Below are 287,906 nucleotides of genomic sequence, written 5' to 3'. Positions count from 1 at the left end.
AGGGAACCTGCAGCTGCGCAATTGGGCTATTCACCCATAAAAGATAATTCTGCACACAAGCGCTCAAGGTTTGCTCCCTGGCGGTATGCCCTACTTGATGCTGGAAAATTTCCCTGGTAGTATCCTAAGAGATTCCGGGAAGAGTTGAATCCCAACACCACTCATCTGCTTCTCAAATCAACTGACTTTTGGGCTTCCGTCTCTTTTTCCTGGGTCTCTAGCCAGTCAGGTAAAAGTATAGTGAGGTCGCCCGTCTTTCCATAGGATGCTGTTCCCAAACAAGCATCCAGACTCCAGCAAGATGTGTCCAGAGGCCACCGAAACCAACCACTCAGCAACTAGCGGCCACCTGAGACGGGTAGAGCCCGCCCCGCCCGATGGATGCGCAGGCGCTGGAGGGCAGGGCGGGCAGGAGTGGTGACTGGGCAGGGCGGAGAGCGGGCGGGGCGATCGCGACGCCCGCAGAGCCCCGAGAAGGCGGCCCCGCCCATGGCGCAGCGCGCGGTGCCCCCTTGCGCCACTCGGGTGCGGTGTGGGATAGCTGGGGAGGCAGCGGGCGGTTGGGCAAGAGGAGAAGCCACTCCACGTGCAGCTGCTGTACGGAACGCCGTGGTGACAATTGTTATTACTTTTCTTATTCTTAATGACAGTGACTTACTTTTCTCTGACCCGAAGCTTAACTTGGGTGTCTAGAGTCTGGGCTGGTATTCTTTAATGATGCGCTTTTGCGCAGCGGGGTCCCCTTGCTTATTTGGCAGTGCCCCTGAAAAGCAAACATTCTGCTTTCCCCTGATGCAACCTGTTTTGTCGTTCTGATCCTTTAAACTTCCTGGTTGAGGAGGAGCTGTGTAGGAATAGGAGCATTAGGGAGGAATTCCAGCGGGCTTTAAAAAAGAGACCCTTTTCTGTCTCAGTCGTTCGTTCTGATTATTGTAACTTGTCTCTTATTCAGTCATGGTGTTGATGAACCTATATGTGCAGCGGTAGATGCATCGTGTGTTTGCATGTTGTTTCTCTGAAGCTTTGGGGGAGAAAGCACCAGAAAGAAATCACTATGTAGATGGGGAAATCACAGCTCAGAAAGTGAAGTAGATGGAGTTTCCTTCCAGGATGTTTGTTAGGTACAGGGGCAGGAACCTTAGTAATGGATTTTGGAAAATGAGACACTTTCGTATAAGCTTTGGGACTCTTTCAAGATTTATTCCCTAATCAAATCTTCCTTAGTCTCTTTAGGAGTAAGCCTATATTTTAACACAATGAAAAAAATAGAAACTGACTCTGGGAAACATTATGCAAATTATTTCCTTTAGAGTCTTAGCATGTGATTTCTTTTCCTTATAAAATTACTTTGTCCCAGATTAGATGACCAGACCATGAATTTATGCCATTTCTGCCTGTGTCTACATCATAGATTTATGAACTTCTCAGAAAGACAAGAAAGCAGAGAGCAAAAGGTGGATCTACTGGCGAGACTTTGCCTGTAGTAGTATAGATTGTACATATTTGCAAATATGGAAAAAATGTTCCTATCATTCTTAAGCATAAAAAATATATGTATGCCACTATATAAATTGAGTTAAGTTCCTGTACTCTGAACCATGAGAACTATTAGATTTCAGTTTGACTTACAGATGCTTGACCTTTAGAAATTGGTGCTTAGTTTTGCATAGTCAAAATCAAGGCAATGCATTTTTAAATATATTTTTAAAAATGCTTTGTCACATATGGAGCCAGCAGGCATCAGGCTACATTCCTTGTAGATTTCTTCTAGCAGATTTTCTTCTAGCAAGTACCAGGCCAGAACCTAGGGCTGTTTAATATGTAACTTTCTCAGTGTGGACATTTTTGTTATCTTCTGTTAGTATCACCTAGTGCCAAACCTTTAGACAAATAATATAATAACTATGAAAACTAAATCCATTGCTTAGTATGTTTGATATGTATACATAGTTATTTTAACTCATATGATTTACCCATGGAATTGATATACAAATGTAGGATGGGTTTTGAAAAAACAAATCACACTCAATTTTGATCATTTTACTATTTTTAGGTTTACTATTTTTCTTTCTTTTTAAAAAATAATTATTATATGGCTCATTGAAATCAGGCAGCTCCCTGTTTGGTTTTAAGGTTTACTTTATCTGATGTACAGAACCATGTTCCTGTTTATTTGTCTCATCAGCTTTGCAGTTTGACAGAACCAGGGAAAGAAGCTTGTCAAACAAAAACCACAATGCTTTCTCTCAATTAGCAAATTGTATCAAGGTGCTCAGGATAATGGTGAGCACCAAGGTTATAGACATCTTGCATCTTTTTAAAACATGTTGTTAAATTGAGATAAAAGCAAAAGAGCAGTCCCAGGTACTGGTAGATAATGCTACTTATTTCCCCAATGAGTGGGACAGGTTGGGGTTGGGAGTTGGGGAACCTTAGATTTGCTCTTGGCGAAAGGGCACAGTACTGTTGGAATGAAGTTAAAAAAAAAAAAGTGTTACTAGAAATCTTAACTATTTTCCATATATTTCTCTCCAGTTATTTTCTTTTTAAACAGAACAGAATTTGCTGAACAATTGTGTCTGTGTTGATTTAATCTATTTTATCATATGGAAATAAAGTAGTAACTTGTGGTTTTATGTTCATATTAGTTTGTTAGTTTGTTTTGTATTTGGTACCAGGAACACTTAACTACTGAGCCACAACCCCAGCCCTGTTTTGTTTTTTATTTAGAATCAGAGTCTCATTGAGTTGCTTAGGGCCTCACTAAGTTGCTGAGGCTGGCTTTGAACTCACGATTCTCCTGCCTTAAACTCCTGAGCCGCTGGGATTACAGGCATGCACCACCATGCCCTGCTCATATTAGTTTTTGAATTTCCTCTAAAGAATGAAGAGTTATTTTTGAGTACATGTGAATTCAATATTGATTCCTCAGGATAACCCAGGACACCAAAGTGCTTTTGAAAAAGAGGTGTTTTCTTGGTGTGTTTATCTGTTTATGCTAATTATATATACTATGAAACATATTTACTCTTCATAGTTTACAGTGTCTTAAACATATTCATTTATGCCAAGTGTTTTCATGCTCTTGCCTAGAGGACAGCTTTATATTTTCTCCAATTTTAATAAAGATATTTAGAAGACTCTACTCTTCCTTTTATCCTTCATATTTTACTGCAAAGAACAAAACTTCATTTCTGTTCATTATTTTTGGCCAGTTATACCTTTTGCTTTTTCAAGATGATAGCTATTTCATTTCTTTTGTTTTAACTAGAAATCCTGGAATTTCTTTGTAAAAAAAAAAAAAAACATTATCAGTAAGGAAATGACATTCAGTCTGCATTATGGAATTAATATAAAAATATCCTGCACAAAATGAAAGGACAATGTCTGATTTTAAAAGCACAGTAATGAATTCAGTCATTCATTCCAGATTAATATATTGGACACTACTATGTATAAGACACTTGGCTAGGTGCTGAACTTTAGGGCAATTTATAATGAATCATTTGACTCTTTATAATTTCAAACACTAAAATGAAAATTTTAAAATCATTTCCAAGGTTTCATTATTTATAATTATAGCTACTTGAATTTTTATTTTTTTAACAATTTGTTTTGATGTTGCTTAGGTAGAATAGTGTTATTTATTTGCACTATCCCAATTGCTCAAAAACAATTTGTATTTTCTTAGCTGTAGCAGTCATTATAGACTATTTGTCTGCAACCAGCTGGTGTTAGGTATTTGTGTATATTATGATTGTGTCCATCAACAACAGCAACAGAAAGAGAGTTAATATTTGTTTCCTTGTTAGTTTGACTAAGTAAACTGTCCTCATGCTGTGGGTTATGACATGGTCTTAAACATGAGTAATGTTTGTTCCTATATGGAAGGCACTCTGCTAAATGTTGACTTTAGGGCCTCACAAAGTTGCTGAGGCTGGCTTTGAACTCACGATTCTCCTGCCTTTAACTTATGCCCAGTTATCACTTTAATTGAGAATTCTAATATTTGCATCATGTTTCAATCAAAAGCAGCATAGCATATCTCTACTTGTCTGGGTTCAAAACCTCCTGCTGCCATCTGTTAGCTCTGTGCCCTTGGGCCATCTGCCCAACCTCTTTAAGCCCCTGTGGTTTCCTCACTTGTACAATTGGAAGGAAATGGTACCCAACCCAAGGCCATGGAGAATTTAAAGAGATAATCAGTGTCCAGAGTTTAGTGAGGGAGTGCTCAGTACGTGTTAGAACACTAATAAAAGTTATTTAGTTAGGCAAACAGCCCAGGTTCTATCTCCATGCCCCTGCTTTATGTGATAATAGTTCATATTCACAGAAATATCTGGAGGACTAGAGGATAAATCCTGGGTATTTTTCCATCAAGTTTCACACTTAGTTTGCTGATGTCTCTGAAAGTTAGAGGACCTAGTTTATAGCACTCAGTGACACACAGTCTGTGCCCTAGGAAGTGGCCTACATTCTGTTACTGGTCCTTGATCCTTATACTCTGAGCACAGAGGAATAGTGGGACAAGCTGGTGCCTGAAAGAGTCCAAGTACAGTGACGTGTCCAGAAAGCCTTGACCTGTCCCTCATGTGAGTGGAGTATTGCAGCAGCATTGATCCAGCTGGACTGAATCCATGATGAATTTCAGCCAGTCAACCTGAGGATGAAAGCCACTTTGTTCTCAGCCTCCTGGGCACGCTGGTGAGCTTAACAAAGGTGGAAAAGGCAGAAGGGCTGCCATGTGAAGCTCCTTTGAACAGCCAGAGAAAAGGTGTTAGAGAAGCACAGAACCTTCCTAGGGTTTCTCAGATGGGCACACCAAGCTTTGGGAGCTGAGTATATTTGAGGTCTTGAGCTCTGCTGGGAGTTTGTCCTAAACTTACAAGGAAGATGTAACATGCCATAAGGTGACTGAGCTGTGTGGCCTCCGATGAGCCCTCAACAAACACCTGTAGCATTTAGAAATGCTTTGTAATGGCTTATTCTTCCTTATAATGTCAATAGCAATTTATGACCTTAAACAGCAGATACAGTGATTTATTTTTCAAACCTATCGCTCTGCTTTACACTCTCTGTCCTGATTGAGCATATGTTTTATTCATAAGTGTAGTGAAGCTACAGATTTTAAAGGGATAATGGTGGAAATGAATAGGGATTACCTGGACATGTAGTGATGCACTGTATTCTCCAATTATATATAAGCATAAATAAATAAGAACTTGCATTTCTTATACCACAGCTGGACAGCTGGAACTGTAGAGTGTGTTTCAGCACCATGTGGTTTGATATGCTTTGACCATTCTGCTCCGTTTCCACTTTCATAATGTGTTTTGATGTCAGAAATTTTTATCAGGGTTGACATTAACAATGGTTCCAGGACACGGCTTCTCTCCTCACCCTGCCTCAGGTAGTCACTTGCCTTGATAGTATGGAAGAAGCTCCCTCATTTCCTCTGCCAGTCATTCCAGGTGACATAATACTCAGCAAAGGAAGAGGATTTGGTGTCCAGCTCTACTAAGAAGCCACAGGAGAACAGCAGCTCTGCTTTTGTAAGTTGGACATTTTAGACTTTCCTGAAGCCTGGCTTTGAAGAGTAGGTTCTGTGGCTAAAAGAGATCTCCATGCAAACAACCAAACTAGATGTTTTAGGTGTTTCCAACCTTAGGCTTAGCCTACTCCTGCTTCTCATTGGATGGTGCCTCACCCTGAGTCATGGAAACATTGCCTGCCCATTCCTTGTGCCCAGGAACCCCACGTGCATCATCGCTTTCCAGTCCACACAGAATTAGACCAATAAGGCACCCCTGCCCTCCATAGGCACAAAAGAATTCAGAATGTTCCCTTCCCACTTTGCACTTCCCTACTCAGACTCATGGCATTGAAAGGATTGCTTCCAGAGGACTTGTAACCTGGCATATCACTTTACCCAGGTGTTCCTACTGGGAAAGAACAAAGCATCTCCTCCTACACACTCACTCACTGTGGATATTTGCAGTACGTGGTTGTGAGATACTTGATGTCCCCAGTGGATACAAGAAAAAAATAAAGGAAACTAGTATTCCTAATATCACCGTGGTGATACCAGCATTCTGAAGGGAGCTAAAGCGACAGACCACGGTGACTGAATGTAGAACCATGAATATAATAAATCCGGTTTGGCACCACTTGCTTAGGAGAAATTATTTAGTTAGGAACTGGAAGGGCTGGTTTTTCTAATCTAGTATGGTTAACTGTAAGACGAGCTATGATGAATTGGAACAGCTGAGATTTTTAGACTTATACCTGAGGACTACCTTTGGCTGGGTTTCTTAATCAGCGTGTTTCTCTTATTTATACTATGTCCATGGGGAAAAGAGTCATTTTCAAAGAGAAGTTTTTTCTGTGAGGTGCAGAAGCCTTAGGGCATTGTAGAAGGGCTTTCTACAGTTGTGGAGGTGTGGATTGAGAATGAGTTGACAGGTTCTGGCTGAAGATTAAGGAAGCACAGAGGTGAAGGAATCCAGCAGAAATGAAAGAAGCCCATATCCCCTGTGTGACCTTTAGACCTCCCCCAAGTGACCTCCACCCTTCAGAACCCAAAGCACAAAAATTAGCAGACACCTTTCTTCCAGATATCTGATGGTACCTCTCTGAAGTAGGAGGGACACATTTTTGAAGGGGACGGGTGAGTTAGAGACAAGATCCATATTTTTTTAAAAACTCATGAAACTAGTAAAATACTCTCTAAGAGTTATTTGTTTTAAATAGTGGGTACTTATCCTAAAAGTGCCATCATGAGATTTACATAAGAAATTAGAGTCAGCACCAGTATAGCTCTCTCCTAAAAAAGGATCTGAGGAAATTATTGGGCATTTTCATCTGCTTTATCAATCTTAAAAGTATAGCTGCAGTTGGTTAGCCTCCATGAACCTGTTTCCTCCCCTTTAAGGATCTTTCCATCTCATATTCTATGATTCCAATGCTAATTTCTGCTCATAAACTAGTACTATCAATTATATATAAGTATAAATAAATAATGTTTGAATATATTGGTTGTTTTCACCTATGCTGGTCTTAGAGTACAAATGTCTATAGTTCTGTTTCTGTTTTTTTCTACTAGACTGGGTGATTTTAATTTACCATTACATAAAATCTATCAAGTTTTGGTCAATGGTAGCATTTGAGTTTGGTATTTTCATGATTTAGTGAGCAAAGTCATGTGTATGCTTCACAGGTTTTGATCAGTTTCTTCAACTTTTTTATTTTTTTAATATGGATGGCACTAGAGCAGATTATGCTTAGTGAAGCTAGCCAATCCCTAAAAAACAAATACCAAATGTCATCTTTGATATAATGAGAGCAACTAAGAATAAAGCAGGGAGGAAGAGCAGGAAGAAAAGATTAACATTAAACAGAGACATGAGGTGGGAGGGAAAGGGAGAGAAAAGGGGAATTGCATGGAAACGGAGGGAGACCCTCATTGTTATACTAAATTACATATAAGAGGTTGTAAGTGGAATGGGAAAATAAACAAGGTGAGAAATGAATTACAGTAGAAGGGGTAGAGAGAGAAGATGGGAGGGGAGGGGAGGGGGGATAGTAGAGGATAGGAAAGGTAGCAGAATACAACAGTTACTATTATAGTATTATGTAAAAATGTGGATGTGTAACCCATGTGATTCTGCAATCTGTACTTGGGGTAAAAAAGGGAGTTCATAACTCACTTGAAGCTAATGTATGCTAATGTATGAAATATGATATGTCAAGAGCTTTGTAGGGTTTTGAACAACCAATAAAAAAAAAGAAGTTAAAAAAAATATTTATTTTTAGTTATAGTTGGACACAATACCTTTATTTATTTTATTTATTTATTTTTATGTGGTGCTGAGGATCGAACGCAGGCCTTTGCCTATGCAAGGCAAGCACTCTACCGCTGCGCCACATCCCCAGCCCAACTTTCTTATGTTTAATATCAAAGCAATTTCTGCTTAAGTGAAATTCTTCTCTGTATTCACCCCAACTCTAAATGTTTGGTGTGAGACATTTCAGAATTTATAATTATAATATATAATATATGTTACATATATTTATATTATATGTATGTAAATATATATTTACATACATATAAAATAAATATATATGTAAATATCTATATTTACACACATGTGTGTATTATGTATGTATGTATGTGTGTGCACAGTATTCATATAACTTTTATATAAAGAGATCACATTGCATTTTTTTGGACAACTCTATTATTTTTATTTTTTTAGCAACTCTCTTTTTTCCTTGACATTTTACCTCAGACATCCTGTGTTAGTCAGCTTTTTGTCCCTGTAACCCAAATGCCTGATGGAAAGATTTATTTGGGGTCAGGGTTTCAGAGGTCTTAGTCCAGTCCACAGTCAGCCACTTCCATTGCTGAACTGTCACGGCAGACAGGATGGCAGAAGAAAGCTGCTCAGCTCACGGGCAGGGAAACAGTAGTAATTCAAATTATTACTCCATCAAGTGGATCAACTAGCTAATGAGGTCAGAGCCCTCGCTATCTGATCATTTCCCAAGAGCCTTGCCTCTGCACCTTCCTGACGACCACACTTTCAACACAGGAACTTTGGGGGACATTCAGATCCACACCATACACATCCCATGGAACAACAGGGTTAGATCCTCCTTGCTCTTTCTGATATCAGCCTTTGATTTTATAGGCTTAGCACCTTGACTTTCCATCAGCCCAGATATTGTTAAAAAAAAAAAAAGAAGAAGAAGAAGAAAAAGAAAGAAAAAACACGAAACAGAGAGTAATGAAATTTGTAGAGGTTTATTGTGGAAAAATTAAGTTATATACATTTTTAAAAAACAGAGAAAAGCAAAATTTCCTGTACTTATCTCATATAGAGATAACTAATGTTAATGTTTTCATATAATATATTTGCTTACAGCCATTTATATAGATACAAATGCACACGAGCCTTTGAATATTTTCAATTTAAAAATTTTCTGTTACATTGCTATTTTATAGAATATTGTTTTTCTTAAAAATATGAGAACTTTTTCTACATGGCATAAATATTTTAAAGTTTTTGATAAAATATTCAATATTTTTCCTCCAGAAATCTTGATTTTAGCTCTCACTAGTTGTGTGGAGTGTTCATTTCTCTTTACTCTAAGTGAACCTAGGATTAAGCAATTCTTTAATCTTCATTACTCTGATAGGTCGAAAATTCCATCTTATTTTAATTAGTGCAAGGTTTGATTAATAACAAATTCAAACATTCTTTCCTGTGCTTATTACTGGATGTATTCTGTTGTAAATGGCTTATCTTAGTGCCTTGCTAATTTTTATATTGTAATGTGTGTTGTTCTCCTTAGTGATTTTTAAGGGTCTTTTTACATTAATGATACCTAAAATGCCTAAATTTAATATGAGATATAAAATGGTTACATATGAAGACCCTAAAGTCAGACAGACTGGTATAAATATGGGCACCACCATTTACTAATTATATGACTTTGGTCAAGTTACTCAATCTTGTAAGTAAAATTGGGACAATAATGCACTGCTCTATATAAAATTATTGTGAAAATTAAATGAGAACATCCTTAAAGTGCCTTATTAACCTGGTGCCTGGGAAATTGTCAGTGAATGTCAATTCCTCAATGGATTCCAAAGGAAGTACCATACTCATTACTACTATTATTATTACTACATATAACTGATTTTGTTGGTAAGTTACATAAAAATGGCATTGTATGCTTTTGAAAGATGTTATTTTATATTTAAGCATGTGTAGTTCCTTTAGTTAGAAATTGATGCTGGGACTTTCAGTCTATGTGGCCACCAGCACTGATATGGATGGCCTCCTGCCCACCTCAAATGAGTAGAAATGCCAGATTAAATATATACTTGAGATGAACAGAAAAAGACATCCTGGGTGTTGCAAACAAAAAAGATGTTAATGACAATGATGTGAACTGTAGGTGAAGTCATGGTGGTCCATAGGGATATCTGATTTGGACATGGACTTTTAAGAAGTGGACACTGGAATCGTCCCACCTCCATAGAAGACAAACTGTCTAGTCTACACAGCAGGCAACCAACTGAGATGAAACACTGTGTACAAAGCTGACAGCCCCAAATTGAGACCCTTTCTATGAAATAGGGAGTGGAAATCCACACGCTGGCCTGCACAGTGTCAAGGAAATTGTTCTCCCTAGTGATTTAAAGGCTAATCAAATAATATGCTGGACAAAGTAGACTCTTATGGGTTCACTTTTATTTGATTGATTGATTGATTGCAGTATTGGGGATTGAATATAAGACCTTGTTCATGCTAGGCAAGTGCTATACCACTGAGCTATATACCCCAGCCCTAATGGGCTCATTTTTAAGGATGCACAAAATATGATTTCTCAAAATGAATTGCCTATATGAAGCTTTCTGTACCTTGTAACTTCTAAATACATGAAACACAAATTGAAAAAATTATAAGGAGATATTGATAATTCCACCTCTAACATGGGGATATTTTTACTTTTTTTTTTTTTTGGTAAAACATTTGTGTCTCAGAAAATAAAAGGATGAACAAAAAAATTACTGAGGATATTTTTTGAATAAGTCATTAAACATGATCTGAGAGACATGTAGAGATATTTGTGTTTAATAGAAGAAAATGCATTCTCTTCAGTATACATGAAATATTTACCAAGATTGTGACCACTTGGCCACAAAGGAAATCTCAACAAATTCCAGAGATGCTTAGCAGGTATCCCAGTTTGACTAGAGAAGACATTGAGTAGGAAAGGGTGATGTGAAGGTCTGGGAGGAACTTAAATATCAGGGTATCAACTGGTGGTAGAGAGCCACTGACACATGTGGAGTAGAGAAGCCATGGAATTGGTACTGAAATGAATCTGGAATTGAAGCCAAGTTACTCCCGTAATGTTTAAGAGCTAATGATTAAAGAAGCAGCTCTGACATAATCAGGAGTAAGTGTAAAGTGAAAAGCCCATGATGTCACTGAAGGTAGTAGTAGTTCACTGACAGTGAACAAGTGCTGAGCTGGCACAGAATGCATGCCCCGAAGCCTGGGCAGAACCTGGCCTTGGGGGTCAGCATCAGGCCATAGGGCTAATTATGACAATCCCAGTAAATCACCACTATCCTTATTAAAATACTGAGTTGGGGGTGTGTATGTGTTCAATTTTAAGCTTGGATTTATAGTTGTGATCTAACTGCATTAGCAGTTTATTTCAAGTTTTATGTTTTCTGATGTAAAAGGTAAACACAACTCTGGAACTTTGGGATCATTATTTATATATACTTACACATTTAGAGAAATTCTAGTCTGGTTGATTGTCCTTAGTTCTGGAAAATGAAGCCCAGAAAGATGACTAATAATGAATGACAATAAAATGTATTAATACTGGCTCTGTTGGACTACATGGTAGTATTCATCATGCATTTCCTCATTTATACCCTGCAGCTGTGCTATGATGTAAGCATTATGTACTCTGTTCCTCTTTTACTGATAAGGGAACTGAGGCTTAGAGGCATTAAGAAGCTTGTTCAAGGTCACTAAGATCCTAAACTCAGGAGCAGGTTTGGAACCCAGGCCTTTGTAACTCCAGGGCCTGAGAGCTTACCCTTGTCTCTAGACCAGCTTGAACCAGCCATATGTAGATTTAGGATCTCTTGACATGTGGTCTAGTATAGTTCCTACCTTGCCTCAGACCTCCTTCCATTTTCTACCTTCCTTTGAAAGTATAGAGCTGAAGAGGGGTTTGAGATCTTATTGTAAGAAAAATGCTTAGTTTGGTACATGTATATTAGAAAATTCAGAATATTTAATCATATTTTCACTTTCATTTTCATTTGATTGATTGATTATAGTCCTGGGGATTGAAAACCTGATTTTTCATGGAGTACCTAGGACGTTCTAATTTGATATTTGACACCTCTTTTATGTTCTCTGTCACCTATTGCACACACCAAGTGGGAACAGGTATTCGTCAATAAGGATTTTTGGATGAACAAGTAAAAATCTAGAACCTCCGAACAGATCCAATTTCAGAAGGCTATTTTCAAGTGCATTTGTGTATTAGTCTAGAGTGACTAAAATGGATTTAACGTATTTCTCAGAAGTTCCCAGAAGCATTTCCTGTAAAGATGGGGATAAATCAGTTCTGTGAAATTTTAAAACTAGGTCTGTTTTTCTTCTTTGAAGTTATACACAAACAGTCCATTGCCCTTTCTATAACTGTTTGTCTTGGTCTCCATTGATGATCAAGAGGCATTCACCCTCCTCTTTAAAGGCAAATTTACTCTCCTCTGTGATGATATCTGCAGCTGTTTTAGGTTTCACCTTATCTAAGACACTCATTTGATAAACCACAATATTAAATTAACTCTCCACCTACTCAGTACTGTAGCAGGAGGAAACTCATATGAAATACTCTTATTTTAAATTCATGGTCACCTACTTTTAATAATAGTAACTTTAAAGTGAAAGACCGCAGCAGATTATCATGCTCTATGATACAGTGCTTTAAGAAAGATACAAAATCACTTTTGTGATACTCTTGCCCAAATATATACCCAAATTAAACTGAAGAAATACACAAGCCAAAACTGAGGGACGTTCTATGAATGTCCTTATTAAAAGTGTTGAGGTGATAAAAGACAGATTAAAGAACCATCCCAGATTTAAAGAGACATCACAACCAAGTTCATGAATCGGTACCCTAATCCAGAAAAAGGACATCAATAGACAATCTACTAAAGTTGAAAGAGGTCTGTAGTTAATGGTGGAAATTATAAATTCCATATTGATATTGTACAATGATTATGTAAGATGCTAGTTAGGGAAAGTTGGGTGGAAATAAGGGAATTCTTTTAACTATTTTTTTTTACCTTTTTGGTAATTCTGAAGTTATTTCAAAATGAAAAGTTAAGAATATTTTAAAACTATAATGACTGGCTTTGAATACTGCCCAGCCATCATACCCCATTCTCCTAAAGCATTCATCCTTCCAAACTTGAGGCAATAATTTCATACACACACTCTCCATTCTCTACAATCCTCCCAGAGCTCCACTTATAGAGGAAATTAAGGAACTCAAAATAATTTTCATAGGCCCACTTCACAGAACCTTTGTTTACTCTTCTATCCTTGTGGTTGAATTGTCTCTGCTCCTAGATGCCACGGAGCCCTCTACTTGTTTACTATATCTCATCATCTCTTTCCTATTCAAAAAATGCTCCAGCAAATCTTCCCTTGTCTTTTGCTGAATAATATCTTTTTCTTTCTGTTTCTCCCCCTCCCCCGTCTCTCTCTCTCTCTCTCTCTCTCTCTCTCTCTCTCTCTCACACACACACACACACACACACACACACACACATATCCTGAAATCATAGGTATAAACTTTTTTTTTCTCCCATCTTAAAACCAAAAAACCTCGATAGAGTTCCCCTTCAACTTCCCCTTCAGCCAGCTTCCACCATATTTCTCTTGTCCCCTTACAATAAATCTTCTGAAATTTATATTTACAATTCTGGTCTCCAAATTTCTCCCCTTTCATTTCTTGGAAAACCCATTCCAATGGCATTTTGTCCACTCTTCCATCAGTTTATCAACTACATTTACACAATTGCTAGTGATTTTCATCCAGTGGTCAGTTAGTTCTCTGTCTTTATTCTACCACCAGTCAACAGCTTTTCAAAGCTAATCCCCGTGCCCTCTTTCAGATCTGTCCTTGCCAGTCCTCTCAGCCATCACAGTCATCAGATTTATCTCCTGCCTCACTGGGAGCTCCTTCTTAGTGTCCTTTGTGGATTCCTCTTCATTTTCCTAACCTCTTTTGTTAGAGTGCTCCAGATCTCAGAGCTTGGACTTCTCTGATATTCCTAGGTGAGCTCATCCACCTTAAGTGCCATCTACATGGTGATGAATTCAAACACATGCCTTCAGCATGGACCTCCAGACCCCTATATCCAACTGCCTACTCAGCATTTCCTAACTGGACCCCTAATTGTCTTAACAGATCTAAAACTGAGTACCTTCTATTCTCTGCTATCAGGCCTGCTCTTCATCCAGTCTTCTCCATGTTGGTTAATGTCAACTTCACTCTTGCAGTGCTTCAAGCTTGACTCTTCCCCTTCTCATATGCCACAAAGCAATCAATCTGTCAGCAAATCCTATCAGCTCTATTGTCAAATGTTCTCAGAATCTGCTGTCATCTTGCCGTTTCCTTTTCTAAGATTTCTCCAGACCACCATTGTCTCTTACCTACACATATTGCAACAAGCATCCAGTTGGTCTCACTTCATTTGGCGGTGCTCTCCTGTGGTTCAATAATGACACAGCAGACAAGGGGATCCTTTAAAATATCAGATTCTGTAACCCCGTCAATTAGACCCCCTCCCTGCTGTAGTTTCCAGTGTTTCCTGTTTTAAAAGCCAATACCATGCATGATCAGGCCTTTCTGACCTAGTCTGCTACCACCATACCCCTCATTCTTGGCTTTATCACATTGACCTTGAAAATGACCAGCACATTTTCCCTCAGAACCTTTGTACTTGTTTCTTTCTCCTGGAAATCTCTTATCCCAGATATCTTCAGGGCTTGCTCCACTTCTATAACCTCACTGTCAGCCCTGCCTCCCCTCATATTTCTACTCAAATGTCACTTTCTTTGAAAGCCTTTCTTGGGAACCCTATTTAGAATTTCGTTAAACCTCACTCTTCCTCCTTTCCCAGGCTTGTACACTATATACCCAGAGATTTCTATTTCCCCTGCTTATTTTTTTCTACCTAAGGCTTAATAAGCTAATATATTAAATATTTAGTCATCTTAAGCATTGTCTCTCTTTCCAAGCTGGAACGTAAATTCATAGAATTTACAGAAAGTCAGGAACTTCTGTCTAATTCATGCTGTGTTCTCTCTCCAGTATCTCTGATAGTACCTGAGACAGTAAGTACTCAACAAATATTTGTTGAAAGAATGAATAGGTGTGTGAACACATACTGGGACCCAACACAAACTTTAGTGAAAAAGGCTCCGAATCACTAGAATCATTTGTGCCTTGCAACAACTTGGTTGTTCAACATGATATGTTCATTGCTGAAATTCCAAATGTCCCAAATTAACATTGTCCACACCAAAGATTTTCTCCTAGTTCTGGATGATGATTATGACGATGAAGATGATGATGATGATGATGATGATTGCATAGCTCCAGCCCATTTCAACACTCTTGCATGGTTTGGTATTGGACTTTCAATGCCATTATTACTATCCAAACTTTCATCCCACAAACACCAGTAATATTCATTGTTTTATCACCATTCTTAATTTTTTAAATGCTCTCTCTTTCTCTTCTTTTACATTATAAATATATGACTCTTCTTTTAGGTTTTTTCAACATCCTCAAGTTGTTTGCATTTAGTGTGCGTGATAAGGTCAATAATGTTTGTAAACCCACAAAGGTTTGGGTTTCTATGCAAATAACAAACTTGCTATAGGCCAGAGGTGGTAAATGGGTGACTTCTGGATGAATCAGTTACAGAATAACCAACTTGACATTTAATTTTTTAAAACACTTTGCTGATTTTTAAAAAATATTTTCCATGAAAAAATTCGATTTATTAATTTTTCTTGAACAAGTTTGCATTCTTTCTCCTTCTGCCTTTAGACAAGGCATATCTTTTCCAGGAGGAGACAGTCCTGCCACTTATACTCAACCCATTTCATTCAGTTTTGTTAGATGATGAGTCCCTGTGGGTTCTGAGAATGACTTAAACCACAAGCAAGGAGATGGCTTATAAGATTAAAACACTAATGGCTCTTTCCATCACAGGTAGAGTTATCACACTTATTCTAAAGCATCATGCTTTATTTCTGAACATTCATAACATGAATATTCATAAGTTCAATAGGTTCAGTAAATAGTTTTAGTGAGTCCACATTTCATTCATTCTCTTGCTTTATTTAAAAATTTAAAAAATATTTTCTCATTCATTTATCCTTCCTTCATTTCTTTTGAAAAAGTGATAAGAAGGGAGACAAGGTGAGAAGAATCCCCTTCCCTCCTGTGATCTAATAATTCCTCTGGAGTTCATAAGGGACTAGGAAGCCTCGTAAGGCTGAAACCCTCTACCATACAGACTACTGACGGCCCTGAAGAGTGATCACAGGGAAACACTCAACCACTTGAGTAAAATGTGCGGTGACCTATTCACATATTTATCACATTTGATGCCTACTACATAAATTCATTTAAAAGAAGACATCCCTATGCTGGTTAATGAACACCCAGCCTTCATCTATAAAAACTACATGGCTGAAGGATGAGAAGCACAGATAATTAATTGCCACTTAGGTTCAATTCTGAATACTTTGGATCGGAAACAAAGAGGTAGGATGCAGATGCTATGTGCTAGACTGAACTCCACAAAGAAGAAGGTATCTCCATCTGCTCTTAATGTATGCTCAGTATATGGTTGATAACTTGCAGAAAATAGGATGGATGAGGAAGGACAGATTGAATTTAGATGTTGTGGTCACTGCAGGTAGAAGACAGATTTGCTGGATACTTCCAGGGTTTTGTTGATGGAAGCAGATCTTACACACTGGTGAACTGGAAATGAGATTTTAATATTTCTATCTGGTTCCAAGGGCTTTGTTTCTAGCCATGATTTCCTTCCCCTGAGTATGAGTGTTCATGAAATGGACAGAATCTCAAATGTACATGCCTCGTTCTTTGTTGGTATTAACTGGGCACAGAGAACATTCTTTTCTTACTAAAATATAGTGCATGCCAAAATTGATTAAATTGGCTTTTTTTTTCTCCTTCCTAATTTAGATGTCAGTCCTTACACTTCTGCTCACTTGCACCTAAGTGCTACCTACTAGAGTTAACTCTGTCTCGTGGTTTTAGTTACCTCTGTACTGATGAGCTCAGATCTGTATCTTCTGCCCTGACCTTGTCCTGTGCTGGGACAAGCCTCGAGTTGTTCAGAGCCCTCTGAGCTGTCTCCATGTTGCCTCAGCCTCCTCGGGCTCCAGTGGATTTCATCTTTATCTTGTTTAATTGCCATAGTTCTGTCCGTTGTAGGACCATTCCCAGAATCCTTATGATTACCCTTGACTCATCCTTCTCAATTATCCTCAGGAGACAATCAGTCTCTGTACCTCTTGTCCCTTTTGCCCATCAACACCAATCCAGGCCTGGCCATGTTGCCTCACCCCTTGTCGGTAGTCCCAGTTTCCTAACTTTTTTGTTTCTGGCTACTTGGAAGACTAATTTTCCAAAATGCTCCACTTTTTCTCCCTCTCTACTGATGGAATTGCCTGATTTTCAGGCTATCTTTGTTTTGCATCTTCTTTAGCACTCATTATGCAGGGTGGATTCTTGCTCCATAAGTCCTAAGAGTAATTGAAATAAGGAAGCTGTGTCATATGAATTCACAGAAGCTATGTGAACTATTCTTTGACCTAGTATGTAGAGAATTAGCAGCTGATTCATATCTCTATTTAAAGAATGGGGAACTTGATTGTAGATGTTTTCATATGGCAGCCGCACATAAACTGTAAAGACACAAACTTCTCCTCTGGGACTGTTTCCTTACTTTAAGATAAATTTTTAAAACTGTGACTTATACCCTAGATTTGCTGGAAGTATTAAAAATGATGTGTAAAGCCACCCAGGCTAAGCATCTAGGGGATGCAAAAGAAATCCTGCTTGAGCCTTAAAACAAAATGATAGAATGAATTAACTTCATGATGTGAAGAAATATTTGTTTGTTTTTAAACTAACATTTTTTAATATTTATTTTTTACTTGTAGTTGGATACAATACCTTTATTTTTTTCACTTATTTATTTTTTATGTGGTACTGAGGATCGAACCTAGGGCCTCACACGTGCCAGGCAAGCGCTCTTCCCCTGAACCACAATCCCAATTCTGTTTGTTTTTTTAAGTAAATTAAAGTTTATAAAATTCAGACTCAATTAAAATTTGACACTCCTAATGATGACCCTATGTCAGCTATGTTAACACATATTATCTCATTTATTCTTGGACGTCATCCTGTGAAACAGATGGTATTTCCTCCAAATACATATAAGTTTAGCCAAGGAAAGGAGAATGCCTTACCCCAGATCTGTTAGTGTACATTGGAATCAGAATTTGTGTCTAATATTTTCTAATTCCAGACTTTTTACTTTTCTCATGTACTCTGCTCCCCCAAATATTTTCCTGATCAGTTTATCGCATGCCTATTTATTTATTTTTTAGGTTTACATTGTTAAAGGGTTTATGACTTTACATAATTTTTTTTTCCATTGAAATACTTGATCTACACTCTTTTTCTTTCATTTTTCTGCATCCGTATTTTAAAATTTTGGGCCCCTTTATTAGAAGTCTTGGTGGTTGGGGGAGTATGAAACATGGTCTCCCCACTTGTTTGCAAGTGGAGGAGATCTGGTAGTGCCAGCGTGGAAAGCTGAAGGCAAGCACACACATGCATTTCAGCCTGCATCTGCTCCAATGGCTGTGCCTGCACATGGATTAGCAAATGTCCATGAGGATACAGGGAATTGTTATGATCCACAGGTGGGAGAATTTTCTACCTTGGAAATGGACACAGCCCACCTCATTCGCTGAATTTCACTTTTTAATACTTAAGGAAGAGCGTAGAGAGAACATTTTTGTGTGCTTGACATTTTGGGAAAACAAAATTTACCATGAAGAACAGCTATCTTTATGATCTCCTGGCAATAATAGCTATAATTAGTTTTTATTACCTGGTTATCTAAGAGGAATGGTAAACTTATCATATGGATGTAAAATCAACACTTATGTGGCAGCTGCATATATAAATTCTTTGGGAGACTTATCATAGAGAGTGAATTTTAGATTTATATTTAAAATTTGTAGTTACTTTTGCTTTTTTTGGTTTAACTTTTAAGTACCACATTGTTTGTGGAGTCAGCTGCCTTTTCAACTACACAAATATGTATTGAGTTTGTCCATGGAGGATGCACTGTGTCAGGTTCTGTGGGAGGGTGAGATTCCTGTGCTCCCAAAGGTGATATTTGGGAAATGTCTGTAACATCCCCCACACTGTTTATATCTGCTGGTCCTTCTGACTGATATGTTGTTCATTCTCTCTCCCCTGTCGTTTTCCTGGCCCACTTCTTTATATTTCTCAAGATTCAGTTACACATCATCATCACCTTTTTTTAAATTGACAAATAAAAATTTTTATCAATTTATGGTATATAACAACATTGTGATGTAAGTGTGATAATTAGATCAAGCTTATCAAAATAGTCATCACTTCACAGACATCATTTTTTGTAGTGATGATGTTTAAAATCTACCTTCTTAGTAATTTTCAAGTATAAAATACATTATTATGAATGTATTCAAATTTTGAAGACATGGCTTACCTTTGGGAGGAAATGACTTAGACTAAAACACTCATGACATCTACTGGGGCAGGTAGAGTTTCCATGCTGTACAACAGAGCTGTAGAACTTATTCCCCCTGTTTAACCGACATTTTATATCCTGTTACCAGCATCTCCCCATATCCCCATCTCTCCAGTTCCTGGCTACCCTCTGCTCCCATACGTTCAACATTTTTATATTCACCAGGAGTGGGATCATGTAGTGATTGTCTTTCTGTTCCTAGATTATTTACCTTAATGTAATATCCTACAAGTTCCTACGTGTTTTTACAAAGAGCAGAATTTCTTTCTTTTAAAGGCTGAATAGTATTCAATTGTGTATACATACCACAATTTCTTTATCCAGTTATTTCTTGGTATGCATTTGGATGTCATAAGATGATTATGGTGAATAATACTATAATAAACAATAGATCCAGCTATGTCACCAATACGTTTGATTTCATTTCCTTTGGCTGTATAACCAGAAGTAGAAAATCATATGGTAGTTCTAGTTTTAATTTTTTGAGGAATCTTAGTACTGTTTTCCATACTGACAGGACTGATTTCCATTCCGCCAACAGTGTGCAGGGGTACCCTTTTCTCCACAATTTCTGCCAGCATGTATTGTCTTTTGTCTTGCTGACAGTAGCCATTCTAACAGGTACGAGGTGATACCTTACTGTGGTTATAGATTTTAGATGCTGTCTTTCCTGCTATCCTACCCTAGTGCCTTTTTGGTATTTTATGCATCTCTATATATTATAGTGTTGTTTGTAGGATATTATAATTTTTAGTATGTTTCGAAACATCCTGGATTGCAAACTCCATGAGTTTATGAGACCACGTTTTTTAGTTTTGTTTTCTGTGACCCTGGCGTAGAGTATGTTCCCAGTAAGATCTTGATGAATGAATAAAGATGCTATGAATGCACAGAATTGTACAAATATTAACTGGCAAAGAAAAGTAGCAGGCAAGAGATGTCAAGAATGGCTTATGAACAGTACTCAAGGTTTTAGGAGAAGAAAGAATAGACTGATAATCAAGGAAGGATTCATGGTCAGGGCTAGACTCATGGACTTATAGCCCTTGCAGTCTCACGAGGCCCTTATGTCCAGAATGGCCCCAAATTTGGTTTAATGCTAAGCTGTCAATATCTAAAAATTCTTAATTTTTTAGCAAAATATTCCTGCTGTCGTTTGGATCTTGAATGTCCCCAAAGGCCCATATGTTGAAGGCTAAGTCCCCATTTGGTGATGCTTTGGGGAGGTAATGGAAACATCAGGGTGTGAGGCCTAGTTGGAAGAGGTGGATCACTAGGGATATGCCTTTGGGGGGTGTATTTTGATCCTGAACCCTTCCCTCCCCCGAACTTTCTTCCCAGTCATCATGAGGAGAGCCCCTTTCCTTCATCACATACTCCCTTCCATCATGTTCTTCTCATCATGACCAAGAAACAACAGAGTAACCATGGATTGAAGCCTCTGAAACCATGAGCCAAAACACATCTTTCATCCTCTAAGTTGATTTTCTCAGGTATTTTGTCACAGTTAGGGAAAGCTAACATAATTCTACATTTTTGGTTTTCTTTGGGGCACCCAAATTATGTTGCTGTTCCTGTTCTTGGTTCTCAGAGAATGACTCATTTTTATAGAAATGTAGAGTGGGGAGAGAATCCAGGCAGAAAGAACACAAGAATCTCAGCAATAATGAGAAATGTTTCAGGCAGACAGAGAATTAATGACAGATCAGCTCAGGGGCAGCAGAGGGCTAGTGTTGTTAGTATGAGATTTGAAAGATGGATTTAGGCAGAGCTTGGACATTATCCTGGAAGTGGTGAGTAATTTCAGATGCATAGCAAGTAAGAAAGGGATGGGAGAAGGGTGTAGCTTTCATCAAGAGTGATTTGTTGGTGATACATAGGATGAATTGAGGAGTGATGAGATAGGAGATAGGGAAATCAGGAAGCAAATCTAATTGGTATAAAGAGCAGAATTGGGAGACTCTGAGGGAAAAAAATAAATGTAATTTTGACAATATGTTGGAATTTTGAAAATAAATAGGATTCAAGGAGTACCCTGGATCCTTGCTGGGTCAGAGGTACAGTCCTGGCTGAATGAAAGAAAGAAGGGAGAGGGTGGGACTGCTAGTTGTTGAGGAAATGATGAGTTCAGTTTCAGATACTTGGGATGAGAGAAGGATTTCAAAATATAATTGTTAATTTTGCACTTGAATTTATCAATAGTTGCCCATCAAGAAAAGAATTTGAAAAAGAAAAACTTACTTAATAGTATGAAGTATTACATAAAGGCAAGGACATTGAAGACTTTGGAGTCTAGTTTCAGAAAAGTAATAAGAAGAGCAACTCTAAATAAAGTTCATGTAAAAATAAGGTAGCATTTCCTAGGTTAATAATCCTCTTCTCCAAACCATTCCTCGTGAGTTTCCTGTCTTATTGCATGAGTTTCCATCTTATTTGATCAAACATTATTTTAGGTGTTTTGGACCAGAGTTTATGGATGAAGTTAATATTTAAATTTGTAGGCTGAATAAAGCAGAGGACAACTCCTAGTGTTGGTGACCTTCTTCCAATTCATTAAAGGCTTGAAGAGAAGGATAAGAGCAAATAAGAGCAAATTCTTCAAACTGCCTACCTTTGAAGTGGGACATTGGGTTCTTTCTCCCTCTGGACTTGAACTGAAACACTGGCTCTTGCTGGGTCTCAAGCCTGCTGGCCTATAGACTAGAACTACACTAGGGGCTTTGGGGGCCTTCAGCTTGCTGAGTCAACCTAAAGATCTTGAGAATGGTCAGCCTCCATAGTCATATAAGTCAATTCCTTGTAATAAATCTCTTTGTGTATACAGAAACATTTATACACATACATGTGTATGTGTGTATGAGTATGTGTGTATGTGTGTATGAGAATGTGTGTATGTATGTATTTGTAGATGTGTGCATACAAGCATACACATTCTATTCTGCCTCTCTGCAAAACCCTAATCCTCAGGGTAAAGCCCAAGCTCCATGACACAGGCAAAAGCTGGCTTCTGCTAAATCCCCCAGCTTTGCCCTCTTGACTGCAGTATATCCGGTTATGGTCAGGTTGTTGATGGCTGCTTTCTCTCACCTATGATCTTTAACTCTGCCATTCCCTATGCTTATAGAATGTGTCCACCTTTTCTTGCCATCTCATCCTTCAAGTATCAGCTTAGTTCTCTTCATGAATTTGTTCAACAAATGTTTTTGAGTTGCCTGGTACAGTGTTTAGAAGGTGATAAAACAATCATCCCTTGACCTCAAGGAATTCCAAGTCAAGTAGGGGAGACTGTATCAAAGGAGGCAATAGTACCCAAGAGATGTCAGCAGAATGTTGGAGGCCATGAAGTAGGCGGACTCTGAGAAGTGCTTTAGCACACATAACAAACTGAGCCCTAGGCTTGTGATAAGAGAAGCCAGGGCTGGGGTTGTGGCTCAGTGGCAGAGCGCTTGCCTAGCATGTGTGAGGCACTAGATTTGATTCTCAGCACTGCATATAAATAAAGAAAATTTAAAAAGGTTCATTGACAACTAAAAAATTAAAAATAAATAAATAAATAAATTTTGAAAACAGATAAAACATTTAAGAGGAGAGACAGAGAGAGAGAGAGAGAGAGAGAGAGAGAGAGAAACCAGCAAGAAGAAATTCAGTTCACACAACAGACACTCAGCAAAGCTCAGGACTCTGAGGCACCAGATATTTTTGAAGACTGGGGTGCGAGATGGAGCTGAAGAAAAAAAAAAAGGATTGGTGAAAAGTTTACGTATAGAACAGACAGATATTTCCCATCCCATCCTGAACCCCCTAACGGCTATAAAAGAAAAGGGAACATTCAGAGAAAAAGAGTCTGGGCTATTGCTATGGTTTGAGCGTTTGTCCCTTCCAACACTCATGTTAAAATTTAGTCGCCATTATAATAGTATAAGGAGGTGGGAGCTTTAACAGGTGATTAGGCCTTGAGAGCTCTGTCTTCATGGGTGGGGTTAATGCATCACTAAAGGGCACCTTTGGCCCCCTCTTGCTCTTCACCCTTCACCTTCCGCCATGTGATGACACAGCCTGAAGGCCCATGCCAGGTGCTGGCATTATAGCCTAGGAATTCCGAATCACTCGCAATATAAGCCAATGAGGTTTCTGTTCTTTACAGGTTACACAGTCAGTGGCATTCTGTCACAGCAGCACAAAATGGACTGAGAAATTTCAATAATAATGGCAGAAATAAAACATTCGGTAGAAATTTTTTAAAAAATGTTGAAAACTTCTGGCAGTAGAATAGGAAGGCCAAGAGGCAACAAATAGCAGGGGGAAAAAAAGGAAACTAGAGCATTAACCCAAGAGGTACAATACGCAAATAAATGTAATAATGCCAGGGAAAGTACACAGAAAACAGAGAATTTCCCCAGAACCAAAAGACTTGAATTTCCAGATGAAAAGAGACCCCTGAGTACCTAGCACAGTGGAGGCAAACAGACATGCACAAAGACACGTCAGCAAAACATTTCAGAACACCAGGTATGAAAAAAAAAATTCCTAAGCAGTTCTAGAAAGAAAACCAAAATGACCTGCAGGGGAGTGGGAATGGCCTCGGGACTTTTCAGCAGCAACGCTGCAACCCAGAACACACTGGGATAATTTCTTCAAAATTTTGAGAGAAGATGACTTCCTAGAAGTGTGGGCTTCTAAGAAGAGGGGGAGACTACATATGCTTTCAGGTGTAAAATGTCTCAAGAAATTTATGTCCCAGATATTGTTTCTCAGGAATCTACTAGAGGATGTGCTTATTGAAACAAGGAAGTAGACCGAGGAAGTAGAAGGGATGTGGTTCAGAAACAGGAGATAAGCCCAGCAGGGTACAAAGGGGCTTCCCAGGATGAGGATGAAGGAACATTATAGATGGCAACTGGACAGTACCAGATAGGAGGACAGAAATCTCCACGGGGCATTCTTTCCAAAGTGGGAAAGAGCAAGTGTTTATTTCTTTGAGCTCTGTTCAAAAATTTGGTCCAGTGTTAGTAGTAAGTACATAAAAACAAACAAAAAAGATACCAAAAAAATGTAGTGTACTACGTAACTCAGTTGTGAGTATTTTGATCATTGTAAAAGTTGAATGATGATTTAATTTAAAAGATGTTATAAATCATTTTGGAGGATGGTAGGAGGATTAGTGTGTACATGTTGCTGGGTGGCTGAGCAGGAAGTAGAAATATTAATTATATAAGTATTGCATATTTATCTACATGTGTGTATATATATCCAAATAACCTATATATATTATAAGCATAGAATCTAGAAATGTGGATCTAAACAGCAGAAGAACTAGCTAACGCTATTGAAAATGGCTGTTTCTGGAGAATCAGGTGAAGAGGGTGTTGTCAGGAGGCTATTGTTTCATAATGACCCTTGGAGAAATATCTGACTTTCCAAACTATGTACTTGTATTACCTTCATTAAAAAGTTACTGAAAACATATATTATTGAAAGCATATGTCTATACAAATGTTCATAGCACCATTAGTCATACTATTAAAAAAGTAGGCACAATCAAAATGGCCATCAGCCGGTGGAACAATGATATAATGTAGTATGTTCTTCTATAAAAAGGAGCAAAGTTCTAGCAAATGGGCCTTGAAAACATACTACATGGAAGAAGCTAGTCATGAAATATTATGTTTCTATGATTCCATTTGGATGCAATGTCTAGAATAGACCAATCTACAGAATGAGAAAGTCAATTAGTGGTTGCCTATGGCTGAGAATTTGGGAAATGGGGGTAGAGGGAAGTAACTGTTAAAAGGTACAGAGTTTCTTCTTGGGATGATGAAAGTGTTCCAAAGTTACATAGTGTAATAGTTGCACAATTCTGTTAATGATAAAACCCACCAAACTGTGTAGTTTTAAAGGGTGAATTTCATGGCATATGAATCCTATTTCAATAAGGCTATTATTTGAAAATGGAAGAAAAACCAAAAATAATATCTAATTCCTAGAGTTGTTGTGAGGAATAAATGAAATCATGTACGTGAGGGGTCTAGTCCAGAGCCTGGTATAAATATTCAAAGACTAGTTCACACTCACATAGTGGTTACTATGTGGCAGGTGCTCAGTTCTTGCATGTGTCAGTCCTCTTTCTAAATGAGGACCTGAAGCCAGTGAAATTAAATAATTTGCCCAAGGTCACATGACTAGTACAACAGTAGAGCTGAGGGTGCTAGGGTTGTGGCCCAGTGGTAGAGTACTTGCCTGACATGTGGGAGGTACTGGGTTCGATCCTCAGCACCACATAAAGATAAGTACATAAAATAATGTGTCCATCTACAACCAAAAAATATTAAAAAAAAAAAAAAAAAAAAAAAAAAAAAGAACAGTAGAGCTGGGGTCTGACCTAAGTGGCTGGTCCGGTATCTACACCCAACCGTGCCCTCCCTTGCTCATGTGGCATGCCTCCTGGGCCCCCAGTGGGAGTTGGAACTGTGCGTTCCCATTGGCCGTCCACTCTCCATCTGTTATGGTTCTGAGCAGACTGCTGGCGTTTGGCCTTTCTATATGTCTATGTCCTCGGCTATGTGGACATTCTAGCAAGCCAGGGACTGTGTCCATCTCCGTTGTCTTCATCCCCAGCCCATTGTATCTTGGGGGCAGTAGAGAGGAGCCAGGGGTTTGTCCTGAAAGTGAGGAAGAGGAAGTGGGGAGAGGTAGAGGAGCTAGAAAAACATGAGATAATTAATGGCACAAGGCATCTCAGGAAGTAGAAGGTAAGATTAAGACCATAAGGAGGAACTGGTGACCTCAGGAGAAGGAAGAACCCTCTAGAAGGGGAGGGATGGTGGATCTTGTGAGCCTGAAGGGTGCTAGATAAGGAGGTGCCCACCACATCACTTGGCTCTTCACAGTGAGTAAGAGGCACCAGAGGCATCTTGGACCAGGAAAGTTTGTAGAAGGATGGAGAAGATCGAGGCATGAGGACAGACTTTAGGGGCCCAACCTTATGGGGTCAGTGATTTCTTAAAGGGGTGATGAATAAATACGTTGGCCCTTTGTTCATGTATGCATCATTGTACATGTGATTTAAGCATCTGTGGGTCCCAGGCTGAGGACATCTGCTCTCAGAAATTAATGAAACTGAATAAAAGTATTTCTGGGAAGCAAGGCGAAGTTCATCAGCTTGAATTTACAGAAGTCCAAGCCTGTTTCTGTGACCTTCTTCAGCAACATCCAGGGACTGGAGAGTAGGGTGACCTAGTATTTGGGACTGAAGTTGGGACTTTGGAACAAGCCGTGGGGGTGGCATGAAGTCATGGGGGCACAGGAGGGATGTAGGGAAGGAAAATCAGAGGCCAATGGAGAAGTGGGAGAGATGGCAGTAGAATCTTGTGGAGAAGTCTCCTCTGGGTGCAGGCCATGATGGTAGGAGCTCTCTGTGGAGAACCTAAAAACAACTCTAAAACCAAAGCCAGTCTTCGGTTTATGATCACAATGCACAAGCTATTTGAAATACCAGCCATGATTAAATATTCTTCTCAGAAAAAGTCTGCATCTAAGACCTAAGCAACTGTCTGCCTCTGGGTAGGTTTACACCACTAAGAGGCAGATAATGAGATTAAGATTGAGGGATGGGGCGGGGCTCAAAATGGTGAAGGCCCGGATGTGGCTGAGGGCAGCCAGATGATGTGGAGTCAGAGTTGAGCTGGTACTCTGTCCCCTGGCTGCTTGTAAGCAACACCCAATTCAAAGGCTTTCATCTTTGACAAGCTAAACATTGTCTGAAATCTTAAATCTTTCTTTTCACTTGAACCATCTGCTAGTCATAGCTAGGCATATTTGATTATCTTCAAATGTCAACTCTGCTCAAATCTGCATCTGCATCTTATCACTACTTTTTGACTCCTCTCTTATAGATGTCATTTATTTACTTACATGTTTTTCTTCTCACGGGACTTTGTTCTTTCTGAGATCAGTGATTGTGCCTCCTTTGTCAGCCAACAGTTCTGATAGGCACTCGCACGCTGCTGGAACCCAAATGCACAAATATGTTTTGCTCTTCTTTGTAGATTCCTCGCGTCTCAGATGACTGGGCACCAGTAGATACAGAATGCTGCTGCTTTCCCTCTCCCAGGTAAATGACCTGCTTATCTATTTCTGTTGATGAAGCATGACTGTTGGACCCTCATTCGATTCTGAGATCACAAGAATGTGGAACCAGATGAGGGAGATCCATAGTCCCCACAAATTCACCCTTAAGATCATTAAGACACCATGCAGAGTCCTCTAAAGGACCCTGAATAAAGAGTTTCTACAGAGCGGATCCCACCAGTATTTTGCTGCTCTGAAGTAGGACCAGTCCTATAAAGGTGAAACTTGGGTGTTCCTCTGATTTACTGAAAGAATTCAGGAGCTTCCTAAATCCTTTCTATAACTTATTCATTGGGAATAATTATGCTGCAGAGAAAACAGGTTCTCATTCACCTCCTCAGTCTTCCCTGGGGAACCATTGCTCTCTGTCTAGAACCATATCAAAAATGGACTGGGTTTCCAGCATTCCCCTTGTTCTCCCCACTGTCTTCCCTAGATGGTCCCTGTGTACTTCCAAGTAAACATCTCTACACCACTGGCTAATGGAGAAGATAAGTCAGAACAGTTTGGTTTAGCATTTGAGGTCAAAAGCAGGAATTTTCTAGAGAAGAAATCCAAAAAGCAAAGTCGTCTAAGGGCAGCCCCCCAACTGGTCAGAATATGGCTGCCTCTTAACAGGGTCCATGGCTCCTAGCAAAAGCATGGGTCCTTAGAGAGTAATCAGGTACCTTCAACTACCCATCTGACCTGGGAACCCAGCCAGATGATATATCCTCCTTGCTAAACAGCAGATTTACTACATAGTTTCTGGGCAATGTGTAGACTATGCTTAATATTCAGTCAACAAAATTCAAGGTGTTACACAGTTTTTACAACCAACATGAGCACGTGAAGATTTTCCATTTGAAGATAAGAATTTGTCCTCAAGACAAGCATCTGGGATTTGGACATAGAATGAAGCTTCCCTCACAACCCTGCTAAGTTTATAAAATCTGCATTAAAAAAAAAAAATCTGGTCTGTATGAAGCTACCCATTTAATGGTAGCAACTGCCTGTGTGATCTGTTGTTCTTTTTAGGGAACATCTAAATAATTGAAATCTTTAATTGGGTTAAAGAGATCCTTAGCACATCGGTGTGCTATAAATAAAAGAATGCGTAAATAATATAGTAACCTTTGCTTTTCAGGTCCTTCTCTTAAAGAGATCATTCTGGGGTTTTTTTTTTTTTTTTTTTTTTTTGGTACCAATAAGATCATTGTTAGGGGACTCAAGAGGGCTTTGGTTTCAGCCGGGGCGGGGCTTTCCCAAGGAAATCTCTTTCGCTTTATCTCAGGTGTTCGGCCACATTTTTCCTTGGTGCTTTCAGTAGAAATGAATAATTTGCTAACTCTGCTGTAAGTAGGTAAAAGCCTGGGCTTTGCTCTAGTAACTAGGCTCAGTCAAAAAAGTCAAGGTAGCTGGCTGGCCTTCATTTGCTATCTGTGATCAGAAAGGCTTAAGTAGTCCAGGGCTCACTTAAGAGTCAGCTGGAAGAAAAAGGAAGAGAAGGAGACAGAAAAGTGCTGCAGAGGAAGTGGTAGAACGTCCGCATTTAGTGTGACCTGTTCTGTCAGGTGATTATTTTAGGGGGAGGGGACATGAAAAAAAAAAGTTAAGTAAAATGTCCTTATAAAGACAAAATCTATTTCTTTCCTGGCTGATGATTTGTCACTCTAGTCACTTCCTGCCTTGTGACCACACACCCGGGCTTGACAAAGCTGTACTGCAGTTCAGAAAGAAGGGGGTTTCTGGTCACACACCAGGACGAACAAGGAGTTCTTCTACAAGGTAAATTTTGTTCATGTCTTTTTGTCCTTTGTAACTGCTTGTGAGGTTGTTGGGCTGTTTCTGGGGATTGTGGCTTCGGCCTCCAGGGGAGATCTGAGCACCTGTCGCCTGAGTCCTCTGTGTACCCTGCCTCCTGAACTGCTCAGGAAGTCTGCAGCCACATTGTGTGATGCCCAGGATGGGGACCATTAGCTCTTTGAATTGGGCTCTTCTCAAAGTTTATCTGCAGTTTATCACTGCCCCCAAACTATGAGGGTTTTTTTTCCTCCCCTCTTAAAACCAAACCGTGTTCTGATTTATATCCATTGCTTTATTTCAGGAAGGCTATTTACTGTGATTTTATCTACTTTAAAACATTTTCAGGAAAGTGCATATTGATCATTTGGATTGCACTGCTCATTAGCCTAATGGGGGTAGGTTAATTTTAGCTCCTGTGGTTCTGTTTTTCTAAAACAACAACAACAAAAAAACCCTTCTTTATGATACTTTAGTGGCTATATTAACATCTCAGGTCATATGTTACCAAATGTGATACAAGTTATTTGAATGATTTTTGGCAGCAAGGGTTTTTTAATGGGTGTGCTTAATAACCACACAGAATTAGAGGTCTTCTCCTCTCCCTTTATTCTCTAAAAATAAAAGCAATTTTTGTTGCTAAATTATACTGTTTTTGTCAACTAGTCTGAATTATTTGTTAATATTTATGGCCATACAAATGAACACTCAGTGAGATTCTGGAGAAAGCCTTCTATTACAATAGATTATTCTTATATAGTTGATTTGGAATATTCATTCCAGAAACTTCACTGAAGCATGGATATTTTGCATTTTGTAGCATCAGCTTTTATTTGTCAGTATCAAATAAACCTAAGAACCTTTGACAGATGATAAACATAAAAGCTATAGAGACTGGAAATGGATGCATTAATCAGCATACTTATCAAAACCCAATGTTTCTTAATCGAGTATTCGAGTATTCGTAACTTATTTTCCATAATTACTCCCTCAGGGCAACTTTTTAAAAAACTCTCTGTAAACAGAAAGAGGTGGCTTATCCACACACATCTCAATTTTGAATCTGTCAAGAATTATCATCATAATTCTTTAAGTGACTAGGCAAAATTGCTGAAAGAATGTCTGTGCAGGAAAATTTGAATGGAATTTACCATTTACTTATAAATGTGAAATTCTGGTTACATTGCAAAACGTGACCATCAATATCATTTTGTATATCTCACCCGAGTCATAGTAAACTAGAAAAAATGTGGGATTTCCAGAAGTTTAAACCTCAGAAAAGATTAAACACTATACTGTCTTATTGTAACTAAAAAGAAGAAGAAGAATATAAATTAGGACATAAAGAAATGTCGGCACTTTTTTTATATTTGGGAAGGAATACAAAAAAGTTAATTCAAATCAAGTTTATATTGCCAAAGCATCAAACTGGTATGCTATAAGGTATCTCTTCTTTTTCATTCCCTCTCACCTCAGTAAAGTAAGGAAAGGGCGAATCAGCTACATCTTTTGCCTTTTGAAGAAATTGCTATGGTAGAATGGACAGGTGTTTGGGAGGACATATCATTAGCAATCCCAGGGATGTTTTTCTCTGTAGCATTTCAAATTTTTATCTTCTTTGCAAATTATGCCTTGAAACAATCATTAATGAGAGAAACAATTTTAGTGTTTTAACTTCATTTATAATTCTATCTCTGAACCCTCTGTGGAAGGGAAAGTCAACAAGTAAAGTCTCATTCAAATGTGTGCATTGATGTTAGGACAGGAAAAGGACCTCTGTGGGCACCCAAATCTCTGGCTGTTCCAGACCTTTATATAAAATGGCATGGTATTTGCATAGAACCTATACACATCCTCCTGTGTGATTTAAATCATCTCTAGATTGCTTATGATACCTAATGCATTTTAAATGCTATGTAAATAGTTGCTATATTGTATTATCTAGGCAACAGTGATAAGGAAAAAAACCTGCACATGTTCAATACAGATGCAAGTTCTTTTTAGAAGACTTGCCATCTGAAGTTGGTGAAATCTGTGGATGCAGAACCCATAAATGTGGAGGGCTGACCGTAATGGTAATCCTTGATATTTATAAGGCCTTAGTGTGTGCATCTGCTCTTGGTGTATGACCTTGTTGAATCTTCTCAACTACCTTTTTAGAGATGAGGAATGGGCTTAGCTCTTAAAGGAGCTGGCCTCAGGTCACTGTTGGACAGTGGCCAGGATTTAAAGCTCTGGGCTCCCTATATCAGTTCCCAGAGCCTCTCTTCATTGCAGCATGCTTACTCCAGGTGTAGAGGAGTACAGACTTTCATTACTGAAACTGACCATAGAGGTCTTGGCACTTGGTTTTGAGAGGTAGGGAGGGAGAAAGAGGAGACAGAAACAGAAACAGAAAGAGAAGGTATTTATAAGAAATCCAGAAACATTTTCATTTTTATAAATAGATAGCATTGCAGATTTCATATCATAATAGAACAAAGAAGTATCTTATTAATGAACAACTCTACTAAAAAATTTTGTGCCTTCACAATCTTGCCTTAACCCACTTCCCCAACCTTATTTCTTGTCACTTCCTTCTGCTGTGGCCCTCCCCTCCCCCCGTGTGCCTACCCACATTCAGCACCAGACCACAAGCCACTGGAAAGTTCTACACTCTTTCACTCCTTTTCACTCCAACTGTTTCTTTAATTGCTTTTCCCACCTTTATCGGTAACATTTCTGATCATTTTTCAAGGCTCACTTCCAGAAACATGCCCCTTCAGTGGCCTTCCCTATTGTGTCTACCTACCCCCACCCCCTAACTAATGGGTGTGTGTGCGTGTGAGTTTGCTTGGTACTTTTATCTTAGTGTAAGTATAACATTTTCTCTGTCTCCTGGCACAGTGTAGGTGCTGATGATATTTGTTGAAATGAACATTTGTCACAAGTACTTTTTATCAGCTTGTTACATATGCATGGAAGTCTTTGATTTGACTTCTAGCTACTGAGCTCCCACAGTGATTGCTATGATGGAAAACATAGCTGTCATTGAATGATTTTTGTCTAACATGCTTCATCTTTGCCAAAGCACTATTCTACTTTCTAGCCTCAAGGCATCAAATGGACATTGAGCTCAAGAGTTTTAAGAATTTATAAAATAGGGCTGGTGGTATAGTTTGGTGGTAGAGCCCTTGTGTCTAGCATCTACAAAAGCTATGGGTTTTATACAAAAGAAAGAAAAAAGAGAAAGAGGAGAAATTTAAAAGAATTATAGAGTACCTTGGCATACAGAAAAAATTATAACCTCATCTTTTTAGTGTAAATAGGTGTATTAAGCTAAAACTTAGCTATTCTTACAAAAACTATGTACCCAGTAGTAGGCTTTGATGACAAAGAGCACAAGAACAAATATCATAATTTCTTCTTAGTCTCTTTGTGTTATCTTTAAAAAATTCTCAAGGCAACTTCTTGTTTTTATCTAACATGCTTCATCTTTGCCAAAGCTCAAGGCATCAAATGGACACTGAGCTCAAGAAATTTAAGAAAGAATACAGGAGAGTACAAGAGTACAGGAGAGTACAAGAGTACAGGAGAGACGGAAAACACACTTTAAAATCAGGTTGGGTAAAATAAAATTAAGAAATATACTCAGAAGATTATATTTATGAAGAGCCAGAAGATTATGAAGTCAGATTATAAAGGTGGTGGACTTTAGGACTAATAGCAGATTTTATAGCAGAGTGACATCATTTGGATTAATTTGTCTCTCTAGAGTTATTGGGTTTTTTGTTTTTGATGGGGAAGCGGGTAGTTCTGGTAGTTTCTCAGATCACAAATACCAGTGAAATTATACCATTCTGAGCACTACAGAAATTAAACTTAGAATTAGGATTCATCAATATATAAAAATAATCAGTGTCACAAAGAGTTTCAAATATTTTGCCGGATGGAAATGCACTTCTTTTTTTTTTATTGGTTATTCAAAACATTAAAAAGATTGCAGAATCACATCGGTTACACATCCACATTTTTACATAATGCCATAATAGTAACTGTTGTATTCTGCTACCTTTCCTATCCTCTACTATCCCCCCTCCCCTCCCCTCCCATCTTCTCTCTCTACCCCTTCTACTGTAATTCATTTCTCTCCTTATTTTTTCCCTTCCCCCTCAAATTCTCTTATATGTAATTTTGTATATCAATGAGGGTCTCCTTCCATTTCCATGAAATTTCCCTTTTCTCTCCCTTTCCCTCCCACCTCATGAGGTAAACAGAGAGTCTACATCATGGGAACAAATGTTTGCTCCTCACACTTCAGATAGAGCCCTAATATCCAGAGTATACAAAGAACTCAAAAAATTAAACAATAAGAAAACAAATAACCCAACCAACAAATGGGCCAAAGACCTGAATAGACAATTCTCAGAGGAGGACATACAATCAATCAACAAGTACATGAAAAAATGCTCACCATCTCTAGCAGTCAGAGAAATGCAAATCAAAACCACCCTAAGATACCATCTCACTCCAGTAAGATTGGCAGCCATTCTGAAGTCAAACAACAACAAGTGCTGGAGAGGATGTGGGGAAAAGGGTACTCTTGTACATTGCTGGTGGGACTGCCAATTGGTACGGCCAATATGGAAAGCAGTATGGAGATTCCTGGGAAAGCTGGGAATGGAACCACCATTTGACCCAGCTATTGCCCTTCTCGGACTATTCCCTGAAGACCTTAAAAGAGCGTACTATAGGGATACTGCCACATCGATGTTCATAGCAGCACAATTCACAATAGCTAGACTGTGGAACCAACCCCGATGCCCCTCAATAGATGAATGGATAAAAAAAAAATGTGGCATTTATACACAATGGAGTACTACGCAGCACTAAAAATTGACAAAATCATGGAATTTGCAGGGAAATGGATGGCATTAGAGCAGATTATGCTAAGTGAAGCTAGCCAATCCCTAAAAAACAAATGCCAAATGTCTTCTTTGATATAATGAGAGCAACCAAGAACAGAGCAGGGAGGAAAGAGCAGGAGGAAATGCACTTCTTAAATCAAAAGCATCAATGCTTCTTTGTGTTTACATTTTAAAATCCCAATGTTCCCTCCTGATTAGATGTTTGTCTCTTAGGGGATCCCCCTCCAGTTAGCATCTCCTTGTCCCTTTCCTCAGTTCCCTTCTGATTCCATTTCCTGTCTTATACCAGAGACTCTTCCTGTTGTTTTGGTTTGTCAATTTCAACTATTACATTAGTCTTCCCAGCAATTGCATAATCACTTCATCTTGTAAAATACTGTAAGCAACAGGTGGGAGAAGAGTTTCAATTTATTGCCCAAATAATAACTCATACTTACCACGCTACCTGCTTTGAGTTGGGCATTTTTTTTCTAAGTGCTTTAACCATATTAGTTACACTTCCAGCCCTTTCTATTTTTTATTTTGAGACAGGGTCACCAGAAGTTACTGAGGCTGGCCTTGAACTTGTAATCTTCCTGCTTCAACCTCCTGAGTTGCTGGGGTTACAGACGTGCACCGCCACACCCGACTTATTTAATTTTCTACAGTTGAGTCAATGTGGCATCACCTATCGAATTCTAGGGCAACCTTCTGGAATAAACAGGCAGTAAACCATGATGCTTATGTGGGCCCAACTCCTCAAGTTGAGTTCAAATAGTCATAATGTCCCCAAAGAAGTGCATCCATATGCCATTGCTTCTATGAGACAGACTGTTCTGGGTTGGCAGCAGTAGCAGGAGGAGCACCAACAGCAGCACCACTTGGTCCTTCAATGCACTTGACTGAGTATTTGAGTTTTACTAACTTGTAGTTAGTAAAATGTGTAGAATGTGTCATAAAACATGACTTCCCCCTCTCAAAGGCTTTAAAAGGATCTTCATCCTTGAAGTTTAGCATAATTTTAGTCAAATGGCATTTACATTTTCTAGTCTGTTGTGATCCATAGTCATGAATAAATCAAGCAGTTTTTCATTTATACCCAAGTACACCTATCTGTCATTGCACAGTAAATGGCCAAATATAAGTGTTCTAAAAACTGAAAGAATAAAAGGTCATTTTAATTGTGAGTGGAAGAATAGAGATAAAAAGTGACCCACATACTGAGTTAAAATAAAGTTTTGCTCAACTTCAGAGCCAGGGCGGTGTCAGTCCCCCTTACAAGCTACACGGAGACTATTTCTCAAATATGGTCAATTGTTTTTCTGGCGGAAGGAAAAGCTAAGCTGTTAAATTGAGGAACTAGCAAAGCCACAGTTCTGTGGTTGCAGCATTGATTCTTGTTTTAGTCTACTGCTGGTTATATGGACAGATGGACAAGTGTCTTTCTCTCTCTCTCTCTCTCTCTCTCTCTCTCTCTCTCTCTCTCTCTCTCTCACACACACACACACACACACACACACCTTCCTTTTTACTCTTTTATTTTTTTTTTTTTACATTTATACCTCCATTGCTGAGCTAAAGTGGAAAAGAGATTACATTCCCCACAGCAGACACCGCAAGATACCAATTTTGGCAGGCAGATGAATTAGGCATGTGAATTGCTATCTTCCAGATAATTTGTTTTCCTTTTTACTCTGGTTACACTTTCTAGAGGGAAGTGAATTAATGAAATAATGACTTGCATTTAAATAATACTCTGCATTTTGGTCCCTGATCACTAAAAGTTAGTAGTGGTTTCTAAAATTTATCCAAGCTGTGAATGCAAATGTGTGAAGAGCTGCATAAATGTATTTGTGTAAATTTGCATGTTTTTCTCTGTTTGCCATCCTCAGACAAAATTTAGGATTAGAAGCGTGTTTTCATTAACCTCAGTTGGAACATTGTAAAATAGAGATTTCTTTTTTGTTTTGTTTGTTTGGTACCAGAGATTGAACCCAATAGCACTTAACCATTGAGCCACATCCTTAGCCCTTTTAATTTTTTATTTTGACACAGGGTGTCCCAAAGTTGCCTAGGGCCTCACTAAGTTGCTAAGGCTGGCTTTGAACTCCTGCCTTAGCTTCCCAAGCTGCTGGAATTATAGGCATGTGCCACCACACCCGGAAAAATATAGTTTTTTTAAAAAATATTTAATTAGTTGTAGATGAACATACAGTATTTTTATTTATTTTTCTGTGGTGCTGAGGATTGAATCCAGTGCCTCACACATGCGAGGCAAGCACTTTACCACTGAGCTACACCCAAGCCCCAAAATATAGGTTTTTTTGTGTCTCCTTGACATCGTTGGCTCATCCAGGCTGAACACCCTAATCCCCAAACCTAAAATCTGAAATGCTCTGAAGTTCAAATTTTTTTTTTTAAATACTGACATAATGCTCAAAAATTTGGGGCTTTTGGAGCATTTGTGATTTCAGATATTTGAATTAGGTTCTTTGCAAATATTCCAGAATCTGAAAAACTATAAAATCTGAACAATTTCTAATCCCAAACATTTTGTTTAAATGATTCTCATTTCCCTTCACCAGAAGGACCAGTTTGAAGGAGGAAAATGGTCTATAAATTCCTTATGGAGAAGACTAGGTAATGAACACAGAAAGTAAGGGGAAAAATGAACATGTATGTATTTTGCCTTGTTGAGTATCCTTTCTTCATCTTAAAAATGCAAATTGACCCTTCTACACCATTTCCAATGGTTTATAAACACTTTTTTGAAATTTCTCCATTCGAAAGATGGAATATGATGGGCACCTCGAAGGCCCTTTTCAGATCTTTCCCCTCCCTAGTTGTCTTTCATGTTGACTTTTCATCAGAATATCACTAATTCTGTTTCTTACCTGTGACCACCGAAAACCACAGCTGTGGCAGTTCTCCTGACTGGTGATGACCGCATGATTTTCCTCCCTGACCCCCACCCTCCTGCACTTTCAATGTCTTGATTCTCCCTCCAATACTGACATTCATGTCAGCTTTTTAAAAGTACACGTTTTATTAAAACATATGCTTTTTACAGGTTTTAAAAGCTGAGGGTCTGCAGTTCCTATGCATGAGAGAGACAGATGTAGTATAAAGTGAAGCAAATGGAATCAGATCTGGATTCATATGCCGGTCTTTTTCAGACGTGGAGACTAAGCAAGACTCTTGAACTTTTGAGACGCAGATTTCTTATCTGTAAAATGAGGCAACTACTCACTACTCACTGGGTGTGTCCTTGGTCCATTTTCCCACGTCCTCAGCCTGTGTGTCCACCTATTACATTTGCTGGTTGTTATGCCAAGCATTTGAAATATCGTTGTTCTTTTCTTTCCACAAATAGTTATCTATGTAAAGTTGGTATCATTATCTTCTTAGCACAGATGACCAAACAGGTTCCTGGAGGGTTAAGACTTGTCTAAGGTCACAGAGTCAGGAACTAGCAGAGTCAAGATTCACTCCTTGCCTCTTTTCCATTTTATGTGAGCAGTTTCTTAAAAGTGCAAATCATGTCTATTTAAACTGCATTGTATCCTCTGACTTCCCCACTAGATGCCTCCTGATGATACATCTGAGTATTCTTTTCCACAATTGAGTATTGGATGATTGTTCCTAAGGCCGCATTTCTGTTAGCAAGAGATCCATCTTTACCTTTGATGGGGTTGCTGGCATAGCAAACATGTTTGAAAAACAAACAAATGCTTGAAGATTTTAAAATAACCAATTATGAAGGTATTTGAATAGGCTGTTTAGTCACTTAAGTCTTTTTTTGTCATTGAAAATTTTGACAGGAAAAATGCTGTAGTATATCTCACTGTGAGTTGGTACTGGTAAATATTTGCCAACCAACTGTGACTTTAAAAAAGAAAAATCAAGGTAGCCATGCATGCTGGTGTATACCTGTAATCCCAGAAGCTTGGGAGGCTGAGGCAGGAGGATCACGAGTTCTAATCCAGCCTCAGCAACTTATCAAGGCCCTAGGTAATTTAGCAAGATCCTGTCTAAAATTTTTTTTAAATGGGGGGCATTGCTAGGGGTGTGGCTCAGTAATTAAGCACCCCTGAGTTCAATCCCTAGTACAAAAAAAAAAAAAACTTTAAAAAGTCAAGGATATTCCATCAATTTAATATAAATTTCCTGCCTTAATTTATCTGTAGCTCCTTCCTCCTCCCCGCCAAAGTGAGCTTGTTATTTGAGATTCTAAAGGAACATCTCCAAGAAGCCTATTGAAAATGAGATTACATTATTAAGAATCTGTTAGAGGCGAACCAGACTCAATGGCGCATGCATGTACTCCCAGAGACTCGGGAGGCTAAGGCAGGAGGATTGCAAGTTCCAGGCAGCCTGGGCAACTTAGGGACACCCTGTCTCAAAATAAAAAGCAAAAAGGGCTGTGAGTGTGGCTCAGTGGTAGAGCACCCCTTGGTTTAATCCCCAGTACTCACCCTCAACACAAATAAGTAGAAGCTTCTGTTTCCCATTGCTAATATACCAAGGTGCATTCTACATTGTCTATTTTTTAAGCTCAAACTTTACAATGGATAAAAATGCCTAGAGACTTAGGGAGTGGAAGAGCAGGTAGAAGTAAAGCACAGGGTAGCAGAACCAGTTCCTGAGCACTGGTGCCCCTGAGTGGGAGGTACAGCACTGCCCTTCACCGCAGATACCCAAAGACTGCTTTGCTTCTCATGACTCAAGATGAATGTGGCTGGGATTTTCTTAAAATTGCTGTACATTTTTTCACCCTTGCCCCACTTCCTCAACTGCTAAAAGGTACTTTCCACTGTCAGTGTCTCAAGCAAGGCTGAACCCAGAACCCTTTAACCAATGAACATGACATCAACTAACACCCATGCTGTTGGCTTCTGGTATCATGTACCAGTTCCACCATGTCTGTGGGAGCTTCCTGGGCTCTGGATGAGAAATATGGTAGAAGAACCAGACCAGCCAGGCCAAGAACTTTTGGAGATAGGACATGGACATGAAATCTAGATTTACAGTCACCCCGCCCCCACATAATATATGCACAATTAAGTGTGATTTTCAGGTGGTGACTCTACTATATCATATAATTCATAGTGGAAATTGAAGTTCTTCCCCAGGAAAGTTTTGTAAAAGTTCTGTTTCTCTGAAATTTTAATTTTACTTGTACTCTTACTTCCCTCCCTCTCTTCCTCATTCCCTGCTCCCTCCCTTTCTTCCATAAACCATGCAAGTTTTGCTTTTTAGGTTTGTTTTTTAAACTTTAGATCCTTAAGATGCTAATTGACGTGTTTTTCTCTTGACTTGACTGAACCAAACTACCCTCCTGGTGGCTCTCCTTCTCTTTGTGGATAAGCTACTGACTCACTGTGTGACTTTGGGGAGTAACTTCACTCCCTAGGGCCCCATTTTCCCATCTCTAACATCTCCAGTTCCCTCTTGACTTCGCCAGTGACATAAGGAGGAAGCAAGGTACACAGAAACCAGAGTGGCTCTAGGCAGGATCCTGGTGTTGTCTGCTTCCTATCTCCTGCACGGGTGCAGTGAACAGAGCCCGATAGCGGAGGCACTGGCACCCCCAGCCGCCTCTGCCGGAGTTCTGCCTCCTGCCTCCCTGGCTTCAGCCTCACCCAACCTGCAACTGTCTCTCCTTGCTTTTTAGAGCTATTTCTTCTGCCTAGAATACTCCTTTCCATTGTGTCTACTGGGAAAACTCTTACTGATTTCCTAAGATGCAGCTTAATGGTCGGCATCCATCGCCTTCTCTGGAAAGCTTTTCTCTCCTTCTCCTTCCCTTCCCATCCCAGGCGTAATTAAGTGCTTCCTTCTCCTAGAGCACCCCCATGCAGGTGTCTTTAAAGCACTCACGATAATGTTGTCTTTCATTTGTGTGAGCATTTTCTTCCACTAGACTGTGTGCCCGCCCCTCAAGGCCAAGGAGTCTTTGCTCTTCCTCTTTGTATTTTCAGTATCTAGAACAAGGCAAGTGCTTTGTGAGACGGGAGTGGATGGCTGAGGTGTGAAGGTCACCAATAAAGAGGACCTGGTCTCCCCCAGAGTGAGGCGGCACACAACAGAAAAACTCAAAAGCCTGGTGGTGACCTGGCTCTTCTTAATACTTCCTTTAAGATGTTGAGGAACTAAAGAGACATCTAGAACTTTTTAAAGGAGCTCTGGTCTCAAGTAAAATCTTCCTAATCAGTAACTCTAATTAATATGAGGAATTTTAGAAAATCCTTTTGAGTAACCCAGGAGAAAGGCAGAACTTTGAGATAAAGGAATGCAATGGCCAGGAATCGTAGCTCAGTGGTAAGCACCTGACTACCATTCAGACCTCGGTGATAGTGATGGATCAAGTGGCCAGAGGCACTAGGAAAGGCAGAAGTATGTGACCCAGTTATTTACCCTCAGTTCCTTCATCTATAAAGTGGAAATAATAACAAGACTTCGTAGGACTGTGGCAAGAATTAAATGTGATAATGCATAGAAAACATTTAGCACGGAGAAACCACTCAGCAAACATCAGCGGCTATCACTATCATTCAGCTGCTCTTCTCATTTGTCCCTTAACTATTGTTTTCACTGACTCCAAATAGATAGGCTTTCTATGGAGAGAAAGAAGAAAGCTGATTGATCTTCCAGCAGTCTCCCACTTATCTATTAAAATCCATTTTACACCATTTAAGCAGAAGGCCTGCTTAAGAAATTCCTAAAGAACAGAGATTGATTTCTTCTGGTTTTGGAGGCCAGGAGGTCTAAGGGTAAGGAGCCACAGCCTTCTTGCTGCATTATTCCATGACAGAAGGAAGAGAGCGCAAGCCAGAGAGGGCAGGAAGGCCCAACTCATTTTCACAAGTACCGTACAGCAGCAGGAGATTCATCAGGGCTTTGCCTAAGCACCTTCCAGCAGGCCCCACCTGTCAACACGGTTGCATTGGGGATCAGGTTTCCAATACATGAATTTGGGACACATATTCAAACCATAGTACTAGGTCAAATGTCACCTCCTCTGGGCTTTGGCTTTCCACAGGAGAGCTATTCTTACCTCTCCTGGTAGATCTAAAAAGCCCCTCTATATTCCAGTGGTCAAGGTCTCTCCCTGACATAACAAGCCAGTGCCATTTCTCATCTTTGTATTCTCAACATCTAACACAAGACCAGACATATAATATATATTTGGCAGATGTCTGCTGAAGGAGTAAATATGCAAATGTATGGATTTGCTTAGTGGCAGACATCTAGCATTATGGGAAGATGAATTTCATGATCCAGGGAATGATATGCAAATAACATTCAGATGAGACTCTACCTCTACATTGAATGACTCTTTTATTCCTTTTTTTTTCATATAAGCAGTTCATATTGGAATAACTTTAGAGTTAAAAAAAGTTACAAACATAGTATACAGAATCCCCTAATACCTGTAACCCAATTTCTACTACTCCAAATAAATAGATTTTCTGTTATAATTTTTTGTTGTTCTTATTGTTTTTTTCCTAATTGCCTTCCCAAAAAATGTATTGATTTTTTAAAACTGACATATATAATTGTATATATTTATCATGGACAACATAATGTTTTGAAGTATATATTCATTGTAGAATGGTTAATCCAGGTAATGGACAAATGCATTACCTCACATAGTTAACATTTTGGGGGGGAGAATACATTATATTCATTCTCCCAGCATTTTTCAGGAATATAATATATCATTATTACAGTACTCACCAGGCTGTACAACAGACCTCTTGAACTTCTTCCTGCTGTCTTCCAGTAACATTGTATCCATCAGCCATTCCCCCACCAACCACCACCATTCTATTCTCAACTTCAATAAGATAACTTAAACATAATGTGCTTCAAGTTCATCTATATTCTTACAATTGATAGAATTTTTTTCCTCTCTAATTTGTACTGGGGATTAAATCCAGGGGTGCTGTACGTCCTCGACCCTTTTTATTTCTATTTTGAGACAGGGTTTCACTTAGTTGCCAAGGCTGGTCTTGAACTTGCCATCCTCTTGCAATCTACCTTCTGAGTTGCTGGTATTACAGCTGTGTGCCAACTGCATCTGGCAAATTCCTTTTTTTTTTTAAAGAAAAAAAGACTGAATATTTCATTGTGTTTATACCGCATGCCACATTTTCTCTATCTGTTCATCAGTTGATGGATACTTAGGTTTTTTCCATTTCTTGGAGTGCATATGTCTCAGCATACTAATTTCATGTACTTTGGATATACACACAGTAGTGGGATTGTTGTATTCTATATTAGTTCTACTTTTAACTTTTACAGGAGTCCCCATAGTGTTTTCTATAATGGCTATACTATGACTTTGTTACTCTTGTGTTCATTATTTAAGGAAGTTGGAATTGACTCAGAAGATAGCCAAGAAAACCAAAAAAAAAAAAAAAAAAAAGATTTGGAAAATGATCCCTTAAAACAAAAACAAAAACAAAAACCCTGATGGCAATCCCCAAGGCAGGTGATGAAATTTTTATGAATTGAAGAGCCCCTATAATTCCCTCTGAGAATAGTCCCAAGAATGAGGGAGTTTTAATCGTATCAGAAACGATTTAGGTTTCAAGGTAGGGATATGAGACACCAGCGAGTCTGTAGAGCTTCCTTATTTGGCTATTTTTAAGAAAGGAGCAGATGACTCTCTTTCTGGGACAGTTTGTGACTGTCTTGCCTAGATACTAGGAGTGAACTGGATCAGCACATCTTAAACGGTGTGGTGACATCTCAGAAAACAGGTTGCCACATACTGTTAGGAAAATTGCTCTGGGCTGAGCAGCTGAGCCTTGCGCTAAGTGCTGCGGGCCCCCACCTGGGTCCTTGAGGAGGATGCACCTGGACAGAGCCTTCTGTGCTGTGCTGCTGAGGAAAGAGCAGGAACAGAGCCTCACCCCTAGGAGCCAGGATGGGAGGAGGCCGTCCCCCTGTTCACTTCCCCTAAAGACACCTTGGGGCCACAGCCACAGTTGCTAAGGGCACGTGCACGTATTTCTAGGATCATTTGCAATAATCCCTAACCTAACTCTAATTTGTACATACACTGGTCAGCTACTGAATAAGTTTTGGGAACTTTTAAGGTGGAAGGGACTTCTCTCTGTGTATGGATGTGGGAACCCTGGAAAAGAGAACAAGATGGAGCCTGAAGTTACATAGACAGGTCACAGCCTAGATCTCCTGACGGCCAAGAGCAGCACTTTACTCCCTGCTAGTTATTTTCATTTGGGTCCATTTGGAGGTCTTCAGCGTATTAATTTCCCAATATCTTTATTACAGATGCCGATGTAGACATCTAATATTTTCAATAAGCTTCTGTGGGATTATCTCATTTAGTCTTTTTTTCTTCTATTCATAGATATTTCTCTTTTGCTTCATTTTTTAAAAAAAAATCTTAAGATATTTCATTGTATTAACCATTTTGCAATAAATTACCTATAATCTACATGTTGCATTTGAAACTTGACATTGAGCTGTGGGCTTCATGAGACCGCAGTCTCTGTGTCCTGCCTGTTTGTAACCTCTCACTCCCATCAACCTTAGCAATTGGTTAACCATAACATTAACCATAACCATTTTCACATAGACACATAGGTGAAGTAAAATGAGGTGTGAGTGACTTTAAATATTGAGGCAATTGTGCAATAGTGAATAACCAGCTAGTCTTCGATAACATTCACCTCTTTGAAAAGTTGTATTTGGAATACCCTGAGTTTTCAGTAAAGTATGGATCTTAAAGTCTTGGTGGTGAAATGTGAAATGAAGGGTAGCCATGGATTTTCAAGATTGTACCAGAAGTGTCGTCCTTTGTAGCCTGGCATCTAAGAGAGCAGGACTGAGACACAGAAGTGTCCCCACACCCCAGTTTGGAGTGTCCCCTCTGCTTGAGGAAGTGGGTTTGGGCAACTTGGCAGAAAACAGAGGTCTCAGGAGTATGCTGAGGAGAGGAGGCGAGGAGGGGAGAACCTCTCAGTTACTGACAGAGCTGGGCTCCTGGTGCTGTCTCTACATAGCTTCAGAAGCCCCCTAGCTGAGTGTGCAAACAACAGAGGCTTCCAGAGCAATGTCAGGATAATCAAGTTTGGAGTAATCTGGCCTGCTGGCTTCCTCTGAGTGTTTGCATGGCCTGAGAGTGTCAGAGGAGAGTCACTGAATCTGTCCTGTGAAAGGCCTTTCCCAAGCCTCCTCTCTGTGGCCTTTGCGTCAGAGACTACAAAGATAAGAATTCTGTACCCTGAAGCAGCCCTTGGGAGAATCAGTGTATTTGCAGGAAGAGAAAAAGACAAATGGGGAGGAGATTTTAACTTGATAAAAGGATCCATAAAAATCTCCTTAAGTGGCCATCTGTGTTAGAGGCCATTTACAATTATTTGATTTCTGAAAGTCATTTTAAAATGTATTTTCAGAATCATCCTTTGTGTAAATGTTAATCATACCTGTTCCACAGAGAAATAGTATCCCAAATACATATGCAAATTACTACATTCTCAAAGTTAGACCCATTAAGGTGATCTATTTTGTAAAATGCCAGGTGGTGGGGTACAGGATTGATTAAAAGCAAAGCTTTTTCCATATATAGTTTCATCATAACCGCTTTTTTAAAAAAATATGAGTATTTTCTTTTAGAATCTTACATCTTTATTTTCCATTTGCTTAGTCTCCATAGGCTACCACAATACTCTATATTGTTCTAGATGACATGTTTTGGATAACTCTTAGTTTCCTTGAGGTGTCTGGAAATTGTATAACCTCCCCGTTGTATGTGCACTGAAATTACTGAGGTAGGCTAGGAATTTGAGTCCTGAGTATCCAGTTTTACTTTAATTGCTGAGTTCAGTTGCAAGAAAAGTGGGGCACATTCAAAAGAGTCCCTTGGTGATATGATGCCAGGTTACAGATGCCCTCTGATTCCAGCGGGTTACATAATTGGGTATCATGATTCCGAGTCACAACACCAACTAACACAGTTGCTACCACCTTCCAGAAACGATTATGGCCCATGAGCATCTTGCTGTGGCTAGGCCACCTTCCCGCTGTTTCTGCTTCTTTTATGATCAGTTACAGAACTCAAAACATTCCATTCACATTTGTGCATTTACTTTAGAAGATGTATTTCCTTTTGTAGATTCTTCAGCACTGTGGTCAGTAGTAAACTCCTACAAATGGTTTTTGAATGGAGACTTCAGGGAACTGAGTCAAGTACTTTCATGATAGTATTCTCAGAAATTCCCTTTTATGACTGCTCTGGGAAATACCGGCTATCTTTATACAGAGATTCAAATCTCACTGACTTAAAAGAATGAATAGAATTTGTGGCTTTTGTATCTTGGGAGAGTTATTTGATTGTCTTAAGATTTTTAAAATAATCCTATAAATTTAAATAAATGAGCATCCAGTAGTTTCTTTGCCCAAATGTCTTGAGATTCTACAACTATTGATTTAATAAATTTAAGAGCTCACAGAAAAACTAGCAGCTAGACGTGACCTAAATGAATGATTTGTCTTCTTAGATTTATGACTTGGGCAGTGATTCAGAAACAAAGTTCCAAAACTTACTCCTGATTTGCAAAGACCTTCAAATGGTTCCTGGCAGGGCATACTTAGATGATACTGTCATTAAAAAGGGCTGGGATCTGGGGTGTAGTTCAGTAATAGAGCACATGCTTAGCATATGTAAGGTCCTAGGTTCAATCCCCAGCACCAAAAATAAAATAAAATAAGGCCATGGTCAATGCAGGGGCAGTAAAGCAGAACTAATGAAAGCATTCATTCATCCTCTGAGAGACACATGTCTTCTTCAGCTCCTTTTTTTTAGTCTCCAAATCCCTCCTCATGCCCCATTACTGCTGCCAGTATTTGCAAAACTGAAAACCTCACCAGATATCCTTATGAACCTTATCAACATAATCATAACCCATACCCTCAAACATGCATGAGTTCAAATGGGTATGTTTTTGCCAGGCAAACACAGAGACCATGTATATTATTCTAAGCTCAGCAACATCCTTTTAGAAATGCTCTGATCTAGCTGGCAGTGGTGCCTGCCTGTAATCCCAGCATCTTGGGAGTCTGAGGCAGGAGGATTAAGAGTGCAAACACAGCCTCAGCAAAAGCAAGGCTCTAAGCAACTCAGCAAGACCCTGTCTCTAAATAAAATACAAAATTGGGCTGGGATGTGGCTCAGTGGTTGAGTGCTCCTGAGTTCAATCCCTGGTACTTGCCTCCCACACCCCACAAAAAGAAATGCCCTGCTCTGCATATTTTCATGCTAATTATGTCCTCTTCCTTAACCTTTGTTTTAGGAAAATGCTGTCATTTTGTACACTCATTTAGTTATTTAAAGGGTCCTGTTCTTAGTTCTGGACTTCAATGGCCCTCTCACTGGTAGCACCATCTTCTTCCTACTCCATTCATCAGTAACTGCATTTATAAACCCGGATCAAATTATACACATTGTCTGGGGGCTTATAACCATGTATGAGGTTAAGGCTTTTCAACTCATTGCACCTTCAGTTTTCTTAGCTATAAAATTAGAGGACTGTCATAAATTATTTCTGAGGTTCTTTCTGTCTCTACAAATTAGGTTGTGTTTCCAGAACCTCCTGCTCATTGTGAGGATGAAAAAGACTGTCCACATGTCTATTTGGATCCAGCAGAAGCAAACACTGTCTCCACCACGTTGACCATTCTTTCTGTAGTTCATGCACAGCTCAACCCTCTTTCCTCTTGCTTTAGCTATTAAATTGCTGAAAACTTTGGGTTTTTTAAAATTTGAAAGTATTCTCATTATTTGGCTTCCCCAAGTTAAATCTCTTAGGAAAATATTGTTGCAGATGCTAAAGTTTTTATTCTTGATCTACGTGCTGTGTTTTTAAAAGTCACTGGTTTTAAAATAACCTTTCTTTTTTCCTTCTGAAGTCTGTTATTTGAATGGCCATGTGATTTTTAGAGTGAAATATTTTCTCTAATTTCTCAGTATACCTTGCCATGGTCTTTTTTTGTACCAGGATTGAACACAGAGGCACTTAACTACAGAGCCACACCCCGCCCTTTTTATTTTTCATTTTGAGACTGGGTCTCAGTAAGTTGCTTACAGCTTCACTAAATTGCTGAAGCTGGCTTAGAACCTGTGATCCTCCTACCTCAGCCTCCCAAGCCGCAGGAATTATAGGTGTGTGCCATCATACCCTGCATACCATGATCTTTCCTTATATTTTTTAAGATTTCTTTTATTTTATTCAAAACTGTAATTCTTTTGTTTCTTCCCTGGCCCTGCTTTTAACACTAAAACAAGCAGCCTTGTTCCCTGCCTATCCTTATATTTCTCACTGATCTATTTCACTGCTCTAAAATCTAACACTCTTAAGTCAAAGAATAGGACCAGGTTTGGATTTGGAGATCCTGTTTATCCTCCTTACTTTTAGCATTGTTTCTTGCTTTTAGGGCAGCTTACTGGGTCAGCATAGACACGCCCCACTTGAAACAAAGAACAAGGCTTGGCTTATAGTAAGCATTCATAAATTGTGTGCTAACTACATGAATTTGTCTCATAATCCCATAAACACTCATGAATTGAGAGGAATTAAGATGCTTAAAAATAAGAAGGGCCAACCAGCTGTAGGGCTGTAGACCAGATTTTAGCACCAGGCCTTGCTACAGTAAGGGGAGGGAGAGCCTGTTCTTCATGCACATGTAAGGAGAACCAAGTCAAGTCCACCATTAGTACAGGATACAAAGTTACATATTAATTTCTTTTTATTTTTTTAATTTGATACCTGTGATTGAACCCAGGGGCACTTAACCATTGAGCCACATCTCCAGCCCTTTTTAATATTTTGTTTCGAAAAAGAGTCTCACTGAGTTGGTTAGGGCCTCACTAAGTTGCTGAGGCTGACCTTGAACTCACGATCCTCCTGATCTGCCACTGTGCCCAGCTTATATATTAATTTCTAAAAACAGAACCCTTGATCTTTCTAACTCATGTAAGCATGAGTTTTGTTGGCTAGATTGTGTGGAAGATTTTCAATTTCCATGGGCCTATGTGAATTCTAGATGCTTATTGAATAGTTGCTGAATGAATGAATGAGTAGTCAAGAGTCTAACCAGAATCTGAAGGTGTGGGGTTGAGTAGGCAGCCTGTGGGGGAGAGAGAGGAGATTTCAGAACTGTAGTCTGGACTGCTCCCTTCCTACCTGTGTGATCTGAGATATGCATCTTAACTTTTTTTCTGAGCTTCTATTTCCTGCTCAATAAAATGAAATATACAAATCCAAGCCATTAGCCTACATAGAGGGACAATACAAGATACAGAAAACTGTGTTTACTGAATCCCACAGAGTCATTTTGTTAATGCCTGAGTGAAGATTTTGCTATCAGACCTGGGTTCTACTATCCTAAGAAAATCAATTGGTTTGTCTTCTGTAGATGGGGTGAGCCATATAACTGGTGATAACTGCATCCACTTCCAGAGAAGCCAGGCTCGATTTTCAGCACAACTTCCAGCAAGTTGAGCAGGGTCTTGGGCGTGCATTTTCAGTATTGTACTTCCTCCAGCTCTCATATTTCACCTAGGCTTACTTTCCCACTCACCAGTTACAGCACATAATTGGTTTCATATAGTTGGATTTGAATATGTTTTGTAAATTGGTTCAAATTATTTTTTGGAGAAAGATGTAGAGAGAAGAAAAGAAAGAAAGAGAAAGGGAGAGGAGGAAGGAGTCAGAAAAAGAGAAAGAAAAGGGAGAGGGAGAAAAGAGAAAGTAGAGAGGAAAAAAGGGAGGGAGGAAAGAAGAAAAGTCAGACAGTTCGTGTCTGTTGGGAGTTACTGTGATGTGAGAATGAGATGGCTTGTCTGTATAGTTAAGCCCTCAATAGTTTCTGTCTTTCTTCAGCAAACCCAATGGACCAATATCTTCTTAGATGTATAAGACAAATAAAACAATAAAAATTTTTATTAAAAACAAAGCTGGATTCTAAAACGAATTGAAATATAGCAACATAATTCTGTGACTTTCCAAATCCTGCGCCCTGGAGTTCCCACAGATGAATAAGGAGACAAGGAGAGAAGAGATGCCATGCAGGGGAGTGTTTGGAGTATTTTAACCAAAGATTCTTCTACTTTTTTTTTTGGTGGTGGTTCAGTTGTTCTCATGTAAGGTTTATGTTAACAAAGGGTTACTTGGGGAAACAAAAGTTTGAAAGCACTGACATTTTTCTCTGGCAATTGGTGGAAAATGAATGTGGATTTGCAAAACTGCATGTAATACAATTTGACCTTTAGATTTCAGTGTTAAGACGGTTTTCCTTTTCTGTGTAGCTGTTGATTGTCCTTGAGAACAAGTACAAGGTTTTAGAATGATGTGAAAATATAAAAAGGGAAATTAATTGGAAAAATACTATCATCAATCTAAAATATTTTGAAAAACTGATATATGTATCCAGGCTCAGTGTTACATGCCTGTTATCCCAGCAACTTGGGAGGCTGAGGCAGGATGGCAAGTTCGAGGTCGGCCTGGGCAACTTAGTGAGACAATGTCTCAAACTAAAAATTAAAAAGGGCTGAGGATGTAGCTTAGTGGTAGAGCACCCCTGGGTTCAATCCCCGGTACTGCACCCCACCCAAAAATATTGATAAATTCACTAAAATGTTCAAAATATAATTCTATTTAGAAATACTGTATCTTCCACACTCCAACTCCACTTATAGCCTCCCTACCAGGAAATCCTGTAAGCTTCAATAGAACTCCTATTGAAACATACTGGTGTATGTGTGGATTGCCGAGGAGTTTGAAGAACATAATCCATCTTTTGTTTCATTCTCTCTCCAGCCCCTAGAGGGCAGCAATGATGCACAGCGAATGGGAAATTGCTCAAACACCAACCAGCATGTTTTTCAGCAAGACCAGCTTTTCTGAGAAAGTGCCTCCGATTCCCTTATATGAATTATTAGAGAGTCAGCTTCCTTTTTTTCGATCTCCAAAGATGTAGAGAATTTGATTGACCCCTTTCAAATTTATAAAATGTAATTTTCATCTTTGCCAAACATATTCATTTTAAATATGATTGCAACGATAACTCTAAAAAGACATTTACATGTGGCTCAGCAGTAGTGTGCTTGCCTAGCATGTGCTAGGCTCTGGGTTCAATCCTCAGCACTACATAAAAATAAATGGAGGGTATTGTGTCCAACTACAACTAAAAAAAATATTTTTTTTTTAAAAAAAGACATTTACATAAAATTACGCATTTTAGTTATATATTTCTGTGTAACAAACCACTCCAAAATGTTGTGATTTGTCATCTCTCTCTATTCTACTGGTTAACTAAGCGCAGCTGGGCAGTTCTGTTTTTTGTGATGCTGGCTGGGACCATGATCATCTGAGAGCTCAAATGGGCCAGAGGTCCAAGGTGGCCATATCAGGGAGCTCAGCAAGCAGAACACGTGGTTCTTTTCTGCTGGTTCCTTGCCTTGAACATCTCACAGCATCAAGGGGGAGTGTCCCAGGATTGAGCATTCCAAAAGGAAGGAAGCTGGAGTTTCCTGGCATAGACAATGCTTCTACCATCTTCCAACAGTCAAAACAATCATAAGATCAGCCCAGATTCAAGTGAAGGGAAATAAACTCTATCTCTGGATGTGAGGAGACTATTTCCACAGGGAGGGGAGAGACTGCTGAGGGCTGTCCTTGGACACCACCACAGGGAGGGTTGAGAGGAAGCCTGTTTTTGACTTACATTTTGGAAAGTCAGAGGGAAATCATAGGCAATGCAGAAGAGCACTTCTTTATCTAATAAATGGGATTTGCTTCTGAACATGGTACAAAATTGAGGGTACCCAAATGTCATTCCTGTGTTCTTCTCCTCCCCAGAGCTGTTACATAAAGAAGTGAGAAAATGGCCAGAGGATCAGTATCCGATGAGGAAATGATGGAGCTCAGAGAGGCTTTTGCCAAAGTTGGTGAGTAGACCTGGTACCTTAGTTGCACGGTTCTTTTCTTTATTGAGTAGCTTTGGGACAGATTTGATGAAATGGTGACATGGACCAAACAGCATCAGTGACAGGGGACCAGTGGGGTTGGTTAAAGGAAACTTAATTTTAAAAGATTTGCTTCAAGGAAATCACTTCTTTCTGTATCAAAACATGGAAGAGTGACTTTTTGACCCATAGTTTTGTCTGGAGTTAGTCCCTATGGGTCGTCCTTTCTGTCTTGTCTGTTTTCATTGGTTTCCTGACACATTTTCTCTTACTTTTTATCACTAAACATTTGGTTTACTTAAGAGTTTCCAGAGAGTTCCTTCAGATTCTGTTGCCAGAGCCTGTGTTTTGAAATTCTGACTCTTTAACTGTGAATGTTGAAAGTGATACCAAAGCCCATATATAGTAGCAACATGCCTCTTGTGACATTGTGACTCTTGAGGGTCAGGACTCAACCTTGAATGCGCCCCCCCCCCAATATCCTCACTTCCCTTATTCTTCTCTACCTCTAAAGACTGTGCTTGAACGTCCCTTCAACTTCACTGTGCTGTTTGCATTACAGACACTGATGGCAATGGGTACATCAGCTGCAATGAGTTGAATGACTTGTTTAAGGCTGCCTGCTTGCCTCTACCTGGGTACAGAGTAAGAGAAATTGCAGAAAACCTGATGGCTACTGGCGATCTGGACAAAGATGGGAAGATCAGTTTTGATGAATTTATCAAGGTGAGTATGAGGTAGAACACAAGGAGATACATTTGGAACTTGGAACTTTAATTCAGTTTAAAAAAAAAAAAATCCAGAAAGACATTCCTACCCTCCTTGCTTCATCATGATGTGTTCTTTCCTTTGTGATTTTCTTCACCACTGCTTGGGTTTCTAAAGATACATTATACTTTTGCAGGTTTTCCATGGCCTAAAAAGCACAGATGTTGCCAAGACCTTTAGAAAAGCAATCAATAAGAAGGAAGGGATTTGTGCCATCGGTGGTACCTCAGAGCAGTCTAGTGTTGGCACCCAACATTCCTACTCAGGTAGGCTGTGCTAATGGGTGGGGACCTTAGATCGGGAGGGTGTTGGGATGATGCAAGAGCTAAAGATTGAGGGAGAAGGAAATGTGTGGAAAGAGTCCAGCCCTTCTGGGGTTATAGATTCTAAACTTGATTTTCAAACCTAAGGGGTGAATGCAAACATGACTTTATGGTCTACCACCTGTTTTCCTGGGTGTAAGTGGGCCAGGTACAGGAGCAGTCATGGCTCCCGGAAACGTCCAATGCTAAGTGGATCTCTTCAACATTTAAAAAATGCTTTATAGGTTACCAGAATTCCTTTGTAAACCTTATAGACAAAATTAGCTACTTGAGCTTTTGTCTTGAACATAATGTTTATTCTTAAGGCCAGTTGAGTGGTCAAAATTTTATGTTTTCATTGATTTGAAAGAAATTTGTTTATTTGTTCTGAAAGCTGCCATCCAGCAGCTTTAATGGAAACTTCTAATAGCCAAAAAAAAGGTAGAGATATCCAGTATTTCCCAAACAGAGCTCTTTAGAACATCAATTGGTCTTAACAATACATTTGTGGTTAAACATTGCCCATAGTTGCTAAGACAGAGTTGTTTCACCTTTTATTTTTAAGTACAAGAATTTTTCAGAGCCTTTGCTATTGTCAGATGGGCATTATGAATCTGCAAGACGGGGGTTCACTGGGCAGTGTTCCCCAAACATTCGTGATTTCAAGAGATACTTGCTTTTTTTTTTTTTTTTTTTGCAGGTGCAAAAATAATTTATTGTAAATGTTTTCAAAGTCATTCTCCATTAAAATTCTTCATTATATTCCAAAAAGTACAATTACACTAAAAGATTCACTTTTGACATCTAAAAAGTAAAGTGGAAGAAGAAAAATTCACTAATTTAAGGAACTATCCTTATAATGAAACAATGAGTTATAATACATGGAGACACTTGCTTTTAATGACACACGATTTGGGAAGTTCATAGTATAAGTACATAGTATAAGGCATAACTTGAGGTTTTACTAAAACTTCCAAGATCAACTCATAGCAGCTTTGCTGATAGGAAGGAAAGATTAAATTAGATCACAAATGATTTCATGTCATAGCAGTTTACTATAATTGCACAAAGAAAAGACATTTCACAAAGAAGAAATATGATCTGTCAACAAATATATGAAAAAAAATGTTCCACACCTCTAGCAATTAGAGAAATGCAAATTAAAACTATATTTAGATTTCATCTCACTCCAGTCAGAATGGCAATTATCAAGAATACAAGCAATAATAAATGTTGGCGAGGACATGGGGAAAAAGGTACACTCATACATTTCTAATAGGACTGCAAATTGGTGCAACCACTCTGGTGCAACCACAGAGAAAACTTGGAATGGATCCACCATTTAACCTAGTTATCCCACTCCTTGGTTTATACCCAAAAGACTTAAAATCAGCATACTATAGTAACATGGCCACATTAGTGTTACAGAGCTCAATTCACAATAGCTAAACTATGGAACCAACCTAAGTGCTCTTCAACAGATGAATGGATAAAGAAAATGTGGTACATATATACAATGAAATATTACTCATCCATTAAAAAAATGAAATTATCACATTTGCCAGTAAATGGATGGAGCTGGAGAATATCATGCTAAATTAAATGAGCCAATCCCAAAGAATCAAAGGCTGAATGTTTTCTCTGATATGCAAATGCTAATTTCACAATAAGGGGTAGGAGTTGGGGAAGATTAGAAGTACTTTGGATTAGAAAAAGGGAAATGAAGGGAAGGGAGGAAAGAGGGGACTGGAAATAGGAAAGTTAGTAGAATGAATTGGACATTACTATCCCATGTGCATATATGATTACATGACCATGATGACATTCTACATCATGTACAACCAGACAATCCATATATGTATAATATATCAAAATACCAAAATATGTTCTACTATCATGTTTAATTAGAACAAATTTAAAAAAACAAAGAAGCTCAGAGATACTGTTCACGATTGTCCAGCACTTAAATTAGCAGGGCTACAAGCAGAATCCCAAGTTTTATCCTATAAGAATTAGACTATATTTAAATTATACCTATGTATCTATACTTAAATTATTTCTATATAAATATTTTTATTATTTTAATGCATTTACATATATATAAATACATGTATATGTTTCTTTCTAAATATATATGCATGTTTTTTTTGTTCTAAATCTGCTTGCTATATGTTTTATAATTGGAGTGAATGCAGGTTCTGTTCCAAGTGACTGGAGATTTTTAAATGTCAACAAATATAAGACAATAAGATAATGAACTGAATAACCTTGTAATGTCCCTCCTGAGCATGAGAATCTGATATCCATGTGAATAATTTGATTTATATCACATCTTCACATTGCAAATAAGTTATTTTAATCTTTTACTTGTAGAGGAAGAAAAGTATGCGTTTGTCAACTGGATAAACAAAGCCCTAGAAAATGATCCCGATTGTCGCCATGTCATCCCGATGAATCCAAACACCAATGATCTCTTTAGTGCTGTTGGGGACGGCATTGTCCTTTGGTAAATAAACTTCTTCTTGGTTTCCAAAGAATTACCCATTTTCTGGAATGTCACAATTAAAGTGTTTATCTTGGGCCACTTCCTTTGGTGCTCAGCTGTGATGGGTATACTTTTATGGACTTTTTCATTTGATTGGATCCAGGAGAGCAAATGAATTTCAGAAGCAATTTATAATGAAAAAAAAAACAACTCTATTTCTTGGATGGAGAGGAAGGATGCTTAGCTCTATATATAGAGAGAGCTAAGCATAAACAGAGGGCAAGGGGAGGGGAGAGACAGGCAAGGTGAAAGGTGGCTATTTTTAGAATATGTGCCATTTTATTTCAACTGGGCATGGCCTAATGTGAGAGCAGATAGTTTTAAGAATAGCAGGAAGGTAATGGAAACAATCCAATACACATTGTATTCCTTAAGCAAAGAGGCTTTTAAGTGGTATACACAAATACTCAGATACACAGGGCACCTGGGAAAGGGGGATGTATTCTCTCCACAAGAGAGCTCTGAATACGGTGGTCAGTTCAGGATGGGTATTTGAGGGTGGGGTACTAGAATCCAGGGTCATGTGCATGCTAGGCAAACACTCTACTACTGAGCTACATCCCTAGCCCTTTATTTTATTTTGAGACAGGGTCTTACTAAGTTTCTGAGAACAGCCTCAAACTTGGGATCCTCCTGCCTCAGCCTTCTGAGCAGCTGGGATTACAGGCATGTGCCACCATGCCCAGCTAAGATGGTGTCTTTGAAACTGCCTCTGTAGCTCTCAGCAGCTGCTCTGTCATTGCAGGCTGGGTGTTAGTGAGTGGCTGGAGATACTCATTATGTGGTAAGCTCAGAAGTGATGGAAAGGATGGGTGGGCAAGACCCTGAGCCTCTCTCCTGTGCTTCACCCAAAGCAATTGTGCTTTGGGTATTTTATTAGATTTTATCATGAGATTAAATTTTAAGGATTCCATTGCTAAAAGTGAAATTTTTTAAAAAAGTTTTAAATCCTAGCCTGCAGGATCAAGTCTGCCTTCTTAGGTTGGCACTCAAGGCACTCAAGGCACCCCATGGCATTCCTTCACTCTCCTGCTTTACCTCCCCAGCCCCCAGGGTGTATGGGTACCCAGCCCAGGTTGGGGGCTGCATAGGCAACTGCATGAATGACTAAGGAAACCAGCAGACATGCCCTGTGGGTCCCCCACCCCACGCACCCAGCTTGTAACCTGTAACTACGCTTTGCCTTCCATTTTCCTTTTAAGAGCGCCCTTTCCTGGCCCCTCCATAGGCCATGACATTTTCTGGCCTATCCCATCCCCCAGTGATTTCTTCCTTTACTGAACAGAGGACATATTACTTATAATACTTTGGGAACTATTAAAATGTTCTGCTTTTAGAGTATTATGCAACTTTTCATATCCGTACATTTTGTCTCTGTAATTGGACTAAAAGCTTTTAAAGGAAAGAGAATCTTGTTTTTGTCAGTCACTCCCCTTCACTATCTCACAGAGCTTCACTTGTTTACTACTAGATTTTCATTTCTGAAATGATGAGTTAGGAATATGTTTCACTTAATTTGTAGTATAGAACCTTTTATTTAAATATACATATACATAAGCATGCCCACACACACTTAACATATATGTATATATATATAAAATATATTATTATTCCATATTATGGAAATATATCACTAAAAATTAGCTACACATACAAAAACCACTAGTTGCTTAAAAATTGTAGGAAAAGCTGGGCATGGTGGCACAGGCCTTTAATCCCAGCAACTTAGGAAGCTGAGGCAGGAGGATTGTGAGTTCAAAGACAGCCTCAAGAACTTAGTGAGGCACTAAGCAAAACAGCAAGACCCTGTCTCTAAATAAATTATAAAAAAGGGCTGGGGATGTGGCTTAGTAATTAAGCACCCCTAGGTTTAATCCCCAGTGCCAAAAGAAAAAATTGTAGGAAAATATGTTAATGCTGATTTTTCATTAAGAAAGAAATAGTCATAGTTGCTTTTACCACTTTTTAAAATCTGTGGTATTGTTCCTTTTGGATATTTGTTTTCACTTCCTTTCTTTAAATAAGATGGAGATAACCTAAAGAAATTTTTTGGGGGGGGGGGGCAGAGGGCAATTGAAGACTAAATGTATACTAACTTGGATAAAATCAGGGTTTTTTTTGGTATAAATGATTGCATGCTTTGGATGTCCGATCGATCAATGTATTATTTACTTAAGTGGGGGAAGTTTAGAATTCACTAATTAAATAATTACTATAAAAGGATATGAAAGAGTCATTCATCAAATGATTATTAAGGTATTGATCTGATTCAAATAGAAATGTAGGCATTATATAAACTCAGAAGTGTATTGATAGTCTTTTATGTAGTGGGAACAATTTTCTTGGCCAAGAAAGCAGAAGTACTCATGGGGTATTTGCTTTGGTCTTCCACATGGAATTTTCTAATGTGCTATGGGAGCCAGAGTAATTTTTGTAGCTGTTTTGGGGTACGTGGATAAGAAGTGGAATCCTCATTACTCACCTCACTAAAATAAGATGGCTTCGGGAATAGTAGCCTTTCCCACAGAGAGTTTGAGTCTTATCAAAATGGCACAGCTGATTTTTATATCGAAATATGGAGTACACAGATTGTGTTGTGTTCAATTATGATGCTGCTGGAATTTAAATTCAATGTTACCAGGCTTTGTTATGCAGAAATCTGCTTTCTTTAATTTAATTGTTTCCCTTTCAGTAAAATGATCAACCTATCAGTGCCAGACACAATCGATGAAAGAACAATCAACAAAAAGAAACTGACTCCTTTCACCATTCAGGTATGTCTCCACCATTACTTAGTACAGGATGGGTTTGGAAAGAAAGAACACCATTAAACTCAGTTGTGTTTTTGCAGGAGTTCAAACACTATTCCCCAAACCTAGGCTTTGGACTGGTGATTTGCCATAACTAATGGAGATACATGAATACATCTCTGTCTTTTCCTTTATCAGTATAGTAGGTGGGAGAGAAGGTGGTGCAGTGTTAGTAGCTGGGGGGCGGGGGGGTGTATGTTTGTTTGGGCCAATTAGGAGTAAAATTCACATTGGCTAAAGTTTTAACTCACACTCTCCCTGGTAATTTATCTTGGAGTTGATGCCAAATCCATAGCCTTTCTAGGAAGTGAGGGAGTGAAAAATTGGAAGTTTTCCAACAACCTTCAAGTGATGCTGCCACAGCCACCAGTATAATAAATACAACTTGCTTTTATTCTTCCAGTTTGTTAACTGGAACTGCCACCAGCAGGTCCTCTCTTATGTTCCAATCATTTAACATTATTGCAATTCTCTTGCTTAGAAATCATGTCTTCTTACTTCTTAACTCGTAAATCATACATTATCTCCTATTTGGGTGTAACCCAAACCCTGTGTACTTTTTAATGGAAGTGGTGACCAAATTGAGACTCATGATTAAGCATAGAAATGCACTTAATGTTAAATGTTTTCATAATCTTGGCCATAAGTAGAAACTGTTTTTTTTTTTTTAAATTCATCATTTGAGCACTAGGATAAGAACCCTGGTGCTTTTAATTTATCATAAAAACAACTTTTATACATTTCTGACATTGGTATCTCCTCCTGTATGGACCCAAGGATAATAGACTCCAGCCTGAAAATGTCATTGATGCTATTCCAAATGCATGTGAGTTCCATTACATGCATCATCATTAGTCATAGCCCCATATGCTCTACATTCACACACGTGTGCATGTGTGTGCTCAGTTTCCCTAGTTATTATGAATGCTCAGTAACTTGTCTTCTTAAAAAACCTTCCATCTCTTTCTGGAATTTGATTTGTATCTTTTTCATTTATTCCTGTAATACACATTCTGCAAGTCGAAAAGCTAGTGTGTCGGTTTCTTTTATGACCGTGATTTATGACAATAAATGTCTCGTTAATGATAGCTAGTGACGGGACAGGGACTTCCCCCAAAGATGCCCTTTTGTTTCTGGCCAGTAGATGCTGAGTGTGTAGGCTTCATTGCAGGGCAAGAGGAAGTATAAGACTCATTAATTTCCTGCTGACCAGCATGGGCCTTGCAGTTGGGCTGCTGGTTTGACAGAATAGGCCACTGCATAAGTTCGGTGTCTGGATTACTGTATTTTGCCTTCTTGTCATTATTCACTGCACTTCCTCAGTGTTAAAATTAGTGAAGAACATGCATCTAGGTCTGTGAACATTCTAGAAGAAAAATGTTGTTGTTTGTTGTCAAACAGGAATCATCATTTAGCATCTACAAAGCAAAAGAACCAAACTTGCATTTTTTTTTCTCCCTTAGGAAAATTTGAACTTGGCTCTGAACTCTGCCTCAGCCATTGGGTGCCATGTGGTTAACATAGGGGCTGAGGACCTGAAGGAGGGGAAACCCTATCTGGTCCTTGGACTTCTGTGGCAAGTCATCAAGATTGGATTGTTTGCTGACATTGAACTCAGCAGAAATGAAGGTAAGAGCCAAACCCCTAAGGCTGTGGGTGACCTGGTTCCATTAATGCCCATGTCAGGGACTATCAGAGGAGGAGATCAGGAATTCTCAAGTTTAGAAAACTATACAGTTATATTGAGTCCATGGTATTAATGTAACAGATTCTATCCATAATAACCCAGACTTTTTAAAATGACAGAACAAAAGCTTTTTAAGACCACAGACTAATAATGCTGCTTGTTTAGAGCAGAGAGCACAGTCTCACTGTCTACAACTTCAACCTCAAGAGCTTTTTTTGAGAGCTCACTTTGCCTTTAGATTCTTCATGACAAATATTACTAAGCTTTAACTTACATTTTGTGAAGCAAATCACATTCATATACTTGAGTATATGCACCAGATTGGGAGAAACTTGGTCTGTTTCTTATCAAGACTGTAGAGGAAAGTTGTGGGCCATTGGTACAAAATTGCATTTTTGTAGGATGAATAAATCCAGAGATCTGATGTAAAACATAAGGATTATGGTTAATAATATGTGTCATGTATTGGTAATTTGCCAGAAAAGTAGATTTTAGGTACTCTTACCACCAAAAGAAAAGGAAAAATAAACACTCATAATGTTGACAGGTTTTGATATTTGCTTGACTATATGAATCACTTCACTATGTGTAGCAGGATAAGTTTATCAAAGCATCGTGCTGTTTACCTTAAATATATACAAGAGTTAGAAAAATTAGAAAAAGACTAGAAAAAATTTCACTTGGATTTTTGAAATTCTGAACTAAATCTGCAGCTGCCAATCTTATTCTCTCACCCTCCTGTCTGCATTTAAACAGTGACAGCCCAGTTGCTTAGACAGAGATAGACCTTGACAGGTATCATACTAATCACAACATTACACTTAAGTTTTCAGGTTCAGATCCAAACAATATGAATTCCATACCCAAATTCTAATCTTCAGTTGTAAAGAATTTTTTAATCATTTTGTGTAAATCAAAATAACCAATAAAGAACCCTGAGAAATCACCTTGAAACCAATAAATTAGACATAATGTAAAGAGACAAAAAAAGCAGATAGAAATATTAAACCCCATGAGAAATAATATTGATTTTTCAAGTTCAAATCAGCTAAATTTAAACCTAATTGAGCAAAAACGATTTATTCATCTGGGGAAACAGAGGAGAATTGATTACATTGTCAGATTGCTATAATTATGCAGGTAAGCATTTGAAATACAAAATACTTATGGTAATAGACAGGAGAACATTGTCATTATCACAAAATTGATCTCTTAAAAGCAAAATGGTTGTCAAATGGTGAAATGTGGTCTGATAGAGGCAGCCGCGCATCCCAAGCCAATGTTCTTGGTTATTTTTGTGACTCAGCCCCTGTGTTCTCAGATGTAGCCTTGAGATTCTCTGGTGCCTTGTCTTCTCCACATGAAAAATGGGGATAATGAGTAAGCTGCAATAGCACACACCTCCTTTGAGACATAATAGTATCTATTCAATGAGAGAGGCTGTAAGAACCTGTGCACCAGAAAGATAATGCAGCTCTCTGACTTTCCAGCAGGGATCCATGAGAATTACAATGAATCCCCTTAAACACGCCCTGTATTTATTTTTGTTCATTTGTGTGTGTGTGCCTCTCAGCCCTGATTGCTCTTTTGAGAGAAGGGGAGAGCCTGGAAGATTTGATGAAGCTCTCCCCTGAAGATCTCCTTCTGAGGTGGGCTAATTACCACCTGGAAAATGCAGGCTGCAATAAAATCAGCAACTTCAGCACTGACATCAAGGTAGGGACAGTGTTATCTGAGCATCACTAACTCCTGCAGTAAAGGGTGTTTTGGGCATCGGTGGAGGAGAGACAGATGCTGGGCCCCCTGTCTTCAGAACTCTAAGGTTCATCTGGTCTTTTTTTGGAGCCACTCACTGTCCTTCAGAGGGTATCTCTAATTCTGGGCCACACTCACATCTATCCAGAATCCTGGCATAGTATGCAAGGAAGATGAGTCTGGCTTGGAGTTTCAGTATCAGGAAATAGAGGGACAAGGGTAGGAGAGTGCCAGGCAAGAGATGAGACCCTTTTTTAGGTAAAGAGAGTATACATAGGACTCTAAAATGGCTCTGGCGTCATAAACGGGAGCACCTGAGGGGGACTCCCTTTAACATTACACCAGGTTGACCCTTCTCATTCGACTACTAGTAGCAAACATGGTGTCTCCTACACACCAGGCATGGGTCTAACTGCTGTGTGCATGCATTGACTCACTTAATCCTCACCACTAGCCCTGAGATCAGGATTATTATTCTCTCATTTTACAAATAAGGAAACTGAGATAAGGAGTCCTCAAGGGGAAAGGCTGGGGAGGTGTGCAAGTTTACGAAAAGTTCCATGACCAGGTGAGAAGAGACAGCTGTTGGCGGCAATGACAGAGGGACCAAGGTAGGACGCACTTAAGGAGCATTTCAGGATGAGCAGAAAACAACTCCCATAGGAACTGGTGTGAGATGCTGAGATGCAACACAAGGAGGTATTTCAGTATCCACTTTCTCAAAAGTTAAAAAAGTTTCCTCCAAATAGAGAGCAAAGGAAAGGTCATGTGACCTGGCAAGAGTCCACCAGGCCTATAATTCTTTAGTTACTGGTTCTGGCTGCTTCACCACACAAACTCAATGGTGCCTGGCACTCAGGGTCCACCAGACACAGGGCTAGTGCAAAGCTTTGTGGGTGGAAAGGTCCTCATTCCTTAGTATCTAAGCCCAGTTCACTCTTCTAACCTTATAACTTCCACTGATTATCAACATTCTTCTAGCAATAGCCACCGAAATGGGGTTTAGCTGGCACTGGACCTCAGCTCCCTTTGTGATCAATAGTGAAGCCCTTTGATGGTTGCAAAACATTTCAAGCAAAGTTAAGCTGCTTTATTGCAGCCATAAATTTACCAGATTTCCTAGCACGAAAAAAAGCTGTGCTCTTCAGAAAAGTAACCATTTTGAACTTTGGGAAGTGTCTGTCTGAGACAGGAACTGGCAGGCTGAGCACTTTACAGGGTCGTGCTCATTCCCAGGGAGCAGCAGAGGCCTGTGCTGCAGGGTGTGTCTGAGGAGCCAGCAGCTTCCAGGAGGTGTCTTCAAATTGCATTAAATTAGCAAGAACAGAGTAGGGGAGTGAGAAAGGCAAAGTGAAAAAGATGTAACATCTGGCAGGCAGATTTTAGGGGTGCCTACCACCTGCATGGAACTTTCACTGACTTCAAAATAGAGAAAAATAAGAGGAGGGGAAGGTAGAAAGAAAGGAGATGAAAACCGTTTCCCCAGGTGCGACATCAGTGGCTCCCAACTTCCCGTTCTCACTTTTCTAATGTCTACGTGGTGAGCATACATCTGCTCTGCCCAGACCCACCCAGTTTTCAAAATGTTTAGCACCTGGTTTTCCAGTTTTTAAGAAAAATTAAGATGCTATTAAATGATTTTATTACTTGAAATTCTGTATGCTTTCATTGACTGAGAATAAATTTGTATTTTTAAGACTATGAGTCTGAGAATTCTGTGTCAATAAGCATATTCCAGAATCTAAGAAAACTTGAGAATTTATTGCCTATATGCCATCTGTTATAACTAAGTTTAACCATTTTTCTGGTTTCTAAAGAAACACTGATTGTACTTGTCATTATAATATTTCTCCTTTTACAAAAAGACTTCTTGTTAATGCTTCAACCTTCTGTCTTTGAAATCTTTATTTTTCTTTTGCTGATTGTCCATTTAAATGTATTTTTAAACTCTGCTTTAAACTTCTGCTTCCTTTTTCTGTCACTTTTTTTTTTTAATTAAACTTTAGCTGACTGACTTCTACAGCAATATAAAGGTATATATATTTTCCTGTATACAATTTAATACGCATAAATAAGTTGTTTTTCTCCCCTATGGATGACCAAAAAAAATCTGCTCCTTTGGGTTGCCTTTTGTGTATGTCCTGTATTTTTAATTGTTAAACTCCTTTAAAAAGGGAAGCAAATGCAATATGCAACCAAATAAAATATTCAAATTAGTAAATGTTTCTAGCTTTGGTAATTAAGTGACATTCCTGAATGACAGTGTAATAAGAAATAAAATGTTTGCTTTGGGGAAATCATTGTAGAGCTAAGTATGTAATTAGCTGTGCTGTTTTGATATCGTAATTTCTTAATTTTTCACAGGATTCAAAAGCTTATTACCACCTGCTTGAGCAGGTGGCTCCCAAAGGAGATGAAGAAGGTATCCCTGCTGTCGTTATTGACATGTCAGGACTAAGGGTAAGACAACAGACACTGTGTTTACCTTGGTTACTCCATTGCTCTCTGCATGACCCCTGCTCTGGAGTCCTGCTTAAATCCCTATTAAATTATTAAAAACTGTTGACAGTTTTCATTAATAATTGTGGAAAACTGAATTTACAAATAAAACATTAAAGAAAGAAACAAATATTAATGAAATGCTGGACTTCTTTATATGTCCTTCATCCCACAGGCTTTAAACACCAACACAGTTCTGTATGTTAAAGTGTTAGCTCTCCTCACCCATTTAGTTTTATTTTATTTTCTGTTGACACATAATAAGTATAACGTGTGTGGGGTGCGGTGTGGTGTTTCAATGCCTAAATACATGGGGTAATGATTAGGAGCAAGTCCTTCAGTTTTGCCACCACTTTTAGTAATACTGACCTTGAGAAGTGGCCTTGTCCATTTGTGGGCTTTGTTTGATATCACTGAAATTAAATTCAGTGAATTAATATCAAAGTCAACTCATTCCTGAATGAGAAATAAAATAAAAGCAAATAAGAAGTAAAACTCACAGAAGGCTATTGTCATCAACCTAAGAAATAATTCAAAAGTTCTGTTTCTAAAAATTGGTGCTTTCTTAGAGTTTATGAGAAGTAGACCATATTTCAAAAAATTTTAGCCTTAAGACTGCTTACAAATGACTGAAGATGCTCTATAGTTATTTGGGCATGTGAAATTAGTGGTTCTCAATCTTCAAGAGCCAAACATATGTCCTAAATTTTTCAGTGATAATACACAGTTCACTCTTATTAGCTGATATTTATTTTGTTTGGGTATACCAACTCAGTGTGGGAAATCAGGTATTCTTATTGACAGTAGTAAGTATCTATAGAAACAGGAATACAAATTATTATTTAATAAACTTTATAAATAGACAAAAACTCAAGAAGTCTATGCCAGAATGTAATAAAAAGGAAGCTTGATGACTTAAAATAATTAAGATCAACTCAAACAGTAAGATTTCAAAAATCCACTGAATTTCTTTAAAAACAGAGCAACCTACCATTCATCTGAAATGGCTCTAGATAGAGATGAGAAGTCTCAATTGACTATTTCTGACTTTTTACTTGGGACTTTCTGATTTGAGTGCAAGTACATGTAAGTAATAATGTGTTGTTGCTGTGCATCTATTGGAGACACATTAAGAATTTTCAGTGGAATTCCCATTTCTTTTTCACCTTATACACATCCACATTGTGCATGGGGAGTCTTGACCCAGCCTTGAGATGTCCTTTTTCATTGCAGGAGAAGGATGACATCCAGAGGGCAGAATGCATGCTGCAACAAGCAGAAAGGCTGGGCTGCCGGCAGTTTGTCACAGCCACAGATGTTGTCCGAGGGAACCCCAAGTTGAACTTGGCCTTTATAGCCAACCTCTTTAATAGATACCCTGCCTTGCACAAACCAGAGAACCAGGACATCGACTGGGGTGCTCTCGAAGGTAACTATAAACCAGTTGCTTAAGATATTTGGGGAAATGCTCCAGAATCTAATGCGGTGGCAACTCAGAATCACCTCCGAAGAAGATAAAAAATCCCCCACTCCTGCAAACAGCACATCAATTCTCTGATTACATCAAATAGAATAAATTAATCAAGTCAATTATAGCCAAGCAGGAATAATCAAATACGATCATTTCGATCATTTCACATCCATTATATTCAGGTTTCATCCATTATCAGAATTAAGTGTTTCAGGGAAGACAATGCATTTAACTATTGGATGAAATCAATCCTGAGCTCCAAAAACCTAATTTATGTTCTTAATAGACTATGTTAATTCCTAGAAACAAGAAATAGCTACCACTCAAATATATAAAAATGATATTTAATTTATATCAGGATAAACTGTTTTCATTTTATTTCTTTTATTTGGATTATTAGCAGCACAGAACAGTAGTTTGGGGCAGAATCCTGACAGTTGTATCTTGCAGGTTTAGTATCCTAAGACTGGACAAAAAGCACCTGGTTTTAGTTAACTTCTACCAGCTAAAAGTGCCAGAGATGGGGCTGGGGTTGTGGCTCAGCAGTAGAGCACTCGCCTAGCACGTGCAAGGTGCTGGGTTCAATTCTCAGCACCACATAAAAATAAATAAATAAAATAAAGGTATTATGTCCAACTACAACTAAAATATATATATATATATATATATATATATATATATATATATGTATTTTTAAAAAGTGCCAGAGATGTTTACTTATCCTTATTTTATACATCATGAACTAGCCCCATTATTGAAACAAGAAACAAAGTCAAAATTAATATTAAATGAATGTCACCAAGCAAGGCAATACAGATTTAAAGTATTGGTGGATCCTTTTCCACAGTGCGCTCCCCTAGCTGGAAAGAGTCTGTATCTAATACTGCTGTGTTTGCACCATTTGTTATCCCATGGTCAGGAGTCTATATATTTGTTGATCTCAAGTCTATATATCAAGCCCACCAATCACCCATTTCCAGCTGCCCCTAGGATTTCACTATCTGGGTCCCTCACTATCTTTTGACATGAATCATATACAAAACAAACGATCCCTTCTCCTGTCCCCTCCCCCATTGGCTTTCCACCCCACCTCCCATCCCATCTGTTCCCATCTTTAAAAATTCTCCATTTCTATTAGTCATACCACTTGTTTTTCTTTAGTCTCTGAAACTGAAGACCTTGGGTTCCACTATGATATCTTCATCTCCTTTATCCCTAAATCTATTAAGTCAACAAATACCAACAATTCTTCATTTGGAATACCTTCTAGATTGTTATTTTTCCTTTCTGTTCTTTTGGACAAATATTACCTCATACACCAATTATTTTAATAGAACTTAGGGCACTCGATTCAGCCATTCATCAAACACTTGAATGTGCCTCACACACTAGTGCATATGTAATTTAAATGCATATCACCTCTTAGTAATTCTGCACACTGCTGCCAGGCACAATCCAGCACAGATTTCATTATATCTCTGCCTTGCTTGAGAATGTATTATAGTAATTTAAAAAAGAGCCCATAATGACTGACACTGTCTAATATATCAACCCAAATCTGCTGCCTGACATTCAGAGATCTCCAATTCTGGTTCCAGTATTTAGACAGCCTTGTCTCTGTGTGCTGGTACTTCACAGACCCCCAACAAATCATGCTCATTCTCAACAGAGACCTTGTCTATTGCTCCCGTTATGTTCATATTTATACTCATTCCTACTTCCACCTCTTACCATCCCCCCAAATGCTCTGCTGTTAACTCATTACTCTCTTTTATTAACCCAGAAAGTAAAACTCAAATTTCACCCCTCTAAACTTAGCCCATACTATTTTTGCCACATCTCAACCCAAAGAGCAAATACACCTGCCTCCTGTGTGAGTTTTATAACTCTCTGTTTAATGGCCAAGAATCTTGTTTTTCCTACAAGAATGTCAAGTCTTCATGAGCCAACTCAGAATAGTTACGCTACACAGAATCTTGCACACCACTAATAGGTGCGATGGAAATTCTTATTGAATTGAAATAGGGGGAAATTAACACAGAATAGGAATGCTCATCCAAATCCAATAGGGTCTATTTTAATTTTTATTTTACCTTCAGTTTTTATTGGTTAAACTTGGGTAATAAAAATGGCTGACAGGCATAAAGATAATAAGTCTTCATTAATCTAGGTGAGACCAGGGAAGAGCGGACATTTAGAAACTGGATGAACTCCCTGGGTGTTAACCCTCGTGTCAATCATTTATACAGGTAAGAACGTTTGGGAACTCATCCCTAATGTGAGATGTAGAGACCGTGAAGAAAACAGGGTTCCAGTTCCACTATGGTGCACATTCTTTTCACAGAATGCATGAACCTGGATAAGGAGGTGGGGAGTGCCATAATGAGCTGCAGGTGTTGGGTGTTCAGCTGAGAAACTCACCTCTGTGCACCAACCTTATGGTGTGTTTAGTAGAAGAATTATATCTCAGTAAGACAGATTTACTGTGTGTCAAAGCCTATGTTCTTCTCACGATCAGGCAAAGCAATGAGGGCTAGGTTTGCAGTTAAGAGTCTCCTGTGCTGTTGTTAAGCCTTGCTTATCTTCCTGGAGGCAGCGTGCATGTCTGCTGAAGGGGCACAGCTGGTTGCACCTGGGGACAGGACTCCGTTTCTCTGAGTCACACTTTTTTCACCTCTAAAGATGGAGTTACTCTTTTTTCTTCATTTTTAAAAATTTTTGGTTTATTTATTTATTTATTTTATATATGACAGCAGAATGCATTACAATTCTTATTACATATATAGAGCACAATTTTTCATATCTCTGATTGTATACAAAGTATATTCCCACCAATTAGTCAACAGGGACTTTAATTAGTGTCTCCATACATGTACTTTGGAAAATAATGATCATTACATTCCACCATCATTAATTACCACATGCCCCCTCCCTTCCCTTCCCAACCCTCTGGCCAATCTAGAGTTCATCTATTCCTCCCATGCTCTTTCTCCCTATCCCACTATGAATCAGCCTCCTTATAACAATGAAAACATTCAGCATTTGTTTTTTGGGGATTGGCTAACTTCACTTAGCATTATCTTCTCCATCTCTATCCATTTACCTGCAGATTCCATGATTTTATTCTCTTTTATTGCTGAGTAATATCCCATTGTGTATGTATGCCACATTTTAAAAATCCATTCATCTATTTAAGGGCATCTAGGTTGGCTCCACAGTTTAGCTATTGTGAATTGTGCTGCTATAAACATTGATGTGGCTGTGTCCCTGTAGTATGCTGTTTTTAAGTCCTTTGGGTATCACAGGATTATTGTGAATGTTCCTGGAGCTAAGATATAAGGAAGTACCTGGTCCAGTATAGGCCCTGAATAAAATGTTGGATACCTAAGTATTCTCCTTCTGTGTTTGTTTTATTCAGTGACTTATCAGATGCCCTGGTCATCTTCCAGCTCTATGAAAAGATTAAAGTCCCTGTTGACTGGAACAGAGTAAACAAACCACCATACCCCAAACTGGGGGGCAACATGAAGAAGGTAAACAATGACCGTTCTGATATTCCTGTAGGCAGACAAAGTCATAAGTCTGCATACGCTCTTTGTGAATACTTTATCAGTATGCCAAACTTAGATAAGTAATGTTTATCCAGGGATTAAATTATACCACAGCAATCAGAAATTTGAATAGTTTTATTAAAGCAAGTCCATTATTTCAGTTGATGGCTTATTTATAATTCTATGTTGGATGTCTTTAAACATTATCATGTAAAAATTCTAATTAAGATAATTAGAGCAAGCAGAGCCACAGGGTTTTCTTCCCCAGCAGGATCCTCATTCTAATTTTCTAAAAAACTGGAGCTTTGTACTGACAGCTTGACTAGTACAAATAGTTTGTCTACTGTCAACACAGTGGGAACGTTATTTTGTAACAACAGGGTTGGCAGAACCATGTCTTACCATTTCTCCTCTTGATGACTCTTAATAAACCATGGGTAGCTACAGGAATATTTGCCCTATATGTCTATCTACTATATGAACACAGGATGGAGAATCCAGATTTTCCAAGTCTGAATTTACCTATTTTAAAAATATTATGGCCAGGTGCAGTGGTGCACACCTATAATCCCAGCAGTTCAGGAGGCTGAGGCAGGAGGATTGTGAGTTCAAAGCCAGCCTCAGCAAAAGCGAGGCCCTAAGCAACTCAGTGAGACCCTGTCTCTAAATAAAACATAAAATAGGGCTGGGGATGTGACTCAGTGGCCAAGTGCCCCTGAGTTCAACCCCTGGTACCAAGAAAAAAAAAAAAAAAATATATATATATATATATATATATATATATATATATGGCCACAAAATGTTCATAATAATTAATTTTAGTTTTGCACTTAAAAGTATACTGCGAATATTTTTGATGGAAATGAAGTGTTTCTAAATAAGAAAAGATGGAAAATTCTTTAACTCGTTTAGAATCCTAGAATTTTAGAACCACTCGAGACTTGAGGAATCATTGAGTCTGATCTTATTTATTTCATTTGTGTCTTTATTTTTCTTATTTTATCTGGTGTTCATTATAATCAAGGTGATGATATTAAATATTTTCCTCCTTGCTCTTCAATAGCTTGAGAATTGTAATTATGCAGTGGAATTGGGGAAGAATCAAGCTAAGTTTTCTCTGGTTGGCATTGGTGGACAAGATCTCAATGAAGGAAACCGGACTCTAACACTGGCCTTGGTTTGGCAGCTAATGAGAAGGTAATGTAACTCATGAGAATAACTTTTTATTGAACAAATTATTTACCTGGAAATTTACGAGGAAATTTTTAGGACTGTGATTTAATTCAGTTAAACTATGTTTTAAGCTAAGTATAAAAACCAAACAAGTATTTTTTATTTTCCTGAAATTTTTTTTCTTTCTTCAGTTCAATCAGTTTTTGTTTCCAATACTGTAAAAATCTGTTATTAGGTTTAAAAACATTTTAGATTATTGTTTTGTCTTAGTGAGTCATAGAGTGACACTTTTTATGCCTAGTGATATTCTTTTCTCTGAAATTTAGTTTTTCTAATATTAATAGACCTACTACTACTTTCTCTTGATTCGATGTTAGCAAGGCATATCTTTTTCAGTCCTTTTACTTTTTACTGGTTTGAGCAAGTAACGGTCAATTACCTTTGAAGGATATTTAAAAACAAGTGGAAAGTTAGTGTATTTACCTACACATTTACTATTTCTTATGTTCTTTCTTCCATTGTGTAGATCCAGATTTCCACCTACTGTATTTTCCTTCTATTTGAAACTTTTCTAATAACACTGGACTGCTGATGATAAATTCTTTCAACTTCTACATGTGAGAAAAAGTCTCAACTTCATTTTTATTTTTCAAAGATTTTTCTCTGAATGTAGAATCTAGGTTGATACGGTTTTCTTTTCTTTTCCATACTTTTAAATAGTCTTCACTGTCTTCTTGCCTGCATGATTTCCAGCGAAAAGGAAATCTCTTGTCCTTCTTATCTTTGTTCCTCTGTATGTAGTATGTCTTTTCTTTTCTGGCTATTTTTAAGATTTCTCCTTATTATAAGTTTTAAGCCATTTAATTATGATGTATAATGTTCTTTCTTGTGCTTGAGGTTTGGTTAGGTTTATTTGACCTGTGGGTTTAAACTTTCCATCAAATTTTGAAAAATTTTGGCTTTCATTTGTTGAAATACGTCTTTTATATTCAGTAACCTTGTTTGGGGAGACTCCAAGTCCATGTATATTTGATTATTTGAAGTTGTCCCTGAACTTACTTCTCTTCAATTATGTCTTCCATGTTTATTTTTTCATTGCAGATAATATGTATTCCTATGTCTTCACATTTAGTAATATCTCTCTCTCTCTCTCTCTCTCTCTCTCTCTCTCTCTCTCTCAACATTATTTCATATGCTTTTCATTGTGTATTAAGTGTTTAGGTCTGGCCTTCTTACTCTCACAAGTCCCTCTAATAGACAATGTTAAAGTTCTCTAAGATTATCTCTGTGAAATTCTTTAATAGACATATTATTTAATAGAACTTTGGATACCTTTTAAGCTGAATATAAACTTGACTAATGTGAGAATGATGATCCTTGTTAAATAACTGTAAAATAGCATAAGATATATAAACTAGATAATAAGAAAAATAAACTTTCTGGTATGAAATCATGAGTCTGAGAAGAGAAGAATTTTAGATAACTGTGTAAGTATGAAACCATTTATTTTTAAATGTTTCACTCTTTCCTGTTACACTGATAGCTCTGGACAGCCAGAGTCTTACATCTTTCAACTAGAACCTATGTTAGCATGACTTGATTTATTTTTCTACTTGGAAGGAAGTCCCAGCAACCATGGGTCAGATCATCTTCTGTCTAACAAAGTCATGGCAAAGACAAGGTTTGTCATGTCCATAAGGTGCTTAAACTTTAGTCCCACTGTCCACAGATCCTAGTATTTGTGAATGGTTCTCATTGTGACAGTGCCTTTGTTTCCAGATAATGTAAAATAGTCAGCAGTGACCATAACAGGTTTCACTACCTAATTCACATTTGTTTTACCAAGTATAGGATTCTGCTAGCCGTTTCAAAACAGGGGTCTCCTTAATGATGGAGGGCAAATGTTATAAGGTCCCCCTTGCACAGAAAACTCTAGAGTTAAAGAAACTTCAACTGACTCTTCTATTTTACTGAATATTTCTAGACTATCACTGAAAATTACTAAGGGCCTTTCTCACCAGGATATGTCCAGAAACTATCTTTAAACTAGTTTTATTGTCTTTCACATGTGTTTTTGATTTTTAATAAACTGGTTTTGGGTACTGACTGCTTTAAGCACCTAAGTGAAAGTCTTTTTAGGTGTAACATTTAAATTCACTGGGGGTTACAATATAAAATAATCTTTAATATTGTCTTTTTAATGATAAACTATTCTGTTTTAAAGTTCATAATATCTGAAAACCACTTTGTAATATGACCTTTGTTCTAAAGTTTTATAAGAATGTGGCCCAAAGCCCTACTTTAGGGCTCATTTACATATATGATAAGGTCTAGTCTGCTGCTGTAGCCTTCACCTGGATAATAAATCATATTTCTCAGGTGCGTTTACTACATAAGAATTATACATTTAAGAAAGGAAATAGAGAAGTTCATTCTTATTGAAGGAAAAGAGTGATTAGCAATTATGAAAATAGAACCATAAGGGATTTTTTTCTTTCTTGCTTTTCTTTTTTTTCCCCTCTGCATGCCACATATTAACAGATCTGTTAAATTTACATCCAGTTCTAGCTGAAATTTATTTCATGGGATTGCACAGATGTGCTAATTTGGTCATTTATTTGGGCACAGAGACTGTTCTCAGATTGGACAGCTGGCAAATAGTGTGTGTATAAATTTGGAAACAAAAACCTGTAACAGGCCACGGGCAGATGGCAATGATGGCGAGACCCAAGCCGAGCTCCCCACAAACAGGCTGTGTGTGGCGAAGTCAGCATAGGTCCTTGACAAACAAAACACGAGCTTGGTCCCTCTGTGCCAAATGTTAGATAAATAAAACAAATGTTGGAAGGCAGGAAATCAAGCAAGTAATAATCACACCCTCCCCGGCCCCTCGCATCCTCACCTCATCAATCCTCTTTTGTTGAATGAGGAACTGGCTGGAGCTCGGCTCCCAATGCCCCTTCATTTTGATGAAAGGCTTTTCAGCACAGCACATTTTGCAAGCACCAGTGCTATTGAGATCTTGACTGTGGGGTTCCGTCTAATAGCACAGTTGCCCCCAGACACATTTGATAATCAAGGGTAATTATCTCACAAGGAAAAATCTAGGTAGACCCAGGCCAAATTTGTCTTGTCTTACATTTTGATTCTACATTTAAATGAGTAATTGCTTAGTGGACTATCGAAGGTCGAGACTCCAGGCTAATTTTATGCTTTCCTCTCCCTTTGTTTTTATCATTGTACTTACAAGAGGCCATTGGATTCTATTGTAAACCTCTGCATTTCACTTGAGGTGGCAAAGACTGTTTTGTAGTCACCAGAGCTCTAAACCTCCTTGAAGGACTGTTTTTAAACCCCAAATGCAATAAGTGGCCTCCACAATACTCTGCCCCTCAATAAGGATCTCTGTTCCTTGATGGCCTTTCATTTTCACTGATAGACTTGTGTAAAGGTGGGCTTCTATTCACTACCATTTAGTTCCTAAGCTCGAGAGATGTGTGGAAAACTCGGTTCCTGTTTCCCTGAGTGTATCAGCAGAACTGGGTTGAAATTCCAGATGAGGGGAAAGAGAATTAAGTCCTGAACAAGGGAAACTGCTAGAAGATTATATTTAGTTTGTTCCACCAGGTTCTATGTAGAGAAAAATTAATGAAGCAAGCACTTACCTACTGTTTCTTATTGAGAAGCTCATTAGGCAGAAATTCTTAATTGTTATGTAAATGCTAATAACTTAACACATATGCTAGCTATCAGGAAATAGGAGGACAGTTATGCCACCAAACACACTCTTTATGATCAGACGAAAGGCAATGCTGTTTTCTTTTTATTCCTGTAGATTTAAATCAGGGCTTTGCACATATAAGGCAAATGCTGTACCACTGAGCTACTTCTCCACCCCCACTTTTAAAAAATTTTTAAATGTAGACGTACACAATACCTTTATTTTATTTATTGATGTGATGCTGAGGCTTGAACCCAGTGCCCCATGCATGTGAGACAAGTGCCTCTACCACGGAGCCACAATCCCAGCCCTTCTCCCACCCTTTTAATTTTTTCTTTCGTGACAAGGTCTTACTAAGTTGCCCAGGCTAGACTTGAACTTGCGATCCTCCTGCTTCAGCCTCCTGAATAGCTGGGATTAAAGATGTGTGACTCCACACCCAGTAGGCAAAAAGATCCAGTAGGCAAGATCTTTTTCAAACTAGGAATATTTTGAGAATATGCCTGGGACTTTGGCCCCCTCTCTGGGCCCAAACTCTGCATTTTTTATCTATATTGGCTTCTTGCTTTCCCACAAGAAGAGCAGGAAAAAGTCACTCTATTTATTTCATCCACCACTCTTTGCTTCTGTTTATTAGATGCCCACGGTACTCTGCTGTTCCCTGAAAACATCATGGTGCACAGAGTACATGGACCCTGTCTAAGGGGACATGATGAACATTATCGCCACCAAAAGTTCTGAGAAACGGAATTAAAGAAAGGGTAATAATAATAACTAGTGCTTTGCATGGGTTGGAAAAGTGATGCTTGCGCTGAGCTGAGAATGATTCAAAGGATGAGAAATTCAATAGTGGTAAAGGGCATCCCAGGCAACAAGCATAGCTGAGTCCAGAAAGCAGGAAGCAGGATGATGCATGGTGTGGTCAGGTACTTGCTGATAGTTCTGTCCAGTTGAAATAAAAGAAAGGGAGAGAGAAGGAGAGATAGGGATGAGTGAGGGAAGAAGAAAATCACAGATGTGCTGAAAAAGGAGAGTAAACTACTTCTGAATAGGCTTGTGTGCCACACTAAGAAGTTTGACGTCAAATGACATGAACAGAATGATACTTTAGAAGGGAAATTCAGTGATGAACAAAATCAGAATGGGGAGGAGTTTGTCAATTTGGGGAAACTTGGGGGGTGTCACTGAGAAGCTGTAAGTGCCAGTTTGGTAAATGTGATTTTTCTGGTGAAGAAAAGTTGCAGAGGCCACTTTTTCTCCCCATTTACAAGGATGGAAGCTGCTTTAACCCAGAGGAAGCAGGACACTGCTCTTCTTTCGTGGAGTCCAACTCAAAAAATCCATATAGAAAATCATAGAGAAATTGCACTTTGTATCAAAGCAGCAGCTGGAGGGAGAGACACAGTGGGTCATGGAAAATCCCAGTCCACCAAGTGAAGGGTGTTCTCATTTAGGCCCCTCCAGGAGTGACTCATCACAAGCTTCCTGGGTTTCAACTTGAGGACAGCAAGTAATCCTAGCCCTGAAGCCTTTCATGACTAATATGACCCCCCTCCTTGGAAGCCTGAACTTTGGGGGTCTGCAAACCTGTCCCTAGCATGATGCTGGGTTTTCTTACTTTTCCCAAAGTAGTAGAATTAGGGATTCTGCCCTCTCCATGGAGTTTTAAGAGCTTGAAGCATCTTCTTATTAAATGTCACCTTAATAAAAGTCTCCCCTAAAAGAACACCAGTTCTAAAAACAATATGTATCTAAAGTAACTCTTACCTTTGGGCTGGAGGTTGCTTTCCGTCAGTGTGTGGCTGACATTTCTACTTACCTGGTATAAGAAATTCTTTTATATTTGTCTTTTGTTTCGTTGGCTCCAGGGACTTTTCTAACATCGAGTCATTTCTTACACACGTCACATGCTTCACTTCCTTTTTCTTTCTTCACCTTTCTTCTCCTCTGCTTGCTCTTCCTGCCCAGAGCAACAGACAGTGCTTAGAAGGAGTATTTCCTTTGTAGTTCATTCTAACAACCATACATTTACATTTTAAATTATTCGAAAAGGAACTTATGTTATTACATATTCTGTTGTTTTTTTTTCCTACAAGGGAATGGTGTTTAGAGGATCTCCTATGATATAACTAGTAAGAGAATTTCACCCTGTTGAATTCTTTAGTGACTTCTCTCCAGAAATCATTCTTGATTTTATTCAGGTACACACTGAATATCCTTGAAGAAATCGGTGGTGGGCAGAAGGTCAATGATGACATTATTGTCAGCTGGGTGAATGAAACACTGAAGGAAGCCGGGAAAAGTACATCCATCTCTAGTTTCAAGGTAAAATTTTCATCTTCTGTTAGAGGCCACCTGAGACCTAGGCTTATCTCTATTGTTTTCACTGTATATTAAATGACCTTCAGTGTTAAGGATTTGAGGCTTCCCCTCCCATTCTACTTTTTCTTAAATTACCCATTATTGTTTTAATGTTCATTGTCCATTGCACTGACAAATTTCTCCTCACTTTCTCCCATAATAATTAATTTTAAAAAGCAGTCATTTTTCACATCATTTTAGGTCTTGTTCTTTCAAAGTAACATAAAGTATGATAATATTTTTTTAAAATGTGCCTACTTTCATGAGATACTTTCATGTAGTGATGAAATATAAAATGCTAAAAGGTCTCCCATGTGATGGTTTTCAAAAAATTGTGTATTTATATCCAAATCCTATTTTTATTATGATATAATTATATTTTATTAAATTTCTTAACTCATGATTCATACATTAGCAGGGTTGTTCCCCAAAGGACCGGGTCACTTGATCCGTATTAACTATATTCTTCTACTTTAAAGGTCAGGATTGAAGGGAGGGAGCCCTTCAGAGTTGTATTGACAGAGCCTGAGGCGGTTCATTGTGATATCAATCCTCTGCTCCAAAAATTATGAAAAAAAAAATGGAAGTCTCTTCTCACCAGAAAGGGTGAAGAGAGATCTGGGTATGGCTGTCCCAGGAGCATCCATCTGCTCTGAGCTCAGATAGTGGCCACCCTGCCCCAGTCTGAGTGACCAGTCATGGAGACAGAGATGCTTCTCCTTGTAAAACACTCAACACTCCAGCCTGTTAATTACACTGTGGCTTCTGGTGTGTTCCTGTTGGGGTGAGGCTTGGTAAGCCATTGGGCTCACTCTTAGGAGTGTTTGATAAATTTTTTTGTTTTGTTTTTTATAATTCTCTGATCTGATTTTCTCCTGTCTTCTCACTAAGTCATTGCAGAACTGATTAGGTTAACAGGGCTACACAGTGTACCAAAAGGAAATGCTAAATTAGCCCCACATTCCTTTTAAGTGAAACCCTTAAGAAAATACCCAACCCACTCCCCTCATACCCCAAACTGGGGTTTAACTCAGGGCAATCTATCACTAAGCTATACCCCCAGTCCTTTTTTATTATTTTTTTTTATATTGAGACAGGGTCTCACTAAGTTGCTGAGGCTGATTTCAAACTTGAGATCCTCCTGCCTCAGTCTCCCAAGCTATTGGTATTATAGGCAAGCACCACTGTGAATAGAGCCAACCCACTCTTGGTTAACCACAGTGGAAATAATCCCAGTCCTTTGTAATCTACCAATTTACAAAACTGTGAACAGAAAGCAGGAAGAAGGAGAGACCCGAATCTCTCCATATTGCTTTCCTTTGTGCTTCTTCACCAAAAAGTTTTAGGGAGATAGAGGCCAAGGCTGATGTTGGAAATTAGATTGTGAGTCTGTCTTGACTTAAATTCTGCAGTGCTTCTTTTATTATCCATGCATGAGTAATAATGGGTTCATTATAGTTATTAAAAAAATGTTATTCTATCTTTACATGAAGGTCAAAGCTAGAGAACTAGCATCTTGCAGTGTCCTGTGTCCTTCTTACTTAGAAATTGTTTGGATTCAGCCCCTTGAAGTAAGAGGTACTTGGCCTTCACCATGCTTAGATGGTGACACTCAGCTGCACTCATGGGTCCCCTGGTCTGTGGTCCCTATTACAGCAGGAGAGCAGAGAACATTTGGTGTAGATCTCTGTGTGCTCACATCTGAGGTTCATTCACAGCTCTAGGCACAAACATCAAAATGTATACAGTTTCCAAGAGCCCAAGATTTTAAGCCAGAATTTTCGGTTTGAATCCCAACTCTACCATTTCCCAGCAAGTCACTTAGCCTCAGAAACTCCTCTACTTATTTGTGAATTAAGATTAAGTGGGGAGACTGAGGATGTAGCTCAGTTAGTAGAGCATATGCTTAGCATGTATGAGGCCCTGGGTTCCTTCCCTAGTACCAAAAAAAAAGCTAAAAATATAAAATATGGATATTAAATTTTCTCACCATAAAATGATAACTCTGTAATGTTAATTAGTTAGCTGAAGTTTAATCATTCTACAGTATGTGTGTGTGTATGTGTGTGTGTGTGTGTGTGTGTGTGTGTGTATATATATATATTTCTAAACACTATGGTGTACACAATAAATGCATAAAATTTAGCATGTCAATTAAAAAATATAAACTTGATAAAGGAAAGGGGGAGGGAAGGATAGGATAGAATAATATAAATAACCAATCAAATATAAATTAATAGACAGGTGAAAGGAAGTCAAGGAGTGTAGAGGAGGGAGAAGGGGAGAGGGGAGGGAAGATGGGAGGCAAAAGTGGAGGTGGAGTTTGAGCCAAATAAAAGAACAGACTAGATGCCAACATCCTTCTAAGACCTTGGTGACAATTAGTTAGTGAAAAGGCACCAAAAGATATTAGTCACCATCATTGCTGTTGTTGTCTCCCTGGCAACGATAGTTCTTTTTCCCTGAAGTCTCCAGGAGAGGAGCCTCCACTGGCACTCCTGTCCACCTGCACCCTCGCCAGGATTCCTGCCACTCTTCTGAGATGTCCCACATGAAGCAGGGTTTTCTGGTGTCTTTAGTGTCTTCTTTTGGACAGTTTCTTTTGAAAAATCATTCCTTCCTCCACTGAAAGCAGTAGTTCAGAGACACGTTTCCACCTTGGTGTTCCTCTCTACTCTGCTAACTTCCTTCCATTCCTTATTTGAGAATGACGTCTGCTGTTGGCAGACAGTGGGTTTTCTGAGAAGTTACTAATACCTCTGCAGAAGCTACAGAGGGTTTGAAATACTGGGTAGAATGCTGTGGCACTTCCCCGAGCAGGGTATATATAGTTCATATTTACGAAGAAAGAATCACCCACTTGACCCAAATGGAAGTCACTTTGGTACGCAAGGATTTTGATAAAACCCTCCCTTTCTCTCTCTGTAGGACCCGAAGATTAGTACAAGTCTTCCTGTTCTGGATCTCATCGATGCCATTCAACCAGGTTCAATTAATTATGACCTCCTGAAAACAGAAAACCTGAATGATGAAGAGAAACTCAACAATGCGAAGTACGTAAATAACCTGAGATCAGGAGGGTAGGATCCAAGGGAGAGCTACAGAGTTGTAAAGTCTAATGCTTGTGCCTTTGTGCAAATAACTTTATTTGCACTATTCATGCTTTTTCTTCTCATGATTTATTTTCATCTCATCATTATTATTTTAGATATGGTACAATAGAAGCTTATGACTTCCCATATTAGAATGGGAACTAGACAAAAAACAATTTCTTATAATGAAGAAGCAAGACTATGGTTTTATAAGCCAATTTTCTAATTTTAATCTATATCAGATTTCACACATAAAGTCTATGCTTGGCAAGCTCCAGATGCAAATATCCCATTCATGAGTATCCATGGATATGTACAAGCAGGGGTAAAGTTCAAGACCAGGTACTTCATCAGCTAATGAACAGCTTCCATATGCTTTACCATTTATGTCACCTGCCAAATGATTTCTCTAGAATGAGGATCAGCAGACTATGGTCTCTGAGCCAGATGTGGACTTATGTCTGCATTACTAAATAAAGTTTTATTGGAATACGGTTCACTTGTTTACATACTGTCTATAACTGCTTGTCTGCTATGCTGACAGGCTGGAGTAGTTGCCACAAAGCCTGCAACTCTGCACTCTCTGCTCTAGAGAGCTGCCTTTTTCAAAGCAGGTCATAATAGTTTCCCAGGGCTGTCAGGACAAAGTACCACACAAACTGCATGGCTTAAAACAACAGAGGTCTATTCTTTCACAGGTATAGAAACTAGAAGTCTGTAATCTGCAGAAGCTACAGAGGGTTTGAAATACTGGGTAGAATGCTGTTGCACCCCCCTGACCAGGATGTATATAGTTCATATTTAAGAAGAAAGAACCACCCACTTCCCTTGACCCAAATGGAGGTCACTTTGATACTCAAGGGTTTTGATAAAATCCTCCCTTTCTCTCTCAGCAGGGCTGGTTGCTACTAAGGGTTCTGAGGGAGATTGCCTGTCCTGTACCTCTTTTCTAGCTTCTGGTAATGGCCAGCAATCCCTGGTGTTCCCTGGTTTGTAGACTATAACCAGCCTCTGCCTCCATCTTCACTGTGTGTCTCTAACTTCACATGGCTGACTGCACTCTCTGTGTGTCTGTATCTCTTCTTATAAGGACCCTCACCATATTGGATTAGGGGCCCCACCAGCATGACCTCATCTTAACTAATGACATTTGCAAAAATGACATCCTATTTGCAAGTAAAGTCATAGGAGGAAGTACTGGAATCTAGCACTTCAATCTATATTTTGGTGGGAAGGGACATGGTTGAACCTATAACATGGGTCTGGAATTCGGAAGTGTTTAGTGCTTTGTAATTTCACTAGTGCCCTCTCTGTATTCCCAATTGGGGAAAGTAGGGACCTGTTCTAGAATGATGATATTTAGCATAATTTAATGGAGAGAAGACTAATAATTAAACTACAGTTGCAATAGAGTGGGATGGATAGTGTAGAAGGTGGAGTATGGAATACCATGGAGGGAACAGGAAAGGACTGAAGCTCTTTAGAACAAACAATATCTAAGCTGAGCAAGTAAGAAGGAGATAGAGAATAGGAGGAGATAGAATATTCTAGATGAAAGAACACATGCAAAAACTCAGAAATTTAAAAAAAAAAAAAGTAACAAGCTTTTGAGACCAGATGGTCAAGGGGGAAATTTGATTAGGTTAAGAAATTTGCCAAGGTCATTCAATTTTTGAGCTGTGCTGCTGTGATTCATTGTGTGCTTCAGAGCCCAGACTCCTAAGCATTCCATGAAAGGACAAAATATGAAATCATATTGTGTAGTTTGGAAGGAACTACACAAAATTCTAAGAATGATGGTTATTGTGGCAAGTTTGTATGTTTTTTGAAGCTCATTTATGGATTTTGAAGCAATTTTCCCTGTACATTTTATAATGAAAAATTAATTTTACTTCATTAATAATAAATATAGAAGAAATTACTGTGAGGTGGACAAGGAGGAAAAAATGGGACTATTCCTACCCAGTGCTCTAAATTTGATCAATAAAGTAAGAATAAAGTTTTTTAGGAGAGAAGGAGGGAGGGGTCGGAAAAACATCTCTTGAGTAGACCATAGTAAGAGGTTATTAGAGAATAAATGAGATGAATGAAAGAACTGTCAACTAGTAGTGTGGGCACATTTGAAAACAGATTACAACTAATAAAATTATCTTTATAAGACTGTAAATAAAGCAAAAATATTCTAATGTACCTGGGGATAATTTTATGTGGAAAAATATAGAATATAAAACTCTGGCTATTCTCTAGTACCATAAATGCAAACATCTATATATGGATAAGAATTGGAATGGGGAAAGGAGTTAAAAGCATTGGCGCATCAGGTTGAAGAGACTGTCCAGGGATTCCACAGCTGAGTTCTGTCCTGAGGGGTCCCCTTCATACCTTGCTGCTCGGATCTTCATCTGTCCTCTTTTCTCTCTTTTAGGTATGCCATCTCTATGGCCCGAAAAATTGGAGCAAGAGTGTATGCCCTTCCAGAAGACCTGGTTGAAGTGAACCCCAAGATGGTCATGACAGTGTTTGCTTGCCTCATGGGGAAGGGGATGAAGAGAGTGTAAAACCAGTGAGTGGGACAGGAAGGTGGCCCACTCAGTCCAGAGGGCCCAGCACAGGGTGCTCTCAGAATGCACAAGGACCATTCAAGCTATTCAGAGTTTTCACCTTGGTGATAATGCACAAAATTCCAAATGTGCATATTTGTACAGCCAAGTAGCCTCTCCTATATTTAATAACAACAAAGAAAAGCTTCTTTTATTTTTTATTTTTATTTTTTATTTTTTTCAGGAAATCCAATCTTTTGACTTTTTTTTTTTTTTTCTGCTTTAAAAATCTAGAGAAAACCAAAAGAAGTTGTTTTCCCGGCATCCTTCTTGCTTTTGCCCTTAGTCAAGAATAGAAACTGCAATGTTCTTAATTTTGACATAGTCTTTCAAACCTGTTTAATGTGGCTGCCTTTTTCTTTGTTCAAGACGAAGACCTCAAAGGCAAAATATCCAACCTGTCCTAATAGAGGCCATTTGGTCTGTTACAAGCCTCTTTCTGTCCCTTTCTCCTACCTTATCTCTGTGACTTTGCTCCATCTGTCACCCCTCCACCCCAAACTGTGCCTGTTCCATGGCCCACTTGTCCTGCCATCCTTGTCTCTGGGCCACTTGGAGCCTCTGACAAATCAGCCAGGCTGTTCTTCTCCCAAGAGTCTCTGATAGCCTGCAGAAATAAGCCTTACCACTAGAGCCTTTCCTCAGAACTAGGGAAATATCAAATGTCACTTGTTTTTGTTTTGGACAGTAAAAAACTCTATTTCAAATGCTAGGATTTAGACTCTTGTCTAGATCTGACATCTTGTACACTGTGCCCTCAGGTAGATTCCTAACTCTGGCAGGTTGGATCCAAAGAAGTGTAATAGAGAAGAAAACCACCAGGGGACAGAGCGGAGCTATCACTAAGCATCTCTCCTCTAGGGCACTGCCTTTCCATATACTCAGCCCAGCTTGTTAGATGGATTGTTACTGTGGTATGGCTAAATATCTGGTCACATTTGGAAGCAGTCCTGCTTGGCTTTCATTTGCTCTTAGATATCAGTATATCTGATTGCTACCAAGCCATATTAGAAATGTTTACTTTTTTTTTTTTTTTTGGTACTACAAAAGCTTTTTGCCACCCCTAAACCCCCAGGGGCAACATGTGCCAATGAATAGCATCCATGCCCCACATATGCATACACCTAGCCAGATGTCAAAGATAAGGACCGCCCAAGTTGCTTTACGAAGAGCTAATTTACTGGACATTTAAAGAATTCCCAAACAGAACTAGAAGAACGGTATGAATTTGAACAGCTCTAATAAATTAAGCAGTTTCCATGAAAACCTACTGAAGGCTAAAAAGCAACAGGACATTGTCAACCAACACTAGACACCCTCTGTCATGATAAAAGGGCTCATTAATGAGGAGTCTTCTTTAGGGGTGGAAGTAAAGGAACCTAAGCCATTTTTTAAAGCAATTGAAATGCATCGCCCTGGATCCATTCCTTGGCAGTGGGCTCAGGAAGCCAATATATGGCTTCTTTTAGCTCATCACCAGTATTTCTGCTGCATCTGAATGCAAAGTGGTTGGCTTTGACTTTAGTCTGAACTTCATATAGCCTTGGATGATTTTCCCCCATCTGCCTCCAGGAAGGAAGAATGTTACTGCCTTAATGGAAATCATGAAGATAAAATAATGCTCAAGATATTTCCAAATAAAATGTTCCCAATATTGGGTGTCTCTGGCTATTTCATTTTGAGAGTTTAATCATGGTGCACTGTAACTCATTAATTCATTTGCACAGCCAACATGCATTGAGTGCCCAGGATGTGTGAGACACTGTGTGAGGTTTTAGGAATAGTCCTTTAAATGAGACAGGCGTTGCACTCATCTGATCAGGAACAACAGATGTTGTACAGTTAAAATGACAGGTGTGATAATTGGTAAAGACGGGCAAGGTGAGATTTGACCTTATGGCAGGAAACTAGCAGTGTTTTTTAGCAGAAAACTGAATAAGTTGCAGTTGGCAAAGTGAAGAAAGTTGAGGTATAAATTCTCAGAAGCACATTAAACCCAATCATGAAAATCAGACTTGGGGGTGATTCAAAATGACTTCTAGAGTGAACTGAAAAGGAATCTTTTGGCTTCACAGTGCCTGGATCTCTTCTCCCTCTTGACTAAGCTGCAGGGATGCTGAGGAATTCTGCTACAGCCAGCTCCCTCTAGGCCAGACTCCTGAAACAGAGAATGTGTCATCAATGTGGCATGGCCACACCTTGACCTGTGGAAGAGCCACCCTGCTGTACAGTGGAAGGGAAGCTGGTTTTTGCATCTAAGCTCTATGGCTCACCAGCAGCTTCTCTTTGAGGGTGATTCTTTCCTGGCCTGAAATTCCTGCTATTTTTTCTACTAAGGATACAGCTGCCTTCCCTGAGCTTCAAGAGCTACAAATATTACATGTTATTTGGTATCAGACTGTACTAATATGGCTTATAAACAAGTTATCCTGTACTTGTTCATAAACTGAACAAGTACAGGATAACAGAATACGTACCATCAAAGAGAGCAATGACTATCTCTGGAGACTAAAGGAAGACAGCATCCTGAGCACAATGATTTTTCTAAATGAAAAAGCTTATTGTTACCTTTTAAATGATCAATCCAAATATAAGAAACTAAAATGGCACCAAACGGTCTGCAGTGGAAAGTAGGCCACTCTTCTGCTCCTCTGCTTTGAAACTGGTTCAGCTCAATGAAACCTACTGTTGTCAAACCATTGTTTGTTTGAAATTCGCATGATGGTGGTATTTACACCACAGAATTTGGTATGTATGATGGTGGTATTTACACCACAGGGCTTTTGATCCCAAAAGAGTTAGTCCATCAATTGCCCAATGCCTTTGTCCCAGTCCTCTAGTTCCCTGTCCCAAACATCAACCTCTGTTAACAATTTCTTTTGTATTATTCTAGGAATATTTTGTGTACATATCACATACCACACACATGTTCTCACAACATACATCTTTTTTAAATTACAAAGATTAATGTATAACACATCATTCTGTATCTCACTTTTTTTCTCTTATCTTAGAGGTCATTCTATATCTATATACATATACCTGCCTCAACTTTTCAGCAAGTGTGTGGAATTCAATTGTATGGAGGGGCTGAACTCGATCTAATTAGCATCCTCTAAAGGAATGTTTGGGTTGTTTCAATCTTTTTTTGTTATAACAAATAAGGCCACAATGAATAATATTACACCCACTTCTTGAGCAGGATTCATGTGTTGGGAACTTAATTCAGAAGGCCACATGTTAAAGCAATTTGGGGATGAGATCTTTGGGAAATGATCTTTGGGAGACTTTATGAATGGATTAATATGTCCATGGATGAATGGATTCATGGCTTATTGTGGGGGTGGCTTTGTTATAAAAGAGAGCTCTCTCTGGCATGCCTGCTCTGTATCACCATGTGATGTCTTACATCACCTCAGGACTCTGCAAGAAATCCCTCACCAGGTGCAGCCCCTTAACCTTGAATTTCCCAGCCCTCCAGAACTCCAAGAAATAAATTTCTTCATAAAATAGGCAGGCTGTGACATTCAAGGATAGCAACAGAAATGTACTAAGAATTCACATGAGTATAAAGTCTGAGAAACACTGCCTCCTTAAAAGATCTACAGTTGTTAGAAGACTAAATTACGCAGCTTCAAATTAGAATCTCCCAATTACATTGAACTTGAGGGATTAAAATACGTTCCATGAACATTTTCCCATCATTATTCATTTGAGATAGCCAGAGTATCCCTCGCTCCAGATACCTTCCCTATCACCCAAGTCTGCCAGTTGATGTTCCCCTTAGTCCTTCTCTTTCTGTGGCACCTTCTCCTTGGCTCAGGTCCAAAGAGCTATATCTTCTGATTCTAATGAGTACATTTAAGGCAACTCTTGGCATGACCTTCTCCTGGTGATGGCTCGGGGCTGCCTCTTTAATAATCTAACTCAGATTATTAAGACTTTATCCCTCATGTCTTCCCTTTGGTCCTTCCACCACCCACATCAAACCTACCAGCTTTTCTTCCACCATCTCTGGAGCAATCTCTATGACTTCCAGTGACAGCAAGATGACTTAGTAAAGCAAACTGTCCCAAGGACTTACAGTGCTATTCTTTTCTCCCCCACAACATGTACTCTGCTATAAATTTCTGGAGTTGTAACTTTGTCATTATTATCTCTGCCAAATCCCTAATGGTGAAAAGAGAGGAATGTGTCTACCAGGTAGAGTGACTATCACATGCAAAGGTTTTGAGGATGGAAGGGACTTGATATCTTTGAGAACTAAAAAAACAGTGTGGCTGATATGGATAGAGAGCTGTCCTATCACAAGAAAGAGATGGGTAAGCAAAAGGCTTGGGAGTGATTCTGAGACTTTAGGGTGCTTAAGAATCACCTCAGAAGCTTATCACAACAAATGTTCCAGATCCCAGCTGGAGACTCAGTGCCTGTAGGATTGGTAAGTGTAGAATCTGCGTTTGGAGATTCTGTAGCCCATGACTCACAGACCACTCTTGGAAAAGGACTGGTCCAGCTGTTCTCAAACTTGACTGCATGGTGCATTCATCTCAGGAACCTTAGAAAGACTGATACCTATACTCACCACCACCACCACCTTGAAATTCTGATACAATTGATCTGATGTGTAGACATGGGAGCTACCTATTTAAAGATCGCCAGAGACTCTTATATACAGTCACGTTTGAGTACTGGTCTATAGCAAATTCTCCAAAGGGCAGGCCTGAGTGGAACATCTTAACAGGCAGACAGAACAATAAAAGGGAATGTTGGTTCAGAAAGAGGGAATGAAGGCATGGAAAATATTCCAAAGATAAGCCTTGCTTTCCTCATAATTTAATCATTCGGTCAATGAGCATTTGTCTGGCTGTCAGGTAACCTTCTTGGTCTCATAGGTCTCAGGTCCACTCTTGCATGCAAAGCAAGGGAATCAGAACCCAGGATCAAGTTCTCTGCATTTAGGTCTTAAGTCTCCCCTAGAAATAGTTTCTGAGGCAGCATGATGTTTCCTCTTAGAAATAAAATACCCCAAGATTTCTTGTAGATTATAAGACTGATTCACTGATTTATTCCATGAATAAATAAAAGAAAAAACATACTAAGAGGAAAAAAAGGATTTATAAATGATATGCCTTCAAAACCTTCCAAGATCATGCAGCTTTAATGGCTGGATGATTTTGAGAGGAAACTTGCAAATTGAGCTGCACCTGAACTCATAATAAAAGGGTTTTAAATTAATTGACTGTCTCAGGGTTTATCTGACAATAGTCCTGGACTGCATATCCAAGTTGAGGCTAGCCAAGGTCACAGTGTCATTTACCCTTATTCTCAGGCTGCTCCAATTTGAGAGCAACTCCAAGGCAGACCATTCATCATGGAGGTTATCTTCATAGGTAGAGCCTTAGTAAAGACGGAGGATCCATGCTCCTCACAAAATACTTGCCATGTAATTTTTGTCACCTAATTTTCCAAATTGGCTGGAGAACTGATGTACGGATTAGGTGGGTCCTGGGGGTTTGATTCAATCACATAGATCTGCTGAGACCAGATTGCCTCTTGTGGTAGTAGCTTATAACCCATGTCTTAGAAAACAGCAGAGAAAGAAGACTAGCTGTTCCCAAGGTCATGGTGAGATGAATTCCAGGCAGAGTATACCTTGGTTTCTGCCCACTCCCTTCCTCCTTTACCTTCTTAATATGAACAGGACATACTGAGCATCTGGTTTTGCCCATTACTTTCCAATGGTCTCCATTCAATCCTTGTAACAGCTGTTTGGCATAGCAAATTATTAACCTCATTTTTCTCCAAAAAAACTACTACACTTTCAAGAAACCAACAGCCTTGTGGGTGATGAGTGATTTCACATCCAGGCACAGAGACCATCTTCTATGTCTTTTTCACTCCTTGAATTACCAGAATCCACAGGGGGGGGGCACCTAGGAGAGTGGAAGAGCCTTTCTTCTTTCTTTCCTTGCTTTCTTCCTCCCTCTCCACCTCCCTTCCTTCTTTCCATTCTTTGTTTTCACATGCAATAAAATTTGAGAACCTTGAGTAGGTTACATTTGAGTAACTACCACCACAATCAAAATAAAGACTATTTCCAATCCCTCCACCTAACATGCATATTCTCTCATATCTCCTGTAACTCACCTTGTTCCAGCTCCTGTTCCTGGCGATAGCTATTGTATTTTCTGAATCTATGTTTTTTCCCTTCATAGGGTGTCATATAGATGGAATCATGAAATATAAATCTTTTAGTATCTGACTAGTTTTACTCAGCATAATGCTTCTGGGTTTCTCCTGTCTCGTTGAGTATAGCATTGTGGTCTGTTCTCTTTTACTGCTGCATAGCTTTTCATTATGTGGATATACTACAGTTTGCTTAACCATTCCCAGTTGTTGTACACTTGGATTGTTTCATTATTTTTCTTTTATTATTATAATAAAGCTGCTACAAACAGTCAACTTTTTTAACTGCTCTGACATTCAGTCCTTCTCAGAGGCAAATATTCTTTTTATTTCACTTGGGTAAATGTCTAGGGAAAGAACTTCTGGAACACATGGTAAGCATATGTTTATAAAAAATTTACTAAACTGCTTTTCAAAGTGACTGGACCATTTTGCCCTCTCAGAAACAATGCATAAGAGTTCAAGTTTCCCCACATCCTTACTGCTACTTCATATGATCAGCTTTTTTCAATTCAGCCAATCCAGTGAAGTGTGGTAGCAAATTGTAGTTTGAATTTGTGTTTGTTATGATTTGGATATGAGGTGTCCCCCAAAGGCTCCTGTACTAAAGCAGGAATATGCAGAAATGAAATAATTAGACTATGAGATAAAATGGCTTAATAATTTGGACGGACAACTAAGTGGTAACTGTAGGCAGGTGGAACATGGCTGGAGGAAGAAGGTCACTAGGTGTGTGCCTTTGGGGTTTATATTTCCCTGGTCTCTCTCTCTCTCTCTCTCTCTCTCTCTCTCTCTCTCTCTCTCTCTCTCTCTCTCTCATTCCTGACCACCATGAGCAGAACAGCACTCCTCCACCATGCCCCCCCATATTCTGCCTCACCTTGGACCCAGAGCAATGGAGGTGGCTAACCATGGACTGAAACTCAGAAACTGTGAGCTGAAAATAAACTTTCCTTTTCTAAGTTGTTCTTGTCATATATTTTGGTCATAGCAGTGAAAAGCTGACTAACATATCCTTAACAACTGAAGATGTTGAGTATGTGCTCACTGACCATTTGTGTATGTGGTAGTGTCTGTATTATGTCCTTTCATTGAACTTGTGTGTATGTATGTGTATATATTTTATATATATAAAAAAAGATGTTTTATTGCTTTGCTAGCAAAGGAGAAACAAGAGACTGTCCCAGAGGCTGTCAGCAGGAGCAGGAGTTTTTTAAAGAGGTAATTCAAAGGCTACATTCCTCCTGGTCTCTGTTGGCTTGTAATTCTCTTGTTAATTTGGGAGTCATTTTTTTAGATCTTCAGGTGCCATCTCCTAGTCTACTTTGTTCCTGTGGTGGGTGTGTGCTCAAGAACAGACAACTCTGTGTAGGATGGGGGAGAAAGGTAACCTGCCCCCCTCTCACACACACACCTTGAGATTAGAGAGGGAGAGAGAGAAATAAACATGTCTGTTTTAAAAATAAATCACAGTGGCAGAGCAGCAAGAGCTAAATTCAAAGCATAAAACTGACCACTGCTACTTTTCCCCACTGTCAATTTCTACATTCCATCTCAATGGGGGAAAAAAAGGTGATGATGTCTCCAATCTGCTTCCTGTTGAAAGAGTGTGAATTTGGGGGAAGTGACCCTGTTCTCAGGTGGGGCATGGACAGTAAAGGTATCAGCATCAGGGCAGTCCAGAGATCTATGGTGGCACTTGGTGGGATAAGGCATACATAGGGAAAGGATCATGCAGATGGCCAAGGGTGTCATGACTTTACTGTTTTCAGTTTCCTTTTTCTCAAAGTGAACCAACATGGAGCAACCTGTACCCTTCAGGAAGAGAAGTGGGAGTTCCCTAAAGCTTAGGCAGCTGCTGGGATGGTCCTTCAGTCCCTTCCTTTACTCACATGAATAACTCCTCCAGTTTGACCAAGGGCAAACTCTCTGGTCTCCTGACTCTCCAGCATTTGGCTCTTAACAAGTCCACCTGCCACCTTGCTTCCTAAGTATGGAAGTGGGGTTGCTTAGAGCTCTGTCCTGCCCAGGAAAGCTGGGCTGCTCTGGAGTAGATTTCTTTTTCTTTTTTTAATTTGCAAGTGTTATTAAAATATTTGGGGTACAATTTCTTACCTAACATGCATTGTTCAAATGATTTCTTATAGTCCACATACTTTTCATTTATTAACAGTATCTTCTAAAGAACAAGTGATTCTAATTATGAAGTCCATGTTTTCAACATTTTAATTTTTGATCTGTGCTTTTTGTATCATACCCAAAAAGCTCTAACTCAAGGTCACAAAAATTTGTCTTATGTTTTCTTTTAGAAGTTTAATACTTTATCTCTTAAATTTAGGTGTTAGATCCATCTTGAATTATTTATAAGGGGCAAGGTATGGCTCCAGATGAATTCTTTTGCATAAGGACATCATATTTTAAAGTACCATTTACTAAAAATACTATCCCTTCCCCATTGAATTATCTTGGTAACTTCATTGAAAATCAGTTCATCTTATATGTATGAGTCTATTTTTGGACTATTCTGTTCCACTAATATATGTTTTTAGACTTTTTGTTCTTATGTCAATACTACACTGACTTAAATATTGTAGCTTTCTAACTAGGAAATTTTAAGTGCTGCAATGTTTTTTTTTTCTTTTCAAAATTATTTTGGCTATACTAGAAACTTTGAATCTCATATAGAATATTATGTCAGGGATTTGATTTTGCTCTACTTAAAAGCTAACAAGATATCCTATAGTTGTTTGAATGCTGGCAGAAAACTTAAGACAGAGTACTTTAGTACTTACTTGCAGTACAGCAGGCATAAGCATCATCATCTGCATAATTATTTATAATTATTTAACAAGTTTCCCTTGTTCCCATGGGTAAGACCATGAGGCATTACAACATTGAAACCAAAATTTTAAGATGAAACCTGAATCTCTGCTTCTTTTAGCTTCTGGAGTTTTTCTATTTCTTCTGGCCAGTTGCAGCTCTTAATGGTGAGGCTATGCCCTCTATGTTGCAGCAGACCCCATTGTGGTAGAGCAAAACGGAAACTTTAGCAGTTTAAGAGCTGATGGGCTGTGGTTTTGCACACTGACACACAGCAGCTCTGCTTACTGACATTTCACCATAGAAGTTTGCAGTGGCTGACAGTTACCTATAAAAGATAATGACAGTAACAGAAGCAGGAAACAATGCAATAGGAACAGAATAATCCCCCTCTAGGCTTAGTGCAGTAAAAATCCCTAAGCTGTATGAGCTAAGAGTCCCTAGGCCATTGAAAAGGTTGTGCCCATATAGGCAATGTAGAATGCACCACCCAATAGAATGGCACAACTCTCTTACCTTGATGTACCCAAAACTTGCTTTTGTATAAAAGTAAAAGCCTTGTTGTACTCGGGGCTCAGACTTTGGGAATCATCCTTCTAACCTGTGATGCTTCTAGATCTTAATGTCTTACCCTCATTTCCAGCTATACCATCAGCTCACTGTCAACTTTTAATTCTTTCTGGGTTCTTGTCTTGTGAATTCAAAGAATAAACTCAAAAGACCAGGATAAGTGAGTGTAACAGAAGGATTTATTGAAGAACAGAAATAGAACTCTTGCAGTGCAATAGCAGGTTTTCTCCATTAGATTATGCTAATATAGGCATTTATATAACACTTGGTTCACTGCTATTGGTTCAATATGCTAATTAGGGCTTGGAAACATACTAACATTATTGGTCAATTATTGAGTCCCAACTTTCATTCAAGTCTGCCCCACTTCCATTTTCTTAGAGAAGCTCAGAAAGCTGGAGGCTGAGGTAATGGGATGAGGCTGCACTGTGGTGTGCAGTGGGCTTTTGTGACAGTGCCCAGGTCTGGCTGCTGAAGGATGACAAGTTGGTGGCTTGCCTTGCCTTTATGGTGAGTCTGATGAAGCTGCCAGCAGTTCTTACCACCTGGACTCCAACCCATCTGGACTGCCACTCCAGTGCTCTACTGCTCTGCTACAGCTTCTCAGCAGGGACCAGCAGGCCAGCTGCGTGGCTTGGCAGCCAGGACCCATGTCAACATGATCCCAGGTAGACGTCCACACATGCAATGATTGTACTGCAGGAGAGAAACGCTGGGTTTGAGGAGTTCTTTCTTTCTTTCTTTCTTTTTAAAAAAATCAAGCTGTAAGCAAGCTTACTTTTTGTTCCAGAGTGAAACATTAGCTCATCCCTCAAAATTGTTCACAGACAGAACAACATGAGAAGTGGCTTCGGTAAAGAATGGTCAGGACCATGTTTGTTGGTCTTCCAAAAAAGATGTTGAGGAATGCAAGAGACATATGGAGGAGTAGTACTGAACAAAAATTTTGAATAGCTTGTCAATTTCTGTAAAAGAGGTCACTGAAAATTTGATTGAAGATCATGTTGAATCTAAAGATCAGTCTGGAGAGAATTGCCACAATAACAAAGTAGAGTCTTCTGATCCATGAATATGGCATACTTTTATATAGGTCATCATAATTTCTCTTAAGCTTTTATCTTGCACGTATTTGAAACACTTAGCTTCTAAAAATTTGACATTTTTATGGTACTCTTAACCTTCATTTTTCAATTAATCATTGTTATTATATAGAAATATAACTGATTTTTACATACTGATCTTGGCTTTTTGAAATTTGCTAAGCTTCTTAGTTCTAATAACATTTTTGTATATTCACTGGAATTCCTTTGTAAGTGATAATATCATTTGTGAATAAAAGACAGGTTAACTTATTTTTAATTCTATCTGCCTTTTATTTCCTTTGCTGGTCATTGTGCACTGGCTAAGATCTCCAACTTAATGCTGGATAGAAATGGTAGGCGTGGAGCCAGGAACAGTGATACACACCTATAATCCCAGTTACTCTGGAAGCTGAGACAGGAGGATCACAAGTTTGAGGCCAGCCCAAGAACCTTGTTAAGACCCTATCTCAAAATCAGAATAGAAAGGGCTGGGTATATAGCTCACTGGTAGAACAATCCTAGGTTAAATCCCCAGTATTGCAGGGTGAGGAGGGAAAAATGGTGGGAATGACCATTCTTGTTTCATTAACAAACTTAAAGGAAAAGCACTCGGGTAACCATGTTAAGTTTAATGTTAACTGTAGGTTTCTACAAATGCTCCCTTTCACACTGAGAGATTTCCCTACTGTTCCAAATTTTCTGAGAGATTTATATCATAAGTGACTACTAAATTTTGTCTAATGTTTTTTCCAGGTGTGGGTTTTTAATTTATTCTGTTGACATGGTGAATTAACTTAATTGGTTTTGAATGTTGAAACAACTTAGCATTGTAATAATTAATCCTACTTGGTCATGACTTATTCTTTTAGTGTATTGCTAAATGGAATTTGTTAAAATTTTGTTAAGGATTGTATATGTGAGACATTGGTTTGTAGTGTTCTTCTTCATATATTTTTGTCAATTTTTGGTGTTAGGATAATTAACTTGGGCTTCATCAAGTGAGTTGAAAAGTGTTCCTTTGCCTTTTAATTTTGGGGTAAAATTATTTTTATTTTGTCCTTAAATTTCTAGTAAAATTGACCAGTAAAGACATAGAGTCTTGGAATTTACTGGAGAAGAAATTTTTAATGTGTGAATTAAATTATTTAAATAGAGACAAGGCTATCCTGGTTATCGATTTCATTTTGGGTGAGCTTTGATACTTTGTATATTTCAAAATATTTGTCCATTTCATCTAGGTAATAAAATTAATAAGCATAAATTATTTATAATATTTTCTTATTGTATTATAATGTCTTTAGGATTCACAGGAATTTTTCTCTTTCATTCCTGATATTGGTAATTTGTACATTGTTTCTTTTGTTCTTAATAAATTTGACTACAGGCCTTTCAATATTACTGATATTTTCAAAGAACCAGCTTTAAAGGAGTAACCTCTAAAAGAAAATGAAAGGAAACCTCAAGTACAACAAATGGAGCAGAAATGCAGAACAGTGTCAGATGCTGATGGCACAAGGCAGGCAGTGGCATGCTATAGGTCTTGGGGACATCCTTGGTGCCAGATTGCATTTTTTTTCACAACTCATGGGAAAAAAAGCAATAAAACTTGCTGGCAGATTTTTGTTTCTGCTTAGGATATGGAAAGTTGCACACAAATGTTGTTCCTACTTTAACGGTGAGAATAAGTAGGCTGAATAACCTCCAAATTCATAGATTTTATAGTTTATCAGAGAACTAATATTGCAAAGGAAACCAATGAGTCAAAATTAGAGGATAGGCAACAGAACAGAAAGAGACCCTGTCTGAGGAACAATATGTTGGGTCTTCCAAAGTCAGAGAGCAAAACAGGAAATTGAGAGCAACCTTCTATTCATCTGGGTTCTACAGAGATTAATAACTAATAAGAGATACAGCTATATGATAGATGGATAGATAGATAGATAGATAGAGACATAGAAAGATATATACTCATACACAGGTAGGTTGTGTATGTATGTGTGTGTAACTCAAGGAAGCTTAATACAAGAAATTGGCTCATGTGGTTGTAGGGGCTGAGAATTTCCAGGTTCTGCAGTCACTAAACTGGAGATCCAGGAGAGTTGATATGCAAGTTCCAATCTCAGTACAAGTCTGAAAGCAGTAGAAGACTATTATTCTAGCTCAGAGATGGTTGGAAAGAGAGAGAGGATTTTTTTCTTCCTCATTCTTTTATCCTGTTCAGGCCTTCAAAGGATTGAATGAGGCCATCTACATTCAAATGCTAATCTTATCTCTAAATACCTTTACAGACACATACAGAAATAATATTTAAATAAATATCTGGGCACCCCACAGTCTAGTCAAGTTGATACATAAATAACCATTACAAATTCCAAAGGCACTGTGAGTCTTGGAAAGAGTACAAGACCATGGTCATCTGCACAGGGAAGGGTCAGAAGGTCTGAGAGATGACATCTCTAAGGCTCAGGTGCTCGAGGCTGCTAATGTCTGAGGCCAGGGCAGGGGAGGAAAGAGAAGCCCTACAGGGAAACCAAGACTTACACTGGGTAGGAGGCAGTGCCTGCCTGTGACTGGGGGGAGAGGCAGGAGAGCTGAGAGAGACCCCTCCCATGGGAATACTGTGCCTGCTAACAGTAGCAGGCAGGGAAGAAGAACTAAACAAACCTTACAGACAGTCAGATGCCAACACCTCCTAGAGGAAAGGATTTGATCTTGCCCTCTAATTATTTGAAGTCTATGGTGAATAAAATGTAATAAAAATAACATCAAATCCCAGACCTACCTAGATTGGCTCAATCCTTCACACTGGTGATCTGAGAAAGGAAGATCTGTGAACTTGGGGGGGCATTGATATTATTTACTTTGGTGCATGTTATTATTTCCCACACCACATCTGTCATTCAAGAAAAATTTACAAGCATGTGAAAAAGCATGAAAGGTGATCCATCTTCAAGGTAGGATATGGTCAAAAAAAAACAGATTCAGAGTTGCCACAGACAACACGCATGAACAGAGTGGATGATGCAATAGGGAGAGGAAAACTCAACACAAAAGTCCAAGCAGAAGGGTCAGAAATAAAATATATGAGAGATCAATCCATAGATTGATCAATAGATAGAGATATACTGCGTGTGTGTGTGTGTGTGTGTGTGTGTAGAAGAAATGAAAATTCTTTCAGCACATTTATCAGCAAATTGGAATAAGCTGGGAAAAGAATAGGTGATTGGTAGAAAATGTCTAAACTTAAGCACAAGGAGAGAAAAGGAGCAAGAAATAAAACAGAACTATTCTAGTTATTATTGCTGTGACAAAAAGAAAAATCACTGCAAACTTAGGGTGTAGACCTATATGAACAGTCAATTGATTATTTACAAGATGACAAAGCATTCCATGGGGAAGGAGGGAGGTCTTTTCAGGAAATAGTGTTGAAACAACTGTATATTCACAAGGTAAATTTAAAAACCTCAATCCTGACGTCATATAATATACAAAAATTAATTTGAGATGAATCATAAATCTAAAAGCAAAAGCCAGGATGATAAAAAAAAAGTTCAAGACTATTTTCATGACCTTGAGTTGTTCAAAATTTCTTAGTCGATGCTTTCCAGAAAACATTGACCATTCAATAAAAATTGATAAATTGGATTCAGTGAAATTAAAAAGTTTCGCTCTTCAAAATACATTAACAAAAAAGGGCAAGCCATGAAGTGTCAGAACCTGTCCACCAATGTCTATCTGACAAGGCAGTTGTATCCAGAATACATAAATAACTCCTACAGGTTAATAATAAAAAGATAACTGAATTTTTCAAAAAAAGGAACTTCTCAAGGTGAAAGGAAAGTGACCACAACAGTGACCAAGAGATCTTTATTGCAGTAGTGCAAAAGAGAGAGAAAGAAAGCGGGGAAAGAGAGAAGAAGAGGAGAGGAGAGAGTGAGTGGGAGAGCAAAAGCAAGAGAAAAAAGAGTGAGCTAGAGCAACAGAGAGAGAGAGACAGAGAGAGCAAGAGCAAGAGAGTGGGGCCCGGCAGGAGGGAGTTTTTTATAGCCCAAATCTAATGGGGTCTCTGGGTCCGCAAGCTGCCTTGTTGGCATACAGCGATTGGATCATACAGCAGTGTCATCTTCTGCCTTTAGGCAGACGGGGTAGGGGCTAGATGTGGGTTTCCGTTGCACGGGTGGGGATCAAGTGTTCAGCCTTGAGTGGGGTTGAGTGTTCAGACTTGATGCAAACAGGTGATAAAAAACCAGACAGAGGGGGGTTTGAGTGCATGGGTTATCCTGCAGCTAATCTTCATTCAGCCTGCCCTGCATCTAACACAAGAGAAGATACATTTACTGTGTGTATGTATACATATATATCAGACAAAAGAGTGAGTTTCAGAAAATATAATAACTCCCACACAGCAGTAGTAAACACAAACCATCTGATTAAAAATTGGACAAATGATTTGAACAAATATACATTTTTTTCCCCACAAAAATGTGACCAATAAGCACAAAAAATTTCCTCAACACCATTAGTTATTGTGGAAATTTAAATTAAAGCCAAAATTAGAGACCACCACACATTTACTAGAATAGCTTGATATGAAGACAACTGACTGCATAAAAGAATATAGACCAACTAGGATTCTAACATATGTTGTTTTGGGGAGCCTAAAACAGTTTCATCACTTTGTAAAAAAATTACAACAGTTGCTTATACTCCTCATCAAAACCATTCTAAGATATTTATTTAAGAGAAATGAAAACATTTATCCACAAAAACCTTTATTCTAAGTACAGTCATATTGACTATATGCATTACAGTCCCAAACTGAAAACAATCCAGGTGCCCATTAATAGAAGAAGGGATAAACACATTCATAAAATGGAATGCTACTCAGCAATGAAAAGGAACAAGCTACTGGCCCATGAAACATATGGAAGGCTCTTTAAAACAGGCCAAACAAAAGAAGCTGGACATAAAAGACGACGTATCATATGATCCCATGAAGTTTGGGAAGAGGCAAAAACTAATCTATGGTGATGGGATCACAACAATGGCTGCTGGAGTAAGGGAAGCTTGACTGAGGGATACAAAGATACTTTCTGGGGTGATGGAAATTTTCTGTACCTTGATAGGGCATGGGTTACTCAAGCATTCACATTTTTCAAAACTAATCAAGTTGTACATAGTTTGCACATTTCATTGCATCTGCCTCATTAAAAAGGACTATGTCACTGCTACATAGGACTGGTTTATAAGTAGCCACTGGTCTGTAGGAGATAGAGGAATAACTAAGGCAGGAGTAACTAAGACAGTAACTAAGTCAAGCCATTGAAAGCCACAATATTTTTATGACTTAGAAACTCCCCAAAGCACTACAAGTCAGGGTTCTGGATTGGAAGTTCAGGGGCTACTTGAGGACATGTGCAACACAGAGATGGGAGACCAGACAGACAGGAACAGAAGATGAAAACTTCCTACCCAAAAGAAGATGTCTGGCTCCAAATAAATCTGCAAACCAGTATTCCAAATCGGAGAAGAAACAAATTCCAAGCAAAGTGGCTAAAAAAAAAATCAACACTCAGATCATGAATTTATCTCTATACGATTAATCCTATAGAGCAGTGTTGCACAGACTTTAAAATAAGTAATATCAGGATTCTCAACCACAGATCTGAAAGAGGGACAGGGATATAGCTCAGTCATAAGATAACTTGCCCAAGTACCATGCATGAGGCCGTGGGTTCGATCCTCAACATCAGCACAAAAAACAAAGAAAGAAACCTGAAAGAATCTCATCCATAAAAGATTGAACAATAAAATGGCTTTCCATATTGTGTTAGTCAACTTGTTATCACTATGACCAAAATACCTGACAAGAACAACCAAAAGAGGAAAGATTTATTTTAACAAACAGCTTCCGATGTTCAATCCATGACTAAGACAGAAACATCACAGTGGAAGGACGTGACGGAGGAAAACTGCTCAGTTCATGGCATCCAGGAAGCAGAGACTGGGGATGAGGGGAGGAAGGGGTCAAGGATGGATAGGGTCCCCAAGAGCATACCCCCACGGACTCACTTCCTCCAGCCATGCCTCACCTGCCCACAATTACCACCCAGCAGTTCATCCGGGTCATTAATCCATTTGCTGGACTCCTCCACTGATGAGTCAGAGCCCTAATCATTGCCTAAAAGCCCCACCTCTGAATCTTGCTGCATTGGGGATCCTGCTTTGAACACAGGAATTTGGGGAGAAATTCCAGATCCACACCAAAACAATATTTTTAAATGTTGAGATAAAAACAAAACTGGTAAACATGAAAAAGAACCAGTTGTAGAAGATTAATATAGTCATTAAAATAATTTTTAAAATCACCTCCATTGACTATGTGTTCTAAATTGCCCTCCAAGGATGGATTAGTGAATTTGAAGATAGTGCTGAGAAACTCACTCAGAACTGAGCAGATGGAGACAAATATCATGGTTTTTAAAAACTTAGAGACTTGAAGAAATCAAGGAACTTCAATGGGAGCCTTGACAAGGGACTAGCAGAGATGCAAGCCAGCTGAAGAACTTTTTTTTCCCTAAAATTGAAGAAATATCTAAATCCTCAAATCAAAACTACATTCTATGTACTGAGCAAGAAAAAAAAAATAAGTCCACATCTAGATCAGAGTAATGGATCTGAGAAGAATCAAGTATAAAGACAATCCCTTAAAAGCCATCAAGTAGAACGGACAGCTCACCTGCAAAGGGAACAATAATTCCTGCCATTCAACAGTAGATGCCAAAGAACAGAGAAACATCTGTCACTCTACATTGTTACATGCAGCTAAACTAATATTTGAAAGTGGGGGAAGAATAAAGTTAATATGAGATACCCAGAATGTACCCTTCATAGATCTTCATTAAAGGAAATTACTAAAAATTGCACCAGTAAGAAGAAATACAATTCAGAATGCATTCATTTTTGTGTGCTCTCAAGGAAACATGGAACAAAATATCTGGCACAAAAATTAATAAAAAAAAAATTGTCAGTGTATTATAGTGTTATAGTTAAAGCTTCTTCCCGGGGTTTCAGAAACTGACTTCCAGACCACCCACGTATAATCGAATCAAGCCTTTATTGAAGCACGCTGGGTCGTGACTGACCAGAACATAAAGCTGTTCCCCTGATCAGCCCGGAACAATTGCAAGGGCACTCCTTATAAGCCTGAAAACCGAAAAAGGGATGTTCGGGTGTCTAGCCGATGCAAGCAAGCCAAGTTACAGAAGCGGGACAGTGCAGTCAAGCGGAGGGAAGCCTAACCAATCACAGTTAGCCCAGTCACCCCAGTTACAGAAACAGAGCCCCGTTACCCTAGTTACAGAAACAATGCCCCATTAGGTAGTTCCGTGTTCTTAAAGGTTTCTATAGCAAAAGGAAAAGAACATCTTCCCCAGTCAAGACCCTTCTGCTTGGCATGGTTGTTTTACAGGATGAAGTCATAAAACAAAATGGAGTCACATTTGCTTCTACTATCACAATAGTTCTTGACTCTTTAAAGTTGCCTTTTGTATTAAAAAATTAAAAAGGTAGAAGTTACTTGGGTTAGTTTTTCCCTCTCTTCTTCAGTGTGGCTGTTATTCATCTGAAACACAGGTTAATTTGCTTTCATTTAAAATGTATTTGTATATTTGCTTTGAATATGTGAAAACTTAACATGGCTCTCCAATTCAGAATTAGTCAAAAAGGTTTACTTAAAGAAGTGTCCTCTCCCCCATTCATTCTACCCAGTTCTTGGTCACTCATCTTTTCCTCATTGACTTCCATCTCCTTCCTGTGTTTCTTTCTCCACATATGATCAGATACAGATTCACAAAGGTAGTTTGGTTGAGGTCACCTCAATCCATTGTTTGTTTGATTTGGAATCTCAGAGGGAGCAGTTTGAAATCTCCCTCTTCTCGTTCTCATTCATTCACTGTGGATAGGTTGTTTATTTTGCACATTTGCCTATCCAGACCTCAAGAGTATTCAAGTGCATTTACCGATGGGAGTTGGGGGAGGGGTAGCAGGACCCTTATCCACTTAGAATATGAATATGGCCTTGGGCTAGACTGGTATAATGGAACCTTCAAAATGATGGGTAGTGGGCCTTCATTTAGATGATAGCAACTGAGGTGACCCTCCTTAAATAAAAGTGATTCAAAGCTAACCGATGTCTATTGCTGAACCAGCCCCCATGACATGGTATTCCTTGCTATGGGTGAGCCTTTCATTCCATATGGTCAAGGAAAGATATTTTTAAGCACCAGTTATTGTGGCACATTTTCATAGTCCCAGCTACTTTAGAGGTTAAGGCATGAGGATTACAAGTTCCAGGCCAAACTGGAAAACTTGGTGAAACCTGTTTTAAACTTAAAAAAAAAAAAAAAAAAAAAAAAAGGAAAGAGATTTTTGAATGGAGATTCTATAATCCTCCATATAAACTCTGCTTCTTAGCCTTATATTAGCCTCAAATTTTGGGAAACCCCCCTCCACACTTCTCATATCTTCATCTAAGCTTGAAAGCTAAAAAAAAAAAAAAAAAAAAAAAAAAAAAAAAAAAAAAAAAAAGTCAAGGAAAACAGTTTTAGTAGTTTGGTCAAGATCTTCCTCAACATGGACATGATCAATCAGTATTCAATGGCTGTGATTCTGCAATGAATCAGACAAGACAAGATCCTGTCTATTATCATCCTTTTATTCTTGATCATACACCCCCTGAGAAATTAAACATTCTCTAGACAATATAAACTAAGAACTAGTCTCAACATATTTTCTTTCTGAGGGTTCACTTACCAAACAACCACCCAATTCAATAAATGTGCATTTCTCTTTCAGGGAATAGAAATGGAAGCTCAATTGACTGAGCCACAGGAATGAAACACAGAAAGGGAACATGCTGTTATATTTTAACTAGTATGTAAAGAAGACTTATGCAATCAGCTCTCAGAGCCCTTCTTCCAGAGAATTCTGTTGTACAGCAAATCTCTGCGGGGATGAAGCCTCATTGCCTTGGCCTGCTCATAGCTGTCGTCCTCCTCTGTAAGCAGCATGGCTTTGCCTTTCAAAGGTAACTCACTAGATCCCTACACTGTGTGGGGCTGTTTTCCTTGCTTTATTGTCTCTCATTGAATGGAGTCAGGGTAGGGGTTTGGGGAACAAATTGTGAAAGATTGAAGGCCGGCTCTTTTGGACAATTTTCAAGTTGTCCTGACAAAGGAGTGGATGTCAGCACAATGAGCTATCATTAGAGATAGTGTCTTTTTGCTTTTCTGGATCTACTTTTGTTACAGGAGAATCCTGAATGATAGCATATTCAGTGGCTATGAATAATAATAACATGGAATCTTTTATAAAGGCATTTATTTGTATCCTAATTAAGAGATCACATGATTTATATTTTTCCTGACTTTGTGTATAGATTTAACTATAGATCATTTGTTTTTCTCTTGTCCATAAGATGGAGAAGAGGGTAAAGTTGTTAAGTGAAAGATTTGGATCATGCATGGAATATGAACGGAAAAAGAGCTATGTTTTAAAGAACACATACATGAATATATCTAATTCTTATTTTTGACTAGTAGAATGATTCCCTTAGATATTTTATTATAAACTACTTAGAAGAACACAAATGAACTCATGCTAGAGCCTACATAATACATGGAGTGAATAGTTCCAGGGTAGATGTATTATTGGAGTTTACCAACTAGTCAATTCTTATGCTTTTTAAAATTAATATTGCTGCTTCCTTTGGTACTGTCTTATTTTTTTCTTTTCTTTCTTTTTTCCTTCTTTTTTGCTTCTATGATTTTTTTTCTTTTCTAATTATCTCTCTGAGTCAGATCCCTCTCCTCATTTTTGTGCACAGCAAAGACAGAAGGAATGTATAACAAAAGAACATATCAGAAAGCAGGGAAAATTCTACCAAACACTCTTTTCTGAATAAATAAGCATAGAACAATAGTTCAGAGAATAGAGCTTAGAGCATGGGTCCAAGCTGTGCCTATATATGATTACTGAAGAGTTGATAGATTCATTTTTGTTCAATGTAATTGTTGAATATCAAGTAAATTGTGAAATAGTGTTTGTTATTGAACTGATATGGGAGTCAGTATTGCTAGAATAATTGGTGACCTGTCTCTGTATTTTACCAGTATATCAGATGACTGTGATTTCTAAGGTCTTTGCTAGCTTCAATAGCCTATAAGTTGATGATTGACTTTAATTAAGGGGAAAAAAGAGGAAGGAAAGAAAATCGATTATATCACTTGGTTAATGTCGACATTATAATTGATTATATAACTTGGTTAATGTCGACAGTGACAGTATCACTGACAGTGAGCAGAAAGGAAGGAAAATTATGGTTATTTAGCACCTATGTTTTTATTTGTTCTGGGCACTGAGCAGTGTTCCCTGTTTAATTGCTTACAACCCTACACCCTAGGATTTTTTTTTTCTTTTTTTCTTTTTTCTGAGACAGGATCTTGTTATGTTGCATAGACTGACCCTGAACTCCTGGACTCAAGAGAGCCTCCTGCCTATAGAGCTGGAACCACAGGTGTACTCCACCACACCAGGCACACACTAGTCATGTTTGTGGATATTTAATGGGGAGAGGAAATTGGGCTCCAGAAGAAAGAATAAATCATAAGAGCAAACAATAAGTGTAGAGCTTAGAATTGGTTAGAAATCCAAACTTCAGCCTTGTTTCAATCCTATACTGCATAGCATGACTTTTTAAGGAATCTAGAAATTAGGAGCCAGTTTGAAGGGAAGTCAGCTTTGGTCACAGTGAATTTAAGAAGATAGTCCATTGGGAAAATAGCCTGGAAGAGAGGCAGAGGCTGGAAGTCCTCTCCTACTGGCAGGTGTACATATGGCCTCAGAACCAGCACAACATAACTATCCCCCGAGCTGCCTATAGCAGACCATGGGATCTTAGTACACATGCTCACATCTAGGCTGCCATATATTTTTTTTAAAATAAGGTCTGAGTAGGTTGCCCAGGCTGACCCTGAACTCCTGGGTTGGATGGATCCTCCCAACTCAGCCTCCTGGGATCACAGGTGCACACCTGCCCCTGACTTCAGGCCGCCATCTTGATTCCATAATGAACTAAACTCCTGGGTGAGATAACACACTGCAAGACCCACCAAAGGTTTTACCATTTTGTCTTCAAAATAAGTAAGTACATAGTGCTTTAGTGGGACTAAGCATAATGTAAGTGAAGGAGAAAATAATGAAAAAAATGAGTGAAAAAACTCTTCATGCATGGTTTTCCTATTTTTTGCTTCAGCACGTACTCAGAAAAGTGACAATTATGCTTAAAGAGAAGAATGAAATATAATCAACCAAATAATATCCCATTGAAAATATTCAATACTTTGTGCATACTTTGGGGGTCCCTGTGGAGTGAGGGTGGGGACCGGGGAGAGCTGGCAGAGTCATAACTGAATCCTGGTTCCAATCCCATCACTAGAAATAACACGACAAACTCATATCTCTGTGAGTAAAAATAAATTTTTTTTAAACCAACTGTTTCTGAGCTTTTCCAGGAATGGGCTATTACTAAAGCTAAAAGGGAAATCTAATTTCATTCAGAGCAACAGCCTTTGATAAATTATTTCTGGGGGCAAGAATATGAACCCTTCTAAAAAGAACTAATGGTCTGGCTTTTTCCTAAACTGTCTTTGTTATTGTCTTCTTGTTGTGATCATTTTCCTAATAACAGTTTATATCCAAGTAATCTCTTAGTGGCTGATTTGTGGATGCATTTTGATAAATCTCATCAGTGAAATGCCCTGGAACAATGACAACAAAAAAATTTAAAGGCATAAATACCATATGCCAAAGACAAAAGCAGCCAAAAAAAAAAAAAACTCACATATCTCCATATTCACTTGATTTTAAAGGCCAAATGCTATAAAGAATAAAAATAAAATACTATCTAGAATCTGGTAAACAAAGTCATTAATTGTATTGTGCAGTGATTACCTAAGTGCAGCTTGTCAGCAGGGACTATTTATTTGGAAAAAAAGAAAGTGAGAAAAAGTAGGAAGGAACCCGAGAGTGGAGGAGCATTGAGGATAGAGGGTTTCTGAATTATTAATAGGCCACAGGAAATGTTCTTTCTGTTGACTTCATATACTATCTGGCTACCTGGAGACCAGTTTATTCTGTTTCATTTAGCTCCTACTGATATATTATTTTCATCTCAAAGAACAGACGACCAGTGCACCTAAAACATGGTAATGCTTATAGCAAAATTGCAGCCTTGGGCTAGGTTGCATTGTTCAGAAGCATCTCACCAGCTTCTCAAATTCAACATAATCCTTCAGAATTATGACAGGTGTGATCCTTCCCCTGTGAACCGTAGTAGGGAACAGACCTTGATGAACATAATCCCATTCTTAAAGGGGAAAAGGCAGAACATGTGGCATAGATATTAAAAACTCAAGATCTGGAGAGTGAAACCTCAGTTTTGCTATGCAGCTTTGGACAATTTATTCATTCTCTTTAAGCATCACTTTGCTTTTTAAATTTTTTTTAAAGTAACCTGTATTCCATTGCACTTGCACTTTTTATTCTATTTTTTGGTACAAGAAATTTTTTTCTCAAATGGTTATTGTGTAAACACTATACCTGTATTATTTCAGGAATGAAATAAAAATCCATCTTTATTTTTCACCTCTCACTGCTTCACTGACATTCTATGTAGTGGGATTATCTTTCTCTGCTGGTGCTCCCATCCCCAACCCATACTGAGGATTGAACCCAGGACTTTGCACATGCTGGGTAACCACTTTACCACTGAGCTACATCTCTAGCCCTCTATTTTATTTTGAGACAGGGTCTTCCTAGGTTGCCCAGGCTGGCTCCAAATTTGCAATCCTTCTGCCTCAGCCTCCCTAGTAGCTGGCATTACTGGGGAGTACAGGCCTGTGTCACTACACCCTACCTCCTTGCTCTTGCATGGAAAATTTCATGACTTCTCAATTCACTTCTTAGTAACTGACAGTCTTTGGGTCATGTTAAAATGTGAACAGGAGCAGTGGCACACACCTGTAATCCCAGCAGTTTGGGAGGCTGAGAAAGGAGGATTGAGAGTTCAAAGCCAGCCTTAGCAATGTAGTGAGGCCCTAAGCAATTCAGCAAGACCCTGTCCCTAAATAAATATATATTTTAAACAATCCTCAGTATCTAAAAAGAAAGAAAGAAAAGAAAACAGCTTCAATTTCAAAATTAGAGTATCAAATCCTATTAGGTATTATTCAGATATCTCAATCTCTATTGTTAAAAGAAAAACTTTTAGCTGAATTAAATTTAACAGTGTTTAATTAAGCAAAGAATGATTTGGAAATTGGGCACCCCTCAGAATCAGAAAAGATGCGGAGAGTTACATTCATTTATGTGCGGAAAACAGAAGCAAAGTACAGAAACAGCTTGAATGATTGTTTTTGGTGTTTGCCTTATTTGGACATGTTTGGATCAGATAGCTAAAACTCAACTGCTTTGATTGGCTCAGACACAGCCAGATGTTAAAAAAAATAAAACAGGGCTGCGGTTGTGGCTCAGTGGTAAAGCACTCACCTAGCATGTATGAGGCCCTGTGTTCAATCCTCAGCACCACATAAAGATAAATAAATAAAGGTATATCTACAACTAAAAAATACTTTAAAAAAATAAGTAAATAAAACAAACAAATGAACAAAACATACCTAAATGAGGCTTTCAGTTTGTTTTCCTTCTAAATTAGGTTGTACTTTCTTGCTAGGGAGGTCAGAGGCATTCCTCAGGTCAAATTTAACATAATTTAAATTTATAGGAAAATAACCTTCATCTCTTACACACCCCTGACTCTTTTAGAAACCCCTCCTACCCTTATTCAGGAATTTTCTGGATCGGGACAGATTCATTTTTTTCTGGGTAGTCACTTGTGACTACATCTTTCACTCCTGAGAATTTTGCTTGGTCCTCTGGATCCTCTGCTGGGATTCCTTTCCCCCTGTAGGTGGCCCTACTGGACAGCATCTGGGTCATAACTGCCCAACTTTTAATCCCTCCAGCCAACTAGATACCAGTCATATGCAGATTTAGCTCTCTGGGGAGAAACCAAGGTATCAATCCTTGCATGCTTAACTGAAGGAAACATTAAACTTTCTCGCCAAAGTCCTCCCTGCTTGGTGGAGGTGAAGGGAGTAGCAGCGCCAAAACTCTACCCACTTTGTGAAAGTGGTGGTGCCAAAGAACAACTTGCTCCAAAGAAATACCAACTTGCTTCACGAATCTTGCTTGTCCTCTCTGTTTTTTATAGCCTCTCTCTGGTAAGTAAGGGGGCACAGAGTTATGAGATTAATTTTCAAACATTATAAACTCTGCATAAGATGATCTGCCTGACTCTCATTGCATTACCTAATTGCACTTCCATCAAAATCAACTAGGAAAAGTCCAGTTCACCACAAGATAAGCTCAAATATATCAAAATATTTGATGGTGAAGTTTTAACCTCATAAATTATACTCTTCAACATTTCCTAACTTATTTTTTAAAGTTTCAGAGATTTCCTCCCCGCACTCCATTGTTATAGCTTTTATCTTAACAGTAAGGGATAAATGTGGGGGTTCTGCCTACTACTATGTACTTCCATTTCCGTTATACATTTGGGGAACAGGGTAATGATCATTGGGGGATTTGTGGACCTAGTGCACCTACTATGAATTGGACTTAGTCTAGAACTCCAGGGCCCCAGATTTCAGCATTATATTTGACTCTACATCAAACAGGTCTCAAAGTATCTTAGTTTTCCCCCTTTCTGTAGTATGCAGAACTACCTGAATAAGTTGCCAAAGGTCTATTTTGGATAGGTCTGCCGGAGTCTTGATCTTGTGGGATGCTTTCTGTATTATCATAGCGTCTTTCCTTGTGGGGATCTGACTCCTCCTTCAGAAATAATTTTTGGGCCTAAGAACTGACTTGGGTTTGAAACTGGGCAATAGATGAATAACTAGGGCAAAGTCATGGAGCAACCTGGGTATGGAAGTGTTAGGCATGTTAAAAAGGGACTAATACCCCTGACATTCTAATTAGATCCTTTAGAGATATTACTAACATTCTGCTAGGATGGTTTTTAGAAGCTTGGAGAAAAAAGTGATATGCACATAGTGAACTGTTAAAGCCACAACTAAAGTGGCAATGGTGGGAAATGGAATCAAAAGACTCATAGAATGTGACATTTTTGCATAAAAATACTATTTAAGGCCAGAAAACCCACTGGCCTTAAATAGTATGCTCTGCTATGGATTCAGAAGAAGTTCTATTTATTAAGAGAACAAGGAGTGTCCTAAGAAGATAAAGCTCAATAGTGTCTCTTTCACAAAGTGGTTTTTTAATACTCATTTCCTCATTAAGTGAAAAAAAATTAGTTCTTTTTGGGTTATAAAAAAAGTAAAAATGGAAAAGCATAAAATCAGGGAGAAAACAATTGAAATTTCACCCCCCAAAGAGAAAATCTTTTAATATTTTAGTGGTCACCTTTATATTATTCACCTTTCTTGCATCTCTCTGCATTTATATGTCCCTGCATATAAGATGACATTAGCTGAATAATACGTACCCCTTTGCCCTAGGAAGACCTTTCTTTTAAAATCAATCTTTTTTGCTCTCTCTGCCTCTTACCTTCCGTTGCTATTTCCCACCCTCCAATCAATGTCACCATGTCCCTTTATATACTCATGACTTTCTTCTGCTTTCAACTTTCTTCTGCTTTCCTTTTTATCTCATAGTCTGTCACATCTTACTTCTCTCCCTTAATAGAGCATGAAAATCCCAAGTTAACTGTTATAAATCAAACTTATTCTTTCTAATTGCAAAACATCCTACAATGTGGACATACCATGAACAGTCCTCAATTCTGTTGTTGATAAGCATTTCCATAAGTTTCCAGTTATTGTTATTAATACTGCCATGCATACTCTTGAACTCTTGTCTTTAGTTGTTAGTGGCTGAAGAGTTTATGCTATGTTTGTATTAAGGATTGACATAAAATTTCCCAGTCTAGGGTTTCTGTGAGCCATTTTCCCTCTGAATCAAGTCTCTCTAGGGCTATTTTCTGTTTCTAGTATTTAGAATCCTTTAATCAAGTTTCCCAAAATAAACCTATCTTCTTGCCTGCTGTCAATCATGTTACTTTCCTAATTCCTAATTACCTACAAGATGAGGTCCAAGTTTCTCAGGTTATGCATCCATAACCTTCTTAGGAGGAGGACTAAAACAACTTCTCAAATTCACTTCTGTTTAGCTACCATTCTTCTCTTAGCCTCCTCACCTGTCGTGTTGGCAGCAGTTAACAGGTTGCTACCTCCCCTGCAGTGCCCCTGGTCTCCTGCCACTGTGACCCTATGCTCTTTCACACATTCTGACTCACCCCTCATCTTTTTTTGTGAATAATGACAAACAATAATTATCATGACCCTTTCTGTACTTTTGTAGCTCTTGGTATTTCTCTTTTTTTGAATAAAAGTTATTATTTGAAATATTTTCAGAGTTTCAGAAAATTGGCAAAGATAGTAGAGTGTACCTCCCTCACCCAGTTTCTCCTAATGTCGACACCTTATCTTATCATGAAATACTTGTCAAAACTGAGAAACCAACGTTGGTCCTTTACCATTAACTCCAGATCTTATTTGGATTTCATCATTTTTTCCACATGTTATGGTTTGGATGTGAGGTATCTCCCAAAAGCTCATGTGTGAGATAATGCAAGAGCATTCAGAGGTGAAACAATGGGTTTATGAGAGCCTTAACCCAATCTGTGAATTAATCCCTTTCATTATAGAGGTCTTTCACTTCCTTGGTTAAGATTTATTCCTAGCTTTGTTTTGTTTTGTTTTTTGAGGCTATCATGAATGGAATTGTTTTTCTGATTTCTTTCTCAGCAGATTCATTGTTGGTATATAGGAAAGCTATTGATTTTTGTATTATGATTTTATAAACTTCTACTCTGTTTTTATTTTTTATTTTGAAGAAGGGTTTCACTAATTTGCTAAGGTGATCCTCTTGCTTCAGCCTCTGGAGTAGCTGAGGTTATGGATATGCACCATTGCACCTGACAGTTTAATTTTAAATTAAATAGCATGGTTTTTGTGAGGTTACTCCAAGGTACCCTGGAAAGGTGGCCATTAACGCGAATGCCTTTCACACAGACCTGCAATCCCTTACCTCACTGATGCCTTTCTTTATCTAAATATTTTTCTTTTTGAGGGGGGATGGTAATCAGGGATTGAATTTAGAGGCACTCGACCACTGAGCCATATCCCCAGTCTTGTTTTGTATTTTATTTAGCAGGGTCTCACTGAGTTGCTTAGCACCTTGCTTATGCTGAGGCTGACTTTGAACTGCTGCCTCAGCTTCCTGGGCTGCTGGGATTATGGGCATGCGCCACTGTGCCCAGCACCTAAATATTTTTCACCTTCAAATTTTGATAGGGTGCTTCAGATATGAGGAAATTTGTTAAGAAATTCTTCCCTTTCTGAATAAATAGTATGCAAAAATAAAGTAAATGCATGTTGAGTCACACTAAGAATCACTAAGAATCCCTCACAGCCCTAGCAAGAGTTGTAAGACAGAAAGAAATATGAAAAAGCAAAAGTGAGAAAACAAATTAAACCAAGTGTCAGGGCTTAAAACTGACACTGACTCATATGCTCATATCATTTTTAAAAGCATATAAAGTTCAGACCCATTCAAGATAAAAATTCATTAGAGTAGTAGTTTCTTCAGGCAGACAGAAGGGATCTACCAAAAATCTACAAGCACTCTAATGGTGAAACAGACAGTTTTTATTAAATATTATGATTCATGTATTTTTTTCTCCACTTTTGTTTGGCATTATACTGGCATCAAAGCCATCAGGATAAGAGAAGGGAGCAAAATAGAGACTGTATAAGCAGTGAAACAAGAAGAAGGAAAACTTAGTATGTGTAGTTGTAATGATTGCTTGCAAAGAGAAAACTCCTCAAAATATCTACATTAAAATTATGGAATATGAAAAAATGTTCATCATCTCTAGCAATCATAGAAATGCAAATCAAAACTACTCTAAGATTTCATCTCACTCCAGTCAGAATGGCAGCTATTATGAAGACAAACAACAATAAGTGTTGGCGAAGGTGTGGGAAAAAATGTATACTCATACACTGCTGGTGGAAATGCAAATTGGTGCAGCCAATATGGAAAGCAGTATGGCGATTCCTTGGAAAACTGGGAATGGAACCACCATTTCACCCAGCTGTCCTTCTCCTCGGTCTCTACCCAAAGGACTTAAAAACAGCATACTACAGGGACACAGCCACATCAATGTTTATAGCAGCACAATTCACAATAGCTAAACCGTGGAACCAACCTAGATGCCCTTCAGTAGATGCTTGGATAAAAAAAGTGGCATATATACACAATGGAATGTTACTCAGCAATAAAAGAGAATAAAATCATGGCATTTTCAGGTAAATGGATGGTGTTGGAGAAGATAATGCTAGGTGAAGTTAGCCAATCCCCAAAAAACAAATGCCAAAAGTTTTCTCTGATATAAGGAGGCTGACTCATAGTGGGGTAGGGAGAGGGAGCATGGGAGGAATAGACGAACTCTAGATAGGGCAGAGGCGTGGGAGGGTAAGAGAGGGGGCATGGGGTTAGAAATGATGATGGAATGTGATAGACATTATTATCCAAAGTACATGTATGAAGACACGAATTGGTGTGAATATACTTCATATACAACCAGAGATACGAAAAATTGTGCTCTATATGTATAATATGAATTGTAATGCATTCTGCTGTCATACATAAAAAATAGAAAAAAAATTATTGAAATTACCAAGAGAAGTGAATAGAAAATCGATATCAAAAAATCAACTTAATTTCTATATCTTGATGATAAAGAACCAAGAGATGGAATATTAAGTTGCTGTTTACAAAAGAAAAGGCATCGCTGTTAAAGCACATAATTTTAAAATATGCAACATTTTAAAATTAGAAACTATGAAACTTTTTTGAAGGCCATTAAAAAAGGCCTAAACAAGTAGGCAAACCTTTCTTGTGTACTGATGAGAAGACACAATCATATCAGTGTTTTTCAAATTATTAATCTATAAATTCAGTGTAATTATAACAAAAATCTAACATTTTTTCATGGAACATTATAGGCTGATTTAAAAAATTTACATAGGAAAGCAAAAGATCAAACCAAGAGGCTCTTTAAAAGAATCAGGGCAGAGGGACCCTCCTCCTCCTTCACATATGAAGACATAGTGAGAAGGTGCCATCTCAAGAAACTGTCCCTCTCCAGATGACAAATCTAATCTGCTAGTGCCTAACCTTGGACTTCCTAGCCTCTAGAACTGTGGGAATAAAGTTTCTGCTGTTTCTAAGGCCTAGTGCCCTCACATGCTGGAGGGTAAAATGGATGTTGGAGAAGATGATGCTAGGTGAAGGTTTCTTTTACATGGGTACTAATCCCATTCATAAGAGCTGTGCCTCAGGCCCTGCTCATCTCCTAATACTGACACCTTCAGGATTAGTGTTTCTACATTTGAATTTAATAGGCACATAAATGTTCATACTAGAACAATTTCCCACTGACATCACCAATCAATGAAGATCACAGGCTCTCTCTAGCACTCTTCTCCAACTTAGTCTTCTGGGCTCCTTCCATTACACAACTCCACACCCCTGGGACTCTTTGCTCCAGCCACAGGATGAGAGGAAGCACAGTGCATGAAGACACTCTGCTCTTAACTCCCACCCTCATCCCTGCTGGCTGGAGCTCAGGAAGGAGGTCTCAACACAACCAGATGGATGGCTGGGAAATGCAGTTTTTCTGGGTCCCAGGAAGAGAAGCTGGTGTGATGGATTAGAGTTTTCACTGCCAGATGGTATGGAAACTTAGTACATGACCAAATTGATAGAGCAGTTCCCGGGGAAAGTATCCACAATTGATACATGATGCTAAGTAAGAAAAAATGCAGATCAACTCCTTCTTTGAACTGCACACAAATACGTTTTAAAAGCTGAAGCAAGAAAAACAAAAAGAGATAAATGAGAATATCATTATATCCCAGAGATTTGGAAGGAGTTCTTAAATAACACAAACCTAGAAGGAAACAATGGATGAAAAGTGCAAACTTATAAGTCCATGATAGATAAATAGACACCATAAAGAAGAAAGGCTGGGATGTTGCTCAGTTATAGAGCACTTGCCTAGCGCTTGAGGTCCTGGGTTTCAATTCCCAGCACTGGAGAAAAAAAAGAAAAAGAAAGATTACAAATTGGTAGAAGATATTTGCGATATATTATCTAATGTACAGAAAGAAGTTATACTGGTTAATAATTACAAGAATACAAGCAAAAAAAATAAGCAGATGATCTGCACAAGCATAACACATAAGCTAGTAATTTAAGAGATAACTCTGCTTCATTAGAAAGTCAGAAAAATAAAATTAAACTTCCCAAGAGTCTGGGCATGATGGCCACAGCTCTAATCCCAGTGGCTCAGGAAACTGAGGCAGGAGGATCACAAGTTCAAAGCCAGCCTCAGCAACTTAGTGAAGCCTTAAGCAACTTAGCTATACTCTTTCTCAAAATTACAAATAAAATGGGCTGGGGATATGGTTCAGTGGTTAAGTGCCCCCTGTTCAATCCCTGATACAAAAAAAAAAAATGTCATGGGAAGATTTCATCCCCCAGCTATTTAATTGGAAATTTTAATTGGACAGCACAAGGTGTTGGCAAGAAGAACCAACAGGAAATCTTTTCCACTGCCACTGAAGATGTCCATTGATACAGACAGTTGAAGGACTCATCGGACACTGTGAAATTAGCATTGTGTGTGCCCCATGAAATAGCAGTTCCACTTGTAAGGAAATTCTTATAGTCCGAGGACCACATATGGCTCGATAATATTTTTTAATATATTTTTTAGTTGTAGTTGGACACAATACCTTTATTTTACTCATTTATTTTAATGTGGTGCTGAGGATCAAACCCAGGGCCTCGCACATGCTAGGCAAGTGCTCTACTGCTGAGCCACAACCCCAGCCCCCAGAGGATAATCTTGAAAATACAATGTTAGTGAAAACAAGATTCAGTAGAATTCATAAAGTATATCATTTTTATAAAATTAAATCAAGTAAATATAAGTTTATTGTCTAAGGATCTACACATACAAGAATCCATGCATGTGTTAAAGCATCCACACTCTGTTGCCAGACACAGTGGTGCATGCCTGCAATCCCAGCCACTTCAGAGGCAGAGGCAGGAGGAATAAGACTTCAAAGCCAGCCTCAGCAACTTAGTGAGGCCCTAAGTAAGTTAGTGAGATCCTGTCTCAAAATATAAAAAGGTCTGGAAAGTACCCTGAGTTCAATTCCTGGTACCAAAAAAAAAAAGATAAAAGGAAAGAAGGAAAGCAGAAGAGTCTATACTGTGAAGAAAAGCAAAGGAAAAAAGTAAAACTGAAAATTTAGGATGGCAGACACCTTTACATGGGAGGGGAGTTGAGGAGGAAGGAGGACACGGTGAGATTCAAGGGTGCCAATAAAGTTGGATTTCTTAAGCAGGTGATGGGTTCGTAAACATTTATTCTATAATACAATAAGCTACTGTCGGCATACATTTTCTCTTATGTATCAAATAGTTTATTTGTTATTGACAGAATAATTATACAGATTAATGAGGTACAGTGAGATGCTTTGATAACATGAACATCAAATAATAATCAGGTTATTTAATGTATTCATCTTTTCATACATTTATCATTTCTTTGTGATGAGAACATTAAAATCTTCTCTTTCTGCTATTTTAAAAACACTCAACACAATGTAGTTTACCATAGTCACCCAACCTCAACAGAACACTGGAATTTATTCCCTATTTTCCCATCCCTTCCTCTTTCCACCTGCTGGTAACCCCTCTTCTACTCTCTTCTGGGATCAGCTTCTTTAGATTCCACAGATGGGAAAGATCATGCAATTCTTATCTTTCAATGCCTGGCTGATTTCATTTATTGTAATGTCCTCAGGTTCTTCCACATTGCCACCAATGACAGGATTTCATTCCTTGTAGGACTGAATATTCCACTGTGTCTATGTACCACATTTTCTTTATCCATTCATACAGTGATGGACACTTAGATGGATTCCATGACTATTGTGAACAGCGCCACAATAAACCTTGGAGTGCAGGTATCTCTTCCACATACCGATTTCATTTCCATTGTGTCTATGCCCAATAAAAGGGTTGCTAGATCTTCTGGTAGTCCTATTTTTAATTTTTTTTTGAGGCACCACCATACTATTTTTCATAATGGCTTTACTAATCCACATTCCTACTGACAGCTATGAGTTTCTCTTTCTCCACTTCCATGCAACAATAAAAATTAATTTGTTATTTTTTTTTCTTTTCGATACACACAGAGAGAAGGAGTTAGTACTCTGCAAACTGAACCCCACTCAAGAGAGCTGTTGATTTTGCAATTGCTTAGGAATAGAAAGAATGAGAAGATATTCTCTTTTTATAAGTCCTCTATCCTTTTAACATTTTAAATTTTGTTTCCTTTTTACAGTTACCTAGAAGCTCCTCTAGTATCATTTTTAAAAGATGGATATTTCATTTCCACTTTTATTTAACATCAAAATCCTGTTTTGTTTTTTTACCCAGTGGCCAGGTTTTATCTGCTCTTCCTAGAACCTCTAGACAAGTTCAAGTTCTGCAGAATTTTACTACAACCTACGAGGTAACTTCTCCCTAATTTGTGCCTGTGTTGGTAGCATTTTGTATTCCATTATACGCCATATCATTCCCTCCTACCTTCCGTCTCACTTTTTTGCATGGGATGTGAACTCCTTTCTCATAAGCTTCACCCTTCTCGTGAATACACGACATTTTTGGTTCCAAAATTGACTTTTCAGCCAATTTCATGTTAGTACTCTGTGGTTGAAAGTGTATCCTTACAAAGCTACTATAGTAAAAGACATTCAATAGAATTTTTCTTATAAATTGGTCGTTGTTAATCAAGGAATAACCATGAAAGACACAAGGGAACAATTTATTAAAATGCATGGAACACATCTCCCAGAATGTCTAAGGTTTTGAAAATTGACAGGGGTCAGAAAATATCACAATAAAAAAAACTGGTGGCACCATATTTGTTGGTGTTCTCTGAGAAATAGAGGTCAGATCAGATTCAAAGTGTGAGCCATAAAAGGAATGTTTGCTAAAGATAAAGGAGAGGGAGCTGGGATGGCAGGGGCACCTGCAGACCTGATGCCTTCTGAGGCTTCTGCAGGCGGGAGGATCTTGCATAGAGGATCTAGGCTGCAGAGGAGTTCCAAGGAGAACTGAGTATGGGGACAGGGTTGAGTCCTTTAGCCAAATCGTCTATTGTAAGAGCCCCGTATCTGGGAGGAATGGACCTGGGTGAACATACCCACAGTGCAATCACTGCAGCCCTGGGCAGTGTGGCCTCAGACTATGGGGATCACCAGGGTGGGCCACTGGAAACACCAGTTACCTGTGCTCCTTACAGCAGAAGAGCTGAATGGCACATGTTCACAGCCACCACACCAGGATAAAGAAGAACTACTGCTAAAGAAAGCATCAGAGACTTTAGAACTTTATTTCTTGTTCTACTATTTGGTGGATGATTTTAGAGAAATTGGCTACAAGCCTTAATGCTGTCTGAACAACAAAAAAAACAATGACAGTTTATATCAAAGTAGTATCATAATGATCAAGGGAAATGAGTTTGAAAGTGTTTTGGAAAAAAAATACCATTTTAAAAAGTAAATAGCTGGGCATAGTGGTACATGCCTGTAATCCCAGAGACTCGGGAGGCTGAGACAGGAGGATCTCAGGTTCAAAACCAGCCTCAGTAAGTTAGCAAAGCTCTAAGCAATTTAGTGAGATCCTGTCTCAAAAGAAAAAATAAAAAAGGGCTGGGGGTGTGGCTCAGTGGTTAACCGCTCCTGGGTTAAATCCTCAGTACCAGGAGGAAAAAAAAAAAGATTGAGAGTAAATATTATTGAGAGTAAATGTTCAAAGACCTTAATTAAATTAAAGGAACGCTGACATGGTAATAATATTAAGTACATGGAATTTTTATTAGATAAGATTAACGTTTAGTCAACTTTCTTTCGAGACAAAATTTTCAATTTTCCTTTAAACATCTGACATACACGTCCAGTTTTATATTTGAGTTATAAGTATGTGCATTTTTTCATTCGTTGTCTCAGTGAATATTTGTTGAGTATCTGGTAAGTTTCAGGCTCTCCTTTGCAACAAGAGTTAATGAGAAGAATAAAATCAACTCCCTGCAAAATGAGCATTCATATTATCATGTGTATAGACGTTGTCCTTTTCATGTCTTTTTTATAGACACAACCTTTACGACTCTGGCTGCAGATGAGGATGATGTGAACAACTCTTTGACTTTATCATTCTTCCTCCTCTCCCCAAAACTTCAGATTGTTCTCTGGCAGCCAGTAACCGCTGAATTCATTGAAAAGAAAAAAGAAGTCCATTTTTTTGTGAATGCATCTGACGTAAACAATGTGAAAGTCCATTTAAATGCCAGCAGAATTCCATTCAGGTAGGCACCATTTGGTATGTATTAACTAGCAATTACAAGCACCCATTATGCATTTGACTAGGAGGTGGAATATCTGCTTCTTGGAAAAATAAAGTACAGTCAACATGGCAGCGTCGAAAGCTCTGGAATGGACTGGAGGTAAAGCCCAAGGCCTGGCTTTGTGACACCCTCTCATAAGCCCAGTCCTTTATTTGACATGAAGGTTAGACTCAATGATCTGTAGAGTCTCTTGTCATTTCTCTCTCTAGGATTGCTCTGTGCCCAGACCTGGGGCATAAAATGGTCATTTTATCAGTGATCCTAGGCTTTGTGAATCTCTTAAAAGAGCTGCTGTTGGGGAGGATTTAGCTTTCACAAATTCTTCCTTCACAATGTCAGCAAACCTTTCTGAATATACGGCCCTGAACTCGAAAGTGTACCCGACCCTCTGACTCCGAGGGAAACCTGAGTTGGAGTCTGGCAATGCCACTTATCCTCCTCCGTGACCATGTAGGAATTATTAACCTCTCTGTGCCTTGGCTAATTTTGTAAATTAGATTTTTTTAAAAAGCATCTACCATGTAGATTAATTGATTTTAAAAAATTTAAAGTATATCAGGTGTTATTCTGTTCAGAGTCTGTTCCCTGTTCCTTTGTTTCTCCTGTCCAACCTCTCCTCTTTATATCCACTGCCCACCTGCCAGTATCCTCCCAGAGTCGCCGTGACTTCCTTGAGACCATGGTGTTTTCTGGGTATCAGGCTCTGGATAATATGCTGTAATAATTATTACTAATAAATCACAGGTGTTTACTACCTTCTAGGAACTTGCAGAACCAATCTACACATTATACCATTTAATTCTTAAATAAGAATTATTTTACTCTGTTAGGTAAATATTGTCTCCAATAGGCAGATTTTAAAAAATCTTATGAATAAAGGAATTTCTCAAAGTCAGCCAGCTGAAAAATGCCAGAGCTAGAAGTCAAACCGAAACCCTTTTGGTGCCAAAAGGTTAGCTTTTATCTATTGACTTAAATAAAAGTAGAGGGCTGGAGTTGTGGCTCAGCGGTAGAGTACTTGCCTGGCATGCTCGAGGCCCTGGGTTCGATCCTCAGCACCATATAAAAATAAATAAATAAAATAAAGGTATTGTGTCTAACCAAAAAAAATATAAATCTTTAAATAAAAAAATAAAAGTAGAGAAGCCTTTATTAACGTGATAGCTAATTTCAAACCGTCCATCCCAGGTGATAGAATGCTTTAATTCAGTTCATGTGTTTGCCTAGGTGATAGATGAAGCAAGATCCTTTTCCATATCTTTTCTTTTCCTATACTTCGATTTCCCAAGACATTTGGTCAACTTTGGCAACAAAACATCTGGCACGATTTTTAAATCAATTAATGAAAAACAAGAAGGAAAGGTATTCTGCTTCTCCTTGATCCTTAACTGAAAACAGTAGGGGATATTACAATTGTATATTCACATAAAAGACACTGACAAATTACAATCAAGAAATGTAGATCTGGGTGGTGGCGCCCATCAATAATCCTAGCAGCTTGGGAGGCTGAGGCAGGAGCATCTCGAGTTCAAAGCCAGCCTCAACAATAGCCAGGCGCTAAGCAACTCAGTGAGACCCTGTCTGTAAATAAAATACAAAATAGGGCTGGGATTGGGGCTCAGTGGTTGAATGCCTTTGAGTTCAATCCCGGGTACTGCCTCCCCAAAGAAAAAAGAAATGTAGAGCAGGGTGCGGTGGTGCACGCCTGTAATCCCAGCAGCTAGGGAGGCTAAGGCAGGAGTATCTCTAGTTCAAAGCCAGCCTCAGCAATTTAGTGAGGCCCTAAGCAACTCAGTCAGAGACTCTGTCTCTAAATAAAATATTTTAAAGGGCTGTGAAATAGACAGACAAAAAAAGGGGGCGGTTGGGGACGTGGCTCAATAGTTAATCCCCCCGCCTTCAACCCCTGGTCAAAAAAAAAAAAAAAAAAGAAAAGAAAGAAAGAAATGTAGATATTGGTGGGAAAAGGTGAGGTTTTGGAGGTCCTGAAACCATGCAATTATAGAAGCTGCTTTCTTTCCAGTGCCCACGCAGGCTCTAAGCGTCTGTGAATGACAGATGGGGGTATTTTACCCCATGAACTGTTCATTGGATTCCTTAGCAATCTCTCCCCATACTCACCTACCGTGCCTGCAGAGGGCCAAGTTGGAAGGTCAGTGTTCTGTTTTGACAACCAGCTCACCCTGTGTTTCCTCACCTAGCATCTTGATAGTGGATGTGGAAGATCTTATTCGACAGCAGACTTCCAATGACACAGTCAGCCCCAGGGCCTCCTCCTCATACTATGAACAGTATCACTCACTCAATGAAGTAAGTCATTGCTGCACTCGCTCTCCAACGTTCCTGTTTTCATTTAACCTGCATTGCTAGCAACTATCAGCAAATCAGAATTGGTGGAAGAAGTTAAAAGAAAAGAAAACCACACTTAAAGTTCATTATTATAGTAACTCATTCTTTTGAGATATCTTCCTGGGAAGATTGCATCCTGTTTGGTAAACTGCCTCTTGGTGAGATGTTGGTCCACAGTTAAAAGTATTTTTAGCTCCTAGAAATACTATTGCTAAAGAACAATGGAAAATAAAGCATAGAACCTTTTGATTGAAACAGCCACAAAAAAATCACCAGAATTCTTGCCAGATTACCTCACTGATAAAGCAATATATTCATTTATAGTTAATACAGTATAAATAAATGTATTTTATTCCCCTGAGGAAACTGTTTAAACTAACTGTAATAATCATAATCATACAATTCCTGGGTTTTAACCTTTAAGAAACTGGATTTCTGTTCTATTAGTACTTCCAGGCTCCAGTCTTTCTAGAGGAAATCTGAAACTGTTTCTCACGTTCGCTTCCCTCAGCTGCTTTCCCATAGTGCATTAAGAGTCCTTTATCCATATTTGTTAGTTAAAGAGTAAATACCTCAAAGAATTTTCTTTTTTATACACTATAATAAAACACCTTGATCACTCTTGGTCTTTCTTAGAAGCATACTGCTATATTGCCTAATATAGGTTTCGTTGTTTTTTTAAATTTTTTTTTTTACTAGGTGCCCAGAAACTTTTAGGGATCACATCCATGTTTTTAAGACGTCTAAGACTTGGGTAATAAAAATCAATTTTATATTTAATCTTTAAGTACATCTGCTGCTTTCCAGTTAGTTAAACCAGAACTCAGTCTGCTTCTAGAATCCATATGCCTGGCTGATGGATGGGGATCTTAAAACTGCATCTGCTCCTTTACCTCTCATACTCTGTACTATTCCACATAGGCCACTTCCCTCTGGCCTATCACCAGCAGTACATAACAAACTTGAAGCAGAGAGGCTAGAAAGACATGGTTTTCAAAATGCAGAAGGTGAAAGTGTCACTGTAGTGCTGGGTGTCATGGGAAAAGAGGATGCCTTAAACAGAAGCATTTTCAAATACTTCCAAAAATATATCTTTAATTATTTTATTTTAAAAAAAATTATGTTTCCATATCCTGAAGAAAGAGTTGTAATGACATGAAAAGAGATACTAAGTATACAACTGTGTTCATCTGCTAGGGATTCCTGGACAAGATACACAGTGTGATTTGAACCATGGAAATGTATTTGCTCACTGTTCTGGAGGCTGGAAGTCCCAGACCAGGATGCTGGCAGGCCTGGTTTCTTCTGAGGCCTCTCTCCTTGTGTGCAGATAGCTATTTATCTGTGTGTACACATCCCTGGGGACTCTTTCTGTCCTTTTCTCCTCTTCTTCTAAGGACACCAATCAAATTGGATTAGAGCCCACTCTAAGGGTCTCACTTTAACATAATCCTATCTCCAAATTCAATCACTTTCCAAGGTACCAAGGTTAGGGCTTTAACATGAATTTGGAGGACACCATCAATCCATCCCCATGACATTGCAGACAATGTTTGGGACTTCTCTCCTGTCGTCACGTTCTTCTAATCCTTTTATAGGAACCATGGTGATCTTGCTCTTAGGTAATTCCTCTGAGTCTTTCTTTCCCTTTCCACGGTGATCTTTTCATCAGCCCTACTCACAAGATGATCTGATGGGCAGGAAGATTTCTTTGGTCACACCAGAAAAATTTAAGTAATTCACTGGAGTGAGAAACATCAATATTTAATAGCCAGAAAATACTTCTTAAAGCAAATGAGAAGAGCAAAGAGTTCATCAAAGACTGTTTCCTTCATTATCCCAGGTTAGAATGTGAAATGAGTTACATTTGCCAGTAAAGTTGGCTTTATACAACGCAGCCTCCCCCTATTGGAAGAATTTCACTGAGCTATCAAAGCTATAGTATAAGTTAATATCAGGTAGTAGACCTTTTAGGTGTATTCATACCTAGAAGAGTAATGCAGGAAGCGGAATTCCAATGAAGACATCCTTGCTGGTTTAATTTTGGACACCCCAGACACTGAGAGTGTTGGTATGTGGCAGCAGGCAGGGCTTCCAGGGGACTCTTCATTCTTAGTTTGGGGACAGTCACTCACCCATACCACTTAGGGAAAGTCAGTGGCTCCAGTTCTCATCAAGTAGGATTGCTACTTGAAATCCTCTCTAGAAAAATTCCAAGAGACAAAGCCAAGGAGCAGCTCTAGAATTTATTTTTGTTTTTCCTCCAATGATGATCTTGACAAAAACTGAAATACAGATGTACTACTGCCTGGGAGGGAGGTCCCGAATCAAATGACTTCTCCAGAAGGAAAGTTGTTTTTGTCCACACTCTCCTCATCTTTGCCTCTTGCCGGTCCACCAACCTCACTGTGCTTATGCCGTTCAGTGGGAAACTGTGATACTGCTGTTTGTGCTGGGTAAACACAGTGCCTCAGGCTCCCTTCACCTGGAAGAGCAAATTTATTTATTTTAAGTCTTATGTAAACATGAACTCTTGAGTGAATGGCAAGAGTGTCTCATACACAGAGGCAGGGACTCAACATGATGAGCCTGTAAAGGTAACTTTTAGAGGTTGTACAATACAGATTAACTTTTCCTATGTTGCCATTCATTTCTCAGTACTTTTTTACTCTTTCTCTAAACTCAGCATTGATCAAAACTTTAATTTTATTAATTTTTCTAAATAGAAGAAGAAACATCTCATTCCAAGTGTTTTAGTTCCCCGTTTCTTCCATATACAAAAGTTTTAGAGGAATCTCCTTTCTCTGAAGAAGTTGACTCCGTCCTTTGGTCAGGAAATACTTTAAACTCGCCCTGTGACTAACCTGTGGCTTCTGCTTGAACAGATCTATTCTTGGATAGAAGTTATAACTGAGCGGCATCCTAAGATGCTTAAAAAAATCCACATTGGATCCTCATATGAGAAGCACCCACTGTATGTTTTAAAGGTATGTTATAAGGGAAGATGAGTTCTCTGGTAGTGTTTGTTATAACTAATAACCTTTTTTCTTTGCATTCTAGAAATATTTGTATCTCACTTGTTCCTAGCTCTAATATCCAGCTATTTAGGAGTTTGTTATTACCATTAAATCTTTTCCTTTAATGATGTCTTAATGATGTAAGAGGGAAAACCCCAGTTCTAGAATAAGTTCTGTGTTTGTGTGATGTTAGATAAGCTGTTTAACTTGACATGGGATTCATCACCCACCTTCATACAATGAAGGAAGTGGCCTAGATTATTTTTCAAGTCCTGATTTTATATACGCCACTGCCACCTCATACTGACTGACATGGTCTGAGAAAAACAGACACAGAAGGAAAGAGAGTGAGCAAGAGTGAAGTCTGTTATTGCACAAACATTATTCCAACTTTTAAACAAAAGTAAGAGCTGAACAACCAAACGCAGGGAAAGATAGGAATGAGGGCAATGATAAAATGATGATCCATTCTAATGAACATGAAGTTTTACGCTCCATTCACCATCCATTTGGTTATTTTTAGTTGCAAAATCTCATGGGAGATAATATAATTGACCCATCGCACCACAGATCAGGCGTTTTCTCTCTTGAATAAATTGGTTTTAGTAAAGGTCAGTGAATGTAGCCACTGGGGGAATTTTAGGAGCTATGACCATAATAATACCCGACTCTTACAGTTTCTAACTCTGCATTTCTGTCTTCTACCACTTTCTCCCTTAAAAAAAAATTAAAGAGACTCTGAAAAAAAAATATGATCACTGGAAAAGTACATTTGCTTTAGTAATATCAAATTTACACACAATAGAGATTGGTGAGCCTCTTCAATCATCCAAAGAAGATAAGACTTTGGGTTAGAATTTCTCGATTTCCATCTGTCCCTGAAAAGAGCTTACAGTGTAAACTTAAGGCAGATCGGTGCAATGTTAAGTCTTTTTAGTGGTAAAGTCCGTCAATCAGATTAGATCCACATAATCATATGCATATCCACCAACGATGCTTATTTCAGCCATGTTGTGTGTACTTCTTGGAACCTAGTGCCTGGAACCCAAAAGAACACGTTGGAAAAGCATGCATCCAGGGTCTTTAGTCCTCCTCTTACTCAACCAAGGATTTTACACAATGTGAGTCTGTAGGGTTCCTCCATATTTCCAATGAAGATAGAAAGATCAAGTAAGGCAACTAATCTAGATAATTCTGGATTTTCTTGACAGTACACAGATTGAATTAGCTGGGTAATTCTGTTTGTCGGTATGTTTTAACCTCTAGTGGCCATTTTACTTTCTCATTGCCTATTGTAGTTGCAGGTTACAAAAAACCCTCCTGGAGTGCTCCAGATGGGAACATTTAACTCTTATTTTCTTGTTTTGAAATTATAAGTCTACATCTTTGTTAGATTTTTACAACACTCTTTTCCTTTCACTCCATACCCCCCCAAATTTTATATTGTAATTAATTTTTCAAATCAAATAAATTATGATTAATTTGGGAGGTGTTGTTGAGAACTCTTCTGAAGACATCCTTGAGAAAAGGTTGAGTATTCTAATTCCAGAGAGTTCGTAGCTTGTGCCTGTCTGCCGTGCTATCAATCTGAACAAAGCTGCTGTCCCTTGACCTGTTGGTATCAGCTTATGTGAAGATAGATGTGTGCGTCTTCCTGTGTGAAATGGAGAAATAGTTTACATGTGGAAAGTGTGCCCTCTAGGGACAATGGTGAGGGAGTTTCTTCCTTGGGTGAGTCTCCATGCCTCCAGCAAAAGGCTGCCCACCCAACACACCCTCCCTGATCTCTAAGGAAGCTTGACGATTTGGCCCCAAGTTACTCTTTCTCTGTCCTCTGCTTCCACACTTCCACATGCAGCTCTGCTAGGTAATGTGAGGCCAGGGGGATAAAATTTGCTTTAAATCAAGAGTTTGAGTTTCAATCCCCAGACCTGATTTGGTGTCATTACTGTGACCACTAGCTAGCATCTCTTAATCTCTCTGGCTTTTAAATTTCCCTTGAAAATTAACTATTATCACTATAGAGATGAAAGTTATCATACTGAAGCTTACATTTGGGGGGTTTTTTTGAGCAGGTTTCTGGAAAAGAACAAACAGCCAAAAATGCCATATGGATTGACTGTGGAATACATGCCAGAGAATGGATCTCTCCTGCTTTCTGCTTGTGGTTCATTGGCTACGTAAGTCTTCCCGTCCCCTTATGCCAAGGTTTCGCCAGGTTTCTAAATATAGGTCCAAGATCACAGGTGTCAGAATCAACTGGGCTGTAAGTAAAATGCATTTTTCCAGATCACATCCCAGAATTCTCCACTCAAAATCTGCAAGTGAGGCTTGAAAGCTAGAATGCTCGCAAGCTTACCAAGTGACCTGTATGAACCTTAACTTTGAGGACTGTCATTTCAAGCATTTAAATCACCCTTAAGATTGTTGATCTTTTCCTTCCTACATTTTTATCCAGAGGTGAATATTGGAAAATAACTAAAAAATAGAATGCTGGTTGTATTGTTTACTAAGGAGAAGAAATGTCTGAAACAATTATCTAAGTTGGATCCCAATTTTTTTCCTCTTTTTTCTCCTCCTCATTCTCCTCCTCCTCCTCCTCCTCCTCCTCCTCCTCCTCCTCCTCCTCCTCCTTTCTGAATTGTAATATGAATATCTTTTGCCACACTCTGCCCTAGAGAAGTGAGCATAAATCATACGCTGATAGGGTAGATAATATTTTTCCATATGTCATAATAGGGAATTATGTCCCCGATGAAGAGATTGGCATCAAAAAAGCCATATATAGGGTTGGGGTTGTAGCTCAGTGGTGTAGCACTTGCCTAGCCTGTGTGAAGCACTGGGTTTGATTCTCAGCACCATATGTAAACAAATAAAGTAAAGGTTCATTGACAACTAAAATCAAAAATATTTTTAAAAGACATATATAAGACTAATAGTGTGCCAAAAAAGTAAAACAAAGAATGAATATAATCTTCCATAATTAAAATGAAATCTTCCAAATGAACAGTAAAACTTATGCTTCAAATTCTATAAAATAGATACGCTTGCCTATATTGATTACACACAAGGTCATGACACTGGAAAATACATGAAAATATGTATCTTTCTGATTATTGTTATCACAGTCTTTGTGTTCACAAATACCAGTAACAGAAAATAGATGAGCTGAGAAATTAAGAGACTGCCGCTTAGATCTGTCTTAACAAATGAGGTACATCAAAAAATAAAGCTCTGCTGGGTGTGGTGATGTATGCTTATAATCCCAGCAGCTTGGGAGGCTGAGGTAGGAGGATTGCGAGTTCAAAGCTAGCTTCAGCAATATAGTAAGGCCCTAAGCAATTCAGTAAGGCCCTGTCTCTAAATAAAACAAAAAAAGGGCTGAGGATATGGCTCAGTGATTAAGTGCCCCTGGGTTCAATCTTAGTACCCACCCTCAAAATGTAAAGCTATTTCTGCCCCCACTGGGTCTTAAAAAATGCCAACACCTTTACCCATGTTCACTTGCCTTAGCATCTTCCCTTCTGCACAGATGGTAACTGCAGTATCCCTGAGTCCACCAAGAACTTTCCAATCACCACTGGTACTACCTGGATCAAAGGGGATTAGTCCTTGGATAATCTTGAGCCTCACCCAAATTAGGCAGTTTTAATGATGGGAGCAGTAATTAGTGGAGAGAGGTACAAGAAAGAGAGAGAAAACATTAATTTTTTATCCTATTGATGAATCTGAAAAGGGCTAGAAAGAAACTCTAATTCATGATGGTAAAAATTATTCCTAATTGCTGCCTTTCTCAACATGATACCTTTCCTTCCTGTTACACATCCTAGCCTCTGCTCTACCCACTTGCTGAATCTTTGTAAGATTAACTTATTTATTCTGAAAATACTTATAAATTGACCATGAGAGGCTAGACCCTGGGGATACAACAGGGAACAAGATACAGCTCAAGGATCTCACAGTCAAGTATTTTGCCATGACAGTATAATCCAGATTTTTATGGCCTATAGTCAATAAATTCTATTGAATGGACATTTAAGAAGTTTCACCCTAGCCTACCTCAAACTAATCCATATCATCTGACAATGTTTTGACCATATCACGATGATTCAAAGCACTGTGGGAGGAAAAGTAAAATAAAATATTTGGCTTTAAGATTTTTAATAGATTTTTACTTCTAAAAATCAGTAAGCTCAGAGGTGAACTGAAGTCTTAGCTTTTAAATCTCTCCCTTCCATAATTCAATAAAGGTTGCAAAAATCATATAGGCCCGTCTCAGTGAGGGTTGTAGAACACTTATGGAAACTTGAGGTGCATCATTCCTCTGTGTGCCTCTCATTCATTCTCAGGAGGTGAAATTCAGATTCTTTCTCTTTCTGCAGAGGAGGTGGTGGAGACTGGCAGGTGCATGTTTACAGTGTTACAGCCAAAGCCCAGCCCAAGGGCAGGGACATCATAGGAGTCCAGTGAATATGTGCCCAGTACTCTCTATACCAACTGGATTTTCTCACTACTAACCTCCCTCCAGACCTCTGCCATGGAGATCTCTCATCTAACCTACACACCAGGTTGGCACTTCCAATATCAGGGACTTCATGAAATTCTCTCTTCCCCTGCCTACTTTTGTTGATGCATGACTTGCTAAGGTCACTACCTCAGCTCTACCAAGTCCAGGAGCTGTCCTTTCACATTATCAGGTGCCAAGAGGCCAGGAAGAGTGGGTCCACACTCTAATGTTACCATTGTTTTCTTTCTCCCTTGAAGTTCAGAATCTGGTCGCACCACCCTTATTTTTTCTTGTTGTTGCCATCTACTAGCTTCTAGATAATCCCCTGGAACCTGGTTTGTAGTTCTTAATTCCTCCCAAGCCCTTGCTGTCATTTTAAAATTTGAGTGTGAGATCCCTCTATCAACCCATCTTCTTGCCTCCTTGAATTCTGCATTACCAAACCTCCCCTCAACTCTGGTTTAGTGAATTTCTCCCAAGACCATCTTCTGAACATCAGAAAGAATGTTCTCCCTGATCCTTATATCTACAATATGGCCCCAGACAGTGAAAAGGAAGAAGCCATTTAATCTGATTTAATTTCCTCTTCTGCTCCTCTTATTTCTTATAGGTGCTATGCATGCTTTTTTTTTAACTTTAGTAGATAACATGCACCTCCTTTCCAGTATTTTTTAAATAACTGTTTGGGGGTCACATCACAAACCACTCACTCAACTGAATCCTCAATCCTTGCTCCTCCTCCCCTTCCTCTTAACCTGCTCTTCAGGAGTTTCAACCCTAAACACCCCAGAATTAATTATCCTTCTTTTGAGCCATCTTGTATATCCTGGCATTTATTCTAATACCTACAGCATTGAATTGCTGCTCTTTCTTTTCCAACTGTTAGCTTTTTGAAGGCAGAAACTACTCCTAAGGTCATTTGTGTGTGTGTGTTTCTATCATCCGGTATATTGTTTGGTGCACGTAATCAGCGCCCTACTTCCCCTGTGGAATTTGATATTTCAGTTACTGCTTTAGGTTTAGACTGAAATACAAACCTGGGGTCCAGAGGGTACCTAAATACTACCCACTATTGAGTTAAGTGCCTCATTGCCATTGGACTAGTCTGAACAATGGCTATAGACATAGAAATTGAGTGAAGACTGAGGATGGCACTCCTTACTACATTTCTAATAGTAAAATATATCAACTGCTTATTTAAAATTTTTCCATGCACTGGATTCGATGTGCCTTTATGCACTGATCTATTCTCTGTGAAATGGTTACAGTGTTGAGAGGTATTATTATTGTTTAGCACCACAGAAGAGACAAAGCTACAGCTCACCCTAGACAAGCGGAGTCCTCCTCTGCCACAGGCCCTGCTGATGGGAGTGAATGTCCCCCTTTAGTCACTCACTCCCTCTTGTACTCATCTCTGGCAGCCTATCTTCATCTTTCTTCTTTCTCTTTAATAGCAGGACTGCCATTTCACTTATATTACCTTCCTCATTGGTAAATCATACCTTCAACAAATATGTACGTGCTGCATTTTGGGTGGCAGGTATAATTCCTTCAGCCGCCTACCTTATTAAGAGTGGTCTGTTCAGTAGATGTGAAACTAATGGTGAATACATTCACAGAATATTATGAGAAAACACTGGCTAATGTATGCTTGGAGAGCTCTTTAATATTCCGATGCAAGTTGATAGTAAACAATTTTATTAGTACTGGGGAATGATATTAGACAAGTTACAGTCTTATATTATGTGCATGTATGAATATGTAACAATAAATCCTACCATTAAGTATAACCATAATACACCAATAAAAATATGGAAAAATTAAAATAATATGTACTGTGATTGCCAGTGAAGGGGGGATTGTTTTTAGATATATGAATATGTTCAAGTTACCTGAAATGTTATTTTAAAAATCATGTCTTTAACCATAGTTGAGAGTACTAAGAATCATGCATTTTGTAGCATTTTATAGGTTACATTACTTTAGTGGCACAATCAGGTTATCTATATTTTCGAAGTAAAAATAATAGGGAAAATGTCAAATCTAGAAACATTTTAAAAAGCAATAACTTTATTCACAGTTAAGAATTTTTAAAAATTCTTCTGTCTGTATATAATGCTGCCCTTAATCTCTAGAATGCAAAAGGAACACAGGTTGGGCCATTCACCAAGTTCCTCCAATTTTGTTCCCTTTAACTAGGTCAGGAAAATATCTGAAGTCCCAAGAATGCTGTAAAACCACTCAGCTGCTCTGTTCAGGTCAACCTTGTATCAGGACCCATCTCTCCTCCAACAGCATCGAGAAGTCCCCTCAATTCACACTTCCCTCTGTCTTCCCTTTCAGCCATACCTCCCCCCTGAGATCCTGGCTTTACCTTGCTGTTGCAGCTCAGATCATCACCAGTTCCCACTTACTTTGGATCCTCAGTCTCTGAATATACACCTAGACAGGACTACCACCTCCCTGGATAAGGCCTATGAGTGGGATCCAAAAAGACACCCATGTGCCAAGGAATGAGGTTGGACCCTTACATCACATCATATATAATACTTAACTCAAAATGCATCAGAAACCAAGATGTAAACACTAAAAGCATAAAACCCATAGAAGAAAACTCTTCGAAGTAAATCTTTATGACCTTGGATTAGGCAATGATTTATTAGAGATGACACAGGAAGCATAGACACACACATGCACACACACACACACACACACACACACAGATGAGACTTTACCAAAATCAAAAGCTTCTGAGTTTTTCAAAGGACACCATTCAGAATATCAAAAAACAATTCACAGGATGGGAGAATGGGAGAAAAAATTTGCTAACTATAGATGTGATAAAAGAATTATACTCAAAATATTTAAAGAGTTTTTCCAAATGAGCAATAAAAGACAACCCAATTTAAAAATGGGCAAAGAATCTGAATAGAGAAGAAGAGAGGCAAATGGCCAATTAAAATGGTACATGAAGAGATGCTCAATATCATTAGTCATTAGAAATATGCAAATCCAAGCCATAATGAATTACCACATAAAACTCACTAGTATGGCTAAAATAAAAAAGATGGATGAAAGCAAACGGTACATAACAACAAAAAGTGGGAAAATTGTAATGCTTGTTGACTGTTGTTGGGATTGAAAATGGTGCTGCTACTTTAGAAAACAGTTTGAAAGTTCCTCAAAAGGTTCAGTATAGAATTACCATATGTATACGTGAGGTAACTAGACACATTAGCTTACAAATGTTAATAAGAATACCATTCATAATAGTCAAAAAGTGGAGACAACTCAATGTCCACAAACTTATGAGCAGACAAACAAAATGTGGTGGAATGTTGTCTTAGTCAGCTTTTTTGTCACTGTGACCAAAAGTTCTGACAAGAATTATTAAAGGAGAAGTTTAGTTGGCTCACAGTTTCATAAGGCTCAGTCCATAGACACCAACTCCATTGCTCTGGGCCCAAGATGAGACAGAATATCATGGCAAAAAAGAATGGTAGAGGAAAGCATCTCAGGACATGACTACCAGGAAGTAGAAAGCAAGAGTTTCATTCACCAAGAACAAAATATAAACCCCAAAGGCACATGCCCACTGACCTACCTCCTCTAGCCACATTCTACCTGCCTACATTGACTGTCCAGTTAATCCATTCAAGTGGATTAATGCACTGATTTGTTAGTCTGTAAACAAGTCAGGATGGTGCCTGGCATTTTGCCAGAGAAATGTTAGAGTCTGTAAACAAGTCTGGATGGCGCCTGGCAAAATGCCAGAGGGAGTGGTTTGTGAAGTAACTCCAGCGAGCCATTAAGTGTGGAGATTCCTTATTGGTTGACTGCTGTATCTAGTTTATGTTAATTAGATAAGCTGTGTGGAATGTATAAATACCACTCCTGTCCTACAATAAACGGCTTCCACTCCAGCTGTATCAATGTACACAAGTTGTTTGTCACCCCCCCCCCCCCCGTTATTTTGCTGCAGTCAGGCTGCGGCACTGATTAGGTTCAGGCTCTCCGTAACCCAATCATTTTATCTCTAAACTTTCTTGCATTGTCTCATGCATGAGTTTTTGAGGGACACCTCATATGTAAACCATAATGCATCATTCAGCATTGATAAGAAGTGAAATATTGATCCATGCTACATTTTACATAAATCTTGAAAATATTATACTAAGCAAAAGAAGCTAGGCACAAAAAGCTACATATTTTATGCTTCTGTTTATATGAAATGTCCAAAACAGGCAATCCATGCAAAATGATGACTAGTTTTTGTCAAAGGCCAGGGTTGTGGAAGGAATAGAAAGGAGAATGATTCCTAATGGGCATGGATTTTTTTTTTTTTTTTGAGTACCAGGGATTGAACTCATTCAACCACTGAGCCACATCCCCAACCCTATTTTGTATTTTATTTAGACACAGGGTCTCACTGAATTGCTTAGCACCTCACCTTTGCTGAGGCTGGCTTTGAACTCACCATCCTCCTCTCTCAGCCTCCCAAGCTGCTGGGATTACAGGCGGGCACCATTGCACTTGGATTGTTTTGTGGAAGGGTGGGGATAAAATGTTCTGAATTAAATACTGGTGATGGTTGTTTTACTATGTGAATATACTAAAAACCATTGAATTTTACACTTTTACACAGTGAATTTTTCTGGTATGTCAATTGTATTATAATAATTGCTTTAAGGAAAAATAGCTTCCCCTACTCCTGGGATGGCAACTGCAGCTCACATGAAGGCAGGGCTTGGCACTCACAGCACAGACTATTTCAGTCCTCACGCTCCCATTGTCTGGAGTCTGCCTATATAGAAAGAAATTCCGGGCCAACCCTGATCATCTCTCAGAGCTGAACTTTTTGCTGAAAGACTCAGCCAAACAATGGTAAAGGTAGAAAAATAAAGAGAGCAATGCAAATAAAGAAATCCACCATCCCACATCTATTATAAATTCAGCAAACATTGAAAAATTAAAATGACAAATGCATTTTAAAATTACATTGGAAAGTCATAGACTCTCCTGATATTGTTCTAAGGATAAATGCTACATTCCTGCAGAAAAATGACACCAAGAAAGATTTACAAATTTGTAACGCAAAAATTTATTTAACTGCTTGCTTAACTATTTAAAAAATGGCTTTCTCATTCTCTAAATTTCCTTTCCTCTTATTCAGCTCCTATTTCTGACCTGTAGTAGAGTAAAACAATAACAACTTGTATTTTTTTCTTTCCTTTCTCTCATGTTTCATAAATAATTATCCTGGCAAAAAGTTGTAATGACTCTTGTGATTATTAAATGGAAACATGGGTATAGCATTCTTAGTATTTAAAGGGGAAACAGTTTTTGCTATAGCTAAGGTAGGATTTAAAAATATTTTCTTTGTCAATAATGAATAAAGCATTTCTTACCAGTATATCTGTTTTTTGTAGCTGTTGTTTTTGTGGTGCCGGGGACTGAACCCAGGGCCTGGGGCATGAGGCAAGGACACTAACAACTGAGCTATATCCCCAGCCCTCTTATCAATATCTTTTATAAAGTTTAAGGAAACAATTATAAACAGAACCACAAATTAAAATGGAGCAATGTTGACACAATGAAAATTTTAAGAGAAAAATTTGCACAAGTTGAATTTATTTAACCAGGCAGAACTTGTCTCTGTGATTCTCCTGTCTATATATTTGGTCACTTGGAATGGACTGTATATGCCCTTAGAACATGCTGAAATGTATGACTTGAAACTGGGTATGAGTCTAAAACAAAGGAACAAAGGGTATATATATTAGGAACTTAGATTGAGTGCCTAGGAAAACTATCACCGATTTTAAAACACTCAATTCTAGCATTCAACTTCACAACAAATTCTAAGGGCAACGTAGAAAATACCATCTAATCAGGTGGGAGAACAAGACAAGATTAGTATATGTACTGATTAATATGGATTATCGAAAGAGGAGCTGAACTGAATTTAGGTTTTTCCTTTGTCGAGGGATTTAATAAATACTTATTTCTGGCTTTTGAAGGAAATTTTAAAGAATGTATGGATTAAAGACTGGGGATATATTTTGGTGGTAGCATGTACAAGCCTCTGGGTTAGGTCCCCAGCACTGCACATAAACTAATTAATGAATGAATGAAAAAAAGTATTGTTCTATTTTCTGCCTCCATTAAATAGGAACACTATGTGCAGGGCATTTACCACCACTAATTCAGTCCTTTTAATGAATACTCTTCCCAAAAGTTAAATCTGCAAATTGAAACATGCCAAATGATTTTTTTAAAAAAATAAAAGAAAATCACATATAAAAGTAGACTTAAATTTAGAAGAACTTAAATGAGATGTTATTAAATGGATTTGTTTTAATTTGTAGGTAACTCAGTTCTATGAAAAAGAAAAGCTGTATACCAATCTTCTGAGACATGTGGATTTCTACATTATGCCAGTAATTAATGTGGATGGTTATGACTACACGTGGAAAAAGGTAGGTGAAAGTGAAGAAAGCAAAACGTGCATGGGATATGAGAATTACAGGTTGAATTATTCATAGAAAATTCCTTAATCTTAGCATAAGGGTTTTATTATGAAAAAAAAATAATTTCTATTATGGAAAATTTTAAATATAAATAAAAATTAACATAATTATATAGTAACCTCTTATGTATTCATTACACAGCTTCAAGTACAGTCAACTCCTGTTAGTTACCTTTTCATCACTGAGACAAGATACCTGAGACAATCAAATTAAAAGAAGGAAAAGTTTATTTGGGCTCCTGGTTTCAGTCCATGGTCACTTGGCTTTGTTGCTGTGGGGCTTGTATCAAGGCAGAACATCATGGTGGTACATATGGTGGGCAAGGTTGCTTACCTCATAGTGACTGGGAAGCAAAGAGTGAGCAAGAGGAGACCTGGAATCCCAACATCCCCTTCCAGGCATTCACTCAACAACTTCCTTCACTAGGCCCCACCTCCTGAAGGCTCCACCAATCCCAATCGTCCCCCAGGTTGGGAACCAAGCCTGTCACACATGGGACACAGGAGGACAATTAGGATCCAAACCCTAACACAAGTCGTGGCCAACTTTGTATTATCTGTATCCACCATCCAATTTTACCTTCCTCATATTATTCAAAGCAAATCCCAGACACCATATCACTTCATTAATACATATTTCAGCATGCATCTCAATAAGAAAAAGACTAATTAACATACATATCAAAAGAGAGCATCGAAACTCATGACTCAGTTAGGAGTTGAGACACAGTTAAAATATTTTGCTTTTCTTTGAAGGAATTCAAAATCAGTCTGTGTGTAAAATTAATTTAAAGGAAACAAGATTAAACAAGAAGGTTCATAAGCAGCCTAGTGGAAACAAATTAAAAAATTCTTTTTGTATAGGTCAAAATTCATCAAATGTGACCATTTTGTTTGGTTCAAACTGAACTAGCTGGAGTGAACCTGACTGAGACCTGGATAAGATGGGGGTTATGTCAGGGGAGGCTGCAGAGACAGCATCAGGATGATGGACAGAGGTGTGGGGGTGGCGGAGGGAAACCCAACCCTGGTCCTTGGGCTTCATAAGTCCTGTCTTTCCTTGCAAACACCACCTTGGTTATCTGTTCCTGTTTCGTTTCCTTAGAATCGAATGTGGAGAAAGAACCGTTCTTCCCATGAGAACAACCGTTGTGTTGGAACAGACCTGAATAGGAACTTTGCTTCCAAACACTGGTGTGGTAGGTTACTTGCTTATTTCTAGTATTGTCTCTTCATTAAGAGGGTGAGAAAGGCCTGGGAATTCCAACTAGTTACAGGGGAGCCACATATGAAATGGGGAATAATTTAAATAATAAGCTTTTGAGGTAAATGTAATACTATGAATGTTGACTAGAATCAGAAAGTCACTTTGCTCTTTCCTCCTAGATGTTTCTTCATCTTTAAGGTAAAGGGAGGTAGGACCAGTTCTTTAAGGTCCCTTCTGGCTTCAGAATTCCAAGATTCTATTATGTTAGAATAGCAAGGAAGTGACTGTTGAAGATCTTTCCTTAGTAAATAAATAACTTAGGCCATCACAGACCTGGGGTGGCAGTAGGGCTTCTTCTTTTCAATTGTGCTGGTGAACATTTAGCTTCTATTATAGTGTTTAAAAACATTTTCTTTTTTGTTTTCACTATTCAGTTTCTTAAATTCTTTTATGAATAATTATTTTATGAATATTAGCAAGAAGCTAATAGCAAGTAATTAAAAATAATGCAAAAAATAATATAAAAAATAAGCACAGTGGGGATCTATCATGCTTTGATTTGAATGAGCTAAAATGCTCAGTGACTATTGATTTGAAGATTTGAGAGCAATCTGTGCTTAGGGAGGTAGGCATTAGTTCATCTTTTTTTTTCCTGTAGTATTACTAATGATAGAAAACAAAGCTAAGTTGAACATTGAGCTTAATCAATGTAGTTTTGAAAATGGGTACACATGGCTCTGTAGGAATAAGCTATTGCACCCAGAGAAACATCCTCATTTTCCCACGTTTTTGCACAATGCAGTATGTGATTGTATGTATTTCCTTCAAAAGAAGTAAAAGTTTGTGATGTTGAACTTCACCGGGACCCCAGAGCACATGTGGCAGCCTCACTACACAGCACTCACCTTGCTCCTTCACTTTCTTGTCTTCCTAGGTTAGAACTCTTTGAGGGCGGGGCCATCACCCTTTACCTAGCAAGATGCTTGGTACATGGAGGGCTCTCACAGAATATTGCTTTAATGAGCCTGTGGAAGCATTTAGTTGCCCTGGGAATTCCATATGCAGGAGGAACACAGGAAGGAGTAGTTAATCCTGACGTGGGCATGAGGGAACCAGCCACTCATTGTGTCCCACTAAGAGCCATCTATGGGATTGCCAAAGAAGAGTGTTCACAGAGGCCCAAAGGCTGCGGTAGCATTGATAACTGTACAGAGACTCAAAGCAGCAGTTGCTCATGTAAAAACTAATCCAAGTAAATAGAGGGTTATTAAGTGCCAAGCAGTTCACATATATTCACCTCCTGGATTTAACTAGCATAGACAGATTTTAAAATTAAGTTTTGTCCTCGTCCTTTCTATGTTGCTAATAACAAAAATTTATGGACTGGGAAAGTTATAAAAAGAAGAGATGTTCGTTTTAGCTCATTGAGGTTGAGGTTCAAGGTAATGATCTTCTTGGTAGCAGAGTTCCGAAGCAGCACAGAACATCACACTGCAAGAGACAATGAGTCCCGGAGAAATGTAGCCAAAATGGATTTTACAAGAAGCCCACTCTCAAGATAACCCATTCATGAGAACAAAACCCTCCTCACTTCTTAAAGGTCCCACCTCTTAATATCTTATGTGAGGATTAGATTTCAATTGGATTTCAAAATGGACAGACTAATTCAAACCAAAGCCAGTCCCTTGTTCAAGGACACATATCAAATAAGCGGAGAGCTAGGATATAAACCTAGGCTGATTGAATTTTTCAAAATTCTTCTAAGTCAATCTCTCTTCAATCATTTTCCTTTCGGAACTTCCTATTTTACCTCCAAACTCTTTGCATGCTCAGTTGCACTTTTCACATTGAAGTCAGTGTCCTCTTGTTTGAATAACCAGGCAGTCAAAATGTATTCTGTTATTGTCATCAAGAAAGATCTCAGTCTCCTTTTAGGCAGGCTGTGGTTTTACTACATTACACAAGAGTTAAAAGCAGAAACAGCAAGCAGTAAACATATAAGCAAGAGTTCTCAATACAGCAAAAAGCATCAATATCTCTTCAGTGCTATGCAAACAAGACAGTGAGAAAAAATTAAATTTCATCTCTTCCTTGCCCCTACAATCAGAATGTGCCTATATGGTACTTTACTTAAAAGATCATGCCATGGAACTAAGAGGAAGTGACATATCAAGACTACCTGTTCATTTTTATGCTCATTTTATTTTTCTCTATTAAAAGTGTGTGTGTGTGTTGGAGATGGGGTAGTGCTGGGAGGTGTCTTTAGTCTAATAGGGCTGCTGTAACAAAACCCCATAGTCTGGGTGACTTAAACAACAGAAATGTGTCATCTCACAGTTCTGGAGGATAGAAAACCAAGATCAAGGTGCCAGCAGAGTGGGTTTCTCCTGAGGTCTCCCTCTGGCTTGAAGATGGCCACATTCTTGCTGTATCCTCAGATGGCCTTTCTTTGTGCAAGTACCTATTTGGTGTCTCTTTCCCTCTCTCTGTTCTTTTAAGGGCACCAGTCATGTTGGATTGGGGCCTCACTCTTAGAACTTTCATTTTATCTTATTACCTTGGAGATCCTATCTTTGAATACAGTTACATTAGGGGTTACAACCTCAACATATGAATTCTGGGAAAACAATTCAGTCCATACACAGGAGATGTGAAGAGCTGTGTCAAACTTCGTAATACAGCACCATTCATTTTCGAAAATATTGAGTTAAACTAAGTTTTTGTACAATGGGAAATCTTTTATTTCTTTTGTTATTTTTAAAAATTATTTTAAAAATTATTTTTAAAAATTATTTTAAAAATTATTTTAAAAATTATTGAGTTAAACTAAGTTTTTGTACAATGGGAAATCTTTTATTTCTTTTGTTATTTTTAAAAATTATTTTAAAAATTATTTTAAAAATTATTCTTATTGTCGTAAAATATGTAACATAAAGTTTGCCAATGTAAATTTTTAAAATTGTACAATTTAGTGGTATTAATTACACTCACAATGTTGTGCAACCACCATTACTTTTTTCAAAACTATTTCTATTTCCTGAATAGAAATTCTATAATATTTAAGCAATATTATATATATTATATTATTATATTTTATATATAATATATAATATATAAAATATTAATTATATATATTATATTATATATTATATTATTTCTTCATTCTCAACCCTCCCCTCAACTCTGTAATTTCACTTTCTGTCTCTATGAAGTAACTTAGTTAGATATTTCAGAGTGTTCTTGATTCCATGTCTATCAATCAAAGAAATATTTAAGCTTGAAGGGATCTGGTAGCCAAGTGCCTCAAAGTACAGATGAGATGTAATGGTTTGCCCAGATTAACATGGCTACTTAAGAGCAAAACAGTCTCATATTCAAGTTTCCTGATTCTTTAGGGCTCTTTCCACTAAAATATTTGAAATGTCTAGAATGATATTCACAGAATGAGACTGAAGGTTACTATCCGGTGTAAACCAATAAATATATACATAAGTTTAAAATAAAAACAAAGGGTTTCACTTGAGTGTGGAATAGGTTTACAAATTGGGAAATCGGTTTAGTGCTCCCCCTAGGGAAGACAGTCTTGGGTTTTTATAACAAAGAGAAGTGGAAATTTCAGTTTAGCATTCTTTGGGTAAAATAAGCAGGATTGACACAAGTTTGGTGGTTGGAAATGGATGATAATTAGGGTTTTTATACATTTTGTAAGTCCAATGAAATGTCCAGCTCAGGAGGCAATCTGGCCAATCTCATATTTCTCAAACCTTGCAAGTATTAGATTTCAGAAAATTGTTCCACTGGATTGACTCAATTCCCAGCATGATGCTGACGTGTGACAGTCTGCCCTGTCAGCAAGTCTCTAAGGCCCAGAAAAGGATTTTCCTCTCTATTTGACCACTCTTTAGCCATTTTGATTTTTATGTTACCACCATTATAGTAGCTGCTAATCAGGTGTGTCTACTGAGCCTTGTCTGGATTGACACATTTGGTGAGTATGAAATTCACAGTGAAATTCAAAGGCTTAGTACAAGAGAGTAACAGAATATTTTGTGAATGATTTTTACATTGATTTGAAATAATGAAGGCTTTATACACATAGCATTCAAGAATTATAATATTAACTTAATTTTTTCTTTTGACTCTCCTTAAAGTGGTTATTTGAAAATTTAAGATAAATATGTGACTTGCATTATATTTATGTTGAACAGTCTTAGTCTGAGGATTTATATTAGGGGACTGTGTCTCTTTTCAATGTTTTTATGTCTTCTCCAACCTCCATTCCAAATAAATAATTTTTATTCTGAATTTCTGTGTACCAGGAAAAAATGGGCAGGGATATTTAAAGGTAACTGAACTATCAAAAATGATTTAACCAATCAAAACAAATAAAAATACCTAGAAAATATATTTTTTAATAAAAATAAATAAAATACTTGGAAAGGACTTGGATATTCAGCCCATTTCCTTTTAGGGGAAAAATGCTTAAGGTTGTTTTTATTTCAAGTAACAAGAAGAAAGCAGAACATGCTCACATTAAAAAGGAAGACTCTGCAGGAACGTTGGAGTAGCTCATGGAGCCTGATGGCAGGAACGCAGCTGGACTCACATGTAGACAGGAACTGACCTTGGAGAGCTGTAGGACAGCCAAGTGATCCCTCCCTCTCCCCATTTCATCTCTGTGGTGAACACTGGCTTTTTTTGGGTCCCAATCTATGGTTATGATGATGATGATGATGACGACAATGACAAAGATAATGATGGCAATGATAAATAGCAGTAGTTATGGAACACAGACCATATGTATTCGGTTCACTTAAACCTCATTCAATACTCCTTCATTTTGCAGATAAGAAAATAGAGGCATAGATAGGTTTAAAATGTCTACCCAAGGCCATATGACTCCTGAATGGGAAAGTCAAGGGTACAACCAAGTGACTGGATGCTTAACAACATGTGGTAGAGCCTCTTATGGTGAACAATGGTTACCACCAACAGTGTCAAGTTTACATCTCCTACAATAACAGTGTATACTTTATAGGGTCACTGTGAGAATAAAATTAGACATTCCATAAATCTTAGCACAGTTTTTGACACTTAGCATGTGCTCTTTGGGTGTAAGTTGGTAATATGACTATTGTTATCTTCTAATTTGTTCCAGAAAGAAAATGGACTGAGACTAGAATCTTAGTCTTGATTTCAAGTTATCATAGGAGGGATTCAAATTGGCAGACACAAGTTTAAGACCTAATTCTGGGACCTCAACTGTTCTCAACTGGGAATTATTCTTTGGGTCAGATGTGGCTCCCTAGAGCTCCACACTTGTGAATTAGGGACAGAGGGAGGAGTGTTGAACTGATGTGTACTTTATTTTCTCAAAGGAATGAATAAACATTATCCTTGCACCAAATACTAGCATCCCATTTTATTTACGAACCATGTTAGCAAGGTAAAAGTGACACACAAGGCAGACTTGCGTATTGAGTTCCCAAGGGAGGCTATTCTTTAGTGGCTTATACTGCTTAACAATTTCTCAACTGCAAATGTCAGACAAACTGAGATTAAAGAAAATGCAATTTATGTTTCTTCACATAACCAGAAGCTTGGAAGCAGGACTGACATCTCTGAGATGTCAGTCCTGCTTGTGGCTTTCTCAAGTTTGCAAGATGGCTGCCCCCAAGCAGCAAGGGAGACAGAATCTGGGAATGACACTTAGAAGATCTGCTGTGAGGGCATGTAAATATTTGGTTTGAAAAGGCCTTTGAACAACATTTACTAGACACAAGAAATATGTTCCTTCCAGAGCTCTCCCTAATCCATTTATCTTTTTTTGTTGTTGTTCTTTTTAGATATGCATGACTCTACAAAGTAGAGTGTACTTTGACCAATTATACATATATGGAACATAACTTACCTAATCCATTGATCTGAATTTGCTGCACCACAGATATTATAACACATTGTCAGGGCAACCCAAATGACAGTAGAATGGACATCCCCTTAAAATTCCTCTTTATCAATTTTACTACAGAGGAAGGTGCCTCAAGTTTTTCGTGCTCTGAAACCTACTGTGGACTTTATCCTGAGTCTGAACCAGAAGTGAAGGCAGTGGCTGATTTCTTGAGGAGAAATATCAACCATATTAAGGCTTACATTAGCATGCATTCATATGCCCAGCAGATACTATATCCATATTCCTATAATAGAAGCAAAAGCAAAGACCATGAGGAACTGGTAAGTGCTATTTAATGATTTTTTTTTCTCATTAGTATTTCAAAAATAAAATAACACTTAGTTAAAGAGTCAGAAACTGTGGGGAAATTTTTCTCCTTTAGAGGACAAACAGGTAGATGATTTTACATCATGGTTTAACTCAAGAGTTTCCCTGGGGTCAGGGCTCATAAAAGGGAAGATAAAGAAGATAAAGAACTGGCCTTACTAGGAGGTCGTGAACTTCATTCAAGCAGATAGCTTCCCTAAGATAACATCAAATTCCTTGAAGGTCAGGGCAGTTACTCTAACCTGGACTGATCTGCTTTTGAAGTCATATAAGCAAACACAAGAGTCTATGGAATTGTGGAAGTGCATTGGGGTTACTAGTTTCCTAGGACAGTCCACCATAGATTAAGTCCCAGAACTACAGTCATTATTTTAGTATTAGCAGTGGAAATAATTTATACACTGACCTCCTAATGCCCAAAGTTGTGGTGCTATTAAAGAAACTCCAAGAGTCTGTTTTTTTTTTTTTCAAATATTTTTTAAGTTGTAGTGGACACAATGCTTTTATTTTATTTATTTTTATGTGGTTATGACGATCGAACGCAGCGCCTCACATGTGGCTAGGCAAGTGCTCTACTGCTGAACCCCAGCCCCAGCCCCAAGAGTCTGTTTTTTTTTTTTTTTTGGAATGCAGTGGACAGTAGAAAAAGTTCAAAAAGGACCCACACAGGCTGCTATTCTCTTGCCACTCTGTGATCCCAGATGCTCTTTGTTTGGGATGATGGCAAAGGATGCAAAGATTCTTGGTGGATTGTGGCTACATTTAATCAATTCCTCATTGTAGATGATTTGCAGACAGTAGAGTATAATGGCATTAATATTGTCTGATCTTGTGGGACATAGTGGCGGATACCTATAAACCCTAGTATCTCAGGAGGGTGAGGCAGAAGGATTGTGAGTTCAAAGCCAGCCTCAGCAACATAGGAAGGCCCTAAGCAACTCAGTGAGACCCTGTCTTTAAATAAAATATATTTGATACTCGAGCTTTCTTAATTTATTCTTTTTCCCAAGTGACTGGGACCATAGGCATGTGCCACCATGTCTGGTTCTTGTGATTTTCTTTTTTCCTCTCAAAGGCAAATTTTAAGGTAGTCTTTACTAGTATTACCTTTGAAGAACTTAAAGGGTATCATGATTTGGAAGAAACTGACTTGCCTTATTTTTGCATTATTATTAGTACAGATATTTGTTGAGAGTTGTTATGTATACAATGCTGTATTCAATAGACATTCAAAGAAACACTTGGTAAGACTGCCCTTTAGGATAATTCCATGTGATCAGGGAGCTTGGTCTTAAGTAAATATCACAAATATCTATACCCTTGGCACAGGTAGCAGAATTTATTGATTACTGGGAGAGCAGGAGGTGGCCCTAATTCATTTAGAGAGGAGTGCTGAAATATGTGAGAGGATAAACTAGCCCCAGTTCTTGAAGAATTTGCAGTCTATTAAGGAGTGACTTCCTGTAAAGAAACAGGAATTAAAAATGCCACTGAAGTCAAGGAACAGGTACCATTTCAGCCAGGCATTAAAAGAGGAGTTCTATAGAAGGACCTTCCAACAGAGAACATGGTGTTTCCCACAGGAAGAATGTTTAGGGTGCTGCTAGGGTGCAGGCATGGAGGGTGACACCATCCGGAAGTAGAAGAGGTCAACTTGCAAAGGAGTTTTAATAATAGAATCAATTTGTATTTTGTCATGTAGACAATTAGTTTCCATTAAATATAATTTTTGAACAAAGGAATGTTACAATATAATATCCAATGATGTTCCTCTGGTGATAGTGAAACACATAATGTTAGTCCCAATGCTAGTTCAGAAAACATGGGGGTTAAGTGGAAACTTCAGAAAAGGTCTTTGTAAGTTGGAACCAAGTATAGTCAAAATAGGACTTGTCATTAACCTGCTCCATCTTGGGGGCATAATCCTTTTTGTTTGATGAGTCTTTGGAAGTCACTAAACATTTTATACAAGAAGAAAATAAGAGTTTTTGGAAAGAGTGAGAAGTAACTCATGCATCAGTGGGCATATGCATATTTAGAGAAATTAGATTTAAAATTTGATGGTAATTTTGTCTAGGAATGGAATAACTCCAAGCCCATGAATATATTGTTCATTTCATATAATAAATGAATTCCTGAAAAGTTATGTGAATATTATTTTTATGCAAATTAAATCAAATATGCAGTGCATTGGAAGATAAGTTCACCCAGTTGTGATTGCCATGAAGTGGAAAACGTGTTTTAGTTGTTGTATTATTCTCCTTATTTTTGGACAAATTCATACTTTTTGTATAAACACTTTGATTCAATTAATATGATTATGTTTTTAGAAACTTCTATCTGTCCCGTTTCAAAGTTTCACATGAACTGAAATTCCATATCCTATTGCTTCTAGTCTCTGGTGGCCAGTGAAGCAGTTCGTGCTATTGAGAGTATTAATAAAAATACCAGGTATACACATGGCAGTGGCTCAGAGAATTTATGTAAGTATTTCTTCCTAAAATTTTGGAGAACTGTGAGGTACTAAAGAAATCTGTGTTCAGTTTTTCTGTGTAGGTTTAATTTTTCCAAATTGAATCTTTACAATAATTAGAAATAGAAGTGGAATAGCTGTGACAGTACTAATAAGCTGTATTAATAAATGATCACAGCAAAAAGAAGCCAAAATGATATTTAAAGAATTATGCTTATAACCATAGAATAGGAATTATAGAATTGGCACCATACTAGTTAAATGAAGGAAAAAAAGGTCATAAAGGATTGAAAGAATGTATAAGATGCCCAGGGCCATTACATAAGGTGTGCATGTTGAACATTATACAAATAGGAGATGCCATTTATCATAGATGTTTTTTCAAAATAGCTTATATTCAAGAGTATAACACATATCACACTATAGTTGAATGCTTTTTGATTAATTTCTGCTGGAAGATATTTATTGAGAGACTCTATTGTACCCACCATGGGATTTCAGAAAATAATTTTTCCTTTTTTTTTTTGTAGATGGACACAATACCTTTATTTTATTTATTTATTTTTATGTGGTTCTGGGGATTTAACCTAGTGCATCACATGTGCTAGGCAAGTGCTCTACCACTGAGTCACAAACCCAGCTTTGATTTTTCCCTTTTGAAGCTGGAAGGTAGATGGCATAAGATGAACAGAAAATAAATATGTAACCAGGTATCAGCAAACTATATACATCCTGAAGTTCAAATCTAGTCTACTGCTTATTTTTATAAAAATTGTGAGCTAAGAATTATTTCCTGTTTTTAAATTATTTTAAGAATCAAAAGAAAAATACAATTTTTGACACAAGAAAATTATGTGAAATTCATATTTGTGGGTATAAGTAAGTATACTGGAATATCATCATGGTCATTCATTTACATACTGAGTATGAGGGCTTCCATAACTGCAGAGCTAAGTAATTATAACAGGGACCATGTGGCTCACAAAACCTAAAATATGTAACATCTGTTCCTTTAAAGAAAAGGTTTGCCAGCTCCTAGTGTAAATAAATGGTAAAATATAGTGTAATTTCATAAAGTGCTTTGAAGAAAATAAAATAGGCTTATAGGTTTGAGAATGACTGTAGATAATAGACCCTACTTAGCTCAAGTGGCCTGGGAAGGTTCCTCTCTACAGGAGACATTTCTGGGAGAACTACCTAGTAAATGGCCACTAAATAAAGGAGAGTGATGTCCAGGGAGGGGAAATGACAAGGTCTTGACATAATATATTCAAAGCCCTAGAGTTTCCTTTAACAAGCATGATGTGTGGCAGGATAAAACCAATCACATTTGTATATTTTCAGTAAGTTGCTTGAGCTCCAGATACCCTATTAGTGGGAAGTCCCAGAATCTCCCACTTTCTCTACCCCAGACTATCAGGCACATTGGTCGACATGGTATCTCTGTTCCATGGTGTCAAAGGTTTATTGCTGACTTTACAACCTAGACCCATGCCCTTGCCTTGTTACAGAGGAATCCCAGTTATCTTCACAATTCAAAGCTTTCTTGGTTCCCATCTTCTTCTCTATTATTGTTCCCCATAGCATTAACTACAGTGCCTTGAGTTTGAAGAAGCTTATAGATCAGCCTTCTGTTATGCTGATATCAGTCTGTCTCCACATATTTATTCACCCAGGATTCATCTATACATACGTGTGTGTAAGCACAGGGGAATGGCAGGAAGAAAAAATGTCAGATGTTGGTCATGGTTATCAGAAATATGTTGAAGGAAGGAATGAATCTATGCTTTTTTAAATGAATACACTCTTCAGTTAATCTCATAGTTTATCCAACTATAGATAGAAGGAGACAAAGATCATCATTTTTGCATATTATACTATTTTTTATCTGAAAAACTAGAAAATTAAACAATAATATTAGTAAATAAAAGTGGTAAGTATGGTGACTGATTACTAATGAAATATACACAAATCTAGAACTTTATTTATAAGAACAATCAGAAAATAAAATGGGGATGTAGCTTGGTGATAGAGCACTTGCCTAGCCTGCATGAGGCCCTGGGTTCAATCCCTAATACCTAAAAAAAAAAAAGAAATTAAAAAAGATCTGACTGTATGTATATACACACACATACACATACACATGCACATATAGATTCATACTATATATAAGGATTTATTGTTAGGTATATATGTGTGCACATAAATACATAATAAATTCATAGAACCCATTTGAAAAACCTAGAAAATTTTATTGATATATATATATATATATATATATATATATATATATATATATTATATCAGAGAGTTTATATATATATAAAATAAGACAAAAGGAGAAGCTTACATGTTTTGAATGGAAAAGAAATATAAAAATATTAATTTTCATGTTTAATAAAATTCCAATAAATACTTAAATGAGTTTGAAATTCATTTGAAAAATAAATTTTGGAAGATCTTATAAAATACTGAAAATAAGACTAGTAAGATAGAATTTGCCCTCAACAAGTATATTATAAACCTATAGTAATTGGGACACTATGGAATTGATCCTGGAAGAGACAAATCAATAGAAGGGAATAGTGAATAGAGAAAAATACTCAAACATATGAGATCTGGTACCTCATAAAGAAGGTATTTCAAGCCAATTAAGAACATGAAGCTATTTGGTTAATGGAGCTGGAAAACATGACATTATTTAGAATAAAAACTTAGTTATTAACAAATGTTTTACCAAAACAAATTCTAGTATGATCAGATGTTAAAATATAAAAACCCAGCCATAACCTGAGTTGCCAGCCAAAAAATCCAAATGAGAGAGAAAAATTCTCCACATATTACATAGGGCTATTAGCATTAATGTTTTTATGAACAATCTGTAAATGAACTATGTAGAAAATGAGCAAGGATAATTGATATAAAATATAAAGATGGATAATAAATATATCAAACAAAATGTGCAAATCACTGATAATGAAAGAAACATGAATTGATAATATTATTTTTCACCCACAACATTGCTGGAATGCATAATTTCCATCAATGGTGTAGGAGGGAGAAGTGGGCATGTTCATAACCTGCTATTGGAAGTATAAATGGTTCAATTCTTTTGAAGTACATTTGAAAATGCATGCCTCATAGTGTAAAAATAAAGTACATAACCTTAGACTAGCCAATCTACTTGAAGGAAAGAACAGCCTACAGAAACAAAGAAGCAATTATTTATAAGCAAGGATGCCCATTGTGAAGTTGTTTCTATTAGTTAAATTAGAAAAAAATTAAAGGTACCCAATTAAATAAACATTTAAAATAATTATATCTAGGTTTACAAAGCAATGCTATGAGATTAGAGGAAATGGTGTAGATTTGAACTTATACTATATTAAGAAATATCACAATAATAATATTTAGGAATATTACAAAACAGTGTGCACACTGTGATTTTATTTGGGTAGTAAGAAAAAAAATAAGCAAAAGCATGCACTGAAAAAAAGGACATTAAAAAGTTATTGGTGATTATCACTTCTTCAAAGGATTATGGGAGAGTTATGGGTCATTTTTTTTTCTTCCTTAACCTGCTTTTCCTCAATCTCTACTTTCTACAGGAAACATAGGTTATAGAAAAAAAGCAAAGCCATTTTCATTTTTTACAAGAAAAAATCCCATTGTTAATTTTGAAAGTTATACTTCAAAAAGCAATTTCTTTTTTCTTTTAGACCTAGCTCCTGGAGGTTCTGATGATTGGATCTATGATTTGGGCATCAAATATTCATTTACAATTGAACTTCGAGATAAAGGCAGATATGGATTCTTGCTGCCTGAGCGTTACATCAAACCCACTTGTACAGAAGCTCTCGCCGCTGTTGCTAAAATAGCTTGGCATGTAGTCAGACATGTTTAATGTTCTTGATTTTTCACTTTGCTTCCATATTCTTAATTTACTGATCCCAGCAAAAACCAATCGTTGTGCAAGTTTCTATTAAGCTTGATCCATAGTTTTGATCAAAGGTTTGCCTAGTTCTTGATTTTGTCAAAAACAAAATGCATGCTACTTGGAAATCATGATAGACAAGGGAGTTCACGAGTGTTTTTAACTTTTTTTTTTTTTTAATCTGTAAGAGCCCAGATACTGATCTTTTGCTTTCTGATATTTGACTAGCTATCTCAAGCAATTTTAATAACTAGTTTCACGCAGATCACTGGATCTTGCAACAAAAGGAAAGGTGGCCAGGAATACACTAAAGATTTCTTCCCCATTTTTCAATAAATTTGTTTGCATCTTCAAAAACACAACGCGTATTCCATTTGCTTCACAGTAATAGACAAAGGCCCTGGAAGGGGAGGGGTGTCAAACATGAGATAAATATCACCTCTAGCTCCAGCTCAGCCGGCTCCATAAACAATTGTTGAGCGAATGAATGGCTGTGGTTACTTTCAGCAACGAATATGGCGCTTTGCGCGGTTGTTTATTGCAAGAAATTATACAATAAAAAAAGGAAAGTCCTTAACTTTACTTTTAAGGGCAAGTTTCACCGGCCCCTAGCTCCGAGAGTCCTCCCCGCGATCTCACAACACAAGTGTGGATCACCAACGCCCGAAACACGCAGCCGACCTAACGCCCCGAAGGCGTGTCCACCAAGGGGCGGTGCCGGCGCGCTGACGACTAATCCGGCGGCCGGAAGTTGCCTTGGTCTATAGAGGACCAGGGTAAACCCTGACTTCCGGCGGCGTTTTGAGGCGATCCTCCTAGCGGCCTGGTAGTGTTTTCGTTGCCTTTTCGTACTCTCCAGTCTGTTGGTTCTGTTTTTTCCTACGTCCGGTTCTCGCTCGACACTGGCGAAGCGGAAGTCTGTTTCCACTTCTGAGACGCCCCGCGGGCCCCTCTCTAGCCGAGGGCCGGTTCCCGGGAGCCGCGCGTGCACCTCCCTCTCGTCGTCCTCCTCCCGGGGCCAGGCGCGGGGACAGAGAGTCGCCTCCCCAGCTCCTCGGAGCGGAGGCGGCAGTGACACCTAAGGATTGCGTTTGGGGAGGGTGCTTGGGGAGGAGGTAAGCGTTCAGTGAATTGGTGTGAGTGTCTGAGGAAAGGCGTCGGTCGGGCCCGGAGTGGGGAGGCCTGGGTTGGCTGTCCACCGTCCCCGCTTAGGTTATGCTGGGATTTTGAGCTCTGCTTAAGCATCCCACTCCTAGTTCTGTAATAACTTCTTGCGCTCAGACCTAGTTTCTTGTTGTAGTTATGATTGTGACCTTTGTCTAAGGGGGACAGGTCGACACCGACACAAGACTGTGCCCCTCTCCTGTTTGGTAACTGGCTTGGGAATCCTGGCGCGATATTCCCCTTTGTATGCTTTGAAAGGGTGCGCCCCCCCCCCTTAGATTTAGAATTTCCCTCTTTACGCCTTCCAGCCTATTAGAGAAAAAGGGGGTCTTCCTTTTGATTATGTGTCTTGCTTATTTCTCGGTAGTGATAACGACGTAGGTCCTGGAGTTGAGGAGTGCTACTTTATTCTCACTTTCCCTACGTAGTTACTTTTGGCAACTATCTGTCCGAAACTGGGAAAGGTGGAGTAAAAGGAGAGGGTCTGACATTTGGCATTTTCTTTTTCTAAACAGGTGAATAATTTATGTGGCTGGAAATTATTCAGAGTTGATAATATTTGCGATTTTGGTAGGATCTTGTTTGTGGAGGGCAAGGTCCTAACATTGAATACAATGTTCAGTTGTATTACGGAGCTTTCAACTAATTTGAACTATTTTGAAAAATTTGGGTGTGTGTAATCTTTGCAGATTTTGGATTTTCAAAGAAGTAATTTTAAAAGTTTGGGAAATGATCTTGACGCCTCAAGTTTTCAAAGTCCATGATACAGTTGCAATAAATCCATATAATTATGCAGTACAGTCTGTGCGTAGGTGGTGTGGGGTAGCCGGGTCTAGTTCTTTATATTTGGCAATACTGACTTAAGCGACAGTTTTTTGAAGAGTTTTGTGGACATAATCTATAAATTTTCAAATAATTTCCAAATTAATGTTTAGATTATAACAGACAAGACACTAGGAAAGTTGATACAGACATGTAGCAATTTGTGTCTGTAAGAATAGTGTACTTAGAAACTAAGACTTTTCACTTATGCATCTGATAGGATTCACTTTTATCAAATATACAGTTGACCCTCATTATCCACAGGGGATTGATTTGTATACCAAATTCCTTGGATGCACAAGTTCCTATTTAAAAATGACATAGTATTTGAATATAACTTAAGCACATCCTCTTGAATACTTTAAATCATATCTATGCTTAGAATACTTAATACATTGTACATGCTATGTAAATGTATTGCTATATCGTGTTATTTAGGGAAAAAGAAAAATAAACGTTTACAGTATACACACTTTTTATTTCTGAATATTTTTCAGACATACTTTGTTGAAACTAATGATATGGAGGGCCAACTGTATGCAACTTACTGACTTCCAGATTAATGGTGATTCCAAATGAACATTGGTTGCATATTTTAAATGTGAAAACTTATCTCAATTTCATATCTGTAATATAATTTTGAAATACTAAAATATAATAAATGAATGCTGTTTTAACTTCTATGTGTCACTAAAATTTTAATGTCATCAGTGTTGATTTATATTCTAATGTGCATTGGTATTTGCATATGGAAAGCAAAAATTGTTTCACTTATGTTTATTTGGAGAATTAGTTTTCCACACCTTTTCATCTACCCCCTGCCCATCTTATATAGAGGTGGAAGTACTTTTACCAGGTATTTAATAGCAGTGAAAATTTAACTGGTGGGAGATACAATCACAATATTATATGTACACACACACCTATATACATATATCTGTATACATATATAAATATCTATATTATACAGTCTTTTATTCTTATAAAAATAGTTTTATATGTTGTAAATCTATTCACTTTATTTGTAGCTGCCAACAAAGGATGTTCCTTGCACAGTCTTTTTAATAAATTGCTATGCAGTACTACATGATTGCCTTGCTAATACATATATTGTTGCTTCTATTTGGAGTCCAGATTGAAATAGTTTTAGTCTTAAATCTACAGATTAGCAATCTGGAAGGTTGTTTTAGAAAATTCTTTTTTAAAGTTCTCTCAAACCTCTGCATCAGTTTTTGTTCCTTTTAAGAATCTAAAGAATCTAAAGAATATTTTTGATGTAATGCTTTTAATCTTCGAAATTTGGATATAGAGATTTGTCCTACGACTAGTTAGTAATATGTAGTTTAAATTGCTTAATTATTTAACAATTTTCTAGTGTTGTGCTGCTACTTATTCATATTAAAATGAGTTATGCTTTCATTTATGTTACCAGTAGATGAGACACAGGAAAGATGTAATAATGGATTAAAAATGAAGGTACTATATCTGTACAGGTTGAACATCCCAAATCTGAAAAACTCCAAAATCCAAAATTCTTTGGCACTGACATGACACCACAAGTGGAAAATTATACTGACTTCATGTGATGGTTGTAGTTAAAACACAGACACACTAAAAATGTTTTACAGAATTATCTTCAGGTTATGTGAAGTCTATATGAAACATAGATGAATTTTGTGTTTAAACTTATGTCCCATCTCTAAGTTATCTTATGTTTTCAAACATTCCAAAATCTGAAATCCAAAATACTTGTGGTCGGTCCCAAGCATTGTGGATAAAAGAATCTCAATTTGTATATGTTTTGTTGACCAGACTTTAGTAATCAGGCCTCAGGTATAATTATTTATTCAAAAAGAGGACCTTCTAAGTTTCTCCTTTTTCAATGTATCTATCTTAGGAACCTCTGAATGTGTTGTGACATTGTTAAGTTCCTTGGAGCAGAGGAGCAATTCCCAGTTTAAAGACTACTTTAATCAGTAGACTCTTAAGCTGGTCCTTTTTTTTTTTTTAATTGAAAAGAGATTATAGAAACTCCAGATATTTATTATTCTATAAATGGACAGAAGTAGAATAACTGAATAGGCCTGAACCAGTGTTACCTGGCTCTGATGATGCCTCTGTTTGGGAAAACATGATGCAAGTAGAAGTGTGATGACAACTTAAACCAAATCAAAAATGGAGGAAAACATTCAGAGAAGAAAATTAATTAATAAGTTATTGATGTGACCTTAGAAATAGGAAAGTCTCTTTGACAGCATTTATATCTTATTGTTCCTAACGCTTCTACTTGGAAGCATTTATAAGGTTCTTTGAAGCCTATTCAAATATAAGTTGAAAAGATTATCCTCTTCAATGAAATCTACATTTTATTTTGTTATAGTATTCATCTTCCTTTGTGGGCCCAAACTATTAAATAGGATTGAAAATTCAAATTGTTACTTAAGTTGGTTATATAGTTTTAAATTAATATTTGAAAAGGTAGTTATTTCTGGTGCATTGTAGTTATGTATGTATTTTCAGACAAATGGAATTTTAAAAGTTATATATTGTGTTCTTTGTAATCAAAAGCATTTTTATGTGAAAATTCATGAATGTCTCTGTACTAATAACTTTATTGATTACTGATAGAAGTTCCTAGATGAATGGTTTGTTAATTTCATGTCACTATAACAAAATACCTGAGACAGGCTACTTAAGAAGAAAGAAAGTTTATTTTGGCTTACACTTTTGGAAGTTCAAGTTCAAGATTGGTCCCATCACTTTGGGCACCTGAGGAGGGCTGCACAGTCTGTAGAAACACATATAAAACCATACTGCTTGCATCACAAGCCAGGAAGCAGAGACAAACAGACCAAAAAAAATGACAATCCTTAATACTAGGCACTGCAATAGACAATTCACAGCAGACTATTCTAGATTAATTCTAAGCACTACAAACACACTTAATCATGACAGGCTAATGACAGACATTCCCTCTGCATGCTAAATTCAAGTATCAGATCAAAAGTCTCAAGCCTTAGGCTTTAAGTCCAGCAGATGCACACTCAGACTGTGGTGATCAGTTCAGGAACCAAGGCAGGTTTCTCCTGGGGTGGAGCTGACAGCTGGCTGAGGAGAGGGTTGTAGGGAGAAGTTGCAGCTCTCACCAGGGTCAAGATGTGCTTATAGAAGAGTTTGAGAGTGGTGAGGACCATGCAGAGGATCATCAGGCAAATGATGACAAGTGATGGAATGTCAGTCCAGGTCCTCATCAGGCTCTTCAGCTTGTGTGCATCAGTATCGGCTGGTTGAATGTCTCTTCATTTGCTCTATTATTTATAGGAAATTTTGGGGCTTTTGATCACCCCCCCTTTCAATCCTTATCAGCTGCCCCTGATTTCTCTGTGACATCATTTACCCTGGGATTAAAACATCTGGTCTGGTAGTCCCCACCCTGATCTTTTTGCCTTTCCCTCTGATTTTCTTGTCTTTCCCCCTTATAGGGTGAGGACAGCCTGCCAGAGGCTTCATTCTGAGAAGTGACTTGTTTGTGCCTGAGGGCCATACTGGAGGGCTCTGTAGCAGGTTTCAAACTGGAGTTTTTAAAATGAAGTTGCTTAGGCTCAGGCCTAAGGCCATCCTCACACTGTGTGAGAATTAACTTTTTTAGTTGCAGGGATACAAGGAGATGGGAGTGGTTTGTAATCTTGGATCAGTAGTGTTCACTTGATTGTCTTTGACATAACTGTCTAAACCCTTTGCAATCTTCAGAATTTTTAGGGATCTGGGATTGGAAAGAAGCTCTGAAATGGTGCTTTCTAGCAGTAGGTCAGAGGAGAATAATAGTGATCCAAATGAAAGTGATGAAGCAGATAAAGAGTTCTGGAGCTCTCAAGAAAAACAAGAAAGGAGATAGTAGCTGACTATTATTTCAGATATAATAATAAATAGCTCATTGTCCCAACTGTGGAATCTGTAACCATTGGTTTTTCCCCCTTATTTGGATGAGAGTATGTTGGGAGTGAGGTGCATTGAGGGTGGGGGTTTGGGGAACACAACTAACCCATTAGTCTTCTTGAGGCACTGTGGTGGGATAAGGCAGGCTAAAAGGTTGTCCTTCTTTACAAGCTCATGAGGAAATATTAGAATTCTTTTTTTTTTTTTTTTGTCTTTTTTTTTTTGTACTGAGGATTGAAGCCAGGGGTGCTTATCCACTGAGCCACTTCCTCAGCCCTTTTTTTAAAAAAAATATTTTATTTAGAGACAGGGTCTCACTGAGTTGCCTAGGGCCTTGCTAAGTTGCTAAGGTTAGCTTTGAAATCACAGTCCTCCTGCCTTAGCCTCCTGAGCCACTGGGATTACAGGTGTGCACCACTGCACCTGCCTGAATTAATTCAATTTTAAGTTTCTTAAGAGAAATGTTTTTAAAGTTGAAATAATGGGGATTATAATGTACAACTGTGTTAATATTTACAGTAATAGAAAATGGAACTTTAAAATGTGTTTTTCTTTTTTAAACTTTTCCTACATATTTTGTGTCACATTTACTTTTTATTAAATCTTAGGTGGATATAAATTGTAAATTTCTGGGTATTTTTCTCAGTTAAAACTACATTTTCTAGAAGATTTTTCTTAGCTTTATTTCTCTTAGCTGTTATACTCTTAATCTTTTTTTATGTTAAATAAATTAAATGGACGTGAAACTCTGCCAAATTTTCCTCTATAAATTCATATTTGAGTTGCAAATGAGTTCAGAAAAATTAAGATTATCTTATAAGGCTGACACTAATGGCATGCAGTTCCTCTTTTGGAGAACAGTTGATACATAAATGATTCTATGTTGTAGCAAATTCCTGTTCATTTAAGTTATTCTCTATCTTTGAATTATTAAAAGCTAATTTGCTAATGTACTAAAATACTGATTATATTTTACGTTAAAAGAGTAAGAACAATAAAATTTTCCAATTTAAAGCAATCATTATATCATTCATCTTTTCCTTTTGAGTCATTGTCTGTTTTTACCTGTCAGATGTTGTCCTCATTTTTTGGTTCTTTTCAAAATGTGACCTGAAGGACCCAATTCAACCAAACATTGTTTATAAAAGAATAATAATTATTATTTTTAATACTGTAAATATTTTTCCTAGTACTATGTCTTTACTTTGAAACTATATTAAAGAATATTTATAAAGACTAATTCTATACCAAATGGAACTTTTACGTTTTTAGCTATCATCATTTATTCTAGGAATTTTTTATAACAAGTTTTAGCCAATATAAAGTGTGATATAGTTTAGTTGTTTTTTTTTTTTTGTTTTTTTTTTTTTTTTTTTCCTGGTTAGGCAATTCCTACCCACTTCTCACAGTGCTTCCCATGGTATGCTCTGGGTTATTTCTTGGTCTAGAGTTTAATATTGTTTTCTAATGTATGTCATACTGTCCTTAAGTCATATTTTTACTTGTCATTGAATCATCCAGTTATACAGTCTAATTATCTCTCTATTATAGTTTTAGAATATTATCATTTTCTTGTTAGTGTTAGAATATTATCATTTACTTTTTAGAAATTTTCTTACAATTTGTTTTTTGTTACTTGCTGCTGATAGTGGTAAAATAGTCTGTTTATTATTTTTAGCACCTTTTTGTTGTTGTTTTTGGTACCTGGGATTGAACTCAGGGACACTCAACTTTTGAGCCACATCCCAATTATTATTTTGTATTTTATTTAGAGACAGGGCCTCACTGAGTTGCTGAGGCTAACTTTGAATTCTCAATCCTCCAGCCTCAGCCTCCCAAGCCACTGGATTATAGGCATGCACCACTGCATCCGACCAACTTTTAGCACCTTTGACTTTTATGTCAGCATAGGATAGATTATAGAAACACCTTGACTTTTTCTAGTTCTACAATCTTTCCTAGTTTGAAAGGAAACCATTTTATTAACATTGCAACATTGCAGTGTTCATTCATTCTCTCTCTCTCTCTCTCTCTCTCTCTCTCCCTCCCTCTCTCTCCCTCTCTCTCCCTCCCTCCCTCTCCCTCCCTCTTTCTTTGTTTCTATGTCTGTAGTACTATAAAATAAATATTCTTGATCAGATTGCTTTTCTTTGACTTTTGTAAGACAAAATATTTAAATGGTATTCATTTTTCTCCCATGCTGGTTTTTGAAGTATAACTTTTGTTGTCACTTAAGCTGTGTAAAAGAGTTTTATACAGTAAATACAATAAAATAAAAATTACAATAAAACTTTTCTGATTTGATTTTCTCATTTTCTTTGACATATCTTTTTTTCAGTTAACTAGTTGTTAGTGAACTTCTTAAAGGAATGAGTTGCTAAATTTTGAAACAAATTTTGTAAATAAGTTGTAAACTAAACATTTGGTACTGTATTTTCTGAGGTTGATTCTACTTTGAAAACTGTGAGTAGAATCTTATTTTTTTTTTCTCACCATGCAGAAAAAGTATGTTTCTAGACATCAGATTTCAAAGTTGTTGTGACTTTACTAATAAGGCATGTTTTGGAAGATAGGCTATTTTTGTTTATCTATATCACTTCTCCTCTGACTCTTTTCCCCAAGGAGAATCCTATGTAATTTTGTCTTTAGTTTTATTTACTTGAAGTTATGGGCTCAGTTATTTAAAACTGAAGAAATTCACAATTTTGCTTCTATCTTTTTTGGTTAAAGTAGTACAAAATGTCAAAAATTAGGAGGAAGGTCACAGTGGAAAATACCAAGACCATCTCTGATAGCACATCTCGAAGACCCAGTGTATTTGAGAGGCTTGGACCAAGCACTGGCAGTACAGCAGAGGTGAGTTGTCTGTCACTAGTAGTCCCAGAGTTTCTATTAGAATCCTGCTATAGAAATTCTGATCAGTATCATAGAGGTGGAAGATTGTTTTATTATAGGAATGTTAGTTTAATAAATGTTGCTTAATGTTCTTTATAAAAAGGAGTGGAAAAGGTGGTTGCATTTATGTTTTTGTTTTTCATTTTGTAAATTTTTTATCATTAGGGGAGTAATATATCATAGATTAGCTGGAATTTCGATAGTATTTGTTTTAGTTTTGTCCTATTAGCATCTTTTCTTCAGAAATAAATATGAAATTTACATAGTAATATTTGTCTTTTAGACACAGTGCCGTAACTGGCTGAAGACTGGCAACTGCCTCTATGGAAACACGTGTAGATTCGTACATGGCCCTTCACCTCGTGGTAAAGGTTATAGCAGCAATTATAGAAGGTAAATGAAGGAATTTGAATTGTTCATATATTGTTAGACGTTGGCTTTTGCAGTTCATCTAGTATAAAAATCTGAAGTAAAACCATATAATTGGTCATATTTTCTAATTTGGTTGTAGTCTTGTCAATATTCAAAGATCAAAATAATTAATTAGTTATTTTTTATATTAATAAGATTCTACCTTTAAAATTAGCATATATGCTTAGTATTTACATGTTTTGACAGTAGATCTTTTTGTAATAAATATATAGCTTACTTTTTCCCTAAATATGTATTAAATTTCTGTTTAAGAGAGAATTCCATACTAAAACTTAAATAGGGGAATGCCCAATCCCTTATTACAATATGTTAATGTAAATGAAACAATGTGTTTACTTGTACATAATAAACATCCTCCCTTTTTAGAACATCATTTTGCAGTTAATAGAAGCTTGGCTAAATTGAATTTGCTTAATGAAGACCTTTTTATTTATTTATTTATTTTTCAATTCCTTCATGATTTTGTAATGATGTTTATAGAGGTAGCATACCTACAGATTGTCACAAAAACAACTTAAATTTGATTGATAAATAATTTACCTAGTACTAGAATTAGGTATGCTGATTGTTTGGCTGCAGCAGTAGTATAAAAACCATATATTAGCAATTGTAGATTTTCTTTTAATTGGGTGTTTGTGTATATAGATTTTGAAGTTTAGTGGAATTTAAAATTCAGACTCTTGACATTAGCTTACTATTTGCTTAAACACTATACATTTTAGCTTCTTTGTTGCTGAATACTCTTTTTATTTGTATTTAGATTGTCATTTGTCACTCCTTAATGGGAAAATTAGTCTTTATTATGTATGTCTAATTACCTACAATTATATACATAAACACATCTAGGGAAACTGTTTTAATAATTTTATGTTTTGTTTATATTAATACCACACTTTTAATACTTACTTTAACTTGTCTGAAATTTATTATTACCTAACTCAAATTTAGTGTTAGCTGACTCAGAATTTTTACATATGAGATAGTTTTGAGGAACATGGAGATATTTATCTAAAAGAGAAAAAGTAATATTATTACTAGATTTAGAATAAAGAATTTGTTGTTATAATTGTGCTACTTTGTATGTATTTTCTATCTGATATCTTCTTCAATATTTGTGTATTTTTATGCTTTTATTTATTTTTTGGTAGGGAAGAAAAATGTAGTTCATAATGTGATTCAAAGATGGGAAGAAGAGCTATGTATTTAAGAAAATGCTATCTCTGGATAAGACATTTAGGTCATTCATTGAGTCTTCATTGTGTATTGAGCATTCATTCTGTTAGATTCTGTATAAAATAGAAATAAGTACATAATACTTTTTTATTAATTATATAAGGGAAACCAGGCCCATAAGCTTTAGATCTATGCCATAATTATAATTTAGGGCATTTAAGTACTGGTTCCAGTTTCAAGTTCAGTTTTAACTGTTAAGAATTTTATATAGATCTATTAAATGTACATACAAGTATCAGTGAGATTCTTTAAAGTGAATCATCTCAAATTATTTAGTAACCATTTCATTTGTATGAATAATTGATAAATTGAATAAATTAATTAATCATTTATTACCTGAAATAGATATGAATATTTGTGTGATTTGCTCATATTTATGCATATATACATACAGGTATTTCTGTAGCATTTTTTTCATGGTCAAAGAGGCACAGTGTATTCCTTAACTTCTATTACCCTCTTCCAAAGTTATTGAAGTCACTTTTTTTCCCCATTTATCCTTTCTCTTCTAGTTAGTAATAGTGTGAAATAAGTTCATAGTCATGTACTGTCAAATTCCCAGTACAAATTATGCAGACTTGCCATTGTTGGATATAAATATGTGTAATTTCCCTTCAATTAAAAATCCATATAGTATGAAATCACTGTTCTAAAATTTTGCTTTGAATTCTTTATTTTTTATTCTGAAATATTTTATTTTTCTATTTTTTAATTTTTGGGTCTAAGGATTTAACCTAGGGGTGTGTTGCTACTGAGTCATATCCGAAGCCCTTTTTATTTTTTATATTGAGATAGGGTCTCACTAAGAGTTGCTCAGGGCCTCACTAAGTTTCTGAGGCTGGTGTTGAACTTGCAATCCTCCTGCCTCAGCCTTTTGATTCGCTGGACAGGTGTGTGTCACTATGCCTAGCTTATTCTGATTTTATATTTTAAAATTTAAAAAAATTGCCAGAGTTATCACAAAACTTATATATTTACTTTGATTTTTAAACTATATAAAATACTTTTGTATTTTGTTAATATTGTATCCAATCACGTACATATGTAGATGATAATGCTGTTGCCTCGATAACTATAATTTTGTGACTTTATAGCTTAAAACTCTTTTTGCTTCCAAATATGACTAATATATTTATGTTGTTAATAATTAAAGAAGTCAAGCTATTAATCACCTATTCATTTTTTCTCAGTTCACATATGGTTTCTTATTCATATCACCAGTACCTGTCACCCCATTGAATTTTTAAAATATATTTTTAGTTGTAGATGGACACAATACCTTTATTTTATTTATGTATTTTTATGTGGTGCCGGGAATCATGTATTTTATGTGATGCTGCCACATACATGTGAGGCAAGCGCTCTACCACTGAGCCATAACCCCAACCCACCCACCCCATTGAATTTTAACATACACATTTGATTTATATTGTAAGAAAATTTGTGTTGCTCTCAAGTTTTTACATATTCATATTTTTTTTAGAGAGAGAGAGAGAGAGAATTTTAATATTTATTTTTTAGTTCTCGGCAGACACAACATCTTTGTTTGTATGTGGTGCTGAGGATCGAACCCGGGCTGCGCGCATGCCAGGCGAGCGCGCTACCGCTTGAGCCACATCCCCAGCCCAAAATATTCATATTTAAACTGAAATAACAACAACAAAAAAGAGGCTACATCATTTTACATTTTTGACAGCAGATCATGAGGATTGCGATTTCTCCACTTCTTTACCACAACTACTAATAACTTTTTCAGAAATCGAGGAGCCAAGGACTATTAGAAAAATTATATTGAGATTTATGAGGTTATTTTTAGAAATACATACTTACAAAATGTTACATAAATACAAATTTTTGGTTTTTGTATTGTTTTGTGTTTTGATACAAAGGTCCCCAGAAAGACCCACAGGAGATCTCAGAGAAAGAATGAAGAACAAGCGCCAAGATATGGATGCTGAACCCCAGAAACGAAATACTGAGGAGTCATCCTCACCTGTTAGGGTAGGAATGAGTTTCCCAAAACCCAGTTAAATTTTAGTAGTGATTTATTCTTTTGAATACTGTTTCAAATGTTATGATGTATGTTAAATATATGGTAAATAAATAGATATAAATAATTAGGTATTATTATGTTCTATATACTTAATGGAATTTAGAGGGGAAATATTCTCTGCAAAAACTGTTTGTTTTGTTTGTTTTTTCCTGATAGTTAAGATGAAAGGTGTTGACTGGCAGAGCTCAAGCTGAACTTCATAAGGTTTTGTACATTGGTGGGGATTGTATCTAAATAAATTCTTAAGTTTTCAGAATTCTGCTATATTTTGCTTCCAATAAAAATTGAAGTAACTTACAGTGGAACACATATAAACTAAAACAATGAAAGCAGTGCAGGAGGTTAACAAAAACTGAACTAGAAAGTTTAGGTGGAGGAACGCATATGGGACCACAAAATTTAGCTGTGAGTTTGTTGTCAGTAAAACCAAATAAGGATATAATTTACAATGTTGTTCACCTTAAAAAAAAAAAAAAAAAAAAAAAGTTTTTTAGGAATGAGAATATTTCCCAGAGGATATTTCCTATTGTTTTTCAAGAAATTTATCATCCTTAATTCTGTGTTTATGTTTGTAACTGATTTGTAGAGAAATGGTTTTAATAGTCATGAAGCTATTACCATAATCAGTTTTTATTACTCTGAAGAGAAATCTCATATCTTTTAGAGTCACCCTTCTTGTTACTTACTGACCACCAGCCTAAGGCAATCCACCATTTCCTCTTTCTATAGATATTCCTATCCTGGACATTTTACATAAATGGAATCAAATATGCAATCTTATATGACCAGCTTCTTTCACTTAGCATGTTTTCAAGGTTCATGAAAGATTATAGGATACATCAGTATTTTATTCCTTGTTTTTACCAAATAATATTACAATATTATGTTGTATTTATATGCCACATTTGGTTTATTCATTTATCATTTGATGGATATTTAAGTTGTTTCTGCTTTTTTGCTCTTATGCATAATGCTGCTAAGAACATTTGTGTAGTAATTTTTGTGTGAACATATGTTTTCATTTCTTCTGGATTTATACAAAGGAGTGAAATTACTGAGTCATATGGTAACTCCATGTGTAGCCTTTTGAAGAACTGCTAGGCTGTTTTATCAAGAGGCTGCACCAAAGCTGGGTGTAGTGTTGTGTGCCTATAGTCCTAGCCCTTGGGAGGCTGAGGCAAGAATCCAGGAGTTTAAAAACCAGCCTTGGGAACATAGTGAGACCCACCCCCTAACCTAAAAAAAGAAAGAAAAGAGGCTACACCATTTTACATTTTTAACAGCAGAGTATGAGGATTGCAGTTTCTCCTCATCTTTATTAACAAGTATTATTATCTGACATTTAAAATATAGCCACTCTCATGGATATGAAGTGATAATCTATGTGTTTTTGATTTGCCTTATAGCTAATGTTGGTTGAACATCTTTTCATGTCCGTATTAACAATTTTGTATCTTCAGAAATCCTTTGTTCATTTAAAAAATTGGATTGCCTTTATTAGTGAATTTCAAGTGTTCATTATATTTTAAATATAAGTCCCTTGTTATATATATGACTTGGCAAATGTTTCTGCCATTCTGTGTGTTTTCTTCATATTTTTTTAAACATTTTTTAGCTGTTGATGTACCTTTACTTTGTATTCATTTATGTGTTGTGTTGAGGATCGAACCTGGTGCCTCACACAGGCTAGGCAAGGGCTCTGCCACTTTTTCTCTAATGTAAATTGAGTTAAAGCTCTGAGCCACAACCCCAGCCCCTTATATTCTTTTTTTTAAGTAGTTTTGCTATAGAACTGAACCCCTGGACTCTGGTGATTCTCATGCCTCAGCCTCCCAAGTAGCTGGAACTGCAGGCACTTGCCATCATACCCAGCTGTCTTCTTATTCTTGATATGTCCTTTAAAGCACAAAAGTTTTTAATTTAATGAAATCCAACTTAATCTGTTTTGTTGTTGCTTGTGCTTTTGTTGTAATTTAAAAAAACATTTTATAATCTAAGATCACAAAGATTTATATTATGTTTTCTTTTTTTTTGTTTTTTATTTTATTTTTATTGGTTATTCAAAACATTACAAAGATTGCAGAATCACATCGGTTACACATCCACATTTTTACATAATACCATAATAGTAACTGTTGTATTCTGCTACCTTTCCTATCCTCTACTATCCCCCCTCCCCTCCCCTCCCATCTTCTCTCTCTACCCCATCTACTGTAATTCTATATTATGTTTTCTTCAAACAATTTTATAGTTATAGCTTTTAAATTTAAGCCTTTGGTACATTTTGTGCTAATTTTTAAATATAGGAAGGGTCCATCTTCATTCTTGTACAAGTGGATATTCAGTTATCCCATATTATAATTTTTTTAATGAAAGCTATTGAGTTGTATAAGCAGCAACCTCTTTGATAGTTTCAGATACATAGACGTGTTCTATCATCGTTATTATTATTATTTTGTGGTGCTGGAATTGAACCTAATCCTTATGCATGCAAAGTACACACTCTACTACTGAGCCACATCCCTAGCCCTGACTTCAAGATATATAGAAGCTTTCTGTGATTATTTTTGATCCATAATTTAAAAAACAAACAAAAAAAGCTTTAATAGTTTCATATAAAGATTTTCTGGTATCTAAAATAATGCAATTTAAATTATGTAGATTTCTTAACACCTTGTGTGATACAATAGTACAGTTTTAGAAATCTTAAATAATAATGTCCAGAAAGGTATTAAATTCCTCAAGAGGGGAGATCATTTTCAGAACACATATTTTGACATTCTATCCTTAATCCATGAAATCATTATTTGTGGGTTAGGCATTAAGCATGTGTATTGTATTTTGAAATAATATATAATGGATGAACTTTCTGAACCATTGGTAAATGTTTAAAAACTACGTAGAGGAAAGCCATGCCTTGTAGTATTTATAAATTTCTTTGGTGTAAATACTCCCATAATGGTCAATTTGAAGTTATCAGAGAGATATCACTGAATGTGTAATTGGGAAGAGAGGCTAAATATCACACTATTATGTAATAAATACTGTATTCCCACTATCTATATTAGATATATGCACACACACACAATGTAAATAATCTGAAGAGTAAAATATACTAAAATATTCAAGAAATGAATTCTGAGTAATTAACTACCTTTGTTTTTAATATAATTTGTTATTTATAATTTAATTTTTAATCATGACTTTTTAATCATGGCTAAAAATTTAAGTCAGCTCTTACAAATTAGTACAAACTGCCTCCAGCATATTACTGGATTAACTTGATTAGCATAAGGGACAGAGACATCTGGAATTTGTACTTTGAGCGTTTATTTTGGGCATTGTTGTTTAAACTCAATATTGTCAGTTTCCTTACCTATAAAATGGAGGTTTTGGCTTTGTCAATGTGTTGTTGTGAAGAAAATGTATGTAAAACAACATGGTTGACTATACAATGTTGACTATTTAATAAATGGCATATATTGATATTAAAGTGGCTTTTAGCTTTTTCTCTAATGTAAATTGACTTAAAGCTCTTGATAGAGGATGAATGTGAGCATTGGAGATGTAGGTTGTTAATGTGTATCTAAACATAAATGTATTTTGTAACATAAAGACATATATGTTCACCATATCAAATTAGTAGAGGGCAAGATAGGTGTTTTGCTAAGACATTTAAAGCCGGATTCATGCTTTTCCTAGATAAGAAATTCCTCAAAGACATCAGACTTCTGTGTGTATCTAAGGGATAGTTAAGAGTTTGAGGAGCAATCAGGTTTTAGGAATTCACAGTCTAAATGTACAGAAAACTGTTTATAAACTAGAATACCAGCGTTTCAGTGTTTTTGGGCATGCTGTGTATAGCAGATTAACAGGCACTTTCCATTTTCATGGTGCATTCATTTTGTAGCACATGGGACTGTTGATCTTCATGTGATGAATTCCTTTAGGAAGATCAGATTTATTTTAGGTAAAGATAGCAGTGGCATAGATAATATAGGCAGAGCTGAGATGGGGTGCATGTGATTTTCAGCAAGTTAACTATAATCTCACCCCTTCTGTGTTACTGATTCAAGTCTGATATGTCTAAATTATGAGGTTGATAGATAACCTCTAATTTTGTAAGGAGACAAATTCGTGAATAAATAAATTATAATTCTGTAGCATATGATAGTATGCCAGAGAAGTATTAGCAAAATGCACAATGGAGAGAATAAATAGTTACTTGAAAACCAGGGAGCACTACTCAGAGGGAACTGACATTTGCCCTGGGTATTAAAGGATAGATAGGTGAATGGAGGTGGCAAGGAAGAGGAAACCCTGATACAATAATGGTAAGGAGTTTTGAAGGACTAATGTGTTTGAGAAACCCTGAAGCTGTTTGCCTAGGGTTTAGGTACTATAGTATATGGATGTAAAATGAGGGATGAAGAAATAGTCCGGATTGTGACTGGTTTTGTGTGTCATGCTAATGGGTTGACAGTAGAGAAGAGAAATTTATATGCTAGGAGATCTGTCTTATGCACCAATTTACTTTCATCTAGAGCCTGGAACTAGTAAGGTGACTTGATGAAAAGAGGTTCTGATGTACCCCTAGATTTGAGAACCTCTAGTGGTCTAGGATCTGTGATGTCCATGGTGGCTAGTCTGAATTGAGATGTACTATAATTGCAAAATACACACTGAATTTCAGAGATGTAGTATGAAAAGAAAACAAAATACCTCATTTTTTATATTGGATTATATGTTGAAATGTCAGTAGTTTGGATCTATTGTATTAAATAAAATATATTATCAACATTTGGCTGTTGTTGAGATGCTGGTGACTGAACCCAGAACCTCCTAGATTCTAGGCAAGCACTCTACTACTGGACTACATCTCCAGCCCTTTATAAATTTTATTTTGAGACAGGATCTCTTAAGTTCCCAGAATGGCTTTGAACTTTCAATTCTTCTGCCTCAGCCGCCTGAGTAGCTGGGTTTATAGGTATGTTCCACAATGCCTGGCTTTATTATCAATATTTTAATTTTACCTGTTCTATATTTCTTTTTAACATGGTAATGAAAAATGTAAAGTCACCTGTGCATTTATATTACATATTTGTATTGGAAAGGGCTACTCTAGTTGATACGAACAGAACTTAACATAGTGGACCTAACCTTGAGTCAGGGGGCCTATTTAAAGTACAGTCTGTAGGGAATTGATAATTTTAATGAATCTAGTGAACTTTTGAAATATAGTTATTGAATTGTACTGTTTTCTATAACAGTCTTGTGATTTTGTGAAATTTAAGCATAATAGAGAAATTAGCATCAAAATCAAAATTAGACCCCTGACTATAAAGTCGAGGAGAATATTCAAGCATTTGATAAATAGATAAAATAGATGTTTATTTCAAAAGGAAGGTGTAGAAGATAAAGATGATAAGGCATAAATAGGCTGTGGGGGTCCTTATCTCTTAGGAGAAGCTTTGTTGACTGCATTCAGGAAGAATTAAATGATTCATCTACATGAAGAATAGCTAATTTATTATCCCTTTACTTACCTAAAATCTTACCTGTGAGCATATGGGCAAAGGCAGTGATCTGTTTATTTTCATATATTGATTTTTTTTTCATTTTTTATTGTGGTAAAATAACATAATACTTTCCATTTTAGCTATTTTTGATGTGCAGTTCAGTGACATTAATTATATTTACATTTAGCATAACTGTCATCAAAATTAACAAAACTTCTTTATGATCTTTATTTTTACAGTCTTGAATTTTTTTGTAATCTCCCTTATATGAAATTGAAATAGAATAATATTACAGCTGATATTAATTTTTAATGTTAATTATTTTGAAAGATATTTTAAAAGATATATTTCTTTTTTTTAAAGAGAGGAGAGAGAATTTTTTTTTAATATTTATTTTTCAGTTTTTGGTGGACATAACATCTTTATTTTTATGTGGTGCTGAGGATCAAACCCAGCGCCCCTCGTCTGCCAGGCAAGCGTGTTACCGCTTGAGCCACATCCCCAGCCCTATATTTTTCTTAATCTATGGTTTTAATGATTTTTTTCTGGTCCCTATAATCGTTTTCAGAGATTTTTCTTTTGCAACTTCAAAATAATGTTCTCTTTTCCTGTCTGCTGTTTTTGTCAGTTGCTTTGGTTTCCTACCCCAACCTGATTACTTATCTTAAGCAGAAGATCCATTTAGGCTTGATATTTATCCTGGATCAATTTAATATGATTGTTTTTTCAGATTATTTTTTTCTGATCTCAGTTTGTAGGTGGATCTCAAGGTGAATCTGATTACCATCTTCCAGGCTATTCCAGGTGTCTTTTAGGAAACCATCTTACTTTGACTTTGCATGTTTACTTCAGCAGCACATATACTAAAATTGACTTTGCACTCTGTGGTAGAGCTTTGCTTACCCTTAATTGCCAGCTTCTTTCCTGTTCTGAATCAAAAATTAATTTCTACATAGAAGTTTATTGTCTCTGGGAACTGTCTTCCAGGATATATTCATAATTATTAGTTTTGCTTCACAAACTCCTATCCAGCTCTCTTCCTTCTCCCATCCCCTAGTCTATTACTCTGCTCTTTTTGCACATCGTGATACTTTTAACTAGATTTGAAACAAATGGCCCTGACTAGGGAAGGGGACAGTAGTATAACCACTGTACTTATTAGGACTTGTGTAGTGTTAGATTTTTTAAGTTAGAAGGCCATAACACTGTTATTAACTATATCCTGAATGTCTTTACCTTGCTTTTTAATCAGTACAATAAATGCACCTGCCATTGGATGTGTCACAAGTTAGGGTGAGAATCAAGTGAGAAAGTACACATGAAAATTCTTTGGAAAGAATAAAGCATAGTATCAATGCAAAAAAGGGATAATAGTCACCAAATCAGCAATTAGGAAGCTGATTGTTGTAGGGATAAATAGATCGAATGTTTATTTCAAAAGAAAGGTTTAGAAGAGAAAGATAGGGGCATAAGTAGCATTACAAAAATTTGGTAATGAATATATGGTATAGGATAGTTATTTTTTTATTGTAGATACAAATTTTTATTTCTTAAGGGGAAAATACATGGTATTCCTTGTCATTAAACAATTATTTATTATGTTCCCAAATTTCATCAGGAATTTAAAAAGGTACAGTATGGACATCTTGTCTTTTTCTTACTATATGGGCCTTAGCTAAAGTTCTGAAAGTATGTGAGTTGGAATCATTTGAAGGTTTGCTTGTTCACTCATAAGTCTGGTAGTTGATGCTAGCTTTCAGCTGGAGACTTTGGTTCGTTTCCATGTCGTCCCCTTCATGTGGATAGCTTGGGTTTCCTCAAAGTCTAATGGATGGATTCCAAGGATCAACCAAAAGGCAGGGGACAGACAGATACATGTAGCTACTTACACAACCACAGACCACATAACAAGAAATGGCAAGTGTGTACATGTACCCTGTTCCTCTGATTGAAGAATGGTATTAGAAACCAAAATCTGGGAGCTAGATGTGTTTATTGCTACTGGGGCTATTATTTCTTTCAGGCCCTCTCAGCTGAAAGAGCAAAGAAATTCATAGGTATTCTAACTTGTATATATATAAATAAATCTAGTAACCATCTGTATGTATATTAAGCTAATCATCAGTTCTTTACAATGCCTCTTCAACATTAATCCATTACTACTATTATATTTTTTAAGCCCAAATGCCTGCTTAGCTCTGAGAGATCTTTGTGTTGGATCCTGAGCTTTTTAAAAATTTTTATTGAGGTATAATTTGTAAAAAATAAAATGTTTTCATTTTAAGTATACAATTTGGTTCTTGACAGATGTGCACTGTTTCCTAACCACAACCACACTCAAGATACAGAACATTTCTATCATCCCAGACTGTATCTTTTATGCCTTATTGTAGTAGTTCCCTCCCAAACTTGTTCCTAACACCCTCTGACATGTCACTGCATTGGGCTTATATATATTTCATGTCTTGATTCTTTCAGAATAATACTTTTGAAATTCAGCGACATTGCTAGTTGTATCAGTTCCTCTTATTGCTAATTAGGATGCTATTATATGAATATCAAAATTGGTTTATCCATTCATCAGTTATTTGGATTATTATTTGTTTTCAGCTATTATAAATAAAACTGCTATGAACATGTAAGTAGGTTTTTGTGGGAACATACGTTTTCTTTGTATAAGTACTTAGAAGTAGAATGGTATATCATATGATATGTAAAAATTTGTCTTTTTAAGAAATTTCTTAAGTAGTTTTTCAGAGTAGTTGTTTCATTTTACATTTTCATCCACAGTAAATGAGTTTTTTTTTTTTTTAATTCTTACCAATACTTGGCATTTTTGGTCTTTTTCATTTTCGCTATTTGAGTTATATGTGTTTTAATTTGTACTTCTTGATGATTAGTCATTTGATCATCTTTTATTATGTTCACTGGCTATTTGTATATCTTATATATATCTTTTATTGATCATTTGTTTATCTATTTACATCTTTTCCTCATAAATTAATGTCTTCATCTAATAAATTTATAATTCTTATATTCTTGATAGCAGTTCTTAGTGAGATCTATGTATTGCAAACATTTCCCCAGTGTGTGGCTTGCCTTTTCATTCTCTTTTATTATCATTTTTGTTTCTTTCAAATGTCTTTCCACCGTGATGAAGTCCAGTGATACTCTTTTGTTTTGGTTAGCTTTTTTGTTGCTACCACCAAAAGATCTGACAAGAGCAACTAAAGGAGGAAAATATTATCATGGTGCTCATGGTTTCAGTTGTCTTAATCCATAAAAGGCTGGCTTCATTTCCTGGGGCTTGAGATTATGCAGAACATCATGGTCAAAGAAAGTGGCTCATGATATTACAGTCAGGAAGCAGAGAGAGCTCTGCCCAATAAGGGCGATATATGAACCCCAAAAGCATGCTGTCAGGGACCCACCTCCTCCAGGCACAGCTATCTGCTACAGTTACCACTCAGGTAATCTTTTCAGGGGATTAATTCACTGATTGAGTAAAGGCTTTCATAATCCAATAATTTAATTTTACCTCTGAACCTTCTTGCATTGTCTCACATGAGCTTTTGGGGGATACCTTAGATTTAAACCATAACACCTTTATTGTTTTAACACCAGCTTAGTAGTCTTTGATAGTTCTGTTGTTTCTATTATCATGTGTCCAGGCATACTCTCTATTTGAAATCAGCCATTTTCCCCTTGAAGTTCTTGTTCCTTTTACTGAGAGACATTTCAAGACCACTGTGTACTGGGAAGCTTATTGCTATTACATTAGTCATTGTTTTTATTGCTTTTCATTAAGCATACTTAGAAAATATATATGTGTCATCTCTTAAAAAAAAAAAAACAGAATCATGCTCAAATAATTCAGACTTAGGATTCCAGGGCTTCTATTTAATTTTCTTTGATTTTACAGTTATCTGTAGATTTTTCTCTTAATGCTGAAAATTTTGGTCCCTTTTGACATTGATTTTATTTTTTTTTATAATTTTTTGTTGTAGATGGATACCTTTATTTTATTTTTATATTTATTTTTATGTGGTGCTGAGGATCGAATCCAATGCCTCACATGCGTGAGGCACTCTGCCACTGAGCCACAATCCCAGCCCCGATTTTATTTATTTAAATATTATATTTAATAGTTCCAGAATAGCAATTAAGAATTTTATTACTAGTATGATTCTGAAAACAGTCACTTGAAATAGCTCTTGTACATGTTGTTAAACCACCAAATTGATATATAGGTGGGTTAATTTATTTGAGTGAATTCAAATTTAGATCTACGAAACAGTCTACATTAAAAAAAAAAAGTCTAACTTCCATCCTTTGATCACTCTTCCCTGTAGGTAACCACTTTCATTAGCTTTTTATTATCTTGCTACTTATATATGAGTATGTGTATGCATGTATGATATATATTTATACACATACCTATATTTGTGTATTTAAATACAGTTGTCATCTTCTTGTACTTAAATAAAAGGTAGCATGTTTTATACATTTTTCTTTTTTTTTTTTTTTTTGGTTGTTCAAAACATTACTTTTTTTTTTTATTGGTTTTATACATTTTTCTTCACTTGCAATTTTTTTTACTTAATGCTATATCTAGGTGATCTTTCCATAGCAATATGTAGGGCTATTTCTCAATCATTTTTGCTGTTTATATTACACATTATTTAACTTTTTCTATTTGAAAAATATAGGTTATTTTAGTCTTAGTACTATGTAGAGCTGCAGTGGATGACTTGTAATTTTGTATTTTATTTGTGTCTTTGGGAAAGATACATTTCTAGAAATGGGATTGCTACGTCAAAGGATTAATGTCTGTATAGCTAAATAATGACAAATTTCTTATCAGAGTCATTTGCACTATTACCAGTAGTACATGACAGTACCTATTTATTTCTCCTTGGCCTTCTTAGTGTGTATTGTCAGACTTGTATTTTGCCAGTTTGATAGGAGAAACATGGACTATCAGCATAGTTTTAATTTTCTCTTACTTTGTTCTCTTCACGTTATTTAAGGATAATTTTTTGAACTCTGTCTCTATCTCCTGTCCATTCCCTGCCCCCCTCCCTGCCCCTTTTTTTTGGTGGTGGGTTGCTTGTCTCTATTTCTAAATCCATTTTAGGGATACAGATTGGATATCCCTTATCCCAGTTTGGGACCAGAAATGTTTGGAATTTTGGATTTTTATGGATTTGGGGATATTTGCTTATATATAATAAGACATTTTGGGGATGGGACCCACATCTGAACATGAAATCATGTAAAGATATATACATGTTTATGAAACCTGAAGGTAATTTTACACAATATTTTCTGCTCGCCTCTTTGTATTCATGTCACATGAGGTCAGAATTTTTCACGTATGGTATCTTGTTAGTGCTCAAAAAGTTTCAGATTTTGGAGCTTTTCAAATTTTAGATTTTTGGATTCGGGATACACAATCTGTGATATAATAAAATGATAATTTGTTTATATTATCAAATACGGTAATTTCATTTGTCTTTTTTTAAAAAAATGGACTGTTTTTGGAACACTTTTAGGTTCATAGCAAAATTGAAGAAAGTATGGAGATTTCTCATACTTTCTCTTTCTGCACATATGCAGCTCCCTAAGCCCCATCAGTATCTCATCTCATAGTTTTGAATTTGTTACAGTCAATGAAATTATTGACAAATCATTTTCACTTTAAAAACATAATATACGTTTGGCTTTATTGTCTTATCCATTTGCCTGCTGAAGGACATGTTGTTTGCTCCTAAGTTTTGGCAATTAGAAACAAGTCTGTAATAGACATGTGCATACAGGTTTCTATGTGGACCTACATTCCTAACTTCTTTGGGTAAATACCAAGTAATGTTATTGCTGGATTTTACAAAAGATGTGTGTTTAGTTTTCTAGAAACTGCCAAACTGCTGGCATGGTGGCACATATCCAGCAACTCAGGAGGCTGAGGCAGAAGGATTGCAAATCAAAGCCAAACAGGGCACTTTAGTGAGACCTTATCTCAAAAAATAGAAAGTACTCAGGATATAGCTCAGTTGTAGAGTACCCCTGGATTCAATTCCCATTTTGGGGTGTGAGGGTACACCTTCTTAAATATTTTTCAAATTGACTATATTGTTTTGCATTCACACTAGCAATGAATGAGTTCCTGTTGCTTCACAACTCATCAGCACTTGATGTTATCAGTATATTGAATTTTGACTACATTTAGATACCACTATACTACGGGTAGTGATTTCTATTATTGTTTTATTTTTAGTTTCTTCAATGACATACCATGTTGAACATCTTTTTATATGCTGATTTGCCAGCTGATAAAAGCATGTGTTCAGGTCTTTGATGGAGTTTTCATTCGGGTTGGTTTCTTGTTGAATTTTAAGAATTCTTTATATTTTGGATCAGCTGTCCCTTGTGAATATTTTCTGTTGGTCTTTGACTATTTTATTCTCTTGACAATATTTTTCACAGAGCAGAAATTATAAATATAAATGAAGTTCAGCTTTCAATTATTTATTTCATGGATGGTGCCTTTGATATTACACTTAAAATATTATTGCCATACCCAAGATCATTTAGATATTTTCTTCTTATCTCTAGGAGTTTTAGTTGTGCATTTTACATTCAGGTCTGAGATCTGTTTTTAGTTAATTATTGTGAAGGATGTAAGGTGTTGTCTAGATTCACTTTTTTTTTTTTTTTTGCATGTAGGTGTCCAGTTATTCTAGCAGCATTTGTTGAAAGACTGTTCTTTCTCTACACATTGTTCTTTTTTCAAAGATCAGTTGATTATTTCTCTATAGGTCTATTTCTGGGCACTTTTTAAAAAATATTTGTACATTTTGTCAATTGATATCACAGTATATTGATTACTCTAGCTTTGTATTAAGTCTTGAAGTCCAGTAGTGTCAATGTACTACCTTTGATCTTTAGTTTTATAGGCTATTCAGAGTCTCCATAAAAACTTTAGAATCAGTTTGTCATATATCTACAAAATCACTTGCTTGGATTTTGATGTGGGTTGTGTATAATCTATATATCAATTTTGGAAGACTGACATATAGATAATATGGAATCTTTAATTTAGAGTATCATGTTTTATTGAAACATTGGCAGATTAATATAGAGAAGATGGCAGAAAAATTAGGAGTGTGAAAATCATGAAATGTGTATGTATAATAAACATTGTTTTTCTTTGGCCTTTGGTCTAGTATAAGATGTTGAAGAGTTTCTGTAGCAGTTTTCAAATATTTAAAGGGCTAGCATGTGGAAGAAGTGTTGATTTTGTTTTGCATGATTCCAGAGATCAGAACTAGTCCTAAAGAAAAATTTCCTTCATGAGATGGGAGGTTGGATTATATGATTCACAAAGGCTCCTAACATTTTATTATTTAGTTACTAGTTCATTTATTATAGTATTGGTTCTCAATGCTTAGCCTCAAGACTTCCATTTATTTCACATTCTTACTGTCTTAAAATAAAAGTCATAATGAACATAATCTGCTCACACATATAATGTTCAAGAAAAATGTGTATATTAGTATTAAAATAGAAGTGAAATAGAAGTTATTTAAAAATCCATAATTATTTATTACATTTCTGAAATCCAAGAAACATAGACTAATGTTTTTCCTAAGTTAGGTAGACTTACTTGATAGCAAAACTTAATTGAAACAACCTAATTATAGTCTTTATACAATTGGTGAATTCCTGTTTTTTTAAAAAGTATTAGAACGTTTGATCATAGGCTGCTGCTGCATACCCTACTGTCAGTGTTAATGTGCTTGGAAATTCAGAATAAATTCTGAAATATCTGGTGCTAAATGTTGTAGTTCTTTAACAAGTATTTAAGCTTGTGTATGTTCCAAGATGACTAATTACAGAAAATAAAGTTGTCAGAAGATTATGCTTCAATTAATATGTTTGAATTTAAGAGAAGATAACAAACTATTCTATTGAAGAAATACAGGAATGTCAAAGTAAACCATGGTATTGTGACTAGTAATACCAGATTCTGTTTCTTTGACTATAAAACAAAGGGTGAAATAGCTTATTTGATAAAGGAATAACATGCCTGAACAAGTTATATGTTGTCAAAGTAGAGAAAATGAGGAAATATGATTTTCTTTTAAATGAGTAGGCTTTTCTAATAAGTGTTATCAAAGTAATTTCCTATATTATGATTTGAAGTGGTATAGTGACAAATTATTGGAAATTGTCTTTTAACTTGAAATTCCATCACATTGAAGCTGCAGGTAGTCTGTAGTGTTTTAATAATAGATGTTATTAAGACATGGACAACTCAAAAATTACATAATGTCAATATAAGATACTTATGAAATATTTACATAAATAATGAAATTTATTATTCATTTCATTGCTATTTCTAAATATGCTAAAAATCTGTGTTACAATATAAAACATTTTGTCTGTTTTATGATAGAGTACTTCGGCTCTGAATCCTTTTTCAACTAAATTTGTAGTCGGGTAATTACACTTTAGACAGAAAGCACAAAGTATTTTATTTATTAATTTAGAAATAATGTCTTCTAACATGTTTTTGGGATAGGTATGTACTAATATATATTTACAGTGGGTTTAATGAACAGTATTAAAAAGTTGCATGGAATATAGGACAGTTCTTCATTGACGTTCCACAGATTGTGATTAAAATTAGATTGTGTTCCTTTATTTCCTTTTGTTTTCTGTACAAATAATTGCCCATTTTCTTTTCTTGACCCTTTACAATTTTCCCATGGCAGTTTTGTCATATAATCTCTTAGTAATTTGTATCAAAAAGACACAAGACTAAAAAATAATAATTTGTATCAGCCTATATTAGTCTTACCAACTGTATATGTTATTTTGCAGCTAATTCTTACAGCATAACTTTATACCTAAATATGTAAAATTGAGAGGCAGTTACGTAAGAAATCTTTAAAAAAGTAAACTCCAAAAAGAAATTGATTGTGTTTTGGGCAGCCAAATTATATCACTGGTAATGCTTAGAAATTAGTTTGAACACATAATGTTATTTACTTTCATTATCTTGTGTATTATAGATTGTTAATAAAAGTGAGAATTTCACTGTGATGGAATGATAAGAGATACAGACACTGGTAAAATGTGGTTTGGAATCTTATATAATAGGATCTTGAATTTTATAAGTTCAATTACTGTTGGCCTGTTTTGTGTAGGTTACTGTTACACCTAGTGTTCCAAATGTAAAATCTGTCTTTTTAACTATCATAGTAAGGACTAATTTATTAACTGTTTTAACTAACATTTGGTTTCATCAAAATAAATAAAATCTCTTTTTGGAAAGCCTTTATAGAATCATTAAATGAGTTTGATTTATCCTTAGGTATGCAGGAAAGTGGATACTATTTTAGTGTATAAATCCTAGATTGATGATTTTTGAACATCTACTATAAATAGCTGAGTTTTTTTTATTTTTAAATGTGGTCACTTACAAACCTTTTCCATTGTATTTTATCCATTTTAAACTGTCATTTCCCAAATGATTTCCCATAGAAACTTAGCAGTTTTAATTAACTTAGTTTTTTTAATAAAGTTTTAGATTTATATTGTGTTTTCTAAATCTTAGCTGCTTACATTTACTAAATTGCTGTTCTTTTATAGTCTTATCATTTTGATGCTATACTAGAACTTAATTGTTCCTCTGTTCTTATGATAAATGATTATTTACAAAACTAATTCTTTAATGAAACAAGGATGACTGAAATTAAAATACTGTGTATTACAATTACTTTAAATATTGTTCAAAAATACACTAATCTGTGGGTATGTACTTTTTAGAAAGAATCTTCAAGAGGGAGGCATAGGGAAAAAGAAGACATAAAAATCACCAAGGAGAGAACTCCAGAAAGTGAAGAAGAAAATGTAGAATGGGAAACTACTAGAGATGGTGAGTTTCAGAATCTTTGCTTACCTGATAAATTCTTGATTATTCACTTTTTAGACGTTTTATAGGCTTTAAAACATTTTTCAAGGCTGGACAAGATGGTGCACGCCTGTAATCCCAGCTAATCGGGGCTGAGGCAGGAGGATCGTAAATTCTGAGCCAGCCTGGGAAACTTGGTGAGACCTTATCTCAAAAAATAAATAAAATGTAGCTTGGTGGTAGAGCATTTCTGGGTTCAATCCCTAATTTAGCCAAACAGCAAAAACAAAAACCAGTCACTTGTTAACTGTGATCTCTCCATTGTTTCAGAATTATCATATTGTTATGTTTCTAACTATCAGAGTTATAAGATAGATACTGCATAGGGTAGTGGTTCAAAAGCAGAAAAAAGTTTGCAATACATATTTAAACTTCATCGTCCTAGGTTTCTCTTTAAAATTTTATTGTGCAGTTTCATAGTCCTTTAATTTATTACATTTGTAAATTTTTAAATTCCTCAAAACTAAAGTTAAAAAATTAAATTAATGTTGTTTTACATAAAATATTTTAAAATGACATTTTTAAATCTTAAACACTTGGGGAAATTATTTTCAAGAAATTTGACTTTCTTTTTTTCAGAAGAAATTAGTCACATGATAATTGAATCCTGGAATTTATTCATGAAAATTAGCAAAATCATCTTTGAGTCATGTCTTAACAAATAAGTATTTTCCACACCATGAATGTTCTCTTGTCTCCACTTCTTTTATGTTCCAGAAGGTGAGCACTCTAACCTCATGCTCCCAGTTCTAGAGAGGGAACTCGACACTTGTTGAGTGCATTGGATATGCTGAACATTTTAATATAATTTCTATTCTCATTCAGTAGCTATGTTATTCTACTTTCAGATGACAAAATTAAAGAGCTTAAGAATTTTAGAAGCTTTTTCAGTAGTAAGCTGAAAACTTACACCAGGGTTTAGAAAACTACACCATATGGACTGTTGCTTGTTTATATTTTTGAAAATAAACTTTTAAAATTGGAACATAGCCATATCAATTTGGCTGCATATTACTTTTGGAGGACAGTGGCTGATTTGAGTGAGTCCTTGTGACAGAGATCCAAGAGCTTGCATGTCTAAGATATTTATTACTGTATTTCAGAATGATCTCTGAAATAGACCAAGACTTGAAAAGTACCCTATATGTCTCTCCACTAATTGGAACATCAGTACTTAATAAGGAACAGTACAGTTTACTCAAAAGTTATTTCTATGAAAGAATAAGAAACTTCTTTATGATTAGTTCATTGGCTTTATAATCTAATTTAATACTATGTCTATAAAATTACAATAATTAGTTGATACTATTTATCTTCCTCTTTTTCCGTGTTAAGAGACCTTCCTAATGTTGTATAAAGTTAATATATTCCCTTGTATTCTAAATCTGATTTCTTCTTACCTCAGCAATTATGTTTATTTGTTATACATTCATGGCCATATCTCTAACATTCCTTATTTTACTATTAGCTACTACCCTGCTTATTTCCACTTAATAGCTAAATTCTTCAAAGAGAATGGACTGTTGAATGTACCTTATATCTGCCTTTTCACCTGATACTTAGTATACAGTTTTCTGCCCCACCTCTCCTAAAACTCTTCTTCAAGGTTACTAATAACCTCTTTGCTAAATGGAGACATACTTGTCTCTATCTCAAAGTAACTTTCTGCCGCATTTGACATATCTTAGAGCTCTTGACCTGAAAAAAGACTCTTTTGCTTGGCTTCCATCTGTCACTCTTCAGATTTTTGTCTTCCTGTTCAAGTCTTTCAATCATATAGAAGCTCCTTGTATTTTGTCCCTTGTTTATTGATTTTTAATGTTTTCCGCTTAACTCTCTCTTTTTAAAAAAAAAAAAAAAACCAAAGTGATTTTTTAATATATATATATAATTTTTTTTTCAGTTGTTTATGGACCTTTATTTTATTTATTTATGTGTGGTGCTGTGAATCGAACCCAATGCCTAACACATGCCACTCAAGCACTTTACTACTGGGCCACAACCCCAGCCCTAAAGTGATTTTTTTTTTGAGACTTATTATAGAAAAAATATTTAGTAATAGTTTTACATATAAAAAATCTCATGGTGATTTTTATATTTTTCTTTGGTTAATTGGATCTGAGAAATTTTAAAATTATTTATTAATCATTTGATAATGACAGTAATAAAACTAATATATTCTTTTATGCAAAATACTATTCTTTTACAAGGAAAAAATGTGAGGAAGTGGTAAGATTTTTTTTTTTACATGTTTTTACAAGGCATTTCAATGTCTGGCTTATTAATAGGATTCAGCTTAATTTTCATATCTGCTTCTGCATTCAGTCTGTTAAAGATATCACATCTGGAAAATTCTGTTATGTACTCAGGGGCGAATTAGTAAACTAGGCAAATAAGGTAGTATTATAGAAATAGTTTTGATCTTTTGAAATTGGGATGTCAGTTTACATTGGTAAAGTTGTTTTGGAATGCAGTTTGACTGTAGTGAAAACAGGTTGTGCTTTTATTTGATTCAACAAATTGCAGTTTGAGAAATTTGTAATAAAAGAATACTGGTACTTGTGAATCAAGGTAGATATTAAAATGTTCACTGAAGTCTTTCTGATAGCAAAATATTGAAAACAAACTGCACATCTCAGAACAAAACTGATCAAGTAAGTTACAATGTGTTCATAGTTTGAAAAGCTTTGTAGGTATTAAAATGAAGATGATTGGGCTTGATGTGTAACATGGAAAAATCCTGTTTATAAGGCAGTGTGTAGTTTTGGTTCTGTTGTTTAATAAGAAACTATAAGGGTTTATTTTTATGCATTCAACCCTAAACTGTTACCATTGCAGTGATGATATCAGTGGAGGAACATAAGGAGAATTTCATATTTTACTGTGTACTCAGAATTGTGTAAGAGTGTAGCAGTGAGAATGTATTATAAATAAAAACAAAAGGAAATACTTAAATACTTATAGTCTTTAATTCTTATATATGTTTTTTATAAGTCTGGGTTTTTTTCAAGTAATAAATTTTAGTTGAAATACAATTGCTATTTTAAATGGGATAAATCTCAGAAGGCTTTTACTCCTATTAACAAAGATAGACATACTCACTTGTTTTGCTGCCACTAGAGATTGGGCATATCCTTTATCTAAACAATACTGTAATTTTTAAAAATGGGTTCATAATACATAAAAAGCATATTTATATACATTTGCATTATTTTGTGTGTGAATTGCTTTGCCTGTGCGTCTATTAATCAGTAAGATTATTTATAAAGAATAACAACCTTTTCTTTGTGTATACCTTTCTAATATATAATTAGAATATTTTCCCAATGACTTAGTCATTTTTACAATTAAGTTTCATAAGGTAATTATAGTGATAACCTTAGGCTATAAAATACACAAGATATTTTCTAAATTTATTGACTAATTTCAGGCTTCTCTCTTGTGAGTTCCATCTTATATTTTGTGCTTTCTGTTTTTTTCATCTTTTATAGATTAGGAAAAAATCTGAGTTTTGATTATAATAGATATGCATAAAGTTAAGTGCTTTTTGAGTAAAGGCTTGAGAGGTTTCCCTCTGGGAAAAATATGTTAGCTATAGCACATTGGCTTTGACATATATTTTAATAGCTCAGACCTTTCTTCCTTGATTGGATGGTTGGGAATTGAGTACTTGAAAGCATCTTCTTGTTTCTTATATTTGTTTCATACTGATCATATTTCCTGATAGTAGTTTTTAGATGGCTAATGTGTTATTGATAATGTCTTCAAAACCACTGTTAATCATTTTCCTCAATTAATTACTCTTTCCTTTGTTTTACCCAGATGTTTGAATATGGAATTTTATTTAAGAACACAATGAAAACAGATCATTGAATCCTTTAATTCACTGATGTAAAGTGTCTCAATGGAGTACAAAATAGTAACTATAGATAGCTATTATTCATTTAGTTAAATTCAATATCTCCATTTTATCCTATAATAACTACATCACCTGGAATATTCAGGAATTGCTCATTAACTGAAAAACTTGATTTAATTTATTTTATAATTTTCTGAAATATTGTCATCGTACTCTAACATGAGTAATCACGTTTGTCACACAGATTTAAATGTATAGCTACCCTCTGAATCCCTAAGCATGAATGGATGATATTATTTTAATGTATTTGAACTGTACATGACAATGATATCTATTTTCTTGTGATATATATTTTCAAGTAGTCAAGTAGGACTTCTTGTCTTTATTGTACTTGAGTGTCTTCAAAAAAATTTTATTTTTTTTACCTCAGGTTAAGAAATGATCTAAAATGCTAAAAGTGTAGCTTGAAAAGGCACCTCAGCTGTGATCAGTGAAGCCCAACAGTGGTCATGGATTAGGAGAGAAGTCTCTGGATTCCTCTCTCCAAGCTTCTTGACATATATGGCACAGGAGGGTGAAGGGTGGGGTATCAATGCCAGCAGCCATTGAAAACCTCTTTATATTATAATAAAATAGATCTTCATACCACTCTCATTTTAATTTTTTTCTAAACTGAAAAAGATTGAATATGGAAAGATGTCATCAGATCCATTGAGAATTGACTGTTTTTAATACAAGGACCTATAAGTCCTTAAAAATTAGCATATGAGTACATGTTAGTATTAAAATTTTCCAGCTTTAGTTTTAGATACAAATCAGTTGTCTTGAAAATAAAAATGATAAAATTATGGAAACAATGTTGTACTCCTAATTTAGCCTCACTTTAGTAATAAGTAAATCAAGGAGATCTCCACATTTCATATAGCATGAAATATTGAAGGCGTTGGTATATTTAGTGCTTAGAAACTTCAGCTGAGTACTTTGCAGAGCTTTTCTTTATTATGGTACTGGGGATTGAATCCAGAACTTCATGCATACTAGGTAATGCCCTACCCCTGAGCTACATTGCCAGCTCTAACCAAAAAAAAAAAAAAACAACCTTTGGACAACCCATATTACTTTTAGAAAATCCAGAAACCATAAAAATATGATTTTTTTTATAAAGAAATCAACCATGGTGATTTTAATCCTTCATGGCCCAAGATATTTCTTTAATTTTTAGAAGTATATTATTTTAATAAAAGAATCTGCCATTTAAATTTGTATAAAAATTTGTTGAAAAGCTGTAATTTTTATATAGATAATCATGATAGTTTCTGACTAGTAATGAAATTTTTATTTTAAAGATTCTGATAATGGAGATATTAATTATGATTATGTTCATGAGTTGTCATTGGAAATGAAGCGACAGAAGATTCAGAGGGAATTAATGAAATTGGAACAAGAAAATATGGAGAAGAGAGAAGAAATTATCATTAAAAAGGAGGTATCCTATTTATTGCAATATTCAAGTTAATAATTAATATCAATATTGATGTTGCTTCAGAGAAATTAGCTGCTTGGTACATCCTAAATTTATATCAGGATACCAATACATTGATCAGCAGCTCACTGGGTATCAACTACTCCATATATGTTACTCATTTAATCTTCACATTAATCTATTAGATGGTAGGAAGTATTTGCTATTGAACAAAACTGAAGCTTGCTTGCTAGAATCACCAGCTAACATAAAGTGGGGCTTAAGACTACATGTCTGTTTCAGGCCAGTGCCATTTCTAGAATTCCTTGATCATTTTTCTAAAATATATAGAGATAATTGGTTTGAATATAATTTGGGATTTGTCTCAGAGTTTGAAATTTCATAATTTTCATTTGCTTTCTTTATAACGGTGTATGTTACAGCAGTTAATTATACTGGTTAAAAGCATGGGTTCAGATTACTAATAGATTGTAGCTATAGTAGTACTTAATTTTTTACTTTGAGGGCTTTTTAAAATTATTTTAAGATATATATGCTTTATTGTATCATGAATGAAGGAATTTCTCAATTAACGTACTGAATTCTTTTGAAAGGTGTCACCAGAAGTGGTTAGATCAAAATTGTCTCCATCACCTTCTCTAAGAAAGTCTAGCAAATCTCCAAAGCGAAAATCAAGCCCCAAGTCATCTTCCGCTAGCAAGAAAGATAGGAAGACATCCGCAGTATCTTCTCCCCTATTGGACCAGCAGAGGTCAGTAGGGTGATAAGTAGTGCCAGAAAGAAGTATCTTTTTCTGAACAGATATTAAAAAGAATCACTTAGTATATATAGAAGGGTACTTTTAATATGTTTAGTATTTAATGTAAGCTTTTCTTAAACAAAAATTAAAAGAAAATTGTAACAAATATCTGTGTCACATCTGTTTATGCTTCAGAGGTTTTATTTTTTAAGAAATAAAACATACATTCCTTATTCTTCCCACTTGAATTTGGTATTTATGATAATGTGCATAAATGGTTATATTTTCATTATGTATTGTTTTGCAAAATATAATATAGCTTTTATCTATTTAATCGTAATGTAGATAAATAACTTTCCTTGTACAATTTACTTTTTTACTGAAGATTTGTTTTTCATTTATCTATATTGATACATGTAGCCTTAGTTCATTCATGTTTATACAACATAGTTATTATTTTTGTGTTATTGAACATTTGTTATTTTCAGTTTTAGCTATTGTAAAGTATACACAATGAATATTTTTATCTCTTTGTGTTCATGACCAACAACTTAGAGTTTTTATATTACATATCTAGCAAAAGAATATATTATTCAGAATTATTGTAGTAGCCAGCTAAAGAAATAAAACTAGAAATGATTAAATTTAATTACATTGAGGAATTCATGGTGCCGCTGGCATTTTTTCACTTAATATCATTCTGTACTATTTAAATTTTATTTTAATTAAAGCACATATGTTAATTTTATGTTTTAAAAAATAACTGAAAACCTCTTTTCCCCAAAATTTGATCAGTTGGAAAATGAACCCATAATGAAAATCATATTTTTCTCCTTTTTTCGTAGAGACACCATTATTCAGATATCAGTTACTTTTTGCCCTAGATTATTATATCATTCTACTAAATGTATTTACATTATATAGTATCCAGCTCTACACATTCATATACATTTTAATTCAGATACTCTAACCCATTAATTATACATGCTAACAGAGAACAATTTCTGTTCATTTATTATGCCATTTAAAAACTCAGTAAAATTCAGATTCCTTAGATGACATTCATATTTTGATCTTTTTTTCTTGTCAATATTTTTGTTCAATCTTCCTCCTACTTACTATGTTTTAACTCAGTCTTTCAATCCCTAGCTTAAATTCTAAAATTTCTATTAAGTTTTCCTATTTCTCCTTACCAAACTTCATTTTTATCCCTTTTGTATACCTATCAGATTTTGTTTATATCTTCCTCTTAATATTAATTGCCTTTGCATTGTATTTCATCTATGACATATATGTTTTACAACCTCTATTAAATTTAAGCTTCTTGAAAATTGGGATCTTGATGGTTCATTGTTCTAACTTCCCACAGTGCCTACTTTGCATAGAGCTTTGCATTGTAATAAGGCACTCAGTAAAGTTGACTTGATCCTCTTCTTTGTTCCTGGGATTAAATAAATATTGCAAAGGAATATGGAAGAAGTTGAATCGGAGAATGATGTGATCTACCCTACTTGCTCTCTATCTTATTGGCTAACTGATTATATTATTTCATCAATTCCATTCATATCTCCAATAAATTGCATATCAGAAATATGCCTTATTCATTTTATTATCTTTTCTATTCATGAAATCTTTGAAGGTCTTTTCATAGAAAGTTGTAATAATTGTTTAGATGAGGGTTCGTTTCATCTTCTTTTTTATATTATCTCTCACACTGCTGTATTAGTGTATTGTCCTTTAATAAATATTGTCACATTGATTTAACTACTATACTTTTTATATTCTAGTGTGTTGTTTACATTAATATGCCTCATTAATAATAACCCAGAATCGTCTGGAAAATAATACATTAAAAATACAAAGAATTTTCTCTCTTTCTCTCTCTGAAGATACTCCACATGCTCCCTTGAATTTCTATTCATAGCTTTACTCCAAAAGATACCTTTTCACTCTGAGATCACTGGCATTCTTCCATAAGTGTATCTGTTTTCCTAAATAAATTAGTATCTCTGGGAAAACAAGCAAACAAACAAAACATTAAATTAATTATAGCATTTCTTTAGGCAGTTCACATTGCCTGGAGAATGTCAGTCAACTTTTAGTTTCATTGCTAGATCATACTATAAACCATTTGAAAACATATTAAGCACAAGTAAGGATTCGAATTTCAGTTAAAATTCAGTGAAGCATTTCACCCAGTGCCAGTAAGTTAGCTGAGGTGACAAATCAGATAAATAAACTCTTCCTTGGTCTTACTAGGTTATCCTATTGAATGGACAGATATAATTACTGACAAATTAAAACTCACATTTCTCCCTGAAAGCTGGTATTTTTCTTCGACATCCATTGTAAAATCTAGTATGATAGTTAAGATTTATCCTAAGATGTGAGAGTGATTTAAAAATCATAAATGTATTATCTAATCCGTCCATCTGCATTTTTAGCCTTAGTTTTTACTATGTAAATTTTTTACTTGTAGTTCTTTGTACAGAGAAATATAAAGGATGTCCAAAGCTATTCAAAACGAATGGTTTTTTGGGGGGATGGGGGTAGAGAATCTAAAAATCATAGAAGTATAAGTATACTGTATACCACAAATAGTAATGGACTTGGTGCTACCTAGAATAATCATTCATTGACTTAAAAAATATTAAAAGATTCTTGTTGATTTCAGAATATGCAAAACCAATATTGGCCCTTTCAGTTGGAAAATGGTGCAGTGTAACCATATGCTTTTAAACATAATGTGAAGAAATACTATACTTCAGGATTATGTTATAGAGCATTTGTCTACTCAAATAATAAATAAATTTTCCAAGGATAATCCTGGTTATAGTAATAGCTAAATCTCAATGTCAGTGGTTTAACACAACAGAAGTATTTCTTACTTAAGTGAAGTCAAAATGGTGATTTCTAATTAATAAGTGGTGTTCTGTGCTTGGAAATTTATTAACCTAGGCATCTTCAGACCTATGGCTCTATTTGCTTGGACTTTCAAGGAAACCAAAGAATGGAATGTACAAGGTTAAAAAAAAAAAATGATTTCTTTATTTAGCTTTGTAATTTACAGTTGCCTGGCATATGAAGTCCTTGAAATTGCTATACATCACTTCTGTTCACATTGCTTTGGTCATATTTTATTTGCTTGACCACACCTAATTTTAAAAAACTCTAGATAGTATGGTTCAGCCCTGTGTGCCTAGGGGAAAAGTTTGGTAAATCTTCTATTATAGGCAGTAACATGAAAATAGTTAAAATTTCTCTCTCATTTTGTTTTTAATACAGATCCTAAAAGTGACTAGTTTTTGCTTTAAAATGGAAAAATACTTAGAAATCTTAGGTATCTAACTTAATTATTAGATGCATAAGTAGTTTGAGCCATCTCATAAATATGTAATGAGATTTGTGGTTAATGTGGTTGTTGGCAGAGAGTAAGGGTGAAAAATAGATTTGGTAATCATATTTTAGTAATCTCTTACTTACTTAAGTGGGTTGACCCTATCTGTGAAAGGAAATAAGGATAAGAACCAAGAGAGCTAAATTTTCAGAATGCTAAGTATAAGTTAGATGCTTTTATATTTTCTTATTAGGAATTTTGAGGGTTGTACCGTTAATCGTTTTATGTCTGAGGAATCTTGGTACTAGAGAACTCAAGGTAATAAAAAATTAGTTCTAGGATTTAGATATAGATCTTTATGTGTAAATATCAATAGATAGTAAAATGAATAAACATTGAAAACTCACCAGATGTATGAAAGAAGGGCTATTTAAAAACTCAGTACAGGATTAAACACTCAGAGCAGATGGCTTACATAGAAATGTTAATACTTAAAACAGGAACAAATATAAGTAATAATTCATAAATTTCATTCAGTTTGAGAGTATATTGTATTGGCATGATGAGAGCACTTGATCTTAAAAAAATATCATTTTGGGAAAAATAAGATTATCAAACTAAAAATAGAATACTGAGATTGTCAAATTTAGAATTAGTAAAATGGTTATTATTTAAAAGTTACTGAATTTGAAGATAAGCCTAAGATGTTAGAAAATAGGAGGATAAGAATGACAGGAATTTAATATGAAAGATCTAGGCGATGTAGTAACTAAATAATAGATGGGTCACACAGGGAAGTGGCAGTAAAAATAGATGAAATTGAGTAAACAACATGAAGTTTCATATTGGAACAGTATATTGAATACTAGAAAAAAATATGTATTTTTTCTTTTTTTAAATATCTTGGCTTGGTTAAAAGTTTTTTTCCAAGGAAGAGTTTTAAAAGTACCCCAACAGAAAAGCCAGGTCAGCTGTATGGAAAGAAAATGACTCTTTGGACTGCTCATCTACAACACTAAATGTTATAGAGCTTTTAGGGAAAGGAATTTTGACATGAAGATCCTATTGTATTCAATTAAACTATTGTTCAGGAATGTGGCAAAGATAGCCATTTTGGGATGTATAGGGAACAAAGTTATACCACTTACATAAAATTACTTGAAGTGCCAAATGAAAGATAGTCTATTCCACAAAATAAGTTACAAGTTGATTAAAGACTTAGATATGAAAGGCAAAATTCCATAATTTTAGGAGACCATCTTTTTGATCTAAAAGTTAGGAAAGATTTCTTGGAACAAGATTCAAAGATTTAAATAAATGTTTGCTAACAAATGCTTGGAATTTTATTTGTGGATGATATTGTGTTTCCTTTATAATGATCAAAACTTGGAAACCACCTGAAAAACAAATATGAAATTGATTAAATGTTATAGAGCATTTGTCTATTCAGAGAAATTCTATACAATTAATAGCAATGATTACTTAAATCTACTTTTTGTTATAGAAAATGCCCATTCTATGTTCCATATAAAAAGATCTTACAAAGTACTATAATGGGATTTTCATGAGTATATATGTGTATGTAAGAAAGAAACAGAATAACAACCATTTTCAGTGGTAAAATAGTTGTGACCATCCTCTAAATGTGATTTGGAAATATTTTCTCCTATTCTCCTATTCTGTTTCTCCTTTTTCACTCTATCCTTTAACACATGAAAACTTCTATCTTTGATTACAGTCCCATTTGTCTATTTCTGCCTTTGTTACGTATACCTTAGTTGTCATAACCAAGAAATCATTTCCAAGATCATTGTTAGGATGCTTTTATTATTTTCTTCTAATTTTATAGTTTTAGATTTTACATTCAAATTTTTAATCAATTTTGTGTCAATTTTTTTCAACCTCTTGAATTTAAAAATTTTATTTTAATTTTTTTTAATTTTTATTGTTTGTTGTTCAAAACATTACATAGTTCTTGACATATCATATTTCACACTTTGATTCAAGTGGGTTATGAACTCCCATTTTTACCCCGTATACAGATTGCAGAATCACATTGGTTACACATCCACTGATTTACATATTGCCATACTAGTGTCTGTTGTATTTTGCTGCCTTTCCTATCCTCTACTATCCCCCCTCCCCTCCCCTCCCCTCCCCTCCCCTCTTTTCTCTCTACCCCATCTACTGTAATTCATTTCTCCCCCCACCTTTTTTTTCCCTTTCCCCTCACTTCCTCTTGTATGTAATTTTGTATAACCATGAGGGTCTCCTTCCATTTCCCTTCTCTCTCCCTTTCCCTCCCGCCTCTCATCCCTGTTTAATGTTAATCTTCTTCTCATGCTCTTCCTCCCTACTCTGTTCTTAGTTACTCTCCTTATATCAAAGAAGACATTTGGCATTTGTTTTTTAGGGATTGGCTAGCTTCACTTAGCATAATCTGCTCTAATGCCATCCATTTCCCTGAAAATTCCATGATTTTGTCATTTTTTAATGCAGAGTAATACTCCGTTGTGTATAAATGCCACATTTTTTTTTTTTATCCATTCGTCTATTGAAGGGCATCTAGATTGGTTCCACAGTCTTGCTATTGTGAATTGTGCTGCTATGAACATCGATGTAGCAGTGTCCCTGTAATATGCTCTTTTTAGGTCTTTAGGCAATAGACCAAGAAGGGGAATAACTGGGTCAAATGGTGGTTCCATTCCCAGCTTTCCAAGAAGTCTCCATACTGCTTTCCAAATTGGCCGCACCAATTTGCAGTCCCACCAGCAATGTACAGGTGTACCCTTTTCCCCACATCCTCGCCAGCACTTGTTGTTGTTTGACTTCCTAATGGCTGCCAATCTTACTGGAGTGAGATGATATCTTAGGGTTGTTTTGATTTGCATTTCTCTGACTGCTAGAGATGGTGAGCATTTTTTCATGTACTTGTTGATTGATTGTGTGTCCTCCTCTGAGAAGTGTCTGTTCAGGTCCTTGGCCCATTTGTTGATTGGGTTATTTGTTTTCTTATTGTTTAATTTTTTGAGTTCTTTGTATACTCTGGATATTAGGGCTCTATCTGAAATGTGAAGAGTAAAGATTTGTTCCCATGATGTAGGCTCCCTATTTACCTCTCTTATTGTTTCTTTTGCTGAGAAAAAACTTTTTAGTTTGAGTAAGTCCCATTTTTTGATTCTAGTTATTAACTCTTGTGCTATGGGTGTCCTATTGAGGAATTTGGAGCCTGACCCCACAGTATGTAGATCGTAGCCAACTTTTTCTTCCATCAGATGCCATGTCTCTGATTTGATATCAAGCTCCTTGATCCATTTCCCAGAATTGTGTCAATTTTTGTACATGATACAAGATAAAGTCTGACTTCATCTTTTTGCATGTGAATATCTAGTTTTAAATGAATATATAAAGAACCAAGGGAAGAGTGTGGAAGCATATCAAAGCTGTAATTATTTTGGGATTGTAGAATTATAGGTGATTTTTATTTTCTTTAACTACTTTTCTATATAAACTAAAAAAAAAATACAATTTAAGCTTTTGTTTTATTTTACAATATTATTTCCTGTCCTTTTATAATCACCTATAAAAGTCTCTCCCTGCTGCATCTCCATCTTTTCTCAGAACTTGTTATTTAAAATTACATACTAATAAGCAGCATTCACAAAATAAGTAACAAGCCATTTCTTTGCTCCTTTCTGTGAGTTATTTTTTTCCTGGCTATTGATTACCAGTATACAACATAGTAAAGAGCAAGTAATTGGAAGGAATGTTGCCATTTTTAAAAAGCACTTTTAAAAATATCAATTTGGCCTTACAGAAATATTTGAACCTCTAATGATAACTTTGTGTTACCTTTAGGAACTCAAAGAACAACCAAAGTAAGAAGAAAGGGCCACGTACTCCTAGTCCACCCCCTCCTATACCAGAAGATATTGCTCTGGGTAAAAAATACAAAGAAAAATATAAAGTGAAAGACAGGATAGAAGAAAAACCTAGAGATGGAAAGGACAGAGGGCGGGATTTTGAAAGGCAAAGAGAAAAAAGAGAGAAACCAAGGTAAGTAGGATTGTATATTTTTAACAATATGCTTTTATAGAATCTAAAGTATTTCCTTTTTAGGAGCTTTCAGGCATTATTGTAATGAGCCTTTAGTTTAGTTATTAGTGTGTGTATGTATAGTAGTTCACACAGTTAGTCATGGATATTTCAATTTACGTTAAATTTTAGAATTTTTAAATATTTTAATATGGTAAAAACATAAAAATTTACCATTTTAGCCATTTTAAATGTATAGTTCAATAGTATTCAGTATGTAAACATTGTCAGGAAATAAATTTCCAAAAACTTTTACATCTTGTAAATCTAAAACTTTAAATTCACCAAGCAATAATTCCCCTTCTCTTTCTTCTCACAATCCCTGGTAACCACCATTCTCTTTTGTGTTTCTGTGAATTTTGATTGCTTTAATACTTTGTATAAGTAGAATCATATAGTATTTATCTTTTGGTGACTGTTTATTTCACTAATATCCTTAGGGTTCATCCAAATTATAGCATGTGACAGAATTTCCTACCTTTTTAAGATTGAATATATTTCTTGTGGAATAAATTTTGTTTGTTCATTCATCCATTGATGGACATTTGGCTGTTGTGAATAATACTGCTTTTACATGGGCCTGCAGATATCTCCTCAAGATCCTACTTTCAGTTCCTTTGGATATAAACCCAGAAGTAGGATTGCTAGGTCATATGATAAGTATATTTTAAGTTTTTGAGAGACTTTCTTGTTGTTTTCCATAGCAGTTATACCATTTTATACTTCCACAGAGAAGAAATGTTCTGGTCTCTACACATCCTAACCAACACTTATTATTTTTTGTATGTTTATAGTAACCATTCTAAAGAGTGTGAGGTAATAAATCATGATATTGATTTCCATTTCTCTGGTGATTAATTATATTGAACATCTTCTCAGAGATGAAATTCGAAAATATTTTCTTCCATTCTTATAAGTTTCCTTTTCACTCTGTAGATGATGTCCTTTAATACACAAAATTTTTTAAGTTTGATATAATCTCATTTATTTTTGCTCTTGGTTTTTATGGTGTAATAGTTAAGAAATCATTGACAGGTTCAATATATGAAGCTTTTCTACTTTGTTTTTCTCTAGGAATATTATATTTACTTTTCACATTTAGGTATTTAGTTCATTTGGGGTGAATTTTTGTAATGTGGTGTTAGATAATGGTCCAACTTCATTCTTTTGTATGTGGATTTTTAGTTTGGGCATAATTATTTGTTGAAGTGGCTGTTCTTTCCCCTTTGATTGGTCTTCACATCTTTTAAAAAATGATCATATTTGGTTTATTTCTGAGTATTCTACACCATAGAACTACAAGGTTGTCTTTATGTCTTTATAACAGTACCATACTTGATAAAATTATTGTAGCTCTCTGATACATTTTGAAATCAATAAGTGCAAATCCCCCAACTTCATTCTTTTTATAAATTATTTTGGCTATTTGGGGGAGGGGAGACTTAAAGTTCCATGTAAATTTCAGGATGAATTTTTCTGTTTCTGCAAAGAAGGCCATTGGATTTTGATAGGAATTGTGTTGACTATAGATTGCTTTGGGTAGCGTGGATATTTTAATATTAAATCTTCTAAGCCATTAACACAGGATATCTTTCCTCTTATTTCTGTCTTTCTAAGTTTCTTTTAGCAGTGCTTTATAATTTTCATTGTACAGTCTTTCATCTCTTTATTTAGGTTTATCCCTATGTAGTATTTTTAATGGTGCCATGCGGGGAATTGTTTTCTTAATTTCCTTTTCAGATTTGTTCATTGTGGTGGGTAGAAACACAACTGTTTTTGTGTGTGTGTTGATTATTCTGTAACTTTGCCAAAGTTGTTTATTAGTTCTAGTAAAGTTTTATTTTGCTTATTTTTTTTTAGAATCTTGAGTTTACTACATGTAAGATCTTGACATCTACAAACAGACCATTTAACTTTCCAATTTGGGTGCCTTTTCCTTCTTTTGAAAATTAATATAAATGTTCCAACATGATGTTGAATAGAAGAGTCAGGAAGAGGTATCCTTGCCTTGTTCCTGATCTTAGAGGAAAACCTTTCAGTTTTTTGTTCATTGAGAGGGATATTAGCTATGGGTTTTTCATAAATGGCCTTTTATTAAGTTGAGGTAGTTTACTTATATTTCTAATTTGTTGATATTTTTAATCATTAAAAGGTGTTGAATTTCATCAGATGTTTTGTATGTCAGTGCAGATGCCAAGTAGTCATTTTATTTTGTTAATATTTCATAATGTTGAACCGCCCTTGCATTCCAGAAATAAATTCCATGTGGTCATTATGTGTGATCCTTCTTATATGCTGTTGAAATCAGTTTGCTAGTATTTTTTTGAGGGCTTCTGTATCAGTATTAATCAGGGATGAATATTTTCCTGAATCACAAGATTTATGAAATACTTAAATATTTGATAAGGAACACCCATTCCCTTGTTCACTTTTTATTAGTTTCCAAATTTATTTTTTCATGAAATTAATATTTCCTCAGGAAAAATGTAACTCTTTAGAGGGATCCCACTCACTTTTTGAGTTACAGTGTAATGAAAAATGCACAAACCTTGAAGTTACACAAATTGAAAAATTTTCCTGGTTTTGCCAATTACTTGATATAAGATCCTGGACAAGATACTTGTTCTGCGTGAGCTTCTCTTTTTACTTCATCTGTAAAACATGAATAGTTTTATCTTATTGGGTTGAGGTCAGGATTAAATGAGGTAATAATTTAAGAAAATAAGCTAAAGTGGTCAATACATACATAGCTCTTCATCCTTCTGTTAGAAGAGCAATAACTTCAGGTGAACTAGAATTCTCTAGAATCGGCTGGTTTCTTCTAAGTGGAAATATTTTAATATATTTCTTTTTAATATATTTATAACCAGAGTACTTATAATTTTGATTAAATTTCAAGATAGTTTTATTGCTTAGTGCATCTTTTATATATGCAGAATGGGTATAGGTGTATGTCCAGTTAGACTCACATCCTTAATTTGATCCATCTTGTCTTGGTCATCAGGTCTTCTCTTTTCCTTATTCTCAGTCACTAGACATTTAGAAGAGTAGTATCAAAGAGAAAAATGCAAAGGTATTTAAATTGAATCAACAATTTTCTGAAACTAAAAGAGTAAGAAGAAAACATGGTTAAAATGATGAAGCCATTACTTAGCAATATGTTAGTATATTGGCCTTAAATATTTGTGTGATCATCTCAAGTGTGAACTAAAGTTTTTTCTTTCATGTTATAGACAACAGGTTTGGATAGAAATATGATTGGACTGTAATTTTTTAAAAAGATACCATGAGTAAACTTTTGGTTTTTGTATCCTGTAAATTAATCACCAAAGGCTATTATAGATATTCATGAAATAATTTTAAGTATATTCCAGAAATAAATTTTTAAGTATATTCCAGAAATTTAAAATGTTCATTTATTGATAAGCCAGTCTTTATTAATTTACATATTTCCAAATTGACTACTACCTAACAAAAGTGAAACAGACAGTAAAGATTTTCCTGTTCAGTGGATGCATTTGTTTGGCTATTGATCATAAATGGTTTTCTAGCTTTGGGTTAAAATCATTGAACATTTCTACTTGTATCTGTAAGTAAATAAATTTCTATTTATAGTCAGTTAAATTTTAGTGGTTTATGGTTTATTATATTGAAAGAAATAAGTTTTTAAATAAAAGCTTAAAGCTTCAATTGAATGAACCATAACTAGTTGTTAAGACAAATGTAGTGTTCTAGAAAGCAGAAGTTTTCAGTCAATTGTTATTGTAAAGGCATTTTTTTTTTATTTGCCTAAAATCTTTTTCTGTAAATCCTTTTGAATATATTGGATTACTTTCCTGGCGTGTGTTTACGGGCAGTGTTTCTCAACTCAAGATCATTTGTCTTCCATGGGACAATTGACAATGTACCATTATTGTCACCACTCATTGGGAGGGATGCTGTTGAGTTGTCAGGGATACTGCTAAGCATCTTACAGTATACAGGACAGACTCCCAACACCTAAGAATTATCTGGTATAAAATGTCAATAGTACAGAGGTTGTTAAATCCTGGTTTAAGGTTAATAATGATTTTTCCACCATTACGGATATTAAAACATATTTATCATAGGCACTGAAGGTAATTCCAGAATGCTTTGAATAGAATGTCAGAATTTTTTTGAATTCGCATTTTGCTAATTGCTTTGAGAAATATGATATTTATCTAGGTATGTGATGTCTAGAATGTTGTTTGTAAACAGTAGCATTCTTTTTTAGTTATTGCACAGATATGTGTACTTCATCTTGCTATCACACTCAGGTTATGGCATAACAGACTCCAGGTGTAATTCAGATGTGTTTCAAGGGGTTATAAGTTGTTCCTCTGGTAGCAGTGAAAGAAGACAATTTAGAGCTGAGGAGGTCCTAGTTAAATAAGATTTATGTACTAAATCTCAGTTTGTGCTGCCCACAAATGAAGGCAGTTTATTTAAGATAAAGACAGTATACACTTTGTTGTCCTCTCATTAACCATAGGATTCTTTCACAGTCCTAAATGTCATCCCAGGCAGCACAGATTTGCTTTTTGTGGCTGGGGATAGTTTTCCTTTCCCTAGGGTCTTGAATTTACAAGCATTTTCACAGCTACTTCCTACCTTGATCTTACTAGTGTATTTTCTCTGTAGTTGTTTTTGAGTTTTCCCCCTCCAGGTACTTGTTTATACTATCAGATTATCAAAATGAATTCTATACTTTAAGTTAGAGTAGGCAGTCTTCGCTTAGGGAGAATATTGCCTGGAAAAGTCAGTATGCCTTGGCACACTTGGGAGAAAGGCACAGCATATTTCTTCTAAAGCTGTTACTTCCACTTATAAGTCAGTCACATCTTTTAAATAAAAGCAACTTATATGTAATTTCAGAGTATTGTAAATTGAAATTTATCTTATAATTATTACCAACACTTTTAGCTGCTGAGAGCCATAGCCAAGTAGGAATGACGCACGGCATTTTGGGTTGAAAGATGACCCTGCTCAGGGATTAGGGTGGCTCTGGGTTTAGGGTGGATCCTGCTGGGAATAGGGCGGCTCCAGGATTAGGGCATATCCTGCTGCCTCAGGCACCCGCGGGGAGTTCTCAGGGGGTTCTGTGAGAATTGGTACGCAGAGCCCGTGGAGGGAGTGTATTCCCAAGTAGTGCGTGTAGAGTGTCTGTGAGAGTTCGGGAATAAAGAGTTGCTGATTGAATCTACAAGGCTTTGTGGTGGCTCGGTTATTTTGTGCCCAGCCAGACTGCGGCATTTAGCTTTAACTTTTATAGTCAGTTTTTTTTTTTTTTTTAAAGAGAGAGTGAGAGAGGAGAGAGAGAGAGAGAATTTTTAATATTTATTTTTTAGTTATCGGCGGATACAACATCTTTGTTTGTATGTGGTGCTGAGGATTGAACCCGGGCCGCACGCATGCCAGGCGAGCGCGCTACCACTTGAGCCACATCAGTTTTGTTTAAAGATATTCCTTTGGCTGGAATAGAAGGCTTTTGAACACTTTTTTTTTTTATTGCTATTTTTCCATATAGATCTACTTCCCCATCAGGACAGCATCATTCTCCTATATCTTCTAGACATCACTCATCATCCTCACAATCAGGATCATCTATTCAAAGACATTCTCCTTCTCCTCGTCGAAAAAGAACACCTTCACCATCTTACCAGCGGACTTTAACTCCATCTTTACGACGTTCTGCTTCTCCTTATCCTTCACATTGCTTGTCTTCTCCTCAGCGAAAGCCGAGTCCTTCAAGACATCGCTCTCCAATGAGAGAGAAAGGGAGGCATGATCATGAACGAACTTCACAGTCACACGATAGGCGTCATGAAAGGAGGGAAGGTATACACTATACTTCAGCTTGCTTTTTCTTTTTTTTTTCAAGAGTTCTTTTAATTAAAAACATTTTCTTACTGAAAAATTGGACATCCATATTTATTGTTGTAATAAGGTATGGAGGAAGATGTTTAGTTTTGTAATATGAAGGCTAGTGTTCTTAAGGGCAACGGGAAATGCTCAAAGACATAGGGATGTTAAGTATTAAGTATGCACAAGTGGCATTTATAGGTATGCTAAGTTGGTGACGTGTGTGTATTTTTGCCCGTCTAATTTTTGGTATGTCCATTTCAGTTAACTATATGTTTTTAAAAATCAAGAAGTAAAGGGAAGAAGAATAGCAAATCAGGGAGCAGAGTTTAAAAGCATTGAAAGCGTTTTGATAAAGGGACCAGGGCTGGGGAAAACTTTTAGAATGTCAGTGCAACCAAGTCATTGCATTGACTTTCTAGATGTAAATCAAAATAAAAAAGTAAGCATGAGCTGAGGGTATAGCTCATTGGTAGAACTCTTTTCTAGAATGTGTGAGGCTCTGAATTCAATCCCAGCACTTCAAAGAAGGAAGTAAGCAAAGTAGTTTTACTTTCTAAATTCCTGAGAATTATATTAATGTTAGATATGCAACTCCATACTCAAGCTGTCATCCCTTTGTGTACTTCTTGTTTAAGCTTCCTTTCCTTATTTAACTTCTTCTGAGTTAGTTTTTGAACATAATAAGGTTTTAGGAAATACTTGCAACAACATTTCTGTTTAACATGCATTTTATATCTCTGTTCAAGTACATTATAGAAGTCTCCTGTAAATGATATTAATAGTTATGTTCTTCGTATCAACAGTGCAAGCAGTATTCACTCAAAATCTTTTACCCAGAATAAATAGTGGATATGTAGGTAGAGACAGAGAAAGTATCTATTTTGTAGAATTAATTATTATGTACATGATTATAGAACCAGAACAGTATAACAGTGTATATGGAACATTGTGTATGCTATATTTATAGAACTCATGATGGAAGCTTCCATACAGTGTTTATGGAAAATTGGTAAGATGGGAAAATTTACTTATACCTATTAATTTAAATAAAATTTAACAACTAGATTTGACCAAGAATCTAGTATATATTTATGACTACTTATTAAATGAAAACTTGTCATTATTATTAAACATACTAATGAAGGGAAAATAATATCAGTCAAGTCTCATGGGAATGCTTTTTTGGTAGAAAGAATTGCTTATGGGAGAATCCTTTGTAAAGAGGATATTTCTTTAATCTTTTATAGAAAGAAGAGATTTAGCAAATGATTCTTCCTCTTTATTTAGATGTCATTTTCTGAAATAAGGAGATTTCAGTAGAAGTATGGGGAGATAAAGAATGAAATTAATAATTACATGTATTTGTAAAGACTGATGGCAGTATCATGAAACAGGAGTCTGGTATAAGTGGACACATTTTAAGGGACAGTTGATATTGGAAGAGGAGTAGAAATCATAGTTTTGTGAAGAAAAGGATGGAAATGTATCAGATCCTTACCCATTGCTTCTGTCTTTAGCATTTGTAAATATAGGTATATGGACAAAGGCATTGGCAAAGGAGATTGGGTATTGAGTAAGACTTTGAGGATTATTTGAGAGTTCCTTGAAAGATTCAGATTATGGACCCAGCCAGCAAGGACAATAAAAGGAATAAACTTACAATGTTCAGGCATAAGTCTGCTGTAGTTGCTAGAATAGCCTCAGATTGTTGACAGTTTCCGAATATAGGAACAACTTGCAAAAGAGTCTGATTAAAAAGGGCAGAATTTATTCTTTGTGGTTCTTGTTAATATTTTAACTGCCTATCAGATTTATGTTTATAATCATCTTATACCTTTTCTAGGCATGTCTAAATAGTGGCTTATAATCTTTGCGAATTTTCATGAGGTATGAGATATCTAAGCTTTGGGCCTGTATTAATTCATATATAAAATAACAAAGTTGGTTTAAATAAACATTGAGGTCCTCTTTTTTTGTGGTGCTGGGGATTGAACCCAGGGCTTTGTGCATATGAGACAAGCACTCTACCTGCTGAGCTATATGTCCAGTCCTTGTAGTCCATTTTTTAAAAATGAGGTGTTTTTTTCTATGATATATCAGAAAACACTTAAATAGAGGAAATTTTAGAAATGGTCACACCCACAAGTATTATGCCATTGAGCAGCTCAGGAAAAGAGTGAAGAAGAGTACTCTTTGCCAGCAGCTAACTGAGCCACTCTCCAGTGCTTAAATAAATTTGAGGTGGTCATAATGTATTTTAAATCTAGCCTAATATCCAGTAGAAATAATTAAAGTCACTGTGCACCTCTGGATCTAAAATTGTTTCTAAAAAAAAAATAAAAAACAGCAATGAGAGGAAAGGATATTTACTTATTTGTTTCAGTTGCTTAGGATCTATAAGTATTGTTAAATTGGGGTGGGGACCTTCATGTTCACCATTTATCCAGTTAAGAATGTAGTTATCAAATCTTTAATTAAATTATCTTTTGGATTTTAGCATATAAATAGTTTTAATTTTAATTTTAAACTGTTTAAAACATTCACCTGTTTTCTCCTTTTCTTTCTGCAAAGTACACATTACTCTTGTAATAAAGCTCTAATTAAATATATTGTCTAGTTTTTTTAAACTTTGGAAAAAAAATTACAGTTGATTTCTAAAATTGTGTTAACAGAGACTAGAGGCAAAAGGGATAGAGAAAAGGACACAAGAGAAGAACGAGAATATGAACAGGATCAGAGCTCTTCTAGAGACCACAGAGATGAAAGAGAACCTCGTGATGGTCGAGACCGTCGTGATACCAGAGACACTAGAGACCGCAGGGAACTCAGAGACTCCAGAGACATCCGGGACTCAAGGGAGATGAGGGATTATAGCAGAGATAGTAAAGAGAGCCGTGATCCCAGAGATTCTCGGTCCACTCGTGATGCCCATGACTACAGGGACCGCGAAGGTCGAGATACTCATCGAAAAGAGGATACATATCAAGAAGAATCCCGGAGTTATGGCAGAAATCACTTAAGAGAAGAAAGTTCTCGTACTGAAATAAGGAATGATTCCAGAAATGAGTCTCGAAGTGAAATTAGGAATGACCGGATGGGCAGAAGTAGGGGGAGAGGTCCAGAGTTACCTGAAAAGGGTAAGATTTTTGACTTATCTGTGAACTTTATCTTGTATATTTATATAGAAAGCATTAAATCTCCTACGATTTCTCTTCTAAATATATTATTTTTTTATGTTCATTGTTATCTTTTGTCAAGATAATTTTTGTGATTTTCCCTATAAATCCATCTAGGAATCGTTAAAGTAGTGAAACATAAGTGGGGCCCCTGTTTAGATTATAGACCACGTGATTGTGTTTTATCCAGTCATGCCTTCCATCTTGATTAGTATGGAACACTAATAAAATTACTATCAAGCAAAATAGTAGAATTATAAGGAAGTATTTCCCAATAAATTAGTGTATGGATGATAAAATGATCATTAGAAAAGAGTCAAAATGGTGAGTTTTTAAAACTGATGACATCAGAAAAGACTGATTTATATATTCTCTAGTATTTGCACTTGCTTTAGAACATCTCATATCAGGATCTTGAGCCATTTTTCTTGTCTAAAAATCATTTACCATCACCCACATGACCTAAATATTATTTATCATGGTCTCCAAACTACTGAGATTTAATTAGATTTGACCTTTCTTCATCCACTTCTTTACCTTCTCCACAGACCACCGCTGCAGAACTCTCATCACTTGTATTCTTTCCATTGGTTTGTTGGTCTAACCCTGGTTAGTATTATTGCTTCACATTTAAGTGTTGAAGGGCCCAAAAGTTCTTCATAATTGATCTTTTCTTGACACTTTGTTTTTTCTTATAAGTTTTAGAAAACAGTTTCTAATTTTATGAAAAACTATTAATTTTTATTTAAATGTATTAAGGTTGTTGATTTATACCTTTTTCTGTTAAGGTTTTACATATATTTTATTGCTGGTTACTATTTTTGTTGCCATTATAAATGCTACTTTAAAAAATTTTTAAAGTTAGAATATTTTTTAACTAATGCATTCACCTGGTTCAAAATTTCAAATGTATAGAAAGATACATAATGAAAAGCCTTTCTCCTTTTTGCCTCTCACCACTCTTACCAACTTTGTGTTTTTCCTTTCCAAAACATTTGACATAAGCAAATATGTATATCCATTCATTTTCCCCTCTGGGTTAACAAAAATAAATTTTAAAATTTTTGTTGAAAAGTAAAACATATTATTCTGGATCCTGCTTTTTTCACTTAATAAAAATATTATGAAATCATATCTTTCACCACAGTAAACAATTACTTCTTTATTTTGGCACATAGTCTCTATTGTAGGATATATAATAAAGTTCACAAGTATTACATTGATGGATGTTTAATTTCTCTAATCTTTTTCAGAAAGTGTGCTAGTGAATAATTGTGTGTCTCCCTAAATGGAGTCTTTTAAAACATTTTCTAATGTTTATTTCTGGTACTTGGGAATAGTAATTGATATTTATATATTAGTCTTGGATTTAAGTGTTGTTGCTGTATTTTCCTAATACATCTAATTAAATTATTTTAACAAATATACCTGGGAACAGACAGATTTGGCTCTTCATTTCTGATTATAATTTGTTTTCTCTCAATTATCTACTCAACATCTCCAGCAATGTAGTATTGAATATAAACAGAATGGGCTTCTTTTGCTTTGTTTCAGATTTTTAAGGATTGTTCCTAGCATCAAGTGTGGTGTTTGCAGGTTTTTGTTTTTTTTAACAGATGTTTTTATTGTGCTAAGGATTCTCCTGATTACCCAATTTAATTAACAATTTCTATCACTGTTAATTTTTTGTCTTGAGAATATCATATAGTTTGTTGATATATTTTGTTATTTCACATGTTAATGTTTTTAAAGTTTGCAACTGTCCTTGCATTCCTGAGATACATTCAATTTTGTCATTGTTTAAGGTTCTAGAATGAGTTTGTTAAAAATTTAATTTTGAATTAAATATTTATGTTTTTAATTGAGGTTGGGATACCGTCAATGGTATAGTGATAAATGTTTAACAACTGACTCTTCAGAAGAAAAGTTTTGACTTGCCTTTTGCCAGTTCTCATGGTATAAATAATTTCTACCATGGAAGATTTCAAGCTACTATCATGAGGTCATGTGGAGTTGGGAAGAGATATCCACAGCTGTCCCTGGTTAGCCATTATGAACCAGTTCTAGTAAATCACTGCAGATTTTTCCTTATATTGTTCTTCTTTGGGTGGGGCTCAAAAAGTTATATTAGCTATATATAATGTGTTGCTTCTTTTTTTGGAACAATTTAATTATGTGTCCTTCAAAAGTTAAGTAACATTTGTCAGATGGTTAGCGCTTTCTCCACCAGATGAGTTTCTCTAATAGTTATAGATTTGTATAGATTTGTATAGATTTTCTTTTTGTTCTTGAAGCAATTCTAGTAAGTCCCCCCCCCCTAGGAAATTTGTTCTTTTTTTTTTTTTTAGTGCCAGGGATTGAACCCAGGGGCATTCAACCACTGAGCCACATTCTCAGTCCTCTTTATATTTTATTTTGAGACAGGGTCTCACTAAGTTGCTTAGGATCCCTCACTGAGTTGTTGGGGCTGGCTTTGATTATGTGATTCTCCTGCCTTAGCCTCCCTAGCCTCTGGAATTATAGGTGAGCGCCACTGTGCCTGGCTGTTTTCAGATTTTTGATACAAAGATGTTCCTAAATATATTTTATAAGATCTCTGTTGTATCTATGGTCATATTCCTTTATTTTTCCCTTGTTCGATCCTGCCAGAGATTTGTCTGTGTAGAGTGTTTTCAGAAAACTAAGATTTGGCCTTGTTTATATTCCTTTATATTTCTTTTGTTATATTTCATTAACTTTTGTTATGTTTTACTATTTTATGAAAAATATAGTATTTCTATTAATACCCATTCTTAAACACTTTGTGAATTTTAATGATTTCTTCTTTGACTCATAAATTAAGTAGAAGTTGGATTTTACATTTCCAGTCAGGCTTTTAATAAGTCCCTTCCTTCCATGTTAATTGTTGTCAGGTAAACACTGATGTCAGTTCTTTGGTATGAGTATTTGTTAAATCTTATTTTGTGGCTCAGGAGTTCAGTATTTATAAGTATTCTGCATGTACTTACACTTGTAATGGTAGGATGTAAAGCATATTTCTAAGATCAGGTTTGTTAATACTTTCAAATATACATCTAATTTTTGAAGTCTGATTGTTATATCTTTACAGAAAAGTGAACTAAGTCTTCTATCATTTAGAAATTTGTGGATTTGTCGGTTTATTGTAGTTTGATCGGTTTTTGATTTAAATATTTTGAGGCTTTGCTATTACAAAAGGCTATTTTACTGGCTGCTCTCTTGTTGGTGTGTATTTGATAAATCTTTTTCCATCCTTTTAACCTTTATGGGTTGTTTTAAGTGTTACTCTAAGCAACATATAGTTATTAGACATATGTTGATTTTCTTCATTGAATCTTTCTTGATTCTTAACTTTCCTTCAATATTTTACCTTTTCAGTCAGTGTTTTCCCTTCTGAGTCATACCCTCAAGACTTATCTTTGTAATATTTTTCTTAATTGCCTCTAATCTGATTTTTAACCTTTCGTTCCTAGGTTTATATATAACTCTTTTGTTGTCCTTAAAAGTGTTTCAAATTTATTCTCCCTGGTCTTTAATTATTAAAATATTCTTTGCAGATATTTAGATTATTAAAATGCCTTACTACATTATTTAGAGTTATGCTGTGATTATTTTAGGGCTCCAGGCCTGTTACATGTAAATTGTGTGTGTTTGTATATGAGTGTGCATGAGTGTCTGTGTACACCTTGGGGAAGTGCCATCTGCATTTGTTTTAAAAGATGTGTAGGATTTCCTCAGTTATAGATAGGAATTTTGATTGTTGCTTTGGGTGGGTTGGCTTTTCATGGAAAAAAGTTAGAATAAGTTCATCTTTTCCTATTTTTCTGATCTGTGGTAATTCTATGAAATTGAAGGCAGAACCCTCCAGAGTTTTTGCCAAGTAGTGCTGGATTATCACAGCCTCAGTACTACTTCCCCTTTCCTTTATGCTCCCCCCAAATGTAAAGTTTTTTGTTGTTGTTGTTGTTGTTGTTGTTGTTTTTTTAAGTATGTTTGAATGATGGGGATGTACAGGCATTAGAAAGAAATGTACAAGAGATCTCTGTATACCCACCCTCTAGCTTTCACAATGTTTACATCTTACAATCTATGGTAAAACCAAGAAATTAACATTTGTAGAATCCATAGGACTTCTTCAGATTTCTCTAATTAAACATTTATTCTCTGTGTGTGTGTCTATGTAGTTCAATCACATGAGTAGCACTGTATTGACTTAGCCGAACTCAAGGTACTCAGCTGATCTAGACACAGCAGCATGCACCTCTAGTCCCAGCTACAGGAGTGTGAGGTCAGCCTGGGCAACATAGTGAGACTCTGTCATTAAAAAAAAATCCACTGTAACCTTATAAAATTCCGTTGTGTTACTCCACTGTATTCACATCCATATTCCCACATCCTTCCCATCCCCTGTCCCTGGCTCCTGACAACCTCTGTTATGTCTTATATCTTATATCATGAATGTTTCATAAATGGAATCATGCTGTATGTATCCTGCTGACACTGGCTTTTTCACTTAACATAATGTTGTCATTCAAGTTGTTGTATGTAGTGATAGTGTGTTTTTTTATTATTGCTGAATATTGTTCTCCTTACTATCATTTGTTTAACCATTCACCACTTAGAGATATTTGGGTACTTTCTAGTTGGGGCTTTTCTGAATCAAGTTACTTGTGAACATTCTTTTTCTACATCCTTGAATAAAAGTTTGCAGTTATCACTTTATGTTGCAAAGGACCTTGATTCTATTTGGAATATTTTCACTATAAACTATAATTTAAACAATAACATTCCTATTTATTTAATTATTTTCATGATATTTTTATGAATTAGATACGAAAAAAATCATTTTCATTTTGTTGTTTTCTGCATTAAGTCAGTCTTACTTTGTTTCTATTATAGGACTTATTTTCAGAGATAGGGACAACTGGAACTTATCTTACTGTAGTCAGTTATTGAACAGTTTAGGTTTCTGATATACTGCTTAGTGTTCTTTAAAAAATGAATACCACATTTTGGAATACCAAAAAAAAAAAAACTAGTGTTTTTTTAGGAAAAAGGATTGTGACTGACAAACTTGTTGAATATTGTTTATGTGTTAAATATTTGTGTGAATATCCTTTGTTTAGGAAGTCGAGGCACGAGAGGTTCTCAAATTGATAGTCACAGTAGTAGTAGCAACTATCATGACAGCTGGGAAACTCGGAGTAGCTATCCTGAAAGAGATAGATATCTGGAAAGAGACAACAGAGATCAAGCAAGGGATTCTTCCTTTGAGAGAAGACATGGAGAGAGAGATCGTCGCGACAACAGAGAGAGAGGTTTGTCAAACAGAATTTTATTATATAGTAACCAACTTCTATAAAGAAAATTGTTTTTAAAATGGTTATCAATTTACTTTTTGTGAATATTGATTTACTTTTTAATGTAAAGTGTCTTTTAAGATATGTGCTTGATGATCATTTGAAGCTATTTATTCATATAGTCTTTGTTGAATTGCTGTTGGAGGGATTATGTAAATAGACAGCTATCAGTACCTCAGGCAGCAAAGTATAAGAATGGGGTGAGGCTCTATTGCATGTTTCTCACCTTAACCAAATTGCTCACAACTCTTTTAAAAGTGTAGGTGATTAGAGCCATCCCAGGCAGTTCTGATTCAGGAAATACCTAAATCTTCAGCTAAGGATCCTGCCTACTTACTCATTAGCTGTGATCAGTAGAGTCTTATAAGGACTGTGAGAGAGGAACAAGGAAAGTGATAGGGCTAGAGATTGTTCACTGAAACATTTTGTTTATAGTCTGTTCTGAAAATATATAATATTTTCTCTGGTTAATTTATATTCTTAGCTGTCGTAAGTTAAAGTTTTCCATTAATTAGATGATCTCTTAAAACTCAATTTTGAAACAGAATTACTAGGAAGCCCTTAAGGGTTGTAAGCACTTTCTTTAGCATGCTTTTATTGCCTGTACATGTTAGGACCTTTAAACATTTAAAATCTGAAGAAGGTCTCACTTATCTTGGCTGATTTCTAAAGTAAAGTTTGCTATAATGCTGAGATTAAAATAGTATGCAATTTTGTGAACCAGAAGATTGAATATTGGTGCTTTAGTGTGGGTTGAATCAAAAAACTATCTTCCTATATTGATATGGGTGGTAATAGAAGGAGAGCAAAGTCTCTAAGACATCATCTACTTTTGGGATAAGATTAGACACAGGAGAGTTGGTTAGGTTGTTTGTTAAAGGTAAGCCCAGTGCACTTGGTTTAAAAGATGTGTAGGATTTCCTCAACTATAGATAGGGTTGGAGTTTATACGTTTTGTGTTTCTGAAATTGTTTCTTCCTTAGCTCTTTGACAACCTTTCTTCACTGTGTCCTGGTACTTTATTTCTGTTTTCACATCCTAGCTCAGGTTTTTCCTCATCTCATGCCTAAATTCTATAGGAAGATTTGGTTCAATCTTGTGTTTAGTTTAACCACACATATTAAGCTTTTACTAGGTGTCAGAAACTTTGATAGTTACTTTAAATATATATTTTTAGCTTAATTTTTACAACGTCCCTGTGAGAGTGTGTGTGTGTGTGTGTGTATGTATGTATGTATGTATGTATCTATCTATCTATCTATCTATATATATATATACACACACACACACATACATATAGATAGATAGATAGATAGATAGATATGATAAAATAATCCATGTTTCACAATTAAGAGATTAGATCTAAGAGAAGTTAAGTTACCAGTATTACAGGAAGGAAATTTTAAAGCTGGAATTCAAACTCTGGTCTTCTGACTACAAGTCCAGTTATCTTTCTGATTTATTTTAGTATAACTACTTCAGTGAATATCAAATGTATGACTAAAAGAGAAACCTATTTTTGAGGTTAATGATATATTCTGTGCCTTTAGTATCCATGCTAGGCACTTTGCTAATATATAATAGTTCTTTCCTTATAGAACTTAAAGTGGGGCAGAGAGGTGGGGATTCTCCCTCTCCTCGCTAAAGTAACTGATTATTGAGGTTATCAAGGAAACAAACAGTAGCCCCAGATAGAAATAAAGAATAAGAGAAGGACCTGTTGTGTAGTATGTATGAACAACTTGAAAAAAAATTATGTAGAGGTATAAATGCAAGAGAAGTAGCTAGTTTTTCAAAGACAAAAAGCATCCCATGAAAAGCGCAGGTGTAATGCTCTGAGGTGGGAAATAGCCTAACATGTCTTAGAATTAGAAAGAAGACTAATGTGGCTAAAGCATAGTGAGTAGTAGGGGATTCATAGAGGTTAAGGGTAGAGATATACACAAGTACTTTGTTCTGTCCTCAGAAATTTAAATCTTTCCTTTAGATCTGACCTTCACAGTCTAGTACAAATAGACAACTAATATATAATTGTTAGTGCTATGTAAAGTTCTATGAGAAGACAAAGGACCAAACAGAATTCCAAGAAAGGTGCTTTAATTAGGAAGAGGACATCTGAATTAGGGCCTTCAGAATATTTAAGTTTGCTAGAAGGAATAATGGAAAAAGTATTTTCCAGCAGAGGTGCAACATAAGCAGACACACAGGACTAAAAGAAACATGTGCTTTGGAGGAATAAAGAATTATGTTGTGAGGTTGGAGTAGAGGTATGTTATGATTAGTAGGGAAGGAAAGTAGCCAGGGAAGAGGACTGATAAGAGACTATATAGACCAGCTTGTAAATGACCTAATAAGTCAGGCTAAACATTTTGAATTCAGTTGCTTTTCACTGTGTATAAGATACCTGCTTTTAAGCAGATGGAACAAATAGAGTTTTTATCAAAAACATATTAAGTATCTGGGGAAAAACTGAAGGCAAAGATAGACTGTTGATAACATAATCATCTGAGAAGAGCTGATCAAGGTCTGAGTTAATATAGTAACTGTAGAGATAGTGAAAGGAAAAGAAAGATTCTAGAAATGAAATTGATAGTATTTGGGTATGGCAATATTTAGATAATTCAAAAGTTGCCAGCTGTAATTAATAGATTTGTTGTTACTTAAGAAATATGTGAAGAAAGCACATCTTTTAAGAACATATCTTGGAAGATAGTTTAGACATGTTAAGAGTGGTGCTCTTGTATTCTTTCCATTTTCCTTTGAAATTAGGGACATTGCCATTTTGTATGTGAGAATAAAGGTTTTATCTGCCTAGAAAGTGTCTGAGTAGTCTATTCCCTGACATTCCTTTATTCAGAAATTTCAAATATGAATTAATGTAAGTTGCAGTATTAAATGTTTCAGGTTATTTGTAGTTATGATTTTGATTATGATCCCAAATCAGGAATTTAGACAATCTAAAACATAGATATATAACAATAGAACCACTTTAATTAAATTAGTTTCAGCAAAAATAAAAAGATTTAGGAAAAATTGACTTTCTAGTCCTAAAGTCCTAATGCATCTACCATCTCTATAACTAGCAAGTCACCAAAATCACTTTTGGACCATAATTTATGTTTTTTAAGAGGAAGGACAAGAAAAGACTATATAAGATTTCATTTTTTTTCTTCTAGCTTTAAAATTCCTTTTTATTCTGAATCTAACCTCTAAATAGTAACTATGCATAATCTTTTCATAGTATTAAGGAAGGGAAATTTAAGCTACTATATTGACTCCTTCTCTGGAAATATTCCAAAATTTTTCTGCTTAATAAGTTGATGTTAGATGTTTCACTTACCAATCCATTGGACATAGTATAGTTTGATCTTCATTGATTAATCGTTAGACTTATTTGTATGACACAGAAGTAGAAACATCTCAATAGCGTAGATTATGCCATAGTATTTGCTTTAAACATGGCTCTGGGGAAAAGTTGATGCCATCCTTTTATACATTTTTTGATCCCAGACTAATTAATTTTATTGCTCAAGTGGTTATTTAAGCAGCGTGTATTCATTTCTCTGTGTTTGTGTGATTTGTGTGTAGATTGGAAAAAATATATAAAATGTGATTGAGATTATCATTTAACATTTTAGGACAACAACTTTTTATCTGAGTATTCATTTATATGATTAAATAAAACTTTTATTAGCAGTTAGGTAATTATAAATATATATCACTGATATGAAACACTTTTTACATTTGATTGTTCCAAGATTGTTAGCCTTCAGTACCCTTAATTCTAGTTTAGTTTGTTCTACAATATTTTCCTCACATAATAGCTGCACTTTGATGTGTATATATTTTGGCCTGAAATTAGAGGTGTGACTTACGAGGGAAATTTTTTTTTTCCTTCAGCTCCTATGTTCTACACCTCCTGCTGCCCCTATCCTTTGCCACCAGTGTTCTCAGGTCCTGCTGGGGGGACAGAGAAGATCAGAGGTGAAGGGTAGAGATGGCAGAAAGCGGGGTTGGAGCAGTGGGCTGGAGGTAGGGTAGGGAGCATGCAGAGAAAGATCAAAGGTGGATAAGTGGGAGGGGGTTGGGGGTTGATGGGGAGCAGAAAACATGGTAGTTAGAGGGAAATTGAAAATATATTTAAGAAAATAATTTTTAAAGGTCTAGGGGTGATTAATATTTGGATGATTAAATTTAAAGTAAATATAGTACTTGATTTATAATTTGTTGCCAGTGTGACCCATATATACACAGATAAAATTTAAGATTTGCCATGCTGTATAACCTGTAGGTTATCTATTAAATTAATCACTGACAAAACTTGATTTTCATTGTAGATCAAAGACCAAGCTCACCAATTCGACATCAGGGAAGGAATGACGAGCTTGAGCGTGATGAAAGAAGAGAGGAACGAAGAGTAGACAGAGTGGATGATAGAAGAGATGAAAGGGCTAGAGAGAGAGATAGGGAACGAGAACGAGACAGGGAGCGGGAGAGAGAGAGGGAACGTGAACGAGATCGGGAAAGAGAAAAAGAAAGAGAACTAGAAAGAGAGCGTGCTAGGGAACGGGAGAGAGAAAGAGAAAGAGAAAAGGAGAGAGAACGTGAAAGAGAGAGAGATCGCGATCATGACCGAGAGAGGGAAAGAGAGAGGGAGCGAGACAGGGAAAAAGAACGGGAGCGAGAAAGAGAAGAAAGAGAGAGGGAGAGAGAGCGAGAACGGGAAAGAGAGAGAGAACGGGAACGAGAAAGAGCAAGAGAAAGGGATAAAGAACGAGAACGTCAGCGGGATTGGGAAGAAAAGGACAAGGGACGAGATGACCGTAGAGAAAAGCGAGAAGATATTCGAGAAGATCGCAATCCGAGAGATGGACATGATGAGAGAAAATCAAAGTAAGAATGATGTGAATCAATTTTAGAAAGTTCATTTCAGTAAAGAATTCATAAGTTTCATTTAATGCTTTTCAGTGTTCCCTTAATTTTCTATTAAATCTTGTCTTCTCTTTTTGTGTGTCAAATTTATTATATACAAATAAAATGGTGTAAATTCTTTAATTATCTAGAAAATAATTTTTTATTTTATATTTTAATCCAGGGTCTATAATTAATCTGTAATAATTTGTTTAGAAGCTGGGTAATATATAAAGAAAACAAGCTTATTTAGCTCAGAGACTTGTGTGTGCATGATCAAGCAACCCTACTTGTTCAACATCTGGTGAGGGCTCCCTTGGCTGTATTAAAACATGGTGAAGAAACAGAACAGGCCAAGTGAAAGATTGGCCTGGCTCTGAGCCAACTCATTCTGTGAGACCAGCATTAATCCCTTTCAAGGGCAGTGCCTTCAGTGACCTAATCATCTTGCATTAGGCCCCATTTCTTAGAGGTTCTGCTACCTCAGCACTACCACATGGAGAACCAAGCCTCTAATACATGAACCTTTGGCGAACAAACCACATCCAAACCATAGAATACTCTTTCTTATTTCCTGTGCATTTTTTATGGCATGTGAGCTTTCTTGACTTGTTATAGACTTTTTTAGGAGGAATCCAACATAAAAGTGATAGTGAACTTGTGTCCCACTACATCCTCTTGATAACTAGTTAATGATGATGGCTAGTCACCAAGAGATACTGCCTGAGTTTCTTATGCTTGTAAATATGGAGTCACACCTCTAGGCTACAGGAAACAATTCACAGTATTATAGGACCTAAGAATTCCTATAATTGTTGTGTAGCTAGAAGATGAGAGATAAGGAAGTGTCCTCTCATGCTGTGAAGATATATAGTAGGTTATTGGGGCCAAAAGATATTTTCTTGGCATCTCATAGAATATATCTGAGGGCATTTCCTTCCTTCCTTCCTTCCTTCCTTCCTTCCTTCCTTCCTTCCTTCCTTCCTTCCTTCCTTCCTTATTTCTTTATTTTCTTTTTCTCTGTCTCACCTCTCTCTCTCTCTCCCCTCACCCTTCTCCCACCTTCATCAAAAGAAATTATTTGTTTAGGTATTTGGGAAGTTGAGGGTTAGCTTTGATTTGTTCTGATGTGGCTCTAACCACATCAGATGTTATTATAGGAATGATATCTCTCCACTGTTTCCCTCTGTGCTGACTCTAGTCTCATCAAATTTGTCTCCAAATGATGCCTTTGTTAGCCTTAGAATTGTACCTACTTTAGCAGTCCTCTTTGTATTGGGGCCTCATTGATTGAGGAGTAGACAGTTCTTGGCTAAGCCAGTTCCATCATTGCTTTTCTGAATTATTGGCATACAATTCAGCACCAAAGTGGAACCTCGGGTGGAGAGTACATTATAATAAATTTTGGTTGCAAATTAAAGAGCAGAAAGTGACTATTAGGGCCAAAAGATATTTTCTTGGCACTCATTTTGCTCTTTAATCTGCAACCAAAATTTACTGTAATGTACTCTCCACCTTACTTTCCTGCTTCCCTCTCCCCACATATTAAAAGTTTTACATTAAAATGAGCTTCAGAGATACTTCCTTTATCACATGTAGGCAAACATACATAATATTTTCTTCTCTCTCTGACTTTTACATCTCTCTATCTTCTATAATTATAATTCTCAAATCTTTATGTGTCTTTTCTCCACTTCTCTGCTTTGATTAGTATTTTTTTCATACTTCTCATTTCTGCTTATAATAAGCAACAGTTTTTCTGTTTTTTTTATGACTAATTAGCCATGAAAATCCCAAGAGTTGGGTCTGACCCTAGAAACTTAGGAGTCAAACAAACCAATAAGAAAAACTAGTTAAATAATATTAATATCTTAGTTGTTATTTATACTTTCATCTCAGTAGTTTGAATTTATCCAGCACTTTTAAAAAGTTATTTAGGTTTGCTGCATTACCATAGTATTCATTTTACTCTAATTTTGTTTCATAAAAATAATTATGAATCATTTTTATCATACTTCAAATATTCACTTTATTCTAGTGTATCAATCAACTATTTCTTACTGTATTAAATTGTCTCAAAAGTTAGTCGTTTAAAACAGCCACCATTTATTTGCTTATGATTCTGTGGATGAGTGATTTTACGTGGACTTAGCAGAGTATATTCTGCTGGTCCTTCTTGAGATAACTGTGTTTCTACAATTGACCTGACAGTTCAACCGTACCCAGATGATTCAAGGTGTCCTTACTCACATGTCTGGCATTTGGGGCACCTTATTTGTCCTCCATTTGACTTTTCATCCTCCAGTAGTCTAAATTTTGTTTTTGTGTACAATAATAGAGCATATCTGGAAAGCAAAAGCAGAAGCTGTAAAGCTTCTTGGGTCCTCTCCAGATTTGTACAGTGTAACTTTTACCATATTCTCCTGTCATGTAGCAAGTCACTAGTCCTGCCCAGATTTAAAAAGTGAGGAAGTAGGCCACCAATTGATGGTGGAAGCTTTGGATAAGGACTTGCACAAGCTGAGGAGTTACAGTACTCCTGGGACTGCCTTCTTCACTTGGTCACTCAAAAGAAACTGTCCCAATGGATGTGCTGCAGCATCGTTTTCAACTTTTGACTGTAATGTTTATAAACAAACAATGTTGATAAAAAAGAAGTAGTCCAAATGTAACAAAAATGTAAGAAAATACTGGAATAATTTAAGAACCAAGATGAATAAATCAGTATTTATTTTAAACTCAACTAAGGAAAAAGAAATATAATGAATATATGAATTATTTACTTATCACCAAGCAAGTGATTTTAATTCAAAGAAGGTAAAAGGAAGTTATTTTTTACAATGTACAAATAATATGCCTGGCACTGGGCTTATGACATAACTAATGTATACTTCACTGCAGTTTAATGAGCTATTTTCTCCCTAACTTCAGATGACAAATTAAGGAACTTACTTAAGGCTGCATAATAAGTAATGTGGCTATAAATTGAACTCATAGCTTTTTTATTCCAAAACTAATACTAGATTTTCTTATCTGTTTTCCCTGCACAAAGTAATTTCTATATCATAAGAATGTAAAATTGGTTAATGTTTATATTAGAGGGTACATTAGTTTATTGATTTCACAAAACTGTGTATTATCATTTTGCAGTATTTAAATATGGCAATTTTCACTTGAATGATTTTCCATGAATAATGAAAGAAAGAAATGTTGCCATATATTTTAAATCTACAATTTGAAGTATTAGCAAATGAAGTAATGAATCTTTATTAAAGATACCAAATACCCTTTGTATGATACAGCTTTGACAATATTGCTTTCCTATAATTATAAGTTATAGTAAAATATACTAATAAAAAACATAGTAAAGAAATCTTCACCCTTTAGAATTTTATAAGGTGTATTTGTTTACCCAATTTAGGAAGCGCTATAGAAATGAAGGGAGTCCCAGTCCTCGGCAGTCACCTAAGCGCCGGCGTGAACATTCTCCTGACAGTGACACTTACAACAGTGGAGATGATAAAAGTGAGCACTTTTTGTTTTCTGTGTCTCTGTATTCGTACTCATTTACTATGAGACCATTCTTTGACACTGATTGGAACTGACAAATTAAGATTTTTTAAAAAGTTTTCTGGATCTACTGCCTCTAAATATTTCCTTATGTGATTAAAGTATGTTTGAGAAGTATATCATTTATCATAATGGCATTGTCTTTTCCTACCATTTGTAGTTAAATCCAAATAGTAGGCTTTTGTCTATCATTTGAAAAGTTTTCAGATGAAAAGTGAGAGATTGTCTAATTGTAATGTGCAGTGTTTATTTACCTGGTGAATATGTGATTATTTTTCTCTTTTTGTATAGATGAAAAACACAGACTCTTGAGCCAGGTTGTACGACCTCAAGAATCTCGCTCTCTCAGCCCATCACACCTCCCTGAAGATAGGCAGAGTAGATGGAAAGAAGAAGATCGTAAACCAGAAAGAAAAGAGAGTTCAAGGCGCTATGAAGAGCAAGAACTCAAAGAGAAAGTTTCTTCTGTAGAAAAGCAGAGAGAACAGACAGAAATCTTGGAAAGCTCAAGAGCACGTACACAAGACATGATTGGCCACCACCAGTCTGAAGATCGAGACACATCTGATCGAGCTCATGAGGAAAATAAGAAAAAAGCAAAACTTCAGAAGAAACCTATCAAGAAAAAGAAAGAGGATGATATTGGAATAGAGAGGAGTAACATTGAGACAACATCTGAAGATGGTCAAGTCTTCTCCCCTAAAAAAGGACAGAAGAAGAAAAATGTTGAAAAAAAACGTAAAAGATCCAAAGGTGATTCTGATATTTCTGATGAAGAAGCAGCCCAGCAAAATAAGAAGAAAAGAGGGCCACGAACTCCCCCTATGACAACCAAAGAGGATTTAGTTGAAATTTCCAACGATAAGGATGGTATGCTAGAGGATCCTCAGAAGAAAGAAGATACAGCCTTTAGTGACTGGTCTGATGAGGATGTGCCTGACCGTACAGAGGTGACAGAATCAGAGCATGCTGCCTCTGCTGCTACTCCTGGTAGTACCCCTTCTCCTCTATCTTCTCTTCTCCCTCCTCCACCTCCTTTGGCTAGTGCCAGTACAGCTGCCTCTGCTGCTCTTGCCTCTACTCCTATTACTGCTGCTACTGCCTCCTCCACCTCCATTTCCACCTCTGCAAACCCCACCAACACTACCAGTGCTACTTTTGCCAATGAAGAGTCACACAGAAAATGCCATAGGACACGAGTAGAAAAAGTAGAGGCACCTCATGTAACCATAGAAGATACACCACATCGAAAGCCAGTGGATCAAAAGAGGAGCAGCAGCCTTGGGAGCAATCGGAGTAATCGTAGTCACACCTCTGGCCGTCTGCGCTCTCCATCCAATGATTCTGCCCATAGAAGTGGGGATGACCAAGGTAGTCGAAAGAGAGTGCTGCATAGTGGTTCAAGAGATAGAGAAAAAACAAAAAGTCTAGAAATCACAGGAGAGAGAAAATCTAGGATTGACCAGTTAAAGCGTGGAGAGCCTAGCCGAAGTACTTCTTCAGGTAATAAAATTGAATTATGATCTAGTCATTGTTGCCTGTGTTAGTATATTTTATACAAATTGTAATGCTAAAGTAATGCCTAGTTACTTTTTATACATGCTTTTTAATGTGATGGCTAATCTTTTTTTTTTTAATTTTGTGGAACTTGGTGTGGGAGGAGGCTTATTCATCCCATTAAGAAATCATCGTTTATTTTCATTATCCCTTTAAAATCTCATCCATTATCACTTTAAGACCAATGTTATAATAGAGATACATTCAGTGCTATTAACAGTTTAATGTTAGGATTTTAATGATATGATTTGGTGAAAAGGCTCTCTACTCCAGTCCTATATCAACATTTGCAAATGTAACCTTCCTGCTATTCTTTCTATAGCCAGTACTGCTCTTTTTGCCTCAGAAAATAAGATAGGAGAGTAAAGAGAAGTCAAAGAATTAAATACATATTAATATCTAACCATTTTATGTACATATTTCAAGATATTTTTGTACTGGAAATAGACAAGGAAACCTTTTTTTTCTTTTGGTACTGGGGATTGAACCCAGGGCTGCTCTCCAACTGAGCTATATCCCCAGCCCTTTTTGATATTTTATTTTGAGACAAGGTCTCACAAAGTTGCTAAAGTCTAGCCTTGAACTTGTAATCCTCCTGCCTCAGCCTTTTAAGTTGCTAGGAATGATTATAGGTGTGCACCACTGTACTCTGCTGACAAGGAAATTTTTTAAACATACTTTGATTAACCCCTTGAGAGAAATTAGTCCCTAAAATGAGTTCTTTGTATATGTATGTAGAGAAATGTGTATGTAGAATGTACAGAGTATATAGAACATTGAAAATATTGAGAAAATATATTGGCAAGTAAATTGTAACTTTAAAAGATTCTAAAATGAAGTAGTTTGTTTCTGTTTACTGTTAATTTTTGTATGTGGCATATTTATTATAGATCGCCAGGATTCAAGAAGCCATAGTTCAAGAAGAAGTTCTCCTGAGTCAGATCGGCAAGTCCATTCAAGATCTGGGTCTTTTGATAGCAGAGATAGGCTTCAAGAAAGAGATCGATATGAGCATGATAGAGAGCGGGAGAGAGAGAGGAGGGATACAAGGCCAAGAGAATGGGACCGAGAAGCAGATAAAGACTGGCCACGGAACAGAGATCGAGATAGATTGCGGGAACGGGAGAGAGAGCGAGACAAAAGGAGAGACCTGGACAGGGAAAGAGAGAGACTAATTCCTGAATCTGTTGAAAGGGACAGAGATAGAGATAGAACTTTTGAGATTTCTTCTCAGATAGAGTCTGTGAAACGCAGTGAAGCAAAACTGGAGAGTGAACATGAAAGAGACCTGGAAGCTGCTTCCCGAGACACTCTAACTTTGGATAAAGAAAGAATGGATAAAGAACTGGGATCTGTGCAAGGATTTGAAGATATGAATAAAGCTGAAAGAACTGAGAGTGTGGAAGGTGAGTGCCTCACCCTTTTCTCTGTTAAAAACAGATTAGACATCTCATATGCTCCATTCCTTTTCCAATTTCATGTGAAGTAAATATTTTCTTTTGAAAGGCAAATTTCATTAGAGAAAGTAGATTCATAAGGAAAATTCCTGTGATACTAAAATATGTCTTTCCCTTTAGTACAAATTTGGGTTAAAATAATCCTAATGAAATAAAAGAAATAGTTCTTGAAATAAAAAGTGAGTACTCTAGATAGGGCAGAGGGATGGGAGGGGAAGAGAGGGAGCAGGGGGTTAGCAATGATGGTGGAATGTGATGGACATCATTATTTAAAGTATACGTATGAAGATATGAATTGGTGTCAACATACTTTATCTACAGAGATATGAGAAATTGTTCTCTATATGTGTAATAAGAATTATAATGTGTTCCACTGTCATGTATTCAAAAAACAAAATCAATTTAAAAAAAAAAAGATCGAAGAATGAAATAAATGAAATATTTAGTTCTGTTTATGCCCGACCATTGAAACATTGCTTAGGTACAATGTCCACAGATTTTGAAGAATAACCATCACATCCTTTTTCTTAAATATTAAGAATAAAATAAAATCACAAAAATTGATATTTTAGTTCAGAGAAGGATTCACATAACTATTAGAGGTTCCTCTTTTCTAGGCCAACTGAAAACAAATATATGAAATAATAAAACTTGCTAAACTGCATTAAATATATGAAATAATAAAACTTGCTAAACTGCATTTAATGGCAGATCAAGTATAGAGCCCTCCTGGCATTCCTCAGTCCTAGAACAGGAATGCAGAGAAGTCAGCATGAACACTTTGGCCCAGTCTGAGCCAGTCTTGGCTCTGTGGAACCTCACTCTATTCACTACCACTTTGCTAGATAAACTGACTTTTATTATCAGGTTAAGGAGACTCCAGCTTCAATTGTAGGAGCGCAATCACAGTGATTAGTTTAGTTATATTCAGTAATGTAAAGAATCTGAGGTAGACCTGGGCTCGGTGGTGCACTACTATAATCTCAGTGGCTCAGGAGACTGAGGCAGGAGGATCTTGAGTTCAAAGCCAGCCTCAGCAACTTAGTGAGGCCCTAAGCAACTCAAGAGAGACCCTGTTTCTAAATTTAAAAAAAGGGCTAGGGTTGTGGGTCAGTGGTTAAACGCCCCTGGGTTCAATTCTTGGTACCAAAAAAAAAAAAAAAAAAAAATCTGAGGTAGAATTGTTTTGGTCAAGCCAAATTGGAGCTGGGGGAAAGGTAGATATATATATAAAACAGATGGCATACTGAGATATCTAATCAGATAACTAAGAGATACAAGGATCTACTTTTATAAACTATAGGCCAAAAGCTATCATGTGGCAGATACAAATAATAAAAAAAAATTACTGCTTATGTACTATCTCAGAATATTTGCCTACAATAAACTAGACAAATTGATTCATGCCTTTCCTTTCTGTATCCCTTTTTAGTACCTGTTCTTCCCATTTCCGGATAGACCTTTGCACTTACATCATCTCCTCCTTACTCAGACTTTGCCTCAGTTATTTTCTCTATGAAGCCACCTGTGCAAAAGGCACTTTCACATTCTTAACAGCACCTTGTTTGTTCATCTTTTATAGTATTCCCATACAGTATTGTAATTTTTTTTATGATTTTTCTCCCCATTGTACTGTACTCCTTTTTATCAATAGCTGATGAATGAAGATGTGTTGTGTCTGTACATGTATACCCCACATCTTACTTCTTGGTGAATTATAGCCTAGGTTAATAGGGATAATGGCCCCTCTGAGAATTCTCCTGAAATTTCTGCCTTCCTAAGACTCTCCATTTCTGGTATCAGTTTTTGAATCATTGTTCTAACATAACCTCCTATTTCTAAGAACTAAGATTATGATTTTTTTGTTTTTAATTTGCCGTGACAGCATTTGGCCTATAGTAAAATCCACGACATTTAAAAACAGATTAGACATCTCATATGCTATCTGTTATACATATTTTTGTTCAATTTGACTTAAACATTTCTACTGTTTGTTTTTTTTTTTCATATTATGTTTTCATCTCAAGTTTAAGTATAAATAGCATCGTATCATGAGCCGTGATTCTGATGGAGGCCCAACCTTGGGATATATTGAACTAATTATTATAATAGCTCTTGTGTGTCAGCGTCCTTCATTCCTAAAATGTTACCATTTTTTAGTTGTAACTACAGATAATACAGCATAGACATTTAGAGGTAAATCATCTGCTGTATGATATGTGTGTTCACTTAAAATAGGAAAATGATTTGTATAAGCTTAAAAATTTAAAAATGCTGTTACATTTATGTTTAGATACATATTTATATAACCAGTTATTAAAATGGGTTGTCTTAGAAGTGAATTTGTGGGGATATAGGGAAATTTTTATAGAATTTAATAGAACAAAAAATTATCAGAATGACTAGAAACATTTTGTAGCCTCAAATTTTATTTGGTGCACATTCATACTTATGCACCATAGTGTTGCCATTCGAAAGTAAGGGTTTTAGATTCCATAAAGTATATAGATTGCCAGTAGAAACATTGAACATACTTAGTAATTTGGGGAGTAAACTTCTAACTAACTCACCAGGAGACAAAGTTTAGCATACATACTAGTTGAGAAAAGTAGAAATACCAACAAAAATATTTTTAAGTTATATTATAACATTCTTCTAAAATTGCATTCATTAATTAGATGAAAATGTTGGGATAGGGAAGAGAATTAATGATACTTCACATTTTTACTTCACCGCTAGAAAGTTCTTTCTATAATGAGTGAAATATCATGAACTAAGACTTAAGTTTAAAATATCTTTTTAAAGTAAATTTGCAACGAACCAGGAATGTGGTAGCACACACCTGTAACTCCAGCTACTCAAGAGACTGAGACAGGAGGATCTCAAGTTCAAAGCCAACCTGGGCAATTTTGTAAGAACTTGTCTCAAAATAAAAAGGGTTGGGAATGTAGCTCAGAGGCAGAATACTCCTGGTGCCTAGTGGTTCAATCTCTAGTTCCACCCCATCAAAAAAAAAAAAAGCAAGTTTTTTTTAATAATGAGTTTATTCAGCTAAAGAAATTATTACAGTCTTTTGAAGTTAGAAGATTTTTCTGATTGTGAAAGTTTTATTGTCAAAAATTAACACAATATACATAATCAATATTAGTGTATTAGTGGTATCTTTTTATTTTTGATATTTTAATTTAACCTTACCTGATAATTGCTGTTCGGTTTGTGTTCTTAACTACTAAAATAAATTTAGTTTTATTTTTTAGTTTACTTTTGAAACTATGAAGTGTTTGACTAGTTTAAAAAGATAGCTTTCTGTTTAAAAAAATGCTTTTCACATTGTTACAGTGTGTACAGCCTTTACATTTTTGTTTGATTTAGGCATCCCTTCCCTTAAATACTTTTTTTAACATGAAATGAATTTGTGTATTAGCAGGAGATGATGAATCCAAGTTAGATGATGCACATTCATTAGGATCTGGTGCTGGAGAAGGATATGAGCCAATTAGTGATGATGAACTAGATGAAATTCTGGCAGGTGATGCAGAAAAGAGAGAGGACCAACAGGATGAAGAGAAGATGCCAGGTAATCATTTGTAGAGGTAGTATTTGAGCAGTCTTTATAACTTCTTTCAGTTTTCTAAATTCAGTAATTATTATTTTTATTTATTGTACTTATACATTGCCAGAGCTTACTCAAGTAACTATTCCATGAAACAACATTCCTTGACATTATCATTCAGTTGTATCAGTTTGTTTCTGAGTACTCCCAACCTTTTTTGTTTGTTTGTTTGTTTAAATAATAGTAAGGATCTGTACTGGGTCTGGCTATGTAAAATACAAAATTTTTATTTTTATTTTTCTCTGCTCGTATTTCACAAATTTTCATACTAATGTGGAAGATATAATTATTATCTTTGTCATTTGTTGGTATTAGATATTTCTAAATAGAACATTATTATATTTCTTCAGGCTATTTCTTCTTGATGAATTATTCACTCTCACTGTTAATAATAGTCACTGTCTGATTCTTAAAGAAATTTCATAATCAATTATTTCCTCTATAATGTATGTATGTGTGCATACAGGCAAACTAAATATGCTCCTAGATTTAATCCTTGATATGATTCTGGTACCAAGTTTCAAAATATCAGGCCTTATCTTAGTGAAATAATGGAGTTCTTTCATTGGTAATCTCTCATTGAATTTATAAATGAGTTATTTTGTAGGGTTAGCTTACCTGTTTTCTTTTGGTGGAGAGTTTTAAGATTCTAAATATTTATTTTTATGAGAAAGCTGAAATTTTAAGAAAATGACTTTATTTATTTATGAGTTAAGGCTGTGCTTACTTGATTTATACAGTCATCCCTCCATATCCATAGGAGATTGACATCATGAGCTGCACACAAAATTTGCAGATGCTCAATTCTCTTATATAAAATGGCTCAGTATTTGCATGTAACGTATCCACGTCCTCCTGTATGCTTTAAAACATCTCTAGATTACTTCTGATACCTACTAAAATGTAAATGTGTTATAGTTTGTTGCTAGACTGTATTGTATAGGGAATAATTATAAGGAAATAAAAGGCTGTACATGTTCAATTCAGACTTTTCTATATATATATATATAATATACATATATATATATTTTATATATATATATATATATATATATATTTTATCTATAGTTAGTTGAATCCATAGACGGTTACCAAGGACCAAATCTATTTCTCTGTAGTTAAGGCTTCTTTATTTTTTGATGTAAAGAAAAGTATTATTCTTTAATTTTTTACAGATCCATTAGATGTGATAGATGTGGATTGGTCTGGTCTTATGCCAAAACATCCAAAAGAACCACGAGAACCTGGGGCTGCACTCTTAAAATTCACACCTGGAGCTGTTATGCTAAGAGTTGGGATTTCTAAAAAGCTGGCAGGTTCTGAGCTCTTTACCAAAGTCAAAGAAACATGTCAGAGACTTTTAGAAAAACCCAAAGGTAATTCCATTTACTTTAACTATGTAATGTCTGTTGTAACTAGTAGGATGCTGTTGAAAAGAATTCTGTTTAGTTTTCATGTAGTACTCCCACTATAGGAACTTCTTTGTTGGTTTTTGGTTTTTGGAGCAATCATTTATATTCATTAATTTAATCTTCATGGTCAAAAGTCCTTAAATTTTTTTGAGGAAAATTTAATTCTACAGAGAAGTTGCAAAAGTTGTAAAATAAACTTTCTGTATCAAAGTTTAATAGAGGGCTTACTTAATGGTGACTTAAATAAGACCTGAAACTATGAACTGTTTGTAAGAGGAGGGTTTGATTGTTGCTTAACAGACCTCTCCTAATTTTTGCTGCTGTGATGGTGGTGTTACAGAGCTGAGGCCTTCCGAGAAACTGAGGCAGTGTAAAGACCTACTTTCAAGCCCTTGCTCTTGTGATCTAGTCAGAAAGATTTCAGAAATGTTGCTTAGAGTAATAGGAATGAATTTACTAAAGGGAAAAGAGGGAAAGTCTATTGACAGGAAAAGAGGAGAAGAGGACACTCTTAAGAGAGAGAGTGGGTCCTCTCAGAGAAGGACAATGTGCCTCTCCTGCATTCCAGTTTTGTTTTGTTTTGTTTTTAAGATAGAAGAGAGAGAGAGACAGAGAGAGAGAATTTTTTAATATTTATTTTTCAGTTTTCGGTGGACACAATATCTTTATTTTATTTTTATGTGGTGCTGAGTATCGAACCCAGCGCCCCGCGCATGCCAGGTGAGCGCGTTACTGCTTGAGCCACATCCCCAGCCCCCTTGCACTCCAGTTTTATTGGGGACCCCAGGGAAGTTTCCAGAGAGCCTTGCGCAGGTCCACCTCTTGACTTTTGACTGACAGCAGGGTGACATCATACTTTCAAGTCTCCACTGTCATGGCAGCTCTAGGTCACTTTGGCCCATGCTGAGCAGTTCTAATTGGATTCTTAACCATACATTCTTACAGATTTTATGGTTAGGAGGAGCTATCCTTATCTCCTAGAGTTTCAGGATCTGGTCACAAAAGTCTCCTTCAGGGTAACATGGATTCCTCTTATCCACATTATTTTGGTTCTGCATTTCTCCTGCAGTGAACAGGTAGTTTGCTGTGGAATGTGACATAGCCTGTTCACTGAGGCCATGCAGGGCTACAGGTAAATTGCTTCTTGAAACAGAAAGCATATAAGGGTCAGCACAGTGGTCCCAATTTATAAAATGATTCTCTTAACCTTGTGTTCCTACCATTTATGTTTGTCTGTTCCCTAACAGTGATACTAGAGAACTGATAAAGGATGCTGAATGTGTATTTCATGTGGAATGGGACTTAGTTTTGTTCATTACCATATCAGTGTCTAATTTTCTCTTTATATACTACTTTATACTACTTATGCATTGCATATACCTATGCCTGTCACATAAAAAATACCCAGTACCTGTTTGCAAAATAATTGATACCCATGTTTGTATTCATTTCATCTATTTCAGTGCCCCAACACTGAAGAGAGTATATCTTCATGCCATATATAATTTTAAAAACTGAGATAAAACAGAAACAAACTTAGGTTTAAAGCAGAAAACTGAACATGGGTGCTAAAATTGAACTTGCTTTCATCTAGATTTACTAATTGCAATATGGTTAAGTTCTTCTCAGTTAATCTTTCCCAATTATTTTGTACCCTTTGTTTTACCTTTAGTTTAGTCTGTGTTTAGTTTGTCAAAACCATGAACAGACTGGAAGTTTAGCTATGTTATAATCTAAAGAAGTTTACAGGAAAGCCAGCTTTAGCCACTTAGCTAAGAAGGCTCTAAGCAACTTAAAGAGACCCTTTCTCAAAATTAAAAGTGGGCTGAGGCTGTGGCTCAGTGGATAATCACCCCTCCATTCAACCCCCCCCCCCCAAAAAAAGTGTACTGGTTTCCTAGTCTTTTACATATGTAAAAGAAAGTGTTTTACATCTTGTTGTCTGAAAACAGAATAAGGATAGCAAGGATGCCAGTAAAATCTGTCCTACTGGGTTGGGTTTTAGCTCAGTGGTAGATCACTTGCCTACCTTGTGTGAGGCACTGGGTTCAATTTTCAGCACAATAAATAAATAAATAGTCCATTAGCAACAACAAAAAATTTTTTTAAAACATCTGTCCCACTAGGCAGTTTTCAAAAAAGAATGTGGGCTCAATGCAGATTTCATTTGTTTGTGATTATAGTAGAATGGAGAATATTTGTGTGTGTGTGTGTGGTGTATGTGTCTAAGTCCAAATGCCTGTGGGTACTGTGTGTGTGTGTGTGTGTGTGTGTGTGAGTGAGAGAGAGAGAGAGAGAGAGAGAATGAATCATCTGAGGAATCCCTTATTTTTTTCTTAAAGTATCTTGGCCCAACTATGGAGATTCTGATTCTGTAGGTCTGATAAGTATATTACTAAAAAAAATTCTCAAGTGATTCAAGTAGACATCAGAGTGTGGGAACCAGTTTTGAGTTAATTTACATTTATTTATACTTATATACCTATCAACTAGGTACAGATCTCTTAACTGTGTTGCATGAAGGTAGTTTCTTGGTAATTTTCTAATTTCATTGCTTATATTTTGCATTTCAGAAAATTCAAATGAACTGTGTAATGCAGCTTCTTTCATTCTGTATTAAATTTATCCTATTTGGTTTTACCTTAATGCTATTTACTGCTTTCTTTTGTGGAGTCTAATAGCAACCTGTTTGATCATGTCTTAGGAATAGAGGCAGTACCTAATGCCTTCGTAATAATTCTTGGCTACTCTTTTATTTTGATTACTGACTGGTTCTGTTTTGTTATTTTTACTTCCTTTTGTCTTCCTTTACTTCCTTTTTAATACAATAAATTTTTATCAAATATTTTCTTGATTCTGCTTTTTGTTAAGTGTTAAGTGTTTTCTCCCTCCCTTGTATGTTGTGACTTAAAATTGTCTTTTTACTAATTTAATACATTGTCTCAAGTTTTTGTAGTAACTTAGAGGTAGTCTAACATCTAATCATTTTCTGTCAGCTGATTTCTTAGAAGTCACATCTTGAATATTATTACATTTGAATCTTGCTATTATACAGTGCTGAAATCTATAATTTTAAGTTGTAGTTGATGGAAGGCAACATACTGAGTTTTATTTCAGTAATTCTGAACTTGAACTTTTCTTCTCAGTCATAGTCAGTAATCAGTGTCTACATTCTCCTCCCCATGTTTGCTTTTATCTTAAGCAAATTTAAAGCAGCTATCAGAATATTTATTTTTGTTTAAGTCAGCCACATACTATATGTTGAAGGTTCTTTGCAGAGAATATGTTGCCTTTGATATAAAATAATTTTCACCAATGTTGCTAACTTTGATAAGTCATAGACTCAAACTTAAGCCATTGATAACACTTTCCTACTGTAGGAAAATTTAATGCATGTTTATTTGTATTGAAAGATGCAGACAATCTTTTTGAGCATGAATTGGGGGCTCTCAACATGGCTGCATTACTACGAAAAGAAGAAAGAGCAAGTCTTCTTAGTGATCTTGGTCCGTGTTGTAAAGCACTGTGCTTCAGACGGGATTCAGCAATCCGAAAGCAGCTTGTTAAAAATGAAAAGGTACTATTATTTCCTTGGAAAAAATACAAAGTAAATAGTATAAATGTCATATTTTTCATTTGATTAATTTAAAATGAGAATGCAGTCTCAAGTATTGTTATAAGTTTGATGGCCTAGACTTTTACACGTGTAAAGAAGAATTTTGCCAAAATGTATAGTACTTTTACTTTAATAACAACTGATTAATGGTTGTTTTGAAAAATAATTATTTGTTGTTCAAAATTTCATGCATAAAAATGTTGAAAATATTCTTTGAATAAATATTTTGCATAAGTGAAAAGCTTTGTTAGAGAAGCAGACATATTAGAAATTTTTTCAAATGGAAGATCAAAAAACAAAAATTCCCAGATAAAGAGAGGTGAGGATATTTATAGGAAGAGTGTTTATGAAATTGTCGAGTTGGAAGAGAAGGAAATAAATGGAAGTTATTAAGTTTAAGCATTTGCTTCAGAAGAATAAGAATTGAAAAGTAAGAAAAATAAAGTAAGTTTAGATATAGAAGGGAATTGAAAACATCTTGGGCTTTTTAAAGTTAATAAACTGGCCCAATAAAATCCTTCACTTATCAAAAAAATAAATAATAAACTGGGAGTTTTATTTTGGATGTGGGTGTGGTAGGCATGAATAGTATGATAAAGAAGCTAATCTTAAAAAGTTAGAAAAATATTAATAACTTTGTGCTGTTGATAAAACAGATTATCTTGGATGTATACCATTACTAAAGAAAAGGCTCTTTGATTCAAGAAAAATACTCAGGTTTTTTGGGAATGATCTAATTTATGAAAACAAGATAATTATCTGAAAACAGATAATGCAGAATAATAGGCTTTTAAAAAATCAAGTTGAGACTATATAATTACCAAGTCTTCTCCACTTAAAGGCTACTTCAAAATTACTTTTGATAATTGTTTTAATCATTCTCTGTTGCCCTTCCCACTTAAATAATGCAATTTATATCTCCTTATTCTTTTGTCTGGATGCCCATCTCTCTGCAGCCTTTCTCAACTGAACATTTCTCTGAGAGAATTAGGCTTCCCATGCCCTAAACATGTGTGGAATGAATCACTTTTTATATTACACACCTAAAATGATAACCAGTTACCACCATCTCCACTATTAAATTGAGAACTATTATTCACATCATTTGCTTTGGGGTTCAGATAAGGAATGTCAATTGAGAAAGACAGTATGGTTTACAATGTCATTAGAATCCTACTGCTTTTTGGGGGGTGGGTGGGTATATGGGATTGAATCCAGGGGTGCCTAACCACTGAGCAACATCCTCAGCCCTTTTTGTATATTTTATTTAGAAACAGGGTCTCGCTGAATTGCTTAAGGCCTTGCTAAGTAGCTGAATCTGGCTTTGAACTTGCAATCCTCCTGCCTTAGCCTCCCGAGCTCCGGGGATTACAGGTGTGCTCCATGTGCTGCCATCTTTTTATAAAAAGTATTTTATAACATTTGTTAGTTCTTCTAACATGCCATGGTGCTTGTCAAAAATTGTAATAACCAAAAATGCCTCTGAAAATTTCTCATGAAAAACTTTTGTTCAGAACCTTATAATCCTTCAGTATAAGGCACAAGACAGTTAACATTTGACACATTATAAAAAGTTTCAATGGCACATTATAAATGTCTTCAATGATCCATCTAAAGAAGATATTGCAGATTTTCACATTATTCAGTGTTAAAAATATCAGTACAAAAGCTAAAAGAAAGAAACATAGCTAAAAAAAATTATTACAGGTTCTAGAGAGCCTTATTCAAAATGCTAACAAAAAACCTTTAGGTTCTATGATTATGAAAAAAAGTACATAACAGGACCATTTATCAGGGTAAGTAGTAGTCTCTTGTAAGATGACAAAAGTGTAAACACTATTGACCCATATATTGGTATCATTTCTTTTTAGAAAAATGAATTTTAAAGTTTCTAATTTATAGTGATCCTGGGAGAAATAGGTGAAAGATACAAAGAGAGCACATTAATTTGTTACCTAGACTGACAAGGCAAAAAAGAAAATACAAATGATTAGTATCAGAAATGGAAACAGGGATATCACTACAGATCCCACAGAGCGAGCGGAGGTAGTTTGAGTGATAAAACTTTTCTATCCTGATTGTCATCATGGTTATATGAATCTCAGTTACTTGGGAGGCTGAGACAAAAGGATAATTAGGTGATAATTATGATTAAATGTATGCACATAAATGTGCATAAAAGAAATGGATTGCATTCTATAAGGCCACAAACTACCAAAAGTTACTCAAGAAGTAATAGATAACCAGAGTAGTCTTTAATCTATTTTTTAAGTTGAATTTGTAGCTAAAATCTATACCTAACGTAATAGTTAATGGTAAAGATTGTAGCAAGTTCAATAGGGCAAGAAAAAGAAAGAGCATACAGATTGGAAAAGAATAAATAAGGCTGTTTGTATTAGTAAATATAACATGATTAGCTATGTAAAAAATTTCAAGGAATTTACAAAAAACAATCCTAGAACCAATAGAGTTTAAGAATGTCACAGAAAACAGTTATTTATTGTACAAAAACAATTATAGCAATGAACACCTAGACACCAAAATGTTAAAAACAATTCATTTTATGGCTCTCAAAAAGTGAACTACTTGGGTATAAATATAATAAAACACATTCAGGATCTATGTTCCAAAAACTATAAAACTCTGATTTAAAAAGTCAGTGAAGACCTAGAGAAACATCATGTTCATGGATTGTAAACTCAATATTGTTAAGATTATTGTTCTCACCCAAATTGAACTGTAGATTTAACACAACTCCAGTAAAAATCCAAGTAGAGCAGACAAGCTGATTCTAAAGTTTACATGAGAAGTTAAAGTTAATAGCCAAAATAATTTTTCCAAAGAAGAATAAAATCGGAGGATTTGAACTACTCATTTTCAAGACTTATTATATAAAACTATAGTACTTCTCCATGTATGTACAATGTCAAAATACTCTTTACCGTCATATATATCTAAAAATAATAAATTAAAAATAAATAAATAAAACTCTAGTACTTAAGATAGTGTGATACTGGTAAAAGAATAGAAATTCAGGTTAATGGAACAGAGCCAAGAGTCCAGAAGTAGACCCACACAAATATGACTGACTAACAAGAGTAGGGAGGAAGCTGGGTACGGTGGTACATGTCTATAACTCCAGCAGCTGAGGAGGCTGAAGCAGGAGGATCCAGAGTTCAAAGCTAGCCTGAGCAAAAGCAAAGCACTAAGCAACTCCATGAGACCCTGTCTCGAAATAAAATACAAAATAGGGCTGGGGATGTGGCTCAGTAGTTGAGTGCCCAAGTTCAATTCCTGATGGTGGTACCACCACCAATAATAATAATAATAATAATAATAATAATAATAGAAAGGAGTAAAATAATTTGGATTTTAAAAAATTGACCTTATATTTTGAGATAATTGTTCTTCTACATTTAAAACTTGTTCTGTGAAAGAGAATGAAAAGAAAACTTAATCAGACAATTCTTTCAAAACATATTCTTACAAAAGGTATGTATCCAGAATATATTAAAAAGAGATATTGTCAAAACTTAACAGTAAAAATCAGCAACCCAGTTTTTAAAAACAGGCAAAGGATTTGATTGGACATTTCACCAAAGAGGACATATGGAGAGCTGTTAAGCTCATGAAAAGATGTTTAACATCTTTAAATGTAAATTTAATACATGACCTAGAAATTCCATCACTAGGTATTTGTCTTAGGTGAAAACTTAGTTTTTCAAAAAGTAATAGCAGCTATATTCATAATCTCTAAAAACTGAAACCAACTCCAGTGTTTTTCAACTGGATAATAGATGAACTATGTCATAATTCATACAATAAGTTTACTAATTGTCACCAAAATGTATCACACTATTAACGGTTAACAAATGGATGAACCTCAAAGATATTATGCCGAGGAAAGGAACTAATCTCTAAAGGTTATAAACTGTATTCATATAATAGTCTAGAAAAGACTGTTTATAGAGGATATATCAGTGGTTGCCAGAGGTTAGAGCTGGAAAAAGTGTATGAATATGGGGCTGGGACTGTGGCTTAGCAGTAGTGCACTTGCCTAGCTTGTGTGACACACCAGGTTCAATTCTCTGCACCACATATAAATGATAAAAACATTCGTTTTTTTAAAAAGTGTATGAATACAAAAGGGCAAGCAACAGAGGGAGTTTGAGTGAAAACTTTTCTGTCCTGATTGTCGTCATGGTTACTCCACATACCTCAGCCTTGTAGAACTAACATAAAAGGTTAATTTTACTGTATCACAACTTACAAAATAAAATGTTTTATAAAAAGAATATAGGTGTGTGAGGTGCCACTGTGTGTGCTTGTAATCCCAGTTACTTGGGAGGCTGAGACAAGAGGGTCACAAGTTCAAGGCTAGCCTGAACAATTTAGCCATACCCTGTCTCCTCATAAAATTTAAGAAAAGGGCTGAGGATGTGGCTCAATGGTAGAACACTTGCCTAGCATGCACAAGGCGAGGCAATCCTCAGTAACATACACAGACACCTACACAAGGAATACAAATGTGAGCCAGGAACCATTATAATTTATATTTGAGGATCCTAGAAAAGAAGAGGAATAGCAGCATGCTGGTAGTATTTAGATCTTACCATTATTTCATTATGCACATAGTTAGGGATGACATAACAAAATTTTGCGACAATAACTTTAAAAAATGCTAATGTTACTTTAGGTTACAATAATATATACATTTTAGAGTGTGGTAGTACCTCATACATTTCATGACCAACTGTCTTTTAAAAGAATTATTCAGCTCGAGAGCCCAGAAAAACAAAAGGAAGAAAGCCATAATTCTTCTCTTCTTTGAATTTAAGTTTTGTCAAATAAAAATAAGATTGAATTAGGGTATAACTTCATAGAAGAGATTTTATTCATTGCATGAAGAAAATAATTCCATTCAATAATAGAATTTTCAGTGTATATTTTTTTCTTTTTCTGTCATTAGAAATGACTGAACTGGTTGGTTACTTGTAAGGAACTGTTGAGGATTTCTGCATTAAAAAAGAGATAAAACTAAGTGCTCTCTGAAGCTTTTTTTCTTTTCTAGGATTCATTGAGTCTGAAACATTTGTAATTTTGCTTTTCAATCCAGTAAAGTTATTTAATATCCATTCAAAATTAAATATATTATAACTTTGATATTTTTGGTACAGGTTAACCTATGTATCCTTTCTATTATCAACTAGTAATGTACATTTTTTTCCCATTATTTGTTTTTGTTTTCTCCAAATAGGGTACTGTAAAACAAGCTTACACGAACGATCCAATGGTAGACAATGAATTATTACGATTGAGTCTTCGGTTATTTAAGCGGAAGACTATTTGCCATGCTCCAGGACATGAAAAGACTGAAGATAATAAACTATCACAGTCCAATATCCAACAGGAACTGTGTGTGTCTTAAGACTGAACTTCAGTATGACATTTGGTACTATCTTCCTTCAGCAGTACATATTCTTTTTTCAAAGTTCTTTGGTTTTGACAAACATTATTAGTGACAAAGGCAGAAAAGATTTATCAGTCATGAAGTAAAGAAGAACTTTGACCTTTAGAGACACTAGTTTTGGCTAACTTAAGATTTTACATTAATTTTTATACAGTACTTGATACTCATGCAGAATAATGTGAAAGCATCTAGATTTAGTAGTCTGTACCTTTTGTTAAAACTGAAGATTTTGGAAAACGGTCGTCACTGGTCTTCCAGCTTATGAATATTTTTTATGAAATGGAACCACTGATTTATATTCTGGATCATCTATACAGAAACTATGATTTTATCAGAAACAATGTTCATCAAAGTAATTGCACACATTGTGCAACACCATGTCGTACAGAACATTTGAAAGGGAATGCTGGTCTAGCATAGTGTGTTTATAGACAAATCTCTAGCAGGAGGAGGAAGCCAATTTTTTTTTTCCTTTTAAAAGTTCTAGAAAAATTACTTCATGGGTCTTTGATTTTTTTAATATGTGTGCATTGTTTGAGTGTATATTGGGTGTCCTTGTATTCTGAATGTTTTTTGTTGTTCGTTTTCAGAGACTGTGTATTATTTTTATTTTTAATAAATGTACCTTACCTTTTCTTGTTATAGATTTACTTTGCTCTTCATTAATCTTATTCCTAATGTTCTAAACATTTATCATCAACATTACAACTTTGTGCTTCAAATATTTTTCTGCTTGTGTCATTATTGGACAATTGGGCATAGTATGATAAGGTTTGAGGATGTACTTCAAATATTGCTAGTACCCCTTGAAGCAAAGAGTAGTTCATAGGCTTAAAAACCAACCATTATATTCTTCAATACTATAACCTTTAACCCATTATGTCCCATCATCATTTATACTGGACACTTATAAAAACCTATAAAATCTTATAGGATATGTATAAAATAGAGCAATGTAAGTTTTTATAGGCATTCAATATATAGGATGATGAGACATAGTGGGTTAATGATGTTAAACTGCCTCTATACTATGTAAAATGGATTTACTTTTTTTAAAACTATAGCATACCTTCTTTGTTCTCTGTACAAGCTTAACTCATGAAGTGGAATCTTAAAAGGATTTGAAATGAATTGGAAGCAGCAAAATTTGTAGGCAGACAGTAGTAATAGTAATAATGATAATAAAGGAAACCAATATAAAGTTTTAATTTGATCATGTCCTTTCACAGATTTTTGTCAGAACTGTGAGCCCATATTACCTGTCTCAGTAGTTTTTGTATCCTCTATAAAAGTTATATAATGATACCAGTGTGAACTTTTTGTTCATTTCATGTTCAAGAAACACTTATTAACAGCTAATTTATACAAGGTGCCCAACAAAGGAAATAATTTATTTTTAAGTGACTTTGAAAGCATTTTAAAATATACATATATATATTAGGTGTAGACGGACACAATACAATGCCTTTATTTTTATGTGGTGCTGAGAATCGAACCCGGGTCCCACCCATGCTAGTGAGCGCTCTACCACTGAGCCACGATCCCAGCCCTGAAAGCATGTTTAAGAAAATTACAAACAGAGAAGGAAAAACATTATTTTCCTGGTTTCCTTTTCCTTTACGAACTGTTTTAAATAAAGAAAATTAAGACCCTGAAGAATGAATGCCCTATAGGAAACCACTTCCTGATTTATAGTATATAATATTGTTTTCTGTAGCATAAAGAGTTGAAATTCTTAAAAATATTTAAAGTCCTAAATTTTCCCAGAGTTGTGGAATATAACAAAAATAATGGGTTTTCCACTTATTCACTAGCTTTGGGAATATTTCAAAAATTATTTAGAATGAAAATTATGTAGTTAATCTGCAGTTAAGTCTGTTGCTTTTTTGTTTTGAATTTTTGTTATATTCCAAGAAAAAATTTTAAAACTATTCATTGTTCATTCGGTCACAGAATTTAGAGCTTTATGTTCCCAGTGAAAATGTAGTATTAAGTCTTAACATTTTTTTAAATTCAACCATTCTCAGTATTGCTAACCATATATCTATAAAGCTTTTCTAAAGCAAATCTTTTTATAGGATTTCTCATAAAAAACTCTTGGATCATAATTAAAGTTTCAGTTAAACCTGTGTTCCTGAAAACATCTTCCAGTCTATAAATTATTTGCTAGTACACTAAATGTTTTTCCATCTCATAAGTGATAAATCAGATTTGTCCATTTGCCATGATTGAACAACTGGATTCAAGCTATTAGTTATCTAAAGAAGGAGCAAAAGTATGTTTGTGATACAAAATAAGTGGGAGTTAACACACAGATGATTGAGCCAGCTGTTTGATCATTCTTACCATTTAGTAAAGGGTTGTACTGTCTGACAGTAGCTAACATTATTTCACAAAAATTTATGAGTATACCTAAATAATAACTTAATATGCTGAAACATATGACCTGGCACTTCTCTGACCTGACCAGTGAATGCATGTTGTCCTTCCCCATTTTATTCCATGAATACATTAGGATTTTGTAACTTATCAACTTGAACATTTGGGTCATCAGCTGAGTATCCTGCTTTGTTTCTTACTGTCAAATTGAGTAATGATTAAGGTGTATAGTAACTATTGTTCATGATGTTTTTAAACCTCCAAAGAAGAGCTGCCAGCTCAACCTCAGCTTACTATTTAGAAAAGTTTATGGACACTCCCACTTTCAGTGGGATGTTTCCTTTTACTGATTTTCCTGTCTAAAATTATATAGCCATATTTTAAAATTCTGTATTTAAATTTGATCTTGGACTTGCTTTATTTTACTATCATTTTTTAAATCTATATATAATAAACTACCTGTATTCATTAGTTTGGTTGGTTTTTCCAGTTGAGTATTTTGAATGCAATGCTGCTTTCGAAGGGGGAATTCATAGTTTGAAAATTGAAAGCAAGTTTTATTAAATAACTTCGACACGAATCTGTAGATATAATTTCCCAACTGTATTAAGCTCTTTCTTTGTTCAGGTTTTCTATCATGTTGTCTTCGTATGCATTTTTATGGGCTTTGTCACTTTAAATAGCTTAGGCAAAGATGAAAAGTAAATAGATATGAACAAAATAATTCTAAGTTGCAGTGATTATAATGAAAAAAAAAATAAGGTAGAGATGAGAAAAACTAATGGAGGTTGGTAAGGTATTACTTTAGATTATCAGAGAAAATGTTGTGAATGAAAAGAAATGAATTTTTAAAAAAAATTTTGACATTAATTACACTTAAATATGTGACTCGTGGCTATCATTTGGCACAGTTAGGTCTAAATATTGGCAAAGCCTCTTGGAATATAGAATTTCCCAAAGTGTACATGAGTTCTTTTTGTTGTAATATTTTAATTTACGGTTTGGTTATTTTCTGTTTATAGAAAATGATACTGACTTTTTGATTTTTTGGTGGGGGGTAGGTTACTGGGGATTGAACTCAGGAGCTCTCGGCCACTGAGCCACATCCCTGGCCCTATTTTGTATTTTATTTAGAGACAAAGTTTGACTGAGTTGTTTAGTGCCTAGCTTTTGCTGGCTTTGAATTCTCAATCCTCCTGCCTCAGCCTCCTGAGTCGCTGGGATTACAGGCGTGCACTACCACACCCAGCAGTACTCACTTTTGATTTGCTAAGCAATATAACATTTCCTTTTAGAATAAATGTAAAAACTAAACAAAGTAGATCAGATAGTAATAAGAAATTTCAGAAATTACCAATACACAGACACTTGAGGTTTGGAACGTACAGTCTATATGAAGTTGGAATTTTACTTAAAAGCAAAATGATAGTTCATTTTGGAATTTTACTTGAAAGCAAAATGACAGTTCACTGCAACTGTCACAAATGTGCTTTCTCTCCTTCAGAGAGAGACAAATTTTGTTTGCTTCTCTCAGGTACTTGGAGTCACTGTCAGATTTAGGATATCTTAATCAAGTTTTAGGAACTGGGGTTATCTGGATCACTAAGATGGCCAGAGTCTGGACTGACCTTATGCACAGACACTTCTGGCTTGCCATTTTTCCTAGCATTCAGCCTTGGGGTATAGACCCAAAGTGCAAAGGCTTATAATAATCTCCATCCTTGGTGAATCTTGTGCTCCTATGTTTCTGTCTTCTCCAAGAGAATGTCCAAAGTCTGATCAGCTCCTCTTTTCAGATTGTAAATAGCCCCGGCAAAATTAACCTCAAATGCTTGGAATGACCAGAGGAGATGAGTGTTTGATACAGGTTTTTGGTTTGCCAACTAATAGTATCTTCCACCTCTGAATTTCCATCTCTACTTCAATCTTAGCACAGGAATTCTCCTTTATCTTACTGGCTTTCCAGTGTTCAAGCAGAATTTTTTAAATAGGCTATTTGTTCACCTCAGATTCTTCTTGGTGTGAGGATTGATCTGAATTATTACCAAAAGAGCAAGATTTAATGTTTTCTTCATTTGAGTTTTTTGTTGTTTTGTTTTGCAGTGCTATCAAACCCAGGGCCTTGTACATGCTAGACAAGTACTCTATCACTAAGCTATATCCCCAGCCCTCATTTGGTTTTTATTTCTTCATTTTATTATTTATTTCTTCATTTTATTATGTATGTCTCATTGGGTTTCCCGTGGTGTATATTTTTCCCATGATAATTTTTCTGAGCTCACACTTTTTTATAATGATTTACAGTACTTTCATGTGCAGGAAATTCAGGCCATGGTAGCCTTCCATGCTTCAAAATTTTGTTTCTCCTCTGCTAATGCCACAAAGGTATGCTTCCTCTAGTAAATGTGGCCTCTTTCTGTGCTTCCTTGTTTTGGTCCTTCCCTGAACCGAATCAGGTTTGAGAGGTTTCCACAGCTAATCTTGCCCTTCTCCGCCCCTCTGTTATGAATAAGGGATTTACTTTTGCTTTCCAGAGGGGAATATTTCACATTCAAAGAGGGCATTTTTTGACTAGATGTGCGACTGCCTGGTCCCTCCTGACTCTTTCACCACTTTCTCTCCTTTCATACTACTTCCATGAAATCTTGGCCCTATTGGCAGCCCTTGTGTCTGTTTTGGCATCGAAGATTGTATCTGTCTCCTGGTTTCTCTGGGAATAAAATTTATGGACTTTTTTTTTTTTTAAGCAGTCTTTGTTGCTTGTGTACAATTTATAGGGGGAAAATAGATTTATGTGACATGTTTTTTCCTGAAGTCCTCTCCAAACTTGGAAATTGAGCATGTAGTCTTTTGGCATTTGTATTAGGAATGACCAAAGGAGATGAGTGTTTGATATAGGTTTTTGGTTTGCCAACTAGTAGTATCTTCCACAGTTTTAGTGGTAAGATGAAATATTGGTACCAGTTCATACGTAAGTTGATGCCAACTTCACACAACTGAACAAAAGTCCAGATCTAGTGCTGTCATTTCTCCAAGTCGTCCGTTTCCATAGCCACAGTTAAAGTATAGATGTACATCCTCCTTTAAAAAAAAAAAAAAAAAACCTAAGATGTTTTATTAACTACTGTAAATTACATTCACTAGCCATTAAATATGCATTATCATTAAACCTAACAGTAGTTTATTGTTGCATAATCAGTGACTTGGGGCAAAACATCCTTCCATTTATATGGTGTACCTCTTTAGCACTTGTAGATAGGAAGGAAGGAGTTCAACTGTATTTTTGCTCTCCAAAGTGTAATAAAAGCATCAAGAAGATTGTATAAAAATAAAGAATAATTCTGATTTTAAAGTACATTAAGTTTGGAAACTAACAAAAAAATGTCAAAATAATATGAGAACACTAGTTAATACTGAATCCCAGATCTCAGATCTCATTTCTTTATTTAAATCATTTAACAGCCTCCTGGTGGCTACTAGCCACTTGGACTCCTTGCTTCAGCCCCATCTTCCTAATTCGTTCTCCACACTTTCACCAGAATATTCTGTCTAAATCATCCTAAAATAGAGATGTGCTCAGTCTGGTTTCTACGTGGGGTCCTGTCACTGTCAAAGGATCTAAACATAGCCAATCACTTAACCTCTCTGAGCATCACTTTCTCAATTTAAAAAAGTAAGGGGGTTAAATTGTAGCTTGTTTTTAAGTTTCTAGGACTTTCACTCTTTTACTTAAAATTATCTGTGGATGTTTCATGTTTTCTATGGAACAAAGTCCAGATACACCCCCTGATTAATGAAGGCACTTCACAATCTCACCCCAAAATGGACCTTCCAGCCACACCTTCCATCATGACTTCTCTTTCTTCTTATAGCCTATAGAACTTCATAGCTCTGTGTGCCTGTACATCTTCTGGCTCTCCTCGTTGACTGAGTGTTTTCGATATTGTGTTATATCCACCTTTGTGTGTCCATGTAGAGCACAGAGCAGGCACACCAACAGTTTCTTTATGAATATCAAATGCTGCTTCCTCTCTCCTGGGAATGCCATCTCCTATTCACCATTCTCACCATCCCTCCTTTTCCTATTAAATTTGTCTTTGTTACATTCAAATGCTATTTCTTCAATGAAACTTCTTACTCCAAACTGTTTTCTCCACTCTTTTTTTTTTTTTTTTTGGTCTGTTATAGCATGCCTCTGACAGTACGTTATCATAGTTTTAAAGTATATATACCATGTCATATCTTTAGACTCTGGTTGACATGTATCCTATTTATATTTCAAACTTGTTAAAAAAAATAAACTTGGCACATTAAAATTTAAAGAATTTATTTAATGAGCTTATTTGAGCAATCAGCAATTCATGAGTTGGTTAACTTCAAATGGGAATTGTTTGGGCTCCACCAGAGGTGATTGTGGGATAGCTTTTATAGAGTGAATGTAGATACACAATAAAGAAAATATTTGATAGGTTAAAGTTGGAGCTATTGCTTTATTTGGAGTATACTGGTATGGAGTTCAGACACTTTCACTAATTTCCAAGATGATCACCTGTGATTGACTGGGCTTCAGTTTCATTTTCTCTTAAATTCTGTTGTTAGGTAGAAACCCAGGATGCTGGAACCAACTCAGATTAATGTCCTCCTATTTAATTATTTTAATACTATGAATAATTTGAATTCAGAGGTCATTTTTTAAAATTTGTGTAATGCTTTTCACTTTTTAAAATATTTTTTAGTTGTTGATGGACCTTTATTTTACTTATTTGTATGTGGTGCTGAGACTCGAACCCAGTGCCTCACACATACTAGGCAAGTGCTCTTCCACTGAGCTATAACTCCAGCCCTCAGAGGCCACTTTTAATAGACCTTTTCAGTCCCCATTGCCACCCATTCTAGCACAGTAAATTGTTTTTTTACTTCGCCGCAGTAAATGTTTGCTTTATCAAGTTGCAAAGCAAAATTTGTCTACTATGCTGTGTAATTTATGGCATATTTCTCCCCCTAGATTTATTCCTTTAAGAACAGAGGAGTTTGTGGCAGAATCATGATAGTTGATCAGGTTCTGGTGGATCCACTTAAGACTTTCATGTTTTTAATGCAGCTTTTTTTTTTTTCCATAGTAAGACAAATATAGGTCTTAAAGATTTCTTAGGCCTCATTAATTTTTACTCTCTTATTTCTAGACTTCAGTTCTATGCATTATTTTTCCATGTCAATTTACATATTTAATGATAGGGGAAAATGGACAAAATGATTAAGATTAATGAATTTTTTTAAATTAAGACTATAATATAGTTTTTATATTCATGGCTGCAATCATATCTTGATTTTTATCTTCATGCTAGTTCTGACTCAGGCACCCTGCAGAAAAACACCAATTCTTTCTGTGCACTGCTGTCTCCAGTGAGCAATATTTATGAATTCACTGCAACTGTCACAAATCATTAAGGGCAAATTGAAGGCAGCAATAAGCTTTGTCAAATTGTTACTGTGGTTAAGCAGCTATCTAGTATATCCACCACCATAGATTTAGCTTAAGAAAGTTAACTAGCAAACCTGTTACCCACCACTGATGAGAGGGGTTAAAAAGATTATTGCTCAATTAATCTTTGTATTGTGCTAATGAGGATGTTAAATGGGTTCATCCTTGAATTTGATTGTTCATAAAGAATGTGAATTCCCTAAAGGGCAAATGTGGTCAGGTTTCCTATTAAAATTAGCTATGCAGCCTAGGAGCTCTTTCAGTCATTTTGAAGTGAAAAAGGCTAACAGATAATTTTGAAATAACTTAATGACATTTCTAGTGGCTACATGTGAGATGTTATTACCATCTCTCCCGAAGCTCTTTGCTGGTTCTTTGGAAAAGAATCTTATATTACAATTTTTAAATAGATACTGGCTTTTATTTTCGATCAAGACTCCTCAGGGTGCAGCATAAATTAAACTTGTAGCACTTATCTTTAACAAGCAGACTTTGGTGAGGATGGAAAGTAGCACATGCCAGTAGTATTATTGTTCAATCAAGAATCCATTATGCTAAAAAAATTCCATGCAAAATTTCATATAATTAAACCTGAGGAAGACCATGTTAGGAGAGAAAGAGAGGTGAGGGAGTTCTATTTACTCCACACTGGCTTATCTTGTGGGCTTCTTAGAGAGAGCATGACCTAGACGTCAGTTGATCAAGGCTTGTACCAGCATTTTGTGGATCCTGTTAATTAGTTCATCTGTATATTGTGTCCCAGGACATCTTTGCTGTTTTTCCTTTCCCTTGTAAAATGTGAAATAGACCAAATATTACAGAAACCCAAAAGGACTCTGCTATCTAGTTGGGGTATGTGCAGGGAAGGAAACCTCACAATTCAACCCATAAGAAGAAACAGTGGGTTTTTGGCTCTTTGAGAAACTGAGTCTCTGCCTTCTTCCCTTTCTTATACACAAACAGAGGTGCTTATCAGAGTGGCTGATACTTGCTGGCTATTAACAACAATCTCCTATCTCTTCTACCCACACTCCAAAAACCATCTGTGTGAAAACTTCTTTCTTTCCTCTATCTTTCTGTAGGGGAAGAGAAAATTTATCAGCTTACGATACCTAGGATAATAGGAGGCATTTCCTTGATCTTGAATGTGTTTTATGTACATAAGTTCAAAGTTATTTCAATTATGAAAATGTTTTCTTCCTGCTGTTAGTACATAATGTTGAGTAAGCCTTTTTGGTATTTTAACTGTGAGAACAGCTTAAATACTGAGAATTGAATGAACCTGCTGAGCGTAAGTAATAACAGATTTTAATGACTAATAACAGATTCATAAAATACACTAATATATATGGTATATATATTATTAGCTGGCTTAAGACCTACTTGTATGGAAACTGTTCTAAACATAGACAATTGTAAACTTAAAATACTGTGTAAAAATATTTAATAAAAATACACTTCAACCTTACCTTATTGGTAAATAGGCTGAAATTATGATTTTATTTGAATAAAAATCCCAAATGCCAAGGGCTTTATGAATAACACTAAAACTTGATTCATAAGTCATTTTTATAGCCCAGATACTGTTGTCCTCTATGATGTGGTTTGTCTTTGAGGTACACCCCATCTCATTCTTAGCACTATTATGTATTAAAATAGATCAGAGAAATGAAAGTAAATCAATTGGCTAGGTAGAGATATTATTTTTTTCACATTCCTATCGTTATAGTCATTTTATATAATTCTGGGTATTTGGTTGACATTATAATCTACCTGAGTCTCATTTGTCATGTTCTAGATATGCTACTGTAAAGAGCCATCTTCCCCAGGTGGTTTAGCTAAGACCCAGAGACATTCCTTATTTATCTATGACACAGGTATTTTAGACCTTCCAAATTCCCATTCTCTTGTCTCATCAACAATTAGCTGAACTGTTTGTCCTGTTAAAAGATAAAGTTTGGCACATGGAAATTTTAAAGAGTTTATTGGAGCAGGCAGTGATTCACAAAGTGAGCAACACTATGCTGAAAGCAGTTCAGCATGCTGCCAAGAGGGTACTGGAGAATCTTTTTAAAGGTACAAGACACACTATTTGGTTTAAGTGGAAAGTCTCAAAGCTGAGTGCAGTGGTGCATACCTGTAATCCCAGCTATCCAGGAGACTAAGGCAAGAGAATTGCAAGTTCAAGGTGAGGCTCAGCCACTTCGTGAGACCCTGTCTCAAAATAAAAAATTAAAAAAGGCTGGGAGTGTAGCCCACTGGTAGAGCACCCCCAGTTCAATCCTTTATCCTAAGGGGAAAAGGAAGAAAATCCCTAATCAAAAGATAGTTGAGGGCTTCTGCATAGTCAAACTTAAAGTTCTGTGTACTATTTACAGAGTTGAGTTTTTGATTGCTGATGTAGGAACCCAAGGCACTGGAGCAGTCTTAGCCTAATGGTCTCCCAATTAATTATTGTAATGGTCTCCACTGACCAATCTAAACTAAATATCAATGACTTAACTTGATCAAACTTCAGTTAGGCTTCTTTCTTTCCCAACAAACCCCTGGTTCTTTACCTGCCTTGAACTTACAAAACAACACCCCTTCCTAAGAATTGGCTTCCTCAAGGAAAAGCCTTCCCTGTTCAACTGCCCCATCATACCACCCAAGTCCTCACACCCACCCTTCCCAGCTTTGTTGGTCCCCATTACAAAAGAATTCCACCAGGTGGAGGGGGGGCATGCCTATAATCCTAGTGGCTCTGAAGGCTGAGGCAGGAGGCATGCAAATTTATAAGCCAGCCTCAGCGACTAAGTGAGGCCCTAAGCAACTTGGCGAGCCCAGTCTCAAAATTAAAAAATAAATAAAAAGGGCTGGGGGTGTGGTTCAGTGGTTAATCACTTCTGGATTCAATTCCTGATACCCTCTCCCTACCCCCAAAAGCCCTCATTTTCTAGGCCTTTGAGATGCTTAGAGACCTTATGGTCAGATCTTTCTCCCTATTGCAAGAGCCCCTCTTTTCCTATTGCACTAATCCCCCTCTTTTTGAATGATGTTTCTCCTTACCACCTAGGTTCTGATTTCTTTCTATTTGACACAATTTAGTGTTTAAAATATCCCCTGTATGTCTGTGTTATCCAGAGAGACTGAGGGAGCTCTTCCAGGTATGAGGACCGTGGTGCTTGAAGATCTTGGCCAAGGCCATGGTGGTGGAGCTGGCCATTTATTCTTCTTGGGCACATATCCTATGTCATCCCACCCACTCTCCATGTGGAAAGATGGAGGCCACTTTCTAGGTCCAGCACTACTGACTCCATAAAACATTCCACACTTTCTCTCTTTATTCAGCAGCCACCCAGACCAAACCGAGATTCTGGCAGAAAACTCTGACACCCTACAGGGCAGTGGTGTCACAAGCCAGAGGAACCATAGCCCTATTCTGAGGAGAGTCACTTGAACAGTGTGACTAACCACTGAGACTCGGGGTTGTTAGAGCAGGGCACCTATATTGACTAATAAAGATGGGTCCTATGCGGGTCAGCAGAAAATTTCCTTCCTGACTTAATGTGACAAAAGAACTTTTAGAAGGATATTTAGGGGACTAAAGGACCAGGCTTAAAGTTATGCAGCCAGGAGTGGGGCCCAGATCACCTGCAGGATCACTCCCATGCATGGTCATTAGACATCTCTGGTGTGGACCTGAAGCTTGTCCTGTATGATGCAAGGCCAGGGGCTCCCCAAGGAACTCTAGCACTACGATACTGCTTCCCTCAGCAGACTGGAGTTGCATGGCAGCTGCTTCCTTGACTGAGGCTCTTTGTGCACATAGGAATTCTGAATGGGGGAGCTTGGTCACATGCCTGGCCTCAGCCCTGAGGGAGGCTGGGAAAGTTAGCTTCTTCCTTGATTTGGGGGAAGGACACATTCCTTAGGTGGAGAACTTTCCAAACATAGGAAGTATGTTCAGAGAAGCCAAGCCAAAAGAAGGACAAATGTTCACAACAGTCAAAATTCAAATTCAGTAACTGTGTACTCTAAAGCGCTTAACAAAAAGGAACAGGGCATGGTGGTCAATAGACACCATGGACTACTATGTGCTGGGCACTTTCCCGTTTCCTATCTCTTCAAATTCTCATAAACATTGAAGAAAGATATTACCTGTCTCAGTTTTCTCGTGAAGAAATGGAGGTTGAAAACAATGATTTGCCCAAGGTCAAACAGGTAATGATTATTCAACGTCCAAGTACATTTCAACCACCATGACAGGAGGCCTTCATGCAGGCCACATGCTCTTCCCAAAGCAAAATCAACATCGTAAAGAGGAATCCAAATGTTAAAAAGATGTGTTCTGTGAAATTGTCACTCAAACTCTTAGACCTTGTTTTAGTCACCTTTTCCGCTGTTGTGACTAAAGGATCTGACCAGAACAACTGTAGAGGAGGAAAAGTTTATTTGAGGGCTCATGGTTTCAGAAGTCTTAATATAGAAGATGAGGAGAGTCACTTGAACAGTGTGACTAACCACTGAGACTCGGGGTTGTTAGAGCAGGGCACCTATATTGACTAATAAAGATGGGTCCTATGCGGGTCAGCAGAAAATTTCCTTCCTGACTTAATTAGTTAATATAGAAGGCTGGTTCCATTCCTCGGGGCTCAAGGTGAGGCTGAACATCATGGTGGGAGAGGATGGCAGAGGGAAGCAGCTCACATCACGGTGACCAGGAAGCAGAGAGACTCCATTTGCCAGATAGAAGTATATACCCAAAGCCACGCCCCAATCCCCACCTCCTCCAGCCACCCAGTTACCACTAGGTCAATCCCTATCAGGGGATTAAATCATGGATTGGGTTAAGACTCCTACAAACCAATCATTCTCCTCTGAACCTTCTTGTATTTCTCACATATGAGCTTTTGGGGAATACCTCACATCCAAACCCTAACAGTCTTCCTTCCTGTCTGGTCCCCTCAAGCACAGTCCTCCTCTTCACATCCCATTTCCAGCTGCCTCCCTCTTTTCCACACCTGGAGAATCTCACCCTTAACTGCTTATCAAATAAGCCTCCGCAAGGTGTGAGCTGATAATGGATTGACCCTTTGGGAATCATGAAGTCATTGATCCAAATATGTTCACCATGCCCCCTAAGTGTCAAGCAGTATTCCAGGTGCTGAGTGCAGAATAATGGGGACAAGCTCCCTGCCCAGGTAGACCTTATGACCTGATTAGTCAACAGACCATAAGTCAATCATGAAGCACTGCTTCTGGCGGAAAATGCTGCTGTTCAAAGTCTGATATGAGTCTTGGGTTCTTCCCTTGAAAGGGGACTTGGTTACCAGTCTCTGGTCAGTGGATGATTTTCAAAATAACTGTCTTGGAAACTTTGAGAGGCTGGGGTTCCATCCTTGTTCCTCTGGAGTAGTGTGATGCGAGAGCTGCCTAACTTCTTTATGCTTCACTGTAAAGCAGGGAGACAAATATGCAAGACTCTCATGCAGCTTGGACTAGGTGATGTGTGTAAGGGACCCCTTTTTCATATACTTATAGCCATGCAGGGATAAATAAATTCACCACCTGCCCTGACTTGTATGTGAGCCCCACACATGCTCTCAGTCAAGGCCAGATGTAACAACAGCTGGTTTGGGAATTGTACTTCTTGTCCTATAGAGAAAACAAAACCAAACAAATTTAAGTCTGCATCACAGAAAAAATGAAAATCACTAGCAACTCACATTTCAAAAACATTATAAAATACTTTTATGACTGGAAGTAGTTTAAAAGAGTATCTCGTTTAATATTGAAGATAAATGGCACATCTTTCTGCTATTTTTCTTTGGGGGGGGGAGGGTACTAGGGATTGAACTCAGGGGCACTCGGCCACTGAACCATATCTTCAGCGCTGTTTTGTAATTTATTTAGAGACAGGGTCTCACTGAGTTGCTTTGTGCCTTGCCATTGCTGAGGCTGACTTTGAACTCACAATCCTCCTGTCTCAGCCTCCAGAGCCACTGGGATTACAGGCATGTGCCCCCATGCCAGCTCCTGCTATTTTTATGATCCCTGTTTTCACTATATATATTTTTTTTTCTTGCTATTTTCAAGGCTTGCCTTTTTCCACACTCAGAAAAGACATCATCATTAGCTCCAACCCCGAATTCTTTAAATAATAGAGGATCAAATGATCAATATTCAACCAGCCTTATCAGTACTTTAGACAGATCCATTAACTAATGAAGACAAGCTGTTGGCTTGAAGAGTGGCTCCAGGCCACAAGGAATGTGCTTGCTGGATTCTGTGTCCCTCGTGTTCATGCCACTTATCCACCTATCCAATCAAAGCACTCCACTGGATGTTCTCTAGGGACACATTTCTCTAATTCAGAACAAGAATAATCTTAAAATGGGTTTTTGGTGCTAAAGATTTACCTCATATGGGGAAGAGCACACACATCTGCAAACCAATAACTGTCCATGACTGTTCAGAATAGCTTCCCAACTTCTGCAGAAAACCATCTGATGAGCAGTGTTGGCCAATTGTGAGGCCAGTACTGGAAGAGAAGGAGAGAAAATGCTTAATCCCTGATGGATGTCAGGAACTCCTCCCTACACAGCATTTTTCATTTTCTTTCCCATATGACCTTTAAAAAGTTCTTGCTGGCCTAATCTTTCCAACAAGTAGGACACTGACTTGGTACATGTGTCATAGACCAACTGTGCCAAAAGCCTTTTTCATATACTTATAGCCATGCAGGGATAAATAAATTCGCCACCTGCCCTGACTTGTATGTGAGCCCCACACATGTGAAGATGGGTCCGGTTTGGGAAGAAACTTTTGCATAATTAATTAACTTATCCAAAGACAAGCCTGGGCTTTCTGTTCTCTCTTCACTGCCTCTTATTCTACGTGCGCAGCTAAAGGTTACAGAGATGTACCATGTTCCTTTGTCAAATGGGGCTTCTGTCATGAAGGAGCCCTGGGAAAGGATCTCTTCTTTTGTGAATGGGACATATCCCATGAACAGAGACCTGGGGCCTCACATTTCCTCCTGAATGGCATTCTGGCTTCTTTACTTCTAGGCCAAGAAATGTCATCTGGGCACTTTCTCTCATCTCCAGCTTTTGATTAATTCTTCTTAAATTTTTGATAAGAACTTAAAAATATTTTTTAGTTGTAGATGGACACAATACCTTTATTTTGTTGATTTGTTTTTATGTTGTGCTGAGGATTGAACCAGTGCCTCACACGTGTGAGGCAGGCGCTCTACCTCTGAGCCACAGCCTCAGCCCCCTTTTGCCTAATTCTTTATGGAACACCTTGTATCATCAACTCTGTCTTTGGAGTATGCCTGAGAGTTTGGGCATTCCTCACACTCCAATGTAATCCAAATGAAAACCTGGCTCCTGACCAGCCTCTCTCCCAACTCCACTGGCCCCAGACAATACCTCCAGAATGAGGATACTGAAAGTTTGTGTCCCCCCAAAATTCATACATTAAACCCCCAATGCCCAAAGTAAAGGTGTCATAACGTTACAGCTCTCACAAATGGGAGTAGTACCCTTAGAAATAGAGGACTAGACACGACATCACCTCTGGCCCTATATGTGCACCAGAAAAAGCCATGTGGGGACTTGACCAGGAGGAGGGCCCCTTGCCAGAACCCAATCATGCTCTCATTCTGAACTTGGACTTGCACTCCATGATTCTGAGAAATAACGCCTTGTTGTTTAAGTCACCCGGGTGATGTATTTCACTGTAGCAGCCTGAGCAAGGAGTAGGAGAGGTGTCCTTCATTTTCATTGTATTTGTTTACATATGTGAGATACATCCATATGAAAATCTTGTGTGTTTGGACTTGTGTCTTTTCCTTTTTTTTTTTTGTTCTAAATAGTTATACATGACAGTAGAATGCATTTTGATACATCATATATAAATGGAGTAGAACTTCTCATTCTTCTGATTGTACATGATATAGAATTACACTGGTCATGCAATCATATATGTGTATAGTGTCATGATGTCTAATTCATTCTACTATCCTTCCTACTTTGTACCCCCTCCCCTCCCTTTACTCCCCTCTGTTTAGTCCAAAGTATCTATTTTTTCCCTAGCCTCCCACCACCACCCTTATTGTGAATTAGCATCCACATGGCAGAGAAAATATTTGGCTTTGGTATTTTGGGATCGTCTTATCTCACTTGGCATGATATTCTCCAGCTCCATCCATCTATCCATAATTTCATTCTTCTTTAAGGCTGAATGACATTCCATTGTGTATACATACCACATTTTCTTTCTTTATTCATCTGTTGAAGGGCATCTAGGTTGGTTCCATAGTTTGGCTATTGTGAATTGAGCTGCTATAAACATTGATGTGGCTGCATCACTGTAGTATGCTGATTTTAAGTCCTTTGGGTATAAACCAAAAAGTGGGATGGTGTTTCCATTCCAAGTTTTCCAAGGAATCTCCATACTGCTTTCCATAGTGATTGCACCAATTTGCATTCCCACCAGCAATATATGAGTGTACCTTTTCCCCACATCCTCACCAACATTTATTGTTACTTGTATTCTTGATAATTGCCATTCTCACTGGAGTTTGCAGCTTCCTGTCTGCAGTCCTCCCAAACAACACCACTCTGCTGCCACATACAGTTCTGATCATGCTCTTCTGCCCAATACCTTCCTGTGATTCTCCACAGCGAAGGACCAACTCAGCCTTTCCCTCAACATCAAGGCCCTCCTGCTCTGGCCCTTGCTCTCTTCATGCTCCTGAGCACATTTTTGCTCTGGCCCTGCCTCCCACATCCCTAAATTCTTCTCACTGCCTCTTTCCTAGCTCTGTGGATTTTCACACACACCACACCCCTTGCCTGGCATCTCTTCCCTGATGATCCTCATTCTTCAAAATATGCCATATCCAAGGAACCTTCTGGAATCACTACCCCGCCCAAGTTTTGCTATGCTAAGTTTTGGTGCTGTTGGAGCATGTTTGACATTTCTGACATGTTTCGCTCCAATGTGTGAGAATGAGCAATGATGCGCACGTGGGGTCAAGAGACAGTTTCCATCAGTTAGAAGAAGGATCTTCATAGTGTGCTGCAGATCACAAGGGCTGCCACACTGTCCTTGGGTAAGTGAAGAGGACAGCTTTCATGTGACCAGGGACCCAAGGGGAATGGACACTGCATTCAGGATTCACTTCACTTTGGGGTGATTAGGGGGCAGGATGGCCTGGGCCATCGGGGGTCACTGTGCTGCTCCAGGTGCATTTGCCAGTGAGGAGTCAGCAGTTCCACTTGCATAATTTGGAAAATTCTTGCAGAGCTGGATCCAGGATCTCCAGCAATACCCTCAGACTTTTCTCCTTCTCACTCTCACTTGGTCTCCACCTCCTTACCACTGTCCCTGGCCAACTGTGATCATGCTTGCCCCTCTTGTCTCTGTCCTTCATGCAGGCTGTCTCCATATTGCAGAATAGACATTTTCAGGAACCCTGGTTCTTCTTTCCTTAGCCATCTGAACAGAAAACACATGTCCTTCCCAGAAGCCCACAAATCACATGAAGAAAGAATTTTCACTGAATAGCCAAAGGGAGGAGAGTGCCTGTAAGGGAGGCCTGGGTGCAGCTCCACTGAGCAGATTCTGGCTAGTTGGGGCAATCCCTGGGCTTAATTATTTAATTTTCCTGAGGACCTGAGGGACTTTCTGGGAGGTTTTTTTTTTATTTTGTCTGTCTGAAAATTTTTCCCAGCACCTCAGTTCTTACCTGATTCTATTTAGGACTCACTCATTCAAAAAGGACATCTAGATCATCTCCCCTGTGCCAGCCAGAGGATACAGCCCCACCACACAGAGTATGTTAGTCAGTTTTCCATTGCTGTGACAAAATACCTGATAAAATCAACTTAAAGGAGGAGAGATTTATTTTGGCTCCATTACTTTTGGAACTGCCACAAGGCAGAACATCATGGCGGGGAACAGCGGGGACATGGTGGAACAGAGCTGCTCCCCTCATGGCTTCCAGGAAACAGAGAAGAAGGGACCAACATTTCCTTCAAGGGAATGGCCCCATTATCTAGCTTCCTTACACTAGGCCTTACCTTCAAAAGGTTCACCATATCATCTCCTAGTAGCACCACAGGCTGGTGACCAAGCCTTTGGGGAATATTTAAGATCCAAGTTATAGTACAGGGAGACCAAAAGGAACAGGCTGAGTGATCTTAGGATGGGATGGGGGGTGTAAAATTTGTATCCACATTCTGGCAGCCCTTACCAACTGTATGCAAAATGCAGAGATATCAACTAGCTGGGTGAAGTGCATCGGGGTTGGGGGTTGGGGATCATGTGATCCACCATGCTTCCTTATCAAGGGCCAAAAAATAAAATAAAATACTTAAGAAGAAACAAAACAATTTTTAATGGACTTCTCCCATGAAGGTAAAGAAACAGGGCAAAGAGCTGAGGACCAACATCTTCTGGTGCTCAGTGAGGAAGATTCCCCTTAGCAAATGCCCATAAGGGAGGCCTGCATGCAGCTCCACTGAGCAGGAGTTGGGGCAATCCCTGGGCTTAATTATTTAATTTCCCTGAGGACCCAAGAAGTTTTTTATTTAAAAAAAATTTAAATAATAGTAAAGACATCAATAATTTTAAGAAGTTAATGCTGAGAGCCATCTGTGAACTGTGCGTGGGCCAGATCGGCATGGAAGCCATCGAGTGGGGAAGTCTGGTACTGGGAACTCACAGCGGCGCTTCTGCTGGTGAGATAGCCCCAGGACATGTGAACTCCCACCCAGCTCTGCCAAAGGTTCCTCATAGCACCCTAGGTGGGGTGACCTGCCGCAGCCACACAGCTACACGACCTCCCAGAGATGGATGGGGCTTGTCAAGATGGATGCTGACGGCAAGACTCGGTGGAGTCTGAAACCCTGTCCCTGCCTTTGACATAACCCCTTACATAAACCACAGCCATTTTCCAGTTGTTCTATTCCAGCTCCTTACCAGGACTGAAAGAACCTATCAGATGCTCTGCTTTTAAAACCTATTCTTTGACTTTGTCTCATTTCCTCACTATTTCAGAGTTTATTTTTCTCAGGTGGCTTACCCCCTCCTGAGCAGAAAAAAATTGCTGGCCACCTCACGGTAAGTTAAATACTTCCTTTTTGCCAAGAAGTGACAAAAATGGTAAAGAGTTCCCACATGCCTTTTCCTCTCCTTTCCCCACTGATAGCATCTGTCACCTATGGTACATTTTCAAAACATTGATACAATACTAAAAGTTGAACTACAGATCATTATTTGGCTCTCACCAGTTTGAATATGCATGTGTGCATGTGTATGTGTGTGTGTGTCACTAACCAGGACACAGGACTTTGAAATGGAGCATTGGGATGGGTTGTCAATCTTGAAACAGATCCCAGCAAATAGAGGGAAGAGGCTGGGCCCCCACCTGTCCGCCCCACCTTCCTCTGGGCCAGGAAAGGCCTGAAGAGACTTTCTCTTTGGCATTTGAGGCACAAAGATCACTTCCTATGAGATCTGAGAGGCTCTGGCCTCAGTATCTCTGTCTGGGCCTGATGTCTGACAAACAGGGATGCACACAGCAAAAGCAAGCTCCTATTTGGGGTGCCTGGTTACTGCTATTCCTCTGGCTCCAGTTGGGTCAAGAAAGTGACTTTGTCAATATGGTCAAAGGCATGACATGTGATCCAAGGCTCCTGTGGCCAGGCCATCACCCCAGCAGCACCCACAGGCCCCCAGCCTGGGCTCAGGAGCTTGTTCTCCAGGCTGAGTCTCTGTGATGTGGTGTGTGTCCCTTGCCCTTGCTCTTGAGATTGTCCTCGCCAAGTAGAGTGCCAAATTACAAGGATAAAGATGACGGGGGGGGGGGGGGGGGGGGGGGAGGGGGCGCGGGGGCGGGGGCCCTCTCTAGGGCTTTATCTGGGACCCTGCGGGCTGTGGAGAGCAATTTTCTCTCTTTCTCTAAGAGGAAAGTTAAAAGCCCTGGAGATCTTTTGTGAAGGAAACCGTGTTTTCTCTGAAGTCCCGACAGTGTCATCACACTCCCTCACAAAAATTGGCTGAAATCCCAACCCTCAACAAGGGCACTTCAGCAAACCATTTAAAGAGAGGAAAGCCCAGGAGACCTTCAAGGAGAAGTGGTTTCTTGCTGGGAAGGGGTGAGCTCATATCCAGAGGTCTGGGGGAGACAGGACAGCGGGGGTCATGGCAGGCTAGGCAGATGCAATGTGGTGGCCCGCGGCGGTCACTCAAGGAGGCTTCTCTGTTCCTGCCAATTTCCCTCCCCTCATTCTCTCATGTTAGTCAAGAGTCAAGCCGTGATATCCCCAGGCAAGGACACACTAGTGCTCTAGGTTCACAGCCTCCACTCCCCTTTTCTGGGTCCCTAGTCCAAGCAGGAATCCACTTTGATTCTCAAAACATCCTCCATTTCCTGGAGGACAGTGCTGGGATGCTTTGAAGTTACCATCACCTGCTGCTGTAAATTCCAGCAACCCCAACCACTTTGAGAATAGGTGCTAAAGCATGAAGGAATGGTAGCTCATTGATTTTCCTGGGTGCCCAGCGCTGTGCATACCACAAATTTGTCACAAGGTTGCAAAGGTGCTCATCTCCCCATTTCCTACCCGAGTAATAGGGGGCTCAGTAAGGTGGGCACTGAAGGTCTCCCAACTACAACTAGATAGTAAGAGAAATAGAACTTGAACCTGGGTTGCCAGGCCCCAGAGTCTGTGTGTTGTCCCCTGTAGGGTATGAGCTCCTAATAAGCCACTCTGGGTCACCGGATGGAAAGCAGATGTCAGGTGAAGGGAAGGAGTGAGGCTCCTTCCATCCTGGCTTCCCGCGTCCTGAATCCTCAGGTTTCCTTATTTCGTCTGTGCATCAGCCAAGGGCAGGCAGATGGGTGCTCATCTCTCTTGCTCAGGCTTCAATTGCAGTCACAAGAGCCTCTTCTCAGCCTCTCTCTGTGCCCCAAGGTGCCTCCTCCCCTCTCTCTTGGTCCTCCTCCCCTCCTCCCAGTGCCCATATTTCCAGTGACCTTCAGATTTGATATATGAAGTGTCCCCAATGGATATTCCCATTGACATTGAACATGCTGCTGTGTGGAGCTCAGCAATAAAAGGGGGAAATTAGCAGGCATTTAAATTTGGAAATTAATGAGGAGAGGTCAGAGTCTTCGGAACATCTGTTTCTAGCATTTTCAAGAAGGCCTTCCATTTGCAGCCAGGACTCAGCCTTGTGCAGTGATCAGCAGTTAACTGGGGCTTCATGCAGCTCTGTGACCTGGAGGGAGCTGAATGGTGGGACAGGCTCTGTGGCTTGCTCTGAGCCCTGTGTCCCCTGCATTTCAAGGTCCCAGCCCCGTGGGCAGGTTTCAATAAAACCTGAGTCAGTACTTTCCAGGTTCTGGGACACTGTAGTTCAAACAAGAGTCTTTCTGCCAAAGAAGGGGACATGACGTTTTCTAGAGCTGCACTCTCCAATATGGCAGCCCCCAGCCACACGTATCTGTGGAGCACCTGGAATGTGGCTCCCCTGGACTGAGATGTGCTGGATGTGTCAAACTCACACTGGATTTCAAAGACTTCGTAGGAAAAGAAGTGTAAAACATCTCATTAACAATTTCATATTGATTATGTTGATGAAGTTATGATCTTTTGGATGTATAGGTTATGTAAAATATATTATTTGCTGCATGTGGTGGTACATACCTGTAATCCTAGTGACTGTGGAGGCTGAGGCAGGAGGACTGAAAGCTCAAAGCCAGCCTATATGCATACATATATAAATTACTCTTACATATTATAATCATATATTTTATCTATTATATAATTAATTTTATAGATTTTATTTTATTTTGCTATATAAATGATTTCATTTTACTTTTTTAAATGTGGCTACTTGGGGAATTTAAATTTACATACATAGCTCACATATTTCTTTAAGCTATCACTGCTTTGGAGTTTCTTTAGCTTGGTGTTTCTCTGGGGAAAGGGGTTTACAGAAGAGCTGTTATTACCCCAAGGGGACTCAGGGCACCTGCTGAAAATTTTGAAGGACCCTTTGGTATCATGTGGACTGGGAGAGGTGCTACTGACAGTGTGCTGGGCATGAGGAATGCAGGAAGTCCCACAGTTACCAAATCAAAGCAGGCAGCGACAACAGAAGAATTATCCCATGACCTGCATTGTTGCAGGGGATAGACAGGCAAGACACCAAATAGCAACAGAAGCAGGTTTATTTGGCTATAGCCAGATTCAGAGGGCAAAGCTTTCACTGTAATCTATCAATCCCCCTGAACCCCAAATTCAGGCAGTTTCAAAACTTTATAAGGGGAGGGGATCAGAAGTTCACAATCTGCAGAAGTTCACACAAAAGCAGCTTTTTCTTTCACTGTTCTGGGCAAGGTAACTCTTCAAGGACAACACCTGAGAAGGGAGACCGCCTTCTCCCCCTTCTTCCCTCCCACTGCCAGCTGTCACCATGGAGCCCAACTGGTAACTTCTTATCTTTGAAAGGTAAACATCTCTGGGAAGCTCCAGCCCAAGGCCAGGGGCCTAGTTAAAAGAATCTGCTTTTCTTATCACACTCTGCATTTGCAAGCCACTTCTGCAAACTATTATATACATTGACATTTATATTAGTTCGTAAATGTTTGTGAAAAACTAGTAAAGGGGGGTTCAGCACCTGGAGTGCTGATCTCTTCCAGGCCAAGTAAGACAGAGCAACAGGAAACAAAAAGTTTAACTACAGAAAGTTTACTAACGCTTTCATAGAGATTCTCATGCTGATAGTCCTAAGATCAATTATGGTAAAGATTTCTGGAGAAGCTTAATTAAGATTTTCTGTGGAGGAGAAGGTGCCAGTATAGCATCAATTTGAATGACCCAACAGACAGATAGGTGAAAGGTTTTTAGGTTTTAGATAGGGTTTAATTGTCTGAGACTGGACCAAACTATATTTTACGTATAAACACAAACATAAAGTTAGTTCTTTCTTCCTCATTTTCTCTTCCATTCCTTCTCTCCTTTCCTTTTTTTTTTTCCTTCTTCACAAACTGAAATTTCCAAGGATGCAACTGCTGTATAAATCAAGGAATGATTTACATTTTGTTTCATCTGAAATGCTGCCAAGATTGTCCATCATTCAGAGCACGGTTGGCAGTGCTGCCTGTGGTTTTGAGTTGCCTGCATGACACAGGACAGTCACTCTCACTGCAATTCTATTGGGGTCGGGGTGGGATGGGGTAAGGGTGCTGTCTGCTGCCACACTTCGCTCAAACTCTAGTGTGGTTGACCTTGAGCTCTTGTGTATGAAATGTGTATCATTTTAGATAAACTACTTTTCCTTTGTTTCCCTTTTTTATCATCATTGGGACTTTATATTGGTTTAAAAAAGTATGTGTGTAGCTAAATTATACAACTGAAAAGGGGTTTTGACAGAATACCTGTGTACAGAAGAGGGCCTGTTGCGTCTGAGACCATCACAAACAAACTGTTGCTCAAACACATTCATGTCGCCTCTCGACTCAGGGGAGTCAAAAGCCTGTGCCTTTTCACTGGCTCCTCATTCTTTATGTTTCACCTTCAGTGGCTCCTACCCTGAATAGCCCTGAGCTTCACTATCCTCTGTACCTACTGTGCATTATCACATGGACTATAATTGCCCATGCGATTATCATCTTCTTCTCTGGAAGGAAGGACCCCTTCCTGTGGGCTCCAAAAGGATAGGTGTCACACACAATTGGTTCATGACTGTACCCAGTGCCCAGTAAATGGGCACATGCTTAACACATATTGAATGAATGAATGAATGAAGGGAGATGAAGGGAAGTTAGGATCAGAGAGCCGTAGGGATGAACTAGACTGTGTGCAAGAGCAGGGTAGAGGTGGTTGACAGCTCTAATGGTGCCGACTGCCTAGGACGTTGGTCAATTAGAGAGCCCAGAGTGATGTGGGATAACTCACTTTGGACTTAGGCAGATTAGCTTGGAGTTCCAGTTCTGCTTTTCACTCTCTTGATGATCTGAGGAAAGCTCATTAACCTCTCAGAGGGAATAATAATGGTACTTCCCTCATCTGTTGGAGTGGAAGGAAGTTAACTAGCACTGCTTGGAGAGCCTCTCCCACAGTGTCTGGCCAATAAGAGCTCAATAAATGTTAGCTTCCTATATCAGCCTGGGTTTTCAGAGAAATAGAGATTTATTATAAGGAATTGGATCACACTCTTATGGAGACCGTCAAGTTCCAAGATCTGCACCCAGCCAGACAGAGACCTAAGAGAGCCACTGGTGCAAGCTTTAGTCTGAATCTAAGTCCAAAGGCAGGAGAAGTCCAAGGTTCCAGCTCAAAGACAGTCAAGCAAAAAGAGCAGATTCTTTCCCTCTGCCTTTTTGCTCCATTTAGGACTTCGCCAGATTGGATTATGCTTGTCATAGTCAAGAAACTCCCGTTGAGGCTGGTGTGTCTCTGACAGAGACCCTGGTTGCCCCAGTGTCCTTTCTGCCTCTGAGGCCATCCCACTCCCAATCTATGGTAACGTCTTGAGATGAGAGTTAGATTACCCTAGTGGGAGTTCTAGAATGGACAAAGGGTAACTAGGGCCGGTGGGAGAGGGCAGCTTCTACCCTTCCTCACTTTAAGCTGCTTTTCTGCAAAGTTCTGCAAAACGTGTGCACTGTACACCTGGAGCTCCGCAGCTGTCCTGGATGACAGAAGGTAACCAATGATTTCTTCCTGGAGTAGAAGGTATACTTGCACGCACATAGAAAGAGTTCATGCATGAAGTGGGAGAAGCCAAGCTTATACTCAGATCACCTGGGTTTAAATGTAGACTCCAGAATTTTCCTGCTAGACCTAGAAATGGTCTCACCACTTTTAGTCTTAGTTTCTTAATCTTAGAATGCAGATTAAAAAAGCAAAAACAAAAACGGCCACATAGTTGTTTTCTGAGGGTCATAATATAAAACATAAACCACAAAACTTAAACTTGTAAGCTGGGGATGTAGCTCAGGGGTAGAATACTTGCCTAGCATGTGTGAAACACCCAGTGAAATTGCTCCTGGACACCTGACCCACAGAAACGAAGATTAAAAAATATGTACTGTTCAAGTCAACAAATTTTAAAAGTGATTTATTATATGGAAATAAATTCGCAGATTTTGATTTCTGGAAGAGGGGTTCTGGCATAAGAAAAATGACTAAAATTGTAGGGGTGGCTTTAGAAGTAGAGATTGGGCAGAAACTGGGTTAGAGCTTAAAAAAAAAGAGCTTAAAGTATTTATTGGTAGAAAAGCCTGTGGCCTTTGAAGAGCCCAAAGGTGAGGGTTTGCAGAAAAGCAAGGTAAGAAAAGGGATTTTTTGTTATGGTGCAGCAGAAAATTTAGCAATATTGTCACCTGGGATACATTATATAAAGACAAAATGATTCAACTAAGACAATCCAAGACAAGAGCTGAAGGTAAAGCTTGCTTTCTTCTTTCCACTTAAAGCAAGTATAAAAGGTGAGAGATTAAGGAGGGACTAGTATATAAAAAGGTGCCAAGATTTTCAGGTTTCAAAGAGTCTCACCAGTTCCGATGGCCAACAAAGCTAAAATTAAGAAATTAAGAAAATTACTTCTAAGCAAAGGTAGAATTTGCAGTATCACCATGAAAATATAGGTTAGGATGAAACCAAGGGTGGTTCCTCAACAGAAGAACAAAGTAGTGAAAGGCTTATTTCACAGGGAGTGGCAGAGGGAGCTTTTGATTAATGGCGTGAATCCATGTAATATTTACAGGAGACTCACAGAGTTTGTAAGGGAGTAGTACTGTAAGAAACACAGGGAACTGAACGGTACAAACAGAATATAAAATTTAAAAGGGTCTTTGGCCTCCCAACTCCTACAGGCAGAGAGTGGAGACAAGACAATCCTCAGTTGCAAACCTAGACTGCATTCCTAGAAAATGAAGATGGTTTGCAGTGTGAAGCTAAGAGCCAGGGGGAATCATTCCCAGGCCATGAGTCCTATCAAGGAACTGCCAACTTGTACCCAAGCGTATTTCAGAATCCCTATGGACTCATGACTCCCGTGTTTTCTGTTCCCCACTTCCCCGTTTATGAACAGGAGTGTCTGCGTGTCATTTTAGGCCTGTCTTGTCATTATATGTTGGATTTGGGGGGACTGAATAACTTGCGTCTGTGGTTCACATGTTTGAATTGAAAGGAGTTACGCTCTCCGGGAACAACCAATGATGATCGTCCTTACCTGGAGAGGTGACAAGAGTCCAGTCTTGGAGGTGACTTGGGTGATGTAATGGGATGAGACTTTGGGGGTCCTTGGAATGGGCTGAGTAGCTTTCCTGGCTTTGTTTTCATGTGAGAGGGATGAGCTTCACGGTGGGCCACAGGTGGGCTGCGGTGGCCAGCCTCTGGCATGGTCCTCCATCCTCCCTGTCTTCTGGCAGCCACAGGTTTCTGTGGTCCTCTACCTTATGGTCCCAGAGTTGGTCTCTTTTCAGAACTCCCTGCGATGACTTCCCGATGTGTTTCACCAGCGAGAGACACGAGCAAAGACTGGAGGGAGGGGGAAAGGTCAGGGTGCTGCTCTCCACACCCCCTCTGGGGGCCATGGGTGGCAGCGGTGGCTTTCACCTCCTGCAGCCACAGTTTTAGGGCTTTTAGTCATTGGCTGGATCATGAGGGCGCTGACCTCAGCCATGGACCCACAGCTGAAGGGACCAGGGGAGACCTAGTTGGGGGAAGTGGATCCCTGGGGGGGAGCCCTTCCCAGCCCTGCCCCCGCTGCCTCCCAGCTGCCAGGAGCTGAGCAGCTCCCCCCCTACACCCCCACCACGGTGCTCAGTCCCATGCAAGCCCAGAGCAGAGGAGCCAAGTGATCGGGAACCGTCTGAAACCACGAGTCAGAATAAAACCTTCCTCCTCCAAGTTGTCCACGCCGGGCCTTCTACGTCACAGCAATGAAAAGCTGCCCCTGCCCTACGTTTCCCCTGCTGTGACACTTTCTTCATTCTATGAAATATTCAGTTCGTAAATTATGGTTCCCCAGAACAACAGAACCAACGTTGATTGACCCACACAGAACATCTTGAAGGCTGACAGATCCCAAGACGGAGAGTCAGCCGACTGGAGACCCAGGGAAGCTGGTGGTATAGACTGTGGCTGAGGGCAGGCAGGCTCAAGACCCAGGAAGAGATGCTGACTCAGTTCAAGTCTGAAGGTCGAAAAAGAGAGGAATGCCCCATCTCGAGGCCGTCGGGCAGGGGGATTCTCTCTGACCCCAGGGAAGGTCAGTCCTGGTTCTAGTGAATCCTTCCACTGGTAGGACCAGGCCCACCCTCTTTAGGAAGAGCCCTTTGCTTTGCTCGTTCTATCGGTTTAAATGTTAAACGCACCCAAAACACCCTCACAGAAGCACCTAGAATAATCTTTGCCTAAATATCTGGGTATCCCATGACCCCTTCAAGTTGGCACATAAAATCAGTCACCACAGTGTCCATGAACGTTCCCACTACATGTGAATCCTTGAAGACTGAGACCAGCGTCCCTTGCTTATCTCTGCGTGCCAGGGTGAAATGCAACTCATGCAATTTGCTGGTGAAATGGACAGTGTGCTGGCACTGACCAGAGGAGTCCTGTTGGTGTGTAGACAAGGTCACCTCCTCGCTCTGTCCCCCTTTCCAGTTCTCCTTGGTCTAGGATCATGAATTCCTAGGTCTTACGTAAAGAACAAGCAGTCCATGCTGAAGGGAGCCCCTGAAAGCCCCCACAATGCTTAGAGGAGAAGAGGCCCTGACGTAGGACGGAAGCGGCTGACGCCCGAGGACTTCTCAGGCTGGACCGAGTTTGCACAGGTTTCGCCTGCAAACCCAGCTCTGCCGTGAGAGCGGCACCACCATGCTCTCTGCAGACGTTTTTGCTGATATCCTGTTGACCCTCTTTGTAAAAGTCTTTCTGACTAGAAGGGAAGCCTAATGACAGCAAGGGTCTTTTAGGTGGGGGTACCTGGCCTTCTTCAATGACAGTTTATTATAACCAGCACGGCTCAAGCAAACTAGGACAAACAGGGCTTGGAGACCTTCCTCATTCAGCCTCCCCTGTGGCCCCAAGATGGCTGCTGCTTCTCCCTGCCTGAGGGAGCAGTTGTACCCAGGTGGGTGGGAACAGGACTCGAGCCCAGATCTGCCTGGCCCCACAGCTCCCCAGTCCTTCCATGATTCCTGGCTGCCTCCCCTAGGGACAATGGAATGGCCTTTGTCATTTTCTCTGTATGCAACCAGGACTGTCTGGAAAGGACTGAGACTTCTCTACGTGGCCTGCAGTGGACTGGCTAGAAGGTGGCTCCTCCTCCAACAGGAGGGACTGATCCAGCCTCCTCTGGATGTGGCGCTGACTTTCCCAGCCAGGCCAGAACCAGCTGGTGCCCACACTTAGAGCATTTGGTGCCTAAATGTGACTGTCTTTGCTTTGAGCTTGCAGTCCATCAGCGGAGGGTGCAGCATGGGGCGTTGGTCCCTTTGCTGGCCGGCGTGTCCAGTTCTCCTGAGCCCTGTGCAGCCCCGAGGTTGACAAGTGAGTGGGGCCTGCACATTGGCAGTTCCAGTCTGTGCCAAGCGAGGCCTCCCGGTGTCCAGCTCACCTGGGCTCTGGCCTAGTCATCTCCTCACTCTCACATACATTTCTTGCCCCTTCTGCTGGATCAGGAGCTGGTGAACCGCTGCCGGTGGGCCAGGTTGTGCTCGCGGCCTATTTTTGTCACTGGAACTCACCCAGCCCCGTTCTTTCCTGCACCGTCACAGCTGCTTTCCTGAAAGGGCACCGTTGAGTGGTTGCTGCAGACTCTCAATGCCCTCAAGTCTAGAATATTTACTCTCAAAAACAGTTTACTGGCAGGCTAAAAATAACATCACAAGATAAATACGATCATTAACATTGTTTTCACATTATAGGTGAAAAAAAAAATCTTAAATGAAACCACGGGCTCAGAGCCTGAACACTGGCCCAAGGACAGAGCGCTGGCTGGCAGAGCCCAGCCCAAAGCCAGATGCTTTTCCTCCCCTGGAAGAACTGGCGTTTGAGAATACAGGGAGGGGGTGACGCCGCCGAGTGATTTTCTTTTTCTTTTTGTACCAGGGTTTGAACCCAGGGGAGCTTAACCACGGATCCACATGCCCAGCCCTTTTTATATTGTATTTTGCGACAGGGTCTCCTGAGTTGCTCAGAGCTTTGCTGAGTTGCTGAGGTTGGCTTTGGACTTGGGATCCACCTGCCTCCTGAGCTGCTGGGGTTACGCAGCGTGGTTCTCTAAAAAGAGGCCCGTGACCTTGTCCTGGAGAAAACCACAGAGACAAGCTGCTGGTTTTTGGGGCGCGTGGGACAGCCATCCCCACACCCCGGACAGGACGCCAGCGCCGAGCACCGGGCTGCAGAGTCTGAAATGCCAGTCAATAGCGTCTGTAATATCCAGAGTTGATATTTTTATTTACTCTTTTTCTTCTAAGTCCAAAAGCAAACAGAATCCTTTAAAACTCTCCAGTGTGCAAAGAGTGAGTGCGGAGGAGACTGCAGGGGGAGAGGGAGCTTTTTGGGGCGGGGATGGCTTTTCTCACTGTAGTCACCCTCCCTTCTCCCAGCCGCTCACCACTGGGAGCAGGAGTGGCCGGGTCAGCCAGGGTCGCAGTCACCATCCCCGCTTCCCCATCCTAGTCTTGGAAATCTGGGGTTTGTGGAACTCCAAGGGTAAAGCTCAATTCTGTGCAGACTGGGGGGTCCCTGGGAAAGGGGTGACAGGAAGGGGCAGCCCTTCAGGCTGGGCCAAAAATTGAAGTGGAAGAGCCTTGAAAGGGTGGGAAGGAAGGCAGGGAATGGACAAAATGGTGAGGCCAAGGAGGAAGGAAGGAGAAACGCTGCCAGCAGGAAGTCAGCTCTGGGTGTTGTAAGAGGCACAGCATCAGGGTCACAGTGTCACACAACTCCAGGGGCCAGGTGCACGACTGCATTTGTAAATGTTCCTCTGGATTGTGCAGTGCACAGCCTGAGCAGCCATACATGGCCACTGTGAGAAGTGCCAATTTGGCTCAAAAAGTTCCAGAAGTAGGTTTTAGAAATACAAAGTTAAGTCAAGCACAATAAACATATGTATACGTGTGTATGTGTGTGTGTGTGTGTGTAAAAAAGAATGAAAGAAGCAAAATAAAGTGAGCACAAGGCTTTTTGAGAGGAGCTGCATTATTAATGATCACGCGCCTGCCTTGGAGACAGCGATCTAATAGAAGTTTTAAGTAGTCATTTTGCTTGAGCAGTCAAAAGGCGAGGAGCAAGAAAGGGGCCGATCTGAGACCTGGGCTTCTCCCTGGCGCCTGTGGTTCTTCTCTCCTCTCAACCAGAACCAAGCCTGGGCCTCGGCTTTCCCAGACAGCCCCTCTTCACGTCCACGTCAATATTTTCCATCAATTTCCTTCCAATACCTTTAAACCAAGATGTTATCAGCTGGAGCCAATTTCATGCAGACTTGAAGGAAATGAAACACCGGGCTTGTCGGGAGACACCGCTGTGTGTCGTGGCTCTCAAACTTTAGCGGACTCAGAATCCCATGGGGGGCCTGGGGAGGTACGGAGGGCTGGGCTCCACCCCAGAGTTTCCGATTCTGTAGATGTTGGGGGGGGTGCAATTTGCATTTCTTCACATTCCTGAGTGATCTCCCTGCTGCTGATCCAGGGGCCACACTTTGAGAGCCATCAGGTAATGGGATACTGAGCTTAATGACACAGACTTTCCACGCAGACAGCCTGAGTGTGACTCCTCTTCCCTTACCACCTCTGCCACCAGGAGCAAGGGACTTGCATGAGTCATCGTGTTACTACGATGAAACACCTGAGGCAAAAACAAAACAAAACAAAAAAAAAAGTGTATAAAGAGAAAAGGTTTATTTAGCTCATAGTTTTGAGGTTCAAAGGCGTGGTGACCATTCTGGCTCAGTTCTGGTGAGGGTGGAGGGTGGCGATGGCGGACAGGCCAAGTGGAAACCAAACACTCCCATCTTAAGTCAGGAGGCAGAAAGAGAGAGAAAAAAACACATGGGGGTGGGTCCCAGGATCCCTTTGAGGGCCACCTCCAATGACCAAAGGACTCCCGCTAGGCCCCAGCTCTTCAAGGTTCCACCCCTTCCCAACAGCGACACTCGGGGAGCCTGGTCCTCCACACTGGGCCTTTGGGAACTCTGCACATTCCACCCGCGACATTCCTCAAACCCTGTACTTACCCTGTAAAATGGGAAGTTTACCAAGATTAAATTAGTTAATAAAACACATCAACATGATCCATAGGCGACAAGCCTTTGCCAGTCGCCAGTCCCCATCTGAAGAGAGGGAAAAAGCAAGAGAGGGTCAGGGGAGGAGCAGGCAGCACAGCAAGAGGAGCGGGGGGAGAGGGGGCAGGCAGAGCCAGGGGTGGCCAGGGGCTGTCTGCCTTGTCTCTGCCTGGGACTGCCCCCTGCCCTGGCCATCAGCCCCCCGGCCTGCTCAGAAACTGCCCGCTGGTACTGAGTAGCTGCATCCCACTACCAGGGGGACATGAGGGAGCTGGCCAGGCTCAGGCAGGCTCTAGCGGCACTTCCACATTAGGCCACCTCTGTTCCCGGCAGCTGGGCATTCGCGGGTGGACCACCTGTGCTTGGGAGGCCAAGTACTTAGTCAGGGTCAAGGACACAGGCCGGGGTGGCTGCACTGCAGCAGCGCCATCCCGGCCTCTTGCTGGCCCGTGTGGCTGGCCACCCCTTTCTTCTCCTGCAGGCTGGGCTCCAGCTCAGTGTTCAGGTGCCCTCCCGGGAAAGGGCCTCCATCTGAGAGTCTCTCCGGACTTATGGGTCATGGCTTCTCCCATGTGCCCCTCAAAAAACATCTGAGAAACAAATATAGGGTGAGCTCCTGCCCCTGGACTTGGCCCAGAGTGGCAGGTCTCAGCTTTCAAGGCACTTATGGGACAGGGTGACAGGCTGGGCCGAGGGCACTCACACATCCACAGACAGGGCCGCTGTGCTGAGGCCCATCCAGGATGAGTGGCACATGTGAGGCCAGGGAGACCAGAGTGACTGTCACAATGTCGGCGTTCCAAGGCCCTGGGCACTCTCAGGCCACAGAAGCCCACCCCTTTAAGAGGATGAGGGTGTAAGGGGGGGGAGGTGGCCATTCTCGCCCCCACTCCCCTCCTCTCTCCTGTCTTGCCATTGCTTAGACGGAAGGCCACCTGGCATTTGAACTCCCTCCCATGAACTGGCTCAGCCTGGGCTGGCAGCTGCCCAGGCTGGGCTCCTGTGCCCCAGGTGATTCCCCGATCCCCATTTGATTGACACACCTAGAGAGGGTGGGCCTCAGCCTGTTGGAGAAGACCCCACGACAGTCACGTGTCCACCGCAGCGTCCTACTTTGTGTGTCCTGATCATCGACATTTCTGCTCAGGGCGAGATGTTATTTTCTTGCTCTTGTTTTCTTTCCAATCTGATTTCAAACCCAGTAACATCATCAGAGGGACCTGAGATGCCCAGAGCCACAAAGGCTGTCACTGCGAATCTCTTTCTGCCCTAGTCAACCCGGAGTGTGATTCCAGGGAACCCTGTAAATTGCAGCTGGGTGACAGCTACAGACAACACAAACACGTCGCAGCTTGCATAAGCTCAGTGACAGTGACAGAAACAGGCTGAAAATTAATATGTCATACGCACGTCCCGGGCTTGTCTGTTTCTCTGATTTAACCACATTTATACTTTTATCAGCACTAGACAATCTTCAGCCGCTACGCGGGCCTTTAGGGATGGTAAATGTCTTTCAAATGAATGTTTCTGCAGAGTTCCCTTTATGGAGAAGAAGAGTTTGGAAGCACTTTGTGATGTGATTTGAAAGGTGCTAAAAGTCATCCCCATCCCAGATCTAAATCTTTGCCATCAGGCTTGAAATTGAAGGCACTGATTTGGGATATGACCCCGAGTTTGGAAGACATCTGCTAAAGTTCAATCCCCTTATTCAAAAGAGGATGGTTGACCAGTTGACCAGCCAGCACACAGCCCTCCATCCAGCTCTCATTCCTATTCTATCTGCTTCACCATTTCTGAGTAACCACCATGTACCTCAAGGGCTTTTAACCAATACCCCCAAGCCCAGAGTTCAGTGGTTCCATGACAGGGCCTGTCAATTTAGTGTACATATGATATAGGATCATAGACCTCTAGAGATGGGCCCCTAACTCTCATTGTATTTTTAGGTCTCTGAATCCCCACAGGGAAAATCTCATTAGTTATGCTAATTTTATCAATTTAGAAGATTGGTCCAGATCCCTGATAAAGAGGAACAATGGCAAGGCAACCTGGAAGAAAGGGGCTCTCCTCCCCGCTGCTAGGAAGGGCAGACCAGGTAGAGGATCATTATGTTGGTCAGCTTTCTGTTACTATGACAAATACCTCGAGATAATCAACTTCTAAAGAGAAAAGGCTATGTCAGACCACAGTTTGGAGAGCACCAGTCTATGATTGGGTTGTTCTGTTGCTTTTGCACCTATGGTGAGATAGTTCCCCACAGTGGGGAACTATAGGTGGAGCAAAGCTGTTCCACTCATGATGACCAGGAAACTAAAAGAGAGATGAAGAGGAGGGGCTGAGGTCCACTCTCCCTTTCAAGGGCACTCCTCTTTATGACCTGAAGACCTCCCACTAGGCCTCACCTCTTGAAGTTTCCAGCCCCCAAAACTAGTGCTAAGCTGGGGACCAAGCCGTTAGCACATGGGCCTTTATGGACATTTAAGATTCCAACTATAGTAGCCACACAGTGGGCCTTGGGGAAAGGGGTCAAGGTCACATGTGAGCTCCTTTGTGATTGAGCCTAAAGATCTCCTCTTATTGTCACATTTGCCCTCCCCCTCTCCCTCTGATACTGCATGTATGCTGTCTGCAAAATAACAATATGTGTTATACCCAGCACATGTGACACCCAGGCCCCAGGTTAGCACTGCATATGTTGTATGACTTAATCCACAAAACAATCTTTCAAGGTCACTTCTATTGTTGCCCATGTTACAGGTGGTAAAACAATTGAGTGATTGGCTATGGTCACCCAGATAATAAACATCAAAAGTGGGCTTCTGCTTCAGGTGTTTCTTATCCATGCTTTTAACCATTGTATCAGTGGTTCTCAAACTGGAGTGGACATTGAAATAACTGGGAGGGCCCCACAAAACTCAGGATTCTGGGCCTGTGCTATATAGTTTCTGATCCAGTAGGGTTGGGGCCTGAGAACTGGCATTTCTAACAAGTTCCTAGATGCTGTCTATGCTGCTGGTCTGGGGTCCCCAAGGCCATTGGTGAAGCTGGAATACTCCTTTCCTCACAGGCTCCTTCCAAGGACACAAAGGGATCCTAACAATGTGCTCATACAATCATATATTGTTATAAAATTTTAAAATATATTATTTTCTTAAAGCAGATCTCTTACATTCGTATAAGCTTTGGACCTTGAAATCCTGGACCTGCTCAGACCCTGATGTCTTCCTGCAGTTGCTTTTCTCCTGTCTTTATCTCCCATCAGATCTGGCTCACATTACAAAGTCCATTCCAGGAGCCAAGGCCACCCCCACCCAGGCGGGCTGGGATTTCACAAGGTGCTTAAGTCTGTGCCCCTGCAGTCTGTCTGCAGGCTTCAGATAAGGGGACTAAAGTCGCTCAATGCATTAAAGTGCTGCTAACCATCGGGACACCCTGGCTGGCGTGGGGTTCGCAGGACCTTAGGGGTTGTCATCCACACCTTTCCAAGGGAGGTGGGCGATGCCTGGACCCTGGAGCTCAGCCTCTGGCTTGCCTTGGTGGCCATGAGGAATCCCCTTCTTCAGTGCAGAAAGAGGGCTTCAGCCGGATGGGGGTGGAGGGGACAGGAGCCCTTCACATGTGCTGCTTCAGACCTGGCAAGAGCTCAGCACCTTCCAGAAGGCTGTGAGCACGGCATTTGGGAAACAGGAAAGAGAGGAAGGAAAGAAATGAAAACCTGACCTGACCTCTCTACAGACTTAGATGCTGGAAAATCTCACACGATTTGGTTCTTGCTCTGGTTGGAATGTGTCCCTCACAGTCCATGTGTGCGAAACTGAATCCCCAATGCAGGAGGGTTAGAAGTACAGCCTTTAAGAGGTGATTGGACGAGAGGGCGTTGACCTCACTGATGGATTAATGCCATTATCATGAGAGGGGTTCCAGATAAAAGGATGAGTTAGGTCCCATCCCCGGCTTTGCCTGTCCTTGCCAGGTGAAAACCCTCGACCTTGGACTTCCCAGACTACCAAACTAAGAAATAAACTTCTGTTCTTTTAAATTACACAACCGCAGGTATTCTGTTATAGTAGCAAAACCGTAGCAAGACAATTCCCCTCCACCCATTCTCCCCACACAGCAAGCAGACTAAGGTCAATAATGTCCAGTAGAAATACAACTAGAGCCACAGATGTAATTTTGGATTTTTTAGTAGCTACATTTAAGAAGTCCAGAAGCAGTAAAAAAAAAAATTAATAACATATTTGATCCAATTTATTAAAAATATCATCACATCAACATATTATCAATATAAAAGCAATCAATGAGATATTATACAGGTTTTTTTCACACTAAGTCTTTGAAATTCAACGTCTCTTAACACAGTGCTTTTTTTAAAAAATTTATTTTTTAGTTGTAGTTGGACACAATACCTTTATTTATTTATTTTTATGTGGTGCTGAGAATCGAACCCAGGACCTCACATGTGCTAGGCAAGCGCTCTACCGCTGAGCTACAACCCTACAGTCCTTTTTAATCCAGACACTATCAACAGAGAAAGTAAAATGTGGACTGAACAAAACAATTAGGATGAGTTCAATAAAAATATTTTCTATTGGTTCAGTTTTTAAATCTATTTAAAAAAATTAATTTAAATGAAAGTTTCAGACCTTCTTTTGATGTAGCTGCATTTCACGTGTAACTTGAGAATGAAAGAAACTGACAGCCTGGGTCGTGGGGGTGTTCATTCACACAGAGTGATGTGTCCCTGCAGTGGTGGTAGTAATGGTAGTAGCTGTCTACAGACATCACAGGAGAGATGGGGGAGGGATTTGGAACTTGGAGAAAAGCAAGAAGAGACAGTCCCAGGTGGCTGGTACTCCTGTCATAGAAATTCATGTCTCAGGAAAAATTCCTTTCAGACAGACATGTTATAGACTCAGCGCCTTCAGTGCATCATCAGCTGTTTAGAGTCTGGTCCTCTGCTGAGCCGTTGGCTCCAGGAGGGTAGGAAGTGTGTCTCTCCTTCTCTACTGTATGGGTTGAGCCTAGTGCCTGCAATTGGTGCTCTCAATTATTGTTGAAAGAATAAATGAGAAAGTCACTCTAAATCCCTCGAAGGCCGAGGTGGAGCGGGGTACCTGGGATCCTGCCCATGTGTACAAACCGGTTCCTTCCAAGACTGGCATCTGAGCAAGAGGGCAAGGTCAGCTAGAGGCCTGCTGCTTAGCTAGAAACAGGGAACTACCACACTGGGCGGGACGGCCTCATTTTACAGGTGAAGTACCTGAGGCTCAGCGGATGATATTACCGCGAGTCCTGGTTCCCTACAGAGCCTGGCAGTTTCCACTGACACAGAGGCAGCTCTCCTTCCCAGGCAGTCCCTGTTTTCTGCGTCCCTCTTCTTTTATTTCCTCCAGGTACAGGGAAATCATGGCCAAGCTCTTACTGGGCATGGGGAAGTGCCACTCAGCTCCAGGGGGAGCTGGCTTGGTGCCTAAGGAACCCTACTTCTTCAGCGGACAGGGCAACTCATCACAAAAGCAGTAACTCTGGATGAGAGCCGGACAAGGGCAGGCACAGCCAGAGCCAGGTCCTGCACCCGCCTCCTCTCTCTGCCTGTCTCTGAGTTCCGTTCATCCGCCTCCCGGCAGGACCCACACTTTCTGTTCCCCGACTGGCTGATTTCCAGTCCTGAGAGCCAGGGTATGTAGGTGGTTATTTCCTGCTTTGTCTCCCTCCCCAGCCCCTCCCCAGGTGGAGGAAGGACTCCAGCCCTTTTCTTCTCTGCTGGGGTCCACACGGTCATGAAGGTGACAGTCAGAGCTGTGGAATTAGGAGGCTGCCTCACAGGCTGGTGGGAGCTGCAGAGACTTGGAGTCATTCTCCTGCCTCCACACACCACTGGCTCTATTTTAAGTAACTTTCAGAGTGAGCTTTTCCCAGCTTGTAATTTTAATTGTGGCAAAATATTCCTAACAAAAGATCCATCATTTCAACCATTTTTTTTTTGAGTGCACAGTTTGGTGGCATTAAGCAAGTTCACATTGTTGTACAACCATCACCTACACCCATCCCCAGCACCTCAAACAGGAACTCTGGACCATGGAACAGTAACTCCCTGCTCTCTCCTCCCCAGCCCATGGCAACCTTTATTTCCACCTTCTATCTCATGAATCTGCCATTCTAGGTTCCTATGTAAGTAGAGTCAAAAGACATTCGTCCTTAAGTTTGGGCTTATCTCATTCAGCGTAACATCTTCAAGCTCCTTCTATGTTATAGTTTGTGCCAGAATTTTGTTCCTTCCTTTTTTTCTTTTTTCTTTTGGTACCAGGATTGAACCCAGGGGCACTTAACCACTGAGCCATATCCTAGCCCCCCACCCCCACCCCCGCCTTGTAAAAAATATTTTGAGATTGCTCAGGGCCTCTGTAAGTTGCTGAGACTAGCTTTGAACTTGTGATCCTCCTGCGTCAGCCTCCCAAGCCACTGGGATTACAGGTGTGCACCATCACACCCAGCTAGAATTTTGTTCCTTCTTAAGGCTGATTGATATCTCATTATATACACACACACACCACGTTTTGATGATCTGATGGACGTTTAGGCTTGCTCCACCTCTTGGTTTTCATGACCAGTGCTGACACAAACATGGTTCCTTTTGCATCGCTGCTTTCAATTCTTTTGGGGTTACACCCAGAAGTGGGATTGCTGGCGTATGGGTAATTCTATGCTCAATTCTTTAAGGAAACATTAAATTGTTTCCCAAAGATTTTAAGTCTTATTGATCACCTAAGAATTGTTTAACAGAACCGAATCTCCTCAAAACCTCACCAGTATCCTCCAAAAGAGGTTTGATACAGGTCTCTGCCTTGGGGCTTATTGTTCTGAAGCCACCAGCGGAAGAGGCCAAAGTCACCTCCTTCCCTACATGTGTGGAAATCCAACAGTCACCTTCACTTCACAGGATGAGGAGGTTGTAGTACAGAGAGGGAAGGAGGCTGCGTAGCTTGGCTGGCTTCTCACCCAAAGCCACCTGCCCAGAGAGCCTGGCCACCTGTATGTAGTGGCTCCTCCCTCCCACAGTCACTCTTTCACCTCGTCGTGTTTTCTGCATGTAACAGTCTAAATTGATCTTCCTCATTGATGCCCTTGTTCATCTGATCTCTTCTAAGTCTATGTAAGCAGGGCTGGCACCTTTTCTGTCCCAGCATCTAGAACTGTCTGAGTGGCACATTGTTGGCACTCAAGTATTTTTTCGAATCAATGAATAAAATATAAATACCTTATTAAAATATATAAAGAGTCAGAAGCTGAGGCAGGAGAACTGTGAGTTCAAAGCCAGCCTCAGCAATAGTGAGGCACTAAGCAACTCAGTGATACCCTGTCTAAATAAAATACACAATAGGGCTGGGGAGTGGCTCTGGTGTTGAGTGCCTTTGGGTTTAATCCCTAGTACCAAAAAAAAAAAAATGTATATAGAGGCTGGGTACAGTGACACACACCTGTAGTCCCAGGCACTCCAGAGGCTGAGGCAGGAGGATCTCAAGTTTAAGGTCAATCATGCAACTTAATGAAACTGTCTCAAAATAAAATCTGTCTCAAAAAAGGGCTGGGGATGTGGCTCAGAGGTACAGCCCCTCTGGGTTCAATCCCCAGTAATGCCAAAAAACAAAACAGAACAAAATCTACATACACATAGCTCTCATATTTGTGAGAGAGCTATCCTGAGACCTTCACAATTCTCCCAAGCGTATAATCCTCCCAGTAAAAATAACCACTTGTTAAGAGGCAGAGGAAGGCACACAAGCGTGCTCACTCCAGATGGACTTCAGCTCCCAGTTCTTGCAGTGAGCACACAGCACAAACACCAGCTCCACGAGTGCCAGGTCTCACGGTTTCTGCCACTCTGGCACGGATGCAGAAGGGTTAATATCCCAACAGCACGGCAGGGCTGTGCCCTCAGATTGAGATCACACCCATAACTTTTTTCCCATTAAGATGTTGAAGCCTCTTGTTTGTTCTAAGGATGACAGTAACTGCTTTCCAGAAGAGTGATAGTCTCTTCTGGCATAAAGATGCTGCAGGTCCTGGGAAGAAGGGAAAAGAGAGAACCTTGACCTCCTGTCTCAGAGGTGAGGTCATCAGCCATGCCACACGAAAGCCAGTTCCAGACTCTTTCTGAGTTGCTGTGGTCTTGCTGTGGCCGAGCAGCCTGTCCTCTGCCAGGCGACCCTGCCACCTTTTGCTGTGGTGACAGTGGGATTGGAAGGGACCACGCAGGAGCAAGTGATCCAGTCAAGAGGGAATCAGTGGTCAGCACCAGTGTGTGGCCTCTAAGGGGTCCAATCAAGGTGACTACTAAGACGGAGCCAGCCCTGGAGCCCTGGGGAAGGATGTCACATCTTCTTTCTTCATCTTGTGCATCTCGTCGCCTTGGCCAAGCCCACCCTCCCTCCAAAGCGGCCCCCTAGGTCACTGTGCTCCTCGGTGATTCTACGGACCTCTGTAGAACCCATGTGCTTATTTATGATGGGCCTCTGCTGCCTCTTGGTGAGCCCTTCATGCCTTCAGTAAAGAACAAGGAGTGGGACCCGGCAGAGGGTGTCCACAAGGAGCTCAGGTGGGGAGAGGAGTGATTAGAGAAGTTGTAGGGGAAGAGGAGCAATGGAGAGTCTGGACACTAAGGAAGCAGAGGGCTTTGGGGGCAGGTGAGGCCACCAGACACTGCAGAGACAGAGAAGGCAGAAAAAGGGACTTTCAGATTCAAGAATTAGGAAGTCACCTGAGAACTTGGAGAGGAGCAAATCTACCATAGTCAAAAAGAGAAAAGATAGATGAAAAGAGTTAAGACGGAATGAAGGGTGATAACCAGGTTTGGTAGGATGTCCTTCAAACAGCTCAGAGTAAGGTCAGCCCTCTGCATCTGTGGCCTCCTCATCATCTGTGGATTCTTATATAAAATATTCTAAAAATAAAGTACTGAATATGCACAGACTTTTTTCCTTGTCATTATTCCCTGAACAGTATACTATAACAACTAATTATAAAGCATTTACAATGTATCAGATATTATAAGGAATCTAGACATGATTTAACATATCCAGAACAGTGTGCATAGTTATCTATAAATATAACATCATAAAGATAGTAGAATGAATAGGATATAACTTTCCCATGTTCTTATATGAATACACGACCAGTGTAACCCCATGCATGTACAACCACAAGAATGGGAAGTTATACTCCATGTATGTATGTTATGTCAAAATACATTCCACTGTGATGTATAACTAAAAAGAACAAATAAAAAAATTAAAATATGGCATCATGTTATATGAAGGACTTGGGTACATGCAGTTTGTGATCCAATGTGTCCTGGAACAAAGCCCCCTAGGATATCAATGGATGACTGCATAAACTAAAGCACTTTAGTGACCACGTATTGTAAACTTTAAAGATATTCATGATTTTTGTCTTAGGGTTTTATTTCTTCCTGCATGGCATATAGACAAAGTTGCAGGCATATGGCTGTTTATATCACTATTTATAATCTCAAGAAAATAAGAATACCTAAATATCCAACATAGTATATCAAATATGAATGATTATTTAGCCTTACCATTGTCCATTATTATGAATATTTAATCACCTAGGATCAAAATATCATGTTAAACTAAATATCAGAGTATAAAACATTCTACTCAAGATGAGCCAAAATTTGCAAAATAAAAATTGGGTAGAGTAGGTAGAGCTATCCCAATTTTTTATTTTGCAAATTTTGGCTCATCCATTCATCCATCCATCCATCCATCATTCATTCATCCATCCATCCACCTACCTACCGTCTATCTGTCCTATCCCACAGATATAAAGACCGAAAGGGAAACCAACTAAGACATCAGTAGTCAGTGGCTTTACCTGCATTGTGGGCTTACAGGTAATTCAAAAAATATTTTTCTGGGTTTACCAAAATGTCTGGAGTATTTATGAATCATACTTATAATCATAGAAACAGAAAAAGTTGCTTTTAAAAAGGGGATGAGCCCAGGGTGAGAAAGCAGGAATAATGGATAACATCTTTTAAGACGTTCAGCCGTAAAAGGGTGAGGAGAGAGAGAACGGCAACTCAAGGAGTGGTGGGTTTGGGAAGGCTTGCTTTGGTTTGTTGTTGTTTTCGGGGGGAGTGTGATTTGTTGTTTGTTTGTTCATTCTTATTGCTTTTGTAGTGCTGGGCATCAAACCAAGGGTCTCTCACATGCCAGGCCAGTGCTCTATCACTGAGTTTCATCCCCAGCCAGGACTTGGTGCTATTTTTAAAGGTAGAGTACTATAGATCATTCTTTCCTGCAGAGAAGAAAGCAAGAATGAGGGTGAAACCCGGACCCCAGGCAGAGTGAAACCCAAGATCCCCCCAAGTCGGATCAGCAGCTCCTGGTGAGGAGAGGTAGGCTGGTCGGCTCTGAACACGGTGGGGGGCTCATCTTTCCTGAGAGGGGCCCAGCAGAAGCCAGGGGTGGAGCTGCACTTGGACTCAGCCAGGAGGGAGGCGCCTCACTCTGCCTGCATACCCACACCTGGTACACCTGGGACAGAGCCTTCCTGTCCTCCTTAAAGCACACGCAAGCACCCCACCTCTGTGCTCCCACTTTTCTCCCTTGCACATAATCTTGTACGAGCAAGAAGCATGGATGTAGCACATTACAGGTTGCAGGCCCGTCGTACCCAGAGGGAGCCTGGTGTTCCTCTTGGAAGTCCCTGCAAACCCCCAGCTAGTCTAAAGTTCAGATTATGATCACCTGCCAAGATGGCTCTCCTCACAGCTCCTATTCTGTTCAAGACTTGTCTCCAGGAACAGGGCTGAGACCAGACGCATCTCTGACTTCAAGCATCTTGTCTCCTCTCCTTTTGGTGGCTCCTGTGCCATTTCTTTCTCCCTCCTTTCTTCCACTGGAGATGATGGAAATCCCTCCCAGTTGGTCCCTGCCCCTGGCCATCCACACTGCCCTGCTTTCCTTGGCTTCTGGCCTATGGCTGTATTGTGCCCTCTCTTGAAATGCCCTCTGCCTCCTCTCAGCCAATTCCTGTCCTCCAGAGGAGACGCAAATGCCCCCTCTCTAGGAGGCTTCTCTGACCCTCCACTTGGGTTCAGCCTGGCCCTTCAGGTCCTGTCCTGATGTCTGTCCCCACCTCTCTGGGTGACCTGCAGAACTGTGAGGATGGGACCACAGCTCCATTTGTTGGCTTATCCCCAACATCTGACCAGCGCTTGGCAAGTGTTCCGTGTGTAATGCTCACAACTTATTTCACTAAGAAGATCCCCAGGGGATGGCAGCTAACACTTGCCTTATGTCCTCCCCTCCGGGCACTGTACAAAGAGAGGTAGCCCAAGAGCTTTGATACTCTATTTCCATAAATCTCAGATCTACACAGGGAGGAGGTGTTTAACGCCCTTTTGCAGATAAGGAAACAGGCTTAGAGTGTGAATTAGCAGTGTTCATTGGAAGGTGCCCAGTCGGCAAGCATACAGCTAGCACCCTGGGGCTGTCCCCACAGGCTTGGAGGATTTCCTTACACTCTCTCTCCCCTGTGAAACTCTCTAGTAATCGCAAGCAAGCTGCTTTGCACAGAAGTGAGGGCTTCTAACAAATAGCCTTGTATCACCCACACATCTTTAAATATCTGTTTCCTATCTTTACACGGCTGAGAGGTCCTTGCAGGCAGGAACTGTGTCATTCATCTCTCCAGAATTCACAGTTCTTGGCATATTGTAAGTATTTTGTAAATATTTACTGACTTGGATTATCCATCAAATTATTTGTTGATTTATGAAGTGAAACTCTGATGGTGAATGTTCTGGAGTCAGGGCAGAAAGTATTTTTGAGCAGATGGTCCATTCCTGCACCCATCAAATTATACTAGATGGGTCATTTTCTAAGCACAGGGGCTAGCCCTGAGGCTGTAGATAGAACAAATTTAAATTCATGATGAATTCATTAAAAATTCCAGGACAAGAAATCTTTCAGGAGTGGTAATGACATCCCCATTTAAAACTAAATTAATTCTGTATGGTTTAAATGTTATTATAGTGAAGTGCCAAGGAACATAATTGTGATGAGGCCCTGCTTCTGAAAGGAATCCATTAAGACAGTCAATCATCATAGCTGAGCTATTCATTAGTACTGCTTGACATCTCCTATGTTGCGTCACTTCTCTCAGTGACTTTAGTCAACACAGATTTACGGAGCACTTGTTCAAAGGACGCAAGGGGCTGGATGCTTAGGGAAATGCATGACCCCTGATGGGTAGATCCTCAACTATCAGTGACCAGCAAATTCCCTTGGAGCTTGTTAGGTATACAGGGATTCAGCCCCACCCAGCCCTCCTGCACCAGAATCTCCAGTTTAACAACACCCTGGGGATCTGTGTGGTCATTAAAACTTGAGAAGCACTGTGGAAATTACCATCATGCAGGTGGCAAAGCAGGACATAAAATTCTCTCACTGAGGCGTCCCTACCACCTGGTTGACTCCTTGATCCTGAATCTCTCCAATCGACCATCCTCATCGGCCCCTGATTTTTCTTTAATTTTCCATGAAATTTATCACCTTCTAATATACAATGCATGCTTACTTAATGTATCTGGTTCATTCTCTATCTCCTCCTGCTAAATCCATGAGGGGAGGGATCTTTGTTTATTTTGCTTCCAAGTGTAGGCTCCAATCATCACAGATTTGGGGTCTTCAATGGCTGGATGCTTCTGATGCTCCTCCAGCCCCCAGCACAGTGCAAGGCTTTCTACATGCAGAACACAGGTTTCTTAATAATCGGATGAAGATGTGGCCAGCTGCTTCCAAGACCCAAGATCCTTTCTTCACCAAGCCTTCCAGCTTGTGCCTGGTTCTGAATCAGTGGAGAGTAACCTGGAGTCTACAGGTTGTATGGGGACCATGCCATCCACCCTGGGACACTTTTGAGATGATTGTGTGTGTGTGGGGGGGGGGGTCATGAATAATTAATTCTGCAGCAGGTTTAAATGAAAACCATCTCCATCAATTGTGACCTTACATATGGGGCCCACTGAGCTCTGTCATAGTCTACCATCCAGTTCTTGGTAGAAGCATTGGGAAGTTGTCTCCAAAATGGTTCTTCTCATGCAGGCTCAGATTTTCATGACAAAGCAGTACCTATTTTCTCACTTGATGTTCTTCTATGAAATAGAGCTAAAGCTTTATTTCATAAAGATCATCTAGGTTGTAAACTCATGTTATTGTTTATAGGGTACATTATAATGCTATTTTTATTGGATGGGAGGGGATGATGAAAACATACTTGTTTTTCCAGAAAGAGCTGCACGTCCAAGGAGCCATCAAATGTAAGAGCGGGGATAGCAGAGGGGTAAGGCATACCTATAGTGTTTTAGCATTGGGTTCTCCTCTTACTTAGGTATGACTTGGGCCTGTGTCTCAAACCAAAACCAAACAATACAAACAGTTCCCAACCTATCTTTCCTTCTTTCTATCATGAGTCCCATACTTTAGGGGAGCATTTTATTTTATTTTTTTTTTTTGTTTAGCAAAACACGGTGGAGGAGATGTCCTTACAAGGCTACCTTTAGGAAAGCACAGACCCACAATGAGCCCTGTGGCTGGAAGCCACCACCTTGGTCAAGATGGGTTGTGCTAATGCTTGGTTTTGTTCACCTGCTGTCCTGCCTCCCAGCTGAGTTCTAAGGTCATCAGAGAAGAGGTCGTGGCCTATGTTTTTGACAATCTGTCACCGAAAGAGGTCGGAGGATTTCCTGGAGCAGGGTACTGCCCAACTCAGACAAGTGAAGTCCCTGACAAAGATTTCGGAAATGAATTTAAGAACAAGTCAGCTGAGACACAGGGGTTTATTTAGGATTTTTTTTTTTAATTTAGGAAAGCAGATAATACACTCAAGGGAGAATGCAGGGCATCTTGAGAGTGAGACTTTGTGGGTCTCAGGCTCTTCTTTTAAGGGAAATTTGGTGAGGGGTCAGCAAGGGAAGGCATGGGGGGAGGATATCAGTGTAGTGATCACAAGATGGTGTGTGGTGATGTGATTGTTCCCGGGGTTCTTAGGCAGATGTCGCCTTCATGATCTAAAAATTCCTTAAATTATAGGTTTCTTAAAATGTCTTTAAAATCTCTTTGCTTAAATCTATTTCTTGCATGGGCTAATTAACAAGTACAAGGTAATTTTCCTGAGTGAATTTACAGTAACTCTAAGATTCACAGATTTCCCAGATATGTGACAGTGTCAGAGTCTGGAAGAGAGAACTGGCTTGGGAAGTAAGAGGCCTGTAGGAAAGGTATGTGGAGCTTTAGTAGAAGGCTTCCAGACTAGTTTTATTTTTCTTGTCCCTCCTTTAACCTTCTTTTGTATTTCTCCTGGACTTATTTAGTTGCAGGAAACAGAATCCAAATCAAACCAGATCAAGTTAGACGAAAGTGTCCTGCTGGAACGTCATAGGCACACCTCACAGAAGCAAGAGTCAGAAGTATCACCAGGCTTGCAGATATCTGCAGAAGGGTGCCCAGAACAGTTTCATCCCTCCAGGACATGGGGTGGCCCTCATCTTTATGTCACTTTCTCTTCTTTCTTTCCAACAGCTTTCTCTCCATGCCTATGTCCCCAACACAAAACCAATCCTCCCTTAGAGTTTATGTATTCCAGTGGGAGCAGATTGGTTGCTTGGTTTGAACGATTCTTTGCTGAGTTTATGGCCCTGTGCATTGCTGGATATTTTGCCACCCCTGGCCCTGCCCAGAGAATGCCAGGACAACCTCCGTCCTGGTGCTTCCCAGTGGACTGTGCTCAGCCATGACGATCCACAGGTTAGGTGCACTGTGTGCTTGTCAGTGTTTTCAATGGATGGTGGATTTATGGGATCATAACTCCAACATAAGTTGAGGAGTATCTGTACTCCATGCATTTCCAAATGACCCCAACTATGTGATGCAGGTCCAGCATCCATCCACTTTCAACAGAGTTTCAGTGTCTCTTATTTCAAAATCTTAGGATAGAAACTGATCATCTGCCACCATCAAATTGGACATTGGTCCACTCTGCCATGACTAGAAGTCTGGATGGTCATGAAACACATGCAGGTCACCACACCTGTCCCTCATAGGAGCTGAGGGCAGGGATCATTCCTGGAGAGGAAACTGCAACTGGGCAGTTACCCCAAAACAGTTACCCCATTTGTTCCTCCTCATTCCTAGGTGTCTGGCATTGGGTCATGCATATGTATGGATTGTCCACTGATTAAAAGATAGAACTGTCGGTTGGAGATCTCAAGGATAATGTTCCTTGTTAGTTCAGGAGGCTCCAATTTCAGGGTTTCATCTGTTGCTGTGCTTCAAGATCAAAGGGAGAGGTGTATTTCCCTCTCCCTTTTTCTTAGATTGCTAACCTTGCCCCTACCTTTTATTTTCTGAATTTCCACTTTCCCTCATCTTGCAATTTCCTACGCCTCCTCTAATCTTTTGTCTGTGAACATGTGATCTTAGTGGTTCCTCTTGCCTACCGGATAATATTAATTCACTAAACCTTGGATGGACTACTTCATCACAAGAACGTATAAAATTGCCCTAATGTACCCCTGGAATTAACATACTTTTTGCTTATGCGTTTGCCTTACACAGCTGTTCACCATTTGAAGAGGCCATCCCAATGCTCAGAAGATAATCAAAGAAGCTACTTAAGAACAACATGCTGCCTTTTTCGAAAAGGAAAAAAAAAAAAAAAAAGAAAGAAACCCAGTGCCCAAGCTGAACTCAAATGATAATGAGCTCAGGCAAGAGCCCAACAGAGGCCCCCCGGGCCAGCCCACCCAGCTGGGAAATTTGCATTTTATACAAACCATTTTATGAGGCTATAAATTTCACAATTTTACCGTTACAGGTCTTAATCATGGTGCAGTCCGTTTCTGTGTGTATCTTTGGTAAACAGAATTAAAATTTCCACATGATCTGAAAATGGCGAAGTGTCAATGGCTTCTCTAGGGGTTGGTGGCTTGCTCTGACCTCTGATGAGCCCATCATTTTTTAGGCATAGAAATTACAGTTTGGGCTGATGAGCCTAATTTCAGTCTCCGGGCAGTTTTTAGTCTCCTTTCATTGCTTTTTGATATTCGTCAAGGTAAAAAAAAAAAAAAAAAAGTTATTTGACAAGCACCTGAGTATAAAAATAACTGAGATACCAATTAATAAATCCAGTATGTATTATAAGCACCTCCATATCTATTGCCACTTCCTTTCACCCCTGGCACTGAGAATTGATCTCAGGGGTGCTTTGCCACTGAGCTATGTCCCCAGCTACCCCCTTTTTTGAGAGAGGGTCTCTTACGTTGTGGAGGCTGACCTGGAACTTGCAATCCTCCTGCCTCAATGCCTTGCCTCAGTAGCTTAGATTACAGGCATGTGCCACCAAGCCCTATTCTGTTGCCCCTCTTGAAAGCATTCATGCATAATCTTCAATCACAACAAGTAATCCATAGCATATTAGTTGCTTTGTTCTGTAGTTGACTTTTAAAATCTGCTTTTCCATTTGAATCTTTTTCATAGAGTTTGCTTTTATCTCATTCATTTGAAGTTTTGAACTTATTCTTTCTGATATTTGCTTATTTTTTAGGTCACACAGCTTTCTGAAGCACAGTCAAGCAGATTTCTTGGATCTAGGTAAGCACTGGACTCGAACATTATCTTCCAACTGTTTAATAACTACACTTAGGAACAACGCGTGCTCTCCTATGAGAATTCTTAGTTTTTCTTTCAGTCGTATTTTTCTGGATCAATCCTGTATGTTCGGGGGGTAAAGAACATAAAGTAAGGGATGTGTTACAAGACAAGACAATTTAATGGGCTGTTCTTGATTTAACCATGAAATGAAAGTTTGTGCTCCTTTGAAAACATCTTCTGCATGAAGCGAAGGCACTGATTGTTTCTATTGCTATTACCTGACAGAATTGATCAACAAATGCTCGGTGAATGCTAAACAGGAAATGAAGCAGCGGGCAGGCTCAGGGAACCTGCCTCTGTCCTGTCACCCTGTCTGCTGAGATCTTCAGGACCTGGGATCAGAAATCAGGGAGCATCCGGTTAAGGCTTAAAGACACCTTTCTTACACCAAGAGCCTGTGGTTGATGGAGTAATGGGGTGATAGAAAAGGACAGTTAACTACATTTCCATGAGAACACCAGGAAATTGAAGAACTAGGGCACATTTGCAAAGGGTCTGACAAATCCTGCCTGGGTGAACTACAAAGCCATCTTGTCCTTACAATTAGGGCCTGAAGAGATGCTGAGTCTGTCTTTGAATTAATGTCCCTAGCTGATGTCACTTGCTTCATCTCCTAACGTGGGCCCTGCCCCGAGTTTATTCTCAAATGTAGACGTGATTTTATTATGCCCTCTTTCAAACTCTTCAACATTGTCTTATGGTTTGCAGGAAAAACATACAAATCAGTTGGCAAGACCCACAAGAGCTAGTATCATTTTGGCCCTGGCCACCCCTCGGGCCATGCCTCAAAGCACTCCCTGTTGGCTCATTCATCCCACTGTGCAGAGCTGCAGGGAGCCTCTGCTAGGTGGTTTTCTTTTCCTGTGTGCATATCTGTCGAGAGGACTCTCCTATCTCATCCAGCTTCCACCTGGATATAACCCTACAGCAAACTCCTATTTATCCTTCAGGACCCGGTTTAATCATTACCCCTATGACCTTTTTTTTCCACACCCTGACCACCAACCCACTCCCAACAACTGAATTAGTAGTTCTCTCCTTGCTGACATAGAGATGTATTTATACCCTGCACTTTATCATGGACTGTTGTAACTATTTCTCTCTTCAACAGGAGGGTGGTGATCTAACAAAGCCACATGGAAGATTTTTTTCTTTTTCAAAATACCTATTCTTAGGCTGCACCCTTGAAAATTCTAATAGAGTGTGTCTGGATGGGACCAGGACTCTTATTTTTAAGTGCTCTAGGTGAGTCTGACGCGTGTGTCTGGTCAAGAACTCTCCGACTGAACTGAGTGAGAGATTTGGGTAGGCCAGCACCTCATTCAATGCTGAACCCCTGCACTTAGCAGGGTGGTATTTGGTAGATTCCCAGTTGATGTGGGAAAGGGGGGTGAGAGGGGAGGAGGGAGGGAGAGGGAGAGGGACTGAGGAAAGAAGAAAGGAAGGAAGGAGAAAAGAAATGGGGAGACAGAGAAGAGTTTGAGGCTTATTGGTAGAATCTTATTCTCTAGGGAAAATTCTAGAGAGAGTTTTGTAAATAGAAAGCCTCCATGTTTAGCTGTCAGGACTGGCTCTGTCTTCCAAGATGTGAACCAGGGATAGATATACTTAGAAAGGCCCATGGGCTCCTGGCGAGTGTGTGGGTACCGATGACCATGGAGTCATTTCTGGTCTCCTCATTGTCTTACCAGCCCCGCCTGCATGTCATGGAAAACATGTCACCAGCCTCCTCATTGGGCCTTTCCTGGTACTTTAACACCCGGCTTCGACCTCTGTAGGCCATAAATGATTCCTAAGCCCAGACAAACATCCCCCCTCTTCAAGCAATCTTTTGGCATTCAGGGGGTCCTTTTACCACTCAGCAGAACACATGGATTTCCTCCTGATCCCATTGGTCAGCCCCGTCCCTCATCAAGAGCCATGGTCAAGCTGACTTGCTCTGTTGTCAGGGGTCTGAGCAGGGCCAGCATCCTAGGGGATCAAGCAGATGAGAGAAGACCCCTGAGGAGAACGGGAAAGAGTCCTTTTCCATCTTGGGAGGGGTTTTCCACTCACAGAAAAAGTGGCATCATTTTCATCTACACTGAGTACCAGGACTAGGGCTAGGTACTAGGACTAGGGCTAGGTACCAGGACTAGGGCTAAGTACCAGGACTAGGGCTAGGTACCAGGACTAGGGCTAAGTACCAGGACTAGGGCTAGGTACCAGGACTAGGGCTAGGTACCATGAACATCAGCTTCTTTCTTTGTGTGCTTTTTACTCTTCAGCTAAATAGGAACTATTTCTTATTGATATGTCCTTCTTATAAGCCTTCAAATGTTACCCCAAGAAGCCCCACCAGGTTGCCAGAGTTGGCCCAAAACAGGTCTTTCCCATCCTCTAAGGTAACTCTTCTACACACCTGTTTTCCCCAATCATTGGAAAATAGATCTCGAGATTTTAGTATCAAAGACGCCCATATGAGGAGCCTGTTCAGAGCTGTCTTGAATCGCTAAGGACTGTGGATTTTTGATTTTTAAATATATGCTCCGATTGGGGAAGAAAAACTCATTGGGTAGGGCCCTGCATTTTAAGCATGAAACAAGATCTGAGGAAGAATTATGATTGCGGCAACCGCAGCACAGCTCCACTTTGGGCCTCTGCCAGAGTGCCCGTCCCAGAGCCCTCTTCTGGAGTCCACGCCATGCGTTCTTAGGTAATCAATGTAAGAGGCTTTTATGAGGTGCCAGAGCACGTTACTTAAAGCATCCCCATTTATTTTGCCTTACTTTATGTTTTTATTACATAGAATCTGAATTAAATCCATCTGGCAATGTTTTACCGTGGAGGGGGCAGGAAGAAAAAGGAATTAGTCGTTGAGGGGAAGCGCAGGTGGTGGGGCTGCTCAGACCTCAGAGGAAGGAACAGAGGCACCCCAGGCTGCCTCGGGTGGGGAAGCTGTGACCCCCAGCTCAGCTCAGTGAGAGAGGGAAAGCTCCTTACATTCCACTAGGGCATCCTCCCTGCTATAGTTCTTAATAATTCCTCCAAGGGCTGGCTCTGCTTTCCATTGTCCTTTTCAAAACCTCCATTGATAACACTTGCCTTCAGAGTACAGCCCAAATTCTGCTTCAGTGTATCTTCCATCACCCGATTCACCTTTCATCTCTCTCTACACCTTGACTTGGGTCCTTGCTTTTTACTCTTCAGCTAAACAGGAATTGCTAGCTGCCTCCTGTTCACCAGCCTTCTAATCCTACCCCGCCATCAAGGCCCAAACAAAAATGTCATCTCAGGACTGGGGGTGGGGTGCTCAGTGGCACAGTGCTTGCCCAGCAGGTGCAAGGCCCTTGGTTCCATTCCCAGCACCTTAAGAACAAAGCAAATCCTAATGTCATCTTAGCCTTAACATTTCCCTTAATCCTTCCAGAAGGAAGGGCTGGGTGCAGTGGTGCCTGCCTATAATCCCAGCAGCTTGGGAGGCCGAGGCAGGAGGATTATGTGTTCAAAGCCAGCCTCAGCAACTCAGTAAGGCTCTGAGCAACTCAGGAGACCTTGTCTCTAAATAAAATATAAAAAAGAGGTGGGGATGTGGCTCAGTGGTTAAGTGTCCCTGGTTCAATCCCGTATACCAAAGGGGGGGGGGGGAGAAGAAAGAAGTAGTTGAGTTCATTAGTTCTTGCTCTGAATGCTCATGGCATTTTATTTTCACTCTTTTGTGTGACTGTTGTCACCATTTACTTTGATTTCTAGTACATATACATGTATTTTTTTTTCAGAATTATAAATCTAGAGCAAAAGTTGCCTGAATATTTTATCTTTAATTCACACTCAGCCTCTAGTCCAATGACTTGTGCATTGGAAGGACTCGATAAATATCTGCTGATGGCTATATAGATGGCAGCCCCAGTGAGCAATTTTAGAACTAACTGGTGCCAGATTGACAGCCTCTCTCTCTCTCTCTCTCTCTCTCTCTCACACACACACACACACACACCCTGAGAGCAGTCCTGACGTGTATCTTTCATCAAGCCCAGGGTCCAGGCCAGGCTGACTCACTGCAACGCCAGGACCTGAACTTGTAAGGCATCTTGAAGAAGAGCACCAGGCAGACAAGACCAGACTCCACAGAGGGTTGGGAGAGCCATCTCCTCACCTCCAGAGTTTTCTAGATGTAGGAATGATGATACTACTTCCCCCTGTGCTGCAGGGGGTATTGGGATGAGGCCCATTTGGCTGTAGTATACAAGGTCCATTCAGCCAGGATTGTCACATCAGGGCTTGTCCTGAGGGGTCACACGGAGCCGTAATTGGGCAAAGCGCATTCGGACTCACCCGGAGGCGTACTGGACTCTGCAGCCTGCGGTGGAGCTGATGCTGCATTCTGGAGCTCCATTGCGCTCGGGTGTGGCCACCCACCTCACATCTGGTTCTTTCCACCACGTCACCAGCAGGAGCCTTCCCCCACCAAGGGTCTCCCCAACCTGCCTTCACTAGAGGATCTTCCAGTCATTGCTCTTGCTCCAGGTGGGTAAATGTGTTGGTTTCTATCTTTCTTAGTTTCAGTTTCTGAGCAAAGGAATTAGACCAAGGCAGCCCACCTCTATAGACCAGATGGCTGTAGTCAGCATCTTCCTTTGGTCCAGTCAGCAGAGGCCAAGAAGCAAGGATACCTGGGAAGCCACTGGTCAGGTTGGCACCACTATAGCCATATTAGACAGTTATCACCGTGACCTTGCAGTGGGATAAGGAGGGAGGAGGGCATTCTGCCCCCCAGTCATAGCAACAAGAGAAACCTAGTGACCAAAAGACATGGCAGCTAATTTCCCCAGATGTCCAGGCTCAGACTCACTGCAGATGAGAGGAAATAGAGGAAAATAAAATAACTGCAAGGGATCCTAGAATTGTTGGTGCTTTTGTCTGAATATTTGTATCTCTCCAAAATTTCTAAGTTGAAATCTTATCCTTAATGTGATGGTATTAAAAGGTCGGACCTTTGGGAATAATTAGGTCACAAGGATATAACCCTTGCTAATGGGGTTAGTACCTAAGAAAAGGAACTTGAAGGTGCCTGTTAGTCCTTCTCTCCATGTGAGGACACAAAGAATATGCCTTCTCCAAGGACAGACCCTCACCAGACACTGAATCTGCTGGTTTCCAGCCTCCAGATCTATGAGCAATGCATTTCTGGTGTTTATCAATTACCCAGTGTATGGTATTTTGTTATAGCAGCCCCAACAGACCAGGACAAGAGGGAAATAAAAACTGACAAAATGCACACCTGTGATTCCAGCGGTTCAGAAGGCTGAGGCTGGAGGACCAAGAGTTCAAAGTTAGCCTCAGCAAAAAGCAAGGCACTAAGCAACTCAGTGAGACCCTGTCTCTAAATAAAATACAAAATAGGGCTAAGGATGTGGCTCAGTGGTTGAGTGCCCCTGAGCTCAATCCCTGGTACAAAAAAAAAAAAAAAAAAAAAAAAAAAAAAAACAACAAGTGAAAATATACAAAAGTGACCGAGACAGAGAGATTTAGTCACTGAATTAGCAGCTAAAATCACAGGATAGTCTTCTGAACTGAGTGATAACTTCAATGCCTCATCAGAACCTCCAAGAGAATTCATTGGCTGTACCTTTATTTTAGACTTGTATTCTATCCTGGATCCTTGTTTTTAGAATATTTGAGGTTTGGCCTTAAACACTTAAAAAAAAAATCTCAGTACGACGTTGCCTGATTCACGCCTGAGGCACAGCAGTTTGTAATGTCCCTTGCAAGCATTTGTGGCTAATGCTTGTTCCATTTTTACCTAAGAAGCTCTCTGTTCTTGGCATCTCTCTCTACTTGATCATCACAGATGGAGAGCCATGATTAGCCGTTCAGTCTGGTGACCACAGGCACTAGTTTCATTTCTTTTAGCAGAGTCAAGCCACTGCTCTCATGTATCTCTGAAAAACAGTGGCTAAGATCTGATTACCAAGTGCTTAGGATCATGGGGGAGCCTCTTGCCCTCCCCCCTCCTGCTTCCCCCATTGCTCCTTTCTCTCTCTCTCCCTTCAGGAATGCTCCGGTTGAAAGGACGAATCCCATAATGATCATAAGAGCCAACATCTATTGAAGGCTTAATCCATGCCCGGCTGGCGTGTAAGCACATTCTGTAATTAGCTCATTTAATCCTCATGACATCCCTACCAAGTGGGCACGAATCGTATCTCTATTTTACAGATGGGGCCTTAGAAGCAGAGAGTAGTTTGGTTACTTCCCCAGGATCACAGTCCAGGTGGGAGGATGTGACCCAGGGGGGCCAGCCCCTGAAGTCCTTGCTGTCTCCACAGGCTCTCCTCTTACCCACTGTGCAGTCCTCAGTCAGGCTGGGAATGCAGTCAGGGTGTGGAGGGAGAAAGCACAGAGACATAAAGACAGTGCATGCACCTGGCAGGGCCAGACTTGACCAAACTTACTAGGTATGTGACATGAAACCAGTTACATAACCCTCTGGGCCTCAGTTTGCTCCTGTGCAAAGAGAGAAGTATAAAAATATATTTATCTCAGAAGATTGTTGGGAGGATTAACTTGTGCCTGGAATACAAAATAGCTCAATTAACTGGAAACAGCCAAGCAAGTATTACCATGGTATTATGTTACCGGTTTCCACCCCAGGGTTACCTGTGTTCCATCACAGAAGGGGCCTGCCTTCTGGGATAGATAGGACACTAGGAAACAATCCATGCTATTATCTTGATGCTTAGGGCTTCCTGAATTTTCCCTTCCAAAGGGATGCATATATCTTGGACGAGAGGGAAAAGATGAAATTTCCAGACTCACCACAAGGTGACAAAAGGTTCTCAGGTTGTGGCATGTCATATTTATTTATTTAATTTGCACCACATTTGATGAGACAGTGGACCCTATTATCCTCGTTTTATAAACAGGAAAACTGAGGCATTTGCTCAACATTGAAACTGGGTAAGGTGGCTCACACCCGTGACCCCAGAAACTTGGGGGGGCTGAGGCAAGAGGATTGCAAATTCAAGGCCAACCTCAGCAACTTAGTGAGACCCTGTCTCAAAAAGGGAGTGGGGCTGGGGAATGTGACTCAGTGGTAGAGCATCCGTGTGTGGGAATTTTGTAGCATTCCTAGTACAAAAAAGAAAATGTTGGAGGTGGGACAAATGTTGATAAAAAGCTGAATTGGAGGGCGTAGCTTAGATGCTGAGTCCCCAGTCATTAGCTATTCCACCTCTCAAATCACTGGGTTGCGACAAAAAGAGCAGGAAGCCACAGGAATGTAGCCTAATAGCCACACTTACTCAGTGGGACCTCAATTTTGTGGACTTTTTCCCCAATGAAGCAGCCTACCATGTCCAGCTCCCGGACCCTGGTGAAGGCAGTGAAGCTCAGCTCTGCTTGCCCACGGACACCCTTCCTCCAAGGTCAACCCACAGCACATAATGGGAAAAAGTCCAAATCGTGGCAGGGGAAAAGAAAAAATATTCTTTGCATGTACTGGAAGATTTAAATTGTGAATCCCACTACAGCACCAAGACAAGAGAAATGTGCAATTATTATGGGATACTTACTCTGTCAGCTGATTGTTAATTTCATACTACTGCTATTTATGTTCTTGGAAAATTTTTCACATTCTGCTCCTCTACCCCATGAGTGGGTATCTTGAGGTGTCTATCACATTCCCCTTATTATTTTCATTTTTATGCCTTAAAGAACATCTCTCCTGGGGCTTGCATTAAGCTGTTCAGCCTCAATTATCACCTCTCTCTGGGCAGCAAAAATGTACACCTGAGCTCCCACCCTCAAATGACATTTGCCACAGGATTTCTCCTCTCTTTAAGCAAGGGCTGGGAATGGCTTCTCTTATTTCTCTTTTCCCAATTCTGTTGATGACAGAGGAGGACAAAATGAGGAATCTCATGTTCTGAGGTCTGGTCACAGTCCTGTGTTCAACATCAGCTGCTATTTAGACAGATAGGAACCATTTAAAATCAACCAACCAATCAACAAAAAAACGTGAACAGTTATTTCCATCCCTGAAATAAGAATTAAACTTTAACAAATTCATGTAGATTTTGTTTTTCTAATAGAAATATGCTTAGAGGTCTTTGCCCTGGGCATTGCAAGCTGGAATAAGTACTGCACATCACACATAACTTTCCAAAGATAGGAGACCCTCAGCCCATGAAGCTTGGGGCTTCACCTGGCCTATCCCAGCCTGGTCCTGCCTGGGAAGGGTTGCAATAACAATGGGCTGGGAGCTTTGCACATTTCCAAAGTAGGGCCTCCCACCCCGGAATATTTGACAAATTCACAACTCAACTGAGAATGAGCACCTACTGCATACCTGGCACTCTAGTGAAGTCATGCAGATAGAACGAATAAAGAGACACTTCTAGGGTTCTAGAGAAGGAGAAAAAAACACATTTCTGTCTCCATTTTCAGAGTGCAAAACCACTAAAGAGATATATTCCTGAGCTTGATTATTGATAAAAAGCTGAATTGGGGGCTGGGGTTGTGGCTCAGCGGTAGAGTGTGAGGCCCTGGGTTCGATCCTCAGCACCACATAAAAATAAATTAATAAAATAAAGTTATTGTGTCCAACTACAACAAAAATATAAATATTAAAAAAAAGAAGCTGAATTGCAAGTCATAGCCTAGATGCTCAGTCTCCTCTTACGTCATGAACCTGCCCAACACATTACCACAAAGCTGGACCACTGTGGCCTTCCAAAAAGGGGCAGGCAGTTTGCTGGGATTATAGGCAGGCTCCACCGAACCTGGCCCATGCTCAATCTCTTATTCCTTGGCTGCAAAAGAGATGGAGAAGGTTGGATTGACATGAACAAGTGAGTGAGGCTGAGAGCAGAGAGGCATGTGCCGGATCCTCCACAGGCAGCCTGGTCTGAAGGAGAGAGAAGAGCAGAACCCAGTCCGCTGGGCAGTATGTCAGAGCTCACAGTGAGATAGCACACTAAGTGCTCTGCAAAGAATCAATCATTAAGGGCAGGTGGGGGGGGGGCTGGAATGCTGTAACACAGGGTCAGGAAAACAGAGATGTCCCTAACAAAAGCATTCCTTCCTCCCTTGGAGGGGGCTGCCCAGTAGGGAGAGAGGACTAGCCCTGCCAAACAATAATAAATTGCTTTACAGAGCAGGTGGTCTCTGGGTGAAGGGAGAAGGAGGAGCAGGTCTGGGCTTCTGGTGTCTGTTGCTCATGAGTGCTCTGCAAAGACTTTTTTTGTTGAATTGACATTGTGAGTCTTTGATGTTAGGAGCCCTGCCTAAGGCAGGCTGGTTTTTCTTTATGCCTGTTTCTTTTACCTGTGGAGACCCCTGTCTGAGTCACCTTCTCGCTTCCCCCAAGTCTCAGTTGTGAGCATTCCCCAGTCATGTTTACACAAAGCCTGGTGCTCTCTGAAGCACGGCTCTCTGTAAATACAGTTTTATTATTAGAAGACGATGAATTTTTAAAATGCCAGTTCTGGCCTTTTCATCACAGAACTTGAGTCTGCATATAATTTCCTCCTTCTTCATCAAACACCTTGCAGGCCTCAGCTGTGTGCTGAGGACACTGCTTCAGGCAGTGGTCAAGGCCATAGGGAGCCAGGCAGGGCCTGAGTGTAGAGCCTGCCCAGCTAGAGTGCTGCAGCCCACCTCCTGGTGAAGGTTCAGGAACATAGTGTGGCTTGTCAAGAGGAGGCAGAAATCTGTATTTTATGCGAAGTCTCCTGAGTTTTAAATATTGTTCTGAAATTAACTTTTTTTTTTAATTGAAAAAAAAAATTACAGAGCCAAACATGGCATGCCTGTGGACTGGATTTGTCCTATTTTATCTACCCCTGACAATTGGCTTCCGATCCAAAGCAACTCTGTCCTGGTGTGTTTTAGTAGTTGGATCCTATTGCAGGCAGGTGAACTAAGGTCTCAAGTAAGTCAGCCTGGGTTGCCCAGGGGGCACTGTGCATGGTATTGTACCTACTGTCCTTCAAGTTTTCAGCTTGATACCCAATTTTCCTTGTATGTTCACAGTCAGAGGGCCTGTCGGCCTGTCCTTATTAAAGTTTATGTGTGATTAGCATTGATCCCTGTTCGAATAGGGAGGTTGTTGGGTGAGGTACTCAGAGCTAAGTGTGTGCTGTTGGATGGTGCCTGGTTCAAATTCTGAGCTGACTGTGGATTGGGACGAATCTCATAACCTTCCTGGACCTCACCTGTAGAGGAAGGATGATCCAATCCCTGTTTCAAAGGATAACTGCAAGAGATACTGTAGGTAAAACTCCAAGCTTCTTCCCCGGTACAGAGTCAGAACCTAGAGAAATGTTTCCCTCTCCTCAGTGCCTCCCCCCAGCAACAGGCAACCTCAGGGAGTGTGGAAGCCAGATGGGCAACTCCTGGGGAGGGAAAAGCAAGAGGCCAGACCAGCCAGCACTTTGGACATGGCCTTAATCCTCAGAGGTTGCTGATCTAACTGGAAAACAATTTCCCACATGCCTAACTGGCCTCTTTTCCTGATGGGATACAATAACACTTACCTTCTAATGGGGGAAAGAGATCTGTCCCCTTTAGGGACAACGCATGGGGCATGGAGCCTTGTGCAATTACCCCAGGATCACATAGGAGTGGACAGCAACTCCTCCTTCTGAAAGGAGACTATTCCCCTCCTGCTCCTGGACTTGCGCAGAGCAGATGTGGCCCTCTTCAGGGCTTCTCTTGTTCTACTACAGTTTTCAGTTGTTTAGGGACAGGTCTCTTTCCCCCATGGGAAAAAAAGCCAGAAGAGAGTGGGAGTGGGGGACCGGCGCTGGTCTGCCTCTCATTCATCCTTGTGTCTCTCTGCTGTGCCCTCAACATGCCTGTGACTACAGAGTCAGAATATTTAAATATATATATATATATATATATATATATATATATATATATGTGTGTGTGTGTGTGTGTGTGTGTGTGTGTGTGTGTGTGTGTGTATAATTTAAGAGAAAAAAGGGGGAAATCCTATTAAAGGTGAGGCCACAATGTATTCACACCACGGGGCCTAAGTTCTCTACTATTCCCACTCTAGCTCTTACCTGTTGGTCCTTTCCATGCGCTATTCTACTTGGACATTCTCAGCAGTGTGAGCTACTGTCCCTGTCCCTAGACTGGTGTCTGTCTCCCTCTAAATATTA

General features: G+C 38.0%; 3 protein-coding genes across 8 annotated transcripts; all 3 read left to right on the top strand.

The window, feature by feature from the left end:
- Positions 1–29,291: 29,291 nt before the first annotated feature.
- Lcp1 (lymphocyte cytosolic protein 1) lies at positions 29,292–83,260 on the top strand. Its single transcript, XM_076871957.1, has 16 exons — positions 29,292–29,371; positions 51,165–51,253; positions 51,834–51,997; positions 52,176–52,305; positions 54,715–54,847; positions 57,579–57,660; positions 59,160–59,325; positions 60,957–61,099; positions 63,503–63,598; positions 64,871–65,066; positions 67,279–67,357; positions 68,527–68,641; positions 69,723–69,856; positions 75,755–75,878; positions 78,843–78,967; positions 81,432–83,260. Exons 2-16 carry the CDS (start codon positions 51,190–51,192, stop codon positions 81,562–81,564), a joined length of 1,884 nt encoding a protein of 627 aa, XP_076728072.1. The 5' UTR covers positions 29,292–29,371; positions 51,165–51,189; the 3' UTR covers positions 81,565–83,260.
- An 18,018-nt stretch (positions 83,261–101,278) lies between these two features.
- On the top strand, positions 101,279–147,224 carry Cpb2 (carboxypeptidase B2). Its single transcript, XM_076872217.1, has 11 exons — positions 101,279–101,352; positions 114,993–115,068; positions 116,798–116,922; positions 119,163–119,271; positions 122,196–122,297; positions 124,403–124,507; positions 133,203–133,313; positions 134,469–134,562; positions 140,599–140,801; positions 143,243–143,330; positions 147,040–147,224. The coding sequence occupies exons 1-11, from the start codon at positions 101,279–101,281 to the stop codon at positions 147,222–147,224; spliced, it is 1,272 nt and encodes a 423-aa protein (XP_076728332.1).
- An 813-nt stretch (positions 147,225–148,037) lies between these two features.
- Zc3h13 (zinc finger CCCH-type containing 13) lies at positions 148,038–229,568 on the top strand. 6 transcript variants are annotated; one of them, XM_076872095.1, is made up of 20 exons: positions 148,038–148,080; positions 155,907–156,032; positions 156,355–156,464; positions 159,626–159,737; positions 175,143–175,251; positions 180,493–180,632; positions 181,223–181,380; positions 188,564–188,761; positions 194,349–194,659; positions 197,359–197,823; positions 203,007–203,198; positions 207,141–207,224; positions 207,578–208,133; positions 211,573–211,676; positions 212,013–213,224; positions 214,169–214,684; positions 218,160–218,312; positions 219,524–219,724; positions 223,174–223,337; positions 228,634–229,568. In XM_076872095.1, exons 2-20 carry the CDS (start codon positions 155,916–155,918, stop codon positions 228,802–228,804), a joined length of 5,073 nt encoding a protein of 1,690 aa, XP_076728210.1. In that variant the 5' UTR covers positions 148,038–148,080; positions 155,907–155,915; the 3' UTR covers positions 228,805–229,568. The 6 variants fall into 6 exon arrangements, with proteins under 6 accessions (XP_076728210.1, XP_076728212.1, XP_076728211.1 ...); XM_076872097.1 differs by having other exon boundaries at positions 148,061–148,369; positions 207,141–207,194; XM_076872096.1 differs by having other exon boundaries at positions 148,061–148,369; positions 218,163–218,312.
- The last annotated feature ends 58,338 nt before the right edge of the window (positions 229,569–287,906 follow it).

Source organism: Callospermophilus lateralis, chromosome 12, assembly GCF_048772815.1.
Source record: "Callospermophilus lateralis isolate mCalLat2 chromosome 12, mCalLat2.hap1, whole genome shotgun sequence".
In the NCBI taxonomy this organism is placed as follows: domain Eukaryota; kingdom Metazoa; phylum Chordata; class Mammalia; order Rodentia; family Sciuridae; genus Callospermophilus; species Callospermophilus lateralis.
This window is presented reverse-complemented; position numbering and strand designations above follow the sequence as displayed.

Bases quoted from the DNA above. Each gene is read 5' to 3' on its own strand.
- Zc3h13 (XM_076872095.1), top strand. From the start codon at position 155,916: ATGTCAAAAATTAGGAGGAAGGTCACAGTGGAAAATACCAAGACCATC. The intron at 188,762-194,348 runs GTAAGTAGGATT...TTTTCCATATAG, and splicing joins GAAAAAAGAGAGAAACCAAG to ATCTACTTCCCCATCAGGAC. The intron at 214,685-218,159 runs GTGAGTGCCTCA...TTTGTGTATTAG, and splicing joins AAGAACTGAGAGTGTGGAAG to CAGGAGATGATGAATCCAAG.
- Lcp1 (XM_076871957.1), top strand. From the start codon at position 51,190: ATGGCCAGAGGATCAGTATCCGATGAGGAAATGATGGAGCTCAGAGAG. The intron at 65,067-67,278 runs GTAACTATAAAC...TCATTAATCTAG, and splicing joins CGACTGGGGTGCTCTCGAAG to GTGAGACCAGGGAAGAGCGG. The intron at 78,968-81,431 runs GTACGTAAATAA...TCTCTCTTTTAG, and splicing joins GAGAAACTCAACAATGCGAA to GTATGCCATCTCTATGGCCC.
- Cpb2 (XM_076872217.1), top strand. From the start codon at position 101,279: ATGAAGCCTCATTGCCTTGGCCTGCTCATAGCTGTCGTCCTCCTCTGT. The intron at 115,069-116,797 runs GTAACTTCTCCC...CCAAAACTTCAG, and splicing joins ATTTTACTACAACCTACGAG to ATTGTTCTCTGGCAGCCAGT. The intron at 124,508-133,202 runs GTAAGTCTTCCC...TTTAATTTGTAG, and splicing joins GCTTGTGGTTCATTGGCTAC to GTAACTCAGTTCTATGAAAA.